The sequence below is a fragment of the Synchiropus splendidus genome, chromosome 5 (genome assembly GCF_027744825.2).
Source record: "Synchiropus splendidus isolate RoL2022-P1 chromosome 5, RoL_Sspl_1.0, whole genome shotgun sequence".
Classification (NCBI taxonomy): Eukaryota; Metazoa; Chordata; class Actinopteri; order Syngnathiformes; family Callionymidae; genus Synchiropus; species Synchiropus splendidus.
The window spans coordinates 13,606,233-13,894,590 of NC_071338.1; the positions used below are offsets into that span (position 1 = coordinate 13,606,233).

Consider the following 288,358-nt stretch of genomic DNA (forward strand, 5'->3'; position numbering starts at 1 on the left):
CAAGTGATGGGAGAAAAGGAATACAAACTGATTTCTCATGACTGAAAAGGGGAATTTATGTTTCAAAGAACAGGGTATTCTCTATTACAGAACTCCAAGGCAATTCATCAACTGAAATGAATGTGTAACACATTGAAATGGAATCACACTCTGCTGTATGCACAACATGAGATCAAATGACGTTTAACACATGATGTTATCTAATATAGATAACTTGAAAAATCTCACATATTCTCTCAACTCACAATAAACTTTCATTGTGTTTCTGGATTTGTAACAAGCAGAAAAGTCAAGTACTATATATCACACACAACAAGGAAAAAAAAATCTTTGGTTTTGCTCAGTGCTGAATAAAATAAATAACAACAACTTAAATTACACATCAGATCAATAAAGCATGGTCATCGCTGTTAGAAGTGCTTCATTTACAGTCACAGTATTGCACGCGTGAAAGCGACTGGTCGGAGGAGAGCGGAGTTCTAATCCGGTGAGGTCACAATCCCGGGTGTGCCGGACTATTATAGGGCTTCACCATCAGCAGAGTCAGCAAGCACAGAATCACACACAGCAGGCTGGGGCTCAACGCCACACCAAGAGACCTCCCTGAAAGAGACAGAAGCATTCAAGACACAGTTGAGCAAAACAAAGATTCTCATTATCAATAACTATCGCAGTGTTTGTCTCAGTGTGAAACTGAACTCTAAAACCCATACAGCCTTTTAACAGTTCAACTTTGTTGGTTATCGATCCAAGTTATGGAGACCTTTTTTGTTAGTTGTTTGGGGGAAAATCTAATTTTTGGATGAAAATAAGTATATAATTCTTGTCATTGTCATCGACGTTAGAGGATATCAAAAGACGTACATTAAAAACAAACACTGTTTTAGGTACAGAAATTAAAACACAAACAGACGACCTCTCAAGTCTACATGCCGGTCCTCCCAGGGTGTCAGCACCATGGCAAGAGCTGTCTTCTGCACCTCTGACAGGGCGGCGAACTGGTTGTCTGTGACCACTGCCGCCTGCTCGTAGGAGAACATGCTGATCTGCGTCTGGTCAAACACCACCTTCACATCAGAGGAGGAGTCAGGAGAGAGTCTTAATTCCATCTCTGAATCTAATTTTGACCATGTGTTCCTCTACTTACGGCAAACTTCTCCGGGGGTATCATGGAGATAGCCAGTGGTGTCAGTCCTTCAATTTGGTCCCGCACCAAGGCGGACATGGACATATCTGGGAGTCCGGCTGCCGCATGGGATAGAAAACCGAGGTCAGGCTTGTTGTTGTAGGACCACCCCGACATTCTGAAATGTCCATCCCAAAAAGCCCACACAAATGTGGATGGTGTCCTCAGGAATAAGAATGAGCTGCGTGCCGTGTGTGGTTCTTTATCAGAGGGCAGGAGCAAAGTGCGGCTTCATGGGAATGTTCTGGCTTAGAGGAGGCCCAGGCCCAGATGTCCTTGAAAATGCTGGCCCAGTTGAGCTAGAGGAGGTTTCAGGGGAGAGGGATGTCTGGGCTTCTCTACTTAGACTGCGTCACTAGTGTCAGTGGGAGAAATCTTATTGCTCTGACATTGAGGTGGAGAAACAAAAGGTGTGTGTGGATGTGTGCCATGGGGAAACTTACAGTAATACTTTCAACTGGAATCAGAAGCCTACCTGCCAGCACTCCTATCTCGATGAAGACATCAGAGCCCCAGGAACTGACTGGCCCAAAAGCCAGGCTGTGGGTCAGCAGGCCAACAAGCGCTTCCAGCTGCTCCTCGGAGCAGGCCAGCCTCAGCTGACCCAGCCACTGCACCGCCTTACTACAACCACGAGGAGGCGCCACAGATGGTCAGCGTCATCAGCGCACGCCAACGTGTCAGTGAGCGGCTCACCTGAATTCCACCGCGTTGAAGGAGATCAGCTCGGCCGTCTCCGCGCCGCACACGATGTATCCCATGGCAACCAGCAAGCTGGAGTCAAACTGGGTCGGGCTCTGGTCCAAGGAGTTTGAAATGATCGTGAAGAGCGAAGAGAGCTGGATTTGATAGGAAATATGAGGAAGCACATTGTTATGAAATCTCTTGACAATTCAAAAGAAACGTGAGAGATTATTTTCTAAAGTTGAAGTCACATGACCTTGCTCATACCGATTGACTGATCACGCCCATCATTACAGCATACATGAACCTGCCTCTTCTTTTTCCTGACACGTCCTCTGTCTCTCCTCGCCATGAGTCCAAACAATCTTAGCCTCCCTAACTGTCTCCAAACCACATGAGCTTTAGTCATTTTTCTTCTCATCTTTCCCAGTCATTCCCAAATAAATCCTGAGCATCTTCAACTCTGACACTTCTAACTGTTCTTCTTGGAAAAAAACAGTGTCACTAATATTGAGTCTTAGATGAGGACAAATAAATATGCGAGCGTAGTGTGAGGCAACTAAACACCTGTCTCTTGTCGAGGGAGCTGATGGCGCCCAAAGAGGCGATGCTCCTGCGCTCCGTCAGTTTCAGACTCCTCATTTCCTCGGCGGACATTTCCACTGCCAATCCGCCCAGCTGAGAGATCAGGGACTGGGAGAAGGAGGAAACAGGGCCGAAGAGCTACCGACCCAACAGAATGGAACAAACAAACATATTCAGGCAACAGACAAATAATGGAGAAGATTCTGACAAATTCGAATTTTAGTTGAACCTAAAGTTATTAGGGACAAAATGACTATGTTTGAGAATCATCTTCAAAAACTACAGTGCCAATTTTGTGGTGGGATACAGTTTGTTTTTTATATTTTTTTAACAACCAAAAGTAGTGACTTTTGCTGATACTTATTTAAATTAGACTCGCTTTGTCTTTATGTATTGAAAACTTCATATACATAGTTTTCTGATACCCTTAAATCTACAATGAAAATTTATGGGAAAATATTTTTCTCTTGTCTCAAAAATATTGTCTCTTTTGTGTTTATTTTTCTGGGTCATTATTCTTATTATTATTAGTGATAGTAGTAGTTATAATAATAATAATAATAATAATAATCATAACAACAACAACAACAATTATAATAATAATTATATATTTTTTTACATTCAATAAATGATGGCTACCATTTATAGCACTTTTCAGGAACCAGACGTCTCCATCATCGCATTACCATACAGAACCATTATTTGTGAGTCACATTAACTGGCACAAAAAAACACTCACAGTCTGAATTCTAGAGCATTTCCCCACCAGAAAGATGAGTCATCTTACTTCTTTGACTTTACTGAAAATCTGGCTGCGTTGATACGATGCAAGAAACGGGTCCTGACCCATCAGCTCCAGAGAGGTGTAGAAGTCCGACGGGGACATGCTGATCAAACTGCCAGACGGCCAAGCGGACGGAGCGGTGGTGCGAAGGATCTGACTGGTCGGAACCATCGGAGGAGCTGGACGCAGGCCATGATCCACTGTATTATCCTCATGCTTTCTTACTAGTCGGTGTCACTTTTGACTCACGTAAAAACGGATTAATTCTGAGGAAGCCCAGGAAATACTGGAGCACGTAGTGCTGCTTCTCAGCGAAGCGCCTTCTGTCGTTGTCGTCTAAACAGTGTCTGCCAACATCTCCACGCTCCCACTGACGCTGGCTCATGAACAGCCTCTCCACACGGGCCACGGTCATCAGATCCTGTGAGACGACACACGCGTCAACACGCCAGCGTTTGAACTTAACAGGAACCGTGGCACCTGATCCTGACACCTTCAGGTGAACTGACACCTGCGGGATTTATTTACAGCCCCAGTGAACAAAACCTGGAGCAAGCTCACGTAACAATCTGAACCCCTCACTGTGTGTTTCTGTACGGAGATGACGGAAGAGCTCCTGTAGCCATGTTTGGGTCGGTACAAGAACAAGTGACACCTGGGACAGTTCAGATGGTGCTTTTGGAGAGCTGTAATTTGGATAATGCTCCTTTTAAACACTTGAAACAATGAAGCCAGAAGCAGCTACTTCAGCAAATGTGAAATTCATGATTCAGTCTGTGAACTTTTTAGGAAGTGAAAATACAACTTCATGCATGGAACCCAACATGTCTTGTCTATTAGTAATTATGAAAAAAGAGGCTTAATACAATTGGTTGTAAATGTCAGCCAAAAAAACGCAATGATTCTTTTATATACCTTTTATATATTTTACATATTTTTTTGTGCTATGTACTTAGGAAGTTTTATATAAGTTTATATATATATATATATATATATATATATATATATATATATATATATGAAATAAGAAAAAATATTGAATGCTAATTATGATTATAGAAAACTATATAAGTAGTAAATTACTCCTAAAAAAATAAAAATGAATTGGATTTAACAGTTGGATTCAGTTGCACTTTTTAAATGTAAAAACAAAAAATAATATTTGATGTGTCAACTCGAGTTATTCACCATGACAAGATCAAAAACCAAACATGGTGGCCAAAGGAAGTCCTCAAGACCAGGTTGTAAGTTAAGTTAAGTTAAGACAAGACATTTCTTCAGTGGAATGACTGACTCCAGTGATGGCTCAGTTCCACTGGTGTGAGTGGATAATGCTCTGAAGTTACTCACCGACGAAATCTCCTGCAGCCTGTCCTCTGGCAGGAAGAAGAGGAACCTGCCCACCTGAGTCAGTGTGGTGGAGTTCCACTTCTGGACTAATCTAAGAGAAGATAACAGACGATATTACGTTTTTTTTTTCAATATAGCATCCATTTGAGTGGAGAAACAACAGAGAGTGGGGAACTTTCACACACACTATAGTTGAGAATGTTGGGTGAATATTGAGAGAATGGTAGGTAAACTGCTTCACCCAAAGGTTGAACCCTCCTGCAGGATCCGAGCGATTATGTCCATCTTGTTGGTGGTGTAGCACAGCTGCTGCAGTGAGTCCAGATTGTTGATGAAGAATTCCCGGTCCAAATGGATGAAGACCTCGTCCACCACAAACGTGGCCATGATCCCCAGAGACAGGAACTCCTCCTTGGTGAACACTCCAGTGTACATGCCCTGCGCCAAAGAGGAACTGTAACGTCTGTCTGGTGTTTCCTTCTCGACCGTGGAGACTGTACTGACCATCCTCTGGACCATCTTGTCCACCAAGAGCTCCTTTTTGGTTTTGGACTGGATCATAAACTGAAGTGGAAACTCCAGAATCATCCTTCGAAATGTGTCCATCATCTCATGAGTGAACTTTTTGATGGTGCTCACGCTGCGACGAAACATACAAGAACAACTCCTCATTCAGCATTCAATATTCAAGCTGTCTTCAGATTGTTCATATTTTTACAAACTTACGGCATGGAGAGCGCAATCTCTGCTCCCAGGTCTTCCAGAAGCTCCGAGAAGAACTCAAACTGATAGAGCTCCTCAATGATGCATTTTTTCTGAAAGTAGGAAAATATTTTTGAATATAGTGTACTGCATAAATTACTCTATTATTATTATTATTGTAAAAACAAGTGCAGGGGTTTGAAGAATTTACACAAAATGTAATGATTGACCGATCAGTGATTTAATTTTTTTAAATACATTTTATTTTTGGCAAATCTTTAAAATATTATATTATATTATATTATATTATATTATATTATATTATATTATATTATATTATATTATATTATATTATATTATATTATATTATATTATATTATATTATATTACATTAAAGACATGGGTAAAACACAATGAACACTGAAGAAACAGAAAACAATTGAGATGATATGATTTTAATGTAAAGAATTAAATAATAATAATACATTCTACTTCTTTGTTTCCTTTCAGTAAAGGCTAATATGTCAAATGAGAAAAACAGGTATATGGATTTTACCAGGGATGTGTGCAGAGGACGGGGCTGCTGCCGGAGAAATGCCAAAACTCTCCTCGTGGCTGAGAGTGACGGATCGGCCCTCAGTGTCTCCTGCAGGACCTTGCAGCTCACCCCCTGTCCCAATGTCCCTAGACTCCTAAATAGAACAGAGAAACCTGTCAGCAAGCAGCTTTTATTTACTGTTCTGAAAAGTATTTGCTTAAATTGCACATACAGTATATCCACTTTTTGGCTTGGCTCTGTCCTTGAAAGACTCTGTCCCATTTCCAACTGCTTGAAAATGGCTTTCGCCTGAAGAAGAAGGCAGGACAGATGATATTACTGATGTCACGCGTTTGAATTGCTCATAAAATCAGTCTGCACCATTTCTGACTGCTTGAATTTTAAAATATTAGTTCATGCCTGGTTGAAATTACACTTGCCTCCCCGGGTCAATCCCATTGCACTTGTAATAGTAGCAGCAGTCGAGGTATTAGTGAAAATAGAAAGAGTATTTGTTGTAGTATTTCTGGTTGTCGTGGCTGTTGTAGTTATAGAGTGGCGGTAGAGTTTGTGACAGCCTTAAAATTCTCAAAATATCATCAATCCTAAATATTATTATTGTACAAAACTATAATCTTGTCCGTTTCAGTATGTCAGTTCTCAACGTTGTCGGTATCAAAGTCAACAAATAACAGAATATGTGTTCATAACTGAGCCAAAATAGACCATCACATCATCATATTAATATTTTGTAATCTTGCCATTAGCTCATAGTAGACGGTGCCTTGACCTAAGACATGCTTCAGGCAGTTCCATCACATCTGGACCCTTGAGATAATAAGCTGCCATCACAACAGCGCATAAATAATAAGAAAAACCCATGGCCATTCTCTGCTACCATTAGATTTAAATGATTTAAGAAAATATATTTAATGATGAACAATATGATTTTGGCATGTTGCTCTCTTGACAGATACAAATAAAACTTCAGGGGAGTTCAATAAATATAAATATGGCAACTACCTTTAACAATATCTAAACTCTCTTTATTAAACATGATCATTTTTCTGATCTTCATATAGCAGACGTCAAAGGTCCTCAGTACATCAGGAGATGATTCAGAACATTTCAGGGAGCTCAGTAGTTTGAGTGGCACCTGCTGAGTGTTCCAGGGTTCAGCACTTGCGGCAGCGATGTCGGTGACCAGCAGCGGAATTCTCGAAGACACACTGAGCAGCGGTGTGCAATCGAGCAGAAGCTCAACATCGTCCAACCAGCTGACCACCTCTGGAAAACCCTGAGGAGAAGAGAAAGGGAAACAAGTGAGACGACCTCAGGCATGTTGAAAGCCACTGAACCAGTCTCTCACCCATAGCTTCGTCGTGATAGCGTTCGCTTGTGGGTGGTAGGAGCACAGCTCATGCTGAGCAATGTCCGGCAGCGACGACAGCAGCCAGTCTGCCGTCAGAGTCAGCAACGACTCTGTCTTCACGCCCACCACCAGCGTGCCCAGCTCCCGCAACCGCCCCACTCCGTTCAGCTGGAGGGACGATGGTGACAGGAGACAAATATTGCCATGCAAATGCAGCTAAGAAATTGCTACTGTATGGACATTACTCACTGAATAGAGGGAGGACAACTTCTCTGTGATGACATAAGCCTGCAAAAGGAAACAGATGTAGATGTTTAAAACTAAACATTTCACTTGTATTATGAGATATTTCTAGCAGGGCATTATTAAAAACGTTCATGTTTCGTAAAATATGTAATTGTCTCAGTGATTCTCAGGGGACCGGCTCTGTTATAGGGCGAATAAAGGTGTTATACTTAATGTCAAATACTTTCTAGAGAGTTTTTCATGTCTGAAGTTAAGGGAGTTTGCGACTGAGGAGGAAAACAGGACTTGGACATGCATGATGAAACAACAGCTGCGCTGCGAGGTAAAAGTAAGAGTAGACGGATCAGCGACTGCAGCAAGGATCTTCTATTAAAGTGTCCCACCTCAGAGGTCAGGGTTCTGAAGTCTGCCTGTCAGCTGTTCCTCAGACCTGACAGCTGCCGCCCCAGCAAAACCACCACAAGTGGAGCCTTGTTCGCTGGCTTCACCAAACTATACTGGCACCGACTTCAGGTTTCTCAGTGTTCTTCATCAACTCAGCTCTTCTTTTTACCTGCGCCGGGCTGAAGCTGACGGTACGGAGAGCATGGAGAGCGGAGTTGATCTGAGAAGCCGTCAAGTCTTCCAGGGCAGGAAGGCCTAGTGATGGGAGAAGGTGAGCGATCTCGGACAATCGCTCAGGACTGAGCAGGGACGGGACCTTCAGCTGATCGTCGTTCAGTAATACATTAGAAGTCTGTTCAAAGAAAAGCAGTGACGGCATGAATCACAGAGAACGAAGAACCTCAGTGTTTCGGCGGTCTCACCAGAGAGCTCGGCAGACTGTTCCCGTCTCGTGTGCAGTTCATGAGAATAGCTGAGATGACCGGGAAGGACTCGGTTCCTCGGTAGGCCTCCAGGTCCTGAGGGTCTGCCAGACATGTGAGTTCACCAAGTCTGAAATGAGGCAGCGAATCAACAGACATCCGGAGGATCCCTTTCATACTTGAGCCACAGATTCAAGACATTCAAGCATGGTTTTCGTTCTGGTCAGATAACCACTGAAGGTTTCCGGTCATTTCTCTTACAGTTCAGACATATTTTATGGATGTGAATTCTGTAGGACGGAGCCCAGCAGCATGGGGTACTGATGGTAGCTCTGTGAGGTAGGGATGAGCGATAACTTATCCTAAATGATATACCGCCAAACACAATCTCTACGATGACAATTCTGTGTCTCACGATAAATACGATAAACGTTTGACAGCCGACACCGGCATGTAACTGTTGTGGAGAGTGTGGTGGACTTTGGTTCATGATCGTTGTTTAACTTATTTTTAATACAGGGAACCTTCGATAATGACACAGGTCGACTCTGAGTCTCTGGATTCGTGTTTATTTTATGAGATGGAGAGGTCCTCATAGGTTCTCTGATGCGATTGTCAACACATGCAGGTCTCCCACTGCGCTGGCGCTTTGGTAAAACGCTGTGGTGAAAATGGTTGGATGTTGGACGGAGCTCCGCTCCGATATTGGCGGCGGCGTTGTCTTCGGCTTCCCCGATTAGGGTTCACAGATCAGGGACACACTCTCACAGGCAGCGCTAATACTAGGACCCGGCATCAGTTAGGGACCATCAACAAATTATTACAAAGTATTAGCGAAATCTTCAGTGAGGCAATGAAAAACAACCATTTATGAGAGAGAACTGCGAAAACGTTTTTCATCACAGAAGACTGACACTTTGTATAATGAGAATTGGAGAATAGAATATGACTAAATGATCATTTCTTCACATGATTTCTAAAATTTCTTCAATAGCATCTAGGAAACGTGACCAGACTGGTCCATAGTCATCCAAGTCATCTGTTAAGAGGCATGAGATACAGCAGACAGACGGCTCAATTTAACCCCTAAATAAATGACCGGGTTCTACCAGAGACTTGAAACATAAATTGTCCAACACATGGAATAGAATGAAAACATATTTATCATGATAATTACTGTTATTGCAGAAATTACATTTATTGCAATAACTTTTTTTGTCCATATCGCCCATCCCTACTGTGAGGTAAAGACCTTTGATTCTTTGGCTTAGGAAGAAACTAAGCCAAGTGAGCTTCTCAACATCTGAGATCATGTGCTCAGCAGAAAAAGTCGAGACTCTCCTGTCCACATTGAGGGGAGACCCTTCCCCTGGAGGAGGAGTTCAAGTATCTGAGGCGTGAGGGGAGGATGAAACCTGAGATCAATGGTCCTTATCGGTTCTGATCAATGGGCTGTTGGCACATCAGGTTTAGGAAAGGCAACTGCTGTGGTCTCTGACCTGGTGAAGTCCTCAGCCGTCAGGTTCCTGTATGCAGCGACGATGCTTTGAGCAATGAATTCCTGCTGCAGCGCCGTCAGCATGTTACGCTGCAACACCTCCAGCCCGTCCAAGAGCTGAGGGAAACCCAGGAGATTACTTACACAGCCAACAATCCCATGTGTTCACTAGCTAGACACCCTGACAGTCATTAAATCAGAGAAGCATCCTCAAACCCCCAGGTCACTCGCCTAATCCACTCTGAGCATATTGGCTGGACATGGGCCAGATAACAATAGAGTTGTGTTGCGACCATCGGAGCGATCGTGTTTCACAGCCGGGTGTCAGAGCTCCGAGCTGTTACCTGAGCAGGTGAGAGGTGCTGGAAGTTGTGGAAGGGCAGGTAGGCGATCATGTTGCCAGTGTCCCTGATGAGTGACTGATGACCCTCTGTGATGTCAGAGAGCGGCATAACTTTGCTGTACCACAGGCCAAAGGCCCGGCGCTGCTCCAGAGACAGCTGTCCCAAGTTCTGGTTGATGGTCTCCCTCCTTGAAAAAAAATTGGTTCTGTATGAAAGGTTTACACAAACACTGAAGTTTTGCTATAAAGTCATGAAATAAGCAGAGTAGAGGAAAACATCACTGACAGAAACTGGTCTTTAGACACTGGCAAATCACATCTATTTCGCTCCTCACATACAGATCTACATTACAACACTGGCAGCACTTGAAAAGATACTTACACCACATCAACAATGTTGGGCAGCAAAGGCAGAGCACTAATGTCAGCAGGACTGGCAATCTCCAGCAAAGGAGTCAGCTCAGCAAACAGACTCCCATCCTTCACCACGTGGGTCTGGAACAGCACCGACACCATGGTGGAAAGGTAGGATTCGGGCAACTAGCAACAAGAAGAACAGAGAGAACGTTTCAACCCGCAGCGATGGGACACAGTGGAGCCGACTGACAGTGCTCGTGTTGCACTGAGACTCCCAGCTCACCTGCAGTGAGTCCTTATTTCGGCTGTAATACTGTAGGATCAGCCTCATGGTGCTGATGTGAGAGTCACTGAGGACTTGTTGGAGACTGCTGAGTGGGATCCTGAAATACTCCTGTTGGAGGGAATTCTCCATGAAGCTTGTCTCAAACATGTCAAACATGTCTTTTTCATTGTCACCTTGATGATGGGGGAATCATCGGCGGCCGCTATCAAGCTGGTTAGAACTCTCTGCCAGAGAAACAAAACAGAATGAGACTTTCACTGCAGCCGAACGAAATGATGGCGACGTGTATTTGCAACAAATACAATGCGATCAACCTTAAAAGAAAATAGTATCGCAGACTTTTTCATCTTCTGTTAACCCTTTCATGGGACACGCTACACTTGACTCTTATTTATTAAAGACCACACTGTAGTAACCCCATGTAGTTGTTATTGATTATTATACTCTTTCAGTGTGGTTGAGAATCTATTAGACGCGAACAGTGGGAAGTCTTACCCCGAAACACTGCAGCAGGACTCTCTTCCTGTCAAAGTGGCTCTCTCCCTCCAGGTATTGGTGGACGGACTCCAACACTCTCCGATGAATGCTCTCAGTGATATGCAGCGTGATGTTCTGAACCCTCTCGACCGCCAACAGGAGCACCACGGAGGTGCTGACCGCCTGGTCCAGCACTGTAGCCACACCGGGCGCCAGCCGGTCTCCCACCCTGGACCACAGGCCATCAACCCAGCAGCGGATGATCTTCACAAGGGCCAGGTTTTCATCCGCCCCAGGTGCACAGATGGTGTCCATGTCAGCCGAGCAGGTCAAGTTCAGGTGCTTCACCAGCGCGAGCAGAGGGCAGGCACTGGACTCTGAGGTTTTGTTGGTGGTGGTGTAGTTGGCGTAGCTGGCACACATGCTGCTCACCCACATGCTGGAGGGCTCGCTGACCAACAGAGAAAGAAGCCTCTTGTTTGAACAGATCGAGGCCATGAAATGAACCTGGTCACGTTCCCAGCAGAGAGTGAGCAGCACCACGTCCGGCGGCGAGATACTCCAGCTGGCATACTGGCACTGCTCGGCCGGGTCGAACACTGAAGGTCCGCCTCCTTCAGACCCGCCTCCCTCAATGGGGACTCCCTCGGTTGTGTGGTTGGCACAGTGCTGAATCAACCAGGTGTTGTCCTGGTTGGCCAGCAGGTTCTGGAGGACGGTATCATTGGCACAGACGTTTATGGTGAAGTTTTTTGGGTCCACCTCAGCACAGAGAGCGAGCACCGTCATGTCCACGATGATGGGGTGGGTCCACTCCGAGTACCTGCACACCTGCTGATCAAAAAAATAAGTCACACCACTACACAGGGGGTTGGCTAGAGAAAAATACTCCCCACCAAAAAAACACTCACCTGCAGTATTTCATCAATGTCCTTCACATCTTTGCACGCCATTTCCAGCCATTTATTCAGTGGGTTTAGTAAAAGCTTTTCATATACGACGGCCTGGCAGCAGACGTTCTTCTGAAAGGCCTTCTGGTCCTGCTGCCAGCACAGTGCCACCACAGAATCATCCACTTCCCTCCCTCCCCAGGTGTGGTAGTCGCACCACTCTCCTATGATGAAGGGCTGCGGACTGTCAGTGGGCTGAAAGATTGTCTCGCTTTTGCAATGCTCAGCGAGCCAGATGTTCTCCTGGTTCAGGAGCAGCACGTTCAAGAAGGTGAGGTTGAAGCACACCACTTCTGTAAACCTGATGGAGTCGTAGCGGATGCAGTGTATCAACATGTCAGTGGTGACCTTCATTCCGTCTCGCCACTCGGAGTAGTTGCAGGACATCAACTCAAGATCCAGGGTCGCTGTGGGCGAGGGTGGCAAAGTGGTGCAGTTTGGCATGAACGGCAGGTTCTCCTGGTTGGAGAAGACCAGCATGAAGAACCCGGTGTGCTGGCAGATGAGCGCCTTAAGTCGGGGGCCATCCAGGGCCAAGCAGAAGTCCAACAAGATCGAAGCCACCTTCTCAGTGGGCCTTTCCATCCACTTCTCATAGGCACAGAACTCTGTTACCAGGTGCTGTGGGTCGGTAGTCGAATTGCCACAGTAGCTATACAACCAGCTGTTGGCCTGGTCCAGCAGTAGCTTCCTCATGAGCTCAGCGTTCTGACACACCTGAGTCACAAATCCCTCGCGTTGGTTGTCGCTGCACAATGACACCAGAACCGGGTCAGCGCTGTTTTCCATCCAGTCGTTGTAGTTGCAGGCCAGCTGACTGAGGTTGGAGGCCTCTCTGGCTCGTCTTCTCGCAGCAGAACGTGCCATCATGACTGGGGGCCCGACCACCGGAACAAAGGCAATGTTTCCAGAGCAGTTGGACGACTTGCTCACGAGTGGAGACACCAGAGCCTGGATGACATGGCACAGGTTGCTCCACACCTTCTCCACCTGCGAGGGGTTGAGTGTGGCCAGGGCCCGGCACAAGGACACTATGGAGGGGGCTGCCGCAGGACCACTCACGTCCTTAGAACATAGCGTGTCGTTGAACTGAGTTAGATTTTTTCGGTCACACTGGAGCAAGTCGTAGTGGTTGTCACTGTCGCTGATGTCTGACATGCTGCGCTGCGTGGACGCTCCCAGAGGATTCTGGCACTCTGGACCTGGATATGGGCACAGGTCCTGATCCGGAGCCAGCACGGTGTCAAACAGGAGGACCATGAGAGATCTACCAAAGGACCAATTGATGTTGTTGTTGATTCCCCTGAAGAAAGAAATGTCACTCATCAGTCATGAAGATCGAAATGACAAACCAAACCACCAGTAATAAAATTAAGAATCTAGTTCAAGCCTATCATGAGTCGGCCTTTTGGATCTCAGTTTTCATTTTTTGGTGGCAAATTCTAGGCGTCATGAAATCGACATGAACTGTGGGCAATGCAGTTTTCATTGGGTGAGAATTCATGGCACCTAGAAGTGGCTGCCGTTATTACACTTCCTCAGTCCTTCCCCAACAAACAGACAGCTGGTCTTTGTTTGCACGACAAAAACCACCACTTCACAGAGGCACTTAAACTATTGGCTAACTATTGAGAAAACTGGAACACCAACGAAATGTTCTCAGAAATCAATTCAGGACTTTGCTGAAAGCCAGATCCCACAAAGACGCTCACATGACCTCCATGGCGACGGCAAATATACATGTTAGTGAGATCTTTACTAGGAGCTCACGACTTGTTATATTTTATTTGTCTTATTTGTCTCACTGAGTTGATCTATCATCATAACAAGACAATGCTCTTGACCACACATGCTTGGTAATCTGCTCCAACTCATGGACCAGGGGCCAAATCTGACCCACCATTTCCTTTCCTGAGTTGTAAAACCATATGGTTGGTTCAAAATACAATTCCATACTGACTTAAAGTGCACTGAAAACCAGATCCCTCCCAGCACTCCCCAACATTGTGAGCCTCCAAGATCACATTCAAGCTTCCATCTAAATCATAAATACTGAAAATGAATCCAGAAACCAAAAAGACTGAGAATGGTGGATGTTCATCCTCCAAAAATTAAAGGGAAGACAGATATTGGAATCTGTTTAGATTCAGTTCAGATCATTCTTGTAAAAGAATGACTCGAGGTTATAGAACTCAAGTAGATATTACCTCAGCTGATAACTGATCTGTAGGCATGAAGTGGAATCATATCGAGTCTCCCCTTCAGTAGTGGAACAACTCAAAGACCCTTGAATACTAAATACGCTACTGCTTATAGTACAATATTTTCAGTCTTTTCTTTTGGCCTGTGTTACTTAGCTGAGTATCTGAGTCAGATGATGTAATATCATCTTTTTCCTCATATCTGTTTTTGTCTTTGAAAGTTGTTTTCAAAACCTACCACTGCATCTGACATACCGATTAGGAGTAAAATATCATGAAGATTGTTTATGAATTGAGACTTTTGATCAACTGCAAGTAAGGTGAGATATCAAAAGATAGTTACCACATTATGAGTTGCTTGAGATCTCCTGCAAAAGTCAGAATATATTGGTTAACACTCAGTGTGGTTCCCATGGTGTTGTTAGTCCAGACTACCTTGCTCACAGGTCTCTTCTCCATCCAGGGAGGGGATTTTAACTCCAAACTGTAGAGCTAATTTGACATAATTCATTGGTACTTGCAGCAGTGAGGCCGTGAGCTCCAGCATAGAAGCAACCATCGTATCCACAGCGCTGCTCATGATGGTCAACAGGTTCCCCGAGGGAACTGGAGAGCTGGAGAGAAGCTCCATTATTTTCTGAGGAAATATCGTCCCCATACCTCCTGCCTTGCGGTGGCCTTCCAGGAAGCTGCTGGATTCTTGTGCCACGACCGAACAAGTCTGAGTCCTGAGTCCAGTCATGAAGGTCAGCAGAGGTTTGACCAGCTCCAGAGAGACCACCTTTGTAAATTCTGCTTCGATTCCACAGTCCTGCCTCCCAGACAAGACACAAACTGCTGTTTTGGGCAGGTCTTCGAAGAACCTCTCTCCCAGCAGAGGTTGGAAGACAGCGTAGACATTATTCAGGACATCATAGTACGAGTTCAAGGTGAAACCCTCCGCGGACGGGGAAGCGCTGCGAGCGCTTTGACCCGAAAGGGAGTGAATCTGTCTGATGACTGTCTGGATGTTCTCCTTCAGAGTGTTGGCCCGGTCAGGAGGAGACTCGGCTCTTCTTTCTATCACTCTCGGTGGCGAACCGACGGGCTTGACTTCCCCGATCATCCCTGCGGAGGAGAGATGAGAAGATGAACGCCACCAACCCCAACCCTACACTGCCTCTGTCATTTAGCTAGGAATACAGGACAAGAGCTCTAGAATCATTCTTAATGTACCACTGAACGTGTTTGTTTATTTGCTCTTTGAAATTTTTACGACTCTAACAGAGTTTATATAGACAGCTGTTTTTCTTTCTCTGTCAACCTTTCAGTCGTGTGTCTTTAAGAGTGTGTGACTTTCATATTTGTTATGCTTGAAGTTGGAGTATGAATGGTAATATTGAATGTATGTAGGAGTAAAAATGTATTTGTGCCAGCTACACGATTTCGTGTTTTGTGTGCTGCTATAAATATATAGGTATGTTTGTCTTTTTGTATATTTAAATTAGGGTTTCTGGGGGAGATTGTTGATTTTTGTGTTTAACTATTATTATTATTTATTATTTTCCGCATTGTTGATGCGCAGTTCTCAGAGTGGGTTTTGTGTCTTCATCTATGTGTGGTTTATTTTATTTTATTTTTTATCATAATTGTATCTTTTCGCGTACTGACGCTTCTTGTCTTTTTTATTAGGTGCGTAGCACATTTTTCTAAGCCTTTCGTGCGAGTTGTGAACATGACTTGTGATTTTTCAAGGTGTATTTGGTGTTTGAAGTTGAAATTTGAGTTTGTAGCACAAATGCAATGCAGCTATAGGTCAACAAACAGGACGTTGCAAATTGGAAATGTTTCTCAGTAATGTAATACTTGTCAATATTCAATGGATTCAATAGAACTCAAACAGCCTTGAAGCGAAGTTGTGTTCTCACCACAGAGGATGAAGACCACGGATGTCGTCCACATATTGAGAATCCACATTAGAATCCAACCCAAAGGTGGGACGCAGACGTCCTGCGCTCATTCAGTGGTCCGGAGGTGGTCTGGGAGTCCTGGCTCAGTGAAGGTTCTCATCCTCGTCAAGCCGATCCACCAGGTCAGCGCGAGCACGAGCGAGTGCGGCGGTCGCTCCGACGTACGGCTGCAACTCTACACCGCCTCCCCGCGTGCTGCCGCGTAACGGAGGACGGAGGCAGAGAGGGAAAAAGGAGGTGCGAAACCAGGGTTGTGGAGCCCAGAAGGGATTTCTGCCGCGAGTCACCAGCGCGCTGAATAATGAATGTGATGATTAACTCGGAAACCTGAGAGAGCTGCCGGGAGGACTCACATCTGCCCAGAATACTACACCAGCCACGCAGCGTGGAGAGACACTGGCTCATTCATGTCGGGGACAGTCCCTCTCACAGGAGCTCAGCCAACTCCAGAAACGCGTGTCGCTAGCTACAGCATCGCTTCATTCATTCTGAAACATCGTTGCTTTTTCAAGAGAAGTCGCGTTAATGGAGAGAACTATACTCACATGCCCGACTAAAGCAGTATCGCCCTCGCATTGGTGCCACCGATTCTGAAGTGTGGTGTGCCTCAAGGGTCGATGTTGGGCCATTTCTGGCTTTCTCCATTCCTTCCTTTCTCCATCTTATTTTGGCATGCGTCTCATTTGAGGTACCTTCCTTCTCTTAAGATGTTGGCGTTCACATCAACACCTTGAGAGAAAACTGTGTTTCCACGATAGAAAAGACTCAGTCACTTGTTTTATCTTTAAAACTTTGTTTCAGAAATTCAATGTAACTGTATGTACACTTTACAATAGCATACAGCCTTTCGGCCAACAAAAGATGTTTTAAAACTTTTTTTTAAATACATCTTCAGCACAAATAACAAATTTTGCAAGTAAAATGGCTTAACAGATTAAAAAAAGTCATTAACAAGATTGCTCCGTAGAAAAGCAAACCGTTGTTCTCTACATGCTAACTCGAACAGTTCAGTGACGTTGCGCTAAACTAAACATACAGATATTTGTAAGAAAAACAAAACACTCCATCTGATGTAAAGTTAAAATCTTCATTAATACATTTAAAAAGTAGAATATGACATGCCTCTTTTGAAATAAAAATAATCTTCCTTACTTTAAGGATTTTTTTAAAACATGAAGCTGCACTTGGTGTACAACAGTTAACTGGTAATGCACATTAAAAAAAAAACCTAAAACGGAGCCGGATTCAACGCACCATACACACACACACACCGCAGTTTTCCATCTGAAACACGCCTAGACTGAGACTCCAAGTGAAACCTGCATTAGGAAGATGGCGGCAGCGGTGATGAAGATGATGATGAGCTCAGTATTTGTTCACGCGCTAAAAGACACAGCTTGACAAATGTTTCTCCCATGTGTTGTGGAGTGAAAGCAACGAGCAAAAAGGGGCGACGCTTCACCTCCATGCACATTTTACATTCAAAGTCTGGACCAGTCACCAGATGAGTGAATTTCTTTGTGTCCGCCAAAGTCAACTCACAGTGACACACATACTGGTCGGTTTCATCCAACCGTTTGTGTTGGGTTTTCTCATCGGAACACATTAAGGAGTTTTAGAATTTAGGATATCTACACATTGCTGAGACTGATTGTCGCATTCCATCCATGAAGAGAAACTAGATGATGCCACTCAAAACACACAAACCCAAAATGCACTTTAAATGTTCATAAATTCACTCATCTTTTAGAAAAGGTCTCTCAGGTACATCGAGTAAGCACTTGTAAAAAACACTGACTGTCAGGCGAAAGTCAAACCGTTTTGTAAAGGAGAGGAGGGAGAAAACAACATTCATGGTTAGCCACTCTTAAAGAAACAACTTTAAGTGTGATGGAAAACGAAGGGGAAAAAAAAAAAAGAAATGTGGTCATGTGTGTTGCTGGTGCCAGAGACAGCTGGTACAGAGTCGGGTCAGACTGGACTTCAGCAGAAGAGTGCTACATAACGGTCGAGATGGTTTTCATCAGGTGCCCTGACAAGGCCAGAATACTTGACTCCTGGAGAAGAGAGAGGAACAATACTGCTTACAGACGGATGGCAACTCACACGGCATCTTCACCAGAGACCAGCGTTGTTGCGAACTACAACACAAAATGCCCACTAGCTGTTTGTAACGCCTCTGTTTTAGTGTCTCATAACAAGTCGACAAACATTGGTTAAAAACCTTGATGGAAAACTTTTATCAACACCATCCACAACAGAAACACAAAAATAGAAATAACACCACTTTGACCAGTAGAAAACAGCAAACCGCAATAGAAACTTGACTCCACTGCAGTGGAATGCATACGATGTTGAAGAGGCTACACATTTTGCCAATCGAATGAGTCCGTGTCTATCCCGAGCTAGCTGGTCGTTCCCGCTGAAACTGGTGTAGCCAGAGTTGTCGTGGGTGAGAAACTTGAGCACCAGCGGTTTTGTTTGTGTTCAGAGTCTTAAATTCTTCCCCAAAACTGGAGTTCAGTCATTCCCAAGTTCAGCACCGTGACCTTAGCGTATAGTTGGACACCAACTGTTGCACGACTAGAGAGCCAGTCGCGAAAATGGTGAAGGAGTCAATCCATCTGCAAGTGGAAACTTCAAAAAAAAAAAAAAAAAAAAAAAAACTCCAGCCAGCATTTGTCTCTGAAAAAAATGCAACACAAGTTTAAAAAAAAAAAAAAAGGCTAAAATCTTAACTGTCATGGCAAAGTTGTCGTTCGTAATCCAAAGGTCGCTTTCGTTCTAGCGTGATGTTTCAAGTCTTTGCTGGGCCAAGTGAAAGGCAGCCGAGTTAATCCGGAGGCAGCATGTCGTGGAGTCGAAACCTCTCCCGGACGTGCGGCCGCACATCCTCGTTCTGAGCCACACACACAGAAGAAACCATGACATTTACGTAAAGCGCTCGCACTTCATTCAGGCACGACGGCTCTCACCATCTCAACCAGTTTCTCCAGGAAGGGCACCAGCTTCAGCAGCTCGTTGTCGTTCTTGTCCATGAACCAGCTCTCGATGGGAATGCCGTTGGACAACTGGCCAGACAAAATGCAAACAAGTATTAGATTCAACCAATAAAAAGTTGAAACTAACTGGGTTCAGGGGTGAGATCCGAGTCAACCCGCTCCACTCATAGCCAGACAAGGTGAAATCCAGGAGTGACTACCATCATATAGCAGATGACACTGGCTTGTGATATTTCCGACCCCACCAGGAGCCTAACAGCTTATAATAGTAGTTAAAATGAGGCGATGACATTCGGCTGTGTTCACCTGATATGCAAAGGCTTGTGGTGAATTGTCGATGATGATGGTCTTTGACAGGTCTCTCCCCAAAATGTTGAGATCCTTGATGTAGTTTCCCTGGACGCAGACACAGTGCTCACGGAACAACCGGTGTCTGCAGTTACAGGTGGGGTCGAAGGAGGGGGACAAAAAGTTAAAATCAGAGTGCAGGATGCAGGCGATCGGTAATTCAAACCTCCACAGACACGTGTCTCCTATGCTACATGCATACCTTACTAGCTGCTTTTTAGGGTCCAAGATGTTCAGCAGCTTGTCAGCATACACTTTTTTAGAGGCGGTAAAAAGGATGATCTAGAGAAGAGGCGTTAGAAAAAGAGGGGACATTTAATTCGACAAAATTAATGTGTTAAAATATAATGAAACACGATCCACCTCATAGATCTGAGACATCCGTTCCAGAAACTCTCTGAAGAACGGCCTCAAGCGCACATAAACCTGAAGACGGAAAACACAGCGTGATGCATCAAATATATTAAGAAAACATTGTTTTTGTATTATATATTTATATTATTTAGTTACAAACAAAATTTCCCTTGGGATTAATACAGTTTTTCTGAGGCTGAACTTCTGTTATTGACTTGGAGGAATAGAGACCTCTGGTGGTCACATGGCAAAACGCACCTACCTGATAAATGACATCTTGAAACAATACAGGGAAGGTAAGTGCTGCATCTTCAAGCTCATTTAAGCTGCAGTGGACCAACGTCTCGTCCTGCAATAAAATTACAGTTTAAGGGACCCGTTTCACAGTGATAACTTTTTCCCCCCAATTTGTGTGTTGTTAACTGACCAGGTCAAGCACCAAAGAGAATTCAGGCGTGCTGCGTGTCTTCAGCGGCAACGCAGGCTTCCTAGTGAGCTGCTCTTCGGTCAGGGGGGGAACGTGTTTGATAAAAAAGTACCTGCAGAAATAGTGCTTGATGAAGGTCATAACGCTTTTGTCATAGGTTTCCTCAGACCTAAGAGCCTGGGCATCTGCAGAAGACACCTCTTAACATGTCTATATCTACTGTGATGGAATCAAAATTCAGAGGGAAATGAATATCATGATAACTCACGGGTCAAAAACCTCCCAGTCTTCCTCATAGGTGGCTTCAGCTGGGACTGCAACCGGAGGAGAGTCCACATACGTCATTTCCGGACTGGAGCCTGGAGCTGTGAGAAGAGGAAAAAAAAAGTTTCATCGGTTTCATTGTGATAAAGGTCATAAAAATGCCAATGTCCAGTTCATGTACCGGTGAGAGGCGGGAGATCATTATCAGCACCAAGGTCTCCATCCTCCGTCGGCGTGGAGAGGTCTGGGATGTGAGCAGGGCGCAGAGGTGGTAGATGTGCTACACTGGAGTAGAAGTTTGTGGCGGCACACAAGTCCTGCGTGGATGTGGCTGTGCTGGCTGCCGTTTCCACAGTTTGTTCCATCTCGAGCTGCTTGACTATTTCTTCCGCCTCCAACGCCTGGTCCGGGGAGTCTGAGCCAGAGGAGGCTGAGGACCAAGACGCAATTGATCCACATCAATTCAAAACTTTCCATCAAAACTCAAGCCTGACCGGCAGTTTCAGCTCACCATTTTTATTTGGCGAGAAGAAGTTAAAAACAGGGGAGAAGATGGTCCCGAGGAGCGTGGTTCTGGGAGGGCTAGTGGGCACTTCAACTGGTGTGGTCTCCTCCAGACCACCATTCGGGGTCTCCTTACTCCTGTCGTGATTGGTGGCTTCTGCATGGAATCATCAAGGAGGGTTACAGAAATAAAGAAGGGCCGAAAAGAGGCGTTTCAGCAGCGGAACTCACGTCCATTGACTGAGCCTCTCCTGCCAACCCTGCGGGGGTTGTTTGTATTAGGCGGTGTGGAGGTGATCAGGTTGTTGTCCACATCACAGTGGAGACGCGTCTTCTTGGCTGGGCTTTCTGGCTGCACCTTCCCAAGAAAACACAGGTCAAACAGATGAATCAAAAACACCTGTTTGATGTTTCAAAAACAAAAAAAAAAGAAAAGAAACCAGATTGTTTTTTTTTTATTTTTGTAAACTATTCTTTCATAACTACCTACTGTCCTTGTACAACTCAGTGAGCCAGAGTCTAAATTTAGAACTGGGCCCATGTTCTCAAACAAGCTGCTGAATTCCACCAGACATTTCAAGAGAAACATGACACCCCGCTCTGAGGAACGCAGCATTCGACTTGGACACCCGAAGGACACTGTCCAGCTTCACCACCAGTTAGCTCCTGTTGTACGGAAAGACCCTCAAGAACGGTTACCTTGACGGCATTTCCTCTGATAAACTTTTTGATGGTGGAGAACAGGCTCCTCCCGCCGCTGTTTGGCGTGTCCTCTTCCACCTCTGAATGCCTCCTCTTTGTCCTGGATGGACGAGTCGCCAGTGCAGGGATCGGCTGCTGAGACGCCTTGCGCATTCTCAGCCTCATTGTATTAGCAGTCACATGAAAAGCTGCAGAAGGGAGGGGAAAAAAAAATAAAATGACTTAAGAGGGTACGAACACACAAAACGCCACTGATCCCGAATGGTTCAACCGCAAGACCCGAGCAGAAGACCGGTGCATTCTGCTGACATCTGGATGTGTTCAAGACCCCACTTCACTTACATCACAGTGCAATCGCTGCAGCCAACATTCAAAGAAAATATCTCAGAAGACGCCTTTCGGATTGAGGCTGTTTTCATGAGGCAGCGCTCCTGTAGTTAAATCATCCAGCGTGTTGAAGCAAGGAACAAAGAAAGAGCTTTACTTACAAATAAAAAGCGCGGCACTGTCGGGAGGTATGACGGGGAAAATCTACAACTAAACACCAAGCGCAAATTGACAGGCAAACATGCCAGCCTCCTCCGTTTATGTAACAGCAGCTGGCTCGAAATGTGTCTGGACATATCCTCCACTTGTCAGGGACCTAAAACAAAGAATAATACTTTTCCAGTGCTCACTGAACACCTCACATCCTGTAGCGTCTTTCACCACATCTGCTTTATATTTTCTCCTGACTGTATCCAAGAGCTCTCCAGAGCTGCGTGTGTTTCCAGCACACTCCAAAACAAGGACATCGGAGGAGACATATTTCAGCGCAATCATCCTCTTTAATAATCCAAAAGACTGAGTAACGTAAAGGGTGTACACATCTGGACTGAAAGAGCCATGCAGTTTGTCTGCTTCGCCCAAGCGCTGCTGACAGGGAAAAAACACAACAGCAACACCATTTAAAATAACCAGTGAATAACCCACACGCTGAACTGTTGCCGTTTCACCAATGAGACAGTAAGTTATATTTACTGTGTCGTCGCACCCAGAATACTCACAGTGTTAGCGTGATGGCGGTAGTACTAGATTTGACGCAAGCTCCGTGTTTGGAGTGAACCCAGATGACCCAGCTGAGTTTGTACACACCCATACAGGGGTGACTCTGCCAGTCGGCGAGCATGGATGTTTTAATGGCTTCTTTCGTGGATGGTGGAATATTGGGTTCAATATTCAAAAATCTCCACAAAGTCCCATTGAAATTATGAGTGGAAAAAAAGACCTCCAAAATGTCCAATTGAACATGCAAATCTTCCATGTAGCAATGTGTATTTTTGCTCAGTCAACATACAACATGTTCATGTCAAAATATTACATGAAGAAAGTCCCACTCCCTCCAAAGAGTTCCATTCAACCAACACTGTGCATTTATACATCCAACATGTTTTGAAAATTCACAGAACTTTCCTCGGCTAAATAGTAGTTGCGGCATTACGCTTGTGTATTTTGTTCACTTGGAGAAGTAAATAAAAACATGTTTGTCTACATTAAGTTCCCAATGAGGAGCCAACCTTCCATGAAAAGTATGTTTATTACTGTAAATTCACATAAACGTTTTCCATTTTTGAAAATGCATGATACATCCCTAGTATATGCCCTCAACAAGAAACATGGCAAACTACCCAGTAAACTCATATTGTCACAACATGGAATTGACTGTTACTTGACGTATTGGACCCAGACGGTACTTGATATAGTGCTTCAATTGCATCCCAGCACTGAACACATTGGAGATGCTGACAAAACAGATCGTTCAACAGTGCTGTTTGACAGCTCTCTGCTCATTGATTCTTTATGAAATCCCTAAAGTCATGCGCGTCGCTCTCCTGGTGTCGACGGGAATTCGCCTGTTTCGGAGCTCGCTGCGAGTCACTGAGCGGGAAATAGGAACATGCGTTGAAACAGACTGGGGCGGCGAGCTAAGCAGAGTTAGCATGGTAACAGCTCCCCGCACGAAGGCCACGTTTCAAATCGCCATCAAAACCACCAAAAACACCATCGACGTACAGACTTGAACACTGTCTTCGTGTTGACTTTGTCTGCCGGTCCTGCACGAATTCGTGGATCGGTGACTCGGCTGCTACAGCAGGCTCATTCCAACTGACTCGGACCTCAACAACGGCTTTCAGCCGTTACTAAACGCTCCAAAATAATGTTCAGAAACAACCAAATAACATTAAACACGAGTCGTTCGCGCAAACAACAACAAAAAAAGACCGTGTCAGAGAGCGGTTAGCATTAGCCGCCAGCGTCTGACAACCACTAGCGCGTCTTTCTCGGTGGAAAACTGATGAGAACTCACAGCGTGATGATAGTGTCGGAGATAAGCGTCAGTGAACCAGGCAACTCCAGCCTTTTCTTACCTCCACAGTTATCATACAGTGGCTGATTAAATCCGGGCACAGTGAGCAGTGATTCGGCTGGTATCTCAATGGCAGCTGTGCATACGTGTTTATTACTTCGCATGTGATATTCATGCAACACCACACGTGCAGTTTTTCCACAGGATTTTAAAATAATATGCATTATTTGCCGCAATAGCAGTTAGCAGAGGCTACAGCTAACGCACTGCGAACGTGACAAACACGCGTGAATTTCCATTTCAAACGTGTTTGTTTGCGCGGGATCGTCCGTCCGAGTCCGTTAGAAAGGTCGGCGATTGTCACGATACATATAACATTCGTTGACAGAAAGTGCGTCTTGGTTTAGCCTCGGTTGGCAGTTAGCTTAGCATGTTAGCATGGGTCCAACCTCGCCTTCTTGGAAAGCAGCTCGGGGCTAACAGATGTGCAGGCAGCGAAGGAAAACATTGATCCAGCCGAAAGCCCGCGTTACATAAACCGCACAACGATACCCGGCTCCGCTGCACAACTTACCTCACCGTGATCGAGAAGCTCCGGCCAGCGAGCGATCAACCTCGACAAGGCATCGCGTCAGCAGCAGCTGCGGTTGTTTCAGACTTTGATGTGCGAGAGCCAGCGATTCAAAGGCCGCCTTGAAAATGACACACTGTTGTGTTACCAGTCGCCATTTCCCGCCTCCGCTCGCTCTCTCCGAGGCAGATACCCGTATGGGACACAGACACACCCCCTCAGCGCTCGCGCACAGCGGCCAGCCGGGTCCAGAGAGGCTCGGAATTTATTGTTCCGGCCCGGTAACAGGGCCGTGTTACAGTGACTCACAAGTCATGTTGCATTGTCGTTCAATCTGTTCCCGAACTCCAGTGAATTGATAAGAAGATCGACTGTTTATTTTAATCCACACTGTGTCTGACTTTTAACACTTTCTCCAATACTCAACGCCTGGATTTATTTTGACACAACTCTGCAGCTCACATAGTTTAGGGAGCGACAGGTCGAGTTTTCAGATGCTCAGGATGAAGGCACTTGGTTTATGGCGTCTGTGAACAGATGTAGCCACCTCAGATTTAAGACAAATTCTGCTTTCTTAACAGGTCTGTTTACCGGCTTCATGGACGGGAATAGAGTGATAAATCAAAAGTAAATATTCATGGTGAACATCAGCTCAGTTCACCATGAATGATTAAGGTAAGCCAACCTCTGTGGCTTTATATTACTTACCGCAGTATTATTACTGTGACCAATACGTGAAACAAATTTCAGCGAGTCATCAGCAGTAACTTTTTTTAAATGAGCTGTGACAGTGAGGAAACATGAAGGTATACATTTAATAAAATTAAGTTACATTCAACGCGCCTTTTTACAAATATGAAATCAATTCCATGATCATGAGTTTCCCTTTAATGCGAGAGATTTTTTTCCTGGTAAAAATGGCAGCAGTTTGTCTACAATATGTACAAGAGACCTCATAACTGGAAGCATTTGTACAGTACTTCAACTTCATGTGCTTGGTTAGTCTGCACACACGACAGCGAATCCCGACTTGCTCTAAGTATTGCTAAAGCATCAGTCATTTGACTCCTCAAAACAACGCTACGTTTCCTTAAACGCTTATGATGGTGTTTAGAAAACCCGTCAAGCCTATCTGTATATCTCAGTGACCAGGAGGAAGAAAGACACTGTCATTCTCAGCTGAAGGTAAAGAAGTCCTTGGCATTAATGCATTCACATGGCTGTAACAAAAATAATCCTGAAGAGTCCAGAAGTGTCTGAGAGGAAATAAAAATGGCAAAAAAAAATCAAGAATATATCATTCTCCAATAAAAAAAAAGATCTAAATACCCCCAAAATAAATGCCCAATTCTTTCCAGTTGTTTCAGAAGCCGAATGTCATGGTCATATTGTTGTATTGCTCCATCTTGCGTTGAAATGTCTGTTGTTTTCTTTGTGTGTTCTACAATGGTGAAGATGGCCAGCAATACACTCTGAAACGACCTGCTGCTCTAGGAACTTGTGCCCAGAAGACCGTCTCTTCATTTCAATGATTTTCAGCTTTAGAGAGTGTCCACGGGTTGATGTCTTTTCCCATAATCCGCAGCACGTTCTCCCTGTAGCTCTCGCTCATCGTCATCTGTCAACAAAAGGGGAGATAGCATTGAATGATCCCCTGATTTGAAGATTCCTGATGTCAATAGTGTTCAATGCCGTGTGAGTGCGTGAGCATAGCTCTCAAATCACCATGACCTTCGTGTTAAGATGAAACACACACTCATGGGTCTTGACTCCTCATCATAAAATACAGTGAAAAACAATGTGGCATACACTCCAACTAATATTACTTCCAATGACAGAGCTACCCAATCGTGAATTCTAGAACATTCAAATGTGGACAGAAGGGGATGACAACAACAGGGTACTCCACAGACGTGCATTTTATCAGACAAACACAGAGCTATTTTCTCTACAGTGCGAGATGTGGGTCACGTGTTGGTTGGCACAGACAGGTGGCAGAGTTTTAAAAAAAGCACAGCAGGAAAAGCTACGAGCAAATGAAGTGCACTCACAGAACCACAAGTTCAACGGTCTGGTCTTTAAGTGAAACTTTTCTGAATAACCGTCCTAATCCTAGCCAGACCAAACTCATGATGCTGTGAGTCGACTGAGCTGCGTGAACTGCCGAGGCAGGTGCGCGGGGGCTGCAGCAGGACACGGGGTGGAGGGCGGTAGCATGGGAGGAATGGTGGCTACACATCTGGCCAGCCTGGCTCACCTTGAACGTCTTCCTCCCCACCATCACCATCCTCTTCCTCATTGTAAGCCAGCTCGGCCTGCTTGTCAGCCTCATACTCACCAACGTTCCCATCATCCCCATTGTAGTCCGCCAGCTTAGAGCCGTGCTGCGGATCTACGGGGGATTCGTTCTCATCAAAAAAACGGCCTGCAGGAGGCAGAGAAGGGCCTCATCAGGAAGGGAGAGAAGCAAAAGCAGTTGTAGAGACTGGGAAGTTCCAAGAGTGAATCATTTTTGAGGGTTAGAGAGCAGCTGCACTATCTTCAGTGTGCTCCACTGAACTTTAAATACACTTCCTGAAACACTTAACATTACCAAGTCTAAGCCCAACACTTATGAATTTAAAATGGTAAACAATTAAACAATGAAGTCAACCCATTTGCAAATAGACACAAGCTGGTATCTGCCATCCAAGCTGTGATCTGCAGCGGATGAAAAGCTCAAAATTTAAACCTGCATGCATCATTTGATTTTACTGAACATTACATGCTTACTTTCATTTTAGAAGTCAGACTACAATTGTATGTTATACGTCACTGAAAAAAGATGGCATATTCTGTGACTACACCGAAGGTAACTTGGCGTGATGGAAACAAAAGTTTGGAAAAAGAGAGAGAATATGAACATGAGGAGGGAAAAGAAATGCAAAGTGATTTAAGCAGCAGAGACGCAGATGGTCAGAATCAGAGGAAAGTAAAACTGATGCAACAGGAAAGTGTCTTCTGGGAACCAGGCGTGTGTCAACCCCTGAAACGCAACAGTTCCATCTGTTCTGAAGCATCAGTTCATGTCCGGGACACCCCTGCCGGTGCTGACGTTTATTTTAGTGGATGGTGTTGGCAACACACACACTGGGCAGGAATCCAAGTCTGGTATGGTAATAAAGGCCTGTACACCTGAACCATTCTACAATCGTCGTAGAAGTTCAAGTCAGGTTCCCGAGGTAGGAAGCTGAAGGACTTGCACACAAACACAAATGACACTGAAGTACTTCATATTGTTATGACTGGAAAATGTGAAACGATAATTTAAAAAAAAAAACCAAAAAAAAAAACAAGTCAATAGATACTTTACAGTTAAACTGGACCATGCACATCCGTCTTGCCTTAAAGAAAATAATTCCTACTACTATACTGTGTGGGTACTTTCAATATGCATCTGCTTAAACTGTTATACAGCAATAATCACTACCAACCAAGGCATTAGCTTTGCAGAGAACACCTTCACTCTTAATGAAAAATGAAGAACTCACTTTGGCGGTGGTGAACTGGCTCTGCTGCCAACTTATCTTTGGCCGGTTGCGGCTGGAAGGGATTGGGTAACTGGGCCGGGTTGGGCAGCACAGGGATCCCCTTCAAGCGATCTGCTTCTTCCTTGAGTTTATCCGGAGCTGATCATAGGAAAGATTCCACATGAACAGAGTTGTCAGCAATGTTCACCACTTTAACTTGACAGATATGGTCACTGGTGAAGTGGACAGCGTGAATGATGGAAGTGGTGAGGCAGCGATGACTGTACCCTGGAGCTGTCTTTGCTGCTCTCCGAGCTCATCAGCCTTGATCGCTGCCTTGTTATCCTCCTCAAACACCACGGGTTTGTCAGCCATTTTGATGGAACCTGGGGGACCGATCACAGCGTCTTGGGTCTCCACTCCGTCCTGGAGTCTTGGCCTGTCAAGAGAAAGGCCTTGACCCGCGAGACCATCAGCTGCTCCAATTGCAGGGCCTTCACCGGCACCCACGACCACGTCAGGGGAGTCATCATGCTTCTTGATGCCTGTGGAAGCAGATGAAATCCAGTGGGACAACTCAGGTTTCCTCTCCTCTGACTAAAGAGCTCCACCAATTAATTTGCAAGACATTTTACTAGACTGTGACACATTTGACCAGAAAGCACCGAGAAAGAGGACCACCACCACCACCACGCGACTAACCATCAGTCAAAACAGGAAATGAAGAAACAGACTCCATGTTCCTTCCAAAGCCTCTGAAGAGAGCAATACTAATCCAATGACCAAAATGAAAAACTAGCAACAAGTTACCGATATTGGTTTCTTTAGACAGGAGGCTGGAGTCGTTCTTAGGTGTAAAACCCCCAACAGACTTGGAGAAGTTCTGTGGCTTCTCAGGGGATATAAAGGTTGGCTGAGGTGTTCCAGAATCTATTAAGGATGTGTTATAAGGCAATGTGGACGACGAGACATTCTTTGGTCCAGAAGTCGAGATATTATATTGCTCCCTGGACCTGGTGGCATCTTGGGTCCCTAAGTCAGAGCAGGACTGCTAAGATTCCTGATCACCATGACGCAGCAAAAGTAGAAAACCAGAGGCAAAGGACACTCACCAAACTGTACATCTTGGAGGTCCACTTTACCAACCTCACTGTCTTCAATACCAGGCATCCCTGCGTCACTCCCCGGTTTGCCCATCTCCTCTGTCAAATTACCAGTGTAATGAGTACTTACTCAAACAGCCACTGTAAAGCGACAAAAACATCATGGCGTCACATTCATACTGACCTTTTAAATCTGGACTGTTGTGCTTTTTTGTCGTCACAGGGTGGCGCTCTGGCACCACACCTTCTACTCCTTCCAAACGTTTACCCAACATAGAATCCTTCTGGGCTTCAAATGAGTTCTACAATTTGGACATGAAAGTAGAAACATGGTTTGAAAAACTTCTGTCATTTTATATAGTGTCTCTCACATTGTCACACTGACACACACACACACGATTGTAGCTCTATCCTTGCGGAGCCCTCTGATTGCCATAATGTTTTCCCCAGCTTCTCACCCAAAACCTAACCTTTATTTTGAAGTTTTCATCCTCAAATTGAGGCTTAACTTTGTCGGGACTGGCAAAAATGTCACCACAAAAGAATAAGATCCCAACAAATAGATGTATTGTCAAGATTTGGTCCCCACAAGGACAGATAAACAAGTACACACACATAATATCAATGAACCAGTACGCTCTCGACGGCCATAGCAAGGCACTGAGCAAGTCATGCTGACATATTCTCAAGGCCAGATTCACTCACTCACAAGGTTCATCATTTTGTTGAAATCAATGTTTCACTTTTAAAAGGTCAGTTTTACAATTGGAGAACAACTCACTTGTCTCAGGTTAGATGCTTCATTCTTCAAAGACTTCTTGGATTCTTCATATTGCATCTTGAGCTGGGCAATTTGACTCCCGCATTGTAAACTAGGGAAACCACATCACAGAGCCAACCGTCACTATTCACCTTTGATCAGAGGGACCTCAGACATCAAGGAGGATCACGATATCTCTGCCGATAGAAAGTCACAAATCCACGCACCTTTCGTATTCAAGCTTTTTTTCCAGCGTGGTGCTGTTTCTCTTCACCTCTTTCAACTGCTCCTCCTGCTTCATGAACTCCTGCTTCAACTCCCTTAGCTGTTCTGTTAGCAGCACACACGCATACCAGAATGAATTTAGGTCAATTGAGCATGGTGAATAATGTTTGTGGAAAGAGAAGGATAAAGTTGTACCTTCAAGTCGTTGCATTTCTGTCATTTGGACGGACGCATCGGTCTGCATCTTAATCTGGGGGAGACACATGACAGTGAGGGTTAACAAACAAGAAATGCTTTGTAACAAACACACGCTTTACTTTGTGCTAATGCAGTCATCATTTGATAAAATGCTCCTTTTTTAACTGCAATTATGAATCTGCAGTAGTAGTGTAGTACTATAGAAAATGACCTAGAATTTTTGCTCATTTGGAACACACACTAAATTATCGTTCACATGTCAACAGCAGCAGGTGACTGAGTACATACTGAAGCCGGATGTGATGACACTGTAAAGCTGTCAGCAGCTTCTTTTACTAGTGAGCAATTGGACAACAGCGTTAAAAACTCCACACAACCATTCGAATGCCCACCGACCGGTGGACACATACGGTGAGAGGCCATATAGAGGAAGGGTAAAACGGTCACTCCATGGAGGAGAGCAACACAATAACAAAATAAAAATGAGTGGTAAAGGGGCTGATCCTGTCAACCGTCAGTTTGCCAAGCTTGGGTTTTGAAGGCCTTGTTTTAAGAAACAAATAACAGATCATTTTTGTTGGAACTCCAAATGATGAACTGGTTCCATGATTCATTGGAGAAATTCATAACGCAGTTGAAACCAGAACAGCAAGGTAACCTCGCCTAATTTGCTCAAGCCAGTCCCGGAACGCTGCTGCTGTACAACTGAGCTCATTGGAATCTGACTTGATGTTATCACGTTTTAAAATTTAAATTTAATTTAAAATTTTATTGGTTAATGTGTTTTCACCTCGCACTTTCTAGTCGTGTCCCAGTGATTGTGAGAACCAGGGAAAACCAGTTTTCCTCCATGAAAGGACTTGATTTGCAGTTGAAAGCTGAACTTCAAACTTTCTGTTGAGCTGAGCGATTCTGATTTTTGGCACCTTATAACGCGAACCGATGCATTTGTTGTGTAGCCGTAGTGCTTTATCTTAGTTCTTGTGTTTGCACATAATGTGTGTCATGTCCAGCTCAGTGTTTCAGTGTATTCGGGAAAACCCCAAATGATGGCAAACTCTAGTATTTTATTCTTATATTAAGCATTCCTGAAACACAGAGCTACTCGGATCTCCTTTTCTGCCATGTTTGTTTTGGTACATCGTGCATGCGTGCGTTCCAAAACAGGCTGCGAGGTGACATCAAGATGCCGTGCAAAGTTAGAAAATGGCTGATAGCCAGCAGATTTTTTTTTTTCGATTTTGGGACATTTGAATTTGATTATGGATCACAGCAAATTAGAATTGCGATCGTTCTGTGAATCAATTTTTTGGCAAACCCCTATTCCTCAGTACTGGTTAGTTTAACTTCGATGTCACCGGCTGCTTACCCAACGGTGTCTGACTTAAGTGATTTAAAAACACCAAACCCAGACCGGAGTACAGTCACCTTGAACGTGGGTTTCACTTGCCTGCCGAAGAATGACAGCTACTGTGCAGAACATTGGCTTTCTTTCACAGAAGAATCCCCAAGTCACATGTCAATGCTACCCATGCACGCTGCACGTTTGCACCCTGCAAGCTTCCTCTGCAGTTCAGCCCCAAATAAAGATCTGTAGCCAAACAGGATGAAGCAGTTCTGCCGGTACTCCAGACAAGGGGACGCGGATTCCTCTGCCTAGGTACGTTTCTGTGTGAGGATGGCATTCCTCACACGCCAGACTAAGTGTTATCATGCTCCACGTCTCATCATCACATCCATAACATTCAGCCAACTCCGCCACAGCTCCAGGATGTTTGACTGGCTTTGAATATACCAGCACAGGACAAACTGAGGTTAAACAAATGTATGACTGCCGATGTGAAACAAGCCAACCAGAGGATGCAAATGCATGAGCCATCTCACGCGAATCGTTTGTAGTCTGGGCGTCTCCCGCGGCAGCAGAGTCCAGGGGGGGACTTAAAAGACAAACTGCTGACCAGACCGCAGTGGGGGGGGGGAGCGGAACTGCGTTCAAATTAGGAGATTTTTTTAGAATGAGGACAGGCCTGCAGGACATTTAGACATAAGAAGAGCCTTTGATGATTAACTACTGTCGTGACACGGCCTGAACGATATATTATCATGTCTATATTGCAATATGAAAAATCGAGACTACATATGATATTAATATCTCTTAAACAACGCTATCAAATCCTTCACGCTCATACAGCAATGTAAGGCTGAAGCGGTCACGAACGTCACGATCGGACACTAAAGAGATGTTCTGAGTTCACATGGATAATACCACAACTTCGACAGTATATAAATTCACATCTGAATGCGGTTCACGCCTCTTTATATTCTATATTTTCACAAAGCCCAGTGAAATCATCTTTTTATTGACATTCTCCGATGATCTCACCTTGTTCACTGGCACTGCCTCGGTGCAGTCGTGTTGTCTAATTGCTCTTGGGGGAAATGAATGGCCCACCTCTGGCAACGGTCCAGCGTCACGCTGGCCGCGCTTGTTTGCCAATATTGAAAGGTTTTCATCACTGACATGTCTTCAGTGGAGTCTGCTCAAACTCGAACTTCCGGGGCTGTGTGCAAACAACGACTGCATCCGTGTTCACCTGTTTGCTTAATCATAAACCACCTTTTTATCAAATAGTGCTGGTTCAAAGTCCATATGCCGTCAACCTTGAGAGAAACAGTTTATTTCCTGCTTCTCTTAAGACAATTGCGTCCACCACTGTTTCACAAGGTATACAAAATTACAGCTAATGTCTTTCTGTCATTTCCCAGTGTGGGATTCATGAAATCATCTGTCCATCTACATGTGACTGAAGACAGAAAAGTGTTACAGCATGCAGACTCTGAGAATATTGGACTCATTGTCCATACTTAATGCCTTAATGCCTTGTCCTAAAACACGCTTTAGTTAAAAGCATGTGGTTAAAGACATAGATTATTATATCGCTCGATTATTTCTAACTTAACGTCTGGAGGCACCCTAGTCAAATGATGACCGTCTTTGAAAACTGAAGCCTCGTCCACAGAAAATCCGTGGAGTTGAGTCACTGGATCAGAGGCTTCACCAAACCCGTCTCCCAGAGAATCTGTTAGCACAGCAAGCAACCGTTTTTAAAATGATGATGCCATACCTCCATCTCTTTCTTTCTCCCTGAAGTTGTCACTTCACAACAATATTGGAGAGAAGCACATTATCAACCAGGAAGCCAGTCAAAAACACAAGCAGAGCTGCCATATCTGTTTATCACATCTCCAAGAGACTTTGGGCTTGTTTTTCTGTTAAGTTGCTTGAGAATTTTAGTTTTCTCCCCCGATTCACTTTTCTTGAGAAATCAAGGGAGGGCAAAGACGGACACGATGAGCAGTGAAAGGTCGGGCAAGTACGTTGAAAAATACAACTAGTACTGAAGACTGGATGCATCCAAAGAGAAGAAGGTGGCGCATGGTGACTGAACACATATTGTGTTCTTCAGCACTTGTTTGAATCTGGGGGTTATTTTGAGTTAGTTTCCAAAAAGCTGGAGACAAGGCAATACTGAACACAAGGGAGCAGTAGGGAGCAAATGATTATAATCTCAGAGATGAATCGAACAAATACAGGACTCTGAAATGAGAAATTTTACAGCTCGCTCCCAGGAGCGTATTTATGGCAGCATGAAGCAGGTTACACCACCTTTGTCGTGACAACACGAGAAACAGGCCTGCCATATATAACGCATTGTCATTTTCAGATGATTCGTCTGGATGCTCAAAACTGCTCCATTTTCTGGGGCACTTTTCTTTGAAACCAGCAGGAAAAAAAAGATTGGTTTCTGATAGATCTGTGACATAACCGCCATGACACTACGAGTACATGCCCCCAGGAACGAGCTGGAGTCATGTGTCAGCATTGATGCAAGCACGCTAGATGGTTTTGAGAGGGGCTTGTAATTCAGCACGACGTCAGTATTGTTTCCTAAATATTGTCTGTTACTCGCTGAGCCAGTTCAACAGGTTTGTGAACAGAGAACACCATTTTTCCACCTTGCGGAACTGATTTGAAATGGCAGAAGGACGGCAACATTAACTACAGTGTGGTGAATGTAGAATTGGTGCAACCAGAGATCACCGCCTGCAGCTTGATGATCAGAACATAGGCTCCGCGTGACACCAGTGTCTGCCATCATATCCTGTTTGAGCATTGATGAACACAGGGCGGGTTCAGTTAGGCTTAGACGATAATAATAACAGTAATAATGATGATGCTTTAGTCATATTGAAATTTGCATGACAATGTTCACGAAGTGCTTCACAGGCAAAGCAGCCAAGAATGTTGGAACTTGCTCGACAACAATGTGTACAGCTGAACACGCAGTGAATCAAAGTTTGAAGACATAAATGCAGGCCTGTTTTTAGCACTTTAAAGGTGGCAGCACTGTATGTGTTTCAGTTTCAGATTCCCTTTGGCCACGTGGGGGAGCCCTGACAGAAAAGGCTCTGTCACCTCTAGATTGTAGTCCAGACCTGGGGACAACTATCACAGAGCCACCTGAGGATATGAGGGTCCTGGCTGGCTGGTAGTTCCAGATTTATCTGTTATATTTATTTTGAGACCTTTTTTTTTTTTTTTTACAGGCAGCTAGTCCAGTTCCCATTTGATTCATAGTTTTAATGAACAGATTCTAGCAAGAGGAGACGGTTAACACCAAATCCGGGTGGGGACAATGCTTTCATGGTGTGTTGCGCAGAAACAAATCCAAGTGTAAGACCAGGGAGTTGTGTAGGTGGATGACATCCACACAGGTCGCCATACCTTGTCGTCAGTGCACTTCCTGATCAGAAGCTCCCGGGCCTGAACCTTGGCTTCCAGGCTGCTGTACTCCCCATCTTTCTGGTCCAGCTGCTTCCGGTGCGTGTCCACCTGGACCATCAGCTCCGAGTTGCGCTTCTCCAGGCGACTCCGCGCCGCGTCCGTCCGCTTCACCTGCGCCTGGATCTCGGCCACTTCGTCCAGCAGCCGAGTGTGTTTGCTGCTCAGAGTCCAGCAGTTGAAGGACAGTATGACGATCACCGCCAGCAGGAAGATGAGGAGAAAGGACGGCACGCGGCCGCCGCGGCGGTTGGCACCGAATCCAACCATTTTAACGGGAATAAACGAGAAGAACAATCAAAGGAAGCGCGGGCTCAGTGGCGGGATCCAGGCATCCGTCTCCGTGACATGGCGAGGACCCGAGGCAGCGCGACACGAACAGCACACACCGAGCCTAAGTCATGAATGTCCCGGGGCTGACACATCTCGGCTTTTCACTCTTGTTCCTCCTTCCGCAAACTCGGCATTCCCACCGCACCCGGCCAATGTCTGTCCGAGGCACCACAGGAGGACGTGGCCTAGCGTCCAACACGCCACACGTGAGCTGCAACCCACAGCCCTTAAGCCTGGACCGCGAATACAGCACCGACTCCCGGGACACGAACCTAACACGCAGCCGTTTGTGCTCCGCTTCCTCCAGACGGCAGCAGCAGCAGCAGCTCGTTGTTTCGCAGAGCAGACTCCATAATGACGCGGCTGAAGCTCAAGCTTCTCTCCTCGCTGGCGAGCAACCGTTTATACGACAAAGACGAATTCCCCACTCAGAACAGAGGCGGTTTCTTCGCAACACATTCAGCAGAAAAGGCTCGGAAGAACGTGTCCGCCGCCTTTCGTTTCAGTTTGCCGTTGATGCGGTGTCAACGCCGTGTTAAGCTAGCATTAGCAGCTGCGCACACGGAAGTGGGCTTCAAAATAAAAGTCTACAATGGCGTTTAGTGTAAAAATCGCAGGGGCAGCCATCCAAACAAAGAGGCCTCCAGATCTTTAGGGGAATACTGTACCAAGAAGGAGGTCAACTACCAGACGTAATCGCACATGAAAGCCTTGTGACGAAGTGACATCAAAGTGGAATATTTCACTGAACATTGCTGGCGCCCCATGGGCCACAGTTGGCTCGAGGTGTCCGAAGTGTCTGAGTTTATATGGTCCTCATCTGAATTCTTGGTTGGCTATATACAACCCTGTTGTTGTGGTAATGCTTGACCCAGACAACCATATACACCCACAAGTATACAAGAGTCTTCAACACTAATGTTTGTTATTTGCTCCGTATTTCAGGTTAAACTCGGTACTGTCGGTACCCAGACCAGGCAGCTCTTGAACCAGTTCTCAGTTCTCAAGCGTCATCGTGGAACATTCACTGACCATTTTTGAATGGCTTCCACATGGAGGCGCTGTAGTCACGTCGCTGCGGCTGTCAGTTGTTAGCAGCGAGAAGGGGCCTAAAACCTTACCCGTTGATGCGCTTAGCCAGCGAGATCCCGAGACCTCACCGTGTTTTTTTTTTTAACCCTGTGGAGGTGTGTGGTCCGCAGTTAGATCTGACTTCGATCATCTTAAAAGTATAGCAACAAGAATAGCAACAGTGATCAACTCAGGATACGGTGAGACGTGCCAGGGAGGAATTCTCTTCGGCAGTGATGTTGGCTGTGCCGCAGGTGGTGGCCACATTGAATACTTGTAAGAAATAAAAGTTGAGTTTTCTGTAGTTTTCCTTATTACAATGTTAGTGCACAATAGAATTCTTGATAACCCTGCACGGTAATGTGTGGGAATTTTGTGTACATGGATAAATACTGGAAATATAAAGGCCTAATTTGAGCATTGAGCATTTGAGGCAACTGTGACTTTTAATTCCGACAGTGTAGGCCAGGTTTGGTCCAGCCACCCTGTAGAAAAAAACAAAGAGAGAAACGTTTACGCTACTGTTTTTGTCACCTCCCACAACTCACAACCTAAGGTTTTTCATGAGAGACTCGACACACACACACACAGCGACTGAGTTGGGGCAAATCACATGTTATAAACTTGCATTTTATTGTAACACTGATAAGAACAGCAACACATGAGGTAAGTTGTCCTTTCATCAGCGGCAACATAAAAGAATCACCAGTCTTATCAGGTACAGTCGCACACAGGTAGCAAACAACGGCTATCAAATATCCCTCAGTTCAGTTGACATGAATACAAATATATTTCTCCTTATTCAAACTCAGACAAGAAAGAAAAATATATCCACGGCACAATGTCTTCAGTTTCCCTTTACTCGCAGATCCCATATCACCAGTTTGTTTATGAAGAAACGTGGTATAAAAGATCCCCTGAGGGAGGAACATTCTGATGAGAAAGAAGCCACTAGAGACACTCGCAGGCTCAGAGTGAGTTTGCTACCATTTTGGCTGATGACTTGCATGGTCTCGCAGTTCGATAAGAGATATAGCTCAAGGCCAATTTTAGATTTCCACTCCCACCTTCGTGCTGCCGACTCGCAAGCTCACTTGTTCACTGTAGCTCCGCACAGTCTGACTGCAACACTGGCACTTTTGGGAGGCCGTCGCTGTTGTAAGTCCGGTGACACATGAGGTCAAAGAACGGTTTCTCTGCACTCGAAACCTTGCTCGGACAAGGGCGAGTCCAAGGGATGGGAACAGGCACTGGTTGTTTGAGAGAGGAGTTTGGGTCGGCGTGTGGAGGGAGAAGAACTCAAGGCACCACAGCTCTGCAGGTGAAGGTCCTCTTGGCCATGCTTCCTGGGACTTCCTGTGATGCGGTGAGTCATCACCTAGACAAGATAAAGATCATGAAATGAAAAGGTGAACTCTTGACTCCAACATGTAGAATGGGAAACTACACAACAGGTGGTTGCTGTCAGAGCACTTTCTGGTTACGCTTCAATGTTTGCAACTTCACGCAACAGAGTAAGCTAAAACTTGGGTTGAAACTCAATCAAACACAAACTTAAACTTTCATCTTCTGATAGCAAAGCTGATTACTACCGTCCGCGTGCACGAGAGCACAGTTACCTGGTCTATGACGTTGGCACTATAGATGGCCTCCTCCATGTGCTTCTCATCGGACTTGATGACACACTTGATATTGTTGACCACTTGTTGCACCTCGGGAGGTAACGCACAGCTCGAATGCTCCAGGAACTTGGCCACCAGAATTTTGGTGTCTTTGTACATTTTAAAGTCGGCCATGGAGTGCTGCTGCTCGTGCGCCACCAGCCCCTGCCCGGGTTTCGGCTTCAGGTTCAAGTCCACTTTCCTGCTCTCCTTCTGTTGCTGCTTCTTCCTGACTCCTACACGAACCGTTTTGTCTCCCACCGCTTCAGTGGAGTTGTCCGTCTGCTCTGTAGTTCAAACACAATGAAACAGAGTGTCATCTTAGCAACGTTAATAGTGAGCAGTTATGGTTGTTGTGCCCATGGTGCGGAACCCTTTCCTCCTTCCACACAGTTGCAAGGATTTTCCATGGGAGAATTTCCTATTTAAAAGGCTAGCTAGAACATGACACCCAAGAACGACCTGTTTTGGGGTCAAACTTAACAGCTCATGCAACAACATTTCATGATTGAAATACATGGCAGCCCGTCTTGCTCAGTCTAAAAACAGTAAACATGATGAGGTTAAAATACACACATCCTGTTACAGTTCAATAAATGCTAATGGTGTTTGTTGGATTGGAAATAATTCATGGAGGAAGCCGAACTATCCTTCGCTCCGCGCCACGTCCACTGTACATGAGCGAGTATCATTTTCCTGTCAGTACCTTGCTCCGGTGATGTATGAGTCGATCCTTCAGTCGATGGGTTGTTGGCCGGAGTGCAGGCAATGATTTCTCCTTCAGAGAGAGACATGAAATAATGCAATCACAGGCCAATAAACAAACACAAAGGCAAGAGTAGCTGTGACACCTTCACCGACAAAGAAGAGCAGTGGAGAGCAGATGCACTGCTTTTGTGCAATCAATTGAATTATGGAGACAAATTTGCTACGCTCCTCGTATTGGGTGTTTGTGTGTTCCCTCCCCATCCTTCTCTATAACAAACACACTATGTTTGGAATCCAAAAACAAGTAGATGTAGGTGGGAATAAGACTAGCTCATCCTGCCCTCAGCTAACAACCTCTGTGGCTCTTTTTCAACTCTTAACCTTATCAGCAACTCTGACACTGTCGTGCGCAGGAAAGTTTCACAGAGAAAGAAGGTTGAGTCAAGTGTGTGGCGCTTACTTCCTGTCGAGGAGGAGCAGGAGATGGGGTCGCTGGTGGACCGGACGATGCGTGCCAGTTTGCGGTACCTTTTGGCAGCTCTGAACCCCCGTGGCCGCTCTGAGGGCGAAGAGCCGCTGTTAGCTGAGGTGGACGGGGGCTGTGAGGAAGAGGACGGTGACCAAACGCTGAAGCACAGCCTGGGGCCCCGCAGTCTGCTGGGAGGGGACGGGGATGGAGAGGGGACCATGGGGCTGATGGCTGAAGTTCCGCCAGAGGAGGCCACTGAGGTGGGAGAACAAGGCTGAGGCGGCGGAGCGATAGCCACGGGAAGCGTCAGCTTGCGGCTCATCATCCGAGCCTTGATCAGGGAGTGGGCTGACACTCTGGGAGGCTCATCCGGCTGGTGTTTGGCTGACGCCAGCTCATCGCAGAGAGGCATGGCAGGCCTGAGATCCTCACATGCATGTGTGTTTTCAGCAGAGTCCTCGAGGTTGCTGAAGTTCTCCGAGGACCAGTCCGGAGACCTCTCCAGAGACTGGGTGTGAGAGGACTCGCTGTAGCCGGTGTCACTGGGCCGGGCGTCGCTGTTGCCGTGACGACAGCGCATCCGCGTGCAAAGCTCCAGACTGTTGCAGCTGCCATCGATGGGCGCAGTGCGCAGTGTGCCGTACGGAGAGGAGTCCGAACCCTGGACCTCCAGAGAGCACAGGTCCTCTGAGGAGCAAGTCTGGTCCTGATCGACGACTTCTGACACCATCAGGGAGGCGCTATCCACAGACGCTGTAGCAAACAACCCAGGATTTAGTAAAGCCTGAACAGTCAACTATGGATATGAATGTTCAGGACATAAACCTTGAGTGCTGAGTCCTGCAGTTGTGTTCCTGTCACCCAAACTGGATCCAGTAGCCTGCTGCTCATTGCTGGTGGTCACCTGCAAAAATAACACATTTTGACAGACTTCCACCACAGCATTAATATTCAAGCGCTGCAGCTCATTGCAGTTAACCATGTGAAAACTGAAATGACAACATCAAGCCACCAGGGGGCTCTAGAAGACCACCGCGATGTCTTGTGTTCCGACTGTAATCGTCTCTGTAACGTGTTGCATTCACGTCATGCTGCGAAGGGTCTTTACTTTGATCTGTGCTCCACTCACTGAAGTAAATAGCGCAATTACCATCGCTGATTCCAGTTTTTGCGCTACAAGATCAGAGAGGTGTTATCAGGGCTGAAGATGTTATCAGGCAGAAGATGGAGCCTCTGACTGACTGGCTGATGAGCTCACTCCTGTGAAGTCACTTAATGTCATATGCAGTATACGTTCACCACATGCATCTTAAACATGAGACAGTGGATGAAAAATAATATAATTCATTTTCAACTGGATCATAAATGAATAAATCAGCTACAAATACAGTCGTGGCCCAGCAACTCGAAACAACAGAGGCAATAATGAAGCATGGGAGAAATATTAGTGTAAAACTAGTGAGCAAATGTATCGGCTCTGACCTGACTGGCAGGCGTCTGACTGACCACCGACTCGTACGGAGGGGGGAGGTCAGTAGGATACAGAGTCCCTGGACTGTTGATGGGCACCCCGTAGATGGCACTGAAGGGGGAGTGGGGGAAGTCCAGATGAAGGCCTCTGTCAAGGCAAGAAAGCCATAACCGTTAAATGATGTTACATGAAGCTGCGAAGGCAAGATGAGAAATAAATGTCTATGGCCAGGAACAGAAGTCCAGTATTTAACTAGTTACTAACATGTGGGATCCACAACACCAGCCTGTCTCTGAGCAGAGACAGTGCCTGTGTCTCAATCTGTCCACCTGCTTGACTATCATTCGATCTCAAACACCCCTCCAGCCTCTCATCACCACAGACAGCCGCCATCTCTGTGAGTACTGAGATATTAGTTAAGACCTTCGAGAGCAGTAGTTTGCCTCTCTCACCTTTGCCCATCCATGGAAGGGGTGCACGTGTACTCTGGGGGGTAGTACGGCGGCGGAGGGATGGGGGGGATAAACTCATCAAAGTCCAGCGTTTGGTGGAGAATGGTCCCATGGGGGGTCATGCAGTCGGCATTTAGGGCTCGGGCTCTGTGTGGCAAGAACTGATCACATGATTCAATTGGTTAATGGATGTTATACAGCGCGGCGATTCAACAATCATGAGGTGGTAAATGGACTTATTGGTCCAAAGACTGGGTGTAAGCTTTCTAATCCTGTTGCTGGTACATATCCACATGAAATGGATATGAGGTGAGGAGCTGTGAAAAACCATTACTCAAAACTAAGTGTCCCGAACACTTCCTCTCTCCAGAGCTGCCAGTGTTAATCCTCCCCACAGATATCCATGGGATTAGCCTAAAGGAAAAGGAAAACATTCATTGTTATTTCTCTTGACTCACCATCTGCAGCACATCAGTGGAGACCATCTGCATGCAGCACATGGCGGTAGCCAGCGCGCACACCACCGTGGAGATGACGTTCAGGGCACAGACGCTGAAGAGCAGCTCCTGTGGAAGAGGGAGGAGAGCAGGCCACTATTAGAGGGTAAATTAAGGAAGGATCTACGCGGAAATCTGGAACGGATGGGAGGATAATTGTGCCAGGGAAGGTGAGCAGGTGGAGGAGAAGACAGGAGCGGCAGATATTTAGTGTGCAAATGAGCAAGTTCAGTTCGGCTACACAGACACATGACGTCATCGCTTTCACAGTAAGTACACATTACAAATGGAACAAACTGATAAATTATGCAGAACTCACTACCAGAGGAGTAATAAAAAAACGAGAATAAAACAAAAATGCTAGTGTTGAGAGCTGTGTAATTAATCCAGCAATAGTGAGAGGTTTTATACACCAGTATATTCGAACGATTGGGAGCTGAGCAGCATTGACAAATGCAGCTTTAATAACTTGAGCTACATGAATTACTCTTCTTGAGAAGGCGCAGGGGCACGAATATGACTTGCCAGAAAATTGGGTCTGGGAATACAAAGGACCTCTGTGTCAGGGGCCACTGTTGCAAAAAGAGGTTAAACGTGACTGCTATCTGTGGACATCAACAACTGCTTCCTGCTTGTTCAAGACGTAATGGTTTGTAGAACCTGGTCTTCATGACAGACAGACAACTCTAGTAATCCCTTTGGAAGATTCCTACACGGAAATCATGACAGCGTGAATTCAGAGGCAAAATAGCCCAGTATGGGCTGCAGCAGCAGAATTTGCTCTCACAATCGCACACATTGCACTTAAAAAAGACCTCGCTTTAGACTAGGTGATAATCCTTTCCACCTCTTATAAGAGTTGCCCAAATAGGACATGGTAAACTGTTTCGTTTAATGAGATTTTTGTCTCAAAAAACTGTGCTTTAATTAAGGAATGATTTAAGACACCCGACTGCATCGCTTTAGCTGAAATGAGAATGAGAGATGTTAACACCCTCACATCCCACGTGAGGTATTCATGCGTTCATATGGAAGAACAGTGGACAGTGACTGGAAGGCTGAGAGGACACCTAAACAAAGGACAAACATCCAGAACTAAGGGGATGCTCAGAACTGCAGCAGCTCCAGAGGGGTCAAGTGGATGAGTCACAGCATGAAGCAGTGGGAAAGAGTGGCTGAGTCCAGGCTTAGCGGAGAAGTCAGCATCAGTGAGCAGTTGTGTAGTTTCAATGAGAGGAAGAGTACAACAGTCCAACCAAGGTCAGAAGAAGTGACACTGTCTTTGTAGATCCATACTATGACGGTGTGGTGCTGTACGAGGAAGCCAGGAGCATCAGAAGATGTATGAGATCAGTGAGACTGAGGTGAGGCGTGCTGTGACGCAGGGGTCAAAGGTGACAGCATGATAACACCATGGATCAGCTCTCAGCCCATTCCTGTTTGCTCCTGTCATGGACACACGTGAATGACATGCCTGAAGAAGAGTGACGCTGCTTGGAGTAGAGACGAGGAAAACAGACAAGTGTATCGGTGTAGGATCTGTGATCCAGAGTGTTGAACAGATATCAAAGGTGGAGAAGTAAAGTACTGAGTACTGAGACCTGCCATGAGGTATGGTTTAGACACAATAACTCAGAAACAGAAACATGAAGAGTTAGAAGTGGCAAAGTTGAAGATGCTCAGGTATGAACAAGCGAATGGGAGGGACGGCTCGTGGAAAAGTTTGAGGAAGGATGAAGATGAGCCATGACTTTGCAGAGCCAGATGTCTTCATATTCTTGAGGAGCCATCTGTCAGCACCTCGAGATGTGTGTCTATTTGGACTCCATTTCACATTCATGATCACATTACTGCTCTCCTGATGATTCAGTCAGAACCTGACAAATAAGCACTGCCGTAGGAGTAGAAAAGCGTCCGCATGGAAACCAAACCAGTTCCGATTCAAAACGTCTGTTCCGTTCCTTCCTGTGTTTGAGCTGCACAGATCATTAAAAGCAGCAACACGCTCTGAAATAGCTGAGGACTCGGGGGAGTCGGCCTGACAGCTTCCTCTTGGACATAACTCAACACATTTGACTACTTTGGCACTTAATAAAGGTTTATTGCACCAATTTCCCATATCACTTTAATGAGCTACGATCACAATGACAAATGTGCCTGATCTTTCCTCTTTCCACGGGCATTCTTCATCCAGAGAAGTCTTTTATTTGGTTATCAATGTTTTATAATCAATCAGGGACATAAAAAGGATGGATATAATTGTCATAAAGGCACAGACCACTCGCTGTATATCACTCCTGCGGACCCTCCGAGTCAAGATAATCCACCAGGATCATGCACTTGCAAACCAGAGCCAGCCCACGCCCGATCTGGCCAGCATACTAAGAAGGCTGCCACTTGAGGGACGACAAATGTTTTGTCGCTCTTCTGCACTTCTTGGCCAATTACGCTAGGACAAGAAACAGTTTGCATCATTAAACTATTCCACCAGAGACACATGAAGGGAATAAATATGCATAGTATTATACTGCAGTGTCATTTACAGCGGTTAGCGATTGTATCACGGTGTTAGAGCTTGGCTTCCTCTGCGCAAGAGTGAGATGATAAAAGCTGTAACTAATGCTGACAACATGCTTGCAAACAGCTTTTTGGCGACTTCAAACATACATAAAATATATGCATTTGAGCAACCCCCCCCACCGTCCCACACACTTCTATTGCCCCCAAATCTCCAGTTGCACCGAGAACAAGGGGAAGCTCTTTTCTTTGACTCTATTTAGATCTGTCAGGGAAATAAGGTTAAAGGGGTACCTGTCAATAATCAGCCTTCATATCATATTATCTTTCATAGTCTTCCCCCTCGGTGTTTGCATTTCATTTAGGATGGGTTTTTTTCAGGAGCCCTTATTAGCACACCACTTAAATGCCCTTCACAACCAATTAATTTAACACTCCAGCGCAAGCTAAAGCCTTTACGTCACCCGTGGAGTGCAGGGATGGCGATATGGTTATCAGTCTCAACTGCCCACTTCGCCCCGCCCACCTCAACCACTCTCTCAGCCTCACTACAAAGGGCCTCAAGAAAAGTCTAGCAAACCGATTCTTCATTGGCTTCAGGGGAAAAGATGACAGAAGAAAAATAGTGGCGTGTTACATTACTTTCTATCACTATATTGTATCACTTGTATCAAAACATTTGAATGTGTCTATCTCAATAACATCACTCAAAGTATTACTATCAAAGTATTACTTTCAACAATGTCTTGCTAGCAGTTCCACCTGCTTTCAGAAGTGTGAGCAAGCAATCCTGAAACACCTGGGACAACACAGGACAGGTGGACCATGCAGTCCATCAGCTGACTTTATGTTCCCGCATGGTATTGGCCATGCACAAAGGATGCGAGTGTGGTTTGAGTTCATGGTCCGACATCACCTTTGGCATGGCTGCTTCTCTTCATCCATGCCAGGATTTGTGAGTATCTTTCTCATCGATCACCAGCCAAATCATGAGCAGTTGTATATTTCATTCCCTATCTCTGCAGACGTTCCTTCACCACTTTTAAGATCATCATCACCTCACCACGTTTTAGATCATCATCACCAGCATTAGCACTACTAACATCAATGGCATAATGAAGAGCATAATTCAACTGAGCACCACTATTATCAAAGCATGAATCACCCAGCTTTAAAACGCAATCCCCCAACCCACTTGCTGCTTCCCACCTCCCACCTTGAGACGAAGGCGGATGGTGTTGCAGTCCCTCAGCGGGTTGAGTTTCAGAGTCTCTCCCAGGTTGTTGCAGCTCGAACTCTGTTGTTGCAGTTCACAGCAAACACACACTCCATCGCTGTCAAACTTGAGCTGGGGGGAAGGAGCAGAGAACACACATCCACACTCAATCATGCACGCAACGCACACACAAACACATCAGCACAAACCCATGCACACAAACACACGCACAAACACACACACACACACAGATCAGAATTGTGTACACATCCGTCAGCATCTAAAATGCAGAACATTTGCAGTGCTGGTGTAATAAGAGGAAGACAAATATATAGGGACTGAGGCAGACTATACTTTGCCTTTGTGTCCCAGATTGAGAGAAAGCAGGACATGAACCTGACAAGTGTGGGTTAATTACATCGGGGAGACAGGATAGAAATGTTAATATTTCAGTCACGACTGAGGAGTCTCAGGGGTCCCAGGTAAAGTTGGTCCACATGGCTGACCCGGCGTGCATTAGATAGATAAGCTGCTTCGGATGTGGAAGTGGAGGCGCGACTTATAGCACAACGGTCCAGGAAAAACAAACTAGGAACCATATTTGAACTCTTTTTCATTTTCCACATCCTTTTCCCTCCTGTTATAATGTATTGGAATGTTTCAGTACTGCATTGGAATATGCATGAAATGATTTATAGTTTAGTGTACCTGTATGTTGAAGTACCATGGAGTTTTCACAGGAAAACTCCATGGTACTTCAATGAATCTGGGGTTAACAGAAAAAAAGACAATTCTAGCCATCAGTTCCTCCGCTAACTAATATCACGCTTTTTAAACAGTGTGATTCTGCCTCCTCGGGAACCCTCACACACACCACAAACATTGGACAGCCTTGATCTCTCCAGAGTTAAAGTCCCTATCGACCTGGTGGCAACCTAAAATCCCTGACACAGACATTTAGCCTTTTTCCTGAGTCATTCCTCTCCTTGTTTTACATGCAAAAAGTATTGAATTTGTTTACATTTGAGATGAGTTTTCAATATCAATGTATGTTTGAGCGTGGAATTGAAAGGTATTGATCCTCATGGAGTTGATCGTCCCCAAAATTCCTAATGGATCAGAGACTAAAGATGCCCTTGGTCACAAAATGTTTCCCTGCAGTTATCACAGAGTGACAACTCTGTCTCTGACCTTCAGTGAGAAAAGATGGACCTGATGGAAAACAAATAAAAGAAAATCGCAGTCACTTTGAACGAGAATAGGAAGGAATAATGAAGTGGGAGGATCGACAGAAAGAAAACCAACACAAATGTTCAGAGCGGAGGAAGCTCTGCTGGGCGTTCAACAAGCTTTACATGGCCATTGAGGGACCTAACCTCTAAACCACACCCCTGAGTGAGATCTCCCACGGATAATGCCACAGAGTTTAATGAACCCCAAGGTACCCGACTTTCTTGGCTGTCAAATCTGCTTGGCTGTTACCCACTCGTGTCATCTGACACTTGATAGGTTCACCTTCGTGTGCTTGATGGATTGAAAAAAAACCCCTGCACCCTCCTGGCACTTTGAAGACCAAGTCCAAGAGCCCACCCTGCTTAAGTTACTGATATCTGTTTGTTTTATTTATCTATATACATTTGTCAACAGAAGGCAACAATCTCCTCTTCTCAATCCTATATTTGCATCTAACTCTTTTTCTACGTGATTGCACTGAACAGTGAAACACAGCAGACGTGGTCTCACCAGCTGACAGTCCTCCAGCGAGTCGACCAACTTAGCATTCTGGCAGGAAAGGATGGATCCGGCAAGGTTGAGCATCACACAGACAGCGGACAGCAACATGAAGAATGTGATCTGAAACAGAAATAAAAAACAATTAGTAGGACGCATTATAAACACTTCCTAAATGTAACCCTCTTGGGATGAGCCTGTCACGAACTGACTATTGCACAAAAAGTTTGTTATATCTGGAACATTTTGATACATAACAAGAAAACAGCGAATAGCAGCTTCACCTCCACAGCAGCTGCTTAACCTGGATAATAGTAGCACCATAGAACTGATGTATATTCAGAATCACACTCAATAGTCTTTGACTGAGGCACTGACATAGAGGACCTACGAGGGTCTGAGCCATCACAGGATAGGAACCGAAGAGGTGTGAATTAGAGAAGGACAGAGTTGTCTTAAAGAATCAATATACCGGCTTATAGTATTGATTACCTGCAGACAATACTACAAACTGCATCAGTGCCATCATGTCAATGTGCTGCGACATCGGCTTTGCTTTTTATTTCAAAAAAAGAAAGAAAGAAAAAAAAGAGAAGAAAGAGTGAGTGGTGGCTGTAATGAATCTATATCATTCAGCCTCAGATACAGGGGTTTTCAGACCTCACAGACAGACAGCTGGGATGGATGCACAGGGCAGTAGTAAGGATGAGATAAAGTTTCCTCCAAAATAGATGGAGAGGATGACGAAGGGTAGGCAGTGTGGGACTGAAGAGGTCACACATAAAAGACTGATGGAGAGATGAAGTTATTTTTTGCTGCAGCAGAAAATTGAAAGATTAAGTGAATGATGGTGAAGTTCAGGGGCAACTGACTTTATTGAGAAAACAGTGGATACAAAATGGAGCCACGATGTGGACATGCATAAAAGGAAGGGTAGGTTGGGGTAGAAGCAAAATACAAAGCATGAGTTAACTTTAACTTAAGATTTTAACATTAACTTTTACTCGTTTTCTTTTCTGATATTTCAATGTCTATTGCTTGTCATGCAAACATGGGTTGAAAATGGATCAGGTAATAGTCAAAGAAAACATTTCGCTCTCTATCCAGACAGCTTCATCAGTTCTGGTGAGCAGGGTGGGAGCTGAAGGAATGGATTCAGAAGTGATGAAACTTTGTAGGTAGAAAGTGAAACGTCTTCTTTGACCTGGTCGGGTTGCCATCTGCAAACCTTTGATGCCTTTGATGTTCATAATCACAACGTGGGGTTTACAATTCTGAAAGAGTGTGAAAGATGTCCACGTCCAATGCCATGGAAGAAACTCAAAACAAATTTGTTTCTGCTTCAAATGGAGAAGTAGCATAGGAAACACTGAAGTAAGTAAGCTTTATTAAACAGAGCATCAAGGCAAGGATTGGTCCTGTTGCTTCCTTTAAAAACTCTGTAAAAACAACAAAAACACACATCACACGGGATGAAACAGGAATAGCCTCGATTCATGTATGCAACGCTGCTTCTTCTCATTTTACAGACTCCCATTCTGATTCAAATCAATTACTCCTTACCAAATTGAAAAAGACTGCTGAAGTGTGTCGCGATAACTTCACAGCAGACACTTAAACTTTGTGGAGATATTGAGCCTTTGTTGTTGAGTGCATTCACATTACAATCGACGGTGAGAGGAAGGAATAACAGCACGCCCGAGATCTGTAATAGGGAATTGTTGAGCAGGTATTGCAGAGGAAACTGAGACGTGGGAACAGATTTCCTTCATGTCTCTCATTTAAATGCTATTAAGCACGTCACATGCCACAGAGCGAAAACAACAATCTCCGTCCCTTCAGTGACTTTTTTCCTCAAATAAAAGAATACTGCCGTTAAGTTTGTGACACATGATTTATTCATTGTTTTATGAACATTCTGTGACACACAAGTGTACAGACATTTTTGGGGGGATAGTGCTCGAGCCAGAAAAAAGGCAGCTATTGCAAAATTATTAGAACTAGAACGATTATCAAAATGTGACTCATAAAACACAATGTGCAATCAAATCACTGAAACTGAAACTTTAATGCGTGACAAAAATATGTTGTCCATTCAACATCATGTTAAGACAACTTTAGAGCTAGTTTCCATTCAACAGCACAGTGGCATACTGGTGAGAGCACATCGCCGTTGAACCGTGCCGTGCAGGTTCATCAATCCAACACATTTTACTGTGAAGTAATTGTAAACATCAAGCTAAATAAGTTCACTTGCTGTGCTTTCTAATAACCAAATAATACAAGGGACAATTTAAAAACCTCATCAGTACTATGGCTGAGGGGGATGGGGCAAACTCACCTCCGCTGGCTGGACACGTAAATAGATGCCCCGTCAGATACCAAATTACATTCAGGCAGAATTTCTCAAGAAGTTAAGAATGAAAAAAATTCTCTTGCAGGGAAAAAGGGCTGGTGGTTCGGGGGTCTATCTATACACGTCGTAAGGCTCTGAAGGGAGCGGAGCTGCATGTGAAATGAGTAAGAAAGAAAATGTACGTTCGGCATTGTGCTACTGTGTTTACATTCCAAGTGTGTGTTTCACACACAAAAGCAATGTACGGCTCTTGCACAGCCTGCAGATAAAAACCTCTCCACCAACCTTAAATCTGATTCAGATAAGATACAAGACACCACAACTGAAACTTCAGGATAAGAAGAATGAACATCTGACTGAACACACAAGCTTGTTTATTGTATTGTGTCAAGTGTAAAACAAAGCGCTGCCAACGCGACCGAGCATGACCCGGTTTTGATTGTCTTTTATTCTCCCGCCCTGCCTCACACTGAGACCCTCTCAATTACCATATAGAATCACCTTTGCTAGCTACCAATTAATTAGCGCTCTGCCACTGTCTGCATGCCAAACAGCAGACAAGCAAAATCCAACACACACAACTACACTGGGTCCTGGGGTTGATTTACACGTCACGCCATCACTTAGCACAAAGGAGAACACACCTCAGCACAATCGTTGTTAATCTCAGCAACACAGTGATAAACTGCAGTCCAGGACCCGAGGTTCAGATGTTTCCTTGTTATTCTCCATAACTGTCACACAGCAGAGAAACAACTTAGCCACCCCTGACAACCTCCTTTGATACAGAGTTTCACCCCATAATTCCTGCAGATCTGGTTTATTGTTACCTTTTAATTCTCAATAAAATGGTAACTAGACATGTGGCTTCAGCAGACATCCACAATATGCTGTGATTTCTAGTGTCTATCATGGACTGCATTGAAAAAATGACAATAAAAATTCACTATGAAAAACTAATTTCATGAACTCCCACATCAGACTCTCTTCATAATAGGAAAATATGTGATGACTAACTCAGCACCGCTTCAAAAAAAATGCCATCAAATTATCGATAGGAATGTAACCAAGATTTTTTCTTTCAGTGAATGTAGATATAGGAAAGGAAAAATGTATATCATTTGTCAGCACATATAGGACAAATGCAAGGGTCCTCCAGCTGCAGCACAAATTAGTATTTAGTCTGCAGCACCACTGCGACAAGAAACTATTATTTTCAATTATCCCTGAGCCGCCAGAGATACGAGTATGGCGGTTTTGTTTTTGCTGCTGCTCAGCAGAATGCCCAGAGTGTGATTTCTGGTTCCTCTTGATTCAGCCCCTGCAGCGCTCAGAACCTCTGCAACAAGGCATTGAAGGATGAAAAATAGATGAAGACAAAAGAAGAGTGGGTTATGATATGAAACAGTTCTTGTTTGCTTTCAAATCTAGAATATTTATTGGTATTATTTGAGTGCTTTCAGCAATGAAAACAGATGTGTGCCCCCAAGTTGCCTTTTAAACCAACAAATGAAAACAAAGTGAGCTGCAACAGATGGTTAGTTTCAACTAATGAGATCATGACTTTTTATGTGAATGCGTGTGATGTGCACGTGTGTGTGTGTGTGCCCGTCAAGCTACCATTACCAGGATTAGTCCTGGAAAGTGTTGAGTGATTTCTTCCAGTGATGGCCAAATAAACAGTCAGTCTTAATGACTCCACCCAGCACAGAATGGCTTATCTAGCAAAGCCCAGATTACTGGGGTAAAACTTCTATTCTAAACAGTTTTTGTTCTTTAAAAATAATAGATAAAAGTGCCTTCATATCATATTGTTTTACCCAATGTTCCATAGACACTCACTGCTTTAAAAGATCTTCCAATATTTTTGGATTTTTATTGGCATCTTTCAAATAAAATGTGTGTTAAGATCACATATTTGTATGCACTCAGGGCCACTGCCTTATTACACGTGGCTATTTTATAATATTTATGTAGCAAAATTTAAGTTTCATTTAATATTCGCTTTCTTCTGTGCTTCTGTGTCTAGTGGCCGCTCACACTAGTCTCAGTTTACAACTGAACTGCCAAGCCCAGCAATAGAGGAACATATAGTTTCACAATGTGATGCCACTCGTCATGAAACTTCCCATAACTGAATTAAACAGCGGCAGCAGGTGTCATTATTTTCCAACTGCAGTGTGATGCTCGTAGCACCAGCGGGTGTGTTCACTGTGTTGACTAGAAGACAACAGCCCCCTGCCCCGACTTGAGTCAATTCTGCTTTGACGCGGAGTTGTGTTGACAGCATGCCAAGCTGCATCTCCACAGGATATGATGAAGTCGTCCCTGTGGTTACCGACATCACATGAAGGTTTCAGTTCAACACCTCAGAGGACGTGAACTTTCACAAATAGGTTGTTTTCGGTTTTTAACCACCTCAACCACCAGGGGAGAGGTGGGGGAGTCGGTGAGATTTCCAGATTCTATCAAACAATGAAGTTTTTTACTAGCCAAGACAAGACAAGGAGCCTGTCTGAAAGTGAGCTGAGGCTTGAGTTTTGGAGTTTGAGCGAACATCCCAGCGGCATCACAACAAACAGAACATTATGAGATGAGCACATTCATAGGACATGACGCATTTATAAGGCTTTGCATTCACCAAAGGCTCATGCCTTTTCATATTGCTGCAGAATATGGATATAAATGTGGGATTTTGAACGCAAAATGACAGCGAGTACAACTTGACCTGTGAGTATGAAACAGCAGGATCATGCTGCTCTCGCTCCTCGTTGCCATCAGATAAGGGACGCCAGCTAATTCATTTTCTAATTAATATGGAGCTACACTTCCCGACTCTCTGGGCCGTAGGGGAGGACATCATTCATGAAGTATTATCTCTAGCCAAAATGGTTTCAGTTTAGCCAGCCAGCCGTGCGCTTTCGCTTACAGCCATGGCAATAACTCATTCAGCCTTATTAAGCTTTTGCCTTTCTCCACTGACTCCGCTCGGATTTTTTCATTGAGTTAATATTACATGAGGACAGATAATAGAAGTGAGCACATGAGGAACATTCAGGTATGTGTGGTTCATAGCTCAACAAGTATTATATTAAAGTTTAGTAAATAACATGTATTTTACCATGAACAATGAAATCACTGATAGGACAGTAGTCGGACCTGTCACGTTTAGTGGTTGAGAGCCTCTGACTATAAGGCAGTGTGTCTGAGAGGAAGATGCAGAGGTCACTGGGAGTGAGGAGGACAGCCCATGTGGAGAAGATAGAAGGCAAAGGCCAGACACGTCAAGGGACGGAGAAGATGATGAAAATGAATGAGTTCCATGGATGCAGTACTTGAGGCCATGGAGAGGTCTGTTGCGACTTCAATATGACAAGGTAAGATGGAGGAGGCTGGCTAACTGAGGCAACCCCTGAAGGGAAATGCGGAAAAACAAAGAGGAACTGCACAGGGAAGTTGGAGCAGTATTCAAAATGGGAGATCCTATCTCCAGAAATTGACAACTACAGGTGATGATATGGTTTAAGACGTGAGAGAGTGGTTCTGCTTTTTGAAGTTCTCTCTTTCCATCAACATTTATATTACATTTCATGAACAGACAAGGAACCATGTTGAGCTAAGATACATATAAAAACACATCACAAAACAGGGCTGACTTGCTGTCATTTTTTGTCAAAAATAGTGAGTGTTATGTTGAAGTCTGGTGGTATCTGTGTGAGCCGACTGTTACTCTGACACCCGTCCGTCTTAACATGACGGAAATGAAGACATTTCTAACTCTTGCTTATAATCCTGGTCTAGCTCACTCCAAACTGCTGGTACAGGGAGTCCACACCAATTTACACCAAGGGGGTGCCAGTGGAATACACATATCAATGAGCATCAGCTTCCTTTCAAAAATATAAAATATGAAAGAGAGAGCAGGAGTCAACAGGCTCAGAGTGCAGCATGGTGGATCAACAGAAAAAGTTCTACACTTGATGACAGGAGCAAAGTCCTGCAACAGTCACTGCCCGAGGCTGAGGAACTGTGCTGACACTGCCATTATACCGCTGCTGGGAGATGTGCACCGACCCCACCGGGAGGGAATCACTTCATCAGCCGACCCCCACCCATATTTTAGCCTTGCCTCAAATTGAAGATTGAACATGCTCGGCTGCTTACAACTCTCATTTGAACAGGATCCTCGCAGTGTGATGGGAGTGAGGAGGTGATCCCAGGAGCAGTGGGAGGTGGAGAGTGGCAGTGCTAATGCAAGCTGACCAGAGGTGACAGACAAACTGTGACCAGGGGGACCAAGTGTGGGCTCAACACAGATACACACAAACTCACTCTCGCCATCACTTCACTGCGATGCAAACGTGAAGCTAGGAGTCCACTGAAGTCGGCATCCGCCTCTACAGAGAAGGTGCTTCAGAACAACTGACCTTGATGGACATTTGGCATTTGGTTGTGTGCCCATATGTACCTGTGCCCCCGCCTCTGACAAATGTGTTTACTTCATCAAGAAAGATTCATGAAGAAAACTACTTTGCTAGAAACCATTTCACTTATGTTGGTTAGATTAGTAAATGGTGTCACCACCACAGTATTTAATGGACAGGTACGTCAGCAACACAAGACAGCAGAGCTAACCCTCTCCATATCAGCGGGAATAACACTGGTCAGTCACAGATAGCATCCTGAAAAGACAAAAAAACAACAACTCAGAATTAGGGTTGCTTAGTAACAGGCCAATGTTGTCCTGGAAGTCAACCAAGCTGAATTCATCACAAGCCTGCTTCCCTACATGGCAGTGTAGTGATGATGATGTTTGAATAATGTGGTATATCCCACAACAATCAGGTGAGAGCAGATGTAATGGGAAGAAATCTTAACTACATAAGTTGTGTTTATGTAGTAAAACAAAATCAGTCCAACAATAATGCATCTTTTAGTGCATGTATTGTAAAATCTACTTCTTAGTGAGCGATAAAAGGGACACAATATAAAAATACACGGTGGGTCAACACTAAAAGCCATAAATCAGCAATGAAAATAAGTTCAATATTATGCAATATGAAATAATGTCAGGAAAAATACAATTCTAAAACGTATTTTCAACCTTCACCAGAACAATAAGAAATGACTAGCAGCAATGCAAATGTATGATGATATGATGAGTTTGGTGCCAGGCCCTTCCACACACTTTCACCTAAAACCAAAACCACAACTCCATCTGTCCTCACACATTTCTCTCTTCCCGCCCTCCAATGTCAACCCACACACATACTTCCTGTCTTCCTTTAGCAGCTCCTGACAGGAGGTCCCGAGGGGCCAATCTCAGTTGGCAGCGGACTACACATCCCGCCAGAACATCCCCATTTGGGTCAGCTCAGAGAATAACAGGCCTCTGAGGAACATCCAGGCAGATGATGTACACTTGAAAACAATACAAGCACCATCTTGAATGTGTGTCTGTCAGAATGGGTAATGTGCACACAACTTTACATAATTGAGTACAGTGTGCGTCAACCCAGACGCAAGGCATATTTGTTTTGGTACTTGACAGTTCTGCTACACTTAGTCAGCCATTGTATTCGTAAGTGCTTAGAAAGTTAGCAATAGCTCCATAACAATGAGTAGTAAAGTAAGCAAAAGTTGAAATACCTTAACTGTCTTCTATGCTCAACATCAGGGTGACCATGTGGTGACCACGCCACAGACTGCTGGACACTAAAAAGTCATCCTGTCAACATGATGCCACAGATGCCTGCAGTTGTGAAAGAGCATGCCATTGAGATAATGCTAGAGTGTCACTTCGGACAATGGTTGAGCATCTAGGCGTCCACTATTCACCAATCAGTTATTTGCTAAACCGTTTCCACGGGTTGGGACACACAGATAACCGGCCACACGCTCATCGAGCACATGTTACCACCAGGGCTCAAGACGGTGACATGCAGCTCCTGCACCTGCACGATCATCTGCGACCTGCCACACGCACAGCTGACGAAGTTGCCGGTTTGCACAGCTGGCCGACTTCCACAGTCAGAAACCGACCAGGCAGTGATTTGTGAGAAAATTGGGGTTGATCCCTGGTGCAGTTGTACACCATTTTACACGTTACACGGTTTATGTTTTACATTTTTTTCTGTCTTGAGTCAGAATTTGATCACTTTTTGGAGCTGTAAATTTCAATTTCGTGGCCAGAACAAAAGTTTACAAAAAGAATCCTTGAGAATTGGACATGTTGCATCTATAATTTTGTTTTGCATACATTTGATATAAGTTTAAAATATCGGGATGTTTGATGTGGGCAGACAAATGTTTTCCTCAGCAAAGCACCAAATTGCAACATCATTGTTGATTTTTAGCAGTGTGCCTTGAAGAAAAAGTATCTCTGCTCATCTTCCCTGTTCAGCCAGGTCACATTAAAATGAACCACTGACACAGCATACATTTTAATCTGAGCAATTTCAGGCTTAGTCAGCGACAATGAAGCAGAGAAAAGTCGACGGTTGGTATCATAGAATAGTGCTGGAAATTTGTAGGTTGTGTTTTGGCCTGCTTTTTTTGGACTCGTCTCATGCCAAAAAAGTGGTACTTATGGTGAGTCACAGAGTTTACAGTGCACTCATGAGTGTAAACTCAATAAATGCTTTTTCAGTCACGTCAAATTAAAAAAAAGCACTCAGAGAGCACAAACCTCTGACAAAGAAGAATCCTTTTAATTCCTGCATCCAGACAGTGATCTGCCAAGACCATGCCAAAATGGAACCATACATTCCTTGGCGGAGGTAATCACAGTTTATTAATAGCATGGGAATGAAATCCAGAAGTAAACAAACCTTCTCTTCTTTTCTTTTTATACAACATATGAACTGAAGTGTCACATTCGTTTGTCTCCCCTTCTGTCTCCATGAACTAAGCTATTGGCGCACAGCTAAAGCACCACCCTGAGGTGGCGGCTGGGGTGTTCAAATTATACCCAATACCATGATATTCCAACATATGAGCTGGAGGTTTTGTGAGGAACACCACTGAAGTATCATTTCCAAGTCATCAAATCTGAGAATCATCACCACAAACAACAAGTACAAGTCTTGTAACAGTTAAATAGGCAGAAAGATGTGCCTAGCAAAATTACATAAAACAGTTGAATACATATAATAATAGAGAAAACCCAACATTTTCTTGTTGTCATTTTGAGAAAACAAAAATGATCAAACAAAACAAAAACAAGTAATTGATTCATGGCAAAACTCAGCAACAGTGGAAGGTAAAGCCCGTCACAACAAAGTAAAGGGCCATTTAATGTTCAACGTTACGTACAGAGCTGATATTTCTGCAGTTTCCACAATGCAAATAGAGCACTACCATGGGGGCAGTGTCTGGTTGCTGTTACTACCCGATACCAAGTCGTAATGAGACAAAAAGAAGATGGTGGAAATTGTCTGGCTTCCAGTTGCGATACTGTATATTTCAATATCACTGATTGTGGCAGCAACGCTGCCTCTGTTTTTGTCTTTTGTGCAAGAGGTACATTATCTATACTTCTTCCACACTTGCTTTGGAGTTTGCGGTTGTCATAAACTTTTGACTCTTGGTTGCCCCCCCCTCCGGTGGATAGAATGGTGAACAGCAATACTAACAAAAAGAACACATGGAAGTACAGTATGTTGACACCTTTTTGTAAGTTAGCATAAATGGCCCTTAAAATAACACAGTCTTTACATTCAGTAAAATGTAATATTTTTCCAAACATCTTGATGATTTTTACAGGGTCCATTTTTTTATGTACTAATGATGGCGGAGTCAGCACTGCAGACTGTAGCTATCTATTAGAGTCATCTTCATCATATATCATTATGAAACCCATTTCCTATACTGTACAAGTGAATTAACCCACATGCCAATAAAAAATAAAGTCATACACACTCCATGCAGCTTAAAGGGAATTAAGTTTTGTATTGGATTGGATTTTTGCTAAGCTTGTTGTTCTGCTTCACTTCCCCCTCAGTTTGCACAAACTTTGCATACATGATTTTCTTCCTCCAGCCTCATAAATCCTACTGATGGGTGGTGATTGGCAGCCCGGCTGCTGAATAAACAAATAATGACATTAACAAAGTCAAGATTATCATATTTGCATAAAGACAAAAGCCCTTTTTGGATGTGTGTGGTGCAGGCAGCTGTCAGAAGTTTATGCAAAAGCCTTATGCAAAATCTTGCTGTTTGGAATGTCAATGCCCAAAAAGTACAAAGCCAAAAGTAATTTCGCCCCTCGTCGCTGCACATGGAAACAAAACAACTTTAAATTTTCCTCAGTGCAATCTTCATGATCAGCAGACAAACCAGCGAATAAAGAGGGTGGCGGTTCATCCGCCAGAGTGTGGGCTTCCCACATGATATTTAAGATCTCACAGGGCAGTTGTGCTGGGAGCCTGACTTCCTGCGGATGATGTGTGTAACTTCAATCTGACTGGAAATGTCTGTACTCTATGACCCAATATAGGATGACTGATGGATCCAAGGGTGTGAATCACTACAAAGCTACACCACTAACCTGCTGACATCAGAAATTTGATACGTCACCAGGAGCAAGAACCTGCTGCCACCTGTAGGACAAACACTTTTGTACAAGAAACTAGAATGTCAAATTGTATTGGTAAACACTGACCTTTCTCTTTAATAAAGTCTAAATCCATTTTCATCTCCAAGACCTTTGTTGTTCATGCTTTTTTGGGTACATTTCAGCAGAGAAAATTAATTTAATCCACATACCATCAAGGACTTGCTTCCAGGATGAAACGTTCTCCAATACTAAAATTCACACCTCTAAAACAAAAACACCACTCAGAGCCTGCTGCTCTCGGCGCCCGGAAACCCTAATGGACTCATTTAACTTCTCATTAAAGGATTAATTTCAGAGCACATTTAAAATGCGAAGCTGTCGGAAGGCAAATCTGACCCAAATATTAAGAGCGGCGACCTTGGTTTCCTTCACTCTCACCGCATCTGAAAGAGCTTTTTATTTATTCTGTAAAAATGCAGCTCCATGGCTCGGCACTCAGACTTAATTGTCAGAAGAACATTTCTGTCTCGCCCTCATCTAGTTATCTGCTGCTGTTAAATTTATGGTCTGACAGGGTCTCAGCCTGTCGCATCCCATAAACACTTTGCCCGCCGTCTTCTCGACCAGCCATGATTTACGTGATCGTAATTGAAAGTCCATTCTATATTCTGCAGTGATTTACGTACATTTTATGGTAATACATGAATGTATCTGTATGCTTATATATATACATTTTTATCTTAAACAACATCCCAGGGACCTTAATGCCAACTAAAATGAAAGCTTTTTGGGGGGCTACAGAGTCTGAGTGGGCGGATCATTGGATTGTGGGTGATTTACTGATATTGTGGGAGGAATCTGAAACAGAACAGGTGTTGGAAACACACCAGTTTAAATTAAGAGTTGGCATGTTTTTCATGGTTTGCAGCAAGACGAGTCTGGAGAGAGTGGAAGAGCAACCCCACGCAAAGATCCTGACAGCCGAGAGGGGCCGACTATCAATAGTGTCATGAAAATAGTGGGAATTAAAAAACAAAAATTTCAGAAGTAAAGTCATGAATCCAGGCCAGGGCTGCGCAAAATAAAAACTACACAGTGTTTTTGCAAACTGCATTCCTCAATATGTTTTTCTTGTACATCAGTGACGGTCACAAGTTTCACTGCAGTACAAACATGAATTTTACAAAATTGTCACAAACTGACATTCAAAGTGTTGTCAGTTTCGCTGTATCGCTGGCCCTTACAAGTACTCAAGCCTGGTATCGGTGCATCCCTAGTCGATACAATATAATAACAGCCGAGACCTCAAGTTTGGGGCACTCATTTAGACAAAGTGTTGTTGTAAAACGTTTTTCAATGTCCCAAGAAAGAGAGAAATGTTAGTTTTATTTCTGGAACTGAGAAGGCTTAGCGTTCAAAAGCACTCCTAGGAGTGTCCTGACCCGCCCACCGATCATCACTGGAGTGGAGTGGCGAGGAAAACAGGTTCAGGCTGTCAGCTAGGATCCACAGACAATTGTTTGAGAAACTTGTCCACCTGATTTACAGCCATCGGGTTAGTTTTATAGGAATGACGCCACCAATCGGAGTCTCATAAATAATGAATACGATCGTATTGTCTGCCATTTCGGTGGCTCTGCCCGGAGATGTATTTACAACAGGCTTTTACTGTTGTTATTATTATTATTGCCTGGAAGATATTCTTTGGGGTGTCATTGGAATAATGGCGATATTTCAGAATATATTCTGTGCTTATTTTTTTTTCTAAATGTCACAATAATTGGAGTTCCATAGTGAGTGACTTGTGGCTTATTGCTTGGCACAAACCCTGCTAGTATGATTTCATATTCATAGTCAAAGCATGTTCCTCATCTACCCGTGTGTGGTTTTCAGTATAATGCTGTCACCAGGGTGGGAGAGAAGGCTTCAATTGACCAATCAGATGAGCTACTGACACTGAAATATTTACTCATTATGAGGACCGACCATCAGGACAATCCTGTTGCTCATCATGGCTATTGTGAGTGATAATTGAAGGATTCAGATTGTACAACGCGGAGAAGTCGGAGACATAACAGGCTTTAGTTCCCTGCTCCCTCCGGATGATTGTTCAGCAGTGTCTCATTTTCACTGGCAACAATGGGAGACACAGAATAAAGTCCCAGCAGAGACGGAGGCACGGCAGTCAGAGGACTGAACTCTCACTGACTTTGAAATCAATAATTTAGAGAAAAAAATGATTTGATACATAATAGAAAAGAGGAGAGCACTCATGCAGGAGAGAACAGCCCCACCAGTCAGTTCTTGTAAGTATTAACACTTTCCTGCAGCCACAAATTGTTGGTTTACTTCCTGGTTTCCTCTCTTCATCCACAATGCACTTGTCAAAGGCTTAAGGCAAGAATACAGAATACGTCACACACCTAACTGAATTACTGTTTGCTGAATTTTGTGAAACTGGCAAGTCAGAAATCGCATTACATTAAAGGTGTTTATACAATAATAGTTTTAACTGTTGCAGTGGATTATGGCACTTATATATTTTGTGGACAGGACATTAATAATATATTCCTTTATTTTTTTGCAGAATACAGAAAAGCGAGACATAATATCAAGACCATGAGACTTAATAATGTATTTCAAAATTAGGTTTCAGGAAGTATATAATACAGTAACATTGCGAGCTGTGTGTGGCTCCCGAGGTTTGAGCCTTGACTGTCTGTGAATATAAAGTGGATATTCCAAGCAAACTTACATGCTACATTTGAGAAAGACAAATGTAAACAGTGAAGACCAGCATTATGGATGTTGGTGAAAACCCAGAGGTGGGGCTGTGGATTATCCTACCCTGTAGTAGCTGAAGGTTACTTGGGGTAAACACATGACAGGTGTTGGTTTGATCTAAGGGTCATTTGGAAATTGGGAAATATGTATTTTATAATCTACTGCCACTACCATGTGTTTCAACAGATACAAGTGGCTAGAATGGGTTTTTGTAAGTGGATGTGTGGTGTATCCCTCAGAGACAGGTCAAGAAAACCTCCATCTGAAGGTTATCAACGCATACCTCCCTGTTTTGAGGTCAGTGCCAAGACCTTGAGCAAAGATTACACTTATACTGTAATCTGACCAGGAAAGGTTCCAGAATTCTTCAAAACAAGCTCACAAACAGAACCAGTAAGCTTGAATGCCATTTTTAAGTGACTGAAATACAGATAACTCTTTTGAATGCCAATCCTTGAACCCCTCACACCGCCACCACTTTATATGACCATCTGCAAAGAACCACATCCATTTCTAAAGTGACACGCATGTAGCTGCAGCAGCATGGCTCTGTCTTCAGCTGTCTGAGACGCACACTGACCGTTTCACCTCGAGACGACCCTTCCATTATTCATACCTTTACACGCTACTCCACCAACCAGGTATCAGATGAGTATGCTATAAATAATTCAAAGATAGTTACGCAGTGGCATTTTAAGAACAAAATAAAATAGATAGAGTTTTCACTACCCGAGGCGTAGTTGCTTGGTAAAAGACAATTGGCTGACATAAACTCCAAATTATCAAACAGGCTGTTGAATCAGACGTTGGAGAATATCTTCAAACCTATTAATATTTGATTAACACAGAGTATGTGTGTCAGATACTGTGGGTGATGCGGATTATTAAAAAACAGCAATACTTTCCAGAGGAGCAATACCAATACTGCAGGAACATCGCATAGAAAAATGACCTTGAGATTGCCGTCAGCCACCACTGAAGACAGTAGAAATTCAAATGTCCAGTATTTGGACAGTGTCCGATGATGCATACAGAGGCAAGGTTAACTGTTAACATTTACAATGTTCATGTTACCATGTACAGATTCAGACATTCACTCATCTTGTGCTGGACATGTGAAGAAATGAACAGCTTGAGGTTTTCATTTTTATAAATGTAAGGATTTTAGCTTGACATCTTAGGTTTCCTTTTTCCTTGTTCCAGTTACAGGGGCACTACTCTACTCTGGGTAGGTTGCTAGTTCATCACAACACCCCAAGAGTGGCTCTAAATAACAATGTCACTAGTCAAACCTGATGCAACTAGTCGTGATTGAAACCACAAAGGCAACGTGTTTTTCAATTCTTAATCTAACTTTGCGTTTGAGTTTCTCATGTATTAATGCAGTTTAAGACATAGTCACATTGCAACTAAGATGCGCTTATGTCTTAATATTGCAACTTAAATTTGCATGATCCGCTGTGTTAATCTGGTTTTTCATTTCCCTGACTATGAGCTTAATCCTGCTAAGGTGGAGTTAGCAAGGAAGAGACATGGCTGGGTCTTTGCATATTTGGAGTGTTTGCCTTAAAATTGTGACCATTTAAATGCAGGTAGGAGTTGGATATTGTGGCACATCCAGGGCTCCAAAGATTAAATAAAGTGCTAACGTAACTCAGACTTTTCTATCTATATCACTGCTTGCAGCATCTCACCTCCACAAAGAAAGGAAAACAGAAGTTAACTCTTGATGTAGTAGCAAACCCTTTGCTCCTCTGAGTTTGTTTCAGGGCAGGTTTAGTCTTTTCTTGAAATGTAATTAATCCATGAGTAGAACACAGGTATTTTTAAGGCTGTAATGTCAAGTTAAAAGGAGGTGTGCTGCAGGTCTCTCAATGACAGATACCTTAGAGGTAACTAAGTACAAAGAAATAGTGACATACTCCACAGAGGTATGTTGACCAGTGATTTACTGAAGCAATGAAACTTTAAACAGGCAACACAAGAAACAACTAGGAACAACTACATCTTCCCAGGACAGCAATACTGCAGTTGAAACGGCGTGTTTTCAGCCGAACAAGGACTAACTGCTGTCTTCCCCCCCATCTGTCATCGTGTCTTCCTCTAAAGACATAATCCATCACCATCACAGACCGAGAAACAGTGCAGGAAGACTCATGTTCCTCTCGGCTCTTTGCAATACACAGTAAATCTGTAGTGGCACTAATGCAGCGGGTGCGGATGGTGGAGAGGCGTGGGCTGTTTACTTACTCTTTCAGGTTTGGCCAGGGGTTATTTTCAATGTTTCTGGGGCGACAAGTTACCTTTTATATGTTTGTTACACGCTGAATTATTAGTCGACAACTCAATCCTGGACTCCTGCACAGACACATCACCTTTTATTACAGTTTCCAGCCTTCCGCAGTCATACAGCACATAAATCCTTTCTCTTCCTAAAACTGTGAAGCATCTTGATCCACAGGTTTCATTTTCTACTGCAGAAGCTTTCACCAACACTTTCATTATGACAGACTAATGTAAACACTTCCTCCACTGTAACACTCCCAACTCATGAATACATTGAAATATCTCAACAATTCTGGCAGATTTCTTTAATAACTTAATAACTACTGCCACATTTCATAACCTATGTTCATCAATATAAATAGTGGGATCGACCAGCTAACATGTTCATCACTAGGAACTGTGAGGTGATGAACCAGAACTCTTTGACTTTTCCTGAAAACCACCACGAGTTGAGCGACAAACCAAGGCACAGCATGGAGGTCATTTCACAAACGTCTGGCATTTGAATATGATGCAGGTGGAAAACTCAAATTGAACTTTTACCCTGAAATCTACCTATGAAAAATGGAGTTTGAAGTAAGCTCTAAAAATCAGCACTTGGCCATAATTTAAGAAGTAACTTTTTAAAAAGTGTTTGGATGAAATCCAGTTTGTATAAATCACAACACTGAACACCCACTGCTGGCAGATCGACTGATGCAGCGCTGCCAAGCCCCAGAGGCTCCAGGCTGAACATTTTTGGCTGCTTCACTTCATCTGTTGGAGCTAAATATTACAAGCAGTCACAGAACTTTGAGTCTTTAAACAGGCAGAAATTACACACGACATCATCACATTCAATGAAATAACTTGTTGCACATTTCAATATCTGCATGATGATGATTTATTCGATCTCTTTACAGCAGTGTTAAACCTTTCTGCAGCTAATGTAACATGAAGATGATGGAAGCAAGTAGAATGAAGAGATCGATGGAGCATGATGACAGAACAGTGAGACAAGTGATCTGCAGCGTGTGAGCAGGTGCGAGAAGCTGCAGGAATGAGATCAGATTATTCATGGGCTGTGAATTTATTGTGTGGCGGCTTGCCACTGAACTAACAAATGTATTTCAAGTACTAGAACAACACAAACAAGCATGAGGATCTCCTTAAATTGAGTGTGTGATGCATATCTGTGCCTCTAATCTGGTAGACGTGGGTAATACGTATGAATTATTCTGCACATCTCAGTGGAATGGGGCGATTTCATGCTTTGTGTGACAGTTAATTTAACGTTTTAAGCTCCATCTGAGCAGGGATGTTTCTTTTCCCAAAGAGGTGGAAAAGCGTCCATTTTGAGACTGCGAGGAAGACCCACTGACTGCATGGAAGCTCTTGAAATAACAGCATTTGCATATACAATTTCAACAATGCAAAATGAGTATGAGACTTTAATTTTGATGCCGTTGTTTTGAAGAACATGGCATCCTTTAATCTTTTTCCCTGCGCAAGTTAAACATTTCCCTTTGGGTGACAACACAATTCAAAACATTGACCAAGCTGCCGGCAGAACCAACTACATCATTAATGTGCAGACCATAAATGCCATGCTTGAAAGGGAGTATGAGACTAAACAGAATGCAACATCAGTCGGTCGTTTAAATCTTGTTTTTCTTCCAGTGAAAATTTCCTTTGTGTTTGGTGCAGATATTCCAATTAAAACCCTTCATACTGACATTAAAGACACATCTTTCCACGGCCATTTTCCACTAAACTGCCTTCTTACTTCATCAATGATTGACCTTTAAAATTGCCACTTGAAAAAAACAGTTAATGCTGAAGCAGATGCACAGCGACTTGTGTCAGAAGGTCATCACATTTGGGTCACAAAATGCACATGAATTGTGGGAGATTGCGCGTTTCAACTTTCATAACATTCTCACTGTCTATTGCTCTGTCTCTCTCTAAATATATATATATATATATATATATATATATTTATAACGATTAATTTATTACAACATTATTATGATTAATTAATTACAACCAAAAAAGACATTTAATTTAATTGAATTTGAACACTTTGCTCTCCAGACAACAGGGAGCCTTTGTAAGTGCAGGAGTTCCTGGTCCACTGATCACACTGATGGACAAGACACGTGGCAGCTAGGATGATAACAACAACAACAAACATGGAGGAATCCCTGAACAAAAGCAAAGAAAAGCATCTGTTTGCTTTTGTTCAGGGAGGTTTTTCACTACACAGTGGCCAGGGTTTCCACTACTCTGAATGTACTTGAAATTCTTATACAAATATTTCCAAGACATTAAAAGAGCTTTAGTTTAAATAAGGAGATATAAAAACTTGAATATAGCCACCATCGTGGTTTACTGTGCTATTGTCAGACTGATGCAAAATAAACAACATTTTGTTGTTTAAATGTATGTGTCCATCATTTGATTTAGTCATATAGCAAATTCATTCAAATTGAAAAATGTGACTTCTTGACAACAAAACTCACCACAAGAGAAAGCGGCCTCTTCCATGACACCACTCCAATCAACCCAGAGAGCAGAACCTGCAGAAAAAAAAAGTTTGAATGTTTACACAACAGACCACGGCATCACAGCATTTCAATTAAAAAACACAAACTATAGTAGAAAGTATTGTTCGTACTTCACTGTAAATTGTCTATGATTGGAAACTAAATTCATTTTTAGTCTTGGGACGTTTTTGTCATTTTCAGATTTTAGATTCATGAAAGACTTATCTTCATGTACAGAACATCTGACATAACAAAATCTGTGGAGCTAGAATGTCACTCGCGGTGTGAATTCACACATGGTCATATTGTGTAGTTGTCGCCTCCGGTGCTCCCGTCCCCTTCGTGTTGCCGTTTTCTTCACCCTCCATTAAACACCAACATGCTCCCCTCGCATCACTCTGCCACTCTCTTCCCTGCACAGACGCTCCTGCTTCATCCCCTTCACCAATTTCCACTCGCACAAAACTCACATCTCTGTATCAGATGCTCCAGCTCTGCTTTTGTGAAGTCACAGAATGTCCCTGAAGATAAACAGAACCCTTTGCTGTCAAGTTTCAATCTTGAAGCCCACAGGAAAGATGTTTTCATTTTGTCTAGTGACGGCTTTGAATTACTTTGTTGGGACAGCATTGGGGTGTTTATCTATATGATGGCATTATTTAGAATTTCTGCACATTGAAAAACTAACAATTAGAAGCTGGTTTGAAAACACTGCCATCTAGAGGTGGGAGGCTCTCCAATGAAGTCACAAAACTATATATGGCACAAAAACATGAAGAACATCATGAAAATAGCTATCAAATGTTATGAAACATAATGTTAAAACATGCTAATCTCAGCAAATGGTTTTAGTTTTTAAATGAACCAAAGCAAATATGTAATGAACACAAAAGTCTTTGAGGGTGAACAGTGACCATAAAAATGTATATTTTATTCCATTTTCTTTTTTAACTGATAGCTCCTGGACTGTGCTTTTAAGCTGCAACTTACTCTGTTTGATGGCTCCCCATGTGTCCTTCGCATTACCATACATTCATGCAGACTCAAGGACACACACCCAGGGGACGCTAGCCGGCATAAATGCAGCCCAAAGATAAAATGAGGATTTAGCTCTACCACACTACTGGATCAGAAAGTCAATGTCACTGCTGCTAAAACAAACCGAGATCTCATCAGGGGGAAAACGCACGCTGACTCAACATATTTAACACTTGTTTCACTGATTATTTAAAATGATATTCTACTTATTGATTGCAGGTTGCATCTAATCTGAGCGCAAGATGGGCATCAAGTGTGGGCTCTCATCTATCACCGGACTTCATCAGAATCAGAATTACTTTATTTATTCGGGAGGAAATTGCTTTTCATTACAGAAATAAAGAATAAAAGAGACGAATAAAGAAATACACAACAATACACACTAAGCGCTAAGATCACAGTAGAATACAATAGAACATAAGAAATATCTGGACATATTTACAGTGTATACACATTGAAAAGAATTCCAGGCTATAATACAATGTTGTTGTCAATGTGGTTATGGTTAAGTAACTAAGGTAAGTTTGGACTTTTCTCACAATAGCTGTGTTATTTCACTTATTTTCCACTGCTTATTTGAATTTCTTTTTTGGTTTGGACTGGCATCCTTAAGGAGAGAAAATCAATTGGCTTTTTTTTATGATATAATTGGAGTGTGTTCATACTTCACATGTTCTGTCAATTACAGTCTACTTATATCATAGAAGACATTCAAAAGCAGCTTGTGTTCATAGCTAAAAGTTCAGTAAGGAGTAAATAAGCCAGCTGCAAGAGGAAAAGGCATGACATTTCTGTCTTTGGCGGCCCACCGCGATTTTGATGTGACTACCTGCCAGACAGGTGCAGAGAAGCACATTGAGCTCATTTGAAATGAATCTCAGTTGTTGCCTACCTCAATGAATACTGCCACTGAGCAAGATCAGGACATGAACAGCCTGCACTCCCTTCTCTGTCTTAACCTCTTCATCTACAAGAGACTGAAGGGGGAGAGACAGGGTTGTGGTATTTCCACTGGAAGTTATTAAAGTTATTAACGGTACTTAAAAATGACATACCAGAGTCCCTGCAGGCGTATAGGAAAAATAAGACTAAATGAAGAATTTCATGAAGTGAGACATGCATTCATCTTGTGTATTTAATAGCACACACAGCATTTTCTTCGAGCTGTATACATGTGTGAGGACTGTGTTCTCTTTGTAATTTATTTATTTTAGCAACACGCTTACTTGCATTTATTAAACATGCTGGAGCTGCTAGGTAGATTGGACCAAGACCTTTCCATCCCACACCAAAAAAGTTTGACACAACTGTCAAATTCAACATGTTTCATTCACAAACTCTGTCTGATTCACAGCTACATTCGCTAGTTTCAAATGGAGACAACGTGACCGCTACTGCTTTCTGTCTGTCAGGCTCACAACAGCAAATGTACCTCCGACTGCTTCTCCTATCGGACTTCCACTTTTACACACGAAACTCAGCTGACGCTTTACGTTCGCCAGTTAATCTAATAAATGCCTGAAAACTCCCAGGAAAATGCAGGGAGAGTTTCTGGGAGAAGCAAGGTGTGTGGAGCCCTCTGACAGTTTGAAAATGAACCACTGGCCTGCTTTCTTTGTCATAAGCGTTCCGTCGAGCACTAGACCGAACTAATGATTTGGACTGCATCGACCCAAACTGAGCGTTGGCCCACCAGGCACTGCACCGTACGCCCCATTACCAGTCCAGCGCTGACTACCAACATGCGTCATGGACATTTTCCGACAGGAACAATGAAAGCACCTGCTGATAGGTTCACAATACTAGGGGTGTAAGAAGGGGTGTAAGAAAACATCGATACGCTCAAATATTGTGATGATCTTGTATCAATATTTTTGCTGTCACAGCACTTGATTGTGTCATATTAGCTTGATGTTCTATGTCCGCTATGTCAATATCCAATACATAAAAACTTATTTTGTTGATTCGCAATTCATTCCTCTGTCGGAGTGTGAAATTTAACTGAAAGTGTAACTAGACTGACGTCATAACAATAAGCTCTTTTTCATGCACATTATTTGTACTGCATTATATGTATCTCACCCTTAAAATGATGGCTCCTATTACAACACATTGCTGGACTTGCAGTATCGCAGACACCTGCCAATACACCACCCTTGTAAATACAGGTGCAGTCACCACATGTTTCATTGAGCAAGCACAAACATTACTCTAAGGACGGGACAGTCACTGGCGATACAATCAGCAGATGGAAGACATGTACAGAGAGGAACATTTTGGCCATGTAAACTCGAGGCCCACTTCAAAATTTGGATGTGCCTTTGTGTGGCCCAAGTGAGCAAGAAATTATTGAATCAAAAACCACATTTCAATCTTTCACTGCCACCATTAAGGAGGTGGATGAATTGACTAATTTATTAATTAATATGGTTTTACACAACAACTGCAACCATCAGTCCAAGAAGCAGCTGTTCAAGTTATAAGAGAAAAGAAAAAAGCAGTTCAGTATTCAATTCAGTATGTCCCTTTCACATTTGAAAATCTGCTTTAGAACACAACAAAAAGAACTTGAAAAATTGACACCAGCTCCTCTCCACAGTTTCCTATAAGAGCCAAATAGATTGAGTTGCAGATTCTGCCCATCAACAGTCGTACTGCGACTGCAGCGATGATCAGTGATGATTGATAAACACGTCATTACCTGATTATAATAGTGGTTTCACAGCGTACGCACTTGACTTCTGCATGTTTTAGATTGACCCAGGTAAGAAACAAGCATCATAGCACCATGTGGAAGCTCTGGAAGGTTAATGAGCTCCACATTAAAACTGAGCATATTTTAATGGGGATTGTAAGAGGGAGGATTTGTGCTGCGGGCAATCTTATATGTTCATGAAATATGCATGTACATGAGAGAAAGTGCACAAAGCATGACTCTTAATAGAACGCCAGCAGGAAATAAATGAAAAGGCTTTTTAGAAAACAATGTACGCCACTGTCGTCACAGGCATGGAGCCATTACCTACATCACCTACATCAGGAGCAACGCAGTGACAAAAGACTCTTCCCCACACAGATCAGTGGTGCCATTCACAAATGGAATTACTGGAGTCAGTCTTGATAAAATCTTGTATATTTATGGACGACACCAATCAAAGAAGCCATTACTGAGAGTGACAGGCTGGACAGAGAGCTGGTCGTTTGTCAAACGACAAGACAACCAAGATGGATGGGACCAGTAGAGTCGCCATGGTAACCGCATACTGGCCATTTACCAGGAGCTGTAATGATTTCCTTTCAGTAGAGATACGCACTGACACATGGTTCAGCAAGAAACTCCGCACACACACACACACACATATACAAACATGACTGCACCGAGCTGAACTTGAAATGATCGATCTGACTATAACAGTCATGCAAATATAAATAATATAATATAATATATATATAAATAAATATAATATATTATAAAATCATTTCCACCACCTCAACCGGTGCGCGGAAGTTTAATCTAGCATTCAGACATGAAGTATAGGCTACGATATTATGAAGAGATTCGCATTTTAGCAAGCACCAGAACCAGGACGTTGTGCATGCTCAGACGTTTACACACATAACATGCCCTGGGTTGCTGGTACAAGTGGTTGAGGCACCTTATAGTTGCATGTACCTGACCAAGAGCACTCTACATTAGACTAAACCAGAGGCTCTGTCACACATACACAAAAGATCGCAGGCGTCCAAACCGATCCTCAAAGGGCCACGAGGGGATGCAGGTCCGCCGTTTCAGCTTACACCTGATTGGTTAAACTGTGTGTCCTTGAAAGGTTGGAACAAAAACCTGCACCCACTGCGGGTGTTCCTTTCTGGAAGAGTTTGGACACCACTGCAGCAGACGGATTTTAGTTCAGCTCCCTGGCACAAGCGTGTATTTCACCCTTCCCTCGGTTGGGATGAGGTAATGTGGTGCACCAAATGCCAATAACACTACACTACAATACAACTAAATATTTATAAATACGATACACCAATAGAACTCAACTTTTACTCTTAATTAATTACACTAAAGCTGAGGTAACTCACAATGACAAATGAATCACTGACTTTGTATCTGTTCTAAATGGAACTTAAAGGAAAGTTTTATCAACACAAAAGTGGCCAACAATGTGGCCTGTTTTTAAGAATTTTCAGTGGCTCTGATGATGTAACAGTATACGTCATGTTGGGTTGTTGCAGTAGCTTTAAGTTACAGTTCCATACAAAATGTGCGATTAATTTGCCATTAATCGTGAGTTAACTCTGCTTTACATTGAGATTAAAATTTTATTCTACTGACAGCCCTGGTCATTTTCAGGGCTAGTTCTCTACAGCCAACTGCACAATTAATCGCCGACGCTTCATGAGTCAACGCGTCATGACATCATCACTCTGTACAATTCACAGTAAGAGGAGAAATGACTGAGACTATTGGAACATCCAGACTCAAAATGTAGCAAGTAGGGGACCGTTTCACAATGGACACAAGCCTATCACACCACATTTTGAACAGTTAAATTTCAAATATGTTTCAAAACAACATTTAATTTCATTTAACATGCTACATTTTTTTTTTAATTACTATTTACTAGGGATGCACCAGAACAAAAGATTGTGGCAGAAGCCGAATACTGAATCTCAAATAGGATTGTAAAGTTTCGTGAATGTTGATGCAAACAGAAGGATCTGGATAGTTTAGTTGTTGTAAACAGCTGTTCTAATCTCGCTCTCAAACACTGTATACCTGTCACCGGTGAAGTGGGGGATTGCACAATGGTGGAGTGGGATGCCAGGATTTTGTCAGCAGTCGTTTCAACACTGTGGCACATTTTTTGCATTTGAAAAAACACATTGTATTACATTGTGTTGAGAATTTCAATCGTTCAAGCCGAATATTTGGTGCGTCCCCACTATTTACACTGTTACTATAAGACATGACGCTGTACATGTTATATGCCTACAAGTCAACTAATCGCTCAGGTAGTCGGTCACTAGCCACCTATTAAAATAGTTGTACGTGAAGTAAAAGATACCTGGATCACGCACTGTGGCTGAACTCAAACCGTGCCACACATTGATGTACATCATCAGTCACTTGCAGCACTAATTATTTTCACATGAATATTGGAGTGCTGTTTGTTATGTCTTCAAAATATGCAGTGTAATATCGAACAAATCTTCTTGACAGTTTATTAATAATAAGTGAACAGATGCCTCAGAATGAAAGCTGTTGGATGCTGTTTTTGTGCCCTTGGACGTAATCCTCTTGTGCCAATTCTGCTATCTGTAGATCACTTATCGCTGATGTGTCTTTGTTATCATGTAGGCTATTTATAACCAGAGGATTATAGCAGAACCGTCAGTCTCAGCTTTTCTTTTCAAAGACTGCAAGAGTATCGAATAAAACGTCGGAGAACCATAAATGTGTCTGTAAAAAGGTGCGTCCAGGAGATCTGAACACTTCGTACGGTCATAAAGGCGTTGTACATTTTCAAAAGCCTCGCTGTGTTTCACCTTGACAGCCAGATCTCTGCGCACGTGCGTGTAGACAAATGAAGGTGATGAGTTGCATCATGGGAGCTGGACTCATAACGCTTGTGAGGCAATTTTGGCAGTAACCTTCAAGCATCCTTTGCTCGGTGTGCAAGCCGTCATGTTTAAGGTGGCAGCAGATTGTTGTATGCCGACCGTTGGAGTTGGACTTTCACAGGTTGATGCTTCTTTGTGTGGCTCCTCACTGGCTTCACAGGCTGAAGCTGATGGAGCAAGCAGATGCATGTGTTCAGCCTCCTTGTGTTACTGCTCCTCCGACATGAACAGCTCTCCTCCAAATCCTTCCTCAAACACACACACACAAAACACCTTCCTCCCTCGATATTCCCATTCCTCCCCACCCACCACCTGCTTCTAACTCCCCCTCCCCCCATCTTGTGTATCATCACTCTGCTTTTCAGCTCAGCGGCACCTCAGCAGTGTTGCCATAGAAACAACGGAACAACAGCAGGTTGGCTACAGCAGCTGCTGCTGGTGTGTGTGTGAGGGGGTGTGGCTTATCCACCGCCCCCTTAATTGTGAATCTATGAATGAAGCGTTCGTCTCAGTTGGAATCTTACGGCACCACAATCCACCAATTACAATATAAAGTCAAACTGTAGCAGAGAGACAGCAGACAGACCCGCCGGCAGGCGCCTGCTCCATGTGTGTACCATCTTCTGTTCAACAGATGTGAGCGTTCACTGTAGATTTTTATTCTGACTTTGAGCACACAAAAATGTGATTCAACGTCATCATCATCATCAAGATTCCAAAACGCAGTAGTAGACATACAGTATATTCAGTGGTGGTCACTACATTAATGTATGACACTCTAGGAAGAAATTAAAAGAGATTTGTTTCAAATGATGCACAAGCAAGATGCTCCTCCTCATGCACTCCACTATTTAATGGGCCACAAAAAAGGAGGGCTCCTTGGAAAATATCATTCTGGTGATACAACCTGCAATTTCAAATTAAGAGCTCTGTTTAAAAACCAACTGTACAGTGCAACATTAGGTCATGATTTGGGTCTAGTTTTTTCAGACTCATCAAACTAGTCTCATGAAGCGCGTCAATAGTTGTATTCATCGACTGTATATGTGGTTGTCCTGAAAGATAATTCTTTGTTGCAACAGGTTCTGTTGATTTTTTTACCTGTTAAAAAAATATATATTCCATTTTATTTTGTGTTTTATGACTGCACATATTGTGGTTTATTTATATCCTACAGTATGAGTAGATGTACATTAAATAAAGAGTTGAAAGGCGTCACTTAAGGTGGTCTGTGCATGTCATGAGGATGCTCCCTGGACACCTCTCCTTGGAGATGTTTTACGCGATCCCCCTGTCAAAACCGGTGGTTGTGGCCCAGGAGAAGTGCGTTTAGCGTGACCGTTTGAGGCAGCTGCCTCCACAATCCAACAACAGATAAGCAGTTGTGGATGGATGAATGGATGGTTACGACATGTCAAGACATTTCATTAAAATTAACTTGTTTAAAATAAATGGAAACTTGAGGTATAATATAGTGGAATTGTGACATTAGGCGAACCATATTTGGTCTCACCAGTAGGCTAATGTGTATGTGCATTTGTGGACTATATATATATATATATATACACACAGTTTGCACTTAAGGTATCAAAATTATCTTTCTGCTCCAGGTGAGTCTCACACCGACAGATAGCAGCTGAAAATGGCTTTCACCAGAGGAGGTTGCAGACCCCTGCTATTGCACAACGGAGTGAGCAGCGTAACAAGAAAATAACCCTTGCTGTTATCTGTGTTCTCTATTCCAGCCCTCTATCCAAAAAAACATTCATTCCTCTTATGTTAGTCATGTAAGAGACCATCCCAGGTGAAACATTTCCATCTTCTTGCAACATGAAATGCAGTTATCACTGCAGTTGAAAAATCCATAATGCAATCGCCAAGATCACAAAGATGGGTAGTTTAAAGCACAAAGAGCTGTTTGCAAACCAAAAATAGAGCTGTAACACTTCAGAGCAGTGCTTCATCTTCTTACCTCCAACACATGAATGAGCGCGAGCACTCTTTAAGGAATTTACACATGCCACTTCTGTCACGCTAATAAAATGTTGACTCGGCACAATATTTACATTTCAGTGAGGGTGGTTCGAGCACCAATGTAATCACACCAGCTGCGACCGGATGGAGTGAAGAGTGTGACATTGGGCTCCAAAGCACCAGCGAAGGACGTAATTCCTGCTTCAGAGCCTGTGAGGTTTGAGCAACACAGAGCTCATGAAGGAATGAAGCATATTTACTGGTTTCTTTTAAATGTAAACTAACATTCCAATGGCACGGATGATAGCGGGAGATATTTTATAAGCACAGATGACATCTTATTTATTTCACTTCCTCCATTTGGGTGTAGCCTCAGTGACATTTAAAGACGAACCGGTCAAATAAAATATTGCTCAAATAAGATCTCAAATGACTTGCAATACGACTCTCATGTAAGTTTGCCCTTTATAAGACTTGTGTGAGTATTACGAGACAGAAACCTGTTTCCACTAACATGACATGTGGTACAGTTGGACTCTGACAAAAAGACTCTCTTATATTGCTTCTTGAATGACTAAATAATGAACGGTAGTTATGATCACCCAGTTATAACATAACACAAACGGACGTTCAGTTTGCTTTTGACGAAAAATAACAAATGTGTGGCCCCTACGGGCCATCTCAGTTATCATATGGGTGTAAGGCACGCCTTACATAACCATAAGCATCTTACGCTTTCAATCCTTCCCCAACACATTCGACGAGCAATTTTAAAGCCAGTAAATACACGCTGTAAGACATCCGTCAACTCCCTGCCTTACGTTTTGACAGGATAATATAAACTCGCAGTACTGCCATTCTAAAAACTAAAATAGCTATTTTTCAACATACAACTTTCAATGCACCAACAAAGCTGACACGATAATGGAAAAAAATCTGGCTACTTTGGGCTCAATGCACATTTCGGTCGTGGCAGCCATCAAGTAAAGAGGGGTGCTGAACCTTTGAAAAATAAAGGCACTATACAGGTGCACAGCCTTGTCAAATACAAGAGTTCTGCAGTCTGGTGTTGGGTTTTGAAAGAGGTGATGATCACTCCGCTGTCACTTCACACAACAAGGTCTGCACTTCGCTGCGGCTCCTCTGAGGTGGCTCTCCCTAAATATAGAACACAGGCTGTGTCTGGGGCCGTACATACAATGGGGGACTGCACTGAGAGGAAAGAAAATGCTACACAACATATCGGTACGCAGATTCTTCAGTAAGCTCAATGTCACAGGCTACACTGAATATTCTAATTAGCCAGTTTAGAATTCTAACAAGCATTCTGAACTGGTGATTCCCCGACAACTGCAGCAATCCAGTTCTCAGTGCCCTCAGAAAATCCTACATACACAAGTGTATTAGACCCAGTAAATTAGGGCCTAAGGAAGGGAGTGCTTGTTTTTTTATGACTGAAAACCTGGATCAGGCTTTGGAGTGTATTTAGAATCTGATTCAGATTTGATTTGAGCCTCAGAAGATTTGGAGCTCAGATAAGGTGGGAAAAGTTTGCATCGCCAGAACCCACATTCAACACAAAAACAAGTCACAAGCAAGCTGGTGATGTGGCAGTTTTTCAGAATAAAATCTCAAGTAATCTCACACAGAACAACAAAATGAAAATACAGCTAATGCTGCAAAGGCTTCCGCTTACTATTACAAGCTCACACATGGATCAAACAAAAGGCATGGCTTATTAATGCTAAACTCATTGAGCTGGTTTATTGTCGGGGCCAGGAGAGACATTAACTGTGGTGGCACTTGAAGAAAGACGAGTGGCTGTGCTGTTGTTTCTTCTTCCACAGAGTAAACATGTCTAAACAGTGGTGACGGCAGCTGGCATTAGCTGTGGATCTGTACCACTGATTAAAGCTGCGGGCTTTACTGCCACTGAGACTGTGCTTTAATCAGTTAACCAGGTCTTTATGGGCCCAGATGTGCAGCATGTTGGTCTCACTCCATTAACACAAAATTGCCTTTTTACACAAGACAGAATCTAATCTTAAGTTGTCACCATCAACTCAGCCCTGGTTCTGCTTCTGCAAATGGGTTTATAGAGAGAACTAAGAGAAGGATGGCACTACTTATACAAGGGGCTGAGGCCTGGTGAGGTGGCCTCATGCATATAGCACATAGCACATATAAACATTTTAGTATGAAATATCGGGACATAATGATGTAGAGAGGATTCAATAAATAGTAACTCTGACATATATGAGCAAACATGCCACCAACGCAATACAAACGAAGCCGACTGTGGTTAAACTGGTTATAAGGCTGAATCAACTCAAGAATACCATTAATGTTATAAAACAATATGTCCAAAGGGCGCAACCCAGCATATAAATGAAACCGTAATATGAAAGAAAGGTTTCACTTAAAGATAGTATATAGAACTTCATTGAAGGAGGTTCATTTCCCAATAAATACATCCATAATAATATAATCCATAATGATAAATAATCCCATTTTTCAATGGACATATTTGATACAATATTTCATAAATGTTGAAGAACATGACTTGTTTTTTCACATAGGTGGCAGTTATTGGCGGAACACATAGTATTCTACTAATATTCAAGTTTCTCAGGCTGCAATTCATTATCCACTGTCTGTCAGAATGAACAACCTCCATATGGAGGAGCTTTTTAGATGTAATCCGCCTCCAGTCCAGGTATGATAAAAGATACAATAACATCCTCCATCCAACCTCAAAATATCTCTTGTGCGTTTGTGGAATCGCAGTTCGAGATCAGATATGTGGCGAGAAAGATTTATGACAACTATTTGAACAAACATTTTTTTTTTTTTTTGGTTTGTTTTTTGCTTTTTGTTATACACCGCCAGGACGAGTCTTGAAATGCTCAAAGTGAACACCAAAAGTGCAAAACATTATCAAGAAATATATTCTGCTTCAGTAAAGTGTTGCATACGACCACAACAATACCATTTTAGGTCACACTTGCAAATATATATATATATATATAAAACACAAACGAAATTCTCCTCCAAATTTTGTGTAGATATCAAACAATTTATTTTAATTATTTATTGTTGACATGGATATTTATCTCGGTGGCAGGATTCAGTTTTCAAGTTTTCCTCACTCAGAATAATAATATAAACCAAATAAATAATATATAATGGAAGAAGTTGCAAGATGTCAGCTGTGTGTACTTTGAGACAATGAGCTACTGACAGGATCAACCAAATAGTCCCGGTAGCCCCACCTTGTTTTTCCATTTCATTTCAAGTTTCTGCAACAAGAGCAGGTGACCAAGCGAGCAGAAGAGGTGAGGACCCTCGGGCTGTATATAACTAATATAATCTGTCCTAAAAGAAGTCATGAAAGTGAGGTAATCTGCCTTTAACAACAAATAACTAAAAAAGCACTCAGAGACTGCAGACCACTGCAAAGCAGCTTCAGTGCAACACAAGTCCTTAAAACATTTCTGTCTTGGCTATGCTATGGAGTTTGTTGCGTGCGTGCTAAAGAATCCTTGTGACCCAGACGTCACATCACTTCCAATATTTAACCATTTGTTCCTTCCAGCACCATGGAAAACGAAACCTTGTTGGCAAGGGTAAAAGTCATGACCACTATTAAGTCAGTGTCGCTGGATGTGCTATGCTGAATTACACATTTAAGTCCATTAAAGTCAAATACAAGCAGAAATAAATACTTTGACAACACTCTTTACTTCAAGTGTGTGTAATGATTAAAAAAATGCTATGTGTTGAATCCAGCTTCAAGCTAGAGGTGTTTGGAAACATCTTTGACTTCCAGGCTGCTGTTTCCTCTGCATTTCATTTCGCCAACAAAAACTACAAGTTAAACTAGTGGGCCCACGCACTTTTTCAACATGTGACGGCCATCTTTTAAAAACGTTTGATCATCCTTGTTACAAAACTCATCGGAAAGTCGCTGCGTCGAGAGCCACGGCACATATGTGCCGTCATGTTCAGCAGGGAAGCTCCAAAAGCTGCTCAGTCTGCTGGGCAGCAGCCTAGCAGATGAAGGGTTGAGCAGTTCCCTCGTGAGTCAATCGACTAACCTGGCGCGCCAGATGGTGCGTCCAACCAAATCGTCTGGGGGATCATTACTCAGAGGAAGTTATATTTGATAGTAGTCTTTATTTCTCCCTCACTTGGGGCCATTTGGCCAATATATATCATCACATTTTGACTTGTTTCTGAGACTTCAACCAAGCTAATCATACCAGCATCTGAAAACTTCCATGTGGACGTTAAAAACTGACATCAGTTTTTTACATCACTTTCAAACTTAGAATAAATATTTAATATCAATCATCTTTTCAAAATGACATGATAAATGCATTTACTATAATACTCAGGCCTTTGCGAAATACTACTACTGCTTACTACTTGACGCTCGTCGACTTGCCCTCACAATATATTACATTTTAGTTAGTTAGTTAAGAATAATAACCACATTTTCACATGAGTTTTGTGTATTTAAGAAGCACCAGGGCAAAGATCAACACAGGACATCTGAAGAATTTCATATAAACTGAATTTAGTGGATTGTAGCAAAAAGTAACTAAGCAATATGCACTAGAACCAAAATATATCAAGTGAAAAAAGAAAAACGGTCAATTTATTGTTGTTAATAAGATAATTTCAAGCATAAGAAACACATTCCCAGACATGCGTATCGCAACAGACAAGCTGGAATTTTAAAACTTCAATTTATCAAAGAGGTCCCACAGATCAATGTGGATTACATTGGGAGGAAGCATTGTTCGTGTGGCGGCGCATTTCCATTAAAGCAGAGCAATACTAGTCTTTGGGGACACCATGGTGATTTTGTCTATTGATCAACGCAGCGGAAAAGATCACATCCGTCTGTCGTAGTGGAGGTAATAACTCAAACAGCGGAAATTTGTTGAAACCATCATCTTTGTGTCAATAGAATACATAAACACACAATCACACCTCGGTAGAGGTCACAGCAGCCTCGTGTGGCATATTGTCAAATAATAAAGGGATTATCGCTGTAATCCAGATGGTGAACAATTTCACCACGGCAGATAGATGACCTTTACTGACAAAGTGACCAACTATTAAAGCTTTACAGTGCATTTACAAAAGCATTTTCTTCTGCTAACTCTAGAGAAACAGTTGAAAAACAACATTCTCAACTCTGCTGAGAGTCACATTTAAACACTGGTGGAATCTTGAGAACTCAGCTCAAATTGTATTCACCTTGATGTTTCATTCCCTCACACCAACAACACAGTGAAACCACGTGGGACGAGCGCTCATAAAGTCACAGTGAAACAGCCGCACAGCTTCAGATGAAACGTGTCATTTCCACGCCAAGAGATTCGATGCTTCAAGCAGCCCTGTTTGAGTCCTGCTGCTCCTCATTTGCAAGCCTCAGAATGATAACTCTGCCATGTTTCTCACCGGGGAGACGACGTCGCTACTCCAAAGACACACAGATAAATGCTCAGGCCTGAGCTTCAGTGTTTGCATCCATGTAATCCTGTATGTCCATGATCAACTGCTGACCTTGAAATGTGAGAAAGCCCACGGCAGTTATGTCACACACGTTGGTGAGAGGAGGAAGCTAATAATGAGCATCCTGTCAACAGGTCTTCTAATGATCTGAGACCTATTCACCACTTCCTGCTCATGAATTGTCTCGGTCATGAAGACAAATGTGAGAAGGATGCAGCTCACATCACCAGCAGCAACACGAGCATTTGGACTCTATAAATGTGGCCAGAATATTTTAACGATCTCTCCACTGCTGTAAAGTCAAAAGAAAAAGTCAAATATAGCAGCACAGCGATCGAAAAAGATTCTCAAGTCAGGTCATATTGATGTTGCACCTCATCATTACAGCGGCTACCTCCCGGCGCTTTACTGTGAGATGGCAAGGCACTTTTTTTATAGCATCTATCCAGGGATGGAATCAGAATTAATAGTGCCAGGGCAGAATTGGGAGATCAGTGAGGGGGACGGGCACAGAGGAAGAAGTGAAGGCTAACAAAAGAGAGCAGGCACATTAAACAGACCAGGAAGCATATATCTGTGGGAGGAGAGCAGGTGTGTATGGTATATTCTGAAAATGGAAACCATCCTTGCCTCTGTTGTCTTCCATTCATCTGAGGTTGGGTCGTGAGGGCACCGGCGTCAAGGTACAGACTTCCCTCTCCTAGAATCCTCCTCCAAGGAAACATTCAACTCCCACATAAATATAGAAACGCTCCAAACCAAGATCAACTGAAACCAGGGACCTCCTCAATCTGAGGCTGTCACTGCAGAATTTCAAGGTCTTTTAATAGCGAGACACACTTCTTTTTATATTTCATGGCATTGAATTTCAGCATCCCAGGGTTGTGGAGAAAACTGGCTGCAATTTTGGTCAAGTTGCTATTGTTACGATCGTTTACACAGGAAATAAGAGGAATAAGTAAAAGTAAGAACTATTCCTGGTGACTATTGACTATGTAACTTAACTTTGACTATGTAAACATGAATCAATGCCGATGTGATCAACACGATTTTACATGACATAGTTCCACGTTTCACTTTGTCATTCCTTAAACTAAACGTATGGCATGTGTTTCACCTGTTATTCATTGTTGATCGTTGTGAAGTCCGTTTAATTCAGTAGCATGAAGATGAGTCTGCAGCGTCGCTCACCGAGGTGACGTTATTGGTGGCATGAGCCACTTTAAAAAATATAGTAAATAAATAAGTACAATAAATGGTGCACACATTTCTGTCTACGCCGCTTGATACTTCAAGGAGGATCACAGTAAAATGAATGAATTTTAAAAATACATGCACGGGAGACATTCGCCAGACGAGAACTAACCACCTTGTGACACACAGCGATGCGCTGCAACCGCTGTACTGCCGCTAAGTCACGTGACCAGCTGTTCAGGTGAGCCTTACATATTTGTAGGATGTGGCTCTTTTTCAGCAACACAGTAAACAATGTGGCTCTTAGCCTCTGACTGGTTGGCCATCTCTGGCATAGCCTATAGATTTTAGACTGGAGACTTACACACACACCAGCATGAGGGCATGAGTCAAATACATTTCCTAGCACTGGATTCAAGCTTAAACAACACAAATAGAGGTGAGCGTTATGTACACATTATATTCAAAATGCTGCTGGCTAATATATTGCTAGTTGCTCAGGAAAGAGTCCTTTCCTGTTTCGTTGGACTGAAAATAATCCACTGCAACCTCAGAGCAGAATGGAAAACTAAAACTGATGGGCGAAAGAGAAAGGAAAGTACCTGATGTCTCATTAAGGCCTAATGACACCATCATTAACTAGGTCCATTCAACTTGCTTCTATAATTGTCCACCATCAGATCCTCTTGTAGGACAGATCTGAGCGGCTGCAGCAGCGACATGCTCTCTAGTCAGAGGTGCACGCTGACATTTACAGCACATCTTTTTCAAAGGATTGCTGTCCCTGCCTGTTTGAAGCCCACATGGCCATAGTTGCGCTGGAACTTCAGCAGTTCAAAGTCCCCTGATATATAGTGTTCGCTCACTTCCACAGAGACAGGCACACGGCTATTCCCGAAGCTCTCCTTTGATCCACCGACTGACTAGTGGCAGCATGCAAATCCTTGGCTTGTCTTGATTATTTAAGTGTTAAGTGTGAAAAGCTGCCATTGCAGAAACGCTCTTTTAAGTGCCTCATTTCGTCATGCATAAAAAGATAAAATATGTTTACCACAAGTCAAAGAAAGAAAGTGCATCTGCATAAAATTTTAAAAGAGATATCTTAAATTACAAACATGGAAATGAACACCAAATGGACAAAAACCTGCTCAACTGTTATCTTTTCTAACTCAGCAATCTTAGTGCCTTTTATGTACTACGATGAGGGGTCACGTCTGAGAAATGAAGATGCCGCAGGTTCTCTGCTATAAGTAGAAGTTATCCAGCCAGGACCCCTTCTGGTCAGACAGTCCAGTAAGATCCATCAAAATTCTCCGCGACACCTTGTAAGATCGCTTCAGTTTTGTCAAAATGTCGCTCACGCCAATGTGTTGCCGAGGGCAACTGGCAAGTCCTCGCCTCACAACATTGTTGAAAATCTGTTCAACACAAAAGAAGCTGCAAGAAATAGAAGCCAGAGAACTGGTGAATCATCATGAAGAATATGGTCTGGTCTCCGTGAATATTTGTTCTGATCCATCTGTAGCATCCCAAGCTCTTGTATGCTTAGGGATGATCACGTGACCTGGCGATGAAATGCTGATTTTAACTCCAACTAATGAGTAACACGGGGCTCTAACGCAAAAACTTCTACACCTGAATGTCCTTCATTGCCCGTGTTAATTCAGCGGAAACCTGTCATCCATACGCTTCTTCTTCTGAGCGACACTTGCTCCTCCTTCTGTCTAAACTGGTGCAGAGACATGAGAAACACTCACACGCGATTCCATCAGCTCACTCAAATGATCCTGACTGGCAACCAGCCAGCATGGTTACCATGGTAACTAGCTGCTTCCTAACCAAAGTTACTGCTGAAGGACAACCCGACTAACCATACATACTGCTTAGATTTGTATGTATAATGCCTCCCTGCCATTTTGATGTGAAGCTGACAGAGCCCTTCAGTGAATAAACAAGGCTTTTGCCACAGTCAGAGTACAGCATGAGTGGGAGAGGACGTAGACCGAGGTAACAAAACAAAAGCATCCGGTTACCTTTCACAATAATACGTCTTTTACTCATCTTTGAATGAAGAGTAGGCAAAATAAAAAACCTGACCTAGAGCAGGGGTCACCAACCTTTTAGCAACCGCGAGCAGCTGCAAGGGCACTGTGTGACCTTGCACACTTCTCAAACCACAACAAACAATGGATGATATTGTTATCTGCAGTATTTGGAGCTGTCTAACCACCTAAAGTGAGGTGAATTTTGTTCAAAGAAGACATGCAGCAGGTCCTCTGGCTGCCATCCTTCCACACCATGCACATTTGGAAGCAATTGATTGGTGCAGGGAGGCATTAAGAGGACCAGATGTCTGTATCACACCGCAGTGCCACAGCAGTGATGGACACGCTGAATATGTGGCTCAGATGAAAAACAGCAGCTTTGTGAATAAAGTAGAAAATTAGAGCACACGCAGACGTCCTTCCTGGTTAGGAAAGGCAACAGATGATCAGGGGTGTGTCTAGAACCACGACAGGAGATGAAATATCTCGGAGCAGGATGAGTCGCTCTCCTTCATGCTGAGCAAACACCCTCAGATTCCCCATCCTCCCCTGCAGCGAGTGATCAAAATCAGCAACACGGTTCCTCCTTCTTCCTACTGATACCGTATCAATCCTCTTTCTGAGTCTCAACCACAAAATTCCCATCAGGCCCCTCAACACATCATAAATGTAATGTATTGTTTTTAGAATCATTCAAAATGGAGTGATAGAATAGTGTGTTTTGAGCACTGGACGTGGAGAATCTCTACAGATCAATGATAGTGGAAATTTACCTTGAAGATCATGGGCACTATTTTTAATCGCCTCCCTGGAACAAACACCTCACGTGGCTGGCTGACACCCAGTTTCAAGGTGAGGTTGTTTACTTCATGGTAATAATAATAATAATGATAATGGCTTAGATTTATATAGCGTTTCAAACCATCATCCATTCATACCTCAGTCACAGCTGTAAGCTACATCTGCAGCCACAGACCCCAGGGGCAGACTGTTTGTTGTGAGGGTCCCAACAACCACCACCACGATTCCTGCACACTCACACAAGGCAAGGTGGCTTCCACGACAGCAACTGGGACGGGGTGGGTGCTATGACGTGTGAAACAGTCAAACAAAAGCAGACCAAATCATTTCTTTTTATATCTGCCGCATCTTAAGTAGCTGTCTTTTGTGTCGCCTGTGGGAAGCTGGTTAGTCTTGATCCTTGACGACACAACAAGATTTGACCAGTGACCATATCCTAAATGTATAAAACCAGGCCTTTATCGGGAGGATGCGAAGCGAACATTAAGATTGAGAGTTTGTTCTAATCTAAATAATAAGTATAAATCTACAGGACATAACCAGTATCAATGAAGACAGACAAGAGAATCAAGTGGTTTATTATGGCATTTACAAGCTGTAACATTGTAGGACTCTAGTCTATGGAAATAATGCTCAAAATACCTTTATGAAAATTGTTATTTAAAAATCTGCCGGGGGATCCCACCCATAATGTCAATTCAGCAGTCGTAATGTCTCTTTCAAAACACCCTGGTACCCTCCCCCCACCCCCCTTCATACCCACATGTACACAAAAGGCCACCTAACTCGACACAGCAGCTAAATCATACAACAAAAGCTTGTTCCCATCAGCAGACTTTCCACAGGGAGGGACAACCAACAGTATAGCTTCACAAGAGGAGCTGTCACTCTTCTAAGTGTAATGCAGGTGAGGTCGTGTTGCGGCAAGCCACTGAGAAAATACCTGGTGTCTGTCTGTAGACGCCTATTCTGTTCAAATAAAAGACATATCGGCAGGAAGATCCCTCTCTTTCCTGCCGTCTTGGAGGTGAATGAAGTCACAGGATGAATACAAACAACGTGGATTTAGCACTCAGTGGAACATATTCAACTTTGAATAAAATTCACAACAAAAGCATCTTCTTCAGACTCCTTCATTTACAGAACGGCATCCTGGGATTCAAGGTCAACAGGAGTACTGCAGTACAGAACTAGAAAGTCATTGGGAAAGAGTATACCTCTGTCACTATAGTCACAAGAAAATGGATATTTTTCAGTGATTCCATTGAATGTTATGTTTTATTGAGTCAAGGCTTCCATTTTTAATTTGCAAGTCTTAGCCAGACCAATTGCAATTAGAATCAATAGGAGAAAGTTTGCAAAGAAGCTTTATTGAAATACATTTGGCCGTGATATATTCGTGGTAAGCAAAATGCGTTGCTACCTAATGACCAGATTTAAATTCTCTTTTCAGGAAACATTGACAAAGGAACAAGAAACATGACCTGTTCAAGAAAAGCTCATGCAAATGTGAGGTACAACTTCAAACATGTCAATGTATTAATATCTGATGCTGTGTGTGTCCCTTTATCTCTGTGCTTGTGTGTGTTTGTGTGGAAAAAGAGAGGATTGGGATGATTATATTAAAATTGAATTGAACAATTTTTCTGGTAAGTTGTATAACAACATTAATGTTAATAAACATAAACAGTAGCTCATGAAGTGACAAAGTGACTTGAAAAAGTGGATCAAATCTTTCCAGTAAAATAGACAACAAAGGTGTGACATATTTGGTTACAAATAATAGAAAAATAGACCATGTTGGGATGGGAATTGTTGAGCTCTTAATAACATAAAATCCACTACCCACGTATGAGGAGTCTATGGCAGAAAACAAGCAACATTGGCCACACACAGGATCCCAGCATCCTCACTATTCATATTCAGCCAGCCAAAAGGGAGCCCAGTTTGACCCTATTGACCTTTTCCATTCAACACTCGGCAAGCGGACAGGCGTTTGTAAAGAAGTGCAGCATCAAGCATTCTGTCAGACATGTGCTGAACTGTGCTCTCACAATGCAACAAAAGCTCAATCAGGTGACAAAATTGGGGTGTAAAGCACGGGACTATTGTCCCGGCTGAATTTTATTCTGGATTTATAAATGGCACCGCACGCCATCTTTGCTCTCTGCAGCACGCATTTCTTTTTATGGGGTCAACGCAGGTGAGATGCAGCCATTCCCCACAAGCAGCTTCACTCTCAAGTATAAACATGAAGCGTAATAAAGGATGACAGATTTGCACGGGCGTGCTTGTGTGGGTGGAAAACTGAATTTAAAACAGTATCCGGACAGACGGGGCCTCTTACTTTCCATCATTTTTTAGTTTGAGAAACATCTGATTGGCCTTCAAAAAACAATTTCGTCTTCCACTGCAGATGGTGAGATTAAAAGCATTGTGAAGAGATGAATTCATAACACATCCAAAGAGATAGCGCTCGCCACTGTCTGCACTACCGTGTGCGCGGCCAAGGCAATTACTTTTGCGTCTTTCCTGATGGCTGGCAGGTACCAGGCGTACGGAAATGATAAACCATTACAATCATTATTGTTATTCAATGTGCTTCAGCAGGAACTCTCGGTAAATATATTTTATTCAGGTCACTTTCTTTCGTGCATCGTTGGCCTCTCAGCATAAAAAGGGCCAAGATTAAACCCTCCTAGCAATTTCCTTAATAAAACTCAACAGCCCTGCTTCTTCAAAGGTTTAGATCAGTTTTGATTCTAAAGAAAGAAAATATTTGATCCACAGGGAAACTACAGCCCCAAACACTTTTAATTCTACATATTGTAGAGCATATTTTAATGGCATTGTATTGAAGGCGGCACAATATGTGGCTACAACCGCTCCTTAGCGGCGACCATAAAGACTTTCAATCATCCGTAGCTTGACACCAGCTGGTTTGATTTATTGCCTCATTAGACAAAACAGTATGCCGAAAAAAAAAAAAGAACAAAAGAAACAAAAGGAATATGTGAGAAAAGGAAATGAAGCCATTTAACATGCCACTCACGGAGCTACAATCAGGCTGTTTCTAATGTGGAAAGGGAATCATCAACAATCCCGAAACAGCACAGATGAATGGGAGGGAGCATGGAAGTAGCAGCTCATCCCAGAGAGAAGTCCAATTGACAACTTGAAGAATTAGCATGTGCATGTTGAACCGCGAGCAAGGACAGACTGTTCTCCTCAACGTTCAAGTGCTCACTGGTAACACTGGAGTGGGGGTGGGATGCACTGGAGGGTCCTTAGAGTAATGAGACGCATCAGCGCAAGAAGCTACTTACTGATTATGGGGAGGTGCAGCAAGAAAGTGAATTACAACTGTTCAACCACACGCCGAGACGCATGACTACGCCATGACATCATCACAACACATCATCTTGTTTTTAACTCAGCGGTCGCCGCAGAGGTGTTAAAACCTCGGGCGGGTCAAGCGTGAAGAAAAGGACTCGACGGAGTTCCGCTGATTGATGGGCTCCTCCTTTTTAGCTGATCAGGGTGAGATTTAGGACTGAGCTGTCTATTCTCAGATTAAGTGTGCTGACCACAGGCTCCATTTAATCTACACTGATGAGATGAAAGCAGCCAAGTTTCCAACTAAGCTGGCGTTTTATTGAGATCTCTAGCTAAGGTGTACAACTTCACGCAGGCAAGTCCGGAGCCCTGGAAGTCACATGCATGTTTATTTTTTTGGACGTGACATGCATAACTTTTTTTTTTTTATCCCGAGATAACAGTTATCTCAAGATAACTGTTATCTCGGGATAATTTTTATCTGAAGATACAATCGTACATGTCAGCGCATGCGTAACTGCCTCTCTGGCAAAGCATTTTGTATACATCCTCCTGTAAACACGACGTCTCCCATGGCTTCGTAACTGTTCGGCAACATTGTCATCCACTGTCTGCAAGTCATGTCTCTAACACTCTGAGCAAGTACCTTCTACTGAAAATAATACCATACGTGGCTAAGCTATACGTATTACGCGTCCCTGGAAGCGACATGCATGACTTTATCTTTTTTATCCCTAGATAAAAATTATCTCAATATACAAATTATCACGAGACATAAATTATCACGAGATATAAATTAACTCAAGATAGAAATTATCTCGGGATAAAAAAGATAAAGTCATGCATGTTGCTTCCAGGGACGCGTAATACGTATAGCTTAGCCACATATAGTTTTATTTTGAGTAGAAGGCACTTGACCAGCGTGTTAGAAACACACTGACTTGCAGACAGTGAATGACAATGTTGAAGAAGAGTTACGAAGCCATGGGAGACATAGTGGTTACAGGAGGATGTATAGAAAATGCTTTGCCAGCGAGGCAGTTACGCATGCACTGACATGTACAATTGTATCTTCAGATAAAAATTATCTCGAGATAGTAATTATCACAAGATACGAATTATCACAAGATAAAAAATATCTCGAGTTATCTCGGGGGGGGAAAATAAAAAATAAAGTCATGCATGTCACATCCAAAAAAATAAACCCATGCATGTCACTTCCAGGGCTCCAAAGGGAAGAGTGCATGTTGTGGGGTATTTGCTGGCGAGAATTGGGGCCTGCCAGGTGTGTGGACATAATGACCTTCTCTGCCATGACAAGGTCAGGACAAATGTGCTTTTACTTAGTACAGAAAATGACGTCTGATTGGTGATGGACGGACGGAGCTGTGTGACAGATGTCAAGACGAAGGCGAGCGTGTTCTTCCAGGAGGAGGACGAGGTGTGATATAGCAATATCGAAGCACTGAGTAATGAGCACTGACTGATGAAGCAAGGAGCCTGCTCGATATTCACTCACACAAACCTGTTTCAGTCCGGACTGAGACGGCTCAAGGCTACACAGGCGGGAAATGAGCTCATGACCTGACTGTGATGACGACTTACATATGCTGCAAGATGTTGGGATGGATGTGAAAACAAGGCGCTCTACCCAAACTTAAGGCACAGGAGACTTAACAGATATGTGTGAATTTAAAAAAACTCCACATTTGACTGCATTTTTGGGATTAACTAGTCAAGTAGCTCCAAAGTATTGTGGATAATACGGTTTGGAAAGATGATTTTTGTACTTGCTAAAAGCAGCCACTAACCTTTCTGTTCAGCGCCACGAGTCTAACAAGGATCACTCCATCATGCAGTCGTGAAGGTGAGTGGTCAAGTAAGAGGCACAACAGGATTAAAAACAACCCAAAGTTGTGCATTTGACCGGCTTCTTCACTGTGAGTGCGTGAGGGAAGAGGAGAGCTGCGCACCATTCGCAGTGCTGATGCAACTGATGGACAAGTCAACCCATCAGCATAGATCTATAGTGTACAGAAAGAATGTGACCGAATCCATCTAATCTCCAAGCATTGGTAGTTCGTCCACACGTTCTAACTATTCATGATTCAATGTCATCATATCGCCCATTTCCGGACAAAAGAAGTGAAACTGCATCATTTCCAACCGCACATCTGACAAAGAGAACATAAATGTTAGCTATTGTTTTTAATCTAGTAGAAAATCATCTTTCAAATCTGTATCAGTAACAGTAGAGCTGCATTCCAAAGAATTCCTGGTATTAGATGACCAGTCTTATTTTGTCAGTGAGGACGTAACAAAGTAAAGCAACACCTGAACACACGACATAATATGAAGAGACACTTGTCAGACTCACATTTTATTTAGTTGCTTTGTTTTGTTTGTTTCCTCTCCTGTTGTTTTATTACACGGATAATGGTTATCAGTAAAACAAGTTTCCAATATTGAAGGTATATTCTGTCAGTAACAAAAAAGCAGCAGGTCAAGCTTCTCAAAAACCTATGCTCAGGTAGAAAACTGTCATCAGTGCCGCTCTCCTTGAGGTTGTCTTGATTCTAGTTGCGACTGAAGCCAAATGATCCCAAACTAAACCGAGCTTTCTGTTCGTAACTGTAGCTTTTTTGACTAAACAGTCAGTTTTTTAAGACATGCTGCTGCCCTGTCTCAATTTTTTTAAATACCTTTTCTGGGTTTCATCCTGCAGGAAGATTGCTCCGCATGACTAAAACGGTTGTTGGCACCTCGCAAATGAAAATGGTGTCAGTTCATTCTTCACAAGTCTAAACAAACTTAATATCATCTTCCTGCATAAGCACAGTTGTGCTTATGAATACACTGGTTTATACATCACGGTGAAGCAGACAATTGAGCACAAAAAAGACTGCTCCATAAAACGCGACACCTCGAGTGTTAGACATGAGGAGCTACACAGAAGTTAAGAACTGTTAAAGCAACCTTCACTCAGTCAATCACCCTGACACAAGCAAGTCATTCATATTAGACAGAGACAGATGTTGACGATTCCCAAACCAGTGTCGGAACATCATGTGAAATTATGATTGTGCATCTGTTTCTGTGATATCGGTTGCCAGGAAACAACTTCAACTTAATAAGGCGCTTAATTAATGAGGATGCACATCTTCCAACAGTGACTAAACAAACAACACTCCTCACTGTAACGTTCACTTCAATGATGTAGGAGAGGCCAGAAAAAGGGCTGGGGGGATGTATTTACTTTTGGGTTCTTTCAATGTGCACTTGTACAGTCATTTGGAGCTCCAGAGGATGTGAGAGACATAATGCATCCATCTAGTCCTGACCTCCTAGTGGAACATGCTCAGTAGATCTTAACAAGGTGCAGCAGGTCAGTTGCAGTTGCAAAGATCTCAGATCAATTAAAGAAGGTTTCTAAAACATGCGGTTAAATATGAAAGCAGAAAACGTCACATGTCCTCTCTCAACATTCACACCATCATTCTCATTCTGCCCCTCAGTTACTGGTCTCTTGGGCCTCACTACAGACTCTAAACCTTGACTTGAACTCTTGACTACTTCCAGAGCGGCAGGCATGTGGGGCTTAGTTTAATAGTAATGTGTATATTTAGTACAAACCAGTTCCAGAACAAATCCATCTTTCCCCCACCAAGAATGCATGACTTTAACTTTTTTAAAAATCCCCAGGACACACAAACACGTACACAAGCAGATTAGCGTGCAGCAGCGGAGGAAGCTTTCTCACAACAAACTTAAGCTGCTTTTGTTATGCCTTATCTGAAGGTTTGGGTTGTGGTGTGTCATTTTTAGCTGCACAAAATAGTACATAGCCTGTGCAGCAGGGAAGCGGGCGGGTGGGATATCGTACATGTGCAGGCACTCGAAACAAACCTCACAATGAAATGAACCCTTGTAAACAATAGCAGTGACAATTCTGCTAGTTAGATCTACTCATTTTGAAACAGAGTCACGAGTGGTGTGTGTGTGTGTGTGCGCAAGGATGCGAGGATCAGTTCCGAGATTAATGCATGTGGATGCGAGGTGGACAGTAATTTGTTCTGCGATCAGCTGCTGACAGCGGCGGCAGCGGCCCTTTGGCTTGCTGTCTTATTTATTGGTCAAACCCTGCAGGACGGTGTGATTTTGCGGGCGACAGATAAAACCTGATGGCGAGAAGAAGAAAGACAGAAGAGTCTGCTGCAGACTGCAGCAGCGCGTAAGGTCAGGAGATTTCAACACGACACCACTGCATTGTCTTTTGTCACCAGACTTGCACTGCATTTGAGTGAGTGCGGCAGGCTGCCTGTCAGAGTTGCCCCGGCCGATGACAAACCTCGGGTGAGCCGTGAGGAAGGGGGAGATATATCAGTGGGATTTGGACAAGCGTCTGTGTGTGGGTCATTATGACCAAACTATTACCAAGAAAAGTTGGTGTGTGACATGGTGTGACGTTGATGTGTTGAATATATATTTACTCATATTTTACTTCAACTGAGCTTCAGTTTGGGTTATATAAAAAAAGTATATAAAAACGACTTCAGGTAGGGCGAACTACGATAATTTGCGTCCTTTAGCAAACTACCTAAACTAAAGCTATCACCTTTGTAAACAAATAAAATATGTGGGGTTTCACTTCCTGACTGTGGATTTAAAGGCTGCAGATGGACAAGCCACATGATTTCTGAAGAGGAGGGAGGACACGCCGTCCTGCTGACCAGTGATTTCCCTCTGTAGGAACCAAAGATTACGCCTCTCTCGCTGTTCCTTGGATGAAATCCCACAATGGCAGTCGTGGCGCACAGATCCTTAATGACGCCCCACAGTGACCACACACAGATGCTGGTGGTGGGCACATGTGAGCCGGGGGGAGGTTCAAGGTTTCCTGTCATCTTCCTCATTAGCTGGGCTCACTGACATGGATGGGGGTTTCATCAAACAGTCACAATATAATCCCATGGACAAGGAGAAAGCATGAAATAAAAACGGGACAAAATATAAAATAAGACTCGCAAAACTGTGTAGCTGAATTTCAGACCAATTCTTGGGTGAATTTGGGGTTTTGTTAGAAGCAAAATTTTGGATACATAATTCTGCTTTATACTGCCTAATATAAAACTCATTTTCTCTTAAAGAATATTCATCTTTCTTCAGCCAATGCCTTCCTTTAATGGACATTCTATCTATCCATCTACAGTGTCTATCTATCCAGGGTTCTCTGCAGCACTTTAACAACATAGGGACCCCTATGCTGGGATTTTGATCTTCAGTCATTTTTGTCAACATGTAGTGAAGCGTGACTCACAGTGCTCCCTCACTGAAGACTTTGCCTTTTAAGGTAGAACACTTGGGAGTCAGGCTGCTCAATTAATCCAATTTTTATTGGGATTACGATTATGTCTTCCTATGATAATAAAAACGTGATAACCGTCATAAAATGATTATTTAGCCGGACACCTGTCTCCCCAGCTTTGGTCGCCTCTACAACGGCGGCATGGTATTCAGAACTTCCGAGGAGCAGACGCTCATCCAGCATTCTGAGTCACAACAGCAATGCTAGCTGCTTGTTGGCGATGTTTCAAATACCAGTGATCATTTGGAAGTGGATACATGCATAGGAACAGTCGCTTGCGCTCAACCTGAGAAGGGCACTGCTTGTCATCCATCACGCTGCAGAGACGCAGGAAGAGCGCTCAAATATGTAAGTTTCATAATCAAAGGAGTGACTTCTTCTATCATGAAAACAACAACATGACAAAATGAATACAAAACTTGGAATATGACATCACAGCTTACAAATCAAAACCACAGAAACATCTTTGCGTCCCAGCCAAGTGCCTGCTCAGCTCCAAATATTGTCTCCTGTCTCCACTGTTCTCTGAAGCCTGATCATACAGATTGGTGATGTTTCTAGAGAGAAACAGTAGTAATGGGGCTCACCACACTGAGACAAGTCGGCCATTACTTCGCACAATTACAGGTTCCGAGTCAAACACAATGGCAAACAAAAGAACAGGTTTACATACACTCTAAGACAATACCAATGAACTCAGCTGAGATGATCACCAACGTAGTGATGAAAACCTTAAAAATGAAAAACTGTCGCTCACTGTTTGCATCTGTTGCCAAGTGTTCAGTTACACAGAAGAGTCCACAGATCAACGTAATAATTGTTGTGTTGCAACTTCATATTTATTGTCTCTGCTTGTTCAATCTGCAACTGTATCCCACCTTCACAAGTCGTAACCCGGCGGGACTCCTCCCCCCGGTCACCAGTCGGCACCGCTAAGACCTCCGCTTGAACTAAACAGTTGCTGAGAAATCCGACATCATAAATACAACCCGACACAGGCAGAGCCGACCTGCCAACGCCACTCTCAACTGCATCCATGCTCGTAAACACCGGGTGAGGGAGAGAAAAACGGCTCCTTCTTGTTTTCATTAAGCAGAAATGTTTTCTTCAGCTCTGAAAGCTCCACAAAGAGAAAATGACCTAAAACTTGCTGAATTAATGAGCACCAAAGCTCTCAAGTTAATTAAGACTTGATTTGTTCACATTTTAAAGCAAATCCATACGTTTTTAAGAGTTTTCATCTGCATGAATTATGACACATAAAACACAAGCCGCTCAGGACATTGGAGAATGAAGCATAAGACCATTCAAACATTTCAGTGAACAGAATTTCCTTGAAAACAATAGTGATTTAGATTTAAGAAACAAACGTTCTACTAGACTCTGTACTGTGTAGAAGTCTTCAGCCTGTAAATTCCATGATACTCCCTCTAACCACAGCCACACAGTAACATGAGTGGGAAACTCCAGTGATTCAAAATACTGAGAAACGTCTTCCAAACCAGGTGTGAAACTGTGGTGTTAAGCAAATCACAAAAACATTTTTCACAGGTCCGTATAAGACGAGTGAGAAATAACAGAATTTGATTGGGGCATTCCATTAAGTGAGGCTAAAATGGCCACCTCAAGTTTGGGTTCAGAATAGGACTTGCCAGAGGGCGCCGGAGCTGTTACAGCATAAACAGTAATCCCTCACAACGCAGTTTCATGGGGCTTCTCAGCTTGAGTCGCTTTCACTGGGTCCGCTGCAATGTAAACCCGTACGACTGCATACAGGAAATCACAGTCTAAACATGATGTGTACATATTTTTATAAAACCTTGGGATGGTTAGAATCAAATAGATGAACTGCATTTCTGACTGACCAACAAGCACCCGAGGTGGTGTAGTTTTTGGTGCGCTGTTGATGTTGTGCCGACTATGCACATTTAAAGCACAAAAAGATTACACAACGTGACTTGGCCCTAAGGACTCACAAGTGCCTCGTCCATTGGTTGGGCAAAATTGAAAGTTGTACGATACTTCCTGACAGAGCTGTCTATCTGTGCCAGTGAGGGAATGTCATGAGCTAGTACAGTGACTCACTGAGTCACTACACCTTGACGTATACACTCTTACTCATACATTTCAGGCCACCAAAAGTACACATCATTACCAGTTAACTTAAAGTCATTGACAAGACTATTCACACTTGTGAGTGTCTCTGCCGGCAGTCTGTCCAAAAACAGTGATTCAGTGTACCGATTGTTAGGTTTGTGCTTCACATAACAATTATTATAATAAAAAACAAGCACCTTGACTTGAGTTCACAAGGAAGATGAATCACTAGGTGTCAGCAACTCTGCCCAAGGAACGGAGTCAAGAATGCGCACTGACCTTTGAACCCCACGGTTGCATCCTTGTAATTGTACACTCCCACACATGTAGACACACACACACACAGATGGTCCTGATGCCACAGCAGAACCCGCCCCCCATCCCTCACCCCTGCACTCTGGCCCTACGCCTCTATAATTAATGGACCCGCTTCTCTCAGGGGTCTCCGGGAGGAAATCAAGCACACTCCTCATGAATACAGAAACAAGCATGAAATTTTAAAACACAGAAAAAGCAAAACATCAACGGCGATCCCAAATATCCTCCTGTGCAGAGCAGTGCGAGTCGGACAAGGGTGACGGCCCATGCTAATTAGCTTAGCATGATGACAAAAATGATGATGGTTTTTAAGTTAATTCGGACTTTGAGCTGGATAGTTTAGACTGATGGTAAATCGTAAAATACCAAGTTGGATTTCAATGTTGCTTCATGTGCATGTCCCACACAGAGAAAGTCACATTTGTCCACCAGTAATGACACAAAACTAATATTCTGCAACACAGTTAGTTAGCGCTTGTTAGCTTAGCTTCGTCATCGATCATAAAATGATACTTATCAACTGTTGAATTTGTTGTAATGATGTCATGTTTCTCACGTCGCAGTTACAAAGAAAAAAATCTTTTTTAACCAACACTTAAATAAACGAAATATTCTCCTGGGTTAAAAAAAAAAAAAAAAAAAAAAAAAAAAAGACACAACTGCATCACAAAAATGACGACGTGAGCTAATTATCTTAGCGGATTCATAAATCCCCAAATATTTATCGATGAATTTAGACAGACCAATGAACTGGGACTCAAACGTACGTGTCTGCCTCACACACACACACTGGCGCGCGCGCACACAGACAAAGTTGTCGCAGGCATCCAGAGGTACTCACGGAGAAACCAGCCCAGAAAGGGCACGAGTGTCGGACCCTGGGCGAGGTGGTGAGAGCCAGAGCCGCAAAGCTGACGGCCAGGATGAGGCTCCCCAGGAGCATCTGCGAGACCCCCAGCGCCAGCATGATGCGGGTTCGGGTTCGGAACTCCCTCAGGCGAGACAGGCTCCGGGACAGTGACGCGGGGCTGAGGGAGCCCGGGCCGCCGAAGCTGCTGCCGCCTCCGCGGGGGGGCAGCGCGTTCACCGGCATCCTCGCTCGCAAGCGGGGAGAAAATACAATTCTGGAAGGAGTTTGTATCCAAAAATTCTCAGGACCAACTCGGAGTCAGGCTCTGGCGTCCTCCATCAATTGTCAGCCGGAGGCGGGCGAGATGAAACGGCAGCAGAATTACCTTAAATACGCGAAAGGGGCTCCAGACAAATGAGCCATCGAGTCAAGGCTCGAGCGTGCGCACGCGAAAACCACCTCGGATCATGTCGCTGTCACCAGCTTCGTCTCGCTTGGACCTGCGGGATCAGCAGTCGCAGAGGCGCAGGAGGGGAGCTGCGGTCACCGAGGACGAGAGGGAGCTGCTCTTCAAACACGGCGTCTGTGATCACACGATCCGTGTGGCAGGACCGCGTCTTCTGCCCGGGAGGTGTGTGTGTGTGTGTGCACGGCGGTGAGATTTACTACCACGGGAGGTGGGACTTTACTACCCACCACGTGAAAACGTCATCGGATTGTGCTGCTGCTGAAGGCAGCGCACACGACGGTGCTTTTTCGACACTCACCGTAAACACATGAGTGCTTCACAATACACCGTGCAGGCGCCAAGGTTACACTGCCTGAGTCGTAGTCTGTTTACATGCGACTGGTTTTCTGTCCAGGGTGTCCCTTTCATCTGCCGAGAGTCGCCTCATCTGCTGTTGGCTACAAAAGAAATACAAGTACGTGAACGCACCATACTCTCCAGTGTGTATTTTAGCCATGGGACAAGAGAATTTCAGAAAGGATTCATCACATACAACGGTTTTTTAGTCTGTTGAAATAATTAAAATCTTTGGAATAAGAGTAACAGGACTGCCAACGTAGTTCACTAAGTGAGTGTAGACAGAAATGTATTCGACACACGTACAAGATGTTGATGAAAATTTTAGTAGGAAACTATAATAAAACAAAACGTTGAAACGGAAAAAAACAAAACATGAAAGGGAAGTTTAAAATTATAATAAAGGTAAATATAAAAAAAAATATGCAAAAGCAAAAATACATCATTTGAAAATCGCAGTAGAATTTTCGTAATGGTTTAGAATTGTGTCCAACTCATGTACATGTCCCTAAATAACACATGAATACAATGTTTAATTGACGATGTATGCGTGTGCTACTACAAAACGAATTGTTATTTTGGTAGTCGCTTCATCCTTCGAATGTTAAGACGACAGTGCTTTTTTTAAGCTCACAAGCGCCATCTGGTGGACATGTTTTGTCACAACTACCTTTTTTTTTTTTTTTTTTTTTATACTTCCGACTGAATAAAAGAAAAGTAGGGGCACAACAAATTCGTTGAATGAAAGCAGTCTCAATTTACTTTAAAAATGATTTTATTTATTAATACAGTGGTATATTTAAAGTTGTGTTGCAGGAGAAAAAAAAAAGTCAGCCACACGTGAAGAACTAATAATCCAATTAAAGCTGTTAAGTCTAGAAATAAAACGGTACTGGTGTGCCATACATCATATATCGTCTATGAGTACAAAAATACATTTAAGGGCACACAATACAGCATCCAGTATCACAAATCAGTGAGGGGACACTTTGGGAGCACACCCTTCCAACAAGAAAACGCTTCTGTAGCCCAAAACACTTTATTTGAAGAAAGCCTTCTGTGAGCTTAAACTGAGTGTGAACGTCCTGGTAGAAAAAGTCGTGATGCATTATTGTCAGGTTAAAAGTTCCAAGGCTCGAGGGTATACAAAGATAGCCGACGGTCCACTTTTCAAAACATGTTTTCTCTGTTTTTGTTTTTTTTTTATACAAAAAAGAAACAAATTACAAAAACGTTCATTTACAAACAAAAGAACCAAGGCAATACGCTAGCTTTATTTACAGCCACTTCTTCTCCGTCCATGTTATTGGAAGTAATGCATAGCAGATAAAAGAAGAGCAAACCGGTGTTATCCTTTATCAACTCTGTGTTGAACCAAAACCTCATTTCAGGCTCACCGAAACATTAAAATATTTATTAACTTATTGTGTCAATTGTGACGTGAATAATTGGCAGATAAGGCATCACTGCTTATTGGTGTGTGTGTGTGTGTTTGTGTGAGTGCAAAAAAGAGAGAGAATTAAAGAGAGGAAGTAACTGAGGAGGCCACTGGACCTGAGTAAGGAACATGCATAGATCTCCCTCAGGATGGAAGGAGAGGCTTGGAACTCGGTAAGAAATCAAGCTACAAAATACTCCTGTCAGAAAAGGAAGGAAGAAAAGGAAGAACAGAGGATTCTACAAGTGGGCTCCTAGGTCATTTTCCTTCCAATTGCTATCTGAAAACCTTCAATTATTCCCTCAAAAAAGGAGATCTAGAGTCATATTCAGTCACTAGAACTGACAAAGAACTTCATGAGTAAAATTTTCTTCTACTCTACTATATATAGCATACGCATATATAGCATAAATACATCAAGAGTTTTTGTAATTGCTACACAGGAGGTTCAACTTTGAATCTCATCCATGTATAAATTTACATTACACCATATATATATATGGGGTCTATCCATGATGGGTGGGGGTCATGCATCAGTGGATTCATTTCACATCAAAAAACTTTTATTCTCTTTTAGTGTCTTTGCTTCAAACAGCACCTTCTTCATGTCTGTGTGAGAGGGGCGTGAGGAGTGCGTGTTGTAGTCATGTGTGTTGTCGTCCGCTGTAGCCCCGGCCCGGATTTAGAAGTGGTCAATGAGCACAGAGACGCAGTTGGCTCCCACCAGGTAGTTGGGGTCTCCGGGGAGGGACTTGTTCTGCCAGCTTTTGGGGTCACCTGAGGAGGACACGCAGGTGTGAGAGGGCGGGTTAGTGAGCAAATTGACAGCAAAGAATTCCGGCGGTGCGACAGCCTGCTGTAATAACAGCACAGTAAGATTTTGCATGAAATTCTGTTGGTCAAACTTCAGGGGCCAAAATGCTACACAGCCAGGATTTATTGAGCAGCCTACAGCAGACAGACCGAATCAGTCTCCACTGGTTTCCAGATGATTTCAGATAAATTGTTAAGATTTATAATCTGCCTGCTGAATGGTATTGAATTTAATAGCTAGTTTCTGACTTGATGATTCGACCCCAAGGCCTCGAGTCTGACACCAGCATATTAGTGCCACGGTGCCTTTCACGACCCAGCAGGCTCGTAAAGTCATGCATTGACACCCACTGTAAATTTATGACTTGACAACTGAAAAAACAGCCTTTTTCAACCAAAACACATCACAAAATTTATTCTGTACATAACACATTTAAGTTTAAGTTTTGAGTACACAAGTCAGTGTTCAGACTGAAGAAGATACCGTAAATTCCAGACTATAGAGCGCACCACAATATTAGCTGCACCCTATAAATTTGAGAAGTAAAATAGATCTTGTTCATACATAAGCTGTGCCAGTCTATAAGCCGCAGGTGCAGTGGTGCTGTCTGCGGTGTAGAAAGGTCAGCGGTGCACCCGGCTGAAAAATGCATGAGGATGCCTTCTAAACTAGTTTTGAAACAGGGTCCAGCATGGAGATTGACTCATAAAACAAACTTGACAATGTTCTGAACTTGAATCATGAACTCCTCACATCTTTTATTTACATTAAAGTGCTCAAAATGGGCCATTTTTGCTCGCATCCCCGGTCCTCCACGAGATGGGCTCTGTTGGCGGAGCTGTGGATACACGGGCGAAAAGAGCGCCTTTTGAGCACTTTAAGGTAAGTGAACACTGCCATGTTACAAGTAGATTCATCACATTCATGGGAATACACATCGAGGTCGTGAACAAAGTCATACACGACACAAGCCATGTTGAGACTGAACATGAAAACCACTGCACTGAGTGTATTTCCTGTTCATTCCAAGTGTGTGTTCAGTGAAAGTTAATTTAACAGCTGACTTAATTCTGAAGTTGTTAATTCCACAATGAAGGACATCTACTACTATCTATTGTCTTGTGATGCCCAGCTAATATCTGCAGCAGAGTGGATCCAGCTTTGCCTCACAGACAGCAGCATGCACATCAGCAGACAGGAGCCCAGCAGGGATCCACAGTGAGTTGTAAAAAGGTGCCAAAAAGGGCAACAAACGTGAGGAAATCAAAAGGTACATGCGAGGTTGGAGAGTGGCCTGGCCTCACAATAAGAGGATTAGCCCGCCGCTGCATAATCCGCCCACTATTCAGCAGGAGGAGGACGCGAGCCTGCATCACAGTCCCAGTCTCATCCTAAACATGAGGCTAATTAACAGCCAATCCTGAGCAGTGGCAAAATTAACACTGCTCCTGACATGGGCTGAGATGGTTTTGAAATATACACGCAGATTTTTCTTCTTCTTCAGATTCCTAAAATCACCAAACTTGAGGATAATGACTTTATAAAATATTGTTATGGACTAAATGGTGAGGAGTTTTGGAATCATTCATCCAGGTTTCCTACACACCGTAGGCACTATGAACTTTGGAGTTCCAGGAGTGACTCAAAGCCAAGCTGATCCTCGGTGATGAGAGAAGTCATTTAAGGTGGTTTGAGCATCTTCCCAGGATACCTCCATTGGGAGTTGGTCTGGGCATGTGCAACTGGGTGAAACCCCATGTCAGTCCCAGGATCAGCCAGACAGAAAATGTCTCCAGGTGCTTCACTTCAGTTGCAGCTCCAACATGCCAAGTAATCTATCCATGTTCTATTTTGCATTTCAACATGAGATCTTCATTCACTCACTCAGACAAACATGAGTGATTTAAATGCCACAGGCAGTTTGCAACTCACCAGAGGGATGAGAGATATTACAATTTTTACAATTCTCACTGTTTTTCATGTTTTGTGACAGACCTCAGAGATTGTTGAACTTCAGGTAAATTGTTTTCTACTCACTGAGCACCGGTCTTAGAGACCAGGAAATAGCATGTGGATCAACAAGGAGAATCTCCACAGTCAACACCAGTTAAACCCAGACACACAATGCCTTTTATTGAGACCAGAGCCACCAGGTTGCCAAATTTCTATTTAAGATGTGAATATTGATCTGATCAAATAAGAGGTTGTATTATTGCTCATTCAGAGATTCGAAATAGTTGAAGCAGGGCAGATCGATGCTAGAAGTAAAGACGAACTATAGAAAAATCATGCATCAGAAATATATACATTTAGGAGAATGATTATAGCTCAAGAAAACAAGATCTACAAAGTTTCCTTTCATGCAGATAAACACTTGACTCGGCAGTTTAAAAGTTTGATTCAATTGATCACAGAGCTTCTTCAGGTCCGGCTTTGGGTGGCTAAGTGAGAGAAGAAGAGACGTGCGCCTCATGAACCGATGGAATAAAAGCATGCGTCTGATGGGAAAGAAAAAACTTCATAAGCATGAAAAGGAAACCAAGAATGTTCAGCTTGAAACAGGAAAATGAGATGCAAAAACACACATTGATGTAGATGAACACATTACGAAAAAAAGAGAAAAAAAAAGATGATTCAATGATGGAAGCTGATCAAAGAGTTTCCCTCTAGATTCAGTTTCAATATTAATATTAAGTGAAACCAATTCATCGCAACTGTCAGAACGCAATCTAGAGGGAAATGTTAAACCACAGTGACCCACAATCATGAAACAGTCACAGAGCCAGCCCAAAAGACCCCGGAAGAACTGAGAGAGCACAGCATACCCGACGAGGAGTCGGAGGATTTTAGAGCAAAAGACCAACCATCAGGGGTCATTGACGCACAGTGAGGCAAGCGCAGCTCCACGGGCTTCAGGAACTTGAGACCGTGAGGTCCACACATCACCAACGGGCTGAGCAGAGTTTCTCCTGGAAACCATACAAACACAGAGTCAACATCGCAAGAGTTTGCACCATCACTCTTTGGCATCTAAAATTACATCCTAGTAATTCATTAGGAAGCACTAATGTCCCGCTGGGATTGCATCAGTGTCAATACTGGACTTGGATAAAGAAAAGTGGCGACATCTTAGACTGGGGAGCAGATATGACACATCAACAGACCACTGACTTGCTTATGTACTGTTAAGAATAAGTAATTATGATATCATGAGTGAAGTCTGGGTGACCATTCCAGCGTGAAATACAGTATAGTCACGCTAGCTCCTCATCACTAATGCAGTAAATAATGAATAATAACTGGCTAATACACACAGGAAAAAAGTCGTTTATTTATGGTTATACATTTCCCCTCATCTAAACTTAAACTACAGAACTTAATATTTAATTTAATTCAAATGCTTTTTGATTACAGCAGTTGAGAAAATTCATACAACTACATGCTTCGTGGTTGGATTGATTTAAACCTACACAAAGTAACAAGTCACATGCCTTCATAACTATAATAAGAATTTAACAATCAGCTAACACGCCTTCAATCGGTTATGATTGGATGGTTGAGGTTGCTTAACAAAATTTAGGTCAAAAGTCTTCACATGAATTTCATGAATCAGAATCAAAATCATCAAAGACAACTCAGGACCAACACAATTTTAAAATGCATAAATATAATCACAATGAATTTTGTCCACACTGTGTACGAGCATCAAAGTGAGGATAGTGTAACCAGAGCAACTATTCATTTACAGGAAGATTCTAAATCAACGTCAGAGGTCAAGAGGCAAAGTCAAATGCCATCTTCCTTTGAGGTACCTTTCTCCTTGTCCAGTGGTGGCAGGATGCTGTTGTCTCTGCAGACCTTGAAGTAAATCTCCTGCTCCACACCTTCGGGAATGGCTCCTTGTGGGATAATGATGCTGACGCCGGTCTCTATTGAGCTCAGGACGCCGCCATTAGAGTTAAAGATCCCTCTTGCAGTCGCGACGACTGTGTGACCTTCATCTTCGTCTTCATCATCATCAAGGGCAGTGGGGCTGGAGACAGGGATGTTTCATTTAGTAACACACACTCGTGGTATTAAACAATAGCCTTGAGAAATTATTTGTCGTGAAATCTCACAGACTACGGGGCCTCATAAGATATGGATACCCCTGAGTTTTTGAGAAACATTACAGGCTTGTGTGTATGGTCACCTGACTGGAATGGCTTTGGGGACAGCATTGATGTTATTGTGCTGATACATGGAGCGGTGCTCCATGGTTCTGGTGAATGTGTCAAGGCCACTGTCGTGGTCTGTGTTCTGGGGTTGTGAGGTGATCTGGGGCTTCACCGGACTCGTGGTGCGGCCCTGTAAAAACAAACACAATTGAAGAAACCGCGGTACAAAAGACAGTAGAAATCCTATGTCGATATCGACATTATGATTTTAAAACTACTCACCTTGGAAGCAATGTCAGCTTTGTCGTTAGGCAGTAGATTGTGGTTAAATTTAGGGGTTTCAAACTTGCGCTCAAAAGGCCTGGCGGAGGTGGTGTAGGGTTTGGGCACATAACGGTTGTAGCTAGACGCCGACAGAGTCCCAGTTCCTGTGATGGACTTTGTGTGATCACTTGTGCCATTGACTGGAGACTTTTCTGGGAAACTCTTGTGAGGCAGGAAGTTGCTCTGGACAGTGTCCTCGCTGGCCGAAGGCTTGGCTTTGGGGACAAATGAGTGTCAAAACACAACTAAACATCATCAATAGGTTGGAATATGGAAATCCCACTTGTACCTTCTGGTTTGGGCAGAGTGGCAGGAGGCAATGCAGGGGTCACCTGCGGGACTGGTTCATATTTCTTGTCCACTGGCATGAGCTTGTCTGTAGATTCCGTCCTGAAGGAAACAGAGTGGAAATTCAGGAGATCCTTTAAATCAGGTAAATTAAGTCACCATTACCTGTTGTAGCTGAGGGATGTTTGTGCTTGTGATTGGGGCTTTGCTGGTCCTGTCTGTAGTCTGTCGAAATAAGACAACTGTTTTCTGTAGTAGTCCTCATCCTCATCAGGATTGTAGTGGTTGGACCGCACAATATCATCCGCTACTTGAGAATTAGGCTTCTGTGGCTCGGGGGCTCTAAAGAACATGGCAAAGCAAAAACATCATTGGCTGAAGAACACTGCACTCAAGGGTGGATCCAGAATTTAGGCAACAATAAACAAAGGGATTTACCTGTATGCCTTTTCTTGATCCAGGTTGCTCAGAGAATTTGCTTTTGGGATTATTCCTCCAGGTTTCAAGGGTAAGTCATTGGCCTGTGCAAAAATGCAAATTGTTATTTCAAAGCAAAGAAAACCTGAAGAGTTTACTTGAAGAGTTTACCTTGTTAATAGCTGGATCAGACGAGTCTCTTGCTCGGTCCACAGACACAGAGCGCTTGTTCTCAAACATCTTGACTCGTGTCAGGACAGACTGCGGCCGCATCGCTGGGTCGTCCTCGGCTTGTTTTGGAGGTTCCGCAGGTGAAGGGGAGGAGGATTCAGGTTTGGGAGACGGCATGGGGCTGGGTTGCGAGTTCCCAGATGCAGGGTCATACTGGTGTTGTTTGAACCCTTTCTGCAGCGGTGCCGGTCCCTGGTTGTAAGCAGGCCGGTGGGCATTCGGCTCAGGAGAGCGGGAAATTGCACTGTATGCGCTCAAGTCCGGGTTATAATGCAGATCTTGTCCTGAAGGAACTGAGGGATCCTCGTGACGAACCAGGCCCGTTGCTGTGGGCTTACCGTAGCGAGGACGGCCGTCGAAGCCGTGCTGAGGGGGTGGCTCATCGTAGCGGAGCGGTGGGGTGTACTGAGAGTCAGTGCCATCACTGTACGGCAAACGGTGTTCAAAGCTCTGGGAGTTGGCAGTAGAGTGTGACGGGCTGTAGGGGTTCCACTGCTGCTGCTGGTCGTACTGAGGCACACTGTTCTCATAGGATGCGTGAGAATCATAATTACGGTACTTTGGTTCTGAGTAACCACCGCCACTGCTGACTCCACTGCTGCTGACATCATACCTACTGGGTGGGTGGTCATAATCTCTGTATGGCTGCTGATCAGAGTGATACCCCTGCTGTGGGTTGTAGGCCACAGGCTTCATGCCATTCCCATGTCTTGTTGTGTTGTCTGCAGTGTACGGATCCTTCGGAAACACCTATGGAACAGAACAAAAGAAAAAGTTAGTAGGATGATACAGTCAGTAACATTCTGAGCGAATATGAAGTTTGGGAATATATTTGTAGTGTCATAGAGGAAGTACAGTAGAGGAGACAAGAGAGGCAAGACCTGAAATAGAAAAACTGAGAGGGCTGGGTTACTGGTAAGAGAATGTCACAGCTTAAAATATATTTTTTGCACTCCCACATCACTTCAGCAACTACAAAATCAACTGAGAAGTTAGAGCACAAAACAGTGGGTTCTATGTTTGTTTCAGCAAATTGTTTTTGCAATTTCAGCCAATAAAAAAATGTTTTTCCTTCAATTGAACACAAACATGTCACCCACTGTATTGGCGCAAACAAAAGCAAATCCAATGTCATAAAAAAAGTTGCTATTTTACAGACACAAGAAAAACCTCAATGAAGTAACTATTAATTTTCCACTCATAAAATATTTGGTTCAATGACAATGTTTGCAGTCTGTCGAAACAATTTTTTTTTCTCTAGCAGTCCTCATCCGGACTGTGGTGGTTTAATGACAAAAAAATTGAAATCAATTGGAAAATCAATGGTTACTTTTACAATGAAGATGTCAAGAAAAAGCAAGCTGCTATTGACAGCACGAGTCGTCTACGATTGTTCGAACACATAATAAGCCAAACATGTTGCGGCCATGCATCACTAGGAGCTGCAGGAACTCCACTTCACTGTCAGCAATTCTGAAACCATTTTTTGTTCTTACAGGGACACAGTCCAACACATGCACACACTCGCACAGTGACATGTAAGTTCTTCTGGGCAGCACTGGCGCAACAACATGCATGAAAAAGAGAGACAAAAGCTTTGCAGCGGTAGACATGGAGGTTCGCAGGCAGTAGCAACAGCAGCACAGGAGGTCGGTCAGGTCAGATCGAGCTGAGCTGGGCCCGGTACCGGAGCATCAAGAGACAGTCAAACGGATACCTTGGATTCTGAACTGGTCTGTCCAGACTGCAGAGGTTCTGGAGGGACGATCTGAGTGGCTAGCTCAGGGGTGGGCCTCCTAAGTGAGCCAGGCTCAGGCATGGGGCTTGGTTTGCTGTGGCCAGCTGCAGGAGCCTCGGCAGGGCCCTGACCCTCTACACTTTTTACAGTAACGTCGGCGACAGGGGTTACTGTTTCAGCCAGCGGCTCAGGCTGCTTGGGGACGCTAGGGACGACAGCGGCCTCTGCTTTCTGTGAAGTGGTTCAGAAATGTTTAATAACACTTAACGCTGCAGACCTAACACCTACAGCTAGCTTCACGGCCTCTAGAGTAGGTACTGTTGCATCCTCTTTGCAGAGAATTTCCTGAACAACATGCCCATATATATTTCTGAGGTTCCAAACATATGTAGCCAATTTTTTCCTCTCTCAACCATGCGCTCAACGGTGGTTGAATTAGGACAAGCTTTCCACGTGAGAGTATACTACTTGGCTTTTAATTCTAGGATAACAAGACAGTTATTCATCTTTCTGCTTTCTGAATGAGGTACAATAACATGTCGTGAGGGTAATAGATTTGGCAACACCAATAGCAAATTTGGGTGGTTACAGTTCATGTGAACATGGGGTTACTTATTAACACTGGCACTTGCATGCAAATAATACTTTTTGGTGCGTCACAGTCTCATTCATAGGTAGGGAGTGCACATCGGTAAATACTGATACAATAAATCCTCAGACAACCAAATCAGCCATCATGTGGAGTACAGATGACAAGAGGAACAATAAAAGTTCTTGTCCTTTGAAAAAAATAAAAAACACACTCAAAAACATCAAACAGTTAACAAGTTATTTCAAATATATATAAATAGTGATGAGGTATATGGGTGTATTTATATATTGCTACGATAAGTATTGGACCACAGCTGGTGTAACTTCTCACAGATAATATACGATAACCTTTAAATACTGCTATATATAATCAGGAAGGATTTCAATAGCGCCTCCAGAAAACCCTTCTAACGCAAACCACGTCCTCCAGACAACAGGGGAGACGTACAGCTCTCAGAAACGCTACCTGCTGCGGTGCGGGAGCCTTGAACCCAGCTGGGTCGATGCGGTTGAGAGGGTCCGGCTGCAATGTATGTGGGTAGACGACATAGCCAGGGGGTTCCTGGATGACAGGTGGGTCCTCACGCACAGGCTCAGAAGAGCGAGTGATGGCAGGCTCGATGGGTGGCCCCACGTCATCATTCAGGGTTTCATCCAGCTCCTGGTCCGTGTAGGCTCCTCCCTCTGTGTCTGTGTCTTCATAATCAGAGGTGTGGCGGCTGTCTGTGCTGTACATGGAATACTCGCTGCCTGGGGCTGACAGGTAGGACAGACGGTCATCGTGGATATCCAGGTCATCCTCTGTTGCTCCGTCAGCCTGTGTGCCATAATGACAAGGAGAAATGGCCACATTACATGTCAAGAACCAAACACACATGAAGGCCAAGCGAATGGGATTTACCTTGCCCTCAGAAACCCACACCAGTTGGTTCTGCTGCTGCTGGATGATCTCCTTCAGAGCTCCAAACCAGCCATCGTTCATGCTGTTCAGATTGATGGTTGCTGAATACACAAAGAAAAAAGGCACAACTAACATCAAAGGGCTGGAATACAATAAATACAAAACATTTCGATACAATTTCTCCTGAAAATTTCATCCAAGACATGTGACTCGCCCCTTGTGGACTCACTTGTGAAAAGGTGGTGGTTGTTCTTCCTCAACTTGAGAGCTCGATCGTGGAGCTTCCGGGCACTCTTTCTGGATTCTGGGCAAAGCCGTGTCCTCATGTTCTTGACACCTTGCTTCGTGTCTGGGTTGAGAAAGACCACAATTGGATACCACTGGGCATAGTTGAGACGGTCCACTGCGTTCGGCGTGATGTCCAGCACAGCATGTTTGTCCTAAAAATGCAAAAGACAACGGAACAAACACAGGTAATTTAAACGTTATGAATAATTTCTTCGTCTATGAATACTTTCATTTTTGAGAGTAATTTGCCTGTAAGAGCAAACCTAGACACCAGAGGGCAGCAGTGAGCTAAACACAATTGCACATTCAGTTGTCAAAGATGCATAACAGGCATATTCGGGCTTTTGCATAGCTTCTCCTCACCCGGTCGATGATCTGTTTAATAGTGTGCAAACGAATGATGCCCGAGCTCTTCTGGTCCGTTCCTGCATCGCGTGGTTCGCTCTCTGGAAGGAAATGGAGAACGATCAACCATCAAAGCAGCATGAAAACATAAAAAACATCACACATTGTGCGCCAGTTAAGCATCCTTACATATCATGCAGTTGTCACCTCCCATAAAAAGAATTGTTAAAAATGGCTTTTACATCTCTGTACAGGAGAGGACAAGTGTGTGCCGATGAACGTATCGTAGAGGCAAAATAAGGACACCAGCCAACACATGCATTAGTTCTGTACCGTGTGTAGTGGAAAATTTTGGAAATGGCTTGTCATCGATGTAAGCGTGCAAGTGCATATAGCAGTGTAAATTACAGCGCTAGAAATGTGCTTCGGGAGAAACATGGAGATGAAATACGAGAACAGGAGGGTCATTTGGGATTAATGAAAGTACAGTGTCATTGTAAGCCTCAGGGATTTAAGCAAGGATGTGTCGAGGGGTTTATGATTCACGTTAAGAAAGCGATGGTTTCCTGCTGAGAAACACGGGGAACAGTACTGGGCAGCCATCTCACTAGGATGTACAGCAATTGACGCGTCTACATAAACACACAGCACGAACATCTACGCTCTTCTGCCACTGTTCATGACCCGCCAAGACGGATTCAAAACAACACGCAGATCCAAAAGCAATTTGCAGAAAGATTAAGATTTTGGGAGTTTGTTGGTACTAAATTATGAACAGTGCCAGTGAAGAAAATATTATTTAACACAAGGACTTCACTGGGGAAAAAAAAAACAGTTTAATATCCACATTTGGTATACTAACACAACTTCTTTATTTAAATAAATTCTGAAGTGCAAAATAGCCAACAAGCTGTTTCCAAATCAACAATGTTGCAGTTGTAGCCATCATCATCAGGACCACTAATGTGAACATTAGTCAACAAACCTGGTTAGTATGTTTAGTTTGATTTCCTCACCCAAAGGATGAGTTTTGGATGAACTTCAATGATGCACAAATGGTTACAGATTGAAAAATCAAGCCAGTGTAGGATTATACTCTGTCTACTCACACGTCTCACTTATGTTCACTATAAATGTTTGGTTAGCTACACAGATATGACAGGTAGTTGTCCCATGTAGAAGGGATACAGCTAAACGGGTGTAAAATGATCAATTAAAAAATCTTAAATGAGCTCTAACTTTGGTAAATGACATACCATGGAGGGCTCTCTGCTTCTAACACTGGCTCACTAGATACTTTCTTAATCAATTAAATAAGTAAATAAATCAATCAAATAAAAATAAAAGAAACAATAAACATTAGGATTGATTGACTAAATAACATACTTTCCCCTCCTTGTTGTTTCTGTGTTTCTGAAAAGAAAATAGAGTTACACAAACATCATTGAGTCACTCAAAAGTGCATCAAAGACATTATTGTGAACGTGTGTGGTCGTTCCTTCACGTGATAAATATGCACTTTAACAAATCTCAATTTGCCTGAGAAAATAGACAAGGACTCTCAGGATGCAAATCAAACTACCCAGCTCTTCCTAGAGCGAAGAACTGCGACAAAGATAAATAGAGAGGGAAGAGGAAGCTAGAAACACAGAGGAAGCAAAGGGAACACCCGACTCACCTTCAAATTAGATTACATAAGGTAAACAGAATGTGTAGTAGTGGTAAGTAGTAAAATCGTCTTCCTCCTGAGCAGAGTCATTTTAAGGTTTGCATGTATGAAACAGGTGGGTGGGGGTTTTGTGGGGAACAAAGCTCAAGGAACAGAATCTCTGGACTGAATACCATCAATTCAGTATGTAGTATGCTACAACAGGAGCATATACTAAGAAGTATACAACATTAACTCCAAATCAGAACTGAGAATATGAGCTGCAACAATGACTGGCCATGAGAATTGAAATGTTTTCATGATGATACATACAAACATTAAGAGGCAGACAATAAAAGCCGTTACTTACTTGCCAACTCAAAAATGTCTGGTTCCTCCCTGGCCAGTTTCTCTCTCGCCACATCCGCTATTGGTCCAAAAATGACCACAGGTCGCAGGAATCCAGCTGTTAAACGGAACGCCATTATCGTTACTGAACAACTGTGTGCAGCCATTTTGTGTAACACACCACAAAAATGCTAGAATCCAATAAAGACATTTCTAACCAGTAGATGGTAATTGTGCTTGATGTTTTAATGGTTTACTGCATTGATTATGACCTCATGAAGACGGAAAAACACATTTATATGTCAATATATGTAATAAAGTACATTCATATTACAACCTTCCCCTTCCTGTTTAAAACATTGTAAATATCAACACATCAAATGAGTGACATATTGCTGATAACTCACCTTCCCTCAGCACCACTCGCTCATATGCAGGAAACTTGGTCTGAACAGGCTGCGCTGACAGGTCTTCCCTGCTTTTCCGCAAGTTCCTCTTCGAGCTTCGCAAGCCACGGAATCGCCAGAAATCCGCTCTGTCTCCACCTGGTGTCTTGGGCAGGGTATACTGCACGCTTGACAGCTGCTCAGCTCTGAGCAAGGGAAACAAAACGTTATGGGTCAAGGATTATTAGCTACAGATATTCAGTGGCGTCAAACACAACAGGATGAATTGTTGTGAACATTTGCCAGCCTTGTCTCATGTCTGCTTGGCGTACTTTTCACAGTCCCTGCATACTGATATTAGTGAGGTAATCGTAATGATACAGCAGATCAAAGTTAAGGAATGTGCCCATCTTCCATGAACACGATTTTCAAAGAACAAATGTAACATGTGAAACTGCTCACTTTGTGACTTAACTTTTCTTATACATGCACTCATGTCACCAGACATGATTCACCTTGTTTAAGAACCAGATGGACAAGTGATAAGGGTGTGACCACAGACTTTTTTTACCTGTTCTTATTTGGGATAATGCCTCGCTCTACTTCCTGGTGATTCTTGCCAATGCGAATGGCAAGCCAGGAGCCCAACTTGCCGTTGTAAAGCGTGTCTACCACACGGAACACCTCGCCCTTGTTGAAGCTCAAACCATAGGGGGACTCTTTTTCATACTCGAAATGTGTGCGGATGTAGAATGAGTCGCCAACATCTGATTCAACTATCCTCCGGTACACTGGAGAGAAAGACATTATTGTGATGATGCTGTTTCATGAAGAAGATGGTGATGTCAATTCTTACCGTCCTTCTTTCTCTGCGCCAAGATGGTGACCTCATCTCCTCTTGGAAGATCCAAAAGAAACAGCACAGCTTCTTCCCGAATGATATTTGCAAAGTCCACGTTGTTCACCTGCAAATAGCAACAGAAGGGACAAGGATTTGCTCGCTTCTTTAGAACTACATAGCAGCTCTAATTTCTACAGTATTATATGGCATTATTTAGTATAAAAAGCAATAATTAATCACACACATGCAACAAGTTGAATTAACTGCCTGACAAACAGAAGCAGGTCCAGTCACTCCCCCTTTCACTGCCTCCCACTAGCCTCCTGCTGTTGTCCCAAACACAATAACAGCTGTTTATTGACTCTGCTAAGGAGGCAGCGGGGGAACCAGAAACACATGGACTGAATCAATGTGGCCCAGCAAGACCCCCTCCAACCTTCTCTGGAACAGGAGGTTGAATGTCTTTATCTCTGCTAGCACACCATGACTAAAGGGAAAGGGATCTGAAGATGGAAAACAATATCCTGGAAGTTTCACCATGTGTGTTTGCACAGTGGGAGAAACGCACACAAACACCAAAAGCATCTACGCTGCAGCAAGTGGAAGGAAAACTAGACACTGTCTGTTATTTGTGATAAAAGTCTTCAATTCAAAACCATTTCTAATTTTGAAATAACCACTTTTTGTCTTCAGAGTTTGTCTGATGAACACATGCTTGAAAATGACGTCAGGTTTCAGTCATACAAAGAACAATGTTTCTCTGGAGTCCCACAGAACAGAGAGGGAGCTGTTACTGTGAGGTCAGAGTGCAAGAACTGCTTCCATTGTGTCTTCACATTGAAAACAAGGGAGTTTGGACACAAGGCACAGCACAGGAATGACTCACAGACGAACGGATGCATTGTACCAGAACACAGCTGTAAATCCATTGTGGCCATGAATCACACTTTCTTTACTGATTGTTGTGGAACGCCTGTGCTTAGCATCAAACTTTGAACCATTTAGACCAAATGTTAAATCAACTTCTGTCAACATTTCCTGTCTCTAAATAAATGAAGTAGCAGTATAACTTGTGTTTATTTATGAGTCTAGCTGTTAGCATATGTTGATAAACATTCCTTATCAAAGTAAGTGAGATGGCCACGTGCATGTAAACATATCACTCCAGTGTCAAGTACCCTGAGAATCTGGTCTCCTTCCTCCAGTCCCTCCTTAGCTGCAGGGCTGTCCTCCAAAACTCCTGCCACAAATATCCCCACGTCGTTGCCTCCCGCTAACCGCAGACCGACACTTTCTCCCTTCTTGAACTTGACCAGCTTCATGCTTGGCCTGGAGGGGCAAACAGATGTTGACAAATAAGACAAAACAGGCTATGAGTCCAAACACAACAAAGTGAAATCACACATTCAAAAGCAATGGATCAGGATAAAGTAAATGAGAAGGAATGGTGTGATGAAAATACCAATACTTCAGGACCAAATTCAGGCAAAGACGACATTTACCGTAGGATACTGTCATCATGGGCAGCGCTGGGCACAGGGGCATCCGACGGGCTGACTGGGAGATCAACATCAGGCTGCCCAGGCTGTGCATAAACAGGCTTCGGTTCTGGTGAAAAAAAAACAAAACATTGATTTCATGGTTGTTCAGATGGACTTCAGAATTACTGTGCGTGCTGAGGATCAAATACTGTCACATTTTCTTGGAGATTTATTTAAATAATATGTGTACCAGGCAATGGGGGTAAAAGTTTGTCATCTCTGGAGCTGGTCTGATCACTGGACTGAGACAAGACACCATCATCAGAGCTCTTGACAGGTGTAGACATGGCCCCTGGTTTCGACATGCGCTCATCATCTCGAGTCCTGTGGCTGAAAAAAAGATGATACGTCACTCAAAACCTTCTGTGGATTGTAGCAGTTACCAAGTATGGCCACTTAGATTTTGCAATGTAGCAACTGAGGTTGATGTTTGAGTTGTTTCCAAGCTGCACACGATTTCGCAAACAGCTGCTAAGAACATTAATCTGCTGAAGGGATAAATGTGCTGTACTTCATAACTACACTTTCATTACAACATATTGCTAATGTTTTGCAATCAAGGTACGAAATTATGCATTTTCAACAGCTGATACATTAGATACATTTCCTGACAGCTAGTCTTTAAAGTATACAAACCTCTGACTTCTATTGCTTACTCATGAAGATTTTCTTTCACCTGCTGAGTTAACAACAGCAGTTGCTGCTCAAAATCTAAGACATGGCCTCTCACTGAACAGTAACTTTTTGAATAATGCACATGCAGAGAAACACAGTGTAAGCTCTCAAATAACAATTCCGTTAAGTCCAAGTTCCTGTTCAACCTCGGTTAAATAAACAAACCTGCGAGCAAGTGTGTGAGATAGAATACTATGTCTAGCCAGGCAGAAAGGACTCTGCTGCTAAAAACAATGGTTGAATTCCAATCCTGTCACATGACTGCTTGCTGGCACAGTACTTGAACTGTATTCAAAAGCTTTTGTACTAGAATGAGAAGGTGCAGACTTAAGGAGCAGTTCGAAGCCGCAACTTCTCATGTGAAAACAGTACAGAAATTCACAGGAACTACACTGATACATATTTGGGGCCAGCCTTAGGGATTATTATTGGGTCTGCTGAGCACTGAGTTGTTGAATTAAGCATGGTACATGAATTAATAACTGCATAAGCAACAGATGAATCGAGGTAAATAGATATTAAAGCATGAATTGGTGAGTTAATTTTACACGAGTTGTTCAGAAACAGCATTTTATGTTGTTAAACCTCAAAATAGCAAAAACAAAATGCAATACAAAAGTCAGCAGCACATTTTTAACAAGAGAGTTATACAAATGAATGAAAAAGAAATTCATAAATGTACTCACATGCATGCCTCCGTAAGATGCACCATGATACAAGGATTTTGACTAAACTCCCTAAACAGCAGCACGGAGAGCCTCAGGCCAATGTTCACTGCATGTTCCAGCCTTACTCGAGATGAGGGCCGTTTTTAATGATGAGTCTATTCATGATGCCCAGTTAAAGCATCTTGTCCTGGAGTACATAATGCCTCTAAACTCAACAGCCAATCAGGTAAAGCCAACCATCTGGTCTAGGATAAAGCACTGTGGGAAGTATGTCACATTCCTTTTAGCCCAGCAATATTAGGGAGAGTGTAGAACCACTCCCTATTATTATTACAGTGGACAGAAATCTTCCTTCCTCTCCAAATAAATGAGTGCTTAGTATTAGACACCCAATTTTATTTTAAAGCGTTCTCACTAGAAACATGGTGCCATGCTTCACACTTCAGCCAATGAATAAATGAATAATGACAAGGCTTAACACCCTAAAATCCATTCAGCAGATACACAGCAAAATACCATATTGCATATCACACCTTGGATGTGTTCAGAAGGAAACCATGAATACATAAGTGATTATATAAAAAGATTAATCTGCCAAATTGTACTGTATGCAAATTCATATACTTTGCTCTTGAAGGACACTCATTGACGCAACAAGATTGACAAATACAAACTATATTTATTCTTAATTCCAATGTCTGATGTTTGTCTGTACTCATAAAAGCTTCTGTCATCAGCTGCCAAAATACAACAAATCCATGTTCAAACCGAGTCAAGACAGAAATGACAACAAATATCACAAACAAAATTGCAAGCAAGTCTTCCCTGTTGATAAAACTTTACACCCTCCTAGACCTGTGGATGGATCGATACTTCCTGGCTCGCTCAATTCTCATCCACAGGAGTCATTATTTGACCACATCAATGGTTCCTGTGGGACCCTGATGGTTTATGCATGCCCTGTCCTTAACTACTGATTTACACATTACCGGGGGAAGTACTTACTCAGCAGATAATGTCTCGGAGTGAGGATGATTTATAAAGTGGTGCTGAGAATGAATGGCTGTGTGGGACGCGGGTCTCATCTCCAGATTTACAATAAGGTGCGGGTGCTCACCTGCCATTACTGATCTGCCGAGGGGAGTGACGAAGATGAGGCGAGGGCTCGGTCTTGTCAGGCGAGCGCGATCGACTTCCACGCCCATGTGATGGATTGGAATGATCGGATGTGAGCGAATGTATTTCTGAAATGTCTGTGGAATTCAAATGGGATACAAATTAGCATTTAATCATTAGTTGAATCACAGTGCCCACTTTATAACTGCTTGGGTATTTCATGAACATATTTGATCAACTTTGCATCTTCAAACTCATTTGTACCATCTCTGTCCGAGTTATTTGCTGAAGGGATACTGTCATCCATATCTGGGATGTTGAGAAGGGTGGCCCGGTCATCCCTCTGCACAACCATCTTCAACTTGCCCTTTGACCTCTCAATCAGCTTCTTAGCATCTATCAGCGACAGGTTCTCAGTAACTGTGCCATTGATCTGGAGGAAGAGAGAGATGGATTAGCACAAGGGAAGATTGGACAACCAGGGAACAGCTTCAACACAATGTTCTGTGGTTCATCAAATGTTTGCAAAATCAAGCAGACCTTGCTGAATATTTCATCTCAGTAACCATGAATTGAATGACGACTGTCTAACTTGCCTTCAACACAACATCTCCCTCCTGAATGTTTCCATCTCGGGCAGCAAGGCTTTCAGGAGAGATGTCCTTCACAAAGATGTGGCTTGCCAACCGGAGTCCATATTCTGCTTGTAAGGTTAAAATAAAACACAAAAGCATAGTTAACAACCATAATTTGCGGCACTTGACTATCGCTATATTAGTATGAATTGTTATGGATGATTAATTCATATTAAATTGGGGGTAAGGACAACTGCATCTCAAGGACAAGTTCGCTGTATTTTAGGGACATGATGTCTCTTACCTTCATTTTTTCTGGACTTGACTAGAGTGACCTTGGCAGGCCTGGCCGGAGCAGAAGAGGCTTGTGAGCGGCGATCGGAGCGGGGTGAGATGCTCCTCTCCCGCGAGGCACTGTGATCCCGCCTGCTACTGCTGCTACGCTCACGGTCATGACGCCGACCAGTGCTTGTGCCTGCAGCTGCTCCTCCATGGGCACTTTGGCCAGCACGGCCGCTGTGATGATCACAACCATCCTCTTCGTCGCTATCCTCTTCCTCGTGCTCCGACATCGTCTCTCTGTCCCCTGGTCTGGAAACAGGGATTTGCACTTTCCTTTTCCTACGAATAGTCTAAGCACAAAAAGGTTCTCATTATTCGACCTTGTCTCAAAATGGAAAACTCTAATCATACACCATCATCACAGTCGGGTCAGCAGGGAGAATGCATACTTCTATTATTCACAAACAGGCAGGTGAAGAAGACGTGGCCTACTTACAATCTTTGCATTTTTGCCACTCTTGCGGAGCTGCTGCACTGCATACGCGTGCTCTACATTGTCCATAGACACTGCATTGACCATTACTACACGATCATTCTCTCTGGAAAACACACACACACACACACAATTAGTATTTAAAATGATGTAGAAACAAGAAATGACAGATACATGAGAAGTAGCTGTGTTGTCAGTGACTTACTGCAGTAGCCCCTCTGCAGGACCTCCTTTCAAAACATCGGATATCACAATTGACGTCTCTCCACTCTGAAAATGAGGGTTGTCTCGCCCCCCTGAGATGGCAATGCCAAAACCAAATCCAGGGGCCTACATACACACAGAGAAAGATAGACGGACAGAAATGAAGGTAAAAAATAATTGGTAAGCCAGTAATAACACATTTTGGACAGCCAATATTATTTAGAAACAGATTGCAACAATCAGTTGTGTATGTGATGTCTTTAAAATGTGACTCATTATCAATGTACTAGGCGGATTTCAGGGCAACTTGTCATACGATGACTCACAACACAGCAGCAAAGTAGCAAAGCTAGGAGTGACATCGCACTCGTGGCCACTCCTCAGTGGCTACAAAGCTCCAGCTAATTAAATTACAGCAAGCAGGCCAGTCTAGACAGCTACTTCACTCAATCCCTGGGTACATCATCATCAACCAAACAGAGTCTCAGCCTCAATCAAAAACACTCAGACAAACAAGTCCATTGATTTTTATCATGCAAGGAATGAGGCACATAAACACCAACATGTTTTAATGAGATCTTGTGTTGCATATTTGGGGGGATTACATTTATTCTTTGTACAAGCAGGTAGTCAGTCCTCCAAGAAACTAGAACTCAGACGATTTATCGGTTTGGCCGACATATGAGCCGTTTTTGGGCCATCGGTTGACATCGCTATCTGCCGCCATCATATTTCTCCAATTGCACCATTTTGAGTTAAGAATATAGCCTGACGCTCATTCAGGGCTTTGGCAAAGTGCAAGTGAAATCTTCTGCCTTTTACCAAACCTCTGATTTTATTTAAACATAGAATTTAGTGGTTAGACTGGGCACCTATTTTAAAAAAGTTACAATGAGAGTAATTCAGTCAAGTTAGTCAGTCAACATTTTTCTGTTCAACTTAAGCAATAAAACCCATTCTGTATAAGAATGTATTTCTCACGGAAAGTTTGCAAACAAATTAATATCACTATAGTTAATTTCTTAATACCAAAGCCAAATCTGATAATGGCCTAATATTGGTTATCGCCTTTCCTGAGTCATAAAAAACATACCCATACAACAATCATCTATACATGACAGAGTTAGATTTATTTAGAAAAAAAAGTTTTCTGCTGGGATTTTAATGGACAAAGGGACTGGATCAATAACATGGAATGTACCAGATGACCAGAGATGGTCATTCTCACATATCATCAACACAACTATTTAACTAATTTATCCAGACAAAAAACCTTTTCCCTGCAGAAAAAAAGTGCTTCAGACAAAAAAAATCTGCATCCACATATCACAAAATTAACAGACATTTGCAAATGTCAACTGGGATTGCACCAGCCTAAGTAAAATAGAGAGGGGGACAGGGGTTGCGCAGAAGAAGCAAAACCAATGATTTCCAATCTAGGAGCCAGTTCCAAATAGTTGTGGTTTTGGTGACTGAAAACACTGGTTCCACATGGACGAAACATATGCAGCTATGTAAATGCCATGACTTGTCCTGTGCACTCTGACATATTAACTCAGTCTACCATGTACAGGGCGACAATCTGATACAATTCTGCGATGCAACTACAATTCAATATTCTCTTAAGCTGTGAAAGGATTGTATCCAACAGGAAAGAAGTGGGAGAAGAACAAGGGAAATGGATGCTGATTTCTGTTTTCCTTAACTTGTTTCCGGCCATCTGGACACCCTGACTATTGTCTCTGCACCACACATCCTGCTCCTGCAGCTGGTTCTTCATATACAAGGAGTTGAGCTTTGTCGAGATCCACTAGCAAAAACATTGAATGTACGAGGCTTCTTGGAATATTGCAATCACCAAGAACAAGAAGGAGTAAAAATGGAAGGGCCACTAGTAACAAATATGTGGAAACTTACCCTGTGCAGCGTCACTGTGTGCTGCTCCCATATGACAGTTTCCTCCATCGCTGCACTCTGGAAAACATGAGGAAATCAAATGTATGTCAGAAAATTCTAATTCATTGTTTCATTCCAAAAACGTAACAATTGAATTCAATTCTCAAGAGAATGTGCTCTTCTCTGGACCATGACATGGATTTTTTGACGCATCACCATGACATCAGTACGCCACCTAAGTTTATGCAAACACAAAAACGAACCACCCACCCTTTTTGTACAAAGTTCAGATCCTTATACAAATCAATACTGAAAGAAAACGGAAATCCAGGCATGTGCCTCATTCAATAGTACATCATAAACAGGTATTGAGGAACCATCAGGTCGTACTTGTTGTGTGTATGGCCATATAGGAAGCCATGGCCCATTATGGCAAAAACGGTGTGGGGTTGAAATCCTGTCACCATATATCTATTGACTAAATGAGGTGTGTTTGATATGTATTCTGAAGGTAAGAGAAGAATGATGTCCAATTCTAAGCATGGTGAGGACCAGCTTTGAAGAAGCGACTATACCTCTTCTGTGGCAGCAATGGCACATTCTGCTCTACTCTTATGATCACGTTAATCTATCAACTCGGATATCTCCTGAATGCAAACATTATCTCAGTTTACGGTGTGTTTTTGCTGAGTGAACATGTCGCTGTGGATGACCGTTGACAACAAGTAAGGTAGAATATGATGCTTCTTATATGACTAATTCACCAATAATACCCCACGTTTAAATGACGAATGACAGCAAGATGAGTAAACAGCCTCCAGAGCATGAGTGATGTCCTGAAAGTAGAGTGAACAGTGTATATTCTTTGGAGAGAAGGAGCAAATATGATATTTAGCTGCTACCTTCACTTGCCACACTGGACTAATTTGATGCTGAGCATACATGGATGCATTAGTCACTCACTAAATCGGCTACATAAGTCATGTTCCTCTTCATGGATGAAACGATCCTTTGTTACAAGATTCCCTAACGTACTAACAAGGTCTCATTTGTTTCCCCATTGTGTATCCAACAACACTCAAAGCGTTGTCGATTTATCAAGCCCAACTCCCAGTCCAGAGCTTATATACTGCGCTCAGTGTAGCACTGCGGTAACGCATTATCAAAACAGCTACTAAATAATTCACTCTTGGTGAGGGAAACTAATTGTTTCACTACAAGTCATTGATTTAAGTTCTAATCCCCACAAGCAATTTGTACTGTGCTTTAAAATGCATCTCTGATTCATTTCCCTCCAGTGGCTGTGGAAAACAGACTGTCTGCTCCCACTGTCTGCAGGCGGTAATGCCACAGCTGTGTGTGGCAGAATGCTGAGCACACACCGAGGAGGCGAGGAAGGAGCAGACATCAACACCCCAGACCAAAAGTAGCACTTATTTAGTACACCTTCTGTAATCACCCCTCTCTAATGACACACTCTCACGTGTCCACCCCGTCATTGAGATCATTTCACTCCCTCACCCCTTAATCATCAGATTACACCAAAGCCCTCTCACCTATCATCTTCAGCCTAACCACGGTCATTACTGCCATCACCTTCCCTAATCGCTCATGCACAGTGTACAGGGACGACATGGCCGTGGTGGGGAACGATATGATGGTCAGGACAGTCAGGAAAAGTTGCACATTTATTTACATTCTCAGCAAGAGCACAACAAAATGATTTGGCTTATTCGACTGCGAGTCCAAAGGCAATAGCTCGCCACTGTGCGCTGTTAAGTTGATTTTCAAATTCTACCACCAAACTAGCTAGATTTGGATCACATCACAGAACACGTTATAGTATTTGGCCATTTGTCTTTCTCATTTAAAACATACGCGTATGTAACAAGCACCTCAGAATGTTGACACTGTCTTAGAATCAAATATTAAGTCAGCATCTATTGAAACAAGGGCTGCAACTATGACTATTTGGATAGTCGACAAGCCACTGACTACCTCAGCGATTAGTCAGCAGAGTCACTTTTAAAAGTGAAAATAATACATGCAAATTGTTGCAAACGGTGTTACATATTGTTTCGAAAGTTTATATATGGATTTGAAAGATACGTTTGGCAAATGTTGCATCTCACTTTAATATTCGATATATCAGTTGTCAAACGTTTGCACATTTTGGCTGGCAACAGTCCGGGGCCTCGGTAAGTTCTCCTCTTACTGCAGATTGTACCAAGCCGTGAACACGTGGAAAGAGAGCAATGATGTCACGGCTGGTCGACTCACAGACGTTGGCGAGTCTTTGTAGCCCTAATCGGAACTACTGTGTTCCTCAAGGAACTGGAAATAGAAGTAGTTCAATTTTTAAAGTTCAATGATTTATAGTGATTTAGGGCGAAGATCCAACAGAAATGGAAGTCCAACGCTGCTTTTTCATGATGACAAACCCGCAACAATAAATGACGGCGTCCTGGTTGAGCAAGACTAAATCGTGTTTTGATGTCTTTCCACACAAATTTCATGTTCGACGATTGCTTGCCTTTGAGCATACTCTCAAAGGCTGGAAATCATCAACTATCACCACCATGTGATGTCATCATTTCTCATTATGTTGCCACTGCAACATAAATACAAACAGGTTTCTCTGTCCAGCTCACTCTGCCACTTGATAAGACTTGGCAGCAATAAATAAGGAAGAAAGCTGTTATGCCAAGGAAACAAACAAACAATACCAAATTGAGGAAAATGCATCAGACATAGACATTTGACACCAATTAATGCAATGCACCACAGAAAACTCTGCAAATGCTGCAAAACCCCAGCTCCCCAAAGTTAGGGATTTAATTTTTCCCTTCACTTCTGCTCACCCTACAAAAGTAAATCAGTCAGCGTGGCCCTCCACAATACACAGTTAACCCTTTGACCCCAATTTCCATGGTGGCTCTGTGTGGATACTATTTATGTCTGTAATTGGCACAGCAGGCTGGGGTGTCCCCCACCTATCCCTCCTTCTCTGATCCCCATGTCCCCTTCTACAACAATTTCAGTCCCACAGTAGAGCAACTATTGTGCGGCGGGACGTGACCCATTTAACCACAGCTCCCTCCAACATTCCAAAACCCGACTATTCCCCGAACTGTTTTGTGATATATTCATCCATGTGTTCATTCATCCAACAGTGAGGGCACACAGAGGGGTGCGGCAAGAAAAACAAGAGGGTGCTGGGGTCATGTGACCAGGCCATCAAGCAACCAGGCAGGCGGGTGGCCTTGTCCTTGAACTGTGAGTTAAACTGATAGGGAGGCAGGAGCTGGAGGAGGAGCGCTACACTGTTGGCAGATTTACCTACACAACAAACGGTATTTACAAATGCAGATGGAGACTGAACTGTGTATTCAGACTTTGAGCACTAGGTTGCACAGTCTGTGTGATTCAATCACAGCTATGAATGGACGTTTTCTTAGGCTGACCAATGTGTGGGAAAAGACTAGTTCACTAACACAACTACAGAATTGGGAACAGATTCACTGGGCTGCAGCTGTGACAAAAAGATGTGTTCATGCCATTACTGTATTGCAGCAGCTTTTTAACCTGAGATCTAATGTTATGCACAGGTGCCAGGGACAGCACAGCTCACCAGAATGGACTGAGAATGTTATCCAATTTTGAAAATGCTGCAAATATGGTAAATCTCCATTAGGTACATTATATACAAAAGTCATACACGACTTTACTGTCAGTTAGGTGTTTTACATTGTCAAGTACAATAATAATTGAAAATGTAAAATGGAGACGGTCATATCAATTGATTACATTTTGTACCACATTGTTAACCATTGTAATCTTTTCCATGCAAGTCAATCTGTACCAAAAGGGTTGCACAGGCAGCAGTTAATGGCAAGAAGTCAAAAGTTGCATTTCCCATTACAACAATGCCCTCCAGCTTTTCACCCTGGGGCTGACCTGGGGCATCCTCCCAGTCAGAGATGCCTACAGCAAGTTGCCAGGGAGCCACACTAAATAGCCTGACAAGGCATAATTATTCGTCCTCTGTTACATAAAGCTCTGTTAGCGACCATCATACTGCAGCTACAATGATGCAGAATATTTGTGTTGCACAAGATTGGCTAGCCTTGGCCACAAAATATGATGGGTTAAGTTTCAATTCTATAATATACCACATTGATAGATTGTTTCTGACATATAAGGATCATGCAAAGGTCAAGAAATGAAATCATACATGCTTCCAAACAAATGAAGTTGGTCTGCCAAACAATTTATTGAAAACACTGAATGGAACAAAGACTTGTATTTATCTCTGAAGTGACAGAGTAGTGTGAAACAATGGTGTGCTTGATGTTGCACAAACTGACGGCAGCCTAGTGTATTTATACTTCCATATTAGTCAGGCTTGAGTTCTGGCCAGCAAAAGCCCAGGGCTGGGAAACAAAGAGTAGCCAACCACACACATGTGAAATCACACAAACTCTGTCTCTCTCTTTCTCTCTCCTGCTCGCTAACACACATACATACACACACATATACATACACAAACTCACTCTTGCACACTCGCACGCACGCACGCACAATGATCTAACACTACAGGGTCTCTTTGTTCAGGCTACAGCCTGCCTGGCCCTGCCTGGCCCATAACAGTCCAGTAGAGATGATAACAGCTCACTCAAGCTCTTCAAAGTCAAATACTAATCCTGACATTCAGATGAATTGAGGAGAAAAAGAATATCCAAGCACATCAAACAACCCGTGGTTATTAGAATATATGTTATCGCCTTTCAGAAAATTAGGAAATGATTTAATTGCTGGGCATGTCAATACTATTAAAGTTACACAGAGAATGGGACATGGAGTAAATTCTCAAAACTGAGCACTTTGTTAGCATTCAGTGGGAAGAACGTTTTAAACACAGAAGATCAAGATAAAAAGCACACATCACCATAAAGCTTAACTGCAATTCAACAAAATAGCAGACAAGTCAGCCCACTCAGCAAAGATATTTCTTGGAATATTTGAAAGATAAAATTATACTTGACACCTTAACATTCAAAGTCACTTCATAATAATAATAATAATATATAATAATAACATGTTTTTGCACAAAAGTTTGTGGGATACAGTATGATGGTTGATTGTGATGTTTTGTGAAACAAGCTAACATTATATTGACCAGATATTTAAGCCAACACAAAGCACAAGGCTGTGCAGCAGATGTGGTTCAATGAAACTACTTTACTGCTGATTGCAACAGGAAGATAGAGCATCATTGTGTTCAGTTTATGTCCTCGTCATCAAATTGCTGTACGCACAATTTGTCTTGAACAGTTTGAAATCCCAGCATTCAAGCAAGTCCCGTTGGCTTCTGCGTTACCCACAGTGACCTAAATAAGTGAAAAGCCAAATATAAAACTTAACCCAAACAGATCAGGTTCATGACTTATCTCATGAATAACAAGAATGGGCCAAAATCCTTCCAAAGCTCTGGTCAGTCTTCCTTCCCTCCTTGATAGCCTGAAGCAGGATGTAGGCAAGAGAAGCCACATCACCCACAGGAAAACACTGTGTTTCCTGTTTGCAGGAAATCACTTCAGCTACACAGCGATCCCCAAACACACTTGAGGAAATTCTCCCAAGTAGAGCTCACCTAATCTTACCACCAGTTAACACTGCCACAGGGAAGATCCATGTTCACATCGCAAATGACACAAAAGCATTACACAAAACAAGAGAAGAACATACTGAAACTCTATAAATGACATAGGTCTGGTCAGGAGTTCGAAAAATACTTCCTCATCTCTGGAGCCACTTTGTTATTGATAGCTTCTATTTTATAGTGCCTGCTGGAAAAGGGAGGTCAGCAATCAGGAGTATGTTCAATCGGACCATAATTAAGAGTCACGCACTCTGGAGGGAAAGGACTTAGCACCAAACGTACGCATACTCATGAAAGCCATGGACATAATCTTCACATCCTCACTACCACAGAGATTAACAAACCTCAGACCAAACTAAGACCACATACGTTATTGACTAGGGAAAAAAGTGAGGAAACTGGATTGTTTCGAATGGCAGGTTATGCGAATGTGACGGTTTTAGTGTGTGTTCTCACACACCGGTCTTTGGCCGAGAGCAAACAGCCAACAGGCAGATGATGATGATGATTCAAAGCTCCAGTCAGAGATTATGTGCCGTTGAACAGACATGCTAAAATGTGCTTCAGTTAATTGATATCAGAGTGCAGCTGTACTTCCTTGTGTCATTCTTAAAAAGCTACAAACACTGATCAAAGACACCCGCACACCTCAGTGTGACAAGTATCTGACCACGGGTTCCGGTTAGAATGGTGAGGGTAGGAATAAAATACAAAACCTATAATCCAGGCTTTTGGATTAAAACGTTAATCTGAGATTCCCTCTGAAGTCTGCTGCTGCTGCTGTCTCATGAAAGCAGACAAAGTGAAATGGATAGACTGATGGATGGAAGGAAAGATGGATGGAAACTGAAATACCATTCAAGTCAGCACCAAGGTTCTTACAGGTCCGTGCCAAATATTTCGGCACAACGTTGCTGCTGAAGCAGCACCACAGCTAACTAATGGTGACTGGGATTTATCCAGCCGATTGCAAGACATCAGTACATGCTTAAGTTTTAGTAGCAGTACTCTCGTATAGGGCTGCATGATGACGGCCAAAATGTCAATCAGCAATATTTTCATAAATATTGTAACAATTATTAAATTATGAAACACAACACAAGTCTTTATTATGCCAGGGAAAACAACTGTATTTGCTTTACCTTGGAAGAAAAAAAAACATTTCTGAATAGCAACACATTAAATAACAATGAAGATAAAATAATAAATAAATAAAGAGCCAAACATTTGATCTTTACCAAGGACAATGGGTACTCCCTCAGGCAGAGGGAGTGATGTTGAGTGGCAGTGTATTTTTAGGGAAGTCACTAAGAATAGCACACTGCAGAAACCCCTTTTAGTCTGAAGACTGAGTGGGGCATTGGCTGCGAGTGATTTTAAATAACAAGTTTGTGCAGCCATGAGCTCCTGCTCCATGTCTACAGATTTCATCAAATAGAAAGCTGGTTTACAGTAGTGTGAAGTACCAGCAAATAGATTTTTCAAACAGGCTAGTTTTGGTTAGCTGTGTGGTTTTATACTTGTATTTATTAAAAATATTTGAATGCGTCGTTTTCTCTCTTTATTCAACAGACGGTAAAGGTATCAATTTTAAAGGCTTCATAAATGATGAATGAAAATGAGCCCATTCTAGATGAGGCAGAGGTGGAAAGGAGAAACATCTTGCAACACTGCGATCACATATTTCTTGAGCATTAAAATGCCTTCTAGATTTGTGCGAAGTCTGTTGCACTGGGGACGCCCTAAACTAAATAACAAGAGTAATTGGACGACCAGCTTTGCCATCGCAGGTGCCATATTTGCTTATGGGCGTGTCGTGATGACATCAGCATTTTGTTTTTCTCCCAAAACAACTTCTGCACTGTCCAATTTACTCACAGTGCTCACATACAACACCGAGTGATCCCTCATTAATTTAACCAGTAATTGAAGACAAAGGTGTTCTTTATTGATTTTGGCAGGAGATTACAGAACTGCAGTACTATTATTGTTTGTATTTGTGTGTTGGCACTTGGTAATGCTCCAGCAGGGCTCTTCTGTCCATGTGAGCACATGCACTCACACTGAAAAAAAAACTCCTGAACGTTGCTCAGTTGTGGATCAGTTTTCAATACATCATTGAAAGGTGGATGACTTTCTTTATAATGCATAGTATGTATTTCGTAGTGCAAGTATATATAATGTAAAGTTATTGTTTCGAAGAAAAAATGCTGCAACACGTCTTTCATATCAAAGTTGCACTTCTTAATTGTCTCCATTTCTAGCCAGCATAACCGTAACATTTCAATCAGGAAGCTCATGATGGGCTGAAGCTAACGTCAAAGCTGCAATATGATATGTGACATGATATGATCAGTTGACTAATCAAAAACAATCTGCGGCCAATCAATTATCAAAATAACTGTTTGTGGCAGCCCTGGTGAAATTTAATCGTGGCAGTCAAGAGCGTGATCACAATTAGAATGTGATCACTTGAGTGTAAATTAATCTAAATTACCGTTGCTAGGTGCGAGGATTAAACATGGAATGTTGTCCCAGTAAGTCCACGATACAATGCAGGTTTACATAGTCCCATACAACATATAAGACTCAGGTTAACAAGCAGAATGAGCAAGCACAGAAATATACATTGTTATGTATATTGAAGGTGAATTTCGGAGCACACCTAATGCATTTCACCTTCTTCATCTTCAACAACATCTCTTATATTATCTTCCTTTTTAAATTATAGCATATAACACCACATGACAATAAATATTTTTTGGTTTTATTTGACTCTTTTATAATGGGTTTCTAAAATATTACTTATAATTACAACCAAAAGAAAAGCAGCTGCACAGACAAATGCTCAACATTATTCAGTGAACCAAATGCCCAATATAATTTGCAGCCTGTCCAACAGCAAAGTCATCCCTGCACAGCCACAATAAAAGTTCCTTGCCTGCGGAGACAGATGACACACACAGCTCAAAAGAAAGTCAAAAATTCATCGCTTAAAATAATGCATGAAGTTTGCTCCAATAAACAAAAACACAAATTATGAATTTGCCGATGTTATCGTCAAAGAAATATTAACTCCATATTGTCGCAATCAATAACTTCCTCCTTTTTAAAGTGATAGAAACGTCTTCTAAGGGGGCAAATTCTCCTCCACACCTACTATAAAAAGCAATCACTGAAGAACTTGACCCTGGAGGGAATCTAAAAAGAATCTTTACAGTGTCACACTCAGTGTTCATACGTCATCGTGTGAAGTGTCATCTTCTTAAGCACTCGTATACAAACACACCCACACCACTTGAGCTCTGCTCTTGTGTCTGTCAAAAGAAACTGCCGGCCGAGGCTTTGAAAACGTTAACCAGAAGTCTGTAGTGAAACCACTGGATTCAGCCAATCACCACGTATCCTACAATCTCTGTTCCCTGCTCACCCCTCCCCGTCATATACACTTGCACACTCCTCAGGAATGTGGAGATAAGCAGTGAGGGCCCAACTCTCTCACCGCCTATTTCTCATTCCACACAGCTTCCCACATCATTCCCGCCAATGTCGAAAGATATCGGTTTCTGTGTTTACCATTTGCAGTCTATGAAGGCTAATAAGACTAACCACATTTCATTCAATTTCACTTTAAGAACTTCATTTTTGATTTGAACTTTATTCCTTCCATGGACATGGACTGTCATGAATGTCCATGGAAGTCCAGTCCAGTGAGAGACATGAACATGTTCACAAGTCGGACAGATGAAATCCATTTTACTAACCGCTGAATCCGAGATGAATGTCCAACAAGGTGGGATGGAGCGGTGTTAGGAAGGTTATCAGTTGTAGAAAAAGGGGGCAAAAAGGGAACTTTCTCAAGATGAAAGCTATAAAATGTCTGTCAAAGTCTGGTAAAACAACAACATCCTTTTAAAAGGACAAGAGAAATTTGTTCACGGCAAACCCTGCACCTTGTCTGTGTAGTGGAAACTGCAAAAGGGAACAGTAAAGAACAGCTTTTAAGCGAGGGTGGTCTCATACATAAAGGATACAGTGATACGACCACCATCTGGTGGGCAACCTACCAAGACAAAGTACAAAATGCGACAACGACGACACAAATCAGGATTTGACAAATTATCCTTTAGTGAAAAAAAGTGAGAGAGAAAAAAGTGACGACTAGATGGGTCAATTCATAAGAATCCCCAAGCAAGTACAAGAAAAGCAAGTTCAAAATCATTGCTGTGCAAAGTTGGGCAACAACTTTTAGCAATGCAAATCTGAATTATAACACAGTCACGTGGTGCCATAAACCAAGAGGCCCAGCCCACTCAAAGGCATTCCCAAGCCCTCTGAGGACGTTGCTACAATAGAGATGTTGTGGGGAAAAAATCTATAGTGAATTAATGAGTTACTGTTTGAGAGAGTTTTCCCAAGCACTTAACCAGCAGCATAATTAACAAGATGACACATAAAAGAGGTGCATTCCTTGCTGACATGAACAGAAAAGAATAACATAAACGACTTCTAATGACATCCCGTATACTGCGCGGACAGTTGACAAGGACTGGATGTGTCCGGAAAAGACTGTAGTACATCCAGTTTAAATTGCATCAAAGTCTGATGGTAAAAAAGACAAGAGCATACCAAGTTTGTCTGGAGATTATGTGTTACCAACAAACTCCTCATCACAGTCAGCACAGAGAGAATGAGCTTGTTTTATGTCTCAATCTGATAAGAGACTATTAAAGCTTTAAAAAGGCTTGATACTAGCAGTGATGTAGCATACCAACAGCACTGAATCACTCCTGACGGGCATCTTGGAAAGTTCAGGCCAATGTACTTAGAAAACAATTAATTCTACTTCTTGTGAAGTTGCCTGCAAACTAGTGACTATTCAACCTATCTTAAACAAACCAAATGGTTATTTTTAACATTCTATCAGGACTAAAATATTGCATCATTGAAATAGATTAAATCTGTGTGTCTGTTAATAAGAAAACAAGTGATGTTTTTTTTTTTTTATCTGAGGATAACATCGAGTATCCAACAGTGAATCAACACTGTCAGAGATAAGCAAATAAACACACAAGATTAGATATGTTTATGGGTGTGTATGCAGTCATGTAGGGCAACAAGCCTTGGGATGAATCTGTTCCAGAGTCTTCCTCTCCTTCCTAACCAACTAAGCACTCATACGGCCCCTTTTTTTCCCCACTGTATTTCTCTGTAGCTCAACCCCGCCAAAAAAAAAAAAATCCCTACAGAGACCTGGCTTGCCAAAAAGAATATAGAGCTAGCTTGGAGTGCCCTGGCTTTGCTGGTCTGGTATTTAAGGAGGATCAACCAAGACTCACAGTTATGTGATCTGTTCCTCCATGTTGAAATCAAAACCCATCAGGTGACTTAAAAAAAAAAAGAAAAATCAGGGTTGCATTTTCCCTGCATATTCCCAGAGAAAATCAGGGACTACAGTTCAGAACTAACTCATAATGCCTGACACTCGAAAGTCAACCACAAACCTTATAAATGCCATGACAAGAAAAACGCATTTATTTAAGTTATCAAAGAACAGTGCCGTCTTAATTTCTTGCTTAATGAGCCATGACCATCGACAGTCATTTTAGGTTTCAATAAATTCTTTTCCAACTGCCTTTGGAGAAAAACAGATATTTTACAATTATTACAACAATTATTATCGATGCGGTTCACCAATCCAAACCTTTCTTGCTGATTTGCCATACAATCACAAGATCACACAGGCCACAGGACGTCCTCGAGCCCTGACCAATACGACCAGTAAAACCAGATTACAATCAATACCGATTTGAACTGCGTTTTACTGATTGAATATTTTGTCTCTTCACGCTGAGAGAATACCCTAAAAGAAAGCAGTACAAGAAACCTATTCAATGTCAAAACATCAGCTTTAGGTGTGGTATTGATGCAGCACTGTAAGAATAGACGCAAAGAAGCCCCCCACAAAAACATAATATGATCACCTTACATTGTCTGGAGAACAGGAAAGACCCAAGCTGTAAAGCTTTTAACTGAATACCAGGTCTCTCTCATTTCTAAGAAGAGATTCTGCTTGTCAAAATCTCCAAACTTTCTTCATAGTAAGTGAGGTAGTAATGAACTTTGGGTAAACATAATCTCAAATAATAGATTCAGATTTGTGGGTTTATGTGATTAATAAGGGCATGAAGGTGGATGAGGCAGCCCCTTATGGGAAATACAGGGAGATAATGACTGCAATTAGCTCAAATGTTTTTTCCAAGAGTCTAATACTTTTAGCAACAACTTTACAATGCAGCTTTCTATGGCACACTTTAGTTGTATTGAAAAGCTTTTCTACCCCATAATATTGACTCGATCAAAGTTTCAGCCTGGTGCACTGTTATGTGCTGTAGTTGCCAGCTGACTCAACACTATTTGAAGATCAACAGTAATTGTATTTTTGTGCAGTACGTGGCACTCAGTAAACCAATCCACCGTCAAGAGCTAGATGACAGTAAAGAATAGACTGAGTTGTGTGCAAGTATCTTAATCTTATTCCTGGCCAGAGCATATACCCACCGCCAATCTTTTTTTGCAACCAATAACAGAATATTAATGTGACCAAATTCTTCTCTGGAGTAAGAAAGACCCTACAAGATTCGCTCCAAATGTCTCTTCTCTTACCCATTTCCATTTCTCCAATTCATTAACTCTTCCTTACAGCTGCTTACTGACATCTGTCATCCTTTAATCCCACCTGCCAACATAGAACAACTGGCAAGTCATCGATAAAGTGAATCCAATAGGACCTTCTTTGCTTTCCCTTCAATGTCATTCAACTAGAGAAACATTTTTATTCCAATTCTCGAATAATGACTTTAACTCAGATGTGTACACATTTATCTTTATGTCACACAACTGCACAGGAAAGAAAGGAAAGCAGTATGCCTGCAGCCAATATCCCAAAGTGACAGCCGCCTTTACTGTTACGCACAGAGACATCTTAAATCTTGATGTCACAATGTCGAGCTGGAACATCAGAACAAAAGTTCACTCATGTCCAAAATGATGATGAATCAAGTAAGACTGTTTTCATTTGTGACAAACAGCCTGTTGGGCTACCGACATTGCACCCCCTTATCCACCTGCCCAAAATAACAGCCACTTCAGGTACGTCCAAATTAGAACTTAGTTAGTACAGAACGTATCATGTGAAATGGTGAATTTAGGTGAAATTACGATCATACTCACTGTACTACTCACCCACCAGTATTGTATTTAGTACACGTCAACATATATCAAGAAAATATTGTGACAGTGATGATTAAACATTGGATTGAAATACTACATTTCACAAACGTGGCTCTAAAGGAAAAGTCTGATGGTAGAAAATATATTTCATTATTTCAAGGTCATCAGAGTTACTTACCTACATGTCCAAAGTGGTTAAAAAAAGGAGAGAGCCATAGGTTTAATTGAGAATCAAATGGAGGGTTTACTTACACTATGCAGTACATGACGAACAAGATAACTCTTCATGACATATCATCTTGTCCGGACTTATCCATATAGAATTGCTTGAAATAGTCTCTTTTCAGAATATGAAAAAGCCTTACCACTCCACACAAATGGCAGATAAATGCTCAACAAATATTTCTCAACATATGTTGCTCAGTTTTGTTTCATCTTTACAAAGGGACAGCAGAAGTATATATTATATGAATGCAGTCTAGAAGCTAAAATTAGTTCAGTTTAGTTGTGTTTTTTCAGCTATTCAGATGCTCCTCGACATCTGACATGGACAAACATTTTATACCATTAAGAGCCTTGTCAGTCCAACAGGAGATTAGCTCCGGATTGCCACATAGTAAATTAAAGAGGGAACTTTAGATACTGAACAAAAACACGACCAGGAAACTGATCCTCCTCACACTTGGCTGTACTAATTACATTTCCCTCCTTCAGTGATGTAAATGGAGACATGTAATCATCAAAGCAAAACAGAGGCGGCTCTCAGCCCTGCTGTGCATCACTCATTAATTACATATCTGCGTTTCCACATATAATGCATCTTCAAATTAAAACTCAAGAAACATAAAAGGTATTGGCAATGCTTATTTTTATATTTGTGCTGTCAGTGAACACAATGTGTCTCACAGCTGGTCACATTGATTGGAAAACAGTAGAAGTAGCCCCCATCATGTGGTGACCAATATAAATGGGAAAACCGTCACTTTATCAAAATATGGAGGCGAAGAAAGAACTGATGCAATTGGGAGAGACTATTTTTATTGCATCACAAAGCTATAAGTTGTCCCGTCAATGCTCCAGACAGCAGCAATAAAAGTAAACAGTTGTGTCAGTTAAATAATATGGTGAAATCTACTGTCTTAAAAATATATATATGTATATCTATATTATTATTATATAATTATCACTTTTCTCATTGTCAAGTTTTAGAACTCTCAGCTGATATGACAAAAAAAAAAAACTCAGTAGGTATTTTTTCTTGAATGAGAATCATTGTCACATGCAACCTTTATCGATGGCACATATACTAAATCTCTAAGTCAAAGTACAGTAGATGATGAGAGGCAAGATAACAGACACTGCAGCAGCTAAAAAAGTAAAATGGAGCCTCAATGTGAATGCTAAATTTCTATTTTTATCCTCACAAAGAGATCAATTATATATGCCTCATCAGACGCATTCCTCAGAAGTGAAGAAAAAAATAGGATGCAATCTTGAAAACAGCATGTACAACAAAAAAACTCTCTCAGTTTGATCGCCTCCTTTCCGTGGTCGCGCACACATGAAAGTGTTTATAGCAATAGAGGCTTGCGGAGCTCCACTTCAGCTCCAATTAATTCAGGATCCTGCTACCCAGCATCTCCCCCATTGCTAGACTAGTTAACATATTAGAAACTGTTTGATCTTTGAAGAGGTTCCACTTTAAACACTGGTGACTGTGTTGCCAATAACAACAACGGCACTTCTGCACTATACATGTAAAAAGATCATGTTAAACACATGACAGTATTCCTGAGTATTGTTTGGGTTCAAATTGACATGCAAAACAATGCAATTTTCAAATTGCTAAGGCTGCGATTGGAAAATCAGTAACACAAAGGATAGTTGAAGTGAGACCGGGGTAGAAAACCTGGCAACAACCACAGAGGCACCGTGGTGAAAAACGCTGTCTCCCTGTGTCACTGCATAACCAAGCGGGACCGGTTCAACAACAGTCAAAGACTATATGGACCGTGCGACCAATGTCTCATTGTCTCACTTTCCAATGAGGAAAGTATTTGATCACTTTCCTCATTGTTCATGGTGTCGTGCTCCATCGCTGTCGCGATGCTTTAATGTAAAGCACGATTCGAAGTCTGCATTCAGCAGTGAACTTTTGAAAGTTTGAAATCGGATCCACTTTGCGATCCATCAACTGACTCCCAGCCAGAGTGATCCATTTTACTCTGAATTGATGCGGAACAGAGTCTAGTAAAAGAAACAAATAAAAACTCTGTGTGTGTGTGTGTGTGTCCGTTATTGGGCCATGCCCCTCAATATGGTGACAAAGGTTGGGTTTATAGTTTTGTTTTTTTTTTGTGTTGCACTGCTTTGTTCCTATCTCTGATTTTGTTTATGCCGATAATATGATAATTATACTACACGTTGCCATGGCTTATATTTAATATTCTATAGTGATTCTACAGTGAATGTTTTTATTGTTAAAGTTCAATAGTCAAATAAAGTTATCTAATTAACTACTAACTAACTAACTTATCGCACATCATTATAATATGCATCTGACTTTATATTGGTTGTACAATAGAAATATTTATTGCTTGCATTTAGTGCTTACCCCTAGACCTCCCACTCCTGCCAAAAAAAAAAAAATCATATACCAAATCACATTTTTTTTAACCCACATAGTACCCCGATTTCCTTTCACAATAAAAGTTTCAAGAACTCAGCATGAACTGACACTGAAGTTGATGTAGGAGAAAAACTAAACACACCACAGAGGGTAGACATTAAGAGCCCTGGATACCGCAGAGCAACATTTAGACCATATATCTTAGCATTCACAAAAGCAGCCTTGGATGCAAGATCTATCTGCTGCCTTGGCACAGTTATCTAATCTGAGAGGACTGCAGCAAAGAGTCTGTCCGTTCACACTGCACAATGAAAAAAACAGAAACAGAATAGTTAAAATGCCACGCATTTGACCATTTTTGCATGATCACATTAAACTAAAATGAGTTCTTCACCGAACCAGTGTTGTGTTCTAGCACTTGCATTGTACTGTGAAAAATACATGATACATTATCACCAGCCACATGGATAGGTGACGCATAAGAAGACAACTAACAATAAATGTTTCTGCAAGCAATTGGTTTTCCAAAGCAATTCAAAAGCATAGTTAAATCCATACCTCCTCATATGCAAGATATTTACATAGCTAGCAGCTGCAAAAGCAGACAAAACAATGACATAGGAGGGATTTCCTGTCGATTCCACATGAAATTTTAAATAGAATCCATGAGGAAGTGCGGATGAAAGAGAAGTACAGCGGTGCACTTTCTGTTGCTGTTGACAGATGTAACATCTGATAACAGGAATCAGTATAAATTAAATAAAAAGTTAACCAACTCTCACTTGGACTGGGTGTCTTTTTTTCCCCACAAACTGAATCTTTCTCCATTCAGCAAGAAAAAGAAAAGTTTATGATTTACATAAATCTGAACTTAATGGGGCTGTTAAGAAGTATCAAACAGAGCGTAATACTCTGGTATGTCTGTCAAGTTCAAAGCTGGAGTAACTTCCTTAACGCAACAGCAATCCTTCCCAAGAAGCACACAAACCCACAGGAAACCCATCAGGAAAATAAAGCAAAAGTAAACATGATCTTGGTTGTAGGAAACTGAATTATTTAATATTTACTAAAACCAAAACCAAATACAAGGTGAAGTTTTACGTCAAGGTGTGACTGCAGCTCACACACTCACCATTACGTCATGGATTGACATGACCGAGCTGGTTTCGTCTGACTGGAACAACCAACCAAACCTGAATATTACCATCTATGTAAGACAAACAGAGCACATTCCACATTCAACAAACGGTGAAAAATGCCTCCCCTCACCGGCAGACACAAACACACACTACAGAAAACAATGTGGTACAATATTTGATCGACAACAAAAAGCTTTCGTTGATTATAACACATAGAAAAGCTGAGAGGCGGAGAAACTCATGGGTGACCTCTAGATCAAAGCACGCTGTTCTGGTGCCTGTCAATGTCAGATTTGACCTCAATTTTACCTGCCAGTACGGGTGGCATTACTTATTTTACGATGAACACCTGGAAATTATATCAGGTTTATTAGCCTAACATGTTTTAAATTTGCCACTCATTTGACCCCTTTTCACAAGGGCAAAGTGACATGAGAAGTCAATAAGTTTAAAAATTATAAATAAAGTTAAAAGAACTGCGTTATTTCTTGATCTTCAAAATAAACAATTCAAAATAGTCAGAATCTAAAAAGACAATGCCCGGTCCCATTATGTTAATGTATGGACGTTCAATTGCTAGTAAATAAGGTTGAGTTTCTCAACTGTACAACACGAGTGTGTTTTACGACTTCCACGACCTAGGAAATGTGTACACACCTTTCATTTAGAAATTGCCTGAACTGTGAGGCAAAGATAAAAGGAGAGAACCTGCATGTTTTCAACGACTGATAGGACTTGGAGGGAAAGTTCGCTTGGAGCTGCGGCAGATGCTCTGACCCCCCACACATCAACAGGTTGTCTGGTTATCAGTTATCGATCGATCGTATCAATGGTGGCCGCCAGATCCTTCTGACAACAAACAGCAGAGGCGGTTGTAGATTGTGTAAGTCGGTGTAGATTTCACAGTAGCATTACGTTACAAACACCAACTATGCGGAGGGCTAATATCGAGTCTTGTGTCGGTGTTGCTAGTTCAGGCAGCCCGAGCAGGTACCCACCTTATTCGAAGCTTTGGAGGACATTTTCTCGCCCCTCGCAAGCTTTCCGGAGTTGCAGGTTGAAAGTTGTGAACGTCTTTGTTTCGTTAATCACTTGCGCTATTCCCTCCCGGTTGAATTTTCGCCCAGCTGCCGCCACGCCGGGCTACGTTGTTATTCTATTAGATCCAGGACGACGGGGAACATAGCACGAAAGTCCAAAGTTCATTATCTTATCTTCCCGTATGCTTGAGTCCAGCCCGGGCGGCTACCGAGTCATGGAAGAAGTGGGCTCGAGGAAAGCTGGTCCGGCTCGCGTTGGCGTTTGCGCGCTAACCTCTGGATGAAAAGTTGGGGAGGGAAGGCATCAGTGGGACGGTGCAGTAGCAATGGCAGGCTGGATCAACCTCTCCCAGTTCTCCGCGGAGGGAGCAGCGGCCGTGTCGTGTTTGAGCGGACTGCACCACTGCACACGGACAGGGGTGGACCAGAAACTAAAAAGGACGGCTGCTTTTCCAAAATAACGCATCTACCCGGAATGGTTGATTCGCGTGTTATTAAAAGGACATGAAAATAATTGTCACTTTACTGATGTGGCCGTTTTATTTCCGTTTCGGTACCCTCTGATCCGTCTAATAATAAATCCCCCTCCTGCTATCTTCCGTAGTAAACAGTCCGGGATACAATAAGGAGAAGAGACGCCGCTGTCCCCGCTGATGCTGAATGCTCACTTTTACTGAAGTGATGCTTCGTGAAGGCAGAAGTGCATTTGAATATGGCCAAACACGAGCGAAACTACTGCAATAGAGGCGCAGCTGGTACATGTAAGTCACAACGTTGTTTAAACGCTGCAGATGGGAACAACCCCCCGGTTCCATTCTGGCCGAGCAATTGGACCATTACTCTGGTTTATATGACTCTGAGACTGATATAGAAAGCTGTAAAGGTGTTTGAGTGTTTCACCAAACTGACAGTCAGTGGATCAAGATGTTTCATGAAATCATCTCTCACTGGTGCCTGGTACTAAAGGAAAGCTCTCTATCATGCAGATCAAACTGGGAACTCAGTAGACTGTGTGAAACATGACACACAAACATACATAACTATAACTGTGCTAAAATGGTGTATTATTTTTATAATCCAAATTTCTAAAGGTAGGTACGTCACTGTGTCAAGGTGAAGTTTCTACAAAGGTTTTGTTTGTATTGCTGAATATGCAGTATTTTGAAGAAATGAGATCTCTAATTCAACTAACCTCAATGCCAAATGACCTCTAACCTTTTGTATGGCTAAAGAACAAGTTTGAGGAAAATCTTCGACTGGTTAATATTATTAACACCCGGCAGCAGCTTAGCAATTGAAGACAATCATATATCTGATTTGCTTTTCTAGATGGTGCCCTTTTGACAATGCTATTCTATAAATTCAGCATATCCACCATCATCTTTTCTTCTTTAGCCATTACATTATTTTTCAAAAGTCACACACAACTTAACCCTTAAAACACAGGGCTCAAACTCAATAATCCAAGGGGCCAAAACATTAAACTCAGTTAAATCAAGGGCTGAACTTACATGATTTCTTCGGATAATGACTATCACTCATAGGACTTTATTCCCAAAATCTGATGAAGTCCTTGAGAACAGTTTTTACGGCACTAGAACCATTTTCATCCCATGACTTGCACTCTAACTCTAAAGCAGAACAACTCCCTGAATCCATTCAAGCGGAATGTTTCATGGCAAGTTACACAGGAATTGACCACATGATGCCGGGATTGAATAAGACACCTGGGAAGTGTACTTCTCTTCGTCATTCTATTGACGTCAAGAAAAAAAAAAAGTCGCACACTGTGTGTGGCTGATAAAGTCACCCCACAGGAAACCACAAAAGCCATTCAGTGAAGTTCCTATGACTTCCAAAAGCAAACCCCACCCACAGGATGCAACAATCTCAGCCTCCATTGTTTTAGCTCCGTTCTAGCGAGCATGTACTGCAATAAAGAAGTAGGCCATTGGTGAGGCAGAAGTCAGTGAGGCTCATTGTAATTAAAGATTTACCAAATCTGCGAGTGTGTGTGGCTTATTTTGAACATAGTCACTCCCTGCGTGTTCCAGACAATCTCAGAATCTAGCAGATGACTTCCTGTGAGCCTGTTTTGCTTAATGGAGTTGATAGCCAGGCAACAGCGTAGGTGGTCCAGAGGTTAATTCCCACCCGACATAATCCTACATGACTAACATACTGACGGTTCAAGGTAGGAGGGTAACACGCAGAGAAAAAGCAAGGTCACACTTAGAGGAAGATAAAAGAACGGCAGCAGAATTTAAACAGAAAGCAGTCCATTCAGGAAATCAAAGTGCGTATTCCCACGGTGGCTTCACCAAAAATAGGACTAAAAACTGGTTCATACAAAATAAATGATTATCTCACACAACACTTTTGCATTAGGTTCTAAACACAACATGCTATTATTATTTTATTATTATTATTTTGCAGTCGCCTGTCTTGAGGAGCATTACCTTCATTTATAATGAGAAAGCCAGTGGTTTTTAACTGTGGCTCAAAAATCCACAGTAATATTAAATTAACATTGTATCCTAAATACATTCAGGAAACTAGAAAGTCCATAATTTAAAGGGTGTCTGTGCCTATTGAGACGAGAGACACAATGTCAAACAGAGAGCTCATACGTACAAGAATGGATGCAAGTCGCTCACTCCGTCTGAAGCTCCTGAAACGCCTGTCGGGATCGATCAGTGCGGACAGCAGGATGTTTAGCATGACCGCTCTGTGATTATTCTTCGATTGTAGCTAAAAGAACCTCTTTTTTAAAGAAGCAATAAATAGCAAGTGTTCCTCTGCTGCCCGTGCCCTTCTGCTCCTCCACACTTGTGATTGTGCCTCAGATGTTCTGGCAGAGAGGAGCAAGACATTAGTGACACTCCAATGTCATCAAAGCCATCTTTGTCCCGTATGTTCGCATCCCTGGTCTCATCCCTCTATTTTCCTCATTGCACACACATACACCCACAAAGAGGCGCAAGCTCTTTCGGCTAGCCTCAAAGCTCAGGTGTGCTCATGGAAGAGCAAGCAGATAGAAAACAAAAGTGAGCATGCAGGGCCACATTTGGCCGGCGAACATCACAGGGTTCATTCACCCGGCGGCTCCTGCAGCAGAAAGACTAATGTAGAGTAAAACAGCGTAACATCCGTGAACTAACAATATGAAGCTGCTGGCTTTGTGTCTAAACAGGCATACATTTGAGCACAGTGATGTGAAAGTGAGCACAGAGAAAACAGCTTCCCATACAACAGTTCATTTTGGATTACTCAAGAAAAAAACATTAATCATTTTATACCAATACACTATACTCGGTATGTCAATTTACACTCACGATGCAAGCAGAGGATTCACAGAAAACTGGTGTGCTAGGTGTTACTGAGACCATGATGTCCTGACCGAAATGGGCAACATCATGCATCTACTCATGTTGCAGTCAACCGGGAGGAGATCAGAGCATACAGAGACCAAGACCAATGAGGAGGGCAAGACCATGACCAAACTGAATGATACTACCTCACTTCTTCATTTATTTTGAAAATCTGACCACCATTTCTTTTGTGGCTATATGACTGATAACAAATCAGTGACCTGCATTGGTATATTGTGATGGTATAATGAGCATAACATGATTTCATCACCTGAAAGCTGGTCAAACAAAGAAACCATTCAGGAAAGTGCACTTGGTGAACGACCAGAAGTTAAGAAGCAACAGCATGTTTGAGTCGAACCTGCGGGGAGGTTCGTTCACTTCTATTTTCCATCTGTGTCTAGTTTGGCGGCAGGGAGTGTCTGCGTGATCCCTCCTGTGCTGAAGGTCCAGCAGAGGCTCTTTGTTTTTACAGTCTAATAGAAACCTTCTGCAGTGTGAGACTGAGAGCCTCTATCAGCCAGTGTGTTGTGTTACTGCCAAACAGAGAAGGAATTCCTATTTCAAGATTTAAGATTTTTAGATGTAACCCTCCCACATGCCGAGGACACAACATGCTGAAGCAACATTTCTGCTCTCCAATACACAGATATGAATAATTTAAGTAATAATAAAAGGCAGAAACGTATAAACACCTGGATATTCACTTTTCTTCAGAAGATACCCAGCATGTAGCCTGCCGTGTTTTCTGCATGTTCTGTTGACTAATAAAATTTCTGCAATAGAGAGTGTGTGGTGAACTCACACTCATGCAGCGTGGGTCTTTCCTACAGTGACCAGTCAACAATACAAACTTGGAGCAAATAATACACAAAGAATGCTAACTGTTCACTTCTGGTCCCACTGCTGAGACCAAAAGCTACTGCTTCAATTGGTATCGTGTTTCAGGATCATCTGTCATCTCTCAAGTTCACTCCTTCTAGCTTCCTGGTCAATATCCTGCAGGCTTATGAGATGGGTCAAACGCCTTCAAAATTTAGAAGACAAACCAAGGCATTCAGTTGAAAAACTAAACATATGTTATTAATGATGTCGACATTGTTCACGTTGAACACAGTGGTCAACATGGTTTCCTGCAGCCCAGGGAGTTTGAATTGAATTGCATTAGGTCTAAAATGAAATGTGCTTTTGCTATAGAAAATATAACGCAGCCACACAACAGGACAAGTGTTAAATCGATTACATTTCACTCACCACACTGTGGTTTCATTGCATTTAAAACCAAGCAAAATGGTGGGTAAAGAACTTTTTCACTTCAATGCAAGACGTTCAAATCAATTATTACAGTTAAATTAGGTTAAACTAACAATACATATGAACTACAAATATTGATCCATACATTTTTTTTTAAATGTACAGACTTGAATTTGAATGCTAGAAAGCAAAGAAAGACGCTAACTCACATATGACTCATGATACTTTGTATACAAATATTTTGTATGCACGGCTCGATACATGTCTGTATCAATTTGAAAATTGAGGATTATATGAATATGACACAAAGCCAACACAATGCACGAAGCTCTAAAAATTAGTATTGGGAATGACTGAAGCCCATCAATAGGTGAGAATATAGACATATGTTAAAAATTGAGCAAAATTATTTTGAGCAAAGGCCAACTCACGTTAGCATTTTTAATGATATGTTTCACAGTTTGAGTAAAGGGGGACCAACCACCAAACCAAAAACAAAAAAAAAAAAAAGCATTCCCTGATTATATAATTTCCAGTGTGATATCAATGGAGACATTTTACTCCATGGTTCATTTTCCCTCAGCAGGAATTAGCTACAGCACGCCAAAATGTCTGGGACCAGAGGTAGACCACGAATGCATGAATAACATTTGCTAAACAGGCTTCTCATCATTCCAAAGTTAAATGAAAAGCAGTTCCAGAAGTGCATCTTAGTTTTGCTGCTTATTGTTGTTCAAAATAATTATTTGCACTTGAAAGGGAAAGTAAACGCTAAAAAGACACCCAGCGGCAGCTGTGAAAATATGATTATGTCCTAGAACTTCTTGTAAACTTTTGAACTTGCTGTTATGCTGTTTCTGATAACAAAAAAAAAATCTCACTAGAGGATTAATTATCATATCTCCCACAACAACAAGAGCCAATCCCAGCTGACATCAGGCCCGGGGCAGTCAGGACTAGACATCTGGGGACTTTAAGCGAAATAACATTTTGGTGCTGTGCTTTTACAGAAACTACTTAATGTTAGGTTGGATAACTCTGTTTCTGCTAAGGCAGCAAGCCCACAGACTGATCAGTGCCCTGTTCGATCTAACAGCTGATCTGGGGCCGACTATTGGCTGCAGCACATACTCTCAGATCAGTCCTCGAAAAGAAATTCTAAATCTCTTTGGATTTTAACTCAAATAACCATCAAAGACATGCACTGAAAGGACCCTGTTTTGAAGAGATTGCGTGACGGCCAGCAACGGATGAGTCAGCACAGATGGACACTTACATATATCACAGAAGGCCTGACGTCACCATGCATCAAATATTGTCCGCACTTTGGGACACCTTTGAAGCAGTCTCCGCGGGCATCCCACCATTTCTTATCATCCACTCCTACCATGTCCACGTGTCAACCAGAGTGAGAGACAGCGTAATAAAAGCAGCAGTTAAGCTGTCAGAAGGCACTTGGATTAAATGTCCCTCTGCATTTAGTAAGAGAACCGAATCTGCATTGAATGAATGACCTCAACTCCTAAAGCGTGCTTACAATGGAGAAGTAGAATGCAGAACTAAGTGTTAGGATCACACCAAGGCAAATAAAGGTAAAGAAAAAGATGATGTTGCTGCTTATTTGAGGCAATGGCGCCCATAAAATGCATTTCTGACCAATCTTCCCACCTCTGACTCCACGTCAACATCCCAACTGTACTTCATTGAACAAAAGACCCTTTTGTGTGACACAAACTTGTCATGTATCCACTCTCCATCTCGAAAATATTGGTCCACAGGCCCAATACAATACAAACACACACCTCCACTGTTCACACTCACAAACATACAAAGCTAGTTGTACAGTAGGAGTTACTTTGCACATGCAGTCTTGTAAATCAGTCCTTAGTCCCTAAAAAAACATGGTTTGTAATGATGCAAACAGCACTGAAAGTACAGTCTCTCTTAGATATGGCCTTTATCCAGCTCTTCCTATAAGTCAGAGAGTGTTGCTCAACTGTGACGTAAAGTTCACCAAGCAATTCTTCACCATCCACCATGTTTAGCAGTCTTACAGTCTTGTTAAAATATTGTGTTTTTAGTTTGATGATTGGCAACTGCAAAGCGGGCTGACCGGGTTTGACCTAAGTAAGCCAGAAGTTTCGTCTGGAAGAGTTACCGCAGGAGACGAACAGATGGCTCAATCTTTGAGACCTACGTGTGGTGTTCAGTTCATCATCTGCAGCTCCATTAATACAGCAGCTAACATGGAATGTATGTGGCCTGGAATTGAAATTGAAATAAGTGTAAAGACTGACAAGTCAAGCACAGGGATCTGGATTTTGGCTGCCACACTGACACGCACGAGCGACGTTTTATTTGCTGCAGTCAAACTGCACAGAAACCAATCTAATTCATCGCTCTGTTACGACAGCATCAGTTCATGTAATCACGTTCAGAGAAACATGACAACCCAAAGCATGTTTGTGTCCAATAAGCATCTTTTCAAACTGATCGCCAGAACAGTGAATCTCGGCGAGCTCTCATTCGGACAGAAAAGTGGGTCTCTTCTTCTCATCATGTGCTGGGGTTGTTACTTCCAGTAGAAAATATTCAACAATCGACTCTTTGATCGACTGGCTGCTTTACATGTAATCATGCAAAATGAATTAGCTGGTGATAACGGTGCAAATTGCTCTGTTATGTAATCAGTTACATAACACTGCTGACAGGTGTATTTTTTAGGTTACTCTCACCACTAAAAGGGAAGATGAACTGCTTCATAAATCAATGGCTAGATTGTGTATACAGTTCATTAAAAAGTGAAATAAACAATTATAGTTAAATAAATTCAGATGTAATGTGAGGGGGACGAGCTCCGATTTAATAATTAGATTTTCAATTCTACACAAGAAAATACAGAGGTGACTTTCTGTGTGAGTGTGTTCATGAGTGGTTGAAAAGTGCCTTTTTGCGGAACTGTGCGGGATGTCCCCCACCTCTCATTGACTCTTACAGCTCTTTTGGTCACATTCGGTAGAAAAAAAAGGAATGAATAATGCACTTGGAAAACATCATCAGTTTATTTAAGAATTTGGTTTCAGTAAGTGAGCTATAACAAAGGGCTTTCACAGTTTCACAAAACTAAGACAAAAGAATCAAGTATCAATTCCTACATATGTATATTTGGTGACACTATAGATCGGGGAATACATATGAACTATTTATAAACAAATTGCTTATTGATTTATTTACAGTTAATACAGGTAATTATGGTGTTGTTTACAGTGAATTACTCCATGGCAAAGTGCGGTCTGGGGGCCATATGCGACCCTTTGCTTGTGTTTTTGTGGCCATCATGAGGTCAGACCAAACTATTAAACTTATAACTCGTCATTTTTCTGTCATTTTCTTAACCCTGTTTGCACTTATCCTTTTTTTATCTTTTCGTTTGTCATTTTGGTATTTGCATCAAAATTTGTTGAAAGAAAATTCATTGTTGTTTGGTCCATAGTTTTGTTCTGATTTCTATTCACATAAAATCATGTCAAATGATTTTTTATACGGTTCATGCCATATTTACACTTATTAATAAACTTGCTTCCATTGAACCTTTTATGGTTTATTTCGTCCTTAATATTTTTTCCGTCACGTTTGGTAGTCATCGCCGCCTTTCTTTTGGCATGATGGCCCCTCACAACAGTTACTGTTTATAATGTTGCCCTTTGGGAAATGTAACTGTCCACCTCTGTTCCAGGATAAAAAAAAAAAAAAAAAAAAATGCTGCCCCGTAGTATAGGCAATTAACTGCACATTTATCAAGAGTAAATGGAAACTCTTTGTAAGACTTAATAGTTAGAGAACAAACGAGGCACAATCCTGTGTTACCGCAAACTGAGGAATCAGAAGAAAATGGTCTCCATTTAAGGATGAAATCTCAAATGTATTTAAATAAAGTCCAAACATCAAAACAAATGGCTAACATATAATGGCTCATGGAGGTGGACATGAACATCAGCATGTTTTATCACGGAAAAATCCCGAAAGAAACCTCAATGACTCAAGTCTGTTGCTCGTGGAACTCAAGTCACGCACCCGGCCAGACATATGAAGAGATGGACCGCGTGAGGCGGCTGCAGACTCGAGAGTAGTCTACCTCTCATGATTAAAAACTAGTGCTGACTGATGATACATCGTTTTAAATAATCTAAGAGCTGGGTTTACCAAAGGAAAAAATAAGTGGTGAAGCTCACAGTGAGAATAGCATAGTATTATAGTATAATAGCCACTGTGGTCAGCTATGTTTTACACAGAGACCCACAAAGAACAGTCAGTGTGTCAGTGGCAGACACTTTTCACATGACGCTTCACTTTCATGAAGTATTAAACTATTTGTGTGTGTTTTGTCTCACACATTCAGAGGTCAAAAAGGCTAACTAATCAGGCCAACAGCAAACTGGCAGACAACATCTGACGTGCGAAAATATATAAACAAAGTTAATGATGTGCATGACAAAGGTGACCACTCTGGCTGAGAATATGGTCTGGGCCTTTGAAGTTACAGTGACATTCAGTAGATTTTCTTCCAACAGATTAAAAGAAAACAATTGGAAAAACAACTGATGATGGCAAAAGAGGCGATGCTGACAAGGCAAAGGGACAAACCCGATGAGTCAAGACAGATAGGATCAAGGGGATTTTAGGGGAAATTCAAACAGAGAGGAGGATGTATGTTGGGCTGAAATGTGAGCATTGACAATGAAATAGAAAGATTGTCTGGCAGTCGCAACACACACACACAAAAAAATAACTAGAGGTACAAGGGAAGAAATTCTGGGAAGGAGAGAGGAGAAAACAAGACCAGGAACTGAACGTTGCAGCGAATGTGAGAATTCCAGTGGACTCAACTCAGAGTTGGCTGGAAAAGATGTTATGCCTCTCACCCTAACCGTCAGTGACTCCCACCATGGTACTGCCTGTTACTTGTTACATTCCAACTGTATGAAGCGGCTCACACTGAGCAGAAGAGAGAAAGCACAACGTTTCTCTGCCTCACACGTTTATTGTAAAAGAGGGGCAACAATTGAGTCACCTCAATAGTATGAGAAAGTGAAAAAAATAATTGCCAAGGTTTTTTCATGTTGCAGTAAAATGAATGTTCAAGTTTGGAGACAACGTTTGGGAGGGTAAACTCAGGTGGTTTAGTCATCTGGAGAGGATTGTCCGTAAACATGGTGACGAAGAATGTGGTAGATAGAGATACAAGGAAAAGGGAGGAGAGGAAGGGTGTGGTGAAGGAGGACATGGAGGGGACAGTGTGAGTAAGAGGTGGGACAAGTCAGGATGGGATTAAAACTGCCATGGTGGATACAATAAATCAATGAACCCACCTGGGGAATGGACCATCACTGACCCAGCTGAGCTGCTTGCTTCTATTAGCGCTTAAAATGCTAGCTCTCGCTGTTTCAGGCAAAAGGCATATGCATTCAAAACAATCCATCCCCCACCTCCAGATCATCTTGACCCTCATCTGACACACACGCGAGTGGATGACATCGAATGATCCACCCATGAAGGCACAGCTCCAAAAATGGAAGGAATGCTGTGTTACTCGAAGAGGAAGCACCGTAGGGTGGTAACCAGATGTAGCTAAATAGCATGACGAATGAACATGGCTGCCAAGGGGGTCGCTTCAAGCCTGGTGGTGATGAGATTCGAAAGGACCCGACCCTGCAGAAGACCCAGCCAGTGCGCTGCCTGACTAATCCTCCAGCCGTCCAGTGCCAGGATCTAGACTCATCAGCTTTGGTGTTCTCTTGTCAGACCCATTTTTATAACGTCCCGCTGGTCGCTCCGAACCGCTAATGCCTAGCACAATGGCCCCCAAATGCCAAATGGTTGCGGAGTGCTGTTTTAGCACATTTGATGCTTGAAAGGGAAACAGAGAGCTGCAGGGGAGTGGTCCGGCTCCGCGCTCAAAGCAGCAGCCTGATGAACTCAGCAGAAAGAGGGTTGCGTAAAAAGCCAGCCTAAGCCTCGCTCCTGAGGCGGGCATGTCGGGGATGGAGCTGGACAGCGGGTAGGGGGTTACAGTGCACCCTCTATAGAGAATTTCCTATGAGCTCATGCAGGGGCAGACTGTCTGAGCTGGTTCAGATCACTGTATTCAACTCAGAATAAGCAAAAAGGACTGGAAGTATAGGTGACAGAGAAATAACGTTTAGAGCCCCAATAGCCTAATAGCAGGATTTTTTTTTTTTCAAAACTGTGGTGGCTTGAATGAAGTGAAGTGAAGTGAAGTGAAGTGATTATTATTATTATTATTATTAATATTATTATTATTATTATTATTGTTATTAACAACAACAACACTAATAATAATAAATGTATGATTTATATAGCATTGAATTTGGAACATGGAGGCTTTTATTTTTCTGTTAGCGTTACCTGTTATTAATAATAATAATAATGAGTAATACTTATACGAATTTCCAACAATGACTCAAATCGACACAAGTGAAACTGCGCTGAACATTTATGCTTCTGTTTGCTTTTCGTTTTTTTCACCTGCAGACCCTTGGTCAAACTTGTGCCACTGGTCTGATCACGTGACAAGAACAGTAAACAGTACATGGAATCTACACCACTGCGTACACAAGGAAGGATTAGTGTCACATGGCGGACATTTATGACCAGATGGGAAGGACTTTTTTTTCTTAATTGATTTTCAATTTTCCTTTTTTTCCTCTTCAAACAATCACAAAATGAAACTAAAATTAAATTAATATATATTCCTACGTACAAATACATTGAAAATATTATGTATTTTATTAATATTTGTCTAACAGCATTAGATTCTGTTGAATAAAATTAAAAAACAAATGGTGATGTAGTTAAATTGAAATAAAAGTCCCCAGTCAATTTACAAATATCCAAATGTAAAAAATAAATAAAGAAATAAAATAAAAATAAAAAATAGCTTTTTTGACAGTATAATGCATCCAGGATCAACTTAGCAGTCCACCCCAAGCCTTGAAATGTGAATGGAGCAGCAGGTCAAAGCATAGTCAGATGAAATGGAACTTAACTCCACACCTGTATTCAACGTTTATAGACAGAACTGACTACAAATGTAAAACAATTATTAAAACACTTTTTGCAGGAATTACTTGCTATTGTAATGTGAACATCTGATACAAAGGAGAAAACCATTGATCAATATAATTTATATAATAAGTGAGGAATGTCATCATGAGAAGCTGTTTTTCAGCAGTGCTTCATCCTAATCATATGGTCAATAGACCCGAGTATAAGAAGAGATGTTCTGCATGTTACATTGACAGAATACATTAAATAAATATCTCATGAACTGAACACTAGCAACTGCTGTTTCTGCACAGGAACTGTGTATTGAGGACCGCGAACCATGATGTGACGTCATCAACAAGCGGCCCTTTGAAATACTTCCTGAGATGATAAGTATGTCCATTTTATGTAATATATTTGTATGACATATGATGTAGACGTGGCCTTAAAATGCAGAAATCTAACCACATGGGTCTTTGAAAACAAAATAAAGTAGCATATCCTTTAGCTATGCCTCTGTTAGATTACTGTCTTTATGGTTTGAGTTATTGCATCACCAACCTCATGATGATTATGCTAGAAAAGCAACAATAACATGGACTCATTCTGGTTTTCCCCCTGAATAATAAATGCATGAAATGAAGGGCAGCCGGGACTGTGGCACTGCTGTGCAGCTACAAGGCTCTGATAAGTTCTGCCGTCATGCTGTTAGTCAGTGCGTAATGTGCCAAAGCAGCAGTCACGTGTGCAGGTCAGACGGTATGACACACATGCACGCCGCAAAAAAAAAAAAAAAAAAAAGATTTTACATCCAACAGCAGAAAAACAACACCACACAAAAAAAAGAACGTACTGTATTCATATACACACAGACGCACACACAGATTGAAGTCAAATGAATCAGCGTTGCATCAGCGTTTTGCATTCAGCGAAGCCATAAATGTTTGAAAATCATTTCCATTTCAGCCTCAAATGACTTTCATAAGTGAGTTTTCATAGCCAGAAATGTGGAAATTCAGACTGAGCACTGAATGCTGGAGAAACGAGTTGAAAATCAGACTGGCATATTCCAAAGGTGTCCTCATTTCATATCAACTCTTGGGGAAAATATTTAAAGCTGAAGAGTATTTGGTCAGGGCTTTACAAAAGTCCCCAAAATTGTACTACTGGAAATCATTCCAGAAGGGTTAACTAGAAGGGCATTATATCTATCACACACAATATGAACAGCAGCAGTCACACTGAACAGGCTAAAAAAATCCCCATAAAATGTGGAGTGGAAAAGAAAACAATTACGTGTGACATTTACCAAGATTTGGGGAGTGAATAGAAATGTTTTAATGAATCGTGGCTTGAGATTGTGATGTACAGTTAACATAAATCTGCTGGTACTGAATTTGCTTGCCTAGAAAATATGATCATTTTGTTATGTGCCCTATTTGAGTAGCCGTGCCTTGCATGCTGCATCATCCTGAAAGGTCAGACTTGTATATGCTGGGTTTGCTGCTGACAAAACCGCAAAATTACAATGATAAAGAACTTCATCCTTTTTATGAACAGGGAATTTGATTTCATTTTAATGTCTTACAGTGTCAACATTTATACACATTTTGGGAGTCCAGCTCCCCGGAGACCCAGTGAAGTATGAACAATTAGAAATCAATTTGAAAAAACAATTTGAAATGCCAGCAGAGCCTTCCATGTTGCAATGAGCAGGAAGTGCATATCATTTAGAGGCAGATGAAACTGAGTAGTCATCAGGGAACACTCAGGTTGAGTGACTTCAATGAACAGCCTCTTGGTGCCATTTATGCCAGGAGAGTGTCGACATCCTGATGGACTCAACATGTCCCAACAAAACCCTCACTAAAAAGAAAACTGAACCCTCAACACCACATGCATTCACCTTGCAAAGTATCCCACGATACGTGACTCTCCCAGAGCAGATGAACTGACAACATGCAGAGACTGAAGCCAAGTGCAGCATCAACACAAGGATAGCTGGCACTCATTATCCATAAATAGAAGAGATCTCATGATAACTCACCACACAAGCGAGCGTTAGCTTGCACACGCCAGCCACATGAACCCAGGGGGAAGCCTCCACCAGTGTGCGTGTCCGCCTGCACAAGCCAACTGCAACCCTGTGCACTCGCCTGCGTGTGGGAATGTGAGCTGATCTGCGGCTGCACACACTCTGGACTGAGAGCAGAACCGACCTGGTGTGACATCTGTGAGGGCCGTGAGATAATCTACATGACAGTGCCACTGATCAGAGAGGAGGAATCGATGTTTCAAAAAAAAAAAAAAGAGTGGTTCTGAAATGAGACTCCGATGGGTTGTGAGTGGGCCAGAAGCACCTCAGTTCTGTTTAGTGATCAAAGCTGCGAAGATGGACACTGCTGGAAGTGAAGTCAAGCTAACAAGAGTGGCTTGACCTCCAGTACCCTTCCTCCCTTCATCCTCTCTGCTTGTGATAACAGAGACATTCCTCTCCTTAATTCCAGCAGAGTGTGTGGAATGTTGGGCTGCAGAGTCCGAGGGTGGAGGAGAGCAGACAAGAGGAAATGAACAGCATTAATGAAATGGGGTCTGTTATGGCTCCTGGTGCTTGGAGCACCTGGATTACCACTGCGGGACGGACCTGCACATACGCACGCACGCCGGCTCACACCAACACCACCACAGCCACAGGACATCTGCCATACAAGACTTAAATCTGGAGCAAGACTGCCCATATGTAGCCCAGTATAGTTGGATTAACAGCGCAAGTGAAAAGCAGATCTGGATTATAGAAAGTGATGGCATCTTTTGAACATGCAGATCAGACACAATGAGATCAGTCATCCCGAGAGAATCAGGTTGAAGAACAAAGATAGCAGTTTTACAAGAAGCCCTCCTGTTAAAGTCTTAAAAATAGAAGCGTCGACTAAACATGACAGAAAGAGGCATAAAAAGCCATCTCACTTAGACACTTGAAAGTAGAGTCGAACAGAACATGAGAGAATTCCAAAGACAATATCCCAACGTGTGCGAGTGCAGGCGTGAGTTCAAGAGGAATCGAACAAAAACAGGGCAGGACCAGGACAGGAAAGCAAAAAAAGATCAAAGCAGGTTGAGAATATTTCACGCCACGAGACACACTTCAAGGCGAAGTGACGAGTGGTAAAACAAATCAAAAAGAATGACAAACCACACCTCGGGACAGTAAATCTTGCCTCTGAAAAATCAATTCTCTTCATTGGTTTCTGCTATATTTATGGGTCACCATTGGGGAGAAGTCATCCACAGGGGAGATGATTGAGAAGTGGCCGTATGGCGAAGAGGTTCGGCACCTGATTACAAACCATAATAATACATTCAGTGGATTGAAATACAACTGATTCTTGGAAAACTTTGATTGAAAGTGAAGCTTGTCTTCAGACAGCAACAGTGTGTGTTGTCGGTGCTCTCAGTGTTTTCGACTGCCAGTCTCTCTGACAGGCCGACGCAGATTCAAGGCGACAACATCACTGAGTTGTCACGTTCATTAAAACGGCACCACAACAGTATAGTGGCCGCTGCGACCTCCTCCCACTACACGTTTTCTTACTCCCGGACGGTACATTTTAACATTCACCATGGCATTGCTGCTCAGTGCATCTCCAACGTCAAAAAACTGAAGCTACTCTGTTTTCTTTTATCCGTCAGATTTAGGAATAAGATGGCTGGGGATCTTATTAAATGAAAACAAACCACGCTGATCTCCTCACAGTCCGTAAGCTCTGAGTAAAATTAATTTATCAAAATCCGTCAATACATATATTAAAGGAGGAGACAGCTCAGCCACGCATCACTTTTTAAAAATGCAGCAATGAAACAACTCAACAATGTCCATGGCTCCCAGCAAAACCATTTTTCTATTATTTATTTACTGATTTAATTTTGCTAGTCCTGAACGGAACTGGGTTCAATGTCTGCCGCAGCAGTGAGAACTGCAACAAGTAACTGACAAGTTCTCAAAATCAGATGTGAGCAGAGAATATAACCGGGACCACATATGGCCCTGTGCCGTCTTTTATGCAGGCAACATGAGGTCACAGCAAAACTGCTTAAAAATAAATAAATAAATCCTCTTTCTTTTTAATCATTCATTGCTAAGTGAATACTGGAGTATATTTCACATCTGGCTTTCATCCAACAAAGCTGTTAAAGTTACATTGAAATGTTTAATGAAATTAAATTCTTATTAAATAAACAATGCTCATTTACCGGTATTATTCGTCTCAAGACAAATAAATAAAATATATTGGAAAAAATAAATTGGAATGAAATGCCTTAATATCATTTTTATGTTTTACCACAAGTTCTTGAACTAAGATATTCTCACTTTAAAAGGTCTTTTAATATTTATAATAATATTGAGGATCAAAGGTATATAAACTGTGACACATACATGTCATTAAATGACGCATTTTACTTTTCTCTTACTTTTGCTATGTTTTATAATATTTTAGCCACAGGAGTTTTAGTGCGATTCACGACTCTTTTTCTTCATTCCAACAGTCTTCTGGCACGACAGCCCGTCATAGCAGCAGCAGTATATGATGCAGTCTTTTAGGAAGTTTCACTGCCCATCGCAGCTTTCTGTCATTGTACAAGGGTTACGACCCAAAATACATGTCAATTATATTTTACTACTATTCTTATTTTTTCATTCTGGTGAGAGAGAGAGAGAGAGAAAGAGAGAGAGAGGGAGAGAGAGATGGAGTGATATTCTGGGGACATGTCTACATTTTTTTTTCAAAAAATATCTGAGCACAAAATCTTTCCTTCTGAAACAATAATGTTAAAAAAGAGAAAAAGAACATCAAATGGAAGCAGAGGACAGCGATGGCAAAGCTGAGACTCACTGCAAACTAAGAGGTGAGAACAGAGCCTCTGTCTCACCGGGTTTGTGGCTGGTTCCATGGAGCAGCACTGAAAGCGGAGGAGGCTCTCAGACACTCGGAGGAGGTGCTGACCCTTGCAGGAAAAAAATCCCTATCACCTGACTGGTCAGTTGTCCTCCTGCTGCTTTTAATAAAATACCTCCAGCTCAGACTCAAGATCACCTCAAAAACACGAGCAGACAGGCACAGCCTCGATTTTCCACTTCTATAAAAAGAACAAGAACGGAACATTCAATGGGCTTGAGCATCAAATCTGCTGTGATCTTTTAATAAGGTATCAGTAAAGCAGAATATGTTTGTGACAGTCGCCAGGGCCACAAATACAAAACCGTTTGAGCTGTATAAAAAAGATAGATGGTCTTGTTTTGACAGCGGACATAAAAATAACCCGCTCTTTCCACAGCTGAATACCACCTCAGGCAGAAAGTACCTGGAGCATCTTGCAAACACATGCAATTTGCACGCAAAATATGAATAAAGAAGTCGCATGTGCGCCACATATGGAGAGCTGTTTCAGTCCGTTCAGTAAAATGGGAGAGTGGCTCTGAGGTCAGTGATGATGTGAGGGAGACGGAGTCAAGAGGTTGATGGTGAAACTCTGCCCTCTGGAGGAAGTTCAACGTCATTGGTCGACTCTTCATGATGTAAATAAGAAAAACACATCAGCTCACGAGCACCACAGGTGGTCAAATGTAAGCGATGCAACATCTCAAAACTGACCTTTTAGAGTAAAGCGAACCTATTCACGATTTCTCCTTTATTTACCAAACAGACAAAAGTGTTTTTTTTTTCATTATCATTACCTTGAATTCGACCACTGCAGTGGTTACTACCTATACCTTTTACATAATTTTATTCATTAAAAAAAAAAGAATTAGATTCAAAAGAGGGTTCAAAAGATTAAAAATGTGATGACAATAGATGAGGTAGTATCACGCACATTTTCCAGTAATATGCTCAGGAAACCATGCAGAGGAAAGCAGGACGGAGCTGATGAGTGAAATGAAGAAGGATCAGTAGAACTTAAACACAATCCTGGTGACATCTTACTTACTCCTATGTACATACGGGGGCCCAGTCTCCCATGATCCAGACACTCCTTTATGAAAGGTCCTGTGCTTGAGCCTCACTACAGGACTAGCTGTCTAAGTCTATTCGTTGTTGTTGAATGGACTCTTTTAGACACAATGATTTCCTCCCACAACCCAAAAATCAGACATTAATGTGAGAATCTCAATTGTCCGCAGATAAACTCAAGTTGGAATCAAACCAAGAATCTTCCTGCCAGGAATCTCCTCCTAGAATGATGTTTCCCTCCAAACAAAACAGACATCAAGAAAAACTCTCGCACACAAGCGCACACACATGCTACCCAAAACCTCCGGTGTAGGGAGAGATGCCAACATTCAGACAGGGAGACTTGAGAAGTATTTGAACATGGTATCAGAAGCTGCTGAATATTTCTGCTGCCTCTGCGGTAGTTTCCAAAATCATAACGCAATCCTTACAAGAGGTAGCACACAAGACTTCCTGCAAGATCAGAATCAGAAAAACTTTACTGAGCCCAAGGGAAATTTTGTTCGTAACTTAACCGTAAACAACAAAAATAAAAATATGAAATACAAAATATGTAGGTGTTATCAACCTGTATTACAACCAATAGGTCCAGGGTTCCCCTGGGTAATAGATCTGGGTAACAGGGCCATCGTAATTGTGAGGAGAGTGAATCCATCAGCAGGGTAGCATCTGAAAATAGCAAACTTGATCCCAGTGGTGCACAGCACCGCCCCAGGCATCTGAGAGCTCCCGCCCCAGAGCCAGCACTCCTCCTGAGGCGCATACATGCAGTTGAAGAAACACATATCTGAAGGAAACCTCGCCTCACATTTAACTGGCTGAGTCCATCTTTTAAAGCGGGAGGACTCCCAGGGTTGCCTACCTGGTGTAACCCTCACTATTGCGCCAGCTCCAAAGGTTAGCTTTGCTGAAGACCGAATGTCAAATGTGAAATGATCCCCCTGGAGACGACCGCATGTTCAGATCACAGCCAAGGGGACCGTTAAGACCAGAGAAAAACTCCAAGAAGCTGTGTACTTACCACAGAAAAATTTACTGATGCTTTCTTCTTCAGCAATGAACGAGCAGTAGATGCAAATTTTAGTTTTGCATCAAATCGCTCTCAGTGTTCACGCTTGGCACGTGCAAAAATGGAACGACAACATTTTGCCCTCAGCAAACGTGTTTAAATCTAAAATACAGTCATGAATAAAATCAATGAAACGAAATTCCACATACTTCTTTATGATAATCTAGTTTATATGTCTCATCGCTCTCTCAAATATAAGGAGCAGTGTTGCCATGGCAACCCAGGAGTGAGGGTCTATCCCACCGTGAAAAACTTGCTTCGATCATATCATGTGAGATAAATGAGGCTCAAAACAATGAATAGTTTTCATAGAACAACCGTTTGGTTTTTTTTTTACATCAACTGCACCACAGTGAGAGGAGAAACAAAAAGGCCCAGTGGGAGCAGAATAAAAACACAGAGTGGCAGGCGAGGTTTTGAGAAATTCCACTGAATTTAATGGTACTCTGGAGTACAATCTGAGGTAATTACTCTGTAATGCTGTAAATGATTTTAGGAGGAGAGATGTAGGCTGTGGGACCTGGGCTACTCATGGAGCAGACTTTAAGGACAAATAGAAATAGATGGTGATTTAGAGGAATCAGACAGACTCCAGAATGTGAGGTCAAGTGTCCTTTTGATTGAGCATTCATTCATCTGTGGGTGTGTGGCCTGAACATGTTTGACTTAAGGATGAGGATCAGCCCTTCCAAGGTTAACAACTGCAAAATGACTGAGCCCTGAAAAGCCAGCAATACTCCTGTTAATTTACAGTTTTTTTTTTCTCATGAATTTTAAACATTAAAACATGAAAGATGTAGGCAATATTTCTTTCTCTGTCTTCAGTTTCTGCCCTTTATTACAACTTTCCGTTACTTCCCCCAGTGGTTCTGTATTAATGTGCGTTCTGTTAGTTACTTGTGTGTTACTGTCAGTCTTTAATGTATATATGATGTAAAGCATAAAAGATAAGACAGGAGGTTATGAAAATCCAGGTTGCCAACACCCTAGTTTGAGTGACAGTGCATTTCAGATTTTTCATGAACCACAGGTACATAAAGTGTACTATTTACTATTATTAAACCTGCAATCTTTACAGACCGTAATGTTGAAAACAACAATCGTTAACTGACACACTGTTAGTGCAAGCTATGAGTCCTTAAATCATAAATCCTTCTTCTCTTCCCCACATTTTATTGATGTGTTTTACGTCAGTAATAGTTATAGCATAGCACCACCTAAATCCCAAACACCTTTGCAGGCGACATAAAGTGACGTAGCAGGCCAGATGTGAAGCTCGGAGCCTAAAAGACACCCATCTCCGTCATTGTCACTCAAGCTTTCTGTGTAAATCCATAAAACCCATCTCTTTCCCCAGCAGCGGATATTGACTGTACTATCGATGGTGTGGAAAGAATGGTATTAATAAACAGTTACCAAAATGCAAACAAAGAGCTCAAGCACTCAAATAATCTTTAGCCAGCTGAAGCACAACAAATCAATAAGTGTCGTCCAGGGCCGGGTGGCTCATCCTTTGGCCGCACGTCCGGCATTACGACAACGCTCCTGCGCTTCTTCCATCGATCCTCTCGTCGTGCTTTGTTGTAGTTTCATCTTCTTGTGTGTCCCCCTCATTGTCACCCTAATCCCACCCGTTTGCACACTCTGCTAACCTCAAGGCATCTCTGGCCTCCTCCATCACACCCTTCCACTGTCCCCATTTAAAGTGCTGACCTGCAGACTTCCAAATGTGACCAATCAATATCCCACAGAGGACAGTAGACTGATATGGAGACACACATGGCGTGCAGCAGGGCGTTTTCCCTGAGGTAGGCCAGGTCCAGGCATCTATGATGTCAAGACTGATTGATATATTTAATTTAATTCCACGTGAATGGCTCAATATGACCCTGCGTTAAATAAGGCCCTCTCAATTACGGCCACTGCTGTCGATGTCATAGATCATGGGCCCATCTATCTATAGAAGCAACATTGATTCTGCCTGCCCTTCCTGCCTGACATTACGGATGCATCGTGCCACGGGGTGAGCTCGCACGAGGGAAGGGAGCGGGCCATTATGCAGAGGGCTCAGTGTCTTTAAACAGCTAATGAATCACTCGCATCAAAGCCCTGGGGAGCCGAAAAGCCCTCAGATATGCTGGTGGTTGATGGGGGAGGCAATTAACAGGAACAGACTCACAGCCACAAAAGTGATCAAAAACACTTAAGAAAAAAAAGGATGGTGGCAGGAGAGAAACTAAAAACCGCTTCCTGAAAACGCACACACCCGCACAGTCAATTATAGAGTCAAGCGAAGGGTCAGTGGAACGTTATATAGCTGCAGACTTTCATCGGCGCTGATATTCCTTTTCTATCATGTTCTTTATGGACTTTTCGATTCCTCCCGCCGTTCTGTCAGATTTCATTTCTCGCATTGTGTTGAAGTCCCATCGGACTTAACTTCTTAACCCCCAGCTTTTATTGCCTCCTGTGTACATCAGTTGAGGACGAACTCAAGCGTTTGTTTTCTTACGTTGGTTATACAGTCACCATCAACTACACATACTTTCAATAGCACAATATAATCGGAGATTTCATCAACAACTTGAAAGCAGAATACTTCCAGTCTATGCTCTGAATCTCTGAGCAGACTACACTCTAGTCATTCTTCCGCCCTCCAATCTGTGCATCCCGGCCATAAACTTCTCTCCTCCTCACATCCATCACTAATGCAATCTCTTTCTCGCACTCCTCCGAAGTGTGTGACGTGTCGTTCTTCCCATCAGTCCTGCAAAGACCTACACGTCTGTCTCACCGCAGACAGCAAGGTGACGAACCACCAACTCCACTGCATGCGACAACAGACGGCGCTAAAACACAAACGCAAATTCACCAAGGTCATCTTTCAAAAATACTAGTGGTGGGACTTTAACGGGTTAAATACACATACAACATTATTACGATTAATTCATCACAACAAAAAATGTAATTTTGTTTAATTTGATATTATAAACTTGAAATTCTTATACAAACATTTTCAAGACATGAAAAGAGCTTCAGTTTAAATAAGGTGATATAAAAACTTGACTATAGCCACCATCGTGATTTATTGTGCTATTGCCAAACTGATGCAAAATAAACAGTATTTTGTTGTTTAAATGTATCGATGGGTCCATCATTTGATTCAGTCATATACCAAATTCATTCAAATTGAAAAATGTGGCTTCTTGTGGCAAATATTCTTATAACATCACAAACTCTCGAATTAACTAGATACATCTTTTAATCGAATCCCACCCCTAAAAAATACCAATTTGAAGTATGTCATTTTACTTTTATAATACTGAATACATCAGACACCGCACACAGATGCGTCTGCCCGAGTGAACATCCAGAGAAAATACAGAACTAAAACAGAAGATCAGGATTTGCCTGACTCACTGAAACAAAGCCGGCCATGATTCGGTGTTTAGTTTTTTGGACAACTCTTCAGTAGCCAGGGAACCAGTTCATTGCAGGACACACAATGGCAAGCAACCTCTCACACTACCGCTTGAACTGATTGTTGATCCAGGTTTTGAATAGTGGGAGGAAACCAGTAGCTCACAGAAGCTCCTCTCAGAGGTCATGCAGGTTCTCATGCCCAATCCAGAATTGCCTCCAGCAGGATTCACATGATGTCTTGCTATGAAAACTCATAAGCAAATTAACTTTATTAATAGACTGACTGAAAAAATCAAGAGTCTGGAAGGAAGATACATGGGGAGGATTATCACAGATCAGAAGCATAGTTTACAGGCGACATAGGATCATCAGGGATGTTTAAATGTTATGTTTATTTGGAGTAAAGTACAATTTTCATTATGAATAATGTTCAAGTAATTCTGACAAAAGCTTTCCCTCTTTCTGTCACATTACACACATTATGGAAGAGTAATGGCTTACAGCAAACATATTTTAGAATTACATGATTAATCTTCAATATAAAATGAAAACGTTTCATATGAAAACCAAGAATTGGAGCAGAATCAAACAAAAACAAGAAAAAAAAAATCCTTGGATCAGATGAACTGTAGCTGCACATATGATGTACGGATGCACAAGTGGACAGGACCTACAGTATTTAACAGAAGGATGCGGCCCCAACTAAAAATAATGGGGCCGACACTTTTGAAAGTGTTATTATTATTTTCTAAATATTACAAATTCAAATTTCAAATGGAATGGGTGACTCATTTTGGTGCTGCGTGCCCTGACCCCACCTGGTGGTTGGTTTTGGTCTCCTGCCATAAGGGGCAGTTGGTCTGCTGTACAGCAAATTTCTGCTCCTGCACTCAGAACTGGCATTTTCAAACAGGCAGCACTATGATGACACGTCCCCATGCCTGCTGAATATGTGCTGGTGTGCATGGGTGGGTGGCTGGTTTTCTGTGTTTCCTATTATTTTGTCAACATGTTTCTATCCTAAACATGTCGCTACTGACTCTAATATATATCTATTTTGGTATTCTGCATGAGAATAGTGCCCTTAAGAGAAAAATATAATAAAAACTGAGACAAATAAAAGCATTAAGCAGCTGTATGCCACTGTGTGCTCATCTTGAACGGAGGCATGAGACGGAGGCGAGGCTATGAAAAGACAATGTGGGAAAAAAAAGCTTGTCAGAAAAATACTGTGAACAATCATGTCGATGCTGACTCTTCCTTCAACTTTCTTGCTGCCAGAAATAGATTCAGCACGGAGAGCTGAATTCTAAATTTACAATCTGGTGAAAAAGTCTAGGCAAGCGCGAGAAAACTCGTCTGATGTCCGGGAATATATTCCAACAAAGAAAGGAGAAACCTTTTGGTAATGTTACACTTTTTCTTCTTGTCTACAGCGGTGGCAGCTGAATTCTCAAGTTCACATTAAAATCACCAGAACACACAGAGAACAGAGGGTTTTAACACCCAGGAAGCTGTACTGTAGTGGCCACTGTAAGCAGCAAGTGGTAACAGCATTCAGTGTTCTACTTTTATTAGCAAGGTTTAGAGATTTTTCTCTGCAGCATCCGTCGTCTTCTTTTGAGGCTCAACTGATCATCTTTGCAATGAAGGGCACATTTTTTTTTTTTAATATGATTTACTGGGAATGTAAAAACACACTATTAACCCATTACAAACACTTGTGATGATTGAGATTGTAATTTATTCCAGACTATTTTATTTTATTTTATTTTAGTGTTTTGAGTAAATACTTAGATTGCAACCTGTAATAACTTTTTGCTCTGGACTTGCTAAACCATATAGGTGCAAAAAAGTAGAGCACAACCCAAAATTCTGCTCCTACCGCCTCCTGTCAGCACATGGGGAGTTCGGACGAGGAGAAATCACAGTGAGCACACTTATTAAAGGAGACATTTTACAGCAGGTCAGGACATCAGAAAAGAAGCTATGGAGTGAAGAAACAGCCTGCAGTAGTTCAGTGAAGGATCCGTGTAACCGCCACAGTCCCAGAGCTACATAAAAGCAAGCTGGTTGAGCATGCATTAGCAGCAGGTTGGCATGATTTTTACATCATAAACCGTTGGTTGCAATCCCAAAAGCAAAACTGTCCCACATCACTCACAGACACAGACACACACACATGCACTAGTACACATGAGTCGATCGCTGGAGAGTGAGTGAGTGAGTGAGTGAGTGAGTGAGTGAGTGAGCGAGCGAGCGAGTGAGGGAGTGAGGGAGTGGGCCAGAGGCAGTTCTCAGCTCAATGGACAATCCCAGAGTAAGAGAGGGGTTTAAGCTTCAAGCAGCTTACCCAATCATTTATCAGATTAATACTTTTCACGAGAATAACCCTGTCATTGGAAGACATATGGAACGTGTTAAACTGTGCTCCTCGCAAAACCAAAGAAATATTGCATAATCAAAGGTCACCGTGTGTGTGTGTGTGTGTGTGTGTGTGTGTGTGTGTGTGTGTGTGTGTGTGTGTGTGGGAGGGAGTGTGTGTGTTTGACGCCGCCTGTGTGGCAGCTAAATGTGAATGAAAGCATGAGGCAAAAATGCTTTCAGGGACTTTCCTTTAAAAATAACTCTGCATTTGTTATAGTTAGAAGACATCCACATCCTCACTTAAATGTATGAGAACATTTTTTTAGATATATATTCCTGGAATTCCAGGGTGACGCTGGGATAACTGGAACAGGTCATTGCTGGGCAAACATGGTCTGACACATAGATACCTATAGAAAATAGGAAACATTTGTATATATACATTAACATGCACAAATGTTCAGACCACTTATTGTAAAAGACTTTAATATGAATAATTTCTTCATGGATTGAAACACCTTATAACAGGCTGACAGGCGCTCATTACAGTTCAAGTCTTAAGAGCCAAATGTTTCAACCAAATATGAATCCTGACTAAACACGGTCAGCTTCAGAAAATTAAATAAATGCTAATCTTGTTTGCCACTTTCTGCCTTCTCTGTAATTGAGTTAGACTGTAAGGTCTTGTTCTGCCGTGAATTTCCGATCTGTAATTATTTTTTGTTCCTGACAAATATCGTCCTCAGAACTGACTTACATTTGAATCCAGCAGGTCGATGCTGTCCAGGCTCTTGCTGCGGTGAATGCGGCCTTTTATGCGACGTAAGGAAGGTTTGCCTTGGCTCATAGGCAGCGAGAGAGTGGAGGTGGCAGACATTACCATAGCACCAGCACCACCAGTAGCACCTGCAGGCCCATCAGAACCGTCAGCAGCTCCTGGGGATGTTTCTCCATCTGAAGGAGTCACCCTGGAACAGAAAGAGCAAAGTCATTTTTGCAGTACATTGTATTGCCGTTATGAAAAACCAGAACATAATCAGGAATAAATTGTTTAATTCATTCATTTTCAACATCTTATTCTTGGTCTCCAGAATCTAGCAGCTGCACCCCGCACCAGGCCACAGATGGAGAGACTGAAGACATTATCCTCCATGTTTATTAACATTTAACAGCAGTATCTGGAGACTCCTTCCACCAGCCAGGAGTCCACAATAACTACACTAAAATGTAAAAGTCAAACCACTTCCTTACCTACAAATGTTGGACATTTTACCCGACTGGAAACATTTGTTTCAAAGCCAAACCTGACTGAACTGGGACATCAGTGGTGAACCCTTTTTCAGGAATCTGAACCTTCCTCATGTAACTCAACAGAGTTTATGACCTTGCTGACGACTCATTGTTCTTGGTACATGTGCTATTATTTCTACACCTGTGTTCACACCTTGTTTACATTAACTTTATTAAAATTGTATCTTTTATCTAGCTCATAAAATGGTTGTAAATGACATGATTTATATGCAAATGTACCAACCAAAATGTTTTATGGCTCTGATTTTATCCTCCTTTTAGAGGCTTCTGAAAAAAAAGAAGTGAATTCTGACTTATGTGCAGCAAAATATATTCTTTCCCTCAGCGCCTCTCATGTGCCAGGAGTATGCATTGACCCCCCAATATCAACATCTCTGTAGTGGTGTCCAGTCCAGAGGCAGAGCTGGTCTCCAAAGATGTGAACAATAACAAAATGAACAGTGTCACATTTCAGTGAAATGATGTTCTTAAGGATGAGGAGATTTTTTTTTCTCCTCACTTCTGTGCTCTGATGCACTTGGGACACACAGGAAGTGCAGAATCACACATAAATGGACCAAGAGATTGTAGAGCTGTACGCACACCCAGGGAGGAAGCAAAGGGGTGGACATCCCATCATGGTCGGGGACATGCACATAAAATGCTAATATTGTGTGTGTTCATGTGCCTTTCTTTTTATTGAGTTCTGTGCACTTTATTTTAAATAAATAAATATTCTATCTGCTGTGTTTTTATTTCCAAATTCTAACATTGCCTGTCCGTTCGTTGAATAATGTGCAGTATCTTTTCTTTATGAATAAATGTGCATATTTATTTCTGACTTCAACACACACGGATTCCATGATTGAGAAAATAACCTTCTAAAAGGATAACTTCAATATTGCTCAGTCGGACAACCTGGTGTAGGTTTATTGAAAAGTGTTTTATGATTAATAAATTCTGCGTTTTAAGGTAAAACAAGAATATTAAGGAGGACTATTTTTTCAGGTACAGTTATCAAAACAACTGAGCCGTGAACAAGATAACTTCAGGATTTATTCAGAGAACAAGCTTATATTAGGAATAGGCTTAGGCAGATATTTAACCGGAACAAATGAAGTGAAATGAAAATAAAAAACTAACAGCGGCACCGATTCCATTATTAAAGCCAGTGCCTTAGGGGAAGGTAAGGAAAGGCTAGTCTGCGAGGGAAACCACAGCAGTACGATAACAAGGGCTATACATAAAAGATCAGCTATTTCAAGAACAGCGTTTCTGACGGATCAGTATCAGCCCTTTCACACCCAGAATACTGACAGTTATCTATCATACATCACAGCCCGGAGCCTTGACGCAGCTCCAGACACGTCGTGCTGCTGTCAAGTTATCAGTCCGAGGGACGGCTTGTAGAGGTGATGATACATGACAGATTTCAGGAGGAAACAAACCCGGTGACAGCCTGTCATCTTTTGTCACTAACCCTTCCTTGAGAGACATCTTAATAAATAATTCTTCAGTAAATGTTCATACCGTGTGCCGGCCAAAAAACAAAAAAAACACTCAGTGATATCTAAGTAAAATGACAATCTTCTTCAAATTCTATTTCAAAAGTTGGCAAGAGTAGCAGAACTGTTCTAGAAAGACAATCATGAACATCAGCCAGTTAGGTGACACCCATCCTTCTGTCAGTTAAGAAGGCGTAGCGAAATGAAGACAGAAAAAATTGCAGCCAAAAAGCCGATCCTCTGATGCGGAAACAAAGTCATTTAATGATGCATGACATCACAGGAAATGAAGTGGACAAACATAACTGCAGGTGCTCAGTTGGTGTAGGACTGCAGCAGCAGATCACCTCAGTTGGTTCAGAGATTGTCGCAAAGCTCTTGAATAAAATGGAATCCGGATTTGTAGTTAATGTGACTTCTCATATGGTTGTCAATAACTTTCTTTGATAATATTGATACATAGAAAAAAATGTTTTTTATGTACAATTAGAACAGAATAAATGAGGGCTCAGCAGCTCTCAGTGTTATTGACGTACTATAATGCCTTATTATTGAAGTCCCGGGGCAAATACATGATCTTCAGTGCATCATTACGGAAGTGTGTTAGCAACATTGCACCGATACGTTAATGCTGATCTGCAGCTTTCACTTCAAGCTTTCACTTGTTTAATTATTGACTCTGTCGGAAAGCAGTTGCCTTTTACAGCATTTTTAAATGAGCCCTTGTTGTTACCTGCCAGTGTTACTTTAATTGACACAGAATATGTAATTCTGTTGAAACACAGATGAACAAAGATGGAAAACTGTCTGTATTATTAGCCTCTCTACACCGTTCAACACCGTTCATCTTAGGGGCACATCTGCCACACGCTTGAGGGTCGTGATGGAAAACCTCGTGCTCCCCAAAATTGATTCTTCTAGCCAGCGCCGCCACAGTAGATTGGCTTCACCAACTTATATCGATCGGCTGGATTAAAAAACTTGTACGAGGTCGGTGGTTTGCACGTGCATCATTTCTCAGCCAAGGCAGAGAAATAACAGATGTATCTGTGCACGCAAACAGGCCTACTTCACGCTTGCCTTTACATCGACTCTCGACCCGGCGTTCACACTCCCAAGTCCCGTCCTCTGATCTTCTCTATTGTTTGTTCCAAACAACAAACTAGTGGCACCTCGGTTTTCGAACGTCCCAGACTTTGAACAAATCGGAGTTCAAACATAAATTTAGAGATTTTTCTACTTCGGATTTCGAACAAAAATCCAGAACTCAAACGCCCCCGAAAAAAGCCTGAAAAAAACATAACATGCACGGGCAGATCAGCTGACTCACGATGCGCTTTGTTATTGTGTATAACGCAGCCTCTGTATGCAGACGTGACCCGTTAGCTACATTTACTGACTGTTTTTTCTTCATATTGAGGTGTAAAACCTTTCCTGTCTCCACACTGGACCGTGGTAGAGTGTCACAGGGGAGGTGCTCGCTCTCCACACCTCCGAGGCTGGAGCGCTCACTCCAGGGTTTGATGTCCTGTTGTGGGCTGGAGCTGGGACAGGGATGAGGCGAGTCTGGGACAGAGCGTGACTTGGTTTATGACTTTGTCACAGCCAAACTGCACAGAAGCGCACATTCAGAGCTGGACACGCACCGGGCACCTCTTCACTTCTGGAGAGACGTCACTCACTCAGCAACCCCTCCCACATGCAGCGGCCACACACATAGAGGAACAGCGCACCTGCAGCAGACACTCTACATTCACTCCTACAAAAGCCTGTTTTAAGGCTTGGAACGCATTATTTCTTTTTCCATTCATTGTATTGGGAAAAATCAATTCAGATTCCGAACAATTCGCTTCTTGAACGGCCGCCTGGAACAGATTGTGGTCGAGAACCGAGGTACCACTGTATATCATTATTGTACCTATTTCAGGATATGATCGTTCAAGATGTTAACATCACAAAATCTGTGATATCCACTTCCCTCGCTTATCCTATGCGTAAAGCTACATCCTAACACTATCCCTCCAATGTGCCGCTTAGACCAGCCAACCATAAACCTCAATTCGTCCTTGCCATTCATTAAAAAATAAAGCAAGACAGTGGCAAAAGTCCACTGTCCAATGTTTGCGGCAAACATTTCTTTGAAAGCCAAATCAAACAAGAACACAAGCCACATTTATAACAATGTCGTAGATGCTAACACCTTCGGCTTACAGCTGCTCAGTGCCGCTCCTCTGAGGTTGTAGATGCTGGATTAACACCTCACATTCTGACTCCACTGCAATGTAAATAAATCATCATTCAAGTCAGAGTCCAAAAGTTGTTGACTTTGCTAAAGAATTACGATTTCCTCTCTCGTCCATTGTGACGTCGCCATAAACCCAATCAGCCCAGTACAAACTTCTCAAGGTTTGGGTTGTATTTTTAGTTTTGCTTGTGTGTGCACGTTGCATGTGGACGCTGATGTTTATTGAAGAGGGGAAATTCTTGCTTGTTTTGTTTGAGTAACATGAACATATGATAGTTTGATGTCATCATTGGTGGTCGCCCGAGTCCAGCAGCCAAACCATTGGCATGACATCATCTTCGGATGAGGAAAGATTAATGATACTAAGATGTAGTTATCACTGCACCCATATTCATGTTACATCATATCAATATTGAAATATCTGGTGTGGCCAATGAGATATGAATCTTTGTCCACATCCCTCCGCTCTACAAGAGACTATAGACAGTCTTCAGAAGATAAACCTCCACTTGTAATCACAGGATTAGTTCCCACAAGCCGCTTTCATTCACACATCCAGGAGCTGTTTATTAAGCTCGGACGGCTCTTGACAAACTACCACTCGGACAGCTTCTCAGAAGTAGCAACGACGTGGTGCGGGTTGATTATGACTTGACGTCCCGTGATTATCCAATGATATTCGGTCTTACAGCGCTCAGCCCGCAGGCGTCATCGTTTTCCACCTGACTGCACCCGACATCCTATTGACAACACAGCGCATCGCTTTACATGGGAGAGGCCCCGCACACTCTTTGACCTCTGGTCCCATTTGAATACAAATATGAGTCATAAAGTGTGGAACATTTGTCTTTTAGGGAAAAACACGCGACTGAGAGAGAAGAGCAGTTGGAAGCATAGCCAGCGCACATCATTAACTCTGTGACCTCACATTTATCCTCCCCTCCGAGAGGCGAACACTTGCGTGACACTCAATCACTCATCCATCACTTAACAGCGCCCACCATCTCACGGCCTTCATGCTCCTGCCTCAGCCTCTCCTCTGTCCCTCATTCAGTCCTTTAGTCGTCAGTATTCTTTTACAAACATTTAACACAGTTTGACGTGACCATCCCACCTCTGACACCAGCTGTTACAGAGATGGGAGAATACATCGCTCGACCACTTCTAACTGGGGAAAAACCTGCATGAAACCAAAGAAATCTTTGGGATGATGCAAGCAAGAAACCAAAGTTACCAGGTACCCTGGTCCCATTGGATCCCCTTTACATGAGCCCAAAAATGTAACATTCTGAGGTAAATGTTTCATGAATGACAGCTAACCGGTCACCTTTAAATAAGTAGAAGCAAACACTTTTTAATTTTTTTATTTTATGATAATATCAAATGGTTTTATTATGTTTATTCTATTTAGAATTGTATTCAGTTTTCCCAATTTTCTCAACAGTTTGCATCAATTAATTTTTTTCTGTAGTAAATTTGATGAACATGACTTAGACCTGCTTCTGCTGCTGGTTGGACTTTTCGATCACAAATAAACATCTTTGCAATGATCAGATGGTTCCATGTCATTTCACAAGGTTTTGTTTATGTGGAAGTAGGTTAAATATTGTAATAGATCACAAATTAAATCAAGAATAATGAATCAGTTCTATTGAAAGGGGCCCCAGGTCCATTTGTCACGGAAAAGGTGGGCCCCGGGATCAAAGATTAAGAACCCCTGCTGTAAACAATCCCATGCATGTCCAGAGCTGACATACACGTACATACACGCCTGTGTGGCAGACAGTAGGGGCAACATAGTGGGTGGGAACCAAGCCAAAACCTTTCAAGAAGCCCAGTTGTCCATTCAAAAAGGGGCCAAACGTTCTTCGCACACTGGTCCTTTGATAGAGCCACCAAATATATCGATAAGACGGCAGCACATTCCCAACTCTGCATGCAATGCATGATAGGTTGTGAGGCTGTGTTAAACCCTGCGACTGGTCCAGCCAAGAAATATCAACATCACAGGATAGAAATATCCATAAAAGTTCCGAAGCTCATCCACGGCTTATCACATATGATTTATCATCAGCAATGCTTCGGGGTTTTTCCACGATACGCTCAGGCTAACTGGACAGACAGTGCGGCTGTCTGCACAGTCAGGACTTGGTTTCACTTTTCACCGCCTCCGGAGAAATACACAGCAACTCCCAAACAAGCAGAAGTGCACTCTCATGCGACCGTGTCAGTAAAAACAACAAACAATACCCTGCCATCTGACTGAGGAAGACCAAATACATAAAGAGAAGCCAGAGCAATCGACTGCAGTGAGAGGTAATGTTGATAAATATTGCATGAGCAGGAGCCCAAAATAGACAGTCTCCCACTTGCCCTCCATTAAAGAGGTCAGTCAGAGCCCTTAATAGATTACATCATGGAGGTTTTACAGTCATTTGTAGCGGTTCTGAACCCAAAAATATAGAGGTTGATTAGCCAGTGAAAAGTGATGAACGACATGATATAAAGATACCACTTACAACTGACGCTGAAAGAAAGCTAGTACGTGAAATCTCAGCCAACCTCTCAATGCAGATTTCTGACAATCAATTTGTGGACTCAGACAGACGCTTCTACAATTACTTCTTTTGAAAACTATCACAATAAGACATAGCTTTTATTGTACATATATCCATAACAATTGAGGTCATAGTCACAGCGGAGGGCGATGATGTACATCTGACGTCTCGATCAATACCTGTAAAAAAGTACTCAATTCTCAGCCCCATTCCCCTTTTCCCCCTAGCTGCAGGTCTGTTCAAATTTAACCGTAATAGTACACAATTATTGACAAATGCGCTTCACATTTATTCCATAGTAGAAGCAAGGAGAGGAGGGGACTTTTGATTGGATAAATAATACACTACATAGCTCAGTAGTGTGGTAACTGCAAAGAAATAAAGATGACCTTTGCACTCCCACACTGACGTCATACTTGTTTGTATGCATTTTTGTCTCATTCACAGAGTTGCATGTAAACACAGCAGGGTGTTTTGGTGCATGCACAATAAACAAACAGTGTAACTGGCACCTTCTGGAGAACTTTTTATGCTTTCATCATTGAATGACACTTCAGTGTACAAGGGTGTACTGTACACGCAGTTGCTGGCTAGGGTCACCTTGTCACCAAGGAGAAAGAAGAACCACAAAAATGGACTTTCAACTGTAGAAATTCCAGTTAAAAACCTTGTAGTGTGGTGCGACTTGGCTGGTCGACTTAAAAGTTTCTTCTCTTTAGGAGCTCTTACCGTGAACTAGTTGGATTTGTTAATGTCTGTATGTTGATAAAGTTGTTCAGTCTAAAGGAGGGCGATATGTTCTTCAGAGTGACAAAGCAAATATTGACTAAATAATAAAGTTTTAAATCAGGACTCACAACACAGAAGCTTCCACAGTGAGGGAGCTGCTAGAAGTGAGTGAGTAGGACTCAGAATGATGGGCAGATTTGACTTCACTAGGCTGTCTGAAGCTGCTTCATACATCAACAGTTTTAGATCTAAACTCAAAGAAAAAACTCGGCAGATAAACGTGAAATTCTCATAAGCAGAAGTATCCACGATATAACACAATATATAGAGGAGCAGACAGCAATTAAACATGGAAAAAAGTAATGCCAAATAAGCATGAATCACACATTCTAATAGGGACCAAAAACAAAACAAAATACTGAAAGCAAACTTTTTCATCAATACATCAACATCAATGAGAGCTCTAAAGATGATTATTTGAATTTCAATTCTTCTATTTTATTTCATTTAAAGTCTTCTCAAATTATATGGTTAACTTTTTCTAGATCAGGAGAGGGAAATTACATTTTCAACGGGCCAAAAGACAGGGAAAAAAAATTAAAATTAAAAATGTAACTCAATTTTTGCAACTAAAATATTATATTTCAGGGATAAAGTAGGAAATTGGAGGAGGAAATACTGCTAAAATAAGCTTTACAATCTAACAAACTATTAATAGCTACAGGGATGGGAAAACAGACACAAAATGGGGAGAATAAACTCCAAAAAAACATCCTTCATAATTCAAACAGTACGTTGAATAAAAAAAAAACAACAGAATCTTGAAAAAAGCTTTTTATTTTAATTTAATTTAATTTTTTTCAGTTTTTAGCTTTGAAAGGAAGGACAATCTTAATTTAGATAATTAAATTTTAATGTAATGCAAGATCTAGATATCCCTTAATTCAGTCACATGGCATAAAGCATGTCAATACTTACTGGCTTTTGGGAAAATTAGAAAATGGATTTAAAATATATTTAAAGGTCAATTAATACAGAAACACCTGAAAAGGATTGACATTACATTTTAATAAAACAGAGGAGTGACGCACTGCACGTCTCTATGAAAACTGAATTTCACCATGAAAGAGTTTGAAATTGAAGGCGCTGTGGGGAAGAACCATCTTTTTTGACGACCAACGGGACAAAACAAAAGTGTCATACCCAAATATACACTGATGACTAAGCAGCAGGTAAACACGCAGACAGACTTGAATATGTGCGCGCACACGCACGCCTGATCTCAGTGGAGTCTTCCTGTCCACAGCGCAGGTGGTGCTCACAACTACAAAGGACTTTCATGCTTTTGAATCTTGTCCTTTAAAACTGGGCCTAAATAAAATATAAATAAAACGAAATCAAATTTTAAACAGACTGGGAGAAGCCTTTGTTCACGTCCTCCACCCCATCGAATAACTGTAGTCCATCCAAAACTGCTCCACGGAATCTTCCTGCTCTAACAGGCTTTCAACCAACAGTGGTGGGATTTTCCAAAAAAGGGATATTTATATCTCTGCAGCCACAAACAGACTGTTGACTGGCTGCTTTAGAATCAACACTTGATGCGTCCAGGATCCACTTTAAATGTGACACACACATTTTTGCACCATACTTCTATGTAACAGTGATGTACACTCATAATTTATATCATTTATGGCCACCCTGCAAACACATGCAGTGATGAGAGAGTCAAATGTTAAAGACACGTGCGTCCATATGGCTCAGTTTAGTTGCATTATGAATTACCTGCATGTGTGTACAGCATATTGGTATACACAGAGAAAAAACATGTCTCCAGAGTCCAACTTCTGGGTCGAATTTCAAGGATGCAAGTTGTTGTTGAGTGTTTACGCTGAGACGGTTGTGCCATATTAATAATGTTAATTCTTATTATCCACCTCTCCACCACTCTTGGGGCTTGGATAATTTTTTCATTTTCTTTTAGGACTGAATTTCATTTGCTTGTTTCTGTTTCTGGGTCAGAACCAACTTCATTCTTCACACACACAAAAAACAAGGCACATCGTCTTCCGGGTGTCTCTCACGGTTGAGGAACAAGAAATTAAATTTATTACTTTATGAAAGAGTGTTTATGCAGAAGACATCAAAAGAATCAGCACTGTGCTTGGAACAAACACCAAGATACAATGTAATCTAATCTATTCACAGATTATTTTAACTGCCTTCAAAAAATATGAGTTGATGATTTAGTCGGGCAGCGAACATAAACTGTATAAATTACCACACAATTATGTTTCCATATTTTTGCAAGTATATTTCAGAAAAGATTTACATCACAAAAATAAATAAACTAATGAAAGATATTGCGTTTTGTATTCCACATTGGCATAATAACTTATATTACAGTGGAGCCCCAGATTATCATCTAATTTTGCACCTCAAACATTCCTCAATGTTGTTTTAGTAGTTAGAAGGTTGGACATTTTCTAACAGCAAGTTTAAGATGTAAATGAATGTAAGACAACGTACATAAAATTCTGTGTCGACCCATAAAGGCCAAAGAGAAAAGAAGGGCATTAAAATAAGCTGATGTAAGGGAGTAGAAGTACAAACCGGCGTGAGTGGCTGTGAGGCAAAACTTTGGAAGGCCTTGATGTAAAGGGACAGAGGACAGAAGGACATTGTCAGAGCTTGGCTCCGAGGTGGTCCTGGCTGCTTCATGAGGTCTGACTGTTTAGCCAGAAGACGCAGCAGCCGATGAACATGCATCAGTCGACTCACACACTGAAGGGGAGGAACAACTGGTTCAGGAGGAACATGACACATCCTCCTTGATCTGGGCCACCCCTCCGACTTCTGCCCAGCAGAACTAAACATATGACAAATAAGTTCAGAAAAAATCTAGTGCAGAGAAACGCTAGGGGTGAAGGAGTACAACAACACAGAGAGGCTTGTTTACTTTTAGGTGTGGGTAAGCCCTTTAAAGCCACCTGGATCGAGCGGCTGCAAGTCTGGATCAAGTCTCTGATTCGACCAGACGGGCCTGACAGATGGGCAGACCAGATTAAGAATATAGACAAGCATCAAACAAGGCGCGACACCAGTCATGTCCAGGCGCTGCTTGACCCCTGTGGAGAGGAGGTGACAGCAGTTCAACGGCTGGTTTCCAAAAAAATGTCCCGCTGCTCCAACAAACTAAAGCCGTTTGAGGAGAGGACAGAGTGACCGGTTCAAATTTAGCACAATCTGACTGAAGGTTTGTCCAGAATACATCAATAAATGTGTCATTTTAAAGGTATGTATCTCAAACAGCCATGTCTATTATTGGTGGAAATCTACAGCGCTCACAATGCACTGCAACATTTGAAGCACTTAATCCCAGTTACGATTTAAATCCAAACTTTATTCTCAACTAAAACGTTTCAGGCTTCAGTAAAGACGGTACATTTTGACATACTACAAGCACAGCAATTGAAACAAAAATACACATTTCTTTAGTATAATTCTGTGCTGATGTAGCCAAAGTACCCGCTGAACCAATTTATTTCTACAAAATCCCAGCACTCAAGGACACACGCAGCCTGAAATCCCCTGAAGGAAATGGACTACCTAGAGTTGCCAATTTTATTTTTATTTATTTATTTATTTCACTCATAAAAGCACTGACAGAAAATGCAATTCCCACATAGTGACAATGCCTCAAGCTGGTTTGAATGAAGCTCCTACATTTCCAACCACTCTGCTCCCTTGCAAAGCAAGCGCATAAAATCCATTTCTTTCCGTCAAATATAATTCCACTCCTGAAAAATGTAAGAACCATGTAATCGGTGAAAATGTATACAGGAATGCACCTTTATTAAAGCCATCACATTATTTTAGATACTACTGTTGAAATGTATAAATTAAATGAAGAGAACCAGCAAGGACGGACCAGATGGTTGAGGTGGAGGATGCTGACTTGTGGTGGAGGACGGCGAGGAAAAGGACGAGGAAGAAGATAAGCAAAGCCCAAAACAATTTCATCGCACACTGTACCACAAGACTATACGTCAAATCAAATTCTCCTGTGCCAGAACGGAGGAAAGGCAAATGGACTGGGGACACTGTTATGGTAAAGGATCCCGTCTGCTGTGTCCTTCTATATTCATGAGACCACAGTGATGGATTTCATCTTGTCAACCCCCAGTGAGCCATCGTGGCAGGCGTGAGTCACCACAGGTCAAGAGCATGTGACTCACATATTCTAAAAGTCATTGCTGCTCCACATCTGTCGCTGATTGGCGACGATAAGTTTCCAATAGGCCTGTGTCACCTCCACTAGGCTTCACAAGCCAAGCACTGGTGCACAGCCAGGTAGCAACGTTACAACGATTCTACTGCTCTACTCTGCACAAATATTCAGACTAACTATGAACCCAGGGAATGAGTTATAGTTAGTTCATGTTAGTTAATATGAAGTGGATAAAATGAAAACATTTAGAAGAGAATCCTATAAATCACCATGTGATGAAACAGGTGAAACACCTGCTCCGCACCTTGACCACGTTCTCCTGAATAATTTTTTTTTTTAATCATACAATGTACTAAGATAGCCTTTTAAAAACCAGCAGCACCAAGGAGCGTCCCAATGCTGTCTCACTCAGACACTGTCTGAGTGATTGAAATTTCCAGATGGATCCTAGATGGGGGAGGCACCTTTAGATTTAAGAGGAGATGAAAGTGCCGTAGACAAACTAAGCTCAATCTGAGCAACAGCCAACGTCTTTATCATGGCTTTGTCTGAGAAACATGGCATTAATTTAAAAAAAAAAAAAAAAAAAAACAGAAAAAATATCAACAAAACTTACACTTAGTGGCTGACGACAACATCTCCATCTGCAAAATACTCTGAGAGAAGTCAGAGTTGCCTCACTGACAATTGAGAGAGGCAGCAAACCAGACGGCCCATATTTCAAAGATAACACTTGAGGGACAGCAGCGTTCTGGTGGTGAATCAGCCACGGTTCCTCTTGTCCATCTTAAATGCAAACCATTGAGTCTGCACTTGGCCCCAGGTCATCACTGCCACTCAAGTAGAAAAACAAAAATCCAAGAACGAAGCACTTTTCAGAAATAAACTGCTGTTTCAACAGGGAAAAAGCTCGGCGCGGGGAGGAGGGATCCTCCATCGTACTGTCAGAGACCATAAATAGCTGTCTACTATGACTGGGATGAAAAGTACTATCTTAAAGAGCAGATTGCAGATGCTTCCTGCCACAGATAGATTTGATCAGATTAATGTGACTGTAAGGTGAAGCTACTGCCACTGACCCCATTAACTTATCAGCCACACCAGCCATAAGTTATTACAGGATTTGGGGGATGGTGATGAAGTGATGCGGGGGTGTATGGACCAATGTCTGAGGGGCAAGACCACTGTTTATAGTGTTCATCAGTAAACATCATGCCTTTACCCTTCAGTTCCACTGAAAACATCAGCCTGGCTTTAATGGACCAACACACCTACGACATCTTCCTCCCTTGGACTGTCCCAACATCAGTTGGTGCACCATGGGCTTTAAAAGGGAACAGCAACAGGCCATTCGGCCTGTCCATTCCACGTTTTGTTTTTGTGTGTCAACCATGGGAAAATGATAGAGCTGAACGACATGAACAAAATTTCATATCTCGATATCCAAGCCAGACATCTAGATACAATGCAATATGACCAGGGGTTTAATGGAAACTACTTCTTTTCTCCAGAAAAATAAAAACACTATAAGATAAAGGGATCATAAAGGTTGCATGTCTCATGATGCTATGCGGATGTTTCAGAGTAAAATGTGATTAAAGTATGTGCAGGCAGTGTTTTATTCAACTGGGTTTCCAAGTAAAAGTATAAACAGAAGGGCCGTGTAGTTGAGCATTGTCATTGACTAGAGTTGAATTGGACAGTAATTTGTAGATTAGTAGATTTTATATTTAAATATCTATTTTTATTATTTTTTCTAGTCTTTGTTGGTACTACAAATATTGTGCCATTTATGTGTTCAGTGTACCTGATCGTCCCAAAAGACGGTAACCAATATTTAAAGGGAAAAAAAAAACATACATAAATTATCTGATAACATATTGATTTTTAAAAAAAAAACAGAATGGAGTGAAAAACAATAATAGGTTAAAAAAAAAAAAAAAACTAATGGGCAAAAAATAAAGATAAAACTGTTTCAAATATTTGGAAATCGTTTATCCTGGAAACTTGTTTAATTCATAATTGTGAGACAGATGAACTAAAAACCCAACAGGATGTGACAGTGGGGGAAGAGGGGAGGAGGCATGAGTCAATAAAACCCTGTGTAATCTGTTCCCTTTAGTGGCATAAATCATCTGAGAGCAGATTACTACGCTTCAGCCAAAGTAAGAACATGTGAGTTCCTAATGGACAAAAACAGTAAATACAAACACACATCCCCAAAAACTGCCAGCCTGACAAAAGAAAGCAAAGAGCCCACCACTTTAAAACACAACAGCTACTTTTGCTTTTCATGAGAGAGGGGTATAAAAAGACGCCGGAACAAAATAGAACATTTCTGTGTATTTTTCTGATCAGCTTGACAAGCCCACAGTGGAATTGGGTTCCTGCTGAGGTAACTAAGGCGCAGTGTTGTCACTTTGCGTGATATTACGCATCATGGGCTTCCAAATGGAGCCAGGGGAAGCTGAGGGGGTAGAAAAGGAGATGTTGAGTATGTGCTGCCTATGCGTGTGTGTGTGTGTGTCTTCTTTAAAAGCTGTAAGGAAGGATCTGTGGTCAGGCAAATGAGAGCGCTGCTGCGTGTTTGTGTGGCGGATGGAGATAAGAGGGGTCCTCATGCATCATTAGGCAGGTGGACTGGCCATCACCATCACATAACTGGCTGTGTGGTGAGGAGCAGACTGGACATCTGGCACACCATGCAGGAGGGACACCCAAATGATTGGCAGAGTCACAGCCAGACTGAACACACACACACACATCATCTTCCCAGACTCATTACACCAAGCATCACAACACTGAGGGGACGTCTTTGCAGCAACAGATCCCAGTGGAAAGCTAATGAATAAAAATAAAGTCAAGGTTAGAATTAACAGAGGGTATAATGAGAATAGAAAATAGTGGACTCTTGCTGGCATCACTCCTTAGCAGCAGACAGACTCTCACCTGCTGTTGAGAATAACGGAAACCAAACACATGAGTTGCTCAGCTATGAAAGTCAAATTCTCTCCCTCAATCTCACACACCCTCCTGAGTCACACCTGAGCCATCACCGGTTGTCTTTGTCTTCCCTTGGGCTGTGCCAATAAATTGGTCGAAATAATGTAGTCTAATGACAAGTATACTGATAAATATATTACTCCTGTAAATTTCACATCATGATGACCAAACAAAAAGGAAGAATTTCTCCAGAAATCACACTACTTGTTGTGATGCTGCAGAGACGCCTACCTGCGTCAGCAACAGACAGTAATCCAGCCAGCCATGATGGCGCTCATTTGGCAATACTGCTCTGTAAAGCAAAATCACAACCGCATAGTAAGCTGCCACATGTGCACCCATGGAGTCAGTGTCTGCAGCAAAACAAGACACTTGACCTCAAATCGCCGCACCAAATTTGAGCGTTACCAAGAGGCAATCTGAGCAAAAGCTAACTGGAGCTGTTGGAGGCGTTGGTTGGTTATTCAAAAGAGAAGCACTCTGTCAGGTTACGGCAACATTCCAGTGTTGAACAAGAGATGAGGGAAGTTTACATTGTGTCTGATCTGTTTACTGTTCATAGAAAAGGGAACTCTATAAAACTATACATTTAAAACGTTGCCTTTAGTTTCTTTACAGTGGTGTTCAATATTATTGTTATTTAGTGATTTTTGTGTGTGATTTAGTTGAGGAGAAAAACAAAAGCAGTATAGGCCAGTTGGGACTTTAAAAAGATCTGCAATCGATATCGGCAAAAGAAATGGCGATTGGTGGACACCTTTTTTTTTTTTTGCTTTAAAGGTTGCAATGTTTCCTGTTAAATTCCTTTCAGTTTTATTGTTATTAAGCAGGATCTGTGTAATTACTATAAAAAAATAACAATCTTTGTGTGTGATTTCGTCATGAAAAACAAGATAAAACAATCACCAAACATCAATATCGGCCAAAAAATGACAATCGGTGAATCCCTTCCCTTTTTTACTTGACTCTCCATCATCAGCATTGTTAAATCACATCCCAAAACAGAGGAGCGTTACGGTATAGTCTTCCAGTAGTTTTGATCTACATGTGGAATCAACAGAGAGCAGAGGGATTTATTATTTTAACTACAGCATATTGCACATTGCTATTACTAGATTAGGTGCATAAATCTGAGGTTTCAAATCTTTTTGTTATAACTCACAAAGCTTCACAGTTTCACCACGCAGTTGCATAAATTTGATTATAGCATACTGTACAGTGCAATTGCTATTCTTTACAGTGTTAGACATAAATCAAGTAATACAGCAATTAAGTTTCTTTGTTGGCAGAGGAACAAACTACTTAAGGAGGGAATTTTAAATGAACACAGCCAGGTGTTCCGGAAGATCAGGCACACCATCTGGTGCTCATTTGCCTTCTCATGATGTTCTAAAAACAGGTGATGTGCCTGTTTTATTATGCGAACAACCACATCAGCCACAGTTTCGTGCGTCCTTTACCATATGATGAGGAAAGCAGTCCGGAGTTCTGCGCACAATCCCTCACATTGATCTGATGTGCAGAGGTATTGGCAGGTGAATTTGACTGATTTGAAATTCTATAAATTATCCACAGTCAAGACAAGAATTTAATATGACCGTTATGCTTTATGTATTATTAAAAAAACTCAAAATTGCATTTCGATTGACAAATCAAGAGAAGAGGAAGGTGATGTCTCTTGAGGAATGGAAAGAAGCACTGCTCTTCTGACCTTTGTGAGAGCTTTGTTCTCGGTGTAATCTCCTCCTGAGCTCTTGGGTAACATCTTCTCATGTGCAACACACTTAAAACCACTGTCTTCTGTCCTCATGATGCCAAAAGGACCACAGGCCTTGTTTTGAGAACTGACCCGATGACCACTTCTCACAGTTGTGTGCCACTTGTTGACTGTAACAACGACAATCTCAAGAATTTCGTCACTATTGCATGAGTCATTCTTCATCTATATAATTGAGTGTAACATGTGACGGACAGATCCTTTATGATATCAACAACCGACTTGAGCATATGTGTGTCCCTTTAGTTTACCTAAATGATTCATGAAATGATTAAGAAAACCATAATCCAATCCTGTGCAGACAGGCTCGTCCATTTGAACAGCAACTTCTCTCACAGGGACGGTGGGGCGATTCTACGAAACACAGTGGGAATACGCACGCTAACCTTCCTTCGCTGAAGTGGCTGTCTCAGGCAATAGAGTAATCCTGTTTTAATGGCCATGCCCCTCCCCCAACATGATGCGACCATGACGTTTCCAGACGGAGCGCCATTCTTAAGGGAGAAGTGTCAAAACAGAAGCCAAAGCAGTCTTTGCTTCAAATTTGAACCAGGGATACTTCTTTACAAACCTGTAAACGTGAACCTGAGTATCAATGAAGTCAAGACACAGTGTTGTTGAGGATGCTACATTTAAGGGTCCTCCTCGGAAGGACTGCTGCGTATATATATATATATATATATCCCAGAGATCAACAGGGTCCAGAGTGGGAACTTTTGATGATTCGTCACTACGTTAATACTCCACATAAGACTCTGCGTCCTCCTGTGGTAACTGAGTTCAACAGTAATGGCAAATAACTAGAGCCTTGTTGAATGAACCATCACCATGACTCTAAAGCTAAACTTGCCATTCAAAAGACCGTCTCCTTTTCATCTCTGCTCGCGTCGCTACTGCTGCTCAGCTTCCGGATCTGTCCGCCGCTCACTATAGGAAGGACGACGGATCATTTGAAACGCACACACGAAGAAGCAGATGGAAGAAACACATGAATCACACGTCAAAAACAGTAGTGGTGTTAAGACTGACTACAGTCAACATTTTTAACAGGTTACTTTGCCACAACTATTATATAATAATTGTATCATTTCATACCCATCACCTCTGGATAAGGACTAAATACCTCCTCCACAGTGTGAAAATACTGACCTCACTGTCAACATCTCCAAGAACATAAAGTCTTGTTGACAAAACTGCTTGTTTGCAATGTACTTTCACATGAGGAAATGTAAAGTTCTTGTAACTAACACAGATGCATCCGCTCACCTGCACCCTGCAAGGATTGAATGCTGAATCTTTTGTGCCACGCGAAACTCTCTGACGACCAAATTTTCCAAATATTTCAGTCTTTCTCAAAACTCAAAACAGAATAGAAACAAAATAGAGTACAAGTAGCAGTCAATCACGAATAACCTACCTTTACTGTTCTTACACCTGCAACTGTTGCACTAACCTATGGGATATTCATAATAAATATGATGAAATTACATTCAGGCCATTTACATATACACATTTCTATATCCAGCAGCTCACACGGTACTGAGACTGAGAGGTTGCCGGTTTGATTCTTGAGCATTCTAGTGTTGAAATGTAACCCCGGTTTGGCCCTGGTGTTTTAGATGGTGCGATGCTTTGCAGCCTACAGCCGCCAGAGTATGATAGTGTGTGTGAATGACAGACTTGGTTGCTGGACATGCAGGGAAAACACTAAATAAGTCATAGTCATTTGCCATTTAAAAACCTCAGCCAAGTCTGAATCCTAAAACTCTCCTTTGCCTCCAACGTAGGTATTTTTGTGAACCTGTGCCATTTTCTTTTTTTTTTTTTTTTTTTTTAAATCCATATGCAAAACTATATTTCTTTGTCTGGACAGCAGAACCAAAACAAGCACATTCCATGTTTGTATTATAGAAACAAGCTCAAGTCAATGGGAAGGATTAGAAGAGATACTTAACGTGATCTGTGTGGCTGAAGGAAGACGTGCCCATTGTTCTCCTAATGAGAATCTATTATTAGACCGGGCTGCTATGCCACGCCTGCTTTTGATATTCCATTTTTATGACTTTCATATCAATTAATAAGACATTTTTGGATAAAGAAGGACAAAGGATTCATCTAACAAGCGCAAGATAGGACAGAATAGATCAACAGATGATTTTCATTGAATCAGTCTCTGTTCATCACGGTGGTATGATGCTTGAACTTTATATCCCATTTATTCAGATCAGCATGTCAAACTCTAGCTAAAGATGGCCTGATCCACAATTATAAATGGTCTTGCACTTCATATTTATTTATTAACAGCAATGGTCAACCAATTAAAAGCACCCCCAACAGTCGCATTACAAATCACAACAGTTATTTTAACAGAAAACGAAAGAGAGAAAATTCTTCTATTTGATTATGACAGCGTTGTCGCTGGAAGTTTTTTTTAAAAAAGGGATGCAGCGACCAAGGGCATGGAGGTGCTTAAAGAAAGCATGAATCATGACTCTGCTTTTGGCATGTCACCATTCCTCTGAGCGATTGTTCGCTGTGTTCAAGCCACTCTTCTCTCCACTTCCTTCAGACGTTTCTTCTCGACCTTCTGCGCAACTGTCATCAGTTTAATTCATGAAGAGCAGCAGATAAAACTGGCCCATCACCTCTTTCGCGAGTATCTATCTCTTATCCCAGAGCTGTTTTCCTTTCCTCCCTAATCTCTCACCATGATTATGACCTCCAGGCCACTGCTTATTTCTGCCTTGCTTGGGTCCAGCCATTTGGTTCCGTTAACCCTCCGTACTGAAACGCTGACCCTCGCCTTACACAACAGAGCGTTGCATATTCTGCCTGTGAGTCGTGCTCCCGTGTCCTATTTAAAGGCTGTAATTGCATCATCAAGAATGACAGGTTTGACATATTTCTGTAAGGTTTCGACAGTTCACGAACAGACATTTAACTTAATGGGAATCCTGTGATTCACATCTCTGTTATCTTCCAGACCATCATGAGAGGTTAAAAATGCAATGCGTGCAAATGAGTACATTGTTCATTGGATAGCATGGCGCATATACAGAGCCCTTCAGAAATGACTGAGTCACCCAGAAATTAAAACGGGGAAAATACACTTCAACACACGTCTTCAAAAATCTCTCCCACCTTAAAATGTAAATGTATTCCTGATTATTATTCAATGTCCATTTTATTTGAAACAAAAGTTATTTTAAATACTTACAAATACACTAGCAAGTGCAGAAGGGAAGCAAAAATAAAGACAAGGACTTTCAAACCATCTGCCAAAGAAATGCCAGCCCTTCTAGTACTTTGGATTCAAGTGAATAAATTGAATCGCCGCTGATATACTGTATGACAGCAAACCTCACACTCAAGCGCCGAAAGGATTTTACATACCAAGACCTGTCATAAGAGGAATCTGCTTTATAAGGGACCAAACCTGAGGGAGTCATAGCACAGCTAAAAATGGTGGTCAATAGACGTTGACGCATCTGAATAAAACTATATAAACGATACACAACCCCTTTCACCAACTTGTCTCTGATTTGCTTTTAATGAAACACAGTGCAAGGCGGATGACATCACTGAAGTGTCCAGTCGTGGCCATACCTAAAACAAAACAATCATGACTTACACGCCTGCAGCACAAGGCAAACAGAGGGAGCAAAAATCTCCAAAGGGTAAGGATGATGTCATGTTGTGTATGGAGCATGTGTGGTGTAGGTACAATAGAGCAGCACCACATATTTGCACACACACAAACGCCTCATTTGACACAAGTAGGTAATGAGTTAGCGCCACTCTGGAAGGAGACGCGTTTGGATGTGAATACAGCCGGTGTGAGGCTTCTGAATAAGTGATGAGAGATGGAGAGTACGGGGTGTAAACCACTCGACGTTTTTCCATCTCGGCAAGTCACCAAAATAGGCATCGGTATCATGATCGGCGTGGTTTTGTGCCGAGAACACCCGCTCTGTGAAACTCATCCGGATCACAACAAACCGGGGTCCAGCGCGCGTAAAACTGGGTGGACGCTGCGCTCCTCTCACACATGCGAGGGCCAGCACGCACGGCTGCACACTCACGCACCGAGTGAACAATCCGTTTCTTGGATGAACATCACCGGCGCACGGAAGGAACGATGGAGGACGCGCTCGACTTCCGCCAACAGCTGCTTCGGTTCAACTTCGGGCGAGCGAAGGGGCAGAGGAACGGGGGAGGGAGGACTGACGGACGCTCTATGTCCGCGAGACTCCCGAAGAGGTTAGAATTGGACCCGGAGGAGGTCAAGACTCGTGATGAGCGTGTACTCACCACAGCTGTCTTTTGGCAGGGAGGCAGTCTTTGTTGGACGCTGTCACTCCCATGGCCATCTGCATCACCGTGATGTATTTCTGGTACTTCATCTTGCAGCTACTTCTTCTCTTCTTTGGAGAAAGCGCGCTTCACAAGAGCGGCACAGGTGAGCGCTCCTCGACACGTTCGCTCTGCGCCCCGGACATCCGCGACATGCTCAGCCGCTTCAGAAACGCCATTCCCAGGGAGAAGCTTCCCGGAGGAGCTCATGGAAAAGAAGCGCGCCGCCGAGACCCATGTCTACACTGACTCTCTAATCTCATTAGAGCTCAGAATAGATTGGCTAATCCATTCAAATATAGTCAGGTCATTGTTGTGGCTCGCCCGCGCGCACTCACTTCGCCCCTTTACCCTCCTTCTCGTGGTTTGTTTGTCTTGTTTCACGCCGTGTTGTCAACGTGCGGGAAGCGAGTGAGGAGAGAGGGAGGACGCAGCGGAGGCGCACCCACACGGCTGCCAGCTCTGGAGCCGGACTCTCGTCGGGAGACGCGGTGAGAGAGAGAGGGGAGGAGGGGAGCGACGTGACAGCTCCGGAGGAGGGTCATAACCCACAGCGTATTTGCAAAGCGGACGCCGATCAAGTGTCCAAATGGACTGCATCAACACTGGTGTAAATAGACTGGTGGATCTTAGCAGGTTTAAGAACTTGCACAGGACCAACTCAAAGCCAGTTTGTGGCGCATCCAAAGATCATTTCATCCACCCTCAGTCACGGAGGCAGCAGTGGAAGCAAAGACACCCAAACATAATCTTCTCCAGCTCTTCAGGTGGTGTCTCTCCTGCGTGTCCTGGGTGAGCCCCAGTGCCTCCTCCCAGTCCCAAAAACAGGGCTGCGCTACATGCCCTGAAGTACATATCACATTATAAGATAGATCGATAATAAATATAATACCTCTTTTAATCACAAACTGCATCCACATCCCTCCAGAGCTGCTGCTAACTGTCCCTCTCCTGGTTCATGAAACACCATTCTAGTTATGAAGCGAACATGTGTGCATCATCCAATACACACCAATAATACAGAAAATGGTCTGCTGTGCTGTTCTGTATAAATGTGACTAAACAGTGACTCACTGGTGCTCTTCGTGTTTCAGCACCATATATTTGACTGATTTAATGACAGTGATACTGCCTTTAACAAGCAGTAAGCGCCGCTCTTGCATCTGGTTGTCTTCTCCTTCTCTCTACCACATGTGACATCAGTCAACCACGGTGCTCAAAAACACAAAATCTGCATGTATTGGGGGTAATAACTGACTAGCAGTATGAAATGAAGGTATTTGTCCTCCAGCCTGTCGACATCAAGACACCCACCAGCATCACTACCATATTTATACCTTCTATACCATACACAATGCGCACCCTGAGACTAGGGACTAAGGCCCCTGAATAGATTCCCTCCTCAGTCGCCACAACCTTTAAAGCAAAGTCTAGTCACTGAAACACTCTTCTGCCTGTATCTGTGATCTTACTCGATCGTGTTGCTTCCCATTCTCTTTGTTGACCAACTGAAGAGACTCTAACTCTAACATGGCTCATGGGAGGATAAATCACAGCCTTCAGAAACAGGAATACCAACTATCAGCGCTTTATGGAGCAGGTTTACCCACGTAAACCAAAGACTTTTATCAAGACAGTACGCAGTGGTTAGTCTTTCACAGGGGGCAAAGTAGTGTGAGTGCCCCAGTTAGCAATTGAGCTGCAATGACGATTCTATTTGGGGCATTGATTGAAACAAGGTAGCTGCCCTGCCTTGTCAAATTACACAGAGTAGAGTCTGGAAAAAACATACTGAAAAGGATCTCCCAGCCCCAGAAGACTTCTTATTCATGACATTTTTTTGTATACTACTATATGTTTGATATTTTTAATGCAAGCAAGTCAAGTCATTTTTGGTGAGTGTCTTGACAAGTTAGATCAAGTCATAGCTGAGGTCAAGCAAGTAACTAGTCATGTCATTAAGTTATAGACAGCTGGAAGACCAGTGTCTTAACGTGCTGAAAAATTGAAAAGTATTTCGATGATGCAACCCTGGTACTTTATCGATCAGATTTGTTGTGTAGACAGACTTGACTGTGTTCCCTCCACAACTTATATAAGTGTTGCATGGCTTCCTTATTGTGATCCTCAGGAACACGTGTGTTTCCTACGGTCCACAAATGCATCATGACTGGTGCATTAGGGCTCGGCTAATGTGTGATGATGTTCGGTTGTGCTGCTTGTGTGTTTTTGGTTGGCAGCAAGTCTTGTTTGTTCATTAATAAAGGACTCGTTTCAACTTTAAAACCTGGTTCCTGTGTCACAACAATATGTTTAGTGGAGCGTGCTGCGGATGACTGCGGTAGATGACATTGGTAGGCAGGATTTGTTTCCAAAAAAATGAATAAATAAAAAAGAATTGGCTGATCTCTGATCCTGTTCAGTTCAGATCAGTTGGTGCATCCCTATTCAGTTCTCCTCCACCCACTCTAGAAGAGTGAGGTGGATACACACAGGTTGCCAGGTTGGCACATGCAACAGGAAACAAACACATTGCAGAATATTTTTAATAATCTCTAGTGTGATGTCATCACAATGGCTGGACGCCACTGTTTCAACTTAACATGCTACAAGATGGCTGATGGCAATGGCAGGTATTTTAATATTTGTTTCAGTGATTTCAGCGTTATGATGAAGTTTAATCATCATTGCTGCTTTTACTCATGTTTCATGCTCATTGGCATTCTTCTGAAACTCAGCACCATGATTTCCTGGCTGTAGTGACGTCAGCGGAAAAAGCCGCAGGCTGTGGATGAGCACGTAAATGTCTTGTTTTGTGTTTCTCATTTTGTCTGATTGTGAACTAAACTCACTCCATACACACGAGGGTTCCGTTGAAGCCGTGAGGTTCTGCCATGATGACGTTAGATCTGAAGAAGCAGTATATACGAGTGACATCATCGGCTGCTGTGGCTTGAGATTCTGAGACAAACTGTGACCTACACTGTGTCCGGCTGAACTGACCGTGCTCCAACCAAGAAACCCACCCTGATTTATATATTTGTGTCTTGAACACATTGCTCCTGTTTTAAATAATGTGTCTCAGTAAATCTCGGGGAATGCATAGTTCGGACCTCCATGCATTAATGTCATAACATTACACCACAAAGAAGGAAACCCTTAGGGCATCGTATCCCGGAAAATTCACACCCTGCCAAACAGTGGTTTGATAAAACTGACTCATCGCTGACCTTGCACATGCCAAACATAGATATTAATATATACGCAGGGATCAATCATGACATCAGGCCCAAATGCTGCCGTCACAATAAATTGTACATATAATGAATGGAAGCAAATCCAAAGTCTTGTGTGTTGTGATCAGTGTCCATTGCAGGATCTATTGAAGGATAAATGGTATATTATTCCAACTACCTCTACTACGTGAGAATGGTGAAAGAAGATTGTTAAACAAAATCTATATATCAATATCAACCTCTGCGTGTATTTCTTTGAATAACTGCGGGATAATTGCTTTTCCATGGGACACTGTGATCTCAAATACACAGAACAGGAGTTGGAATAATATTTAAAGGATGGTGAGTAAGTCATGTTTGCTTGTGTACACACACACAAACACACGCACAGACCGTCATACAAGCGACTGTCGTCATCAAACAGGACCATTTCCAAACACAACAAAACAAAACACATGGAAGCTGATTTAAAACAGACCGATCAAACGTCAGATGATAATTACTTCTTTTCCTGATGTAGGTCATGTGACCGAAGTCGCCATTCTGGAAGTGGGTCACGGGTGGAGTGTGGCATTCAGACCCATCTCAGAAAACAGTGTCTGTGCCTCACCATAACAAAAGTGAACAGCTAGTGTTCGGATTTATCCTTAAAGTGCTGGAATGTTCCTTGAGTTGGTGATATTTTCCTCCTCTCAACCTGGCTGCGATGATTTAACGCAAAACTCAAGGCCCCCAGAATGAGTGCTGTTGGATGTGGCAGATAATAGAACTCATGGATTTATGGTTTAACTGCCCCAGACGTTCAAGTACATGTTAAAATAAAACTGCTGAAATGCACATCACACTCATCATGACATGTAAATGATTTCAAAGCCCAAAAAACATTTACATGTGTGTCCTAAAACCACATTGTGTTTAATGAAACTGTACTGCGACTGAACCCAATTTACATGCCACAGTTTTTTTCTCAAAGTGCTTGAGGTGCCCTTCTAATGGATTGGACCGCTTCCAAACCTATTCCCACATGTATCACTCCCGGAAACTAAACTGGACTGAAAGTACATTAGCAATAAATATTACTCCCACAACCTTGACAAAAATGGACCAAAGTATTGATATCAAGATCGATCTGTTAAATCAACTGAGGTAACGTGAGAACTGGTTTTATTTCAGCTCATGTCAAATCTAGTTTTGAAATCTTCTGCCCCGACTGTGGCGTAACAAGAGGTTCAGATGACACTTTGTCTCCCTTTAGTGACAGAGACTTCACAGAGTCCCAGTAAATTGCTAATCAATGTATGGATGCCTCGAGTGTCAAATGTAAAAGCCTGTAAACATGAGGCGAGTTCTCAAGGGCAAAGGGACTCGAGTGCGAGCTCCAGGTTAAAGTCAACCATCCATGACGGTCTAATCTGAGACAGTGTTTTATCAAGTGTATGATGTCATGGTGAAGACCAACCAGTCTGAAGTCGCACCATGAGGTGAGACGGCACGTTGCTGTCTCTATATTTACATATTTCCTCTGTCGAATAAACAGAGTGGCGGAAGAGAGAAGAACAGTGTGTAAACTATCATCCAGTTGAAGCAGCCCATGCTCAGCAGAAAGTAAATCTTGATACTGACTCCATCACAATAAAATCTCCAAGGAGAAAAGTCAGAGAGCGAGTGTGACGGCAGGTAATTCTGTTTGGATGACACAAGCCTGTAAGCAGCTGGTGGGGAAGGTCAGAGGGAAACTGCTGTTGTCAGCACGGCTTGATATTGGCAGATATAGAAACAGGATGAATTCACCCAAAAAAAAAAAACTCGACACATTCCAACTTGCCTCCCTCTAAGTCCTTGGATGTTTATTTACAGTCCTTGGCGTTGGAAAGAGGATTAAGAAAACACGCACATGAACACACCAAGGGCCTTAAGACGGCGGGGAAAGGGAGGACAACATACTTCTGGTGGGAAGCATCCACATTAACATCAGATGAGACATGAGAATTATCAATTTGATGCTACAGTATATCGTGTTTTTGAATTGTTTTCCTTTGGCTCTTTATTAATACAGTCTCACATTATGTTTAGTCCACATTGACTGGTAAAACTACTTGTCGACAGTGAGAGAGAAAGTAACATTATACAAGTCTTCGTGAGCTGCTTTAGTGACGGCTGTAGGGTGAAGTTCAGAAGAGCTGTGGAGAGATTCCGCTGGGCGGAAAACTGTGGAGCCTGTGTGGCTTGCTATCAAAAACTGGACTTCACTTCATCAGCCGACAGGACGCCTCACACCACATCCAGGGCAACTACAAGAAGACACAGTCCAGACTGGTCATCCAAGGAAAGCTGAGGTCCTTCAACAGGAGCTCTCCTGCTTACAATCCAGCATTGAGGGGGAGGGTGACCAGGAGAGACCTGACTCTGAGGGAAGCAACAATGTGTGTGATACAGATGGTGAAAGAGCGGCACAATACTGAGCTCTCTGCCTCGCTGTGCTGAACCAAGGCATCCCATCACACCTCGCAACAGAAGGCTTCAGCTACAGCCTTTGTGCTGACAGCTTCCAGCCTCTCTCACAGTCTGTAACCTTCACAGGGGTTGTTCCTTGTTCACTGTTCATCATGACAACATAAAGCTTCTTGTAATTAACCTCATTAAAACTACCATGCTACTGAATCACTTTCCTGGATGTGCTGTGTTCTCCTCACAGGAGGATCGATTCATTCTTATCTTACTACAAAAGCGTGACTCTCATTTAAATATTCTACGTTGCCGGCCGACATGCAATGAGTCTCTGGTGCTTTATTTGGAATAACTGAATATGTGATTTTTTTTTAAAAACATCCAGAAAATCTAAAACAACGCCATTATGCTGACACGTCAGGCTTGTTCTCAATGTCTGCTGAAAACTTTACGCAGCAAGTGACCAGTACTACTCTGAAAGAATGGCGTCTTCCATCTCCATACTCAAGAAATAAACAGATCCCATGATGGGAAATGAAGAAGTGAGATTACAATGGCCTCCGTGCGATTGGTCGGAGAGTGAGATTTCCCCGAGGGCCAGCAACCACCCAAATGTGTCGATCCCCCCCCCCACCATAAATTACGCTATCCCCTGGTGCCTGGCCACGATTAATCACATGACCAGCGCGGCCAGATTAAATCTGTAGCCTTGGACGGCGCTCCTGTCTCACTCTCTCTGCCTCGCTGTCATGAGTCATACGGATAATCAAGCAGCACATAGCAAGGAGCCAACACATGGATAACAGCAGCGCGACATGAAGAACAGCACACAGGTTCCTGCGCGCAGGCTAATTAGTCACTGTGCTGTGTGTGTGTGTGTGTGTGTGTGTGTCAACACATGTCAGGGACGGTGGTGTTGTCACACCACGGCAGACTTCTACATCTCAGTCCTGGTGCAACATGGAGCCTGTTCTCTTCCTGTAACTCAACACCTCACTGCAGAGGTTCAGCTTCCACCCGCCAGACCTCCATCACCACGGCAACAATGTTGGAGAGGTTGAAAATGGAACAAATTGTTTAAGCACAAAATATTAAGTACAAGATGAATGAATTACAGACACAGATGGTGGATGTGTCTCGGCTAAACCCCGCCATGTAAAGGTGGCGAGTTAAGGACCGGTGCAGAAAACTGTGCAACTGTTACTTTGAGACAAGTAACAGATCAACACAAGTGTGGAGATTAAACAACTTAATACTGTAAGTCAGTTTGGTCCATCTGAAGTCATCGGTGTCCAGACTTCTTTCACAGCAGATCAGACCTTAGTTGGCCATTTTATTAGGAGGGGGCAAGGCCTTCGATGACCTTCTCTCATGCCACATATTGAACAAATGCAGAAGAAATGTGACCTGACTATGGTGTTTATACTCTACTTCATTTTCAACCACTGCTGTGAACTGCTTTATCCAGTTCTAGATGACTTAAAAATCTCAAAAGGAAAGGGATGAGAAGAGTCACTCAGATGATTCTGTTTTGACTTGCCCCTCTATGGAGAGAAGCATAGCAGAAGTTATGTCCCCTGACTGGGCTCCTCACTCATCCAGGGCAGGAATCATATAAAGCATAATACAAATAAAGTGCCAGTGTTCCGAGCAAGGCAGCTAATCTCTTGTCCAAGACATAATGTAACCCACATTGCTTCTCTGTATAAGTTGCATTGAAACGTGACAGTTCCTCACTTATGCATGAGAATGATAAATATAACATTATTTGTGAATATGCGGGCTATAATTAGATGCGCGCTGGCGCTGGGGTGCATTTCCAAACTGATTTAGAATGCAAGGCTGTCTAATATTATCACACTGCCTCATAGAAAAGAGAAAATGAGCTATAAATACATTCTGTTTAATCCAATAGAAGACAATTACAGAGAGAGAATGGCCGTCCTAAAGCCTGGCTGAGGTTAATGGATAGTAGCTCTTTCAAATAGACAACTGATGCTTGAATATGTAATTACAGAGGAAAACAAGAAAGAATAAGGGTTTGTGCTTTACATGAAAGCAGCTGGTGGCGTGCCAGGGACTTGCGTGGGGGAAATGATGGGACAAGAAGGCACACATGGAGCGCCCTGAAAAGAACTTACAGAATAAGTCTGGCTCATGCCCTATGTAAATTAAGCAGCTGCTGCGATGGGTCAGCTTGTAGTAGCTTTTTCTTTAAATGGAGAAGTCACTATTGTTGTTCCCAGAAATAAACCTGGTTCAGCAATTCCCCCACTATCTGGTACATCATATAGAAAGGACCATGGTGATGTGGCGACCCAGAAAAACAAAGTACTACCACTGTCCAGGTGAAATCGGATATTTTCACTGCCTGTAAACGCTTGTCGGAGAGAAACGTTCTCTTAGTCATACTACACTACTTCGACGATACGGTTTATGACGTTTAGCTCAACTATGATCCATGTGGTAAACACTGACTTGTCGACTTCTCAAGCAACCGTCACTCTCATGGCGTAATACAAGTAACTTTTGACTTACGACCTGCTTGACTTACGTTCAGCTGATGCTTTTTTTTAATTATTCAATGTCTGTAGCAGCCTTGCAACACGTACGACAGTTACAGCAGCACAGTATCCCAGCATGTCACTCTCACACAGTGATCTACCACTACAGTAGTACCTATAACCCCCGCGTCGGCTATTTTGAATGACATTCCACTTACATCCATTCTGACTTGGGACCGGTTGGTCAGAACCGATCCCGGTCAGATGTTACTGGTACATTGCAAGTTGGGAAAGTGGACTTTTGCCTCCTATGTTGACGCCAAAGTGAAAGTGATGAAATCCCTCCAATGACCATCAGTAAGTATGAGAGCCACGTATGGGGCAATACTGTATCTACATAGTGTTGGAAATACACCTCCCGTGTATCTCCGCACGTCCGTTTACTCGTGAAAATGACAACCAAGAAACCAACAAGTTACATCCAAGATTTATTCCCTGACAGAGGAGTCCAATCGATACGCAGAATTCTGGGTCAGCAACTACACCTGACTTAGCCTTAGCAGAAGTCCACTAGAGCGACAAATAACTATCTGAGTCCTTGACCCTTTACTCACAAAAGTTGAAAAAAGAAGATGGTACTTCCCAGCCTCCTCCGTCTGACCTTGGACCCTCGAATGAGTTACAATGTTTGCTCCTCCAGTGTGGTTCACTCCCGTCTTTGAACTCCACCTGAAACTTCTCTCTTTCTCACACACTCCCTCATTCAGCATTACTCCATCTGAAAATAACTTCTTGATTAGCAGCACAAGCAACTCCAACAATATTAATATTGTGTAATAAATGCACAATTCACATTAATAGCAACATCTAATGACATTTAGTGACATGTGCGCTCCAATCCCACGGCTTGGATTCTGGCCTCACATGCAGCAGTGTAATGTGTCACGAGAATAGGAACTCCCATTTGTCTCTCAGTTGTTCTGTGTGTGGAACAACATTGTTCCAATAACTAACTGTATTTAAATACAGTGCATCCTATCATGACAGTAATACTAAGAAAAGAGATAGAAGAAAGTGCTGACCATATCTGCTCCGAATATTTATTTTCAATCTGAAACTGCGTTTTGTTTAATACAATCGTATTAAGCTGTCCACCATGTTGACTATGATGGCTGCTCCAAGATGGTGAGGGCGTTGAACCATCGCCCCAATGTGCTGATTCAGAACCTCTACAGTTCAACGACTTGCTTACTCAGCATGATGGCTGATTTCAATATATCTGTCTCCTCTCCAGCTGTCAGCACAGTGTTCCTATTGACAGTTCAACTATTGAAAGCAGAACCTGAGAGACTTAAGCGCTCACAGCGCCACCCCTGGTCAAGGAGGCCACATTATTTGATCATTTCATTCACTCTCTACTGCGTGTGAACCAGGACAAACCAGCCATCAGACTCAGTGGCTTCATTGAGCTACTGCCTTAGTCCAACTATTCTCCATTGTCTGGATACAGGTGGGGTTACCGTTTAATTGATAACACAAGACAGAGTCAAGGCCACTCCCTCTAGTCCAGACCTGGGCAAAGTGTCTAAAATGTATATTCGTCATTTGTCATTTTAGTGGGTATTTTTTGTTCCTCAAAATACATTGAAAGAAAATTTTGAAATTAATTTCTTTTAAATATATCATAGATATTTTTATTATTATTTATATTCAAATTAAATTAATCCTTTCTTCCATTGAATCTTTAATGGTTCATTTCATCCGCGTTACTGAATTTTTTTTTTTTTTTTTCATCAGCTCTTTTTTTTTTTTTTTTTTTTGGCATGGCGGCTCCTCACAACAGTCACAGTTTATGATGTGGCCTTCTAGGAAATTTAACTGCCCACCTCTGCTCTAGTCGGTTCTGATTCCATTGTGTCATCTCTGTCTAAAAGCAAAACTCCTAGAAACGTGCACAGCACACAAGGAACATCACAAAGAGCATCTCAAGGCCCGTGGCCAAATCTCAAAGGTGCTTTTATTTTGTCTGTAAGAGCTTTAAACCCGTGGAGAAAACAATTCATCTGGAAATCACCAAAACAGAAAGACAGAAAGAAAGAGAGAAACACACTGACTCTTCCTTTCCCACTGTATATAGGCTGTTCAATAAATCTACATTTTGTTTGGGTTGTGACTTAGATTGTGTCTAAAATTTTGCCCCCTTGCACGATGGAGTTCCACACGCCTGATCTTGATGGACCGAAAAGCTGCTTGGCATTTGTTCTTTAAGGAGGGAAAGAAAAGTAGCATCGAGCAGTAGGATGAAGCTAAAAGTCATATTCAGGCATCTTAAATTCTTCATAAGCAACCACACCCATATTCAGTTTTATGTCTATTGCCACCAAAGAACAACACAACATCAGCAAAATGCAAAGCTAAATCTTGAAAGTGCTTGGGCTTGAAGTGCAGTTGGCTTCATGTTCCACCTAAAATCTGGAGATGGAGTGATGGGGGTTGAGAGGAGGACATGCGCTGAGGCTGGAAATGAAGGTGGGACTCTAAACGCCTGCTGTTGTCGGTGCGACAGTGATTTATGGTTTGCTCACGGGTGTGGATGTTGCGTGTGGGGGAAGGAAAACAAGGACAAGTCAACATGAAGGATGCAAACAGATCATATGAATATCCCATCAAGGAAGACTAAGAAAGAAAAGATAGTGTTTTCCCACGTGGCTCTTCTGGAGGTTATTTTTTACAGCAACAAACATTGCTAGCGTGTAAAGGTTTGACACCAGGAGCGTCCTCCCCTACTGTCACCTTTATTAACAGTCTGCCAGGAGGAGACTTTCCCTGTGAAGTGTCCCCCAGTAGTGTCAAAACCGCTGAGCTCAGAGATGACCTGGGCATCACACGCCCACAGGAGGTGCTGGCTCTGGCTTTAGCTCCAGCGAGCAAAAGCAGTCGAGAAAAAACAAGGATTTATTATTCCAACAACGTTCAAAAGATTCACTTGGAGACCTGCTTTGCCTGACAGTTTGGACTGTGACATTTCAACAGCCATCCACGAATGATTTCTAATTTATATTTTGAAGAGTTTATTTTTTTGAAATATATTTCCATTGTTATAAATCGATTATAAGATGAAGATGAATCTTAATGTGCAAATTTTTTCCTTTTGTCATGATGTTTTTCCTCTTTATCCACAGCTTTACAGAGAAGATAATGGGATGCCACCTCCAGACATTTGCTGCTTATAATGTTCTAATCTTTTCCCACAAAGATTTTTTTTTGCAGTTTCTGTTATTGTTTATTTCTCCAAACATATACAGTTATTCTCTCTGTCTCTGAGAACATGACACGCAGCCGACATTTGTGTACATCTGTCCAACAATGTCACACCTATTTCTACCAACTGCTGTAATGGTATCATGCTGCTGTCTACGAGGGGCAACAGTAATAGCTACATGAGCTGTATGTTGCCGACAAAGCACAAGCGAAGATGACAGAGTCCCCTGAGAGTTCAGCGGACAGGAGGCTCATGCGTGTATCATGCATCCTGTTGATCCGGGGGCAGCACGCGATTCACACATTAGGTGCATTTAAGTCGTGACAGAAAAGTCATGGCATGAACAGGTTTTAAAACATTCAGCGGAGGTTTATTTATTCATGCAACATTGTACACGCTGTCATCACCATGACAGCAAAAAACACCAGAATGCCAGAATTCATTTAGCCATCTCAGTGAATTAATGTGCTGAGCAAAATGTCAAGACACCAAAACGGCAAGTCCAAGTGCCTCCTCCGCCAGCAACAGTTGTGGAATCAGGTCCTTGTACAAATGATAAAAAGTTAAAGAATTAGCTGCATGATTCAGAAATCAGAATTAGAGTATGTCAAAAACAAATTTTCCATATTTTTCATTGAATTGCAATTGTAAATTTCAATCAATTTTTAACTTCCTACCAGTGTGAAACTCTGTGTAACCAGTCTTCCGACGCACTAAGCGCGGACCCTGGTGTTGTATGTCCAGGGGTCCTGAGACGCCATCTTGGACCCCATGAGCATTTTTATATGATAATATTTAAAAACATGTCTAACATGTCCAAGTCTTTATTACATTGTCCCCACGCTCCCCCAGGTGGAATTATAACTTAAAAAATGCCCAATGAAATTAATGTATTTCAGTCAAATGCCTTAACTTGCTCATGGGAGGCAGGAGACACATAAGACAGATGACCAGTCCATCACCTGGCATACTGTATACACAGACCCCCGCTCAAATGCAGACCACTTCAAGTCATTTATTGATCTTTGTATGGTTTTTTTTTACTGCAGGAGGAAACCAGAGTACCTGGAGAAAACCCTTTTTTTTCAAATTTAACTACAAAATCCACAGTGTGCCTCATGACCATTTTTATAATGCATATTTTCACCCCTTCAAAATGTATATCTCATATATCATGACTTCCCCTTATTTGTGTCAGAATATATTGCAACTTCACTGCATTCACATGCTTATCCACGCATTATTCTAATCGTACTCTCAATATAAAGTCAGTAAATATAGGCGTGTAGGTGAGCATGCATATTCGGTGAAGATGAGGAGGCAGAGGTGGGTGAGGGGACTCTGCAGCACTGAGCAGATACGCAGGGCCAAGGTGAAGGTCACAGCGAGCTCACTTCCTGCCAGAGGTAACCTGAACCAACATCTGCAACATCACACACACCACAGCCTCCACATCCCAGGTGTAAAGCAGAAACTCTCCATCAAGTCGTCTGTTGTGGACAGCCATCGGAATAATTCTGCCTTTTTGCGTAGATGGGATTAAGTAAATAATGATGTTTGAGAGTAAATCGGTGCATAGCTTCTGCTCATTAGCATCGTTTCTTCTCCGCTGCAAAGAGATGAAAAAAAAACTGGACCAAGGAGAACCATGAATCAGAAGGATGAGTTAATAAGGATGTGCACTAAACAGGGCTCACAAGCTGTATCACAGTTGTTGATACTGAGACAAGGACGAGATGAGGGTGAAACAAAATGACAGTGTTGGCGTCATATTGTGATTATATTGTATATTATTTGCTCCATTAAAATACCATCATGTTTGAACGGCCTTTTCAGCATTTGGACCTTACTTGGTGAGGTGTATGTACAAGTAACATCCGACTTACGACCTGCTCGACTTATGTCCACCCGTACTTAGGACCACGGCCAGCAGATGCTTATTATTATGGGGTTTTTTTTTAGTCAATGTCTGGCACCAAAGCATGTAGCAGCCCAATAACATGTACGACAGTTATGGCAGCCATTCGGCCTGGCATACGACAATAACGGCAGCAATTCTTTATTATTATCATTATTAATAATACATTATTTATTTACCAATTTTATTTGAATTTTCAAACAGAAATACGCAAGACACATGCAAAACAACATCACTCCATTCGAAAAAAATGAATCACAAGACAAAACGCAAATACCATAATTTAACTAATACTAAATTAAATGCTTATAAAATGGCAACATACAGGGAAAAACTTCCATATACAATTCCAATCCATGTACAGTAGGTCAGAGAGTCGGGAGAAGCGCAACACAAAATTGATATCAATTGCCTTGTTTGCTGTGATAATTGGAGCGTGTGCATCTTATTTCATCAAGATGACAGAGGGAAACCATGTCACCCAGCCAAAACAGGGTGGATAGCTCTCTTTGCAACTTCCAAACAAAAAGTGAGAGCTTGCTGCTGAGTCCCAGACAGACCAGAGAACTGAACCCTTTAAGACCACCACGGAACCATCCTGAATATGACAAAAAAATGAACTCAAAATGCTTCGTGTTTACAGCAACACCAGAAGAAATGCCCTTGAGTCCCCTTGGAGTTTGAGCAACAATCACATGAGAAGGAAACCGATGGAAAATTTGTATTAAGTCTTTGGTTTTATCTAAAAGTAGATAAGTAGAAACTGTGAGCAAATTTAAATTGCACAAGTCTGGCAGAGTTTGATCTCTCACAATCCCATTTCTCCATACATCATCAGGTGTATTCTCACATCTTTCACTTCTGATCTGACACCAGAGCTTGCTTTGTTATTATCACCATTACATGCAGGATTGACCACAACAGTAACTGAATTATTAGTTGGTGAAATAATAATCATGATGGAAACAAGAGTGTTATGCTGTTATCGATAATAGAAGCATTGCAGTCGATTTCCATTAAAAAAGTACTATGCAAACTACGAGAAAAAATGACCAAGACTCAAAGGCACTTTAGGTAAAAATCACTGAGTCGTGTCCTCATGAACATATTTAGAAAGTGTGGAACTTAAAATCTGTCTTCAACCTCAGAGGAGATGCGAGTGTGTGTGTGCGTGTGCGTGTGCGTAACCCCTCTGTCATGTTACATTTTGCGTTTTTGCGGCGCACCATTTTATAAAGCTATATATCTTGGCAGCCGTGAGAAGAGATACTTGCATGAATTCAGTTCCAATGGAAGTGACATCAGAGTTTGAGGCTGACGGCTGTCAAGAGAGGGGATTCTGGAGTCTCCAGCAGTGATCCTGGGGGTGATGAGTCTCTGGCTGCAAGAGCTCTTCATCTGCCAAAACCCATCAGAGAAAAGATGCGAGGGGTTGGTGAAGGTGCTCTCGCTTTTGTCCTCCTCTCCATCACACATTATCCGGTTTCCATCCCTCGTGTCAGTGACTCCTGACTGAATATGAGGTGTTTGACCCTGAGGTCTGCCAGGGCAGGTGTGAACAGAGACTTCCTGACAATCTCAGTGCACAGATGCAGGCGCCGCTAACATCCTGTAAGGGCTCTCTTCTCACCTCAGATGATTCAGTGGATCAAGACAAAGATAAGGTTGTCTGAAAACAATGTTTGTTCCAGTGTTTGCTTGTACATATTGCCACCAACATTTAATCCACCTTTAAGATATTGCCACCAATATTTAATCCACTGAAGTTGTGCTCAACTGCTTTGGATTCATTAAAACATAAACATTTAACAGGATGCCATTGTCAGACTATTGACACACTTATGGCACAAGGTGATTTTTTATTCCCTTTAAACTCCCATAGTACACCAAGTATCGTGCCAAGTTGCAATCCTTGCATGGACTGAAGTTGCAGCATGTCCACACCAGGGGGAACAGGATGCCATGAAGAAATCTCTGCCGGACAGTGGAGCTAGTTTTGTGACGTCTTCAGGGGAAACATAGGGCTGTGCATCTTTCCCTTTCATAGCGAACCGATACGAATCTAAACACGTGAAAAACCATACAATTTACAAACAAAACATATGAATACGTTACGATTCGATGTGATGCAATACGATGCAATAAGATGTAGCGAATCTATTTACGTGGTGAGAAAAAGAGAAATGTATCAGGTCAACCATGTAATAGTGTTTATTTTACACGTAATAGCTTTAACCAAGCTGTGCATCAAGTGGAGGTCTTATAACAACGCAGCATCAACAAGTGCAAGATACAGTGACGTGTCACAAAGTAAATGTAACATCAGTTTCAGGAAGAATTAGTGTAGAAATTCAAATACTTTTTAGTGCGCTACTCTGCTATATATTGGGGATTATTATAACTGATCACTAATCACTACGGCGAATACAACAGAACTGGAGCACATCCATCTTTTCCACTGTTGCGTCAAGTCTCAAGCCAGACGGAACATGAACACATCCACATTTCTTTCATTTCACTATTATTGCGAAAAATATTAATCATTAAACTTGTATAGGAATCCAAAATTGACTGCTTGTTGAGCTTCTTCTTGAGGAAAATTAATTAACATGTATTATTATTATTGTATCATTAATAAATACATCAGAATTTAAAATGGATAATTTTGTGATTATTGTATATACTGTCAAACCTTTACATAACATTCTCATTTGATGTTTTTTTCCATTTCATTTTCAAGCAGTTTTCATCAAGTTAACTTTTTTTTTCTCGCCTCTTTTCATTGGGCTTGCTAGTGAATTTCTCCTTCGTGAGATTAATAAAGTCTTATCTTATCTTGACGGCCCCTCAATTCGTGAACAGCCTTGTTGTTATTTTATTGTATTTATTTTATTTTATTTTATTTTATTTTATTTTATTTTTATTTATTTATTTAATTTTTTTTTTTTAATTTACTTTTTGACTGCATGTTATTCCAAAACACTTTCCTAGTTAGTGGGCTCCCCACTGACCATGGCAATAAATTTGATTCTGATTCTGATTCTGATTCTGAACAGTCGCAGCGATGGAAGAAATTTAAACGCCCACCCCTGATCTACCGGCACTTAGACTCCTAAAACTCCTAAACAAAAACGTGTCCTCAAACACAACATCCCATCAAGCACTCTCAAACAAGATGTCTTCTCTACATGTCGATTTTTATTATAATACAACCAAATTGTTGAAAGTAAGGGAAAACACGTGTCATTTTAAAGATCAAATCTGTTTGCATCTTACACGTCGCCTCCCTCAGCAGATGCTTCGTGTTTCGGAGTGACAGTCCCGCTGATTAAATCATAAAGGACTTTGGCTGAATTAGAGGCCCATTTCACTCCAGGATTTTGACTTCAGAGTGACTCATGTTGTATGTTCCTGCCCTGCAGAGGCTCGCTGGGAAACAGTCGGAATGAGTTTTACAGAAATGGCACGTCTCCGTGTAAAAACTCCGTCAGCTTGTCCCCTGATTCTGCAACCTCTTGGGGCAAACACACACAAGTAACATAAAGTGGCACGTTGGTCTAAACAGTTTAGAGTTTTTCGAAGCCACGACGGCGGCCCGTTGATTCTTTGTGATGCAGCCTGGGAAAGATCAACCAAACTGTTAATATAAAATCATATCTAATGGTCAAAGCAAATTCCCATTCAAAGACCAGATGAGATCACGAATGATAACTTTCCTCTGCCTGAGCCTTTCAACACTCACTGTGCACGAGAATCTCATTAAATAGAGCAGGAGATCCATCACACACGATGATACGAGTGAGTGTGTGTGTGCAGAGAGGAGGAGGCTTGTGTTTACACAAAGGGCATCCTGTACCATTAAAAAAAGAAGTGAAATAAAAACATGACAGAGTAGGAGACAAAAACCAGATTTCATCCGACCATTCGGCCAACTTGTGTTTACAGTGTTTCATAAGAAGTGGAAAAATAACATCACTGAGCGAGTCTTAAAGTAGGCCAAGGGCCTGACTGTCTTGAAGCGCATGCGCTGAACTCAAGGGCCACTCGGACTGTCAGCTAATGGTATTTGTTGCCAGTGAGATCCGAGTAGTTAAAACACACATCGTACTGTACATTTGAATAGAGTTGTGAGCAGTGAGATGATAGCATCTTCTTTTCCATCTCGTAGGAATGTCCACACTACAATGTGCAAGAATATTTTCTGCATCAGCAACAAAGTCCAATGACTGATAGGAGAGATCTATTTGCAAAACCAATAATACATACAACTCACTTAACTGGTGAAAAGGTATGCATTCATAGATAGTCTAAAATGTCTGTTTTATTTATTAAAAACCAAGAATGAAATGTTCAAAAATATCAGAGTAAAATGTAATTTCGAAATTTAGATTAAAAAAAAGTCAAGCAGTTGTACTAGATTAAAAAAAAAAAGAAAACGCAGACAACCACATGAAGAGTTACTCACGTAGATATGTATGTATTATATAATATGACACGTAACGTTGTTGCACAATTTGGCTTCTACTGGTATTTATAGTTAAAGACAATAAATACGTTTTTTTTTTGTTTTTAAATCCAGCCACATGAAGAGGGAAGTACAGCTCCAGAACCTGAAAAAAAACAACCCAAAAACGTAAGACAGCTCATTAATTCAGGCGGCTGGTGATCAGCGGGGTGTCAACACCGGAGAGAGTCCACAACTCTCAGTGATGGGGCAAAACTCGAGCTCCCACCGATGACTCATCATGACACAAACAATGTGGCGTATGACACAGCACGGTAGACCTTGGCCAGGGCAACTTTCTGAAAGTCACCAGAAAGTTTGCTTCCACCACCGACCCAGCTGAGCGGTCTGTCAGGTGTCTGCTGTTCCGACGCTGAGTGACACAGTCCAGTTGAACACAGGCGCTTGAGCATGATGCACAAATGAGTGTACGATCCTGTCGGACCAGACCAGCCGGTTCCCCTGAAGGTGGGCCCGCAACGCTTCCTCTCATCCTGCTGTCAGACGTTGCTCAGCTGTTGCCAGTGTGGCTTCTTAACGGTCTGTGGAGCAATGTACCCGCCTGTGCCTCGTCAGCACACCAGCACGCCGGGCGACCCACCGACGTCCAGAGGTCAACATGCCGCCTCCGGCTAGCAAAGTTGGAAGGCTGGAAAAGTTCATTGGCTAATGTGGCTCACTTTAAAAGCAGTGTTCAACATAGCTGTACAGTAGCTGCAAATCATTATGACTAACAGGAAAGACAATCCAAATTCACGTATGTCTCATTCCAGACATATTGAAAATGCCAATACAGAGGCAACAATTCAGCTTTTCTACTTTGAACTCACGTTAACACGCCACTTGCGAATGTCTAATTCCATTCCCCCTGCAAACGGACTTCCCATAACACCCTAAAGACCCAAAAGAGCATCGTTAATGAGGATGCGCCAGCTGCAACATCCGTCAACATATTGACTTTCTAATCCACCCGTACTCAGAAGTCATTACGACTTCATGACCGCCACAAGACTATTTTTAACCTCGATCTATAGCGTAATGCGGTGAGCGTTGCAAAAGACAATGGTCATGTGAAAGCACCATCGGAGCTTCAGCTGGTGCTCTGGACAAATGGGTCATTTTCAAACTAAGCTAAAAGCACATTACCCCCACAGGCTTTTAGACAGTCTTAATGCACGAGAGGTTCTTTGGCTTGGTTTCAAGAAAAAATGTTTTTTTTCTTACACTTGAAAAATAGCTTGTGGTATTTTCTATGAAACAATCTAACAGTGTTGTACCTACCATTTGATTTCATTTGACTGAAACTCTGTAATACCGTACATAAGACCACAAGAACGACGTAAAGAAATGAATGATGAAAGTTACATTTTTTCATTCATGCCTGTCTCTCTTCACTAGAGACAGGGAGATAGTCAGAAATCCACGAGTACAAGGGATGATGGAGTTCCACAGGGCGGAAGAATATATAGACTCAAAAGTGTGTTTTGAAGGTGCGGTTGAAAACAGATGTAGAGGTTAAAATTCCCGAGATGTTTTGGTTCATTTTGATGGATTTGTGATATCTGTATTTTTTACTTAAATGTCAAAAATTTTATGCATTAATTATTCGGTTAAGAAATGCCAGCCTGGCTACGTTAACACGACGAACACACCATTGAAGATGACTGAACGCAAGAAGCTTCACACCTATCATGTCTGCACGACAACTGTGCCGCTCATTGCATCAGACAAAATTTGATGATGTTGTTACAGTAACTATGCCTGACCATTAAGTGACAGTAAATTTTAAACGAAGTATGGGTGGAAAAATACAGCACACAGCGTGGCATGCGCCACCAAACCCGTTGATCCTCAGATGCTCAGATGAAAATAAACAATGATGTACGACAAGCATGTATGGCTTTTGCTGCAAGTGATTTTAGCAAACCAATGTTTTTATTACAAGGGCCTTAACTGAGCTCCGGCTCGGTCACTGTCGTCTACTGACCGCAACACTTCATCTGACAATCCATCAACTGAAGTATGGAGTACAGTACAGTGAGGTACCAGCAACCTGAGGCCTGCTTTGGCTTACAGCTGTGGTTTATACCTGTGTATAAACCTCTCTCTCTCTCTCTCTCTCTCTCTCTCTCTCTCTCTCTCTCTCTCTCTCTATATATATATATATATATATATATATATATATATATATATATATATATATATATATATATATATATATATATATATATATATTCTTGAACTTTAAAGTGAATGCTGTACAGCCACAGGAGGATCAGTGCCTGGTTCACATACGCAGTGGCACTGGCAGTCTTTTCATTGGAGCGTTTACGTCTGCAAAAGCTCCCACACTGGACCCGGTTTTAAAAAGTTATCAGATTCAAGTAGCGACCGTGCTATCACGCTATATACGTACACTCCATCCTACACAAAAAGGTGGCAGATTGGCGCGCAAACATCTTTGCGTGAACGGCAGAGAGACAAGTGTGATCATCAAAACAATTACATCTGGTGTGTGAGCCACTGGTTCCTGACCCCTGAATTAGATAGTGGAAAACTGATGGATGGATGGATAGTCTCCTATGACGTCACATGGTAAACACTCTGAAAAGGAATATGTCTCAACTGGACAAATCAATATTCCTTTTAATCGCCTCATCTGTAACAGATCATAAAAAGAACACTGAATGGAAACTTAATGGAAAGCAAAATCACGAGCGCATACAGCGTCAGGCTGCACATTTTATGAGTTCACACGTTCACATTTGCAATTGGTGTTTTCGGCTGCAACATCAGGGTAGAAATAGGAGTGAGCGACAGAGACCCCACATCAAAGATGAGTCTAAGAATAAAACCGGGTCCTGCGGTGGCCTTAATCCTTCAACACCTGCGATTTGAAGTACACCCCTTTGATGTGGTGAGTTAGGCTGGAGAGGGAGACTTGATCGTGATTGAAAAAGAGACAGCGCGATAATGGAGTGCCAATTTAACACTGAATGGAAAAGCAGCTTGAGGTGACATGCATGGAGGGCGAATCAACACTTCTAATAGGCTGGAATGATATAACTCCACAAGGTTCCATCCGGCTCACAGACTACCCAGAGAGTGCCGGCTCAATGATGTCTGACAGCAGTCAATAGGCAACTTTAGAGACAAAGCTTGGGGTCAAGATGGCTAAGAATGGGGATCCATTCAAAAAGTGTAACATAGAAAAGCATTTAATGACAAGAGATAGGGTTTTACTATCACTCGGCCATGTGGACCTCTCAATGCCTGTAACCTGTGTAGTAGCCATACAACAATACGTGAAATTTGCCATTACATTACAGTGCGGAGACACTGAAGGAAGCAAGTGTTGCTTGCAGACAAAATGTTGTATCATATATTTCGTGTAGGCGTGCAGTAGCTTTGTCTCTGCGTTAAGTTAAGGTGAGGACTTCATTCAGATGTAGATGGGGCTACACACAGTCATCACATTACATAAGTAAATGTACACTAGGATGGATTTGAAAAAAAAAAAAGGTTTCAGCGTATCTCCTGAAGTCATCAACCTAAACATCTGCTTCCATGTATATTTAATGAAGGAATAATCTACCGTTATTGGGATGCAGCAAACATCTGTCGCCTTGAACTGAAGTGACCAAAGTAATGAAGTGGCGCCAAAAGTGGCCATCAAAATGACCGATATAAGTTAAAATAATTTCCTGTGATTTACAACAATTTACACACTATTTTTTCATGAATATTTTGGGGCATCTGAACCGATACAGAATACATAAACAAGACAACAGCATATTACAATGGGTTTACACTGTGCTTGTGGATTGCACAGGTACTCTCCTTTCCTTCATCTACAATCAGGACATGCAAAAAAGAAACTAAATATCAATCATGTGAGCTTGAGAAACAGTTCTCAGCAAAGTGACACCAAGGTCTTGAATGATTAGCATGATAAATGTCTTTATTCTAAAAATAAAGCTCCTGTAGTCAACAGCAACAAAACTAGGTCACCTGTCTCCTCCTGCCTTTGAACCTCTTCCCTCTCCTCACCCATGACGGTATCTACGGTGGAAGTCCTCAAATTCTCAGGCAGCACCATCTCAACAGGACCTGAAGTGGACCGCGACTTCATTCAGGGGCCCAGCACAGAACGTCCTGTCCCGGGTCATGCGGGTTCAGTTCCACTTGTCTATCATCCAGCCTGTTCTCTTGACTTCCACCAGCGTCTGGTTTGGACAGAGACGGGAAAATGCATGTGTCTTCAATGATGCCAGGTGTGTTGACCACGGTGTGGCTGCTACAACCTCACCTTTATATAGCAAATATTGTCCAGCACATAGTTCACCATTTTCATCATTTTCAGTTGTCCATATTTGGTGTACATATCATCGGGGCAGGTCATCTTATTTGCTGTATCGTTCAAACCAAATGCCTGGCTTTCCTTGTTTCTGAGGGCAACTGCAGTGTTGAAATATTTAGCACCCAAATGTCCATGGAATGCTCAATGCGCAAGTCAAATTTGTGGGTGGTGAAAACGGGTGTTACTCCACCACTCAAGTGAGATGTGTCCACAACGATAACAGACTGAAACAATGGCTGGGCTACCACTGCACCAGGCTGGCTCAGTTGCTTGCTCTGACACCACCGGCTGTTTACACTATCAAGCAGGAGGAAAACTGGGAGGCTAAATCTGCAGCACAACCAGAGTGTAGAAGAGACATGTTTGCCTATATGAGGTCAAAGAGAAGCTGATCTACAGAGAATACATCTGGCGCTTAAGTCTTCATGCGCAGTGAATAGATGAATGAAGGATTTTTGGTCAACACGAACTAGAGATCAGACATGGTGGGGACATTTCCAAAGATGTCTTGATGTGCATGCCAGTGAAACAGAAGAGCTGTGGGCTGTTGATGTGAAGAATTCAGGACACACCACAAATTCATGTGGCTCTCACATGTCACTGTCGCTCGGACCACAGCTCTTCCATATTTATGTAGGAGTGACTCCAGGGCTGTGATGAATGTCTATCGATCTAAAGTGACGGTAAAGTCACATGAATTCCAATAGGGTCACTCAGACAGAGGTCATGCACGGAAGAGAAAACAGTCTCACAGCGCGCTCTCCAGGAGAACATGTATGGAAGTGATGCAAATCTGAACACAGATTCAACAGATACTGGGTTACATGCCACAATGGATATACATCACACTCACACACACACACACACACACAAATTTAAGCTTCAACTGCCTGCAGTCTTGGTGCGGCCTATTTATGGCTTTTGTTACTTGTGGTCTTCTTAAATACACGTGGGGGCGATTTGACATCACACATATGATCGGGCTAATGCATCTGCCTTTGCACCACATCTACGACCAAGCCACTTCTCTCCGCTTCCTCCTGAACGAGATGATGGGGGTAGGGAGAGACACAGGGTGTGGCTTCACTGTTGTCATGGCAACATTATAACTGGTTGCTTGAAGCCTCCTTAACCAGTCGCTGTATTTACGCCAACTCAGTGGCCAACCACTGTCACTGAATGGAGCGTCAGAGCAGCCAACACGGCAGGTAAAAGATGGGAAACCTCACACTGATTTCCAACGCTATCGTGTATGAAAGCAGCAAATATCCATGCAATTCACAACATGTTTTAATAGACTGTGGTGAAGGCTTTTAAAGGAGTGATGTACACCACAGTTCTAACACCCAAAGCCCATTACTCATGACAGTGAAACACTGGCTGGCACTTCTCTACAGCAATATCTCTCTTAATAGACTGCTGCTGTTCTACAGCACAAGGACACGTGACGATATTAGGATGGCAGTAAGTGTGTCTGTGTGAAAGTAAGACGCTCCTGACCTGCAGACAACCCCGCTGCAAGCGTCATGAAGAATATAAAAAGGGCCACTGATGTTAAAAAAATAAAAAGTGTTTGGATTAGTTCGTGGAATTGCTCATACAAATCATCATAACACAGCATGAAATGATGTTGTGTTTTACACTGGGACGACAAACAGGTATTTTGTTTCATGTGCATAGTATTTACTAGTCAACTCAGTGTGACAGGTTGCTTCATAGAGGGCAACCAAGTGATTCCTGAAAATTAAAATAATAATAATAATAAATGAACCAAGGCCGAGGCTATTCGGTATGTGGAGCGAAACACCCCCATCTAGTGGACAACTGGAAGGTTTGCTCCAATGGACTTCACAAGAAGTTCCTAAAGTGTAGTAAAACCTGCGCATATATGAGGAGTAATACCCTCAAATATCATGGAGATCAGGTAGATAACTCAAATGCAAGTTGAAAGAACAGTAACGCCATGTTAAATTATGATTCAAGATGATTCATCGGCACGCTAGCGAAACGAATGTAGAATACTAAACCTGGACAACATGGAAATATTCCCAATAATAACGTGACAATTCGTGACCAAGGTAGCTACTGCTATTGCTCATTAATAAACCGTTATTTTGGGTCGGAAATACACAATATATATGCATATAGATTTAAAGACAAAGTGGCAAAAGCTTCACTGTCGTCCAAGCAACACAATCGTGATATAAAAAAAAACAGATAATTGAAAACATACCTGCCTCCAAGATGTTGGACGCGGTGTCTCAAGATCGGCGTTGGCATTTTCAGCGGTTACCTGCAGCACCTGAACGCATCACGGAAGAAGCTAGCCGTTCACATGTCACGTCACCATCACTTTATTGTGTGATTCATATCCCCATCAAGACAGCATGTATAGAAATAAAACTGCCTGGTTTTCCAGCAGTGTACCACAAGCTCGCCAGAAGTTCTGGTGTAAGTACTGACCAGTTCACCAGCTCTGTGTCGGTGGGTTCAAGTGGAGGACGCCAGTGTGGATATGATAAGGATTGTGGTTGTGTTCTTCAGTGTCTGAGTCTGGGACTGTAGCCAGCTGGAGGGAGGCGGATTACCTGTTCAGCAATGATGCCGCTTGCCCTGATACCTTGAGGTAAGAAAGTGGACGACAGAAAATGTGGAATCAGGCCGGTAATCGTTTGTCATTCTCAGGATATTTGAGAGCACATACTTCCTCTGGAACAACGTGACGGTTTTCCACAGCTTGTTTCTGTCCGCCTGTGAAAAGCGGATGAGTGTCAGGTCTGTGCCCATTGGACACTACGTTCTGCCCCCAGCGCCTGTGCAGGAGGGTGAGCTACAGCTTCATGTTCTGCCACCTTCTCTCTTTCACGGGTCACAGAGACAGGGGAAAGGTCACATTACGGCTGGCAACAATCCAGACTTACAAACAATTTAGAGTTGCTGCTGTGCATGTTTTATGGTAGGGATCAGGGTTTTTGCTGCCGATCACCAATACTGATCACGTGGATTAAAATCAAAATGATGAGACCTTCTATGTAAATGATGTGAAAAAATGAACCAATTGAATTCACACATGTTTTCATATGCCTCTTTAAGGAGAAAAAAAAAAGAAAAACCTTGCAGAATATAGCAACAATTCTGTCAAAGGGACTACTGAAAAACATGACATTACATTAATTCGATGTGAGACGTTGGTGAATATCTAGAGACTGTGTTTGTGACCGGTGATCGGTGAGCGATCGATCGCAGCATCCCTATTTTATGGGCTGGGGGGCTAAAACTGAAGCGCCTGGAGGAGACCCTCATGGTGCCTGCACACATTCATACGTCCTTCATTTCCCATACACACGATGATTGTCTTGGAAATATCTACTGTAATTGTCTACCCCGTTTGACTGTGCTCTTGTTGCTTTCAGAGGTGAGAAAAGTCATGGGACGCTTTATTTGGGAGTGTGAAGACAATCTGGTAGTGTAACATGTTCCAACAAATCTGCTTAGGCTGCACTTCTCACCGTGCAACTTCTGTTGTCAGGACTCCTACACGTCCTGTCTCCAAGCCGAAGATGGGAGCAGTGATGATGAGCTCGCCTCAGACATGTATGAGCCGTTCAGATCTTTACAGTTATCAAACTGACATACAGTGTTTCACTGCTTCTGTTATTAGCTTTCAAATTTCCAGCATCGAAGCACCAGAATATGAAGAGGCGGAAGGGTCGGATTTCGACGATCCAGCCAGCTGCATGTCCACAGGTAAAATATGAATTTCATTTGCAGTTGTAATAATGAATTTCATTAAAGAAAAACAAAACGTGAAAACATAAGTGAAGAGCAACACTTTTACATATTCTTACAGAATATGTGGAGATGAGCAGCCTGCCGAAGTACACTGGAGCTCTGCGAGAACTGTCACCTGCAAGCATCCATTGTTCCTGCTCTGAAGGCCCTGTGCAAACAGGGAGATGAAAAAAGAGTGTACAATAGTCGTGATTTACACGGAGCGAAACTGCTCTGACTGGATGTTTTGAACGTTATCATTCAATAATGATACGATGTTGTCTGTTTTTTTTTTCCAATCCAAGAGGAATGGCTTCAGTTATTACTGACGTCAGCTGTAATAATGCACAGAACCCGTGCGATTGGCCTCCACAAGGCTGTGTGTTGTCACATGAATTGATGTTGGATTTCACATCGGCGGATATATGGGGGATTCAGTATCATGTAGTGGCACAAAATGATAAGTACCTACACCTGTAAAAGCACATATACATCTAAAGATTTATGTTCAACTTCATTGTCACCATTAGAACCCGCCACGAAAAGAGAATTGAACTATTCTTTAATATTTAGAATATTACTAATAATAATTCTGAAGAAGTCAGGAGTTTCTAGAATGTACCGTGTAGTGAAAACGAAACACTTCATTTCGACTTCATCATACTTGACCTGAATCCAGGACCATTTGTGACCATTTTGACATTATTAATTTTTAATTTTTGACATTTTAATCTGATCGTTTGCTCTTAGTGCAAAGTGAAGACATGACTCACTGGAATAAGAAACACGGCGTAAGAGTCATATACTGTATGCTTGTTTTACCTCTTTAGAGTGTAACTACTCGTCAGGAAATAGAGTCATAAATAATAAAACACAAATAAAAATAATACAGCATGGATTCGCGCGGGGTAATGACGTCATCACGACTGAGCCAACTAGGTGGCGCGTTCCTCTCCCACCCCCCTTTACTTCTGAGTTAATGGTTTGCTCCAGTCTTTTCTGACCAATCAGCCGCTTTGTTGTTCTTCCTCGGACATACTTGACAGCAGGTACTTCCCTGCACTTTGGCACCGATGGTGGTCAATGATTCTCCCCTGAGATCTCAGTTCTTGATTCACTGTGAGGTCCGCCATGGAGCAGGAGAACCTTTCTCTGGTGCTGCACTCTCAGGGAGATCTCCGCCTGGTGAGCGAGCAACACAACGCGCCCACCTTGACATGGCAAGGTTTCGAGTCGCTGACCTCACTGCCTTGTTCTCTCTTGTCTGCAGGAGCATCGCCCGATCCGGGACCCTGGACCAAATGGTCAGTGACTACAGAACAATTTGAAGCTTGTTTGACACGTCTATGTAACCAAGTTCCTGATATCTAGAGGAAGATAGTGAATATAGTGTTTTTGGAATACAAATATTAAGGTTGTTTGTCTTTGCATTTGTGCAGAGGTGTTGCTTCAGATGCACTCTGTGGGCATCTGTGGCTCAGACGTGCATTACTGGCAGCACGGCCGCATCGGAGACTTCGTGGTCAGAAAGCCTCTGGTGTTGGGCCATGAGGCGGCAGGCAGGGTGGTGAAGTTGGGCTCATCTGTCACGCACCTGAAAGTGGGTAAGTCAGCGCCGCCAGCTTGTTTGTATGAGTGCAACAACATACGTATTCACCCCAGGGTTTTGACAGGTGACAGAGTGGCGATAGAGCCGGGTGTTCCCCGAGACCTGGATGAGCATTGCAAGAACGGTCGCTACAATCTTTCCCCCAGCATTTTCTTCTGCGCCACTCCACCTGATGATGGGAACCTGTGCAGATTCTACACGCACAGTGCCAACTTCTGTTACAAGTAACCACAAATGGCCCAACGCTCGCTGAAGCAACATCCTCTCTTGACATCATTCTGCTGCAGGCTTCCTGACAACGTGACGTTCGAGGAGGGGGCTCTGATCGAGCCTCTCTCTGTGGGCATCCACGCCTGCCGCCGGGCTGGAGTCACCCTCGGCAGCACCGTGCTCATCTGCGGTGCAGGTGTGTCGGCGCTGGTCCCCTCAAATATGGGAATCAAAAGTTGTTGATGCATTAGAAATGGGCTTGTAAAACCATGCAACTGCTAATGACCCTTTTAATCTTTAACAACTTGTTTACCTTCATGAAGAGAGCAGACACAAAGTTGGGCAAGAGCTGTGAGAGAGTTACACAACGCTGGAGCTGACCTTAAAACTGTTGAGCTCACAGAGATGAAAGGCTGAGGTTGATTGGTCAGCTGAATTTTACTAATAATTTGTCGTGTGTTGAAGTTGATGTATCTCAGCTTTCGCTCACGTTGAAGTGTGTAAATGCATTTAAATTCTATCTATCTCTCTCACAGGTCCCATTGGGTTGGTGAGTCTGCTCGTGGCCAAAGCAATGGGAGCAGCAAAGGTTGTCATCACTGGTAAAAACCCAACAACGCGGATCGGAGTATGTATCGGCTCTGGTCTGAACATCTAACACTGTGATGTCCAGATTTGTTCCCAGAACGTTTGGCAGTGGCAAAAGAGTTGGGCGCTGACTTCCTGCTGGAGGTGAGACGAGAAGATGCTCCTCAACAGCTGGCCAAGAGAGTGGAGGAGCTGCTGGGGGCTCCGCCAAACATCACCATTGAGTGCAGCGGAGCTGAGAGCTGCATCCAAACAGCTATCTATGTATGTGAATTCCATCTCACCCTGTGTGTAATGGTCCAATTCATAAGGGAGAATTCACAGTGAGAGCTTTGATTGGTATGGTTTCACAATAGTTGTGGTTCAGTGATCAGCTGATACATGCTGTTTACATCAGGCGACCCGTTCAGGAGGAGTGGTGGTCTTAGTGGGTCTGGGCTCAGAGATGGCTACGGTTCCCCTGATCAACGCTGCAGTCAGAGAAGTGGACATCAGAGGAGTGTTCCGCTACTGCAACACGTAATGTTCCCTCTCCCCAGCCAATAAGCTCGCGCTCTATCAAAGTTGTCCAAAACCATGACAATGCTTCTTTTCTTTTATTGCTGACTCAGCTGGCCAATGGCGATCTCCATGTTGTCGTCAGGGAAAGTCAACGTCAAGCCGCTGGTGACTCACCGATTCCCCCTGGAGCAGGCGGCTCAGGCCTTCGAGACCACTCGCCAGGGCATGGGGATCAAAGTCATGTTGAAGTGCGACCAGAGTGATCAGAACCCCTGAGTCTGATGGGGCGACAACAAGCCTTTGGTGACACTTCATTGTTTTCGTAGTTGTACAGTATTGGACTTTTTAAAAGGCTTTTTACTGTAAGCTGAAGATGCAAGTTAAACAAATGAATCCGCTTCCTTCTTGGAATCTGCAACACACCTCACGGTCCTGTAGAGGGCGCTAGTGACTCAATCAAGGACGGCATCAGATCGAACAGTTCAAACAACACAATAAAAACAAAGGTGCGTCCGTCTTTGTAAACCCAGATCACATCGCACAAAACACTTTTAATGACCCTGTCATTGATGATTTGGTGCTCAGTCCTCTTCTCCTTGTGTCCACTCATCGTACAACACGTTCCTGTCTCGTCTCTTAAACCGTCTGGGTCAGGTCTCCCTGTAACTCGAGCTCCAAAAACTCCACGGTCCCTCTGACGTGTCCGTCCACGTCACTCCCGATGGAAACCTGAGCGTCTTCACTCTGCTTCTCCGCTCTCATTATTGTTCCGTACAGCTTCCCGTTCACTTCTTCAGTGTCTCTCACACAGACAGTTCAGGCTACAGTGGACTATGCTGCGCGGTCAGTAGAACTCCCTGCAGTCACAGCGTGAGATGAGCAGATGTCTCCTTCCACACAGCCGTCAGCCAACAGACAAGTGGGCAGATGTTCCCGGAGGTTGGACGACCTCTTAACAGGAACACACGGTGCAAATGATGTACAGTGCATGCATTCTGATATGGCTTGGTGGTGATGCATCTCCACACCTCGCAGTTACATTTTTCCATTTTTACACTTCTACATACACAGTATAAGTAGCTTCTCATTGCTATCAGAAGATTGCTCTTCAAATGTGGAGAGATGTATGGTGACCAGTGTTCAGCTGTGATACTGGCCATGAAACCCATTCAACACCACCATGGAACATGAAATGTGTGAAACAGAATACAGAAGGCGATGTGTACTTTTGACGTTGAGAGTAATCGTTTTTCTTGACTTGTTTATTTATTTATTTTATTATTTTATTTTTACAAAAACATTTCCACTTTTATTTTGTAACTTATCCGCACGCAGGCCTAGAGTTGAACTTGTTACTGCCGTGTGAAGAAATTTGGCATGACACAAAGAAAACGAATGAAAGAGATCCAAACACACTGGAAAAATCAAAAAAACAAAAAAGGAAACGAATCAGCGAGAATAAGTCAGACAGTAGTTCTGAGGAAGAGAACGAATGGTCGTTGATTGCCACACACCCCACAACATCTGTCGATCCACTGCGAAGTCAGCTCAGAGTAGAGGCAAGAATTTCAACCAATCGCCACTCAAAGAGGACAGGAGCTGAGTCAGAGGGCTATGGAGGGTGAAGAGGATGATGACATGAACCAACGCTTGGAAGGTGAAGGAGTGGCAGAGATGGTCTCGGAGCCGTCTACCGATGATGAGAGTCCTGCGAGTCCAGCGAGTGGTGTCATCTGCAGAAGCTGAGGAGGTGGTTCCAGACCCAGCGTTGGCAAGAAAATATCCTTTTCGCCAAAGAAAACCACCCAAAACATTTACGTATGACACTCTAGGTCACCCTTCAGTAAAACACATATATTACTGAAAGTTAAATGTTCATGCAATAGCTGCATAATGATTGTTGATGGAGTTGATGAGTAGTTTAGAGTCTGGAAAAAAAAGGACTCAACATTTGAAGTTAAGTGTCCGTAGTAGAGTACCATAGCTAGACCATAGCCAAAGTGTTTTCAAATGTACACAGTGGTTTGAGCGGAAGTTTTGATGCATATCTAGGTTAACAACCTGTCAATCTGAGATTCTGCACCCGCTGTGAGCGGAGTATTGCATCAGATGTTACCTGGCCCGTGATGTCTGCTGCCTCCACTTGACGTAAGATGGGAGATGTGCGTCATGTGTCAAGACTGTTGGTGAACTGAATGTCCAGAAATTTGACTCCCTCATCAACATCAGAAGTCGAAGACTCTGGGAAATGCCGGGACGACATTTATTTTGGCGGGGAGAGTGTGGGACTCACAAGTATAGGCACCCCTCAATTATTATTATTTATTTTTATAACGTTTTGTATTGTTTTGTAAAATGAAAATACTTTTTGGATACATGCACAGATTTGCGAATAGGCGCAGACATTTAGTCAGGCATGTCAAGGACGACTCAAGGCTGCTCGGATGGACTCTTCAGGTCCATCTCACTCATTAGTGAGGATGAACCTGCAGATGTGTGACGTGTGACTGTGTTGCAGGTGAGTGTGGGAGTGAACTATATGAAAGTGGACGTAGGTGTTGTTGGTGTACATGGGACGGTGTATGTGAGGCTGTGTACAAGTTGTGTGCGTCCAAGTCGAGTGGTTTATCTTCATGGTGTCACTTGTGCAGTGTGCGTTTGGCGGGAGTCTGTGTAAATGTACCCAAAGATTGCAACTGTTTTGTATTTGCTGTGGAAGAAAGTGAAAACTTGTTAAAGGCTTAGCGAGGATGAACCTGCAGACGAGTGACGTGTGACTGTGTTGCAGGAACTTCAATAAAGGAAAACGCTACACATGTTTGGACATTGATTCGTTGTCCTAACGAAATGTGTAACATATGCCACATACATTCCCCTATAGTCACTGCAACACAAACTCAGAGTGATCGCCAAAGTCGCTGAGGAGAGACTAAAGAGAAGATCAAAACAAGTGTTTTTCCAGCCTTTGAAGAGAAATCAATGCCAGATTCCACTTGTGTTCCACTTGAACCACCGCCTCCACTTCTGCCCCAAGTCTCAACATGTCAGATTCTGCAAATAAGACACTTGTTTTTACTGTTATATCCAGGCCAGGGTTGTGCTGCGGAGACCCATGTCACATTCGATTTTGAAAGCCATCTGGAGTGGACCATGAAACATTTAACCAGAGACTGACAACTGACTTGACTGGGTTTCATTGGATTATATCACAGTCATTGATCAAACTTTCAATATTTCCTGGTCTATGAAAACTGCTGATGTGACCATGAAAGAGGAGAAAGCCTCTCTATCCTCCTGTATAGATCAACACAAAATACTCAGAGCGACATGAGCATCTTGACCGGATGATCATATTACTGAATGTGCTAAATTCCACATCAACCACATGACAATTGTCGTTGGAAACAGAGGAAGGTCCTCGATGAAGTCACCTCTTAAACCTGTGATCAATAAAAAGCTGGATCCGAGTTTGACAAAAGAGTGGCATCAATAGAGTATCGACATCTTGAAAGCCGTCGAGATCAAAGCCTCATTTTGTCAAACAGATAATGAACTGTAATGCAACTGATTCTGTCTGTCTGTCTGTGACTGTGTGTAACATCTATCAAAGGAAGGACCGTGTGGGAAGCCATTGAATGGAAATAATTGGTTTAGCTTCTGCAATACTGGTACCATGGGAGAGTTTAAATTAAAAAGCAATATATGTAGATGGAGTGTTTCAATTCCAAATGGTATCTGTTGGCTGGAATTCTCACTTGGTGGAACGTCAAGAACCTCATAAACCAGCGCATGGCTAATCCCTGGAACCTCTTGGGATACACAGAGAGCTGCTCTGACTTTGCCGTGCTGAGAATGTACTTTCACTGACCTTGACCACGTGACTCCAAGACAGAGGCGGCCAGCACAGTGCCGGGTATTTTCATCAGAGTCAAGCGGTGACGACAGTTTCTGTTGCCAGACAGATATTAACAATGGATCCAGCCGGATGCTGCCTCTTACGACTGGTTACGATTTTGATGGTTTTTGTCATGGTTAAAAACAAACAATAAATAAGTAAGAGTGGAGTTAATATTATTTCTGGCACCACGATTAGATGTATTATTGTAGTAGCAGAAACTAGAGTGATTTTGTTGAGAGGAGATGCCAGCTTCCCAACTCCAGGTGAGGAGGGAACGACTGACCTTTCTGACTGGAATCTATGCAGTGTCCTTGTGCTTGCTGGGATTCCTCTGGGCACTCAGGTTTCCTCCCATCAGTCCCTCAGACAGAATGGCGATATTGCCTGCACAGTAGGTGCCTATATGTGTGTGTGTGTGAGTGGTCCCCATGATGGACTGGATGCCTTTCCAGAGTGCCCGCTGGCCCAGCTATAAGACCCGCTTCCTGTCCGGAGGCAGATAGAGAAATAACTCTATTGAACAACATGCAACCACATCTTATAAATGAATGACCAGAGTCACCTTACCTGGTAAACAGTTACTTTGGCATCCATTCAGGCTGGTAAACCCGGTTTCACATGATTTTATAGTGACCTTTTTACAGTTTTTTGGGGGTGGAGGGAATCGAGTTGATACTTGTAGCCACTTGTGTAAATAAGCAAAGTTCAATAAGACCAAAAGACTGCACATGTGTTTCTTTGAGAGCATCTAAACCATGTTGCGGTGTAGATAATGTATTCCATATGAGTTCTGGAAAGGGCTGGCAAGGACAGGAAGACCAACTTTTTTTAACACGGTCAAAAGCAAGAATGTTACAGCTTGATCTGAACACCATCGTAGTTGGACAGCAAAAGTATTCCAGTGAGAGTGAAAAGAGACCAAGAGAGGAAGCATTGAGGTCATGCGTTTTGGAAGAAAAAGTTGATTGTATTGCTGTTTTCTACCATGATTTCAGGAATCTTGACTGCTATGTGAAAGCAAGCAGAAAGAAGGGTTTCTGTTCTCTTTCTCCAGAAAATGCATGGGTCCAAAAGTGAGACAAAGACTTGATAGAAAAGCAGTGTCATTCCATTCATCTCATTTCCACCCCATACTTACACAAGTATTACACAATCACAGTTCATAATCAGTGCCTCTAAATCCTCACTACCATTCACTGCAAGCAGGGATAAAAAGTAAAGTCCATTCATCGCTGAAGAGTCTTTCTCTATTTTGCTTATTTCTGCAAACATTCATGCCACTTCATGTTACCATAATACATCAGTAAATGTATCGTTGTGCTTTTTAGCATTACTGAAGAAAGAACCATGATGGTGCACAGTCATTGGCAGAATGATCCATCCTCACTGCACCAAGGAGCGATTCCATCGTTCCTTCCTGCCCGCTGCTGTCAGGTTGTATAACAGTAAACTTTGATGGGACTCATAGTTCGTTGGCAACATTAATTCGTTGCTTTATTTGGTTCGGTTTGAGATGCAATGTGGTGCACCTTCATGTTTTACATTATACTGTTATGGATTTCCATGTCATACGAAGCAGGAGACATGATTATACATAATGTATCTACAGCGGATTCATTCTCAAAACTCCAAACTCTCAAAACCAGTCGTGTCTGTTTGTGTTCCTTCCGTCTTTCTCTTACTGAAATGGCTTTAATGTCGCAGCACTGCAAGATGGTGCTGGCACTGTGTCAGTCCTGAAATGTGGTTAGTTAAACATTTTAAAAACCACAGTATCAAGTGAAAGGCAGAAATATCACCTCCGCTTATGAGGACGGGGGACCTAAGAAGCTACATTTGAATATGAAATGTCTTATCTTGACAAGGTATTGGCCATTAAAACTGTACATAGATGACATATAGCTGTTTAAGACACCGTGACGTCACCATTAGATTTGTAATATTTGAATGTGCCCCGGGTCAAACTCTCATGTAAAGGCTTAAGAGCCCCAGCACTACACTATTGTAGACAGCGCAGCCCCACCACCACGTGATCGATTGTGGAAGTCGTAACTGGGGAGCAGACGCTGGCAAAACAAGGCTCTCACTTCCGAGCAGCTGCGCACCCTGATCCCCATGTGGGCGTTCCAGTTCCCGTAGTAGTAGTTCCGAGCAGAGGAGCACAGAGAGACAGAGCACAGGCGCGGACCGTGTGTATAAGCACGCGTGTGTTCTGGACCACTCGGTGACAATGGAGCTGCAGGACACGCGGATGGCGGTGGACAAGACTCCCATGCAGGGGCTTTACCTCCACCCCTACCTGTCTCACCCGCGAGCGTCTGTCCGCAGGTCGGTGTACAGCACCGGAGCGCGTCCTCCGCTGACCTGCGCCTCCATCCAGGGACGAGTCTACAACTTCTTGGAGAGGCCGTCAGGATGGAAGTGCTTTGCCTATCACTTCCTCGTGTGAGTGATCTGCATCTACCTAACGACTGAAACTCACGATGAATCGCAGGAAGAGAATCGTGACCGACATCTATCTTAAAAGCGCGGTTTCGCGCCTTCGAAGCGTTTCACTTTAAATCCTCAAGTTCACGTTCTCAGTTAGTCTTGGGCTGAGGAAGATACTTGAATGCTAAACTCTTTATTGGCCTCGCTGTGCTCTTAGATTTGGGTTGGTGCTGGTGTTAAAAAATGTGACATCTATAATGTTGTACACCTGAAATTGGTGCACTGAAATTGTTCAGTTTATTCACGATGGATCTACTGTAATATGGATTGATTCATTATTTTGGTCAATAATTTATTAATGAATTAAGTTGTGAAAGCCCCAGGACTAGTATAAAGTGGTACCTTGCCTTGTAAGTTTATTTGTTTTGGTGGACGAATCAATTTCAACAACTCAAAAACAGCCAAACTGATTTGTCCTCATACAGTAGTGGGGCCAGTCCTCACATGTTTTAAATGGCATTCCTGATGAACCTGTCCCCGAGTCTGATCACATGCTTGAATGAAGTGCACGTCACCCTCTTCTTCTTCTTCTTCTTCTTGGCCGTCACATTCTTAGGGGCCAGGCACAGAAAACAAATGGCTGGCCCACAACACAAAGCAAACTAATAGAAATAAATCTACCATGCAAAGAAGGAACATTAGTTGGTCAACTCAGGGGCTGAACACTTGTTTAAGTAGCACATGTGTAGGAAATGTGTTGACCGTTGTTCTATATAATGTTTGCAGAGAATAGATCTAACATAATAAGTAAAAAGAAAAAAGAAGAGAGTCAGCTTGCTGGACGAAGAATGTTGCTGAAAGGGGGAGGAATTCGGGGGGGGGCAGAAGAAACACCCCCGAGCCCACTCTTGCTCCACTTGAGTTACAATTGTAATCTTGTTTTTGTGAAGGCTTCTCGTACACATTTTCAGAGACTGTGCGATCCAGAACCTTGACTCATCTGGGGGAATGTGTGAGGAATCAAACCAGATCAATATGTTATCATTTCGCTCTTCTGGTGGTTTTGGATGAGTGGCTTGGATCACGGCTGCATCCCCCAGTCTTCTTGGTTTTAAATGTTCAGGGTTCTCCTGAGGTTTCTGTTGTGTTTTTTCTTCAGTGTAGGAGGCGTCTCTTGTGGAGTCCTGCTCAACTGACCGTGAGGCAGTGCTCACTCCACATTACAACAAAGAATTGCTGAAAACTGAAATCCCAGTTTATGGGCCCCCGTGCTGCTGAAGGCTGGTCAGCACCCTGTGAATACAGGCTTCTTCCAAATGTGATTGCATAAGAACTGTTTACTGTGTTATCCTGGAGGGCCACATGGCACATGTGCTGTGAGGCCAGATACTCAAGTCTGCTGGATCCAGTCACAATATAAGGTCGGGTCCACCCAACTGGTGCTCGGAAGACAAAGAACACCCCCAAAGTGGGCGAGAGCAGAGGCACAAGATAACTCAGGGATAGACACGGAAAGAATTCTGACCGAGATTAGGACCCAGTTATCAACCAAGCATCAGCACTGAAGTTACAAATCTGATATTTGGCTTCAAGTCCAAAAGACAGTGCCTGAATGAGCTTTACAAGGGAGCTCACATTGAAGTGATTTGGCATGCATTCCAGTCCTGGATCTGGCTATCAATCTGAACTTTCCCACAAACAGCAACACTTACTGTCCTCCTTGCTCTCTACAGAACCTTGCTGTGCCTTGCCTTGTTCCATCCTATACTGTCTGTTTCACGTTGGGGTTGTATTGTGGATGTGTGAGTCAGTGAGCGTTGTGCCAGTGTCATCATGATCTGCTGGAAGAGCTACAGCTAGGAGGATGAATCAAGACGTTGCAAGCTATTGGTGCTCAGTTGAAATCATGATCTATTGGTGTGGGCACTCATAGTCAAGGCAGGGAGCAGTTGTCAAGATGACACCTGAACTATAAAGTGCTTGGTGGGGAGGAGTTATTGTCAAGGACAGAGTCCTGCAAGAAAGCTGCAGTGATATAATTGAGTTGACCTTTGTAGCAACGGTTTCAATTCACAAGTAAAAAAGCAGAATGTGAAATATTGTCCCTCTGTTTTGCAGGTTCCTCATGGTTCTTGCTTGTCTGGTTCTGAGCATTCTCATGACCATGAGGGGGTTTGATGAGCTGGGCCACACGCACCTCTTCTGGGTGGTAAGTAACCAAAGATAGCATGACGCGCACGACCGCTAGTCCAGTTACGGTCAGGCCAAGTGAAATAGGAAGTCAAGCTGCAAGCTGTTTGATGATGGTTTTTCCTCACCTGTGCAGCTACTAAGTGGAACATTTCCATGTTGTGTTGCAAGAGGAGAAATAGAGAACAGTTATAGTGTGGCATCTGAACCAAGTCATAGCATGTTCCTCTTCCAGGAAAATGACTGTACAATTGAAGAGCCATCATTTAAACCCTATGTACCACTGTGCCTCTCACTCTCAGACTTAGAACACAGCTGTAAGAACATAAACCACTGCTATCTGGCCATTTATTTATTTTTGTTTATTTCGTGTGTTTGTTTGCAACAGGAATAAAATATGTGAACAAACCTTCCTTAGTACCTTCAAACCACCATGCTCTCATCCCTGGCTCCCTCCTGGAGACCCCCACATGCTGGCACATCCCCAGTCATGCACAGAAAATCATCTCAACAACTCAGAGTAAAATGTTCAAGTGAATCATGAAAACAGTATTTTTCCACAACAGCTTTAGGATACAATACAGCTCATTCATTGTATGTGTTTTTACTGATCTTCTCACGAATGACATCATGTCATGTCCAGGCACGCACTCATTTTTCATCTGGGACCTGAACAAGCTGGATGTTGTGTCCAATTCTGGCTCAGTCAAAGGTCAAAGTGTGACGGCCACTCGTGTGTGATGGTGCTGATATGAACGATTTCCATTGTAATGGGCCCCATCGAAGTTCTGACATCACTGAATGGTATTGTTACACAACTCAGACATTCAGAAAAATTTGGAAAGAAAATCAGTTTCCACCATCTGTAAGATAGTGCTTTAACAGACGTGGTTGACTGAGCCTGGATGCGTATTTCATCCTGGTCTTTATTTAAGATGACGATGGCATATTGATGTCCCTGCGGCTGAACTTTAGTTCTTATGTGTGTTCCTTCAGTGACGCCCATTTAAAGGGCTCCTATCACACTGATTCAAGGGCTTCTAAAAAGGTATGGGATGCCAGTGGAGCACCCACACCATGATCAGAGAGCATCAAGGACACTTCTGTTGTTTTGGAGTCACTGGGTCCCGTACTTTATCACACTGTTCATCACCAGCCACAGCTGAGTAGCTGCTGTTGTTGAAACCATGAATGAAACAGGGCAAGGGTGCAGTGTGCAGTATTGTCAGGTGGCTGGTGTTACAGTACCACTGAGGAGCAGTCTCAGTGCACGGACGTAAAGACATTCACTGGAGAGACTCTTGTGAATCTCGTGAAGGTTCTCAGAAGATCCCGTTTGTCTTCTCTCTTTCCTGGTAGGAAATCTTCCTTGTGGTCTTCTTTGGAGCCGAATACATAATCCGCCTGTGGTCAGCAGGTTGCCGCAGCAAGTACGTCGGCCTCCTGGGACGACTGCGCTTTGCCAGGAAGCCAATTGTCATCATTGGTAGGAGCACAGCGGACGCTGGAGGAGGGGAATTCAGTTTTGACAGGGGCCACACAAAAAACTAGGGTTGTAATGCACATATTCATTTCAGCGTAAGGAAGCAATGAAAACACTTAACTAGTATCTGAATTTATCTAAAATAAATACAAAGTCTGGAGAATTACTAACCTACTTTTGCAATATTTCACTCACACATTATCATCCATATTTATTTGTTGCTTCTGATAAGATTTTTCTTTAGAAATGTATAACTAAATATGCATCTTTCTCTCCGTAATCAAACTGAATGTGGATCCAAAAGTGTAAGTGAACGCTGCCCTTTCTAATTTCAAACATTTCCATTTTAAATCATGAATGATTAACTCTCCCCGACAGACCTGATTGTTGTCGTCGCCTCTTCAATTGTGCTGTTAGCCGGGTCTGAGGGGCAGGTTTTTGCCACATCTGCTTTGAGGTAAGAGTTTGTGTTCATTGGAGGGTTTATTGCAAAGAATGTGAAGTATGCGAATGCCCGGATGTGGGTCATTGCAAAGGTCATTGTAAACACTGACAGAAGACAGGGATAAATGGCTTCTCATGAATATGCACGTGTCATTTGGTACCAGAAACCTATATCCAAGAGGGAAAAGCTTGTGGTCTTCCTGAGCCTGACCATTGCCTTGGGGTCAGTGTCTCTCGTAAATCCTAAAAGCCTACTTTCAGGACCTCCAGTTCTGCATTACAACTGAGAATGGCACAACTGCTTGACAGCACTTGGAGCCTTGCACAATGGCGCACTCCAGCATCTCCTCACTGGCCTTCACCATGGAGATGGAGTTCATTATGGAAGCCTCCCGGGGGGGTGATGGGAGGGGACCGCCTGAAGAATGGGATGGGTGTTCCAGTCAGGGTGTTTGTGGATGACGTGACAAAAGCATTCACCAGATGCCTGTCGGATTAACTCCCTGGCAACATCAGATTGGCGCAGATGAAGGTTTAACCCAACAATTCCTAAAACATCTCCATGGTCAGGACCAGCTCGCCAAGGCAAGAGATTCTATATCAGTAATGAGTCGCTGACATTGACTCTGAAAAAACTGAAAAACTTTGGCCATTGGTATAAAACAGAGCTCAAAGACTGGAATTCAGAGGCTCTGGGTAGTGATGGGCCAGTGAGGCTTCATGATACAGTGTCCTTATTTTTTGAGCCCAGTAGGTGCCGTTGTTGGTTTAAAAGTAAGGTGAAGTTTCATTGAAATGGCTATTCCAATACAGTGGTACCTCGGTTCTTGACTACAATCCGTTCCAGACGGCCATTCGTGAAGCAAATTGTTCAAAATCTGAATCGACTTTTCCCATTACAATGAATGGAAAAAGAAATAATGCGTTCCAAGCCTTAAAACAGGCTTTTGTAGGAGTGAATGTAGAGTGTCTGCTGCAGGTGCGCTGTTCCTCTATGTGTGTGGCCGCTGCATGTGGGAGGGGTTGCCGAGTGAGTGACGTCTCTCCAGAAGTGAAGAGGTGCCCGGTGCGTGTCCAGCTCTGAATGTGCGCTTCTGTGCAGTTTGGCTGTGACAAAGTCATAAACCAAGTCACGCTCTGTCCCAGACTCGCCTCATCCCTGTCCCAGCTCCAGCCCACAACAGGACATCAAACCCTGGAGTGTGCTCCAGCCTCGGAGGTGTGGAAAGCGAGCACCTCCCCTGTGACACTCTACCACGGTCCAGTGCGGAGACAGGAAATGTTTTACACCTCAATATGAAGAAAAAACAGTCAGTAAATGTAACTAACGGGACACGTCTGCATACAGAGGCTGCGTTATACGCAATAACAAAGCGTGTTGTGGGTCAACTGATCGGTCTGCGCACGTTATTGCTTTTCTGGCTTTTTTTCAGGGGCGTACGAGTTCTGGATTTTTGTTTTGAAATCAGAAGCAAAAAAATCTCGAAATTTTTGTTCGGACTCCGATTTGTTCGAAGTCCGGGACGTTCGAAAACCGAGGTACCACTGTACAAAGCTTTTAGAGCAGAGAGTGCCATCTAGTGGACTCTGAAAATAAGGACACTGTTTCATGAAGCCTCATCGGCCCATCACTAGCTCTCGGTCCTCCTCCTCATAAACCTTGTCGCAGTCCTTCTAGGACAATGAATGCGGAGAGACAGTCTTGGTACCTCCTTCTTTGAGTGCCACTGGTTAAGACTAAGCCATCATGGCTAACAAAGATATATGGGTAGTGGGACAAAAGGGAAGCACCAACTGGGACCCAACCAAAGCCATTGTTATTCGTGATGCGTGGATTAACCAGCTGAGAAGGTTTGAGGGTGGGACATATGTCACAGAAGTCTGAGATCGTGAGTCTGTGTGCACAATACACACACATAACAGTTGAGTGTCTCTGCAGAGGGATCCGTTTCCTGCAGATCCTCCGGATGCTTCACGTTGATCGACGGGGAGGAACGTGGCATCTCCTGGGATCCGTGATTTACAATCATCGGCTGGTACATTCATTTTCTGTGTGGTCTCTGATATTAGCTTCGCTTCGACAGGAAAACTACTCTCACATTCACATAGCTTTACTCTTTTATTGATTACTTTTTATTCTTGATAAGTATAAAAGGACAAGAAGAAAATAAAGTAATAGCATTGTCTTTTTAGATGCGCTGGTTTTGCGATGTGCTGGTGTGTTTGACAAGAGATTCAAATATATGTGCCTCTCTGCACTTGTGAGTCGGGGTCTTCCCCTGTGTTTAGCACCAGAGGGAGATCACCATGCCATAAATGTGAGCATTCTTGGTGTTTCTTTCCTAAATCATGTACTGACCTGTGTTTTTCAGGAGCTCATCACCACCTTTTACGTTGGCTTCTTATGTCTGATCATCTGCTCATACTTGGTCTATCTGGCTGAACTTCAACATGAAGAAGGCTACTTTCAGAGTTACGCTGACTCCCTGTGGTGGGGAGTGGTAAGTATCTGTGCATGTCAGATTTATTTATGACTTATGTGTTTGTGTGTATGATGCACTTCTGGAGACAAAGACATTCTCATAATTTAGTAAAATAAATAAACTGAAACAATAGTAGTCACATTTTTCAGGATCAGACAGAAATGACTTTGGTGGAGTTGTGTAGTTCCATGTGGATTTAGGGAGGCTCATTCGCTCAGGTCCATTCAGAACTAGCTATGAAACACAAGATTCCTCAACAGCACATTTCAGAGCTGGTACTGTAGGGAGAATCGTTTGTGCTTTGACAACTGAGGGAAGGGTTGTTGAACCTGGTCCTGTAACAGTCAAGACATTGCCCTCTCACCCACATAAGCAAATGCCAAAATCCTGGCTGGTGTCTTTACTTTTTTCTCTGTGCAAATGATCCTTGAATACAAAATTGTGGACTTTTTAATAAAAAACTACCTGGACATAGACTAAAATAATGAAGGTGAAATGCATCATATCCACTCAGTGATTCGCTTGTTTGGTGTTCCAGATAACTCTGACCACCATCGGCTATGGGGACATGATCCCTGTGTCCTGGGCGGGGAAAGCCATCGCCTCTTTCTTCGCTGTCTTTGCTGTTGCCTTCTTTGCACTTCCTGCTGTAAGTAGAGAAGCTTATTCCCTCCCACTGCTGTGCAGTACATTGCAGCGTCTGCAGATTTGTGAATCTGAGGATTGTCAACAGCCTTGTTTGTTGGAGAAGTTTGATGTATAAAATGTCAGCCTGGGTTTATGTGCAGGTTTCTTTCACCCTAAGGATTCATTGTTGGAATGAACTCACCAAAACCAGCGGTTTGTTCACAGGGAATTTTGGGCTCTGGCTTGGCCTTGATGGTGCAGCAGAAGCAAAGACAGAAACAATTCAACAGGCAGATACCTGCTGCCGCGAGTCTCATCCAGGTATTTCTAAAAACAACACACCACACACAGCTCATCATCCTCATAAGTCATGTATTTCTGTTCCACCTGCGTGTGTAGAATGCCTGGAGACGCTTCGCTGTGGAGAAGCAGGATTCTGTCTCACTCAAGGTGTTTTTAAAGAGAAAATCAAACGTATCCTCCCTGTCTTCAGCTGGTAAAACGGTGAGTTAGCATTAAATGAAAACAAACTTTACTTCTTAGAAAAGTAAATCATCAATAATGTAGACAGACCACTTAGATCGCTGTCGCAGCTGGTCTTGACTTCATTTAAACTTCATTCAAACACATCTATGATATAAATGGAGATGAAGCAAGGTCAAGGTCGAGTGTGAAAAGCAACGTGTGCCGCTGTTTTGTTTGAGTCAGGTTATCCGCTGCACAGAGTGAGTCGAGTATTGAGCGTGAAAGGCTCTCATTACTGGGGCAAATGAAAAGTGTGCTGAGTCTCACGTGCCTCTCATGTGCAGGGGAAGTCCAAGAACAAGACCAGAGTCGTTGAGAATGACAACTCTCCGACGGCTCCCGTGTATCCCTGCATTTCGTTTGATGGAGGGTGGGAGCCGCACGCTGACGTTGGAACAGGTATTGGAAAAGATCTAGTTTTTGGTTCACATCACTCCAGTTTTAGACGAAGATTAAATATTATATGGCAACAGCAATTCACTGTGAGATGATTGCTCTGTCTTCATAAACCAGATTTGTTTAATTCAAATGATTTTCAGGTTTTTCAGTAGTATGTGAGTGTTATACATTTTCGTCCTCATAGATTTTTTTTTTTTCACACCTCAAAGTAAAGCCTCATTAATAGTGTCATGTTGTTCCCTGATACTTCGAGGTGTTCATTCATTCATGAGGATCGTGCTTCATCCCTCAGCAAGTTTTGACTCAGGAGGCCTGTTTACAGTCTTCTATATTGTGGAGAAAGTTTTAAATCTGTGTTTATGGAAAGCTTCTCAACTGCATTAGATGGTTCGATATCAGTCTGTGGTGGTTCACTCACTTGTGTTTGGCTGGTAAATGTAGAGATGGACGCTGAGTTGGACGCTGCTTTGAGCCGCTGTGTTTCTGTTTAGCACATTTATGGACTTTCTTAAGTCACTGATGTTGACGTCTGCTCTCAAATTATTGGCATAATTGTATTGTTCTTTGCGTGACTTCAAATAACAAAAAAAAATCAGATGATAAACGCAGGTTACAGCTCATTTGATTTTTTCTGGAGGAGAGCTTAGCGACCAGATGTAAATGAGTCAGAACTGAATCTCTCACTGTCACAAATGTTTTGAATCCCCAAAGACTCAAGTGTGCTCCTGCACCTCAGTTGTTGCCTCCTGAATGACGGCCAATGAATTATGACTGAATGCTTAAGGCATTGAGTTCAGTCTCGTATCATATCAGTCATAGTTCCCTCACCTAAATACCAAATGCGAAGCAAGCATGGAAGGAAAGCACTAACTTTTATCTCCAGTAAACCAGCACCTTTGTCTTGGACTGGCTCACATTGTTTCACCCCAAAGGGGAAGATATATACAGGAATGAAGACATAGTTGAGAGTCCATTCTCTACATTCATGCAAGGAGCTGAAAATTTATTTTTGCTTCGGTCAACAGCATCGGAAGGGAGGAGAGAGGAAGGTTCGGAAATGAATAGCTCAAAGCCAAAGTGCCCTTAAATGCTCCTTTTGTTTTTTTCACTGACTTGTTTTTATCAAGCAAAACTGGTCACTGCTGCACAAATAAACTACGACTGGGGCCCAGACAGAGTTATGTACTGACAGCAGAAAACAAACTACTGTGGTCTGTGAAGCTAGTTTTTCACTTTTTCACTTCATCATCTTTTATTTCTTTTTTTTGTACATTAGATAGGCGTTATAACACTGTTTATGCAAAATACTGACAGTGCTTTTAATGTCTTGTTTTGGGCGTTACTGCTGGGACTGACAGCAAGTCATGGTGCATGTAATTTGTATATCACACTCACTCCTCCACACAGACAGAATGATTAATGTAGTGACATTTACGGTACTTTGCATTGAACTGGTTCACAGGCTCAGAAATGCTTTGCGATGTGTTTTAAAAAGGTAACACAGCTGCTCCCAAAGGAAAGAGAAAGTGGGGCGTGTTGTTGGAGTTTAATGACGACGGGAGAGGAGGGCGTCGAACCTTGTTGTGTTTGTAAGGTCACACAAGCTTAACTTGAGTTTGTATCTCTTACTTCTCAGGACAAAGGAACAGCGACCTGCTGGATCCTCAGAGCTTTGCTGAGGATCTGGCACAGGAGTGCGAGCTGGACAGCCAACTTACACCTGCAAGCACTCTGTCACAGTGAGTTTGATTCGCTCCTCCGATATATGCCTTTCCATAACAGTGTGAGAGGACCGTAAGGAACTGTTGAAGCATTTACACAGCGCGAGATGATTTTTTTAGCACTTTATGTCATGGCATGGTAATAAATGGGCTCAGGAAACAGCTGTTAAAAACATTTGTAGTTAGAAAGCTTCAGGGTGACTCTGAGATGGTTATTTCAAACAGTTATTTCAAACAGACACGACAAATCTATCGAAAGCGTGAAACTGTACAAGTGATATAGTTAAGAAAAAATAAAAATATTAAAAATAAAATGTGAAAATTTGGGATAAAATCAACACAAAAATCTGCGTACTTGTTGACTGATGTGGTTATACTGTATCTTCCAGTGTGTCATTTAATACGTTTTTCCCAAAAATGTACTGCATGAAGTCCTTGTGCTAAAAGTTTTTACTAGTATTTTGGTAATCGTGACTCTGTGAAGAGTATAGAGTCACCTAAAACAGGCATGAATACTAGAAAATACTTATACTGGTTTTGTGGTAATTTTAGTGAATGATGTCCCTAAGTCTATTTGGCCTCTTTTCAACATTTTTGCTCACTGCCTTCATGTATTTGTGATTCTATGTCTGTTGAGTTATGAGTGTGGTCTGAGTGAGTGCTTTGCTCCCATTTTTTTTGTCTTATGTTATATGAATCTAGCAGTTATAATTATTTTTGACTGGGTAGTAACAGTTGAATTGGAAAAAGAATCATCTGTACTTTTTGAAACTTCATATTTGCCAACACAAACTTTCACTTGACATTTTATGGCAGTTGTCTGCCAGTAGGCAAGTACAAGTGTCAACTGCCGCGAGGAGAAGAGTTAGACTCTCAAGTAAAATTGCTTCCCGACTCACTCCGTGGTTCAGCAGTCAATGAACTTGAGTGCAGCAACTCCGTCTCAGAGACCTCAGTGCTGCAGCTGGGTGTCTTCAGCAGTTTTTTTTCTGCCGGACACAATCAGAAAACAGCCTTTCTGCTTCTAGTTATCATCACACCGATCACTCTGGAGTTATTCCACTGAAAGCCTGTCTAACCCTTGAAATACGAACGGATGAATTATGAATTATAAGGCAGGCGCTTCAAACAAACTGGAACTGCAGAAATGGAATCTGGAAACTCTGCACATCTGCACAACAGTATTTTGTACCTACTAATATGAGTAAAATATTTTCATCTGATGCAAGCAAGCAACACATTACGTAAGTCCAGTTGACCTCGGTCTTGTGAGCCGACTGGTAACGGCACGACACCGTGAGGGAGACGGGGGAAGTACCTAAGTAGATTTCATATTGTGCCAATGTGTCTGACAGGATGACAAATTCTCACCGGACCGCCATCAAGGTGATTCAGAGGATTCGCTTCAGTGTGGCAAAACGGAAATTTCAGGTAATGTCCTGGTAAAATACCTGAGAACGGAGTCCATTGAAGATGAGCTATTGACTTGCAAGACCGAATTCTGTATAAAAATACAATTATAAAACATCAAAAAATGTCTTTCTTGCAAGTTTGCTGGAGTCTCCTTTGTTGTTCAGTTGTTATAATGTCATGTATATAGATTCTAGACTTAATTGTCATAAACAAAATACATCTAATAATTCAACAAACTGCTCATTTGCACCCAAGTCAGCTCTTAAATGATGAAACTCTCACATTGAACAGCAAGCACGGAAGCCATATGACGTCCAGGATGTGATTGAGCACTACTCCCAAGGTCACCTTAACCTTATGGTGCGAATCAAGGAGGTGCAGAGGAGGTAAATAATAAAAAAAAGCTTTGTAGCTCTTTGAATGAAATATGAATAACAACTCTGTCTGACAGACTGGACCAGTCTTTAGGGAAGACATCTCTGTTCCAGAAAAACCCAGGTAAAAACAAGAGCCAAACCCTCTTTGAAAACGTACCGTATGTTTCAGTTTCTAATCTCCAGATTCCCTCTTTATTGTTCAAGATCGAGCCAATGATCAAAGCAGCAACTCCATTGGATCCAGACTCAGTCGAATGGAGGACAAAGTGAGTTGAACACATTTTATCAAAAAAAACGTACCATTTCCAACTCTTAAAAGAACAGTTCATAGTTTGTTGTTGTGGGGGGCCATAGTGAATAAAACACCATCCATGTTTTATTGTACCATGTGACTGGCACAGATATATTATCACATGAATAGAACACAAAAACAAGTTGACTAGATTGTTTTCAAATGATCTCTATGCGATTGTGATCATGTTTACATTTGGAACAGATGGCACACATGGAGAACATGCTGAGCAACATGTCGAGATCACTCTCGGTCCTGTGCGGCCGAAGCGACATTGCAGGGATCAGTGCAGAGGGAAGGACGCAACTCCAGCCGGGACAGTCGCTCGATGACCACAGTCGGGACAGCCTGCCCAGCTACAACCAGCTGTCATCTTTGCCCTATGGCGTGGGGAGCAACAGCGCCACCCACTAGAGCAGAAGCTGATAACATCTGTTTAATGCTGACTGAGTCCACTGGATATGAAACTGTGCTGAAATCCTTTTTATCAGCATGTTGTAACCCTGATAGTATGAGAAAACACCTAGGAGATGTAACCTTGCTTTTTAGTTGCAGTCATACCAAACTCATAAAACACTATTACTGACCCATGAATGGGCCTTTTTTATATTTTATATAAATGTTGCATCACTATTCAGCAGTGTCCTGGTCTCAAATTTGGATGGCCGTGTATTGCTGGTATGGACTCCACCAACTCACAGTCCCCTTCATCTGGGCCTCTTCTTCCAAGCCCACGGTAGCAATCTGCCAAATCAGTTTTTTCAAAAACTACCGTCGCAGCCTGGAAAGACATCGGTGGCTGCGCCCACTCCAGTTCACTGAACCTTCGCCGGCTCTGCCAGCTCTCCTCTCAAGACCAGAGATTCTCAGGTGACCCCGGTGACTGTCAGACCAAGTTAGGCACAGTGGTCTGTCGTGACAACAGGAACCACGGAAGCGTCAATATCTTAGTGTTGGAAATGAGGAAATATAATTTGGTAAGAAAAATGAATGAGCTGCTTCAGAAAATTACGTTCAATCAAATGTGAGGGGATAGTTGAGCAGAGTGCTGAGTTCACATGTTTAGATAAGATAACAAATAAAATATTGAATGACTGATAATATCCAGTGCTTCAACCAACTATAAAAAAGAAAACGCAGACTGATCGCATCTTTGAACGTATGGCGGAACACTCCCATCTAGTGGACAACTGGAAAACACTGCTCTGGCGTTCCTCGAACTAAAAACCCGCATTTAAGAGGTAAATAAAATAAATGCAAATAATATGTCACACTTCTCAGACTAAGTCAGACTAATTCCTAAATGCAATGAACAGTACGCTATGTTATAGCAGAATTTGTAACGTACACGCTTGCGAATGAAAATGTATTTGACCAGATTTAAAACACACAAAAAACACTAACATCGAAGTAACATACGGCAGCAGTTATGATGATGATGATATTGCTTATCTTTAGAGAATAGGTACACGAGATTAAAGACAAGATGGCGAACATTATTATTTAACAATAATAATATTCTTATATACCCCAGTAATAGTTTTTAATTATTATACTACGCGAAGACAAGTACTTTCCCTGCACCCCCATTTTCCCGAGTTAATGGTTTGTTCCACTCTTTCCTGACCAATCGGGCGCTTTGTTCCACAGGATTGTAAGTCTTCAGTTCATGATCCTGCAGTATTATCAATGGCCTCTAGGGGAGCCACTAACACAATATATGTAATTTGCAAGTGCGCTTAACGCCAATAAAAACAGTGTATCCTCACCGTCAGGGTTTGGAGAAAAATGGCATCTACACAAACCTTTACACATTTGTATCATCACTTGTTCAGTTAAGGACTCACAAATCACTTGAAAACAGTGAAATTAAAACTTGAAATAACTATGGAGAGAATTGTGGCTGGTCTGTTCCACCAGCATTTGATATAGAGATGTTTTTCCCGAAACAAAACAATAAAAATCAAGAGGCAAAAATACATGAAGATTCATAAATGAGTCTGTGTAAAATAGATATTGAACACTGATTTTTCAGAAAATTTTCCCGTGAGGGCCAGACGAGGCTGTACCTCGTCCATCATCAACGTGAACCCAGACCAGAGAGTTTTATCTGAGATTTTATTCTCCACAATGACGTGACACTACAAGGCATGCACACAGATAATGTTCAGGTTAGAGTCGACTATGGTGCGCTGCAGAACCCTCTGCTGCAGTCACAGTGCGAGATTCGCTGATCCCTCATCCCACACGGCCGTCAGCCAACAAACAAGTGGGCGGATGTTTCCGGTGACAGAACCTGTGAGCTTGGATGACTTCTTTACATGAACACGATACGGAACAAATTCCTCATTATGTACACACATTCTAATACTGCTTGATGGCGATGGAACCACCCACACGACACGGTTACATTCACGATTCACTCCGAATACGGACGTCGGAGCAGCACACCAAACAACTTCCTTTTTTTCAGACAGTTGGAAATCAAAACCACACAGCTGCATATTTAGATTCTGTTGAATTGCATGACGTTGTGAGATTTACAAAAGACTCGAGAGTGTGACAGAGTGTATTGCTGTTATGAAAAAAATCAAAAGGATATGGCGTTTCTCCCATCATCCCCTGCTGCAAGCGCTGTTCAGTACACGTCCAGTTACGACAACTCCTTCTGTTCAAACCGCAGAATTGTCTCCATTTTCAATGGAAACTACAGTGATATTTGGCTGTTAGTGGTTGTTGTTTTTTTTTGCCAGCTTACAATTCAAGAAGATTTCATCACTATATACATCACCTTGGACCGCCCCACCCCCTTCCTGTGGCCCTTTAGTTAGCAAAATATGTATTTACATGACAAATAAATAGATGGAGGACGAAATAAGAGCTATACAAGTGTATAGTATAACAATGGTTACATGGCGGTATTTCATCTTCTCAAAATAAAGCACGACACGTTTACTCAGCCGGGTCATTCGTATCAGAACAGAGGTGAGAAGCAAGAGCGAGCTGAATCAATAAATGGTTCTGCTGGTCAGGTGAGAACAAAAAAGCTTCGATGGCACAAAAGACAGAGCCGACGTCGTCGTCCATGAGGAACACAGGGAGGGAGCGGTCGTCTGTTCCTCTGGCGGAGAGTCATCTGATCACTCACTGAGACCATCCTGGACACCCCAACATCATTCATATGTACATGGGGGTCTCCTGTCCTGTCAGGAGTCTGAACATGGCCGCAGGCATGGTCTTCATGTGGATCTGACGATGACAGACATGTCTTAGCAACATGGACAACAAACATACAGCAAAAGTGTCTCTAGTTTTGCACTTTTTCTTTTGTGTTTTCCACCCAACCCCTCAGGGGCGTCCACAGCATGTCAGCGTTTTCCATCTTAACCTATCTTCACGAGTCACATCTGTCGTCTTCACATCCTCCCTTACATCATCAATGGACCTCTTCTCACTGCTTCTCCTCTTTTACCTGGTGTCTCACACATTCTCTCCTGCTCATCTATCCATCTGGGCCGTCTTAACTTTGCTTAACATTTCTGTGTCCTTCCAGTCATAACAGAAGACCTTGTGAAAAGTTGTGGAGGCAAAGACTTGCAACAACTGATGTTTGGTAGACATTTTCATTAAGTAACACCAGTTTTCTTAGGCCAAAGTAGATCTTATGTGTTGCCCTGGAGCAGTGGAAGAGATGAGTGAATGGGAGCCCTTTCTACATTGACTTTTTGGTTTGCTCTTAGTGATAGATTAAAAAGCTCAGTCATCCAGGAGAGGCTCAAACTGCTCCACGTCCAGACTGATAGATGTCAGTTTAGAAGTCTCAGGAATCTAGTGTAGTGCTGGTGAGGGTTTACTAGCCATGAGGAAGCCCTGGGGCACATCCAGTAGAGATTATGTCTCACAGTTAACCTCGGAACATCTGTCTTCTCCCAGAGGAGCCTGGGAAGTCTTTGCTAAGCTGCTGCCCTAGTGACTTGAATGGGTAGGTGCAGTTTGACACCATTTTTCCTACAGGACTAAAAGTGAGTGTGCTGCAGAGCAGATGAGGGACTCACCTCTCCGACCGAATTAGAAAGGGCCTGGACGATCTTCTCGTGTGCCGTGGCCACCACGCTCTGTCCATTGATCTCAATGATCCGGTGACCCACACGGACCCCTCCTCTCTCAGCGATGCCTCCTCGCATCAGACTGCATATCTGCAAGATTCAAACAGGCCTGAGAACAGACTCCTGGTGTTGGAGTGTGCTGTCAGGGACACAAAGGAAGACTCACGATGCCATTCTGCACACTGAAGCCCAGCTGATACTTCAGGTCAGGTCTTTTGATGAGGACGGTGGTGACTGGAGGGCAGCTGACAATGTTCATTTTCACCTGCACCTGGTTCTTTAAGCCCTGAAGGAAAGAAACGCCGTTAGCTAACGCGATCCCGTGGTGGAGCTCAGGTGTGGTCCTGTACCTTGATGATTCCCTGACAGGTCGCGAGCGGCAGCCCCACGAGGCTGGTGTTATTGATGGACATGATCTGGTCTCCGATGCTCAGCTTGCCTGAACGTGCGGCCGGACCGCCGTTCATCATGTTGGCCAAAATCACCGTGGGCAGGATGGAGCCCCAGCCAGACTCCACGATCACCACACCCAGGATCTCCCCTTTGCTCTTCTCCAGCTGGAGCTGTGGACAGGACAGCCAGTTGATCATGACCGGAGAGGACCGACGTGGACCCAGATAAATTAGAAACTGGTTTACAGGGGACATATTTCAGGTCTTTTGCTCACCTCTAAAATCTGAGAATCTGACCCATCATTTCACTAAAACTGAATACATTTTTTTTCAATTTAGGCTTCATCTCTGGCTATCAGTGGTTTGACTCTACATTGCTGTTTCACGAAAGGTTAAAGCCAAAAGAAACTATTAGTCTTTGGAAGGAAGTAAACACCTGTTTATACTCAAAACTGAAGATTCTGTGACTCACAATGACCTGTTAGCAAGAATCACATTGCATATAATAATAAATATGTAATGATAAAAACATGAATTAGGCCTGCATATATATATATATATATATATATATATATATATATATATATATATATATATATATATATATATATATATGCGTTGCCTGCTCCACTTCATCAGCACCCAGGGCCCCCTCCATGACGCCTCTCTGAATTGGGGCGCTCCATGTGATTGCATCTCCCTCATCACTTCAGATCACTCGTGCGTCTCTGATGCAGCAGCTGTGTGCTGAAACTCCTGCAGCATCTCTTGCTTAGGGAGCAGAACGTGTTTCATGCCTCCTGATTCCCCAAAAGCCTCGGGCTTGGCCAAACAGTTACAAAATGCATGTTCAACCAGAGTAGCGCTCAACTTGACACCTTCTTCAGAGAGTTAAATGCACCATCTGCTGCTTGGATGAGCTGACATCACCGCATCACTTGGCGTGTCGCAGGCTGCTCCTGAGACATTTACCTCTTTGCAGTTTTCCGAGTTGGAGAAGTGAATGAGATCATCGTTGTACATCTCTTGTGTGTTGATGATGTCACTGTACTCTTTTTGGCTCAGGTCCTCTGGGTTGATGCCGTTGGCTCGCAGGAACTCCTGGTAGGCCACACTAAAAGCTTGGCCGATGGACTGAGCGATGAGCTGAGCCTGAAGACAGAAGACAGCGATGCTGATATGAGATTGAAATAAATACTTTTTCCTTTGAATTGATATTAGAGCCATGGAGGAACATTATCAACAAGACGCAAAACAACAAAAACAAAATACAAACTGGTGGAAAAAAGAAAATACAATTATAATTGTTCACGGATAATTGTACAATGGAGGTGTGTCACAGAAAAACTTGTGATACTGTGCAGGTTTTAAGGACAGTTGCAGAGACCAAAAAATCAAATTTGATAAATAAGCAGGTGATCGGCCACTTTTTATCTCGATGAGCCTTGAAAAGTTGGCAAAATCTGAGTTGGAAGTGGGGCAGCTTGGCGAAGAGTATCACAGCTACACTGTTGGCAAGCCAGTGAAGAAGCTTGTCAGGATGCCAAACTGAGCTAATGCAGCAGCTACAGAAAAATATGCATGGCTTTAAATGTGATAAATAAAGATGTAATTCTCCTTCCAATATGTCATAAATGTTGACTCACCAGGATTGGGGTATGGGGGAGGGGGATTACCACTCATGAAAAATATAACACATTTGTAGGACAGCAACGATTAGTTGACGTCATTGATAACTTCTTGTCGACGACAAAATCTGTGCGTCGACGTGTCGTGTTGCTGTTGGTGTTAACACACAGGGGCCGCAGGATGGGCATCGAGAACTGGTTGTTATAGACCGGTTGTTTTTAGAAGCAGTGAGAAAATATCACATTCTCCGGAGGCATTAAGACATGTTAATTTCTGTTCCTTCAATTGGTTCCTGACTGAGGTCTGAGTGCAACTGGCCAGTGGCCCCAGGCTCCGCGTCACCACCTCCGATTGACCGCCTCAGTCACAGTCATGGAGGAGTTCCAGTGCCGACAGGTCGTAGTGTTCAAAAGTGTGGCTTCGTTTTGTTTGCCAAGATAATGCGTCTTAAGCATGAGCAAACCCCTTCCACACCATGGTAGAATGATGAAAGAGTGTTCCATGTTTGGTCTGTGACGCAGCACACCCTAGGAGTTTGTGCTCTCTCAGTGCTCTCTTCCTCTTCTGGTTGAACGAAGCACCACGTTGACTACAGACTGTAGCTTCTGGGTGATGTCTGGGTCTTTGTGGGACACACCAGCTCAAAACAGACCCAGTGACGGGTATACACCCTTGATACAGATCTGCGCTCCTATCCTCCAGTTCCAGAGCTTGAATGTGGCAGCCAGTCCTGTCGGCCACTCTACTCTGAGAGCGACTCTAACTTCACGCTTGAAGGAGCACTAGGCTTCACAGTGCAAACAGCGATTTGGTTCGTTTTGGCCCTAAATGTACACAATAAACCAGGAGCCATAAAACAGTAGATTTGCATTATGATGGACAACGAAAATCAGGTTATACAACATTTAAATGTCGTGAGTCATGAAAGTTGTGGCACTCACATCTTCTGACTCAAAGACGTGACAGATCATCTTGTACTGCTTCTTGGCTTCCGGTGCACCGGGCGTGGTTTCGATGCAGTCTTGGGAGGCGGTGCGCGGCATCCGTCGCCTCGCCATTAGCACCACAATGTTTCCAATGTCGGCGATGTAGGAAATGGTCCTGAGTGCGTTGTCCATCATGGTTTCCTGCAGGATGGAACAAGAAGTTCACACCACATTTACAGCGCAATATGTTGAAGAGTCAAAGAGAGTCTTGTCAGACTTCTGTATAATGACATCATCAAGCACTCAAAAAGAATGATGTCATGACAAAAAGAATACTGGATTACTAAAACACACACAACTGCATAATTCAGTCAAGTCCCTGGTGGATGATGTCATCTAACATGAAATATGCAATGTTGCATTCAAGTGCTGCTCCAGAAAAACAAATGAAGCAAGAATGACATCACCATGACACAATTGTGCAGTTTGGTGCTTTACAAACTGAGTACACAGTAAATGATGACCCACATTCTTATATTGATTAACGTGCACACACATCTAACCTGCGGCCTACACCACTCTTCTTCACCGGGCTAAAGTAAGATGAGAACCATTTTTTAACTCAGCGATAGAGCAGCGATTCACTTCCTTTCTGTTTATTGCTACTGTTTATGTTCTGTTCCTTGGATTTAAAAGAAGGAAACAGTCACTGCAGCACATGCTAGTGTCTTCGCATACCGCACACTCACTCGCTCACTGCTCAGATGGCCACAGCGCAGCACTTTGGCCTAAAAAAAACTGCCAGTGAATAATCCACCAGATTTACATTGACTTGTAAATCTAAAATGTGTTTCATGATCACTCTGCAGCGTGTTAGTTCCTGATAAGACTGAACCGCTCCGAGACAACTTTTAACCAAAAGAAGGTAACCAAATCAATTAAATCACATTTAAGTGAAGTTTAGATGAAGAACTAAAATTAAATTTTGCATTTTCCTCTTCAAATATGAATGATCTGTTAGGGAAGTAAATCGGGGAGAGGTGGGAGGAAAAATAAGTTTTACTTCAGATTAGGCCGCTATGAAAGTGTCAGCGGGTATTTCTGTTTTTTAAACTTCAATAAATATTGATCTTTCCTTAAGAATCCCTCTTGAGTGAACCATACTTTGTGTCCCTTCCAGGCTGCTGTAGATCAAGGTACTTGCGCTAGCCTTTTGAGGTGATTAAGCTCAAATAAATGAGGAATATGTTTCTTTTACACGTAACACAGTTTTCTTTGGCTCCGTTTCTTTCACCTGACCATCGTGCTGCGTTTCTCGGGTAAAGGTCTAACCTACAACGTGCGCGGATGGTGCGTTCAGGAGCGTCAGAATTTTCTATACTACAGAAAATAACGTTATCATGGGTTGCAGGACTTGTGTTTGGTGGGGGAAAAATGACCCCAAAAGCGGATGCTTACTTGCCCAAATTGATGCCAATGCTAACTAGCATGAATGTCATTCAAATCCATCAAAAACCTTGGTAGTTACACCACATTCTCAACTAAACTGGGGCAAAAATGTCATTCTCAGTTAACCATTGTAAACCTGAATAGGTTTTGTTTCACAAATCAATGTTGATGTGTGAACAAAACAGAATAGCTTTTGGGTCAAACAGTGAGATCACATTGGGTTAATGTGTGAAAATGTGTTGAATTTATTCCTTGTGATTATTCTGACCTTTTATCAAGCAGGACACTGCTTTACAGTTGGATTGACTGCCCTATGGACACCGCCTTTCCAGGCACCTCAGAATTATTTGTTTTTTCCTGGGGTCAGAATTTCTCCAGCCTGGTTTACCCCAGAAATTCATGTGTTGGTTTGCATAAGTGCATTTTGTGGATGGAGGTTTGATGAGAATTTGACCACACAAGCGTTCCCAATTCTGCAACAAAATGTCAAAATCTTTTGAGAGCTAGAATGATACTGTAGTTCAACACACAGCCTCCCACATCACTGAACGATCGTGTTTACTGCACAATAGCTCACCTGTGAATCTGCGTTCAGGACCTTGATCCTCTGTGTGGAGATGAACAGATCCACCTCTGTCAGGGTCTGAGTGTCGCCATCTGCACTCTGCACATAGCAGAAACGGAAATGTGAAAAACCATTCAAACTCCAGAAATCTACCTGTAACCATGTGGTAAAACAACCCAACTTAAAACGGTCATGCAAAGAATCAGGGTTTTTGTGTGAGTGAAGCTACAATGCTTGTGTAGGTGGAGTGAAGCAAAACAAAACAAAACAAAAAAAAACCAGAAACATTCCTCTCTGGACCTTTGTGGGTACGAATAAGTTTGTGCAGGCATGGGTTGAGTTGGCCCACAAACAGGCTCTTAAGAGACTGAAAATTAAGATTGCTGGCTTATATAATAGAGGTCACAGATACCACAGAGAAAATCAAATAACAATAAAGCACGATTTAGTGAATCAATTACTCCCTGATGAAATGAGTGAAAGTATAAGTATACAATATATATAAGTATATAAGTAAGACTTCATGGAGCAACTTGACTGCGACTATATATTTTCCTGGATGAAGTATGCTTCTTTTTTTCTTCTTCTACTTTTCATAGACATGACCTACATTGCAAGTCTTGCTGAAAAAAACTCACGCTTTGTCAAAGAGCTTTTCCAAGGATTTGTTTTGGAGCTGAACTTCATATTGACCACGGCAAGGGAGAGAACACCTTGTCAGCAGCACAGAGGTCCTCATGCCAGCGTCTCAATCGAGAGTTCACGAGTCGAAAAACAGCAACAGACATCTTACTTTTAATTTATGTTAAGGAGAGGCGTTGTTCAGCAGCTCTGAATGTTTCATGTATTGATATTTCAAAGCAGGGTCAGCAGCGTGGAGTATTTTTGCAGTTTGTGTTAGCGTTAGGCGTTAATCTTAAAACTTTAACAAATATAACTTGGCAAGTGCAAACTTTTAATCTATATCTTGATGTGACGCTTGTCTAAAAGGATGTCAGGTTCAATTGTGTGAGTAAAAAAAACTAACACTTTAGATTGGGGAACACATAATAGGTAGTAATAAACTAGCTGCGTCTTCCTTTATGGTTTATAATCTGCACTTACAATATGGCGTTGTTTAGAGTAAACTCTCGTGAGGGTAAAATCTATTTTAGGGTAAAATTGAGTCATAACATTCCACTAAGCAGTAAGCAGTTATAATAATATAATAATTACTGGCTAATATGCTGCAAATACACATATGGATGAGTAGTTTATTTAGGGTGATAAATGCTCCCTAATGTGAAGTGTAATAAAACACACACACAAAATAGGGCCCTTTTAAGATACTGCTTAAATGTTAATTGAATTCATAGAAATAGATCCAGTCTGAATTGTATTTAATGTATATTTTAGATACTTATTTGTGAGTTAGGGTAGTGGTTATTACTTTACTAATGCATTTTTTGTCATTTCTTGTGATTGATTTGCTTACGTCAAATGAAATAAAATGAAATACAGCTGTCACAAGACATAATAAGAGAAGCCATTAACACTTGTTTTGTGCATTCTATCCTTAATATTATGACTTCTGTTTAATACATGAACCTAATTAAACAAATCAATAAAATAAATAAATACCTAAAATGAAACTGGGCTGTAATGAATCTACTGAATTGAATTTCAGTTTACTTTTATTTAATGTATATATATATATGGACATCTCCACAGGCACGATGATGTTCAGCTCTTATTGCAGTGATAAGAAATGAGGATCCACATGGAAAGCTGCCTAACTGATGTTGGCTTGTGGCTTCAACTTATTCCGGCATCCGGGGCCAAGCTAACAGCTGTGTTTGTGTGTATGCTGTAGGTGTGTTTCACATGTGTGCCAGTGCAAAAGAAGCCCCAGGCCAAGAAGATGGGTTTCGTCCGCTGTAATTACAAGGAACTGGCCAAGACTCCTGATCGTGTGCAGCTTTATTGGACATGATGAAGCAGTCCAATTAAATGGTTTGTTTCGCAACTCCAGGTTCATAAATACTGAGCATCAGCTCCAACAGATTTGGCGATGCCTCACAACAGTCCTATAAAACAGTCATTACCCAGATTTTTTCCAGATAATGGTAATGAACAGAGGAAAACGTGCAAGACACAGGTGGTAGGGAAAACACAGCCACACACACAAACACGCAAAGTAAAAGCTTAAAAGGAGATGGGAGGCTAAACAGCCATAGTCAATTCCACTCGCTGTTTATTACACACCGCCTTTTTCTTGATTTTGGCAGCCTTCTGCGCCCTCTAGCAGGCAGGTGGGCAGGCGTTGGGGCAGGACAAGGTCAGCAGACACAGGAGCACAAAAACAGGAGGAAGAGGAGGAGGAAACAAAGAAGGTAAATAAATGGTAAGACAGTAAAGGCTCAAACCAAACAGCTCCTGTGCCATCACCGCCCTCACTAAGAGAGGAGGACCATTGGTGTGTGTCGTGATGTTCACACAGCAGTGTTGGTTGTCAGATATGAATAAAAAAAACAGCAATTAAAGGAGGTAATAATTGCTTGACTACATTCTACGCACATGCAATGTAACATATCGTGGACATCAGAACAGATGCAATAACAATAAGAATTAATGTGCAGGGAAAAACCTGCTTCTGGAATTGTGGAGTTTTCTACATAAAGTTCTTTTGCTCACTTGGAACTGACTACTAACAATGCTATTCATACAATGTTTTTCCTCAACAGACAACAGTGTACCAGTGCAGTATAAGCACAGGAGTGCTCCTGCAGCTGAAAAATTAGCTGGCTCACTTCCTTCCGGAGTGAAGTGCTGAGACTCCCCGAGCATCAATGCACAGTTAAAAGGGTGAAAAGCTCATTCATCGGTGCACATTTTTCACTATAACTGAATAAACATATTTATCGTGGTGCTCAATTGTCTACTTAGAGGGCTAATTTTTGTGTTATTGCAAAGAAAATGCAACAGACATATGCAAATGACTTGCTTGACAAATACAGTCTTTTGCAAGCATAAACATTTTGTTTATGGGAGAAAGCGCCATCAATTTTTTACTTGAAGTTGGATTTTTGGAAGATTTGTTGATTTGTTTTATTTTTGTTTTAATCTGAGCGCAACTGTCGGGTGGTGACATCATCACACATTGGGTGGAAGCAAGTCACAGGACACATTTTTTCCCCTTTACAACTTTACACCTGTGAAGCCTTCAGCTGTGAACAAACATTTGAACGAACCCATTTTACAGATCACAAAGTAAAAAAGCTTGATGCCATTCACAAAAAGGCAATTTCATGACTAAACATGACTAAAACTGATACTGAAGAGAGAAGAAAAATGTGGGTTGAAACACCCGGGACTAATTGGGTATGGATCATTTCGAAGCAGGATGATAGACAACACAATACACACAACACTAAATAACCATAATGAAAAGATTCCTGCAAAGTGTAACTCCCAGAGAATCCATCTCAACTAAAAAGACACATTCTAAGCATTCTAAAATAACACGTTGACTACATGCTTTAGACTCCACTCCACGGCTCACTTCAACATGATGGCTGCTCCTTTTTTATGCGCAATAATGTGATCTGGCAGCACAACCAATCCCAGATGGTCTGCAGCTGACTTCGTGCCAGTGGAAGTCGAACATTAAATGGTGGTTGCTGTACATATTCATTTGTCCATCAGGAGAAAATCAATGAGCTAATGGACAACAGCTCATTCAGAGAAGCAGGGATCGGCACAGACCAGTCCTTATTGCGGCGGAGAAGCATGACAGACAAGAGAGATATAACTATAACAGATTGGATTCATGATGCCAGGAGGCATCTTTAATTTAATGAACAGAGATGTTAGATAGAGGAACATCAGGTCGAAAGATTCACATTGGTTTTGAGCCAGACTACGTTGTCTTCCAAATGCAACTATAGAAAGCTTGAAATAATTCTGACCACGTCCTAGTGACGTTCAGTCTGTTCAGGTCACGTTCAATAGGTCAGTGAGTTATTCTTATTAAATAAAGAAATTATTCCGCAGCACTGCCAGATCTCATAGATAATATTTAGCATTCATTTGTTTAGAGCTTTAATAACTATAGTAAAAACTATGGACTTTAATAGATTTATTTTGACTGATTCATTACAGACAAAAATAATAAATTGATCCAAAATAACACTTTTTTGATCACAATTAAGGTCTTTTCAGACACCAATTCCAGATGCACCAGATCATACAGTGATGTCATAGCCAAAGTATACATGACGAAGAAGACTTGCAGACGGATAGAACATTTAAGACCAATATCAAAATGTAATGAATTAATCATAAAACCTTGGATTCATTTGTTTCTTTAAATCAAGTTCCACAGTGGCCACAGTCCAAACAAAATACACCTCCATTTAACAGGAAATAAAAGTTGCAGTGTAAGTCACTCAGGGGTGAGATACAGTAACAGAGCCTCTCAGCGTTTCATTTCTTCACAACACACATGTGCTATAACTTAAGATCCCCTGTCCAATGGCTAAGCTCGTATGTATACTTTGATCTTTGTCTGCCATGGTGCTATCTCACTATCTAACTTTAACTTGGTAGGGGATTTCATTTTCTGCCGTTTTTTAAAAGCCCAACAGGATTACATGTAATGAATCCGTTGTCCTGTCTCAGAACATTCAACATGGGCACAAGCCAAGAGTTTTCTCTGAGAGTGGACTCTCCCTATGAGATAGGACGAAAGCTTGGTCATCCACGAGAGACTCAAAGTAGAATCATAGCAGTTGAAGTGTCATGGGCAGCACACTTCCTGGATGCTTCTCCTGTGTGGAGTTCTGGGTGATTGTGAAGAGGCCCCCATATAGGGGCTTAAGTCATTATTCCACTGCTAGAGTTGAAGGAAGTCAGTGAGAAGTCTGGGCTTCTTTGCTCATTACTTGCGTGACCTGACCCCACATGACCAAACAGATATAGTGGAAGCCAAAAACTCTGACTGTTCTGACACAACATTTGGAAGCAAAAAACACTCAGCGATTTAATAATGATTTATAAATTTCAGTTCCAGCAAAGTCAATTTCCACTTAGAATTCACTTTCTTCTTCAGCCCTATTACATCCCACAGTGACGCAAATATTGAATACACTGCGTGAACTCCTCACCCTAAAATCTTCTACTCCAGGTCACAAATATTGGATTTCTGATCAATCTTCTGGCAAAACTCGCCAGGACCATATAGGGGGTGTAAAAATGTGATTCATTGTGCCAGTGCGAGCAATATTTGTGACTACCTTGACCCTGCTGACCGCCTCCTGGGCTTGCATCATGCGTATGTTCTTGGACGGATTCCTCTCAGACAGCAGCTGAGTGGAGCCCAAGTAGTTAGCAGCAAAAATAATCCCATCAATCAGGTCTTCCGGCTCACAGGGTCCTGGGACTGTGCCAGAGAGAAGCAGAGAGGAGGGTGATTAACTGTAGAATAGGTAAATAGAGTTTTGCGTGAGCTGCGGCAGCTATTTTCGTCTGCTGATACAGAGGTGGAGATAACAGACTGGGTGAGCAACCAGAAGGCTGCGAGCAGATGGAGGTGCGGTGCTGGAGGGAGATCAATCTGAGTCTGTGATGTGTCGATGTGGACTCTCAGACACCCGCACTGGGACACAATGCGCTGTCATGATCTGAGGCTGAGACAGGCAGCTTACATATTATTAAAGCTTCCATCTGGCCTGCGGGGGGTTAGGAGCTGATGGAATATCACCGGTGCTGATGGATGGCTTGGCAAACTTTGGAACAATTTCAGTGGTAATTTGATTTTGTCTCCAAACCGAAGGCTCCACTTACCATCAACGAAGCTTGGGAATGATGCGACTTTCTTTGACGGCTGGAGAAGAAAAAGATAAAAGCTTATTTGTGTTGTGAATGACAGGAGATTTAAAAGAGAAAACGCATCAATATAACATGCACTAGTTTCAAACAAATCATCCCAAATCATCCTAACCCTGCAAATCAAATCACATGGAGGAACTCAGGGAGAGACGAATGCATTGATGAAATTTCAGGTTGGTATCCGGGCAGAGAACTGCATCATCTGAATCCGAGACTGCAAGGAGGGGGCCATAAGAGCACAATTCCAATAATAGAGACATAACAAAATTTAAGATCTAGCATTCAATTTGTGTAGTCGATCAAGATTTAAGTCCCAATTCCTTCTGTAACATTTAAGGGGTATATAAATTACTATTAAAGAGCACAACTTAATCTTGGCTCTATAGATGAATTCTTTATGTCAGGGTAAAGTGCTGCCGAGGGGCCAAATGCGGCCCTTCCACTGTATGTACATGGCCCTCGTGAGGTCAGATCTTTACAAAGTTTGATAACTCTAAAGGCCAAGCAACACCGTACTGAGACATTGCATTGCATTTTCCTGAGCACGCTCCTAATGAAAGGGTTTTCTGCGTCATTATTAGTCAGCATTTGTTTGAAACTTCAGCCTTAAGCCTCCACACTTTTGTGTGAGTTGTGCTCAAGGGCACTGCAGCGGTAAGCGTGGAAAGACTGCAAAGCATTAGTCATCCATTTAAATGCAAGAAGTAGTACAATAAATAAGGACAGTGACACAAGAGAAGAGATAGCAATGTATCTCGCTCAGATTTCAATTCTTATCCAGCTTGGGTGATCTAATCTGCCGATTTTACATTCAGCGTCTTGTTTCTCCCAAGGACATGATGGTGTGGGTGGGGCCCGACACGGAAGGCATCAATCACAGATGTCAGCGTGAAATATGGCTCTCATAAAACCCACTTGCTCCATTAGCAGAATGCTATAATGCCGTAAGCAGAGAACATGTGCACAGATTGTAATTACACAATTACTCATTCACAACATAACACCCTCACACATGCGCTCATAAAAACAGATATATTCACGCTCTGGTAAGCCTCTTACAAATCTCCATGATTACGGAGTTACAGGGTTTTACCTCGGGTACGTTGTTGTTCTCCAGCGGAATATTGAGGTCAGAGCGCTGCTGTTTTCTGGGCTGCTCCGCTCCATTGCTCACCTGGGATGACGACCAATTGAACCGGACATGTGAGAAGAAACACAAACATACTGACTCAAGTGAGGAAATAATGGTGCTTCTAGCTTCTTTTGTGAATTGTAAATTCAACCCAATATATGCAGGACATATATGCTCTTCTATATGCAACATGGCAGTACGCAATATGTCAAACTTCAAATGTTATCTCTTCGTTGTTGGTTCAGTTTCATCGTCTCTTCAATAAACTCACCATCATCACCCTTGGGAGTTTGTTTACCATCGAATCTGTCACACACATTATTTTTCTTTCTCGTGTCCTTCAGGTAGATTCAACTTTCCATTTCAGCTTGCAGCACATGCAAGGACAAACACAGCGGAGCTGCTCTAATCTTACACTGGGAGGATTACATTTAGTCTGCTGGGTATCAACCTTGCTGCACTCAAATTCTCATTAACATTCAACTGTAACTGCCTGCGTTCAAATCTATTTGAATGAAAGATCTAGCTTCCTGGTGCCGAGCAGGAAGTTACATAAGGTCGTCTGTATGCTTTGTGTTCTCTTATTCTCGGATGTAAATATGCATTAACGTCTACACTGGTCTTCACAGTGGGTCATTTTGCAACTGTCCCCCATTCTATAACTCCAGGCTTTAATTATCACGGATTCTGGATCAAGAGAAGAAATTACAGGCCATACCCGACGAAAACATTGATTTTTGATGGGACCAAGACATTTGGAAAAATGCATTCACTTAGGTGAAGCGCTGGAATTGTCAACCTTTGTCCATGGCGGAGTATTATTTTGAATGAATTGAACATCAATACACACATTTTACCTTGACTTAACTTTAACTTTCACATACACTTGTCTAACATTATGACTGTTAAGGCGACTTGGATGTATCATCACCCATGTTAGAAAGGGAAAGTTTTGTCTTCTGGCTCTTATTTCACTCTTTGCAGCACAGTGTCGTTACTTCTCCTTCTAGTTCAACCCAGCAGGAAGTCTTACTACAAAGTTTCACTAATGAGGCAGGATTCATTAATATAGCACCTAGGCCACAACAGATGGAGGGGGAACAGGCTCAAACATAAATGAAGCATGAAATGGAGAAGAATATCTAGTTTGAGCTGGGATTCTGTTTGATAAATGCATCCCTCTTGATTTAGCTATTACATAACGATTTTGTAAATCCTCTTTACATGCCGGGTCACAAGTCAGGACCTCTACAGCCCTGCGTGATTGACCCCAACAACTGCTTTGTTTGGCAGCATGTGAATACTTAGAAATCAATTCAAAAGCACCTGTTCTTGTGTCCATCTCTGGCGGTCTTCAGGTGAGCAGGGGTGAGCCTTGATGCTTCTCTGGAGATCGGGGTTGTTATGGTGCATGGAGGGAAGGTTGAGAGACTTGGGTCTGCTGCTGTGACTGTGATGTGCCGGTGGGTACGCCGCTGTGCTGGGCTTGATATGAAGGTAGTCACCCGTTGGAGGGTCCTGGGCAAGCTCCTCTGGACTTTGGTCGGTTCCACTGCTAAGACTTCCCATGCTCATGCTCATCTTTATCTCAGCGACTATCTGATCGATATCTTCTTCCGCCTCTTCCCCTGTCTCCCCTTCAACCACGAGAACCTTCCGGCCTCCATACGGGGCCACAGAGTTGCCGTTATCCTCTGGGCCATAGTAGTCCTCTCGGTAAGCCCCTCCATGTTGCTCCTCATCATCACCTTCATCCTCCTCTTCATCATGCGGGCAGTAATCTTCACTCTCTCCCTCGTCATCATCAACAGAGCCTTGGTGGGTCTCTTGCTGGGAGGAGTGATGGTGATGATGCCGGTGATGATGATGATGCCGGTGGTGGTCCAGGATGGGCTCTGGCCTCCCATTATATATCTGTTCATCAGGATCCTGTTCCACCACCTCACAGCGCACTTCTCCTTCAGCCCACTCGTCTGCTCTGTGACGCTCTCTTCCTCTCCAGTGCTCCTGCCTGACTTGGACCTCTCCAGTACTGTCCTCCCTCTTCTCTTCATCCTCTTCCCTCCACTTGTGTTGACCCTCTGACTCTTCCTCTGTCCACACCTCCCCTCCCTCCTCCTCACCTTCTCTCCAATCCTTCTCCTCGTCTTCATTCCACTCTTCTCTCTCTTCTGCATCTGCTTCCCGCCATTCCTCCGTACCACCCTCATTTCCTTCTCTCCAATCTCTTGACTCCTCATCTCCTTCTCGCCACTCCTCCCTCCCGTCCTCATCTCCCTCTATCCACTCTTCCCTCCCCTCTTCATCACCCTCTCTCCACTTTTCCCTCCCTTCTTCATCTCCCTCTCTCCATTCTTCCCTCCCTTCTTCATCACCCTCTCTCCATTCTTCTGTCTCTCCTTCATCACCCTCTCTCCACTCTTCTCTTGTCTCCTCACCCCCTTCTGTCCATTCTGCTTTACCATCATCATTCCCCTCTCTCCACTCTTCCTGAACCTCTTCTTCTTCTTCTTCATGCCACTCCTCCCTCACCTCCTTATCTTCTTCTCTCCATTCTTCTCTTGCTGCAGCATCAGCCTCTGCATCATCCACCCACTCATCTTCTCTCACCTCTGCTTCTGGTCTACCTTCCTCAGTCCACCTCTCTTCACTTTCCTGACATGGATCGGGGTGGTCTTCATCCTGCTGTATGACGCTCGGCTCCTCCTGGTGGTGGTTGTGGTTACAGCCCCCCTGGGTGCTGTGATCAGTTCCTTCCATGTAGGTGTCATCTTCTGGGCAGTAGCGAATGTAGTATGTGACCCCCTCATCTTCCTCTGCCAATCCTAGAGGTTCCAAACAGCACCAAAGAACTCATTATTATCAGCATTATGGAATGAATACTGACACTTTTGTTTTGATTTTCTTTTGAGGCCTCAAGTCATAAAATAAAATGCCACAAAGAAGTACACTGGATTGTTATTGTAACAAAATTAGATTAGAAATTGCAATTAAGAATCTTGCATTGCATTGGTTCTGTCTCAACATTGATTCTTGCCAACCCTTGCCGACCGTTCGCTTCATGTAACGTAGCCATCAAGAGCTAGGAAAGCACTTGGTTGACTGGACATAATGGTCAAACTTTAAATACACATTGAATAGACGGACAACTGAAAGGGAAGGTGTACAAAAAGGTGGTCAGGCCAGCAATGTTGGATGGTTTGGAAACTGTGGAACTGAGGAAAAGACAGGAGACGGATCTAGCCGTAGCAGAGATGAAGATGCTGAGGTTCTCTCCGAGAGTGAGCAGGATGGATAGGATCAGGAAGCAGTATATCAGAGGGACAGCACATGTCAGGTGTTTAGGAGACAAAGTCAGAGAGGCTAGATGGAGATGGTTTGGACATGTACAGAGGAGAGAGAGTCAGTACATTGGTAGGAAGATGTTGAGGTTGGAACTGCCAGGCAGAAGGTGGAGAGGAAGGTCAAAGAGGATATTTATGGAGGTGGTGAAGGAGGACATGAGGTTTGTAGGTTTGAGAGAAGAGGAAGCAGAGGACAGGGTGAGATGGAGGAAGGTGATCCGCTGTGGCGACCCCTGAAGGGAGAAGCCGAAATAAAAAGTAGAAGAATAGACAGACAACTATGTGAATTCTTGGCCAGAGGTGACATCCTACAGCTACTTGATCCTGGTGGGTCTCCCCCATAGTTTTAAAAGGCTCATAAGTAACCAAGAATTAATCAAAACATGTCCATGCAGATGGACACCATTTATATCATTTGAACGAATTACATTTATTTGGGTTAGTGACACCTTCTTCTTGGTATGCTCAGGAACGTTTCTGATGCTTTGTTGAAGAACAAAATATACATTTTATTTCATTTATTCACTATATTAAAGCCAACAGAGTTCTGAAACCAGTAAAACAATGTTTTCAACACCCCTGGCCATGTGAAAATGACACTGACTTACCATCGTCATAGTCCTCCTCATCTTCAGAGGAGTTGTTGATATAGTCAGAGCTGGAATCGTCATCAAGGCTGTCTGTACCGTCGTTGAAATCCGGCGGCTGGTGGCCATCAAGGTCATGGACTTGCTCATCCTCGATCACCGGCTGCGCTTTGGGTCTCAGAAGTTCAGCTTCCTCTTTAGTCTTGGTGCCATATCGCCTCAGTTCATCTTCTGCCTCAGCTTGCTGACTTACAGCTTGCACTTCTGGTCTTTTTCGAACAACTTCTTGAAACGTAGTGGCTTGATATTGGGGCTTACAGGAGCGGGGAGGTTGCTTTGGATCGTGTGATACTTTAGGGTATCGTACTGGTGGTCTCCGAGGAGGGAGGGCTTGTACGTCACATGACTCTGTAGGATGAGGAGCAGGACAGGAGGTGGAGACAGAAGCAGCCATGCTGTTTCCCCCAAAAGATCCTGGCCTCTTCCTATGAGCCATGACTAGTTGTTCACAGACAATGCATAGTTATTTGTTGGTTCCTGAAAGACACACAAAAAAAGAAAAAAAAACAAGTGTCACCTTGTCTGATGATACAATGGACACCAAACACACACTCTTTAAAATGTGTTTTTATGGCTCATGTTTACAGCTGCAGTACAACTCCCCTTCATCTCATCTATCTTGGTAAAAAAAAGTCTCTTGTCTGCTTCTGCTGCACTTTTAGTTTGGCCTCAGAACCCTGACAGCAGGCTCAATAATGAGATTTAGAACAATAGACACAAAGAGTCCACTCCACATAAACTTAATGAGATGCTGCCAAGCAAGGAATCAATAGTGAAATCAAGGTCATCCTGGTACAGCACATGAGCACCGACATCATGGGAGTTGTATCGATTCCTGAGCATGGCAGAACATCCATCTGAAGTAGACGATGGAAGAATCTTCGACGTGTTGAAGACGTGATTGTTTTAACCAGTAAAGCTGAATGAGGTCTTCTGTTTATTACAGTACTCATCTTCCACTTGTAAAAACCATTCATAACACAGATCCCAAGGTGCACTGCAACAGCAGAAGCCAAATCTTGTGATACACAGCTATAACAAACACACACCAGGATGAGTAGACAAAGCTAAATCTATAAGACACGGAACCATAGGAAATTGTTTCCTGTCTTGGTCAAACAAGCATCACTTGCCAGACCTTGTTGTTCTTAAAGAATTTACACATTTCTATCTTGTCATCATTCTTTCTCATTTAGTTACAAAGACATGCTCACTGAGGATTGTTGTTGCTCTCTGTCTGCGCCATCTACAGTAACACTCATAGCAGCAAACAAGGTGTTTAATTTACTGTGCAAAAATAACACAATATCCCCACAAGCAGGAACAGAAATAAAAACAGACCGATGTAAATAAATGTAAAAAATAAAAAAAATGTACCGGACACCTGATGACATCTGCATCACAGAGGCTACTATCTCAAGGATTTAAAGGTGAAAAAGTGACGCCGCCAGATTAAGCAGTTTGAAAATACACAGTTTGCTCTCTGCTAGAAAACCATGCGTTCAATAAATGTAATACCTGACGTCCGGCGCAGATATGTGGTGTACAATAGTCTCAACAACGGCCTTGTGTTTCTTCCCTCCCACATCCAGTTGAGGGAGGAGTCCCTTCCCCCCACCAGCTGCTGCACCGCCCTCACTTCAGCCTCCCTCTTTGGCTTCACCAGATCCCAGCATCCTCCAGCTGAAACCCGGCCCCACCTTATCCAATTCCCTACATCTGAGGGTGAGATTCTGTAACTATGGGCAACTGGATTCCCCAGAGTCAGATAGCCCTGACTCCCTTTGTTGTATTTCTTATAATCATATACCCTGGAGGGAGGTGCTGTTGCAGTCTACAAACTGGATTTATTTCCATTGACTTTGATGCTTATTTTTGAATGGTGATCCTCCTTAAGTCATCATCAGAACTTTGCATCCTCAGGTCGAACCGGATGAAAATGTGCTCGGTCTGCGATCCAAATATTTATTAGATCACTGGCTCCTTCTCATTTCAATTGCTAAAAGAGCTTATAGTGTTGCAGTGCAACGTGGGGCACAAAACAGAAAATTTAAACCAGTTTTCCTGGACATTTGTTCTACCAGAACATGGTTCTCAGCCTGAAGTACTGACACATTTCTTTAAAACGGCGACTTTATATCCACATCGCATCTCTCTGGTGTAAAAATTCAAATTACAAGTCAGTGGTTACACAACCTGTTAACGTCAGTAAAATGGGCTGAAACACTCACAGCAGAATAATAGCACAACCAATCACTCTTCTTCACTATCTCAGTAGTCTACTTCAAACAGCAGCTTGGGACCAATTGAGCACAGCTGTGTGTTATTCATCTCACCACAAAATACTCTGCTAATAAAATAAAATAAAAAGAGAAGTACCATGATGTACACTCGCGACACACAGGCTTTCAAAGTGCGTGTATATATATATATATATATATATATATATATATATATATATATACAGCATATCTTTTGTGTTTCGAGTGCCCTGTGCGTGACTGAAAAACTGCTGGAGGTTATTGTGGCCCCCGCCAGTAGGCTATGAAGGGTTCAGTTCCATAATAGGAATGTAAAGCAACATTTGCTATTTAAGACGAAGAATGTTTTGCCCTCCATGTGTGGCCCCCAGGAGCACAACACCAGGCCTTTCATGTTGTGTATAACATTGACTGAAACAGTGTACAATCTAAAAATGTGTTACAAACACACCTATTGAAATCCCACATTGCGAGGTTCCTGGTCTGCAGGACGTTTTTTGCGCAAGTGCATGAAGCCACACCAAATAACCAGCAGTGTTGTAGTGAAGCCTAGAAAACAGAATATACACACACAGGACTATGAACCGCTCAAAACGGGATTATTTGACAGTGACTGATTCGCAAAAATATAAGAATTCATTTGACAGAGCTGGATTCAAGACAGCTCCAATGTATTATGGACTGTCTAGGTAGATTTTTCCTGGACAGTAAGTAACGTCCGTCAGCCATTCAGTCTAACTGCATCATTCCTCATTGGGAGCAAACGTGCAAGCAACATAAACAAATAGAGTTCAACAGCTTTATTCGAAAGTTCCGCACACCAACAGTACACTGCCGCTCCAACTGTGCTGGTAAAAATATACCTAACCCAATGATCTTCACTGAAATGCCAGTAAAAATCCCCAGTTTCATTAACATAAACTCTCAGAGAAGTTAGCAGTTGGGGTACAGTAGTATAGCAGTGGGTACAAAGTAGGGCTGGAGGCTGTCAGTCCCGATTCGACATCCGACACCCCCTGCAGAAAGTGAGCGGGTGGGTCATGATGCTGCTAGTTTTGACCCCCTCTCCTCGACTCAGTCCTTCCAATGACAGTGCCAGCCAACTTCAGTAGCTTCCGCCTGTTGGCCTCTGCTGCCATCTTGCCCCTTTCTCCACCAGCCACTGAGAAAGAGTGTGCCGTCAAAATCATCACCTAACATCCTTCCAATAGTATTGTAGGAGCAATTTGTCAAGCGATCTGGCAACTGCAGAAATGCCTGACTGAACTGAGCAGACAGGATTCTAAACTGAGGCAGAGAGGATGGACTTGTTATTCGCTGTAAGCCTCAGACACTGCTGTTGCTCCATCTCAGCTGACAAAGGTGGTGGCGGTGATTGATTCACTAATGTAATGATTTCAAGTGAGCAACCGTAGCTAACGACCAATGGGACACTCCGCTCACATGAACAATTAGAGGTTTGACTTTCCTGAAGGACGCGGCAGAACAAGCAATATTCCACGATAATTAACTCAGGAGATCAAACTTCCAAAGTCACCATGCGCGTTTGTCTTTCTCATATTCATAAGACAAAACAGGCGCCACGGAGGAATCGTGGATTTGTGCCACAGCCTTGGATCAGGAAGGTCCTCTTGAATTTCTGCAGCTCAAATGCAACACAGTTGTGTTACTGTGCAGCTGCTATTCCTAAAAAAAAAGGAAGAAAGGGCCTAAGAGTCCCCTTTGTTTAACACCATCTGAGTAATTAAAATGAACAACAAAACCAAACTCACATTAAGTCTTGAAACGCTACCAATTTGAAACTCGACAACTAGATTTTCTTCACCTTGTTTACAGTGTCACTTTATGTTAACTATGATCTTGCATGGCATGTAAAGTAATGTACATGTAATATATTGCCCGATGAACTGATTTTATTTAAGACATTGAGCAAAGAGGCGTTTCGTCATCACTGTCACCGGATCCCGTAACAATAAAGCCATTTGTCTACACTATAACTACACTTCCACATCAATCATCACATACATGTAAACAAACCGTGGATGAAAAGGCACGAAGCGGTGCGCTGCTGCCTGTAAGGAGGGAATAAAAGCACCATCAGAGAGAGAAAACTGTTTCAACTGAGCTCTCTCATTGGGATTCAGCGTTTGTTCTTCTTGCAGCCTCCTACACACTTCCAGACGACAACAAGAGAGCGATGCGGGAGACAGGAAGAAAGAGAAAGCGGAGACTTGGTGAGCAGCAGAAATGGCACAAGACCACCGAACGAATTACTCGCTCTACCACCGCTTTGCCTGCCAACGTCCATCTCACCATCTCGAGAAAAACAGCCGACACACCCACCTCCTTCAGCCTTGACTATTGCCATGGCAACTCTTTGTTTTTCAGCACAGTCACTCAGGGCAAGACTGGCTAAGCCCACTATTAGACACCCCCCTTTGCACAGATAAACACACATTATTTAAATCACCTAACAAAATCCTACTTCACCAGCCTTGAAAACACACTTGTGCTGTTGAATACTTGAAGTAAATCAGCTCTTAGCAGACAAACTGTTACGACTACAGTATGAACAATGAATGAACAACGAGTTACTCAGGTTGTAAAAATAAGACTCGAGTGGGTTTTATCCGGACATAATACAGCAGTTGTTCGACAAATGTTATGACCTTGATTTTTAGATTTCATGCACAAGCTTCAACAACAGCTTTAACTTGAATTACTCATTCATTATCTACAGCATGTTCCCTAATGATGTGGCAGGGCCTGAGGCCTAACCAAGGTAGGCGTACACCCTCAACACTATATATGTGGATGAACCATCGTTCATGCACACACACACATCATGCCGAGCCATGTTTGTTGCTGTACTGAGCCCTTTTTCTGGCTTTGGTTCTGTTGTGTGCTTTTTTGGTTTGACCGAAGTCCGCAGGTGTTTAAGGCTGGAGGCTATCAGGCAGGTTCGGCAGTGGTTTCTTCCCCTTCTAAAGGAGCGTTCTATTCTGTAGAAGTCTCCAAATTTTGTCTCCAAATGTGAATGATAATAAATAATTCCAATTGCCAATTGTACCTCTGTATATTGTACTCCAGAAGCCCAAGCAGCCAAGTACAAACTTCAGAACATTTGATTTGCACTGCACTTCTACAGACGAGAGTAGATAAAAAATTAAACATACACATCGTAGTATGACGTCATCATCAGTGGTCGTCCCCAACTCTAACAAGTACTAGCACCAACTCCGGCCATACATCATCCTCAATTGCATCTAGTTTGTATTGGCGGATTTACTCTTGGACTCCATCTGTTGTCTGCTCTATAAGTTGTCTTGATCGGGTTTTTGTCTGTCTTCAGTTTCGCCAGAATCATCCTGTCTCAAGATTCTTCTGGGTTTAGTGTCCTGCCGTGCCCAGAATAAAAAACATTTTGGGGAACATAAACTAATGGAACACTGGCCGAATTAAACTGCTCAAATTGTAAAACATCAGTTGTAAAACAGTATTTTCTGAGATACTGTATCTATCCATCTTTAAGTGTGCTTCTACTTTTGTAACCCAAGGTCATAAGTACAAGAGATGTCAGAGGTCTTGTCGTACAATTTTCATGATCCTCTGCAAATTATTACAATGCAATTTTTACACTATGACATGAAGATTTGGGGCCCCAGACATTATATCAGCTCTAGCCATCACTGCAGTTTCTCTCCTCCTCTTAATCATGATTGCAATGCGACAGCAGAAGAAGGTGAGAATTGCTTCCGGTACGACACAGTGGCCAATCTGATAACACATTACTTGAGGATTTTTTCCCCTCAATGCCGCTCTTATCCAAGCTTTTCTCTGAAACTGATCTCCCCTCAAGCCCCTTTAATCCTGCTCCTTTTGTCACCTTTTAATCAGCAGCTGTTACGTCTCAGTGATTCTCTCTCGCTCAACTCTGTCGCTTCCTTTCAAACCAGACCCCAAAACGCTGAGCCAGGCAACCTCTGGTTAATGACGGTGATAATGGATGTTCTGCAGCTGCTTTATAATTCTATTTCAACCGGACAAAGCCAAAGCAGAGTAGCTCCTGTTTCCAAAAGTCAGCTTGGACGTCAGCGTGCCAGAATAACAACGTGTTCCTCTTTTGGGACAAAGCTGTCCCAAAATGTAATAATATTCATTGAAAGTAGAGGTGGTGGTCATTGTGTTCCGCTCAGAGGAGCAGCAGTATTATTGGGCTGGGAAATATCCTCATATCTGGTTGAGGGGCAGACGGAGTAACACCATGATAATGTAGTTTCGAGCCAACCACACAAAATAACTTCACATTTTTGTTGATCATACAACCCCTCAGGGATCAAGGGCAAGAGAAGTGACAAGCCCATGCATAATTTAAGCTTATTTATTTAAGTTGAAGCGCAGCTGTTCTTTTTTGTAATGTAGTCACATATGCCCATTATGTACAAAAAAATCAGAAATATCATAAATATCTCAATTACATTGCATGAACATATAGTGTAAGTTACCGACTATAGAGCACACTCGAATGTAAGCCACACCCACTAAATTGCTCATACATAAGCTGCACCGCCGTACAAGCCGTGGGTGCAACGGTGCTGTTTGCATCGCGGAAAGGTCAGTGATTTCCGAGTGCCCGGTTTAGAAAATGCATTAGCATCACTTCTATACTGGTTTTGAAAACGGTGTCCATCACGGACAATGACTCTTGACTGATTCATGAAGCAAGTGCGACATTGTTCTGAACAATGTAATATAAACCTGTCATATATTTATTAAATAACTAAACTAATAACTAAATGCGCTTTCACACTTTTCGCCTATGTGTCCAAAGTTCCACTACTACAGCTGTTGCCTCTCGTCTTCGGTCCTCCATGAGATGGGCTAAGTCGGCTGAGCGGCGGATACACGGGCAAACATGGCACATTTGGAGCGCTTTAACGTAAATAAATGTGATTTCATCTGTAATATTCCTACCACTTGCAAAGACTGCAACATCGGGTGGGTCGAAGGGGACACCCTGGACATCACCAGTCCAGTCGCCAGTCCTTCGGGGCATATAAAGGCATACACATTCATACCTGAAGGCTTCTTCACCAACACAGTGCGCACGGGCACTTTTTTTTTGTTACACCATTGGCAATTATTGTGAAAACTCAACAATGAGACAAGTATTTGAGCGGTATATCATTCATTATTTATTGTTTATTGTGATTTCAGAAGTTGGTCACACAGTGCTAAAAGGTTGGTGAGCCCTAACTTCGTAATCATGTATCTTGGAGAAACTGGAGCATACATACAACGCGCTGAAAAGTGGGGGTCCACGCCATGTTGCATTTGACTGTATTCTGACCTGTCTTAACCTGTCTTTTCACAAAATGACAAGAAACATATTTACACAAAATGCTGATATGGCATAAGAAGTAGATAGTTTAATATTGATGCTGATCTGATGTGGCTTTATGAAACAGCAACGACTTGGGCTACAAACACACATTTTCGGTTACAGGGGTCTACTGAAAATGAAACCTGAAACCGGCCTGCAGTGGGCGCTGTAGTGCTTTGACTACAAAGTATGAATAGAGCAGGATGCATGTGAAGCTTATGCACAAGTCTACATGAAGTTCAATTCACAGTGACTGAAAATACTGTAAGGCCTGTCTGACACAGAACTTGCGAGGATATGACAGTCTCCGTCTCAGTGTGGACTGGATCTCAGTGAGATTATTCACTATTTATGTGACTGTGGTAAGAAAATGTGTGGTCGTTCACCATGGTTTTAAGGGGGGTAGGTTATGAATGGTTGTGGCTTTAAAGTACAAAGGAATGGAGTAGTAAAGTGGTAAGCGTTTTCACCCCAAGAGCCTGGTTTCTTTTTCTGGTCAAGAATATTTTTTCAAGCCGTTTCATTGATTTAATTGTGTGTAGATGTATTAAATAGGCTCTGTGGCACTTTGATGTTAGGATGTTCATAATTATCATTTTTATATCATTTTTATATGACGTACCTTGGGGCATTGTTGGCTCTTTCGGCTCCTGTGGCTATTTTAAGAACATTTCAAAAACACAGTAATCCAACACGCGACACCAGAAAGTGTATTTTGTGCCTTGGCAGTAGACTCTGACTTTTAGATCACTGTTTGCCAGACGACAGGCTTTGTTTATCGCTGAAGACAACTGAGCCAAAACCATTCCTGACCAGGCTAACGTGCACAGGCGTGCAAGCATGCGTGCGCACACACGCACAGAGATTATCTGTGCTGTGACATTTTGCTTATCAGTGTTTGCATGAATGTGCACATTCGTTTATTGGCGCAGCCTGTGAGGCAGTGTGTATGTGTGAGCAAGCGTGTGAGTGCAATGGGAAGGGAAGTTGGTGGGGGTGGGTTAGGTGTGAAACTGTCGCATCAATTCTCCTAAAGCAGGGGCAGATTCAGGAGGGAGCAGAACACTCCCTCACATCCTTAATGCTTTACTGAACCCAGGGGCGTTGGGCTGCGAGATCGAAATCTACCAACAGAAAAACAGAAATATTTTAGCTGGCTCAACACATGGAATGGTCTAAATAATAATGTAATATTTATACATTAATATACATTGACATAATTTGTTTTTTTCCATTAGACTCTCATTCCCTCCGTACATAACGGTTGGCCATTCAATAAATGCATCTCCGCTTCTTTGTGTTGGTGTGTTCCTCAGAGGAGAATGAAGAGTATTCTTGTTGCTTATTTGCCCTCCAGCATGGCATTTTTTCATCAACGTGGTTTAACTGTATTTTTGTAGCGCAGAACCTTATCTGCTACAGGACAACAGCTGTTTTTAATTCCAAACAATTTATAGATTTTTGTGAGTACATTAAAGAACCAAAGCAACAATAATCCCTGGACTCCCAGGCCGAGATGCACTTGCTGGATTTGCGATGGAAAGAGCCCCTAGAATAAAATCTGAGCAAAAGTAATGTGACCTGCTCTTCCAGTAGAGTCACACTTAAAACATTGAATCTTTTTATTTCCAAATTAAAGCTTTGAAGTAGGGACATTCTGATCAGGATTTCTGCTGCAACCTTCTGTGTACACTATGTGAAAAAATGAACTTTAAATAATTTAAACTCAGACACATTTTTATATACCTCTGCAAGGAGGCAAAAAAAAAAAAAATAGAAAAACCTTGCTGAATGCAGCAATTATTCTGTCAAAAGGACAACTGAAAACATTTAATTCTAGGTGAATATCTAGAGACCGTGAAATATTTACATACTGTAGCAGGACTCAGACAGAGAGCATTGAGCATGAAAGTTTCCACTCCAGATGTTTTCAAAAGTTTCAGATTCTGGTGGCTCACGAACGCAGCACCTGATTCCAAAACAGCGACGGTTCCCGTCATTTTTGTTTCTGTCTCCACGTAACACCTGAGAAAGGCTGCTCATCTAGCTTGTTGAAATTAATATTTATTTCTTATCATTCCGAATGTCACGCTCCGACCGTTGCTAAGCATCAGCTGCGCTAACCAGCCTGCTGCGCTAACCAGCCTGCTGCTGAGGAACCAGCAGTCTCACTGTCATGAGCCCAGAAAACTCTCAGTGCTCCGTTAAGTGCCGGCCATCGGAGCATCCCTACTTTGAAGACAGTCCCCAGTTTGTCATCACACACTAGTAGAGTAGTTTCACATCAAAACAAAAATGGAAATGTTTCTAACTTCAAAGTTACAAGTTAAAGTTTGCACAATGGCTGGCCTGCTCAAAATGCTCTATTTACATTGAATGACCGACAAGTACCACAAAGAACTACAAACATGGGGCAACACGCCACGCCTGTGAGTCCCATCCAGTTTCAACTGATGATAACTGTCAATCGTTGAAGCATTTAAATAAGATTAAAATAACTGTTTTATAAATAAAACACTGATGGCCATGTGATGCCACGCAAACACCACCACTGCGGGACTAATATACTAAATGTGCAATCTAATCTAAGATATTTAAGGGGGATTTCTGTCACCATTTATGTGTGGAGATGCTCACTTTCTCTGTCCTCTGTTCATATGTTTGTCCTTATTCTTGGACATGGCCAACATAAAGTTCAGTTTTATTTATCCAAATGGAGTTCATTGGTGTTTAAGTATATGACAAAATGGTCGTTGAGTGGTTCTCAACAAAATCTGTAAAGTAGCACCCCATGTCAAACAAACAGTTCTCAGCATGTCTGCAGTAAAAAAAAAAGACTTTCACAACACCTTAATGTCACTGCATGTACTAAATACAATACATACTTAAACAGTTGAAACACATTTGGATGAACAACAATATATAACAATCATTCAAACAAAACTTCCCTACACGTAAAAAATCTGGGGCCATGCAATTTAAGTGTCCCGTGGTTACGAATAAACAATAATACACATGAAGATGTTCATCAAATATTAGCATTGCATGCAACAGAATTTGGCTGACACAAGGATTAAATTGGACTTATAGGAATCTCTTCACTTGCAAATGGAAAACAGTGTCAAGACACCAAAGTGCAGTGTGAAAGCTGCAGTTGAAGTGGTCCAGCCTTCTAGGTAATAATGTATGATTTAATGCTATTTCTAGATTGTCGGCCTCTGAAGCTGGATTTCTTTGGGGAAATCTGCTTCATGTGGAACTGTGCCAAGCATGAACGTACACTGAGCCTGAGGTCTCTCATAAATCTGGGTCTTGACATGTCTTTTCCTTCACCTTATCAGAGAAAGAACTAGAATATTATATCAAAACACATACACACCCGCGCTCACACACATAAAATAAAAAATGTAAACAAGCCCTTTGGGAAAGGATGCCATGGGTTTAAAAGAGCTCAGATCAACAGGCTGACTGACCAAACACAGGCAGCTCTTGATGGTAAAAATCGGGATTATTCAGGCGTCCTAGTTGAAGCCCCTTACATCACTGTCTTTCTGCTCACGACTAAAACGTGTCGTTACACTTTTCTTTTTAAAGCCCCTTCAGGATTAGCAAATGGTACTGTCCAACCAGCGGCCATTGTGTGGCTACAGCTACAAAACCAGTCATAAAGAAAACTAATGAAATGTTTTAAATCAAGGTTTAGTTTTTGCCTCTGGCATTTGTTTACTGGTCTGCTTCTTGTACCATATGTAAGTAATTAGAAATTAAGTCCACAATATATTGCACAGCTTCAGTTAACAAGGAATCATCAAGACTGGGTAGTTTAAATGGGAGCCCCCACGCCAGAAAAAGAAAAATGAACTTTTTAAAGACGAACTCTCAGGTCTCAAACATATTGAAACAACGTCGAAACATCACAACAAACTGATAACACTTAACACATGGAGGTGGACTTGAACGTGACGGTTTTACTGTAAGCGTCTTTTCAAGGAAATATACAAGGCATCGCTAGTATAGCTATTCTCACCATTGATGTTAGCTAACATCCTCAAGAAAGGAAGTGCAACAGAATTTCTTTAATAATACATTCTAAATTCTTTTTTTTCATTCATGATGTGCAGTAGTAGCTTTAGTTAGTTTAGTTAGTAGTCAGTTTTATTCAACTGATTTCAGTTAAAAAAAAAAAAAAAACGAACAGTAATTCGGAAGGTTCTGACCTTAAATTTGACATTTGTTGTTGACTTGCAACAATATGGATTAAAGAGGTGAACAGATGCAGAGCAGCTATAGAGGAATCTCCACACAGTTACACACTCTAGTTTGATTCTCTCTGAGATCAGGAGACAGACGGAAGAAAAGAATCCTCATCTTGTTAAAAAGCAGAAAATTTCATCAAAACCCATAGTGATTTCACGGTCTAAACTGGAATGATGCAGGGCCTTCATAGATCAATAAAGCCTCAGCTGTTTGAAGTTATGAAAGACCGTACAAAAGTCTTTGTAGACTTCTTCATCTGGCACAGCTTTTGATCAGAGCAAGCCAAGCATGGCAATGGGCAGAGCTCATGGCCGCTCCAGCCGACTCACACCCTAAAAGCATCTATACAAAAGCAGCTGCTCCGCTGAGGCTGCCTTTATGGCCCGCATTAGCACCATCAGCACCAGCACTTGTATGTTTGAGTGTCTGCAGGTCGATCAAACGATTGTTTATCGCTGCTTTGTTCCAAACCTCCTGCCTTATTTTGATTAAAATGTCCTTTGACAAAGGATCGTACTGAAGTGACTCCAGTGACATGTGGAGCACTGACTGTCGAGGTAATAGTGAGCTCTATTAATTTTTTCCTCTCAAGGAAGCTGCTGCAGCTGCTACTGCTGAGGATGAATATTCTAGTGGACCATTAATAAATGATAAGGTGTTGTAGTGCTGTTGTTTTTCCCTCCTCATATTTTCCTGCAATTCGTCTTCTAGTCATTCTTCAAGTCATGATTTTTAGAATGAAAAAAAATAATGAAATGAATTATCAATCAGTAAAAATAGAGACTTGAATCCTAAGAAAATTATTTTAGCTTCCTCCCTTTTTTTCGTTATTCAGCACTGTAGTCGCAGTCATTACCATTTCGATTCTGTACTTCATTCATTTTTCATTTTTGTTGTCGCTTCTGTACGGTATGTTAAGCAAATGTTTTTGTTGTATACATTTTTTAAGGTGTAGCGTGCCCAGTATCATGATCACTAATTCATTTCTTCATATCTTTCCATATCCGTCTAAATGTCCTTTTAAAACCCATTCAGTCGGGGTTTTACTGTATGCCACACAATTCTGCTCGAGTAGAAATCTATCTACTTTTAATGGTTTTGGGATGAGCTATAGGCAGCCTAAATAGTCACATCCAATTTTAAGAGGAACATTGTTTCAATTTATTTAACCTGTTCCACCATGATCTTAAGTCGTTCACAGAGTACAGGATGATTTTTTGCACCTCTTTTTTAGCAGAGTGTCTCCTTTAATGGGGTCACTTTCATTCAGTGGCTGTGATGCCATTGTATGCTTTCAGCTCTGGTTGTGGCAAACAGGTCTCCAGCAACCATCGACAGTGACTGTCGTGAGAAATGTTTTTTTGGGGCTTGTTTTTGTTCAACAAACATTACGAAACGGTAAAAAAAAATATACAGTGATCCAAGACATCAACGGCAATATGATATGCTAAAGTGATATTTGATTATAATAATGTCACTTTTTTCATCTATCAGTCACTGTCACTAAAATGTCTTCTAGGACGCCAATAAAGATGAGGGGCAACACACAACTTGGGAAGCATTTCAATTCTGAGATATATGAGCGTCTGACTTGTCAGAGGTGTGGATGGGAAGTCATTTTAGGCTAAGCAAAATCATTAACCAGGCTCTATTATCTCAATTTCTGACAGAAGTGTTTCACCATCTGCCACCGACCGATGGCCACATGTCACATCACATCCTCCTGTGCAGAGCTGCCACGTGACAGCTTTAAGGTTGTCATCACCACTCACGACAGTCGTTCACCCGCATCAAGTAGAAATCCCTCCAGTCAGGTGTTAATTCATGTCGGTACAGTAAGAGGACTCTCGGCTCAGGAGGTGAGGGACCGAGCAAGAACTATGACGCCGTGTTCAGAAGAAGCACCTCGATGGGATGTTAAAGAATGAAACACACACAGTATAATAATGAAAGTAACATCATTTTTTACATTAATGTGGTCCTGGTTTAAAAAATACATACATTACTACAATGTACATGTACAATGTGCTACAACGTAGCAGAAAATATTTCATAGGATTAGTTTCCAAGGGAGACACATCACTTTGGACAAACAGATTTAGAGGTGCCAGATGTCAGATGCTGTAATAGCTTTTAGCTTTTGGTCAATTTTTCGCCGGTTAGAGGATTTTCAATGTGCGTGAAGAACATAGTGAATGTGCATTGCACACAACGGGGCAAAATTGCACTGAAGGCTGTGGAATATAAATGACATAATAAATTAAAAAGGCTTTCTACATTGGTCAAAAAATGGACTGTATTTCAGTTGAGTATTAGAAATAAGTAATGGCACCCAGACAGAATTAAGCATTGACATTACTGTTTGCAATCTGCAAAAGCTTGAAATGAAAATGCAATAGAGGTTGCCTCCCATATTGTCACTTTTTTACCCAGTAATTTGCCCTACATTTACTGAATTGAAGACTCAAACGAACAGCAGGTGCCAGTCACATCACAACGAAAACTGAGGGTAACAACATAGTTGTTCGCGCTGCTCATATTCACCCAGCTCCTGTGTCTATTCAATGGACTGCTATTCTGAATACTTAGTTGTGTAATGGTTTAATCGCCAGTTTGAGTCTGTGCCATGGACCTTAACTTCTGCCATGAGCCAGTACACAAGACACCAGCTTCAACCATGGCGACAATACCGGCTGCATACTTCAAGCTGGTCACATGACAACAGTGAATCAGGACAGAAATGTTCAGAGGGAAAATGGAGGTAAAGAGCTAACTCTCACAATGCATAACAATTTATATGATAACCTGCCTGCTATCTATCGATCTATGTATATATCAGGTCCCCATTGGTTTCTCAGTTTTATTTTATTTTAGATAAAGTAGATCAATCAATTGCCAAAATATATCTTAGAATCTTAGATCTTAGAACTATTTACATACAGTAAGTGAATATAACATCAGTACACGCACTGACCTCATTTCTCTAGTTAACCAGGTTGAGGCAAAATCTTCAGATAACAGAAAGTGTCCGAAATACATCCCTCTCATGGAAAAAGAAACAGAAAACCTCAAATATACAGCTCATGTCGAACTACCCAAAGCTCTTGTTCACACACTACCTCCCCCCTCAGCCAGAAGCTTGCAATAATCCCACAGGTCCGACTCATACTGCAGCACTGCAGCTCTAACGTGCTTTTGGAGACACAATACTCCAGTAACTGAAATGTGCAGTGTCAAATAGATTTATTTATTTTTAATCTACAAAGTCTATAAATATGAAAAAAAAAAAAGATTCAGACTATATGATTGTGCACAAGGGATTATTTTCCTTTTCATCTGCATGTGATAGATGACAGAGCATCTTACCATTGTTTATTGTTTTTTTGATCCACCAACCATAATGGAAGATACACTTGATCTCAGTATAAAGTCTCACTGGTGAAACATCAATGCTATAGCAAAAGGTGACAATCGTATATAAGCGAATTGTTCATTGAGTTTGAAAATTTGAGTATTATCATTATCAACCTGTAAATATTAAAAGAGCAGTCAAACTGAATAAACAATTCCGCAGGGTTTAGTGACACAGGAGGAGCAAAACAGAGAGCAAGAGAGCGAATTGGACGGTATCAGATTCAGCAGAATAATAGTCACACTCTCAAGAAGATCGTACAAAGAGACAGACAGTGACGGCTGCTGTCAGCAGTGCTGCTTCTGGGCGCAGTGACAGGCAAACTGTTTACCATGACAGTCCTCATTCTGAGCATACTGGAGCAGATTCATGGTCAGAACGCCGTGATGAAGGTAGCACGAATGTAAAAAGAAAACGGATATTGCAGCAGACACGGTAAAAGCTGTGGAAGAAAATACAGCACGAATAGCAGTGGTGTCAACGGTCCCACTGTAAATGACACTATTGATTCCCATCACAGGCTTTTAGCTAGAGGGTGTCTTAAACTGCAAAACATGAAAAAATGGAAGCCCTCCAGCATTCAAAACAGGACACCCTGTTTCATCAGCAGGACGCCCTAAATGTATTATTAGTGCCTTAATAATGCCCAACTCATAGTGTCATCTCACTGGTTTACATTAAAATTGTGTTTCCGCCCGGTAATTTCGGCGAATATGATCCAAATTTGCACATTCTCAAACCTTTCGGAAGCGTATTTTGGCCATCGCAGTGATCCACATCTCGCGAGTTGCGAAACACTTGTGGCATGGAAGCGCGCTGCTATTGATGGGATGTCTGTCGCAGATGACAGGAGGAAACCACAGATAAGTTCCAAACTTTAAACATTCGTTCACAAAACTAACTCATGGCTTTCTAATCGGAGGAATATTTGGCACAACCCACCCCACCCCCGCATCCCAGCCGCGAGCGGATGAACACACGGCCCTTTCAGAATGAGAGCAAAATAGCTTAACAGGGATCAAAATTCCAGTAGTTCTATTTATATAATGAAGCGACAAGCCTTTATATGTGTATTGTTTGAATGAATGAAGGTTGTGGTTGTGAAAATTTAGAAAACCATCAGCTGATACAACTACACGCCTATCTTGCATAAATATATGAAAAAAGATGGAGACACAAGGCTGTACACACCATGGCTTGTAGTAAGGGAAAGAATCATCATAATTTTATTTTTATTTTTACTATAATTATTATTTTAATTAATCAGGGTCAGCCAAGTAAACAATTGCCCAGGGGACCCCTCACAGTGTTACTGTGGCAACAGCTACTGAGTTCATGTTAATGTTTGTTATTTGCCTCAGATGCTTGTTTATTTGTTGTTTATGAAGTTATTTTGGTACAAACGTTTTTTACAAAGCAACATGTCAGTGTTGAGAGGGAATGGGGTTAGGGGCGGGGTTATGGGTTGGAGCAGGGTTTTGGACCCCACTTTTTTTAAATCCTTGCTAAAAGCCTGTCCCATCATCATCACTATCATCGTTGCATGAGGTGGTGAGGAAGAAAGTCACCAGTGAATCAGATAAACATCTGTAAAAGCTATGTAATTGACTATGGCCAGGACCAGGTGACATCATAATATACACAGAGATATACAGATGATTCCAAACTTCAGGTCGTACAGAAGTTCTTTGTTTGTTAACACTATTCCTTCGTCTCTTGCAGTTTTCAAGCTGGAGCCTCTGAAAACGCAATGTCAAAGTTGAATATCTCATTGAAAAGACTCTGGTGTATAAAGGGTTAAGTAGGCTCAGTTGTTCCTCTCGCTGATCTCTGAAGTCATTTCTTTGCTCCAGAGTCAGCTTGAAGTTTTTGGGTCAAATACATTTTTTAATACCCTCACATTAGTCAGGTTTTTCATTTCCTGGCTAGTGAGTGCCACATTTTCCCTCAGTTGTCCAAGCATATGATGAAGCACGTCGCAGGCCTTGCAGATGACAGCAAAGTCGATGAACCAATGGAGCGGCGGTAAATAGTAGAGTCAAGCTTCAACTCCTGCTCTCTCGGTGTTGGCGCAAGATTGACGGCCTAATACTTCTTGCAGACCCATATCTTTGTATATTGAGCTAAAAAAAATGAAAGCCATTTTCCCATTCAGATGTGTCATCAAATAATAAAAAATAATATCACAATTAGCTGCGCAATTCACTTGAAGGCAGAGCCAACTGAAGAAATGCTGAGCAGTGCAGTCGAGCACGATGATATATCAAGTCAACATCAGTCATTCTGGAGCAGCAGCAGGAAATCTATCAATGATCGGCAGCCTTTCCTCTCATCTCTCATGACAGACAGGGCTTATGGTGCACTTTTCACACAAATTAATGGTGTTTTTCAGGATTATATACTCAATAGGATTGGACCACGGCTCTCACCACAAGCCCTTTGTGTGATGAAAAACAACAAATCTGATATTGCTGTGATCTTCAGATTTGCCAATAAACGGTTTGTTATAATGGCTACTTGATGAGAAGAACCCCGGTAAGGCAATGGAAGGCTAGAAAAACTTGCACATGAACTCTGGTGTTATTTTAAAATTCATTATCTATTCAGCCCTAAGCTTCCAAAGCTAATTCTCTCATTAGTATTCAACAGCCGCCGTCAACTCACCCGAGGCAGGGAGGTCAGCAGTGACAGCTCCAATTTCAGCATGAGCCACCACAGCGGTGCACACTTCTGAAGCTTATTGCAGAGGTGCAGAGCCTCACTGGTGACCTTTAGGATGTTCCTCACTCGTAGAGCTGAGGCTAATTGGGAAAAGGACTTAACAATAATTTAAAGCATGTACTGACATGACCCTGGACTTGTTTTCTGATTTGTTTAACACGTCATCACCAAAGAAATGTTGTCTTAAAATTAAAAATGAACTACTATTCTTTAAGGGTGTAAGAAAATATTGATACACTCAGATATTGCAATACTTACAGTAATTGCATGATATTACAGTATTTCAATGTTGAGGTTGGGACTGCCAGGCAGAAGTGGAGAGGAAGGCCAAAGAGGAGATTTATGGAGGTGGTGAAGGAGGACATGAGGTTTGTAGGTTTGAGAGAAGAGGAAGCAGAGGACAGGGTGAGATGAAGGAGTATGATCCGCTGTGGCGACCCCTAAAGGGAGAAGCCGAAAGGAAAAGAAGAAGAAGACAGTATATCAATGTTTTTACTGAAATATTGTACTTGACTGTGTGATATTGTCTTGATATTTTCCGTTGGCTATATCAATATTTAATACATAGACACTTGGATATGCTGCTGCATTAGAGACAACATGTTTAATACTGTAATACTGTTTTTATTCTGTACACAGGAGTTATTCGTGCTATACGTTGTTTTCGTGCACATAATATTTTAACTGATTTCCCCCCTTGAAATGAAGGGTCATATTACAATATATTGCAGACTCTACAGACTCCCAATATATCGCAATGTATAGTACCGCCACTCCTGTATTGGGATACGCATCATGAGATCATGAGATGTGGAGTCCGACTATTCTGGTGAAAGCAAAGAAAAAGCTTGGTCCAGTTTGCAGTAGTTTTGGAAGAAAATATTAATAACGGTACTGTATTTATATATTATGCATTGTTCCAGTTTTATTAGTTATATTCTCTGCCTCTGACCACTTGTCGGAAGCAAGCACTCAGTCATGCAACATCCTGCATCAGCTCCTCATGCTAAACAACGAGTCCCTGTGCAAGTGTTCAGTCCAGTGATGGAACCTCAGCATCAGTTAACCTGTATATTGACAGGCTTAATGGAAGCAAAGACTTTGTGTTTTAAGATGTTAGTTGTATTCAATTACTATAGTAACAGCATATCAACAGTAGGATGAAACTAACCTGTCTCACGACCAGGGGTGGACACACTGTTCCACAAAGGTCTAAACGAGGCTCACGTTCCCTATTGTAGGTGAACAATCTGAGGCTTGGGGATTCTGCCTCACAATAAAAGGACGAGCTGTCATTGAAGGATAAAAAAAAGACCGCCACAAGCCAATTATCCCACAGTCATTGAACACAATAAACCTACAAGCACGGCACTGCATAGTGGATGCCATTTAGACGGCAAAACAAGAAACAAGTCTGTGTGTCAACTGCAACCAAATAAAATCAATCAAAGTTAACAGGTTTGCATGCTGCCAGACTATTTGTAATTAAAAAACACAATTCCCTTTTCCTTCCTTCATCATAGCATTCATTGAAGGATGCAGACCTGTTGTTAGATGATGATTTTTTCATGAGATGTTCAGGTTGGCTTTTTGGCTAATGCAACAAACTTTGTTGCATTAGCCGACGTTGCACCAACAAACAACCAGTGGGATAAATGTACTAAATCTTAGTATCAGGCCTTCAATGCAAGCTCATATATATTCTGGATTCCAGGAATCTTTTGTCATGAATTTGTTTTTATGTCCATAATGTTGGAGGTTCTCTGAATTTCTTTCCTGAATAAACATTTTATTTTACAATACCACAATATATCATGATATACTGTACTGTTTGACCTGCATTGTACCATTTCAGCAGGTTCCTGCCAAAACAAAGTGCTGGTTTGTATGTTTTACGAATGTTGACTTTAAAAAAAAACAAGATCCCACTCATCTCAAAATTATCTTCTGCTATCGCTTTCACTTCTCTCACTTCTCACTTCAAAACAACTTGCTTCTTGGATTCCTATCATCCTCTTTCACCTAAAACATAACCAAGCTGTTGTGCGGTGACGCTTCATTGTACTGGTCATTAAAATCCAAGGACTCATTCACCGATGTGTCGTCCGTTATGGGGAAACAGCACTAAACTAAATAAAGAGAAGGTGCTGAGTGTCTCTCTCAATGCAAACTCATTCTCTATGAGGACATAGTGAAATGCGGAAAGACAATGGTCACATATGTATCCAAATCAATATGTTTGTTTAAAATGCATGTTACAGTGTACAGACACAGAGATCATACGACAAAAGGTTCAGACAACTGTCTCGAATCCTGTTTGGAAACCACACATTAAGTCTCACTGGTTAGCTTTACACTACGCATAATAACATGCAGTTATTTTCCACATTTTCTGACAGCAGTCTGAAAACGCATTTCTCCCCATTCATGTCTGACGTTGTTTCTTCCCACTGTTGTGCTCCCATTACTGTGTCTTCGTCTCCTAACCATCTACCCCTGTGCACTTCTCTGACTCACCAAACAACCATCTGCTTTCTCCACATCAGTTTATCAACAAAATGATGAACCATCATCTGTGCCGTCAGCCATCAAACATCTCTTTCTGTCGAGAAACAATTGCTACCAGAACTATTTGTATTCATCACACGTTAAAATTGCCTCGTTTCCTACAGAAAGGCATCTAACCAGTCAAGCACTGCTTCCCGCCATCACACGGCACAAGCAGAAATTCACCAGATGCAAATTTGTCTCCAAACAATGAAGGTAGGAGATGAGTTTCTCCAGAAATGCTAATGTCATGCAGCTCTTTTAACAAATGCGGTAGCTAATGAGCTGGATTCTACAATGCTGCCTGTGACAAAATAACACCATCAGTGATAGCTCACTACTGCAAGCGAGCAATTGTACGGTGAAAAAAAAAATTAAATAAAAACGCTGGAGCCTTGATGTGCATTAATGAATGTCGCAATGCTAAAAATAAAACTTGTGTATTTCCAGTGATGGGAATACGGTGCTGTGGATGTGAACTAAAATGCCAAAACAGTAAGAAGACGATGCAAGTCACTGCTCAAACTGTTTGTTTCATAAAAGCATGCACAAATATTGGTCAGGGGAGGCGACAGTACAACAAAAGTACATTTTTTTGTGCAAAAATGAGTGTAAAGTCTAAAAAAAAAAATTCATGCGCTGGATGCAGCACAATGAGTACTGTAGAATAACATGTCTGTAATTCATTGATAGATGCACAAACATGCCAGAATAGTCAAACTTCTGTGGCCAAAATTGCAGCTGTTCCTTGGCGTCTCCAGTCTAGAGCTGCCATTAACTATCAAATGGGCAGTACAACTAATGCACATTTTGATCCAATAGATGAGCTACAGTAGATAAAAACTCATCTTACTGGAGCTTCTATCTCTCTGCAAACATAATCCAAATCATCTGGGGGAATGCAGAACAACTTTGAGATGTAATCTCAATCATATTATGTGTATTATGTCATCATATTATGGCTGATCAGGGCTGTTTATTGGTTACCCGGCTGACACAATACATATATATCCAAATACATGAGTGCCAATATGACGTATTGCTATATATTACAGTATTTGTAAACAAGCTTGAACACTCCCAAGATCTAGTTGTCTATCACAAGGTGCTCAAGGGGGAGTGGAATTACTCCCCTGCTGACCACTGGTTGGAACTTCATTCAACACACATCCAAACATTTTCATGATAAGATTGATACAGTGGACTTCAAATGTGGCGTATTGTGCTATCAAGTATTGCCATTTTTAAGTGTTTCAATATTTGCTTACACCCCTACTCACCAGGGAGGCGTCCACACCGTCCACACAAAGACACTCACTTCACACTCACGTCACTGAGCTTGTCACAACAGACCAACAAAATCTCCTCATGACTGATGATGGTGCAGAAGACACAGCCTCTTGGACGGTGCACATCTCAGCTACAGTCATGACTGACTGATGGACAGATCTCTGGATAAGACAAAATGATTTTTTGAACATGAAATCTTTCCTCCTCCCCATAAAGGTCATGACCACAGCTGGTGACAAAGTCAGTATTGCGATACAGCAGCGAAATTAAAATTGTTGCATGTGACAGGAAATTCGTTGTATTACATTTGACAAAGACAAAACGGCCTAGAGAAGGCTGAGAACAACTTTGCTGCGCAAATAGTTCAGTCAGAGATGATGACTCTGTTTGGCTGACATTTTACACCACAAAGCTGTTTCAAATGTTCTTATGCAAGTGAGCCAGTATGGTGATGTTCAGCACATTTTCACTGCCGGGATATATGGAGGATAAAAATGACACCAGCTTTCCTTGAGTTCATATCACGACTACTTCAGCATAAGTTACCTCAGGAGACAATATGCAAAGAAACATTGTCTGACAGAAAAACATCTCACGGGGCAGAGTTAAGGGAACTGCTTTGCATACGTCTTGGAGCACTGAGTGAGCTTAAAGACCACTGACTCTAGGTTCAAATGTTCAACCATTCAGTTGTTTATTTTCCACTTGAAAAGTAGCTTGAATTTGCATTTTTCTCTCAAACAGTGATTCAGCAGTCCATTTAGACGTTTGTTTATTTATTGCCAGTGTGGATGATGGCGCTTCCACCCACACGGTAAAGCTTATTAGATGCTTCTCCTGATATTATATAAGAAGTCTGGATCCCACCATTATCCATAATGCTAATGCAGATTGATTACTGATAACAGACACCGGACTGCTTGATTTGTTCAATAAGAAAACAGATGAAATTGCAGATTTCCACCCTCATTATCATATAAATAGGCAGGCTGGAAGTTCAATTTTGTCACCTCTGGCTGCAGCGGGATTAGAATACCAGCAGTTGTGTGTCTTTCCATTTGGGACCTAAGCGGCAAGAATTTACTTGCTGCTGTGATGGTGAAGTGAAACAGGTGAGTGAAGAGGAAGAGGAATGAGCAGGAAACCAGTGTGGTGGGAAGGGTTACGGACACAGTCCCAGGGGTCACAGGGTGTGAGCACCTGGCAACCCAACTGTAGAAAGTCAACACACTGTATACACCCATTTAGACCTTCCATTAAACCTCTCTGAGATAGTAGCAGTCTTACAAACAATCATAGCAATTATCCTCAACCAACTGTGGCAAAAAAATGAATGAATTATGATAAATTTATTCAGAGCAGTTGTAAAGCAGCAACAGATTTAGGGTTTGAGGTCACAATACTATACACAAAGCAAGCCCAAGATGACAACTACTATAGAAGATATATCAAATGTACAACTAGTCACAAGAAAATAACAAGTCAATGCAGATTCTGAACTCAAAGCTACATTCCATGACAAGCAATGTATACACAGATGCAAGACCAGGAGGGTCGGAGAGGAGGATTTTCTTTCCAGCACAAACCACACCACCTTATCAGATTGAAGCTTGAGAAGCGAGCGGCTGCAGAATAAAATAAAGCTTTTCCTCCACCCACAATCAAAATTGTTTCTTTCCTCTTTGGTTTGAAACATTTAAAGGTTCAGTATGACTTTGGTTTGGAGGTCCGTCGTAATTTCAATTTTGACTAGCTCCATCTGAACCGCTCTCACCTGTACTACACCCATATAATGGCAACCTTCTCGATCGTCTCCTGACTACTCCCTACTTTGAAATCTTATCACTTCTCATCACCATTTTAATACACTTGTTTCCTATGTGAAAATGTCCTGACTGAAGTATGTGCACCATGAATTCTACAGAAGAATAAAAACTCATTTTACCGATTTTTTTGCCTTCTGAGCGTAAAAAAAAAGGCTTCTCTTTATGAGTTAATGGGAGATGATACTAGACAATGATTTGATGAGTTACAAATGAAACGTGGCCTGACGAAGCCCTTTTACATAAAGTGCCCTGCTGTGTGTTCAGGAGCTGGCACAGTGTGGTACCCAGCAGACCACAAGCGATACAAACACAAACCCCACGACAACGATCTGATGTGAGCGTAAACCAATCATTTGACCCCATTTCGTCAGTCACCTCAAGTAGATATATACAGCTAGAGAGGAGCGGTGTGACAGGCTTACAACAGAGAGACAGCAGACATTTAGTAAACAGTTTGAGGTTGTTTCTGTGACTCTCCAAAAGGAAGAAAAGACGATAACCTGCGTCCATGGGTGTGGTGTTAAGAAGCAAGAGAACATGACTTCATCGCAAGATCTCAATGGAGACGACCATTCTCATCCGTTTAGAAATACCGAGAGGCCGAGTCGACAGCACTGGAGGTCAGATAAGTCATGTCCATTCTAGTTGTGATAAGTGAGAGGGTTTGGAGGAGGTTCACCGCCCTTTTGTTGAGGCAGATGCTGCTGATGGAGGAGCAGCACCAGCTGTGCTTTCATCCTCGCCGCACGCAGAGACCACGTCGGTGTCGACCAAATGGAGATGAAACACATTGATATTGAATCGCTGTCTTACCTGGAGAATATCCGCTTCACCTCCGGCGGGGACCAGTGTGGGACGACGCTGTCAGGCGGAGCATCACTCTCTGGACTCGGAGCTTACGGAGGCTGCCAGCGGCCCCGGAACCAGCATAAGACCATAACAGCCCACTGCGGCTGGCCAAATGTGTCTGCGCCTGCACGCCAGCTCCCCCTGCCGGCCCGCCGCTGCGCTCACATGGAAAACGGTGACTAATATATATATTTTTTCATTTCCTAGATGAAATCCAAAAGTAAAGGTCAAAGCACATCCCCAAACCAGTTAGGCCAGGTGCATTATTGAAAAATGTAAAACAATTACAGCAATACAGTTAAATAAATAAAATAAAGCTGTCTTCAAAAATCTTAAACAAACAGCAATACAGTTAAATAAATAAAATAAGGCTGTTTTCAAAAATGTAATACAAACAGCAATACAGTTAAACAAATAAAATAAGGCTGTTTTCAAAAATATAATACAAACAGCAATACAGTTAAATAAATAAAATAAGGCCGTTTAAAAAAAAATGAAAACAAACAGCAATACAGTTAAATAAATAAAATAGGGCTGTTTTCAAAAATGTAATAAAAATAGAGCGATTCAATTCTGAAATAAAATAAGGCTGTCTCAAATAGGCACTTAAGCTCAATATAGCAATTCAAAAATGAATAACAGTAGTCTCTAAATGAGGCAAAACTCATAATTAATTGCGTTATTTTTTAACGCGTGAAATTGCGGCGTAATTAATTAATCGAATTAACGCGTTTATATGTGTGTGCGTGTAATCAGATCATCGCGACAACTGAGTCTGCTTTCGTTTAGTGGACAATGCCTCCATCTAGTGTTAGACATTAGCATTACATTTCTAGCATTTCTGCATTTATTTTTACAGACACAGAAACGTGCTCAGAATATGTTATTCGCGGACTCTTTAGTTTTTCTTATTCGACTCGTACGAAGCGAAAAGCGTGGGTTATTTGCAAACGTCTTCCTGTGCTCCAAGTCCTCAGTCAATCTCTGTCAACTAAAAGTGAATACCAGCATCAACCAGAGAGCCAGTACCATCAGAATAATAATAAGAATAACGACACCTATTGTTATTGTGTAGGAACAAAGGGTCAAAATGTCATGTCGTGTTGTCAATGAACTCTAAAGGGTTGGTCTGACATCGAGACTTTGATGACAACCATAAAGAATTGTATTGCCAGAGACTGGACATGATTCGTTGACAGACCGTGTCATTGAGATGTAGTTGGGGTAAGGACTGGATTTGTACAGCAAGACAATATCTTGGACGACGAAAGATTTCAGCACAATGCCCACTGCTGCTCCCAACACACAGAATGATTTGCATCGACAAGTACAGTCAGTGTGTACTATGTCCTGGTGTATAATTGAGCCGTGTGTACACACCAGGGGCTCAGGTGGAATCCAGTTATTGCATTAAATATCATTAGTGGTTCCAGGCCGAAGAAGCATTTTAAAATGTGTTGTGATCCTACACACGGTGTACATTTGAAAACTGCGCTGATGTGACTAGGAATAGCAAAATCTCATTTAGAATCGATCCCCCAAAGGTGACACACATGCATCTGTTTCCTTGCTTAGACATGCTAGAGTCAATTGGCAGTCTGACCTGGCCTGTGCAAGTAGGTCATGCTACATGGGTGAACCCTGTAGAATCGAATGGAACAGTTGAAAATGTGCTTCCGCTGTGGCTTTGATTTCAAACAACTGAAACACACATCTAGAACATGCGCAATATGCAAAACGATTCCTCCGTCACTGGAGTCTCTTCATCTTTTGAAATAAAAATAGCTTTTTCCATTTTGTGAAGATTATTTTTCTTAAAAAAAAATCACAAAGAAACACAATATGCAGGACTGCATATGCATTTGTAAATTCAATTAATAGTGATACATTGCAGCAGATGGCTGAGAACTAAACGTGTTTTAACAACTGGTGACCAAATACTATTCATGAAATTTAGAAAACCGTTTTTTTTTTTTTTTTCAATAATTTGGCACATTTTTAGATAAGAGCAACTGCTGCGGTACTGCAGCTTCAAAGCAAAGGTTTCTATTTCACGTCAATGTTCCAGGTGTCCACGTCCTCAGCGTTTCTCATATACTGACCTCCACAAAGCCACTTTGCTAGATTTGACAGCTCATCACAGAAGTCGATGCCTTGGCACACAAAATTATCTCTCCTATCAGAAATTCCACAGAGTCCGCAAGCTAATTTCGCTTCTAATGCACCAACTGCCAATCATATTTCCAGAGAATTGTTTTCTACATGGCATACTATGTGAGTTTTTCAGGAAGTAAACGACGATTCCGATCAAACCCAAGCTGCAACTGGAACAAAGGTAACTCTTGAGAATTGTACAATTATTGCTGAGCATCGTAAAAAAAAATATCTTGTATGTACATTCAATGTAAAATCTGTTGTTTTTCTATACATGTGAATATGTATGCATGTATGTGATGGAAACCTACCTGTAGTGCCTCCTCTTTCTTTCAGAGGCAGGAACAACAGCCTGGACAGGACGTCAGTCCATCGCAGGGCACACACCATTCACACGCACACCCAGTTGATCGAGTGAACATGCCTTTGGGCTGGGGGAGGAAACTGGAGTACCCAGAGAAAACCCCCGCAGACACAGGGAGAACATGCAAACTTTACCCAGAAAGGTCTGTGCTGGATTGCAACCCTCAGCGCTAACCATTGCGCTGCTGTGCCACAAAACTCAAGACTGTCTTCTGTTTCCAGTCAGCCAGTTTATGGTTAACAGTGAAAATAATGATAAGGAATCTTTGTTTCATGTTGTCAATGGTTGCCCCAACCAACAGAATTAAGGTGCAGCTCAATAGTAGCACCGGTGGTATGGGTCATCACAAAGAGCTCTGTAAGGAAAGCAAATCATTTCCAATCTGCAGAGGAAATCCAAACATAAAGTACGTTTATTAGCAAGTTCTATAACAAGCGCCACGTTAACTGTAACTTCTCATCCAAGACGAAGCGCTGATCTCACAGTGTCATGTCCTGTTCTTCACAATGAGAATATGTTGTGTGTCCTTTTCATACAGGCTTGTTTGATGACTCAACATCATATGCCAGCATCAGGCTGAATAGATAGGTAGATAGATTCTATTTCACTTCATTGTGTACAGAGAGAGGAAGTCCTCATGAAGAACACAATCCTTCTATGTCTTTATTTACACGTCATTAAACAAACATAGACGTACGCACATATGTTTGCAGTGGATAAATAAAACAAATAATAAACAGAATAGTGAAAATGCTATACAATTACACACAGAGGGACAAAATATAGTATAACATAGAATACAATAATATGGTTTGCCTTACAAGTCGCCTTTCATCGTCTGCGAGAATTCAGATCAGAGTTTGACATGCCTTTACGGTCAATGATGGACAGCGTGTAGTGAACATGGTCTGTGATTTGGAGCGGCACAACTCCATGCACCTCGTCGTGCGTAATAGTGCGCGTCGCGCCGTCCTTGGTGGAAGGAGGGCAGCGGCGCCAGAGCAAACCTCCCAGCATCTTCCTGATCTCTGGCCGCATCAGACAGTAAAGAATCGGGTTCAGGCAACTGTTCGCGTGCGCCAAACACACAGTTAGAGGGAACACGTAAGTGTGCACCACGTAGTACGACTTATTCCAGCTGACCGCGTTGAATTTCACCAAAACACCCCAAAATGTGATGGCGTGATTAGGCATCCAGCAGCAGAAAAACGACAGCACGACTATAGCGACGGATTTGGTGACTCTGGATCTCAGTTTGGGGTTGCTGCCATTGATGCTCCTGCGCTTCACATAGCGCAGCAGCATCAGGTAGTTGATGGAGACCATGACCATGGGGATGACGAAGGCGACCAGTATTTTCTGGACGTGGTAGAGCGCCAGCCAGTCGTGCCCTTCCGGGAATCGCAGCAGGCAGAGTTTCTCTCCAGCGACCACCGTCACGGTGGAGAAGATCGCCGTGGGCGCAGTGGCGACAGTCGCGGCCACCCACAGCACTGCGCAGACCCACTTCACGTGCCGGGTGGTCCTGCAGGATCTTCTTTTGAGAGAAGTGGTGACGGACTGGTAGCGGGTCACACTCATGGCAGTGAGGAAAAACACACTCGCGTACATGTTCATCACGGTGACAGAGAGGATGATTTTGCACATGGCGTTTCCAAACGGCCAGCTGAAGTCTTGTGCGGTGTCCACTGCCCAGAAGGGCAAAGTCAGCACGAACTGGAAGTCAGTCACTGCCAGGTTGGTAATGAAAACATTAATCGAGGACCTCTTTCGACCCTGTCGTAGTCTCATGAGGACAAGCACAAGAAGGTTGCCCACCAAACCCACCGCACAAACCACGGAGTACACCACTGAGATGAGGATTCTGAGGATGGGGGTGCCATCTGCGCCCACGTCGATGTCTTCGAAATGAAAGTACTGATCACTCGGCACACTTTTGTTTACTTCTCCACTCTGGTTAAAAAGCTCGTCCATCTTCCTGTGATAACCTATGTGATCATGCTGATGATAAACAAGGCAACGTTCTGCGTATAGTCGTCCTCCTCTCTGGCACACATCTGGCTGCCGCTTTGCTTTTATACAAGTGTGACGTTCCGCTGCTGGGCTACCATTGGCCCGCAGATATGTGACACCCAGAGACCATAGCGACCACGTCATAGAACTCGAAAAACACATTACTGGACGTGGCTGGAATGAATTAACATTGGCAACAAAGCAGAAAGGTGCTGCGTCTTTACGCACAGGGCGCGCAATAGATGCTTCTTTGCAGAAGCGCTTCCAAAACCGTGCATTCCATGCAGAAATGCAAAATGCTTGTACAGAATAAACGACCATTTAAATGGTGCTGTCTTGTTATATCCTGTCAACGTAAAGCGTAGTCCGAGTTGCATACAGATTTTTATTGTCAGTGACCTCTCAGTTTTACTTTCACGCCTGCTGGTGGTCTGTGTAAAACCTATTAGAAGCACATGTGAGTTGAAGCTGATGAATCATAGTTTAATTCATATTGTGAATGTACTTATATTATCTGTGTCAGCCTGACCCAGAATGCAGTTTATACGTGTGGGGTTTTTCTCTGGGTACTCCAGTTTCCTCTCCCAGCCCAAAGGCCACGGGCTTTGGGCCCGTGTTGCACAGCCAGGGGCAACTGGTGTGTGCCCTGCGATGGACTGGCGACCTGTCCAGGACCACAAATGGGCAGCAAATTATGAAAGCATTAACAAGTCAACGGAAGATTGAGCCTCATTGGGCAAAACAAATAAATAAACATTATGAGAAACATTCTGAAAGGGAAAACAATTTAAATTGCAAGGGTCATTTTTCTCTTGATTCCAAAGTATCTCAAATATTATAAGATATAAGATTCCAATCTTCTTCCTTCATAATATTTATTTATCTTCTAGTCCAGTACATTGCTATTTCTGGATGTTATTTACCCGTTTGACAATTTTCCGTGGAATTAGTTTTGTCATTGACCTATTAGTTTTACTTTCATGCCAGCTACTGATCTGTTTTATGATGTTTGTATATAGGGACACTGACATACATCAGTGTAAAACCTGTTACTAGCACTGATGGTGCTGAAGGGTGAATCATGATTTCATTTATATTGTGAATGTATTTATATGAGCTGTGTCAGTGTGACCCAGAGTGCGCAAGTTTGTACGCGCAAAACATAATGATCAAAATTAGAGATGATGGTTCAATTATTACGAAGCAGAAGATGGATGTGAATTGACAAAAAGTGTTTTTGGAAGAAATAAATGAAAATGCAATTGTGAAAAGGACAAATAGGCAGCAAATGATGAAAGCATATCATGACGGAAACAAAAAACGACTTCGATCACAACTGTTCCAACTTTTGTGGTTTACTCTTTGCTTCACCCTTGAAATACACTTGAAACGTATGAACATATTCAATATACAGTAATATATCATGTTTTAAATTGACCAGAGTAGAATACGGGGTGTGTATACTCTGACGTATGTCGTATAAAACTTTATTATTCATATTGTACGATTTTATTAGAATACAATTCATGAATGTGGTTGTTTATTTTTTAGGTTTTAAAGTGCAGCAAGGCGAGCGGTTGTAGCAACTATGACCTTGGATGCTGAGATTTGTGTCCTTCCCCTTTAAGCCCCGCAGAGACAGATCCCATTGTCTTGAGTCCACCCATCCCGAACTGTGGGGGTGGCTCTGCTCTGAAAGTTTGCAAAGGAAACTTTCCCAACTGTCACTGTGGAGAGGCGGCGGATGGAAGACGGATGGGGCTGTTCCGTTAACGCGCACAAAAGTGGCAGGCGCTAACGAAAATGTTCGGTACGGGACCAGTAGCTGCTGAGTTTGCGTGCAACCGAGCGAAAATGCAGCCGGACCAAGTGGGGATTGTCTGAGTAGACCGTCCAGGCAACGTGGAAACTCTGTACGCCAAGCTGACAGAATGAGCGGTCTAGGTTGGTTTGGATTTAAACTTGGCCTGTTGGTCGTCCTTCTGGCACGTCAGCAACTCTGCGGGACTCAAGGTTGGTAGATTCTGGCGATGATTCGGTTTGGCTTTTGTGTCTTCACTTGAGTGACCAGGGAAGGAGCAGGCAGCTGTGTTGTTAGGCAGAACAGCTGTGACTTGTGTTGACATGGTGGTGTCTCACGCGCCAGATCTCCGTGCAACACGCGCACATTCATAAATGCTATTGAAGTGTTTATGTGATGTCAACGTAACGGAATGATTTATCGAAACAGGTTTCAATGCAGGCTTCAGTCAATCTGAATCTATATCGATCGCTCTATTCATGTATCATGTATGTATTATTTTTCTTATTATATATCTTTTTCATCAGCGTTTGACTCCTGTCTTCTTTTGTTATTTTTGAATATTTGAGTTTTAAGTAGGCAGAAAATTAATGAATGAATGAATGCATGACAGAAGACACGATGTTTACTTTACCCCGGAATACGTTGTTTTCTCATAATATATGATCCAAGAGCACCAAATGTCTGCAGAGGAGCAAATTAAGGTTGTTGTCTGCTTGTTAAGAAGAGACTGAAGGATGAGGACAGTGCATTTTCCCAAAGGTCGCACAGGACAATGTGTTGTTCTCATCAGTAACAGTCTGAAATGTCAAGTCACCATTTGATCAAACCGAAGTCACAACTGTAACACATGCAATAGTTAAGAATGGGTTCACACACAACCCATCATTCGTCCTTCATACCAAGTCTTGCCTTTTACCCTGTTCTATATGAGACTATGATATATGTGAATCTCAGAAGTTGACATTATGACACCATCGTTTTTGATGGTAGTAATTGAAATGTCAGTGCGGGAGCAACGCGACACCAAGACTGAAATATGCATTTGTTTTCTTAAAGGCCGCGGTGGCATGACTTGCTTCAAAAGGCTTTTAGCTGGGATTTTGCCACAGGGAATCTAAATCCCTGACCCCAGCCCGTAACCCCGCTCCCAGCTCTTTCACCTCCCCACGCCATGTCGACGACTTAGCAACTTGCTTGGTAAAAAAGAACCAGTAAACTTGTCGTACAAAAATAACCGTTTATAAAAACACACATTTGAGTCAAAATTGTTATCAGGAGCTGTTGCCACAATAACTCTTTCAGATGCAGGGGTCTCCTGGGCAGTTGTTTTACTTGGCTGACCCAGATTATAAAAGAAAAAAAAATGCCCAGACGCCCTCTAACTAACTACTGTCTTGGAATTGTTTTTATGAATCATTTGAGTGTAGTCTTGACTATACTCCTAGAGCCCTGTGACTCTAGGAGTATGGTCTTTTCTTTCATTCAAAGTAAGTAGCTAAATGAGATTCACTCCGATTATGAATTCCTGAAGAGAAGGACTCAGGTGAGGTACAGTAGAGTGAGTCTGCGAGGGGAGACAGACTGCTCAAACCTGGTGCAGCCCTTTCATCCTCCACATAGTCAGACTGGAACTATATTGATCATGAAGAAATATTTCTGAGCACTTTTTAAATATGTTTTGAAGAATGTTACCCACATCACCACGACAAGCCAGTCATGTCAATGAAGGTTTTGATAATGCTTTGTCAGAGTACTGGACTTTACGCCCACGCTTTTCGCCCACAACCGCTTATGGAGTACATGTAGCAATTCAGCAAATCTGCTGTACGTTGTCTGCTGACCTTGCAGTACAGTACAGTCATTGAAAAGTGAATTTATCACATTAAATCTCTGACATGCACAGCTCTTAGTGCACGTTGCCAGCTAGATCATTTAAGAGAAACTAATTCCAAATCCAACATTCCTGACTCATTCATATGTTTCAAATGTGGAAGTCTTCTTCTTCATAATGCACTACACTCATTTATGGATTTTTTGGAGATGGATTCCAGTAATGCAGAGAGCACTAAGGCTGTGTTGGAAAGTGCACCTGGTGACGTCGCTATTCTCCAGTAGATATCTCTGCATATGCTCCTCTCTAAAGTAAAAAGCACCCGGACACGACCATGCACGTCAGATCGCTTGGACTGGCCAGGAAGTGAGGCTTTGACTGGGAGGGATTTTAACTCATAATAAATGTGCCATTTATATGCAGCTGCAAGCTTCTGTTTGACCACAACTGTCAGGAGGGGTGGGCTGAAAGTTTCCTCCTAACCTCCAGTGTCAAAGCAGAGTGGGCGTGGCTGGAACAGTTTCCAGTCTCAAAGTTTGCAATGTAACTATTTCAATGCATTAAAAGTTTGGTGCAAACGGACATGTCATGAGGTGTTCAGTAAGGGCCCAATATCATTTTAAAAGACACTCACATCAATACACAGAGCATTTCGATGATGACATGATGTGCACAAATGTGCAGCAAGCTCCACAAAGGAGGGACGCAGGTTTGCCCTGTAGCGCTCACATCAACATGCTGCTCATGCTGAGAGAAAGAAGTCGCAGCGAAGAGTTAACAGCTATGTCAACAGAGGCTGAAAGCTAGACAATCTGTTTTCATCTGTAATTGGTTTCACGCTCCAAATGTGTTTTCATTTGCTCAAGTGTGCGACAGAATAATGACACTATATGTTTACTCGGGGTGACCGAGCAGCAAAGATGACAGAGGTAGAGAGAGCATTATGGTTTGTGAAGTGAGTGAAAGACTGATCTTAGGACCTGGCGAATGGTATAAGACGGCCATGGTCGGTGTGTTAATTGCTGCGATGTGAGGCCGAGCTGATCTCTGAAGCCCTAAGGAGCATCCCACTCTTCTTATTATACATGCTGAATAGAAATAATCATAGTGGGGGGCATCAAGTTCCCATCTCAAGATCATTGTTCCACATCAGTTAAATGAGGAGGCACAGGGGTCGAAGAACTAAAATGTGTCCGCAGCGTTTCCGCTACATGTAAATGATGGTGGCGCAATGAGAATCGCCTTCCCAAAATTGAATTAGAGATAAAAGATAAGAAAGATTAAAGATGAAATCTCTGGTGATCAAACGTATTAAAACAATGAGGAGACATTGAAACAAACAGATAACCCAATGCATCCGACCGGACATATGAGGAGAGGGACCGTGTGAGGACAGGTGCAGATTGGAGAGAGATTTACTTCCCTTGATCAAAACCTAGTTTTTATTGTCAATAATTCAGTAAATGTCAAAATGTTGCATTCTTAATCCACACTTTCAAAAAATCCAGGTGGTCACACCGGTACAATTTTGAAAGGGCAAATTATTTTTTTCCTTTTGTCCTCTCATTACTCAACAAAAAAATCAGCATCTTCTGTACTTCCTCAGTCGACATTTACCAATGCTGGTTCTTGATAATCGGCGCTTTCTGTCAGCAAAGGTTTGTTCTCCCTTTACTTGACAGTTGCGTGACGCCGATTTGTCAAATGACTTATTTCAAATGGACTCTAGTGTCTGATGTTAAGGCAGAAGTCAGTCTTCCGTGTTGCATGTTGACGCAAAGACGTTTCAATGGAGTCAAATATTCAACTTCCTGTTCCAAAAGGATTGTGGGGTTAGGGCATGTGTGGTGGGTTAAAGCCTCTGGAGTCAAACCTTGACTACTGCTACTGAGCATGCGTGTCAAGGACTGAACGGCAGTCAAGACTGTGGACGGTGTAGCAGCAGTCAACTGATCTTGGTAGTCCTATATCGTCTCAATATCGAAATCTCATCTCATCTCAGTCATCTCAATCATGCAATATGAAGACATAACATTTAGTCCATATCATTCAGCCCTAGTCAGGTGTGTATTAGCTGAGCAGCAGTCAGTGGAGGTGCCGTTATATTCTCATCGCCAGGCATCAAATATGGACTATTTTCAAGTGTGTGCCAGAGTGCTGATGCATCAGGGTCTAGATTTAAAGCCCACGATCATTTGAAGTGCGATATATACCGAGTGACCATTGTGATGGATTAAGCTGAAGAAAAGAAGCTGCTCTATGCCCCGCTCTGCTGTAAAATTTCCAGAAAGTCAGTTGTGAACAGAGCGTGAATTTGCTTTATTCATATATTATGAATTTGTGTGTCAAATCAACTTTTTTTAAAGATATTTTTAAGACGTGAGCTCAAATCTGGTGACGTCTTATTATCTCCTGACTGAGACACTGGTTTGAGGAGCACAGTGTTTCAGTTCGTGTGTCCACATTCTTGTTGTGGACAACACAAAGTTCACAGTTTTATTCATTCCAAAGGGTGTTTGTTGATAGTGATGGCAACTCCTGAGGAAAATGGATTCACAGATACAGATCCAGGACCTATCACTGGAAGAGCACCGTGATGTCAGGGTGTGAGGCTTCTTGCCCCCTGGGTCATGTTTATGACTCTGTTACCTGTGAAATGTTTTAAGTGAATGGCAAGTCATTCATTTATCCTTGTGAGTAATTAACTGTCCTCAGAGCTTCAACTGTTGTAGTGCTTGGTGGAACTGGTGTTACCGGGTTATTCATTTTGGATGTTGTGTGATTGTGCCATATGTAGTTACATCACAAGGTAGTTGTAAAAATTTCAAATCAAATCGGCAGCAAAATTACTCATACAGTTAGGTATAGTTTGTCCTTGTGAATCTGCTTTTTGTATTTACACTCACATAAACACGCAAACCCACACATGCACGCACGAACATGCACACAGGATGCCCGTTTGTGGAGAGTGGATGAGACAAGCAGGGCTCTCTTAAATGCTGGAAATCCCCCCAGCCTCGCTCTCTCTCTCACACACACACATACACACTTACAGTCGTGTTTTGCTAATTTTGTGAGGACCTCTCATTGACATAATGCTTTCCTCAGCCTCTCACCCTTAACTTAACCAACCAAAATAAATGGCTAACCATAACCAGGACTCTGAACCAAACTTAAGCTCAATTATAATAAACTACTTTTACTGACATCTTAAACCACTGAACATTGTGAGTACGGGTCTCTCACACACACACACACACACACACACACACACACACACACACACACACACACACACACACACACACACACACACACACACACACAAACTGAATAGATAAATGCTTTGCTTTATTAAATGCATATTCTCAACATTTTATAAATTTATTATTATTACATGTGCTCACAAATGTGTAAAAATATGGTAATCCTTTCACTGAATGTGTAGCTTTGGTACATTGATGTCAATTGTACAATTCTACTTCACATAATCTAACATCTTTGAATCTCTTCCCACAGCACAGGGAGTCAACAGAGAGCTGCCTCAATATGAAGTGGTTCACCCCACTCGAGTGGATGTCAGAGGTCACTTCCTGTCAAACTTCCTATCCCACCATGCCCGCCGCGTGCAGCGCCGAGAGGCTAAGGAAGATCCGGTGAATCTAGATCAAGTCTTCTACCAGCTCCAACATGGAAGCCGTAATCTGCACTTTAATCTGACGCTCAATCCTCACCTGCTGGCTCCAGGTTTTCTAATAGAGCGAAGGTTCGGTGGACTGGACGGAGCAAAGCTCAAGTCTCCGGAATCCTCACAGTGCTATTTTCTAGGCGAGGTGAGGGATGAACGTGCAGCGAGAGGAAGCGCGGCTATCAGCACCTGTGATGGTTTGGTAAGTACTGAGGATAGTAGTACTTTTAAAAAACAAGTCTCCCGACCAATTCAGATCAGAAATCAAAACAATGAAACATATAGGGAAGGTATGTTGTAGATCACATTGACCCTGGCTGGGAATAAACTGTCGTCTTAGTTTGCAGAAGGATTCTACCACAAAGAAAACTTATCCAAGAGTCGAAATTCAGCAGATAACAAGTCAAGGATCTGTGAGCTATGCAGGGACAACTATCATCATTATTAGACGTCTGACGCTACCTTGAATTGAAATTCAATGCCACCAAAGCAACTGCTTGTTCTTGCTAGTGTTTGTGTCTGCCAACATACACTGCCTGGCCAAAAAAAAATCGCCACCAAGAAAAAGGGTCAAAATATTTCGTTGGACTGCTTCCATCCAGTGTTGCATTCATTTTTCACCAAGATCTTGCATTGTTGATGGTAGAGACTGACCGCTGCTCAAAGCCTTCTCCAGCACATCCCAAAGATTCTCAATGGGGTTCAGGTCTGGACTGTGGTGGCCAATCCATGTGTGATAATGATGCCTCATGCTCCCTGAACCAGTCTTTCACAATCTGAGCCCGATGACTCCTGGCATATGCCCGTGCCATCAGGGAAGAAAAAGTCCATTGATGGAATAACCTGGTCATTCAGTATATTCAGGTAGTCAGCTGACATCATTCTTTGAGCACATAATGTTGCTGAACCTAGACCTGACCAACTGCAGCAACCCCAGATCCAGGATCCAGGTGGCGACTTTTTTTTTGGCCAGGCAGTGTATTAACAGATGACAATCACATATCCAGTAGCTGTTGGCGATGAACCAACTAGAGGAGCGCTCAGGACAGCGTAGACCCACAACAAAAACCTCACTTTAACCAGCAAGGCGTTTTTTGTTTTTGTTTGTTTTTTTCTAAGCCAATATTATTGCCCTACATTTATTTTGTCTAGTTCGATATATTTTTCAACATTTGAAAGTCAGTGGGACGGCCGGTGACAGTAGCATCGTAGTGAGTGAACTCCACACATTCAGTCATTGTTTCCTTGTTCTGTCAGTCATCATCATTTCTTTGAGAAAGTGTCATTGAGATATGTTCATCTGGGATGAATAAAGGCAGTCCAATCTGATTCAGCCTGTTTTCCTGCTCTTTTGCTAACATAGACCCACAGTCCGACAGATAAACACGAACAATCGCATTACAACTTACGGTGGCGTTCTGGATCACCACCATGGATCCTGCAGACCACTGCCATCTTTCCCTCACTGA

The 288,358-nt window shown here is 42.5% G+C and overlaps 11 protein-coding genes across 26 annotated transcripts in view; 4 read left to right on the forward strand and 7 right to left on the reverse strand.

Annotated features, from left to right (window-relative positions):
- Positions 1 to 493: 493 nt before the first annotated feature.
- strc1 (stereocilin 1) lies at positions 494 to 8,430 on the reverse strand. Its single transcript, XM_053866199.1, has 19 exons — positions 8,254 to 8,430; positions 8,001 to 8,183; positions 7,451 to 7,489; positions 7,199 to 7,369; positions 6,986 to 7,126; positions 6,062 to 6,138; positions 5,848 to 5,983; positions 5,316 to 5,404; positions 5,094 to 5,229; positions 4,831 to 5,027; positions 4,590 to 4,680; positions 3,489 to 3,660; positions 3,243 to 3,418; positions 2,438 to 2,593; positions 1,883 to 2,025; positions 1,662 to 1,810; positions 1,148 to 1,245; positions 914 to 1,067; positions 494 to 603 (listed from the first exon to the last, which is right to left on the reverse strand). Exons 1-19 carry the CDS (start codon positions 8,428 to 8,430, stop codon positions 494 to 496), a joined length of 2,595 nt encoding a protein of 864 aa, XP_053722174.1.
- Positions 8,431 to 18,209: 9,779 nt separating this feature from the next.
- On the reverse strand, positions 18,210 to 25,016 carry ctdspl2b (CTD (carboxy-terminal domain, RNA polymerase II, polypeptide A) small phosphatase like 2b). 3 transcript variants are annotated; one of them, XM_053865072.1, is made up of 13 exons: positions 24,842 to 25,016; positions 21,913 to 22,103; positions 21,445 to 21,571; positions 21,221 to 21,370; positions 20,891 to 21,139; positions 20,714 to 20,810; positions 20,446 to 20,557; positions 20,281 to 20,367; positions 20,028 to 20,090; positions 19,867 to 19,946; positions 19,623 to 19,749; positions 19,290 to 19,385; positions 18,210 to 19,213 (listed from the first exon to the last, which is right to left on the reverse strand). In XM_053865072.1, the coding sequence occupies exons 2-13, from the start codon at positions 22,078 to 22,080 to the stop codon at positions 19,148 to 19,150; spliced, it is 1,422 nt and encodes a 473-aa protein (XP_053721047.1). In that variant the 5' UTR covers positions 22,081 to 22,103; positions 24,842 to 25,016; the 3' UTR covers positions 18,210 to 19,147. The 3 variants fall into 3 exon arrangements, with proteins under 3 accessions (XP_053721047.1, XP_053721048.1, XP_053721046.1); XM_053865073.1 differs by having other exon boundaries at positions 21,445 to 21,565; positions 24,837 to 25,016; XM_053865071.1 differs by having other exon boundaries at positions 24,837 to 25,016.
- A 613-nt stretch (positions 25,017 to 25,629) lies between these two features.
- Positions 25,630 to 36,441, reverse strand: golm2 (golgi membrane protein 2). Of its 2 annotated transcripts, XM_053866477.1 has the most exons (10): positions 35,415 to 36,441; positions 30,626 to 30,680; positions 30,433 to 30,535; positions 30,227 to 30,317; positions 29,630 to 29,747; positions 29,455 to 29,544; positions 28,630 to 28,887; positions 28,364 to 28,501; positions 27,091 to 27,258; positions 25,630 to 26,451 (listed from the first exon to the last, which is right to left on the reverse strand). In XM_053866477.1, exons 1-10 carry the CDS (start codon positions 35,739 to 35,741, stop codon positions 26,375 to 26,377), a joined length of 1,425 nt encoding a protein of 474 aa, XP_053722452.1. In that variant the 5' UTR covers positions 35,742 to 36,441; the 3' UTR covers positions 25,630 to 26,374. The 2 variants fall into 2 exon arrangements, with proteins under 2 accessions (XP_053722452.1, XP_053722453.1); XM_053866478.1 differs by lacking the exon at positions 27,091 to 27,258 and having other exon boundaries at positions 35,415 to 36,437.
- A 1,043-nt stretch (positions 36,442 to 37,484) lies between these two features.
- fam189a1 (family with sequence similarity 189 member A1) lies at positions 37,485 to 96,892 on the reverse strand. 3 transcript variants are annotated; one of them, XM_053866364.1, is made up of 12 exons: positions 96,269 to 96,892; positions 66,082 to 66,138; positions 47,610 to 47,720; positions 45,867 to 45,998; positions 42,095 to 42,202; positions 41,637 to 41,797; positions 41,196 to 41,331; positions 40,539 to 40,617; positions 39,705 to 40,466; positions 39,243 to 39,314; positions 38,495 to 38,823; positions 37,485 to 38,253 (listed from the first exon to the last, which is right to left on the reverse strand). In XM_053866364.1, exons 1-12 carry the CDS (start codon positions 96,518 to 96,520, stop codon positions 38,056 to 38,058), a joined length of 2,397 nt encoding a protein of 798 aa, XP_053722339.1. In that variant the 5' UTR covers positions 96,521 to 96,892; the 3' UTR covers positions 37,485 to 38,055. The 3 variants fall into 3 exon arrangements, with proteins under 3 accessions (XP_053722339.1, XP_053722338.1, XP_053722340.1); XM_053866363.1 differs by having other exon boundaries at positions 45,867 to 46,031; XM_053866365.1 differs by lacking the exon at positions 96,269 to 96,892 and adding an exon at positions 66,576 to 66,711 and having other exon boundaries at positions 45,867 to 46,031.
- Positions 96,893 to 97,839: 947 nt separating this feature from the next.
- On the reverse strand, positions 97,840 to 183,666 carry tjp1a (tight junction protein 1a). Of its 7 annotated transcripts, none has more exons than XM_053866448.1 (31): positions 183,197 to 183,666; positions 162,305 to 162,515; positions 119,309 to 119,365; positions 117,393 to 117,517; positions 117,191 to 117,293; positions 116,717 to 117,044; positions 116,434 to 116,537; positions 116,102 to 116,270; positions 115,839 to 115,974; positions 113,569 to 113,708; positions 113,340 to 113,445; positions 113,016 to 113,166; positions 111,853 to 111,961; positions 111,568 to 111,787; positions 111,018 to 111,202; positions 110,633 to 110,728; positions 110,001 to 110,027; positions 108,633 to 108,715; positions 108,211 to 108,421; positions 107,982 to 108,082; positions 107,547 to 107,897; positions 106,469 to 106,720; positions 104,692 to 105,501; positions 104,542 to 104,624; positions 104,269 to 104,445; positions 104,105 to 104,205; positions 103,774 to 104,030; positions 103,527 to 103,681; positions 103,147 to 103,367; positions 102,160 to 102,303; positions 97,840 to 99,297 (listed from the first exon to the last, which is right to left on the reverse strand). In XM_053866448.1, the coding sequence occupies exons 1-31, from the start codon at positions 183,286 to 183,288 to the stop codon at positions 99,203 to 99,205; spliced, it is 5,400 nt and encodes a 1,799-aa protein (XP_053722423.1). In that variant the 5' UTR covers positions 183,289 to 183,666; the 3' UTR covers positions 97,840 to 99,202. The 7 variants fall into 7 exon arrangements, with proteins under 7 accessions (XP_053722423.1, XP_053722426.1, XP_053722425.1 ...); XM_053866451.1 differs by having other exon boundaries at positions 102,220 to 102,303; positions 116,434 to 116,540; XM_053866450.1 differs by having other exon boundaries at positions 102,199 to 102,303; positions 116,434 to 116,540.
- Positions 183,667 to 207,790: 24,124 nt separating this feature from the next.
- Positions 207,791 to 209,452, forward strand: terb2 (telomere repeat binding bouquet formation protein 2). Its single transcript, XM_053865956.1, has 7 exons — positions 207,791 to 207,921; positions 208,015 to 208,096; positions 208,156 to 208,295; positions 208,884 to 208,933; positions 209,000 to 209,064; positions 209,132 to 209,217; positions 209,321 to 209,452. Exons 1-7 carry the CDS (start codon positions 207,858 to 207,860, stop codon positions 209,428 to 209,430), a joined length of 597 nt encoding a protein of 198 aa, XP_053721931.1. The 5' UTR covers positions 207,791 to 207,857; the 3' UTR covers positions 209,431 to 209,452.
- Positions 209,453 to 210,218: 766 nt separating this feature from the next.
- sord (sorbitol dehydrogenase) lies at positions 210,219 to 213,328 on the forward strand. Its single transcript, XM_053865955.1, has 9 exons — positions 210,219 to 210,426; positions 210,512 to 210,545; positions 210,681 to 210,845; positions 210,915 to 211,074; positions 211,138 to 211,256; positions 211,597 to 211,662; positions 211,734 to 211,912; positions 212,046 to 212,167; positions 212,260 to 213,328. The coding sequence occupies exons 1-9, from the start codon at positions 210,373 to 210,375 to the stop codon at positions 212,423 to 212,425; spliced, it is 1,065 nt and encodes a 354-aa protein (XP_053721930.1). The 5' UTR covers positions 210,219 to 210,372; the 3' UTR covers positions 212,426 to 213,328.
- A 4,865-nt stretch (positions 213,329 to 218,193) lies between these two features.
- On the forward strand, positions 218,194 to 231,813 carry LOC128759181 (potassium voltage-gated channel subfamily KQT member 1-like). The gene is made up of 16 exons (XM_053865954.1): positions 218,194 to 218,492; positions 220,596 to 220,686; positions 222,027 to 222,153; positions 222,529 to 222,607; positions 224,534 to 224,630; positions 224,967 to 225,095; positions 225,616 to 225,726; positions 225,930 to 226,025; positions 226,104 to 226,208; positions 226,514 to 226,628; positions 228,265 to 228,367; positions 229,705 to 229,780; positions 230,054 to 230,148; positions 230,214 to 230,260; positions 230,344 to 230,405; positions 230,636 to 231,813. Exons 1-16 carry the CDS (start codon positions 218,278 to 218,280, stop codon positions 230,843 to 230,845), a joined length of 1,758 nt encoding a protein of 585 aa, XP_053721929.1. The 5' UTR covers positions 218,194 to 218,277; the 3' UTR covers positions 230,846 to 231,813.
- A 722-nt stretch (positions 231,814 to 232,535) lies between these two features.
- apba2b (amyloid beta (A4) precursor protein-binding, family A, member 2b) lies at positions 232,536 to 275,156 on the reverse strand. 5 transcript variants are annotated; one of them, XM_053865552.1, is made up of 14 exons: positions 275,000 to 275,156; positions 250,451 to 250,966; positions 247,825 to 249,323; positions 246,460 to 246,540; positions 245,322 to 245,361; positions 244,772 to 244,917; positions 241,743 to 241,778; positions 239,511 to 239,597; positions 237,500 to 237,685; positions 235,902 to 236,081; positions 234,888 to 235,100; positions 234,704 to 234,823; positions 234,487 to 234,627; positions 232,536 to 233,680 (listed from the first exon to the last, which is right to left on the reverse strand). In XM_053865552.1, the coding sequence occupies exons 2-14, from the start codon at positions 250,923 to 250,925 to the stop codon at positions 233,609 to 233,611; spliced, it is 3,276 nt and encodes a 1,091-aa protein (XP_053721527.1). In that variant the 5' UTR covers positions 250,926 to 250,966; positions 275,000 to 275,156; the 3' UTR covers positions 232,536 to 233,608. The 5 variants fall into 5 exon arrangements, with proteins under 5 accessions (XP_053721527.1, XP_053721530.1, XP_053721528.1 ...); XM_053865555.1 differs by lacking the exon at positions 275,000 to 275,156 and adding an exon at positions 274,687 to 274,805; XM_053865553.1 differs by lacking the exon at positions 275,000 to 275,156 and adding an exon at positions 268,782 to 268,924.
- Positions 275,157 to 278,384: 3,228 nt separating this feature from the next.
- On the reverse strand, positions 278,385 to 279,527 carry LOC128759324 (relaxin-3 receptor 1-like). The gene has a single exon (XM_053866200.1). The coding sequence runs from the start codon at positions 279,525 to 279,527 to the stop codon at positions 278,385 to 278,387; it is 1,143 nt and encodes a 380-aa protein (XP_053722175.1).
- A 1,784-nt stretch (positions 279,528 to 281,311) lies between these two features.
- The window catches only part of LOC128758698 (A disintegrin and metalloproteinase with thrombospondin motifs 7), a 51,759-nt gene continuing 44,712 nt past the window's right edge, over positions 281,312 to 288,358 (forward strand). Inside the window, exons 1-2 of the mRNA XM_053864924.1 lie at positions 281,312 to 281,579; positions 286,721 to 287,091. Of these exons, the coding sequence (XP_053720899.1) occupies positions 281,498 to 281,579; positions 286,721 to 287,091 (453 nt within the window). The 5' untranslated portion in view covers positions 281,312 to 281,497. The remainder of the gene's footprint in view (positions 281,580 to 286,720; positions 287,092 to 288,358) is intronic.

Excerpts from the sequence above, each read along its gene's own strand:
- strc1 (XM_053866199.1), bottom strand. The coding sequence starts at position 8,430 with ATGAAAGGGATCCTCCGGATGTCTGTTGATTCGCTGCCTCATTTCAGA. Across the intron at positions 2,594-3,242 it reads TTTTCAGTAAAGTCAAAGAA|CTCTTCGGCCCTGTTTCCTC; the intron begins GTAAGATGACTC and ends TTGGGTCGGTAG. Across the intron at positions 1,811-1,882 it reads TTCAACGCGGTGGAATTCAG|TAAGGCGGTGCAGTGGCTGG; the intron begins GTGAGCCGCTCA and ends TCGTGGTTGTAG.
- ctdspl2b (XM_053865072.1), bottom strand. The coding sequence starts at position 22,080 with ATGAGGCTGAGAATGCGCAAGGCGTCTCAGCAGCCGATCCCTGCACTG. Across the intron at positions 21,371-21,444 it reads GAGAGGCTCAGTCAATGGAC|AAGCCACCAATCACGACAGG; the intron begins GTGAGTTCCGCT and ends GATTCCATGCAG. Across the intron at positions 19,750-19,866 it reads CCTAAAAAGCAGCTAGTAAG|ACACCGGTTGTTCCGTGAGC; the intron begins GTATGCATGTAG and ends CTGTAACTGCAG.
- golm2 (XM_053866477.1), bottom strand. The coding sequence starts at position 35,741 with ATGGTTGGATTCGGTGCCAACCGCCGCGGCGGCCGCGTGCCGTCCTTT. Across the intron at positions 30,681-35,414 it reads GGAAGTGCACTGACGACAAG|ATTAAGATGCAGACCGATGC; the intron begins GTATGGCGACCT and ends TGTCTCCCCCAG. Across the intron at positions 26,452-27,090 it reads TGGGGAGGAAGACGTTCAAG|ATGACGATGAGCGAGAGCTA; the intron begins GTGAGCCAGGCT and ends TTTTGTTGACAG.
- fam189a1 (XM_053866363.1), bottom strand. The coding sequence starts at position 96,520 with ATGCCGGTGAACGCGCTGCCCCCCCGCGGAGGCGGCAGCAGCTTCGGC. Across the intron at positions 66,139-96,268 it reads CTTTCTGGGCTGGTTTCTCC|GTTCTGCTCTCTGGGTTGAT; the intron begins GTGAGTACCTCT and ends TTTTTTCTGCAG. Across the intron at positions 46,032-47,609 it reads CGCTGGAGGACTGTCAGCTG|TGTGGATGTGTGTTCTCTGC; the intron begins GTGAGACCACGT and ends TGCATGATTGAG.
- tjp1a (XM_053866447.1), bottom strand. The coding sequence starts at position 183,288 with ATGAAGTACCAGAAATACATCACGGTGATGCAGATGGCCATGGGAGTG. Across the intron at positions 103,682-103,773 it reads AAGCTGACATTGCTTCCAAG|GGCCGCACCACGAGTCCGGT; the intron begins GTGAGTAGTTTT and ends TTGTTTTTACAG. Across the intron at positions 102,304-103,146 it reads ACCACTGGACAAGGAGAAAG|GAGAAACTCTGCTCAGCCCG; the intron begins GTACCTCAAAGG and ends TATGGTTTCCAG.
- terb2 (XM_053865956.1), top strand. The coding sequence starts at position 207,858 with ATGTATAGAAATAAAACTGCCTGGTTTTCCAGCAGTGTACCACAAGCT. Across the intron at positions 208,097-208,155 it reads GCTTGCCCTGATACCTTGAG|GATATTTGAGAGCACATACT; the intron begins GTAAGAAAGTGG and ends TGTCATTCTCAG. Across the intron at positions 209,065-209,131 it reads GATGAGCTCGCCTCAGACAT|CTTTCAAATTTCCAGCATCG; the intron begins GTATGAGCCGTT and ends TTCTGTTATTAG.
- sord (XM_053865955.1), top strand. The coding sequence starts at position 210,373 with ATGGAGCAGGAGAACCTTTCTCTGGTGCTGCACTCTCAGGGAGATCTC. Across the intron at positions 211,913-212,045 it reads GCATCCAAACAGCTATCTAT|GCGACCCGTTCAGGAGGAGT; the intron begins GTATGTGAATTC and ends TGTTTACATCAG. Across the intron at positions 212,168-212,259 it reads GTGTTCCGCTACTGCAACAC|CTGGCCAATGGCGATCTCCA; the intron begins GTAATGTTCCCT and ends TTGCTGACTCAG.
- LOC128759181 (XM_053865954.1), top strand. The coding sequence starts at position 218,278 with ATGGAGCTGCAGGACACGCGGATGGCGGTGGACAAGACTCCCATGCAG. Across the intron at positions 228,368-229,704 it reads CCTGCAAGCACTCTGTCACA|GATGACAAATTCTCACCGGA; the intron begins GTGAGTTTGATT and ends TGTGTCTGACAG. Across the intron at positions 230,406-230,635 it reads TCAGTCGAATGGAGGACAAA|ATGGCACACATGGAGAACAT; the intron begins GTGAGTTGAACA and ends CATTTGGAACAG.
- apba2b (XM_053865552.1), bottom strand. The coding sequence starts at position 250,925 with ATGGCTCATAGGAAGAGGCCAGGATCTTTTGGGGGAAACAGCATGGCT. Across the intron at positions 244,918-245,321 it reads ATTCCCAAGCTTCGTTGATG|TCCCAGGACCCTGTGAGCCG; the intron begins GTAAGTGGAGCC and ends TCTCTGGCACAG. Across the intron at positions 233,681-234,486 it reads TTTCTAATTCGGTCGGAGAG|ATCCACATGAAGACCATGCC; the intron begins GTGAGTCCCTCA and ends TGTCATCGTCAG.
- LOC128759324 (XM_053866200.1), bottom strand. The coding sequence starts at position 279,527 with ATGGACGAGCTTTTTAACCAGAGTGGAGAAGTAAACAAAAGTGTGCCG.